Here is a 230,857-nt window from a genome sequence, read left to right as displayed (position 1 = left end):
CCCCCCGTTATAAATTAAAAACGCTTTTTAATATATTTAATACCATTATAAATGCTGGCTGCAAAGCAGGGTTTGGGGTGGAGGCTGACCGCTCGCGACCCCCCATGTAATAACCTTGCGACCCCCTGAGGGGTCCCGACCCCCAGCTTGAGAACCCCTGCTGTATATTCTCATGTAAGATATTTGAAAGAGCAATTATATAGCAGGCATAACAGACATATGAATACATGTGAAGTTCATAGCTTTCAAATATATAACAAATGTACACATTTTTAAATAGTATGTGTACATTCATATAAATGTACACACATTGTATGTACATATGCAGATATACATGCATATGTGTAGTGTGTCTATAAAGAAAAATCTTAAAAGATTTTTTCAACAATCTCATGTTTAAATTTTCAGAGCAGCTAACAGATTTCTTTTGCCTCCTTAAAGGTTAGACCTTTTACCCTTTATATCCTGCACATTCATTCATACTGAAGTCATCATGCAATAAACTATGGTAGATCTTTAAGAAGATCCTCAATTACCAAGACATATGCAATAAGATGTCTTTATAAATATCTCCCCAAAACAAAAATACATTTAAATTCTTTAACACCGAAAATGGTTAAGCAAGACGGCATAAAATTTATTGATATTTTCGTTTACTAAGGCACATGACATAGAAATACTGCGGTACAAAAATGCAAACTTCTGCATATGAGATTTAAAATATAATCTCATTCTGAAAAATAAAAATAAAACTCTTTTGCTCAGAAGATTCAGCTTTTAGCCATTTTCTTCTTTTGTACCAGTTCAACAAGCAACTTGTATCTTGCCACACACTCTTCCTGCAAAAAACAAAAAAGACAGTTTTTATCTTTTTAAAAGCATGAACTATGATTTAATATCTCTATATTACTTCTACTGTACACATTCTCTCTTGTAAAAACAGTTAAGTTGTTTTAAAAGTAGTTTTACTATTTTAAAAAACTGTAGAAGTATATTCACCCATGTATTGAGCTTTCCGAAGGCAAGAGCAATCTACACACAATGAAAAGTGGATTACAAAAAGAATGTTCAGTTTGGGGTTCATTACAGATAACTGATGATGTTAAAGACCAGAGAAAAATAGGAGAAAATGTACCTTATATTGACAGTCTCTTTCTTGAGTGTGTTTAGCAGAATAATTATTAAAATAGGGAAGTGGCACAGTTTCGTAATATTGTCAACAGTGTGTCTGAAAAATGATTTTCTCACTCTTAGGGCTTGTCTACCTTGGAAATTTACCAAAAGAGCTATCCAAGTGTAGACTCTGGGCCAGCTATTTCATAAATTTCCAAGCATAGACAAGCCCTTACCATCAATCTCATAGAGCAAACCCATCCTAGAATGTGAACTCCAGACAATTTTGAGATCTAAAAAGACTGTTTCTGGAACCCCACCCACATTTCCTCCTCCCTAACATTGATCTTTTGGTGCAAGTAAGATGATGATATCCTGCTGTTTCAGGCATCAACACTGGATTGCACTGCAAATTGAACTGTCATGAATACTGGGTTCTTACTGAATCTAACCAGTGACAAAATAGAGGTCACTGATCATGGACACATTGCCTTTGTTAGCTCTGCCCAGGGCTTTTCTTCCACATAATCTAGTAGGTTTATAATTTCAGCTTCTCCATATGCTTTTGCTTCACTGTCTGGAAATTTAAGAACAGATCAAAGCGCAGTATCCTGTCTTCCAACAGTGGCCAATGCCAGGTGCCCCACAGGGAATGAACAGAGCAATCATCAAGCAATCATCAAGCAATCCATTCCCTGTCACCCATTCCCAGAGTCTGGCAAACACAAGCTAGGGACACCATCCCTGCCCATCCTGTCTAATAGCCATTGATGGACCTACTCTCCATGAATTTATCTAGTTCTCTCCTGAATCCTGTTATAGTCTTGGCCTTCACTACATCCTCTGGCAAAGAGTTCCACAGGTTGACTGTGCGTTGTGTGAAGAAATATTTCCATTTGTTTGTTTTCAACCTGCTGCCTATTAATTTCATTTGGTGACCCCAATTCTTGTGTTATGAGGAATAATTAAATAACACTTCCTTATTTACTTTCTCCACACGAGTCATGATTTTATACACCTCTATCATATCCCCCCTTAGTCATCTCTTTTTCAAGCTAAAAAGTCTTATTAATCTCTCCTCATATGGCAGCCATTCCATACCCCTAATCATTTTTGTTGCTCTTTTCTGAACCTTTTCCAATTTCAATATATCTTTTTTGAGATGGGGCGACCACATCTGCACGCAGTATTCAAGATGTAGGCGTACCATGGATTTATACAGAGGCAATATGATATTTTCTGTCTTATTATCTATCCCTTTCTTAATGATTCCCAACATTCTGTTAGCTTTTTTGAGAGCCGCTGCACACTGAGCTGATGTTTTCAGAGAACTATCCACAATGACTCCAAGATCTCTTTCTTGAGTGGTAACAACTAATTTAGACCCCATCATTTTATATGTATAGTTGGGATTATGTTTTCCAATGTGCATTACTTTGCGTTTATCAACATTGAATTTCATCTGCCATTGTGTTGCCCGGTCACCCAGTTTTGTGAGATCCTTTTGTAGCTCTTTGCAGTCTGCCTGGGACTTAACTATCTTGAGTAGTTTTGTATCATTTGCAAATTTTACCACCTCACTGTTAACCCCTTTTTCCAGATCATTTATGAATATGTTGAATAGGACTGAGCCCAGTACAGACCCCTGGGGAACACTATTTACCTCTCTCCATCACTTAAAGAAAAATTATGACCTCTAAAAATATTCTAGTATACTGGAATATTAAATAGTTTACAGAGCATTATGACACATGCATGAGAATTGCTTCTTTTAATGGTTCATTCAGCCAGGGGCGGCTCTAGCAATTTCGCCACCCCAAGCACGGAGGCACGCCGCGGGGGGCGCTCTGCCGGTCGCCGGTCCCGCGGCTCTGGTGGACCTCCCGCAGACGTGCCTGCGGATGCTCCACCGAAGCCGCGGGACCAGCGGACCCTCCGCAGGCACGCCTGCGGGAGGTCCACCGGAGCCGCCTGCCACCCTCCTGGCGACCGGCAGAGCGCCTCCCGCGGCATGCCGCCCCAAGCACGCGCTTGGCGTGCTGGGGCCTGGAGCCGCCCCTGCATTCAGCAAATCTTAACTACAGAAGGTGCTACTGATAACCTGCCCTGCTCACATTTTCAAACATTCTGTCACCAGACGCGACCGTAGAATTGTTGAAAACTACAATCTACATTCCTCCAGCCTTTCAAGTTTTTAATTGTGCGTAAAGACAGGTACTTTAAAAGAAATGGCAGGCAGTTCCACTTTATTTTTCCAACACAAAGCAAAACATTAAATTAAACAAAAAGAAAGTATCAATATATATGGTGACAACAGCCTTTGAGTTGGGCCCTTTGAGTTATCCGATGGTGACAGGCTGGATTAAAGACCTCAGGCTGGTAGCTAATCGGTAGGAAAAGCCCTGCCCAGATGTCATATTGGTTTATTATTAGTCTAATCCCATACAAAACAATGACCCTACCTTACTTTTTCCTGGGACGCATTTTGCTATCTTATCCCAGCGGTCTGATGTTCCCTTTGGATACTGCTGTAAGGCTAGTTCAAGAAGTTTCTGTTGATTTTGAGTCCACAATTCTTCGGAATTGTGGCTTTTCTCTTTTTTTCTGGTCTCATCATCGCTATATTCATCCTGTTCTGTGTAGTCAAAGTCTCTCTGACGCTTTCCCCTGCATTTATCTTCTGCCACCTCTTTCATCGTTGCTAGAGTTATTTCAGATGCTTTGGCTGTTTTTCGCTTGCGGTGTCTGGTTTCGCTTGTCATGGTCTCTCTGTGATCTGCTGGAATAACCATCTGTTCTGGGTCACGATTATAGTTCTCCTCCTCCTCCTCCTCCTTCTCCTCCTCATCTATTTCTCGCTGCGTAATTATATGGTCTGGCAAATCCATGTTGGTTTTGGCATTTCTGGAATTCTGGGCCAAGTTTTTAAGCTCAGAGAGTCTAACAATTCCTGTTGGAAATAGCATTATATGTAAAACCCACTGAAGTCAAATGAAAAGGGAACTGGGTGGTGACAAGTGATCTATAGCTGAGAGAGACAGAGCACAGAGAGCCCTTGTGGTTGAGAAACCGGGTTAAAGAGTCCCACAAAAACTAACAGAACTGCAGAGGGTTGTGGCATAACCCCCTCTCAGTGGGCTGGTAGCCAGTCAAAGTGAGTGTAGGAATAAACAAAATATTACAGGAGTTCTGAGGTTCTCCTCTGCTCGAGCCTTTCAAAATGCGAAGAGCAAAAATTTCCGGATTTCAGAAGATTTTAAAACTTTTTTTTTTAAAAAAGATCATTCTACCTGGAGTAATCTGCCAATGACAAATTCATCACATTCAAACCACAGGGCCCACATATATTTTGGGCTAGATCCACAAAGAGGACTTAGACTCAGTGTTACAATGCCTAATGTTAGGTGTCCTGCCACTCAGTAGAAGCCTCAGCCCCAAATTAGGTGCCCAGGCTTACTATACAATGCATGGGGAAAGTTAGGTGCCTGACTACAGGATTCATAACAGCCAAAGTAGGGAGCCACCTAAGTTAGCCAGCAGGAAATGCTGAGCAGAGGGGTAGGGCCAAAGCCCCATCCCTCAAAGGGAGTCAGGCGCCTAATTCCAGGCCAGTGAGAGGCACCTATCTCCACTTGGGGTTCATGGCTGTGAACGCTCTCCTAGAGTTAGGTAAGCACTTTCTCACCAAAAATGGTGGTGTTGCCACACCCCACCCTTGTACTCTCCAGCCCAGCACTCAGAGCACTCACCCAGGATGTGGAAGTCCAGGTTCAAATACCCCCTGCCTGATTTGGAGCAGTGACTGGAACCCAGGTCTTCCCCCGTGATGAATTCTCTAACCACTGGGCTATAGGTATTCTGCAGTGGGCCTCTCACAATCTCTCCTGTTAAAACTCTTACACACTTTTAATAAAATACTCAAATAGCCATTGGAGCAGGGACTGGAACCTTCGCCTCCAGGGAGTATGTGCTAACCACTAGGCTACAGAGTCATTCTCACTCTCTCCCTGGCCTGGAGTTTAGGCACTGAGTAGCTCAGTGGCAGCAGGACTTAGATGGCTTTGTGTATGCCACTGGAAGAAATGTAGGCACCTTGGAGTTTACTGGGTGAAAATTAGGTGCTCAGGGAATGTAGGAGTGTACAGGGTTAGGTGACAGCTGAAAAAGGGTTTTGAGGATAAAAATTTTGGACTTGTGTGCCTAAAATGGCTATTAAGTCCTTAAATCCCTTTGTGGGTCTAGTCCTTTGTGTTTCCCATCAGATATGCAGCACAGACATTAAGAGATCAAAGATGGTTACCACTTCTGTATATGGTACATGAGGCCCCCATCCAATGGAATATTTTTGTGAATTCTGATACATTTTATCTGCTTTCTCCAGCTATGAACTATATACTTCAGAATGGCCAGTTATACTAATATATTAGATTGAGAAGAAGGGACTGGGCGACTATTTTGACCAAACTTAGAGCTAAGGAATAAATGCACGAGAAATATAATCAAAGAGCACGAACACCTGAAATAAAAAAATCACTAAACTTTGCACGTGTCTTTCCTCTCCCCACCTTCAATTTGCTTATCCCCCTTTTCTCTCCTTCCATATCCAAATCAGTCCATAATAGCTATCTCTTCTCATTTTTCTGTTTTTTCTATTATTTTTTCCTTTATAGTTCATAATCCTCTCTCCTCTCATTCCTTGTCTTTCATATTTACCCCATTCTCTGTTGTCCAACACTCCCACCTAATTTTCTCCTAGTGTAAATGGTCTTGTTTCCCTTGGTTCATTTCTGTTCTTTGTTCATCCTGTATCCACTGGATGCCTCAGCCTTCCCACATCTGTCAGTCTCAATCTACCCTCTTCCTCCTCAAATCTTCTTTGGGAGAGGTAACAAATACACAGGATTGGAGAATTTTAGAAAATTGTAAACTTTAATAATTCCTGGAAAGATTGATCTACTGTAACATTTATTGGCCGATTGCAGTTTGGATCTAGTTGTCTCATTGCAGTCACAAAAGAAACTGAGCATGTATGTTCCATCCTAGCTGCAAAGGGTGCCATCAGATCCTTGTGTGACGAATTTAGTGGCCCTCTCATGGATCTTGTGAGGGGTTTAGGAAACCCTGTCACTCACCCATCCTATTTAAATATGGAAGTTTTGGTAGTATTGGCATGCGAGTGTGGATTAAAATATGCTTTCTGAGAGCATGTATGGGATTAAAACTTGACTGCTTTCCCCCAACATTCAAGCACACACAGAGAAAAGGTGACAAAATAAACAGAGTTCATTTTAAATTTGAGCAAATAATGAAAAGTTTTTCTGGTATTTACTGAGCTCTAGTAGACAGATATTATTTAAATTATGGCAAGACCTGCAAATCCAGAACATTTAAAAATGGATTACTCACTCAAACTATTAAACAATAACCCACAGAAATAAGCAAAGGTTAAAATAAAATAAATTGGAATTTGGCAAGGGTTGAAATAGCTTCCCATCCTCAGAAAAAGAAATAAAAAGCTTAACAATAAATAAAATAGGAACAACTTGACATGGGGTTAAATACATTCTTAAAAGTCCTGTACTGTATTCCCCAAGCCTATATGCCTTTGTCTGTCAGTCATCCTAACTGCAAGCTCTTCAGGGCAGGGATTTATCTGGGTTTTTTTGCATATCTGAATTGACTAGCACACTGTGGACACCATTATAATAAATAAATAGAATAATAATACCCTAGAGAGAGCCTTTACACAGCCACCACTAAAGGGGAGGACTTCCTCAGAATGCCCATCAACCTTGGTGTCTGCTGAGAGCAGGCGCATGGAGCTTCTACAACCAAGGTTATAAACATCACCCCGAAAGCTGCAAAATGGCCTAGACATTGGAAACCCATCATATAAATAATTTGTTTTAACCGCATTGATTAGAACTTAGGGTCACACACCTGGAGTATGTGTAACAGATTCCTTCAGTTGCTTGGTCTTCATGGTAACCTGTTTTTAAAAAAAAAAAATCCAAATTAAAAACTGCACTGTTAACACTAGATTATTCATTCAGGCTTTTAAAGATGTCTTGAACAGCTTACCTCCAAATACTAACATTTTAACATGTACAAAATACTACCATGGTATCACACTAATGCTCTTCTGCGAGGTCTTATTCAGAAGGCCATGCCAGTTTTAAATTGCTAACTGCTAAAAGGCCATGCCAGTTTTAAATTGCTAATAGCTGATTTTTCAGGCTTAGTCTGAAGGGGAAAGGCAAGGAAAAAACCAGGGGTAACGTCATGGCAGGGGCCTATTATAGACTGCCAACTCAGGAAGAGGAGGTAGGTGAGACTTTTCTAGAACAAACAACAAAAATATCCAAAACACAAGAACTGGCAGTAATGGGGGACTTTAACTACCCAGACATCTGCTGGAAAAGTAATATGGCAAAACACAAAATGTTCAGTAAGTTCTTGGAAGGTACTGGGGACACCTTATTGTTCCAAAAGGTGGAGGAAGTACCTAGGGAGCAGCCATTTTAGACTTGATTCTTCCTATTCAATTTATTCATAAATGATCTGGAGAAAGGGGTAAACAGTGATGTGGCAAAGTTTGCAGATGATACTAAACTACTCAAGATAGTTAAGACCAAAGTAGATTGTGAAGAACTTCAAAAAGATCTCACAAAACTAAGTGATTGGGCAACAAAATGGCAAATTACATTTATCCACATTAAATTTCAAGTAATGCACATTTGAAAAAATAACCCCAACTATACATACAATATGATGGGGGCTAATTTAGCTACAACGAGTCAGGAAAAAGATCCTGGAGTCATCGTGGATAGTTCTCTGAAGATGTCCACGCAGTGTGCAGAGGTGGTCAAAAAAGCAAATAGGATGTTAGGAATAATTATAAAGGGGATAGAGAATAAAACTGTGAATATATGATTGCCCTTATATAAATCCATGGTACGCCTACATCTTGAATACTGTGTACAGATGTGGTCTCCTCACCTCAAAAAAGATATTCTAGCACTAGAAAAGGTTCAGAAAAGGGCAACTAAAATGATTAGGGGTTTGGAGAGGGTCCCATATGAGGAAAGATTAAAGAGGCTAGGCCTCTTCAGCTTGGAAAAGAGGAGACTAAGGGGGGATATGATAGAGGTATATAAAATCATGAGTGATGTTGAGAAAGTGGACAAGGAAAAGTTATTTACTTATTCCCATAATACAAGAACTAGGGGTCGCCAAATGAAATTAATAGGCAGCAGGTTTAAAACAAATAAAAGGAAGTTCTTCTTCACGCAGTGCACAGTCAACTTGTGGAACTCCTTACCTGAGGAGGTTGTGAAGGCTAGGACTATAACAGTGCTTAAAAGAGAACTGAATAAATTCATGGTGGTGAAGTCCATAAATGGCTATTAGCCAGGATGGGTAAAGAATGGTGTCCCTAGCCTCTGTTCATCAGAGGATGGAGATGGATGGCAGGAGAGAGATCACTTGATCATTGCCTGTTAGGTCACTCCCTCTGGGGCACCTGGCATTGGCCACTGTCAGTAGACAGATACTGGGCTAGATGGACCTTTGGTCTGACCCGGTACGGCTGTTCTTATGTTCTTATGACTAATGAAGAAATTGGTTGGAAATCTGAAAGTGGAAGGCAAGTAGGGTGAAAGTGATCATGATATGATAGGCTTCATAATTCCACAGAAAGGAAGGAATGAGAGCAACAGAATAAGGACCATGGACTTCAAAAAACACAGACTTTAATGAACTCAGAGAACTGCTGATAAGGTCCCATAGAAAGAAAATCTATGGGATACAGGAGTTCAGAAGAACTGGATGTTTCTCAAAGAGACAATATTTAAGGCAAGAGAGCAACTTATCCGGATGGAAGGAAATATAGGAAAAAATAAGAAGAGGACAATATGACTTCTTCTTAAGCTCTTTAATGACCTGAAAATCAAAAAAGAATCCTACAAAAAACTGGAAACATGGACAAACTGCAATGGACGAATACAAAAAAAAATAGTACAAGCATGTAGGGACAAAATCAGAAAGGCTAAAGCACAAAATTAGTTACATCTTGCAAGGGACAGAAAAGGCAGTAAGAAGGCTCTATAAATACATTCGGAGCAAGAAAATGCTGAAGGAAAATGCATGTCCACTACTTCGTAAGGAAGGAGTCCTAACAACAGATGACATCAAGAAGGCTGAGATGTTTAAATGCCTATTTTGCTTCAGTCTCCACTAAAATGGTTAATTGTGACCAGATGCTTTAACACAATTAACATTAACAAGGGGAAAGGAACTCAAGACAGAACAGGGAACAAACAGATTAAAGAATATTAAGATAAATTAGATGTATTCAAATCAGCAGGGTCTGATAAAGTTCATCTTAGGCCTGGTCTATACTGGGGGGTGTGTGTGTGTGTCGAACTAAGGTATGCAACTTCAGCTACGCGAATAGCGTAGCTGAAGTCGAACTACCTTAGTTCGAATTACTTACCCGTCCTCACGGTGCGGGATCGAAGTCCACGGCTCTCCCGTCGACTCCGCCACCGCCGTTCGTGGTGGAGGAGTTCCGGAGTCGACAGGAGCGCGTTCGGAGTTCGATATATCGCGTCTAGATGAGACGCGATATATCGAACTCCGAGAAGTCGATTGCTACCCACCGACCCGGCGGGTAGTATGGACGTACCCTTAGAGCTCTTAAGGAATTAAATGAAGCAATCTCAGAACCATTAGCAATTATCTTCAAGAACTCATGGAGGATGGGTGAGGTTCTAGAGGACTCAAGAAGAGCCAACATAGTACCCGGCTTTAATTGGGCCCAGTCAGCCTAACTTTGATAGCTGGATACTGGAACAAATTATTAACCATTCAATTTGTGGACAGATTAAAAAATAGGGTTGTTAATAATAGCCAATATGGATTTGTCAAGACCAAATCATGCTGAACCAACCTAGTTTCCTTCTTTGATGGGTTATTGGCCTAGTGGATGGGGGAAGCAGAAGACATTATTTATCTTGATTTTAGTAAAGCTTGTGACATGCTCCCACATGACTTTCTCATAAGCAAACTAGGGAAATATGGTCTAGATGAAATTACCATCAGGTGAGTGTACAATTGGTTGACAAACTGTACTCACACTAGTGATCTATGTTTCACTGTCAGCTAGGGTCTGTCCTTGGTCTGGTATTATTCAAAATTATCATTAAAGGCTTGAATAACAGAGTTGAGAGTATGCTTATAAAATCTGCAGATGACTAGCTGGGAGGGGAACAGGACCTCGATAAATTGGAGAGAGGTTCAAAATCAACAAAATGAAATTCAGTAAAGGCAAGCACCAAAGTGTTACACTTAGGAATCAAATGCACATCTACAAACTGTGAAATAATTGCAGAAAATGATCTGGTGGCTATATTGGATCACAAGTTGAACATGAGTCAACGATTAGATGCAGTTGCAGCAAAAAAAGTCTAATATTCTGGGATGTATCAACAGGAGTGCCATATGAAAGACACTCCTGGTAACTATCTCACTCCAGCTGACACAGGCGATGCCTCAATTGGAGTACTAGGTCTAGTTTTGGGCATCCCATTTCAAGGAAGATGTTGACAAATATTTAAGATTCCAGAGAAGAGAGACAAAAATGATGGAAGGTTCAGAAAAACCTGACCTATGAGGAAAGGTTAACACAACTGGGCATATTTAGTTTTGAGACAAGACAACTGATGGGGGACCTGATAAAAGTCTTCAAATACATTAAGGGTTGTTATAAAGAGGATGGTGATCAATTGTTCTCCATTTCCACTGAAGGCCAGACAAGAAGTAATGGGCTTAATCTTGTGGAGTCGAGAAGCCATGAGCTATATGATCATTCAGGTGCACTTCCCAACCCAGTAGCGAGGCATCTGTAATGAGTTTCTTTGTGGATGGCGGGGAAACAAACATTTGTTTCCCACCAAATGAGGGACCTGCGGACACTCAGAGAAAGTGAAACTCATTTATCCAGGGTGTATCTGCTTGAGCAGAGACCATCCACAACCATGTTTGGAGGCCCTGGAGGTGGAGCATTGCAAAACATGTCAAGTAGGTGTAGGTGGTCATAAGGTGTAGAAGGATGAGGCAGAACAGGACCAGCATCTGCAGGCCGAGACAGAGTTGGACAATGAGGTCGCTCATTGCAAGGAATCTGTTCTCTGGTAAGTAAGCTTTGTCCAGAACTGAGTTCTGATTTGCTCTGATAAACTCTAACTTGTGGGTGGGTGGTTAAACTGGACTTTTCTAGATTTACCTGAAGTCCCAATGAGTGAAAAAAGTCAAGTAATGAGAAGACCACCATCTGTACCTCCTGATCCAATCGTTCTGTGAGCAGTCAACTGTCAAGTTAAGGAAATACCAGGTTGCCTTGACAATGCTGATATGCTGTTATCATGGGGAGCGTCTTCGTAAAAACTCTCAGTGCCTCCAAGAGGCCGAAGGGAGAATTCTGTATTGAAAGTACCCTCAGCCAATCGTAAAGCACAGTAATCACCTGTACTCTGAAGGAATGTCTATATGATAGAAGGCATCCTACAAAATTGAGGGCCACAGACCAGTTGCCTTCATTTAGGGAAAAGATTACTGAGGCCAAGTGGGTCATCCTGAATCTTACATGGTGTATGAAGACTTTCAGCTGTCTGAGATCTAGAATGGGTCTCCAGCCCAACCTTCTTTTTGGAGATGAGGAAATATCTTGAGTAAAAGCTTTGTCCCTGTCTTGAGGAGAGCCAGTCTCTGTCACCCCTAATTGAATTAGAGGAGTCCACCTCCTGTTTGAGAGGCCTCTAGAGAGGGGTCCCTGAAGAGGGATGGGGAGGAGAGTTTTTAAGAGGAAGTAGAAAAAATGGTTACTAAACTTCCATAACTGTTGTTCTTCGAGATGTGTTACTCATGTCCATTCCATGTTATTTAAGTGTGTGTGCTCGCCACATGCACTGGTGCTGGAAGTTTTCCCCTCAGTGGTATCCATAGGGGACTAGCTCTGGCAGCCTCTGGAGTGGTGCACATATACATTGGTATTAGGGGCACCACCAACTCTCCCCTCCCCCAGTTCCTTTGTGCCAGAATTCTGACAGAGGGGAAGGAGGGTGGGTCATGGAATGGACATGAGTAACATCTTGAAGAACAACAGTTATGGAAGGCTAATAACCATTTTTTCTTCTTCGACTTCTTGCTCATGTCCTTTCCATGTTAGATGACTCCCAAGCAGTATCTCCAGAGGCAGGTAGGAGTTCGTGGATATGTTGATTGCAACACAGTTCTGCCAAAGCCAGCGTCATCTCTGGCCTGCTGAGGTTGTGAAGGTGTGCACTGAAAACCATGTTGTGACCCTGCAGATATCCTGGATAGGTACTTGTGCTAGGTAGGCTGCTGACGATGCCTGAGCTCTAGTTGAATGAGCGTACAACCCTCGCCAACTTGTATCAAGTATGGATGCAGGTAGTAAACCAATCCTAAAGCTTTGAGAAGACACCAGGAGGCCTTTCATCCTGTCAGCCACCACAGCTAAGAGTTGAGTCAATCTACGGAAGAGCTTGGTATGCTCTAAGTAGAGCATAAAACACATATTAAGAAAATCAGCACTTTTAAAAATAGGTTTTCTAGTGGCAAACAAACAAACAAACCCAATAAATATACTTTTATTTATGGATCATTCCATGTTTAGATGTTCTTCCTAATAATAAAGTAATGAATTTAGTATAAACCTAGTTTTTATATTTTGAAAAATAAGCAACTCCTTTTACAATAAAGCATATAAGTATTAAATTAGTATGCGCCCAGGAGCTCAGCCCAAATAGCTCAAAGCTCGTTAATTATTTCATCATCTTTTTTTTTTTTTTTTGACATATGGGGAAGCTTACAGAACTGCAGAACTCTTACCTCATACTGTCAGGCAACATGCTAATTAGTAAAGTCTGCTTAAATCTATCCACCTGTCCGTTGTTTTGCTGCCTACCAGGGCCTTTTTCCATGCTGGCAGCAAATCCCCTATCTGTCTGCTATCGCAACCTGAATGCAAGAGATTAGTGACCGCAGAGTCAAGCAAGAATCAGTTTACATCCTCTCAGGCAAGAGAATGATATTACTTCACAAGTATGAAATCTGAGATCTCTTTGCCTTTAATTTAGAAAACCTGCAGTTAATAATCACATTAAAGTGTGTTTTGCATGCCAGACAGTTTTTATTTCCTCTGTTATTTTTACAATTTAAATGCCCTTTGTGGTTACTAAAATAATTTGCTGAAAGGCATAAATTAACATTTAAAACTTTTTATGTGTACCAAGGTAGATCTTGTGTGGCCATGAACTTTATATTTTTATAATGTCATATACCGATACCTTTTCTGTGCCTTTAAATTTAACAATGCTAGTTGTATTATTTGTAATAAATCTTCATTTGGCAAACAATGTTAATTTGATAAGAATATCAGACTTGAAACCTCCTTTCCTAATTTAGGATATATTATTGGTTTTCCACACTGTTTAAACACTTCAAATGTACAATTTTGCCTTTTGTTTAAGGGCAATTGTTTCCTTAAGAACTAAAACACAGAAATGAGACCTAAGCCTGAAGCTACAAATTCAGCAAGGAAAATGGGTCAAAGACCAGATGTGTTGAGGCCGACAGAGCCCTGGCACAGGTAACCAGGTCAGCAGGCAGGAACTGTAATTAGAGTAAACTGAACCCAGTTTCCCTTTCATAATCAAAACACTTGATGAAAACAAATCTAATTAATACCACAAGCCAATTGCAGAGAAAATGATTTTTAAAGTTGTATTATCTTTTCAGTTACAAATATAGTCTTACTTCATTATACTGATCAGTTTGGATGGAATTATGATGATTTACAAGTCCCACACGAAACTACTAGTTACTAGTTTTAGATAATTAGACACATGGATACACTGAGCCTGGCCTTACCTGGTTTGTTTTGGAGTTTTTGATACACTGGTTGATTAAGGAGGATTTTCTTGAGTGATCTTAGAATTACTATAGTAGTAGAAAAACTCCATGTACATCAAAAGACCAAAGTTATAGCAGCAACCAGTAAGGCCATGTAGTTATAGGTCTATTATATCATAAATCTCTATTTGCAAGGAGTTGTGAGTAAATTATAATATTAAGTTAGACCAGATGCCTATCCACATTGGTCATAGATAGGTAATTTTTAATAGTAGGAGAAAAAGCAACTGTGAAGATATTATTGTGTATAGACTTCTTGAATTTACAAACAACCAAACCACTAAGGCTTACAAAATAACTACTAATCATCATCAGTGACTACACAGCTTCTAATTTCACACTTGTATCTGTCAATTCAGGGAGATTCTTTTCAGTTTTTTGCATCAATCTAACAGATTGTTATCTGAATCAAGAAAAGAAATTCAGTACGCTCCCAACAAATAAGGAATTTGTTTCTATATTTGTCAGTATCTATAAACCTTCCTCCATCCATCCCAAGACTTTTTTGGGGGGAAGAGATGAGTTGTCCCCAACCTCTCACTGGCTGCCCCTCCCACATTTGCCCCTCATTGTCCCCTACTCTTTTCTCTCAACTATGCTTCAGTTACTAATGTAGCATTGCAGGGCTTGAAGTGTTTGCCTCTCCCAGAAGGCTCTTTCCCCTTTGTAGCGGGGTAATAGTCTGTAGCAGGATGGTAGAGTCTGCATGGGGACACAGGACTCCTCTGATGAGTCAGATGATGTGTGCTTAAACCATGCATAAAAATGTAAACCCTATTAAGTCATAGTGGCAGCTGCATCTTCACTCTCACCAGGATATGCATCTGAGAGGCAGAAGGAATTAGAGGCCAAAGCAAATGATACCTGGCCAGGAGACCCTAAGAAAAGCAAAGTTTGGTAAGAAAGCTTAGGGTATGTCTCCACTAGAAACGCAATAGCAACACAGCTGCAGTGTAGACATTTACTACAGCAAAGGCAGGAGTTCTTCCGTTTCTGTAGTAAATCCACCTCTCCAAGAACCAGTAGCGAGATCAGTGGAAGAATCCTTCTGTTCACTGAGTGGTATCTACAGCGGGGGTCGGCAACCTTTCAGAAGTGGTGTGCCGAGTCTTCATTTATTCACTCTGATTTAAGGTTCCGCGTGCCGGTAATACATTTTAACATTTTTAGAAGGTCTCTGTCTATAATATATAACTAAACAATTGTTGTATGTAAAGTAAATAAGGTTTTTAAAATGCTTAAGAAGCTTCATTTAAAATTAAATTAAAATGCAGAGCCCCCCGGACCGGTGCCAGGACCTGGGCAGTGTGAGTGCCACTGAAAATCAGCTCGTGTGCCGCCTTCGGCACTCGTGCCATAGGTTGCCTACCCCTGATCTACAGCATTGCTTAGCTCAACTTAATCACATCACACAGGGCACAAAATATTTCACAGCCTTGAGTGATGTAGTTAAGCCAACCTAACTTTGCAACATAGACCAGCACATAGGATATAAAACTCGATCTGTTATTGTTATCTGAGTCATCAGTAAAGACAAACCACAGGAAAGTGTTTAAAGTGTGTGTATATTCTGGTTACAGCAGGATGGAAAACTCACCTGCTTACATTTCCTGTCCCTTAGAGTGCAGGAGGAGAAAGCTCAGGTTTGAAACTAGAGCTGAAGACACCCTCTGTAATAGCAAAACCAACGAGGAATCCTTGTGGCACCTTACAGACTAACAAATTTATTTGGGCATAAGCTTTTGTGCACTAGAACCCACTTCATCAGAGGCATGGAGTGAAAAACACAGGAGCAGGTATAAATACATGAAAGGATGGGAGCTGTCTTACCAAGTGTGAGGTCAGTCTAACAAGACAATTCATTTAACAGCAAGATACCAAGGGAGAAAAAATAACTTTTGAAGTGGTAATGTGAGTGGCCCATTTCAGACAGTTGACAAGAAGGTGAGAGTAACAGTAGGGGGAAAATTAATATTGGGGAAATTAGGTTAGGTTTAGTAATGACCCAACTACTCCCAGTCTTTAGTCAGGCCTAATCTGATGGTGTCCAGTTTGCATATTAATTCCAGTTCTGCAGTTTCACGTTGGAGTCTGTTTTTGAAGTTTTTTTAGTTGAAGAATTGCCACTTTTAGGTCTGTTATTGAGTGACCAGAGAGACTGAAGTGTTCTCCTACCGGTTTTTGAATGTTATGATTCCTGATGTCAGATTTGTGTCCATTTATTCTCTTGGGGTTCTCCTCAATGGCCAGGTCGAAGGCCTGGAATGAGAGAACTTGAATGGAGCAGAGCCTGCTTACAAGTCTTTTCAGAGAGGAAACTATAGAAGGTGTAGCAGCTGTGGCTGTCGGAGCTGGAAAAAAGGCTGTAGAAGTGCCCCATGGAAGAATGAAGAATGGTTGTACCAAACTTTAGGGGAAAGCTTAAAGAAAGTAGGTAACACAAGACATTCCCATAAGACCAAAGGGAAGTCAAGCCTGAGGGAAAGGTTCAGGATGGGAGAGTCTCAGCTAGGACAACTGGAGATATTTTTCTGAGGTTTTGTGGAATCAGACCTCAGCACCAGGAGGGGAGGCGTTGCTGAGACTCAAACAGCTATCCTAAGATGAGAAAACTGAGGTGCAGCACCACTGGCTGCTAGGAAGGAAGTTTATCAACTGTTATTACACCACCTCTTTGACAGCACAGATTTCAAGTGGCTGAACCATTTAGGATTATCCTACCTTGCCCCGATAAGCAGCAAGGTATGAGCTCCCTTCCCCTGAACTCCCTCTAACCACTGCTTGGCCAAGGCACTGAACAGGGATGCCTTCATCTCACTGCAACGTGAGAGCTCACAACACATATCATGTTCACAATGCTCAGGTATCAAAGATGTTGTCTAGCAGAACCAAGGAAGGGTACACTGCATTTCTTATATTTCTAAGCAGGTTTTTTTTTAAATAAAAGGGAACTTTTCAGGCAAAGAAATAAAGGCCAAAAGCCCAATTATTTTTTTAAAAATTAAAATTTGTTTAAGACTGGCCAAAAGCATATTATATTGTGTCAGGATGAGAATTATTAACCCCTTCCCCCATGCACACACAAACAAAAGCCAACATACGAAAACAAACACTTGAAACCACAAAAAGACTAACTTAAAATAACGTTAAGGATCTGACATGTTGACAAAAGCCAGAAACACTCTCCTTAAATCACTTCATTCTGCTTAAGAATTGCAGTGGAAATGAGGATCTCAGAACAGTTTGGTATTGCAAATCTCACCACCACAAAGGAATATAAGCTGACCTACAAAGTGGGAAGAAAAAATTCTGCCAGTGCTCTTTTTTTGCTTCTTTCTTATGAATCATGGTCAGCACTTTTGGGTTTTCTTTTTTAACACTGCAAATACTAAGTTTTTTCTACTGTTTTTGCTAAAGGACCTTTTGTTGACTATATAGAGCCAGTGGGATGATGACATCATAAAACACTGAAACCTGAGCAGTTGAAAAGAGGGAAGATTTCTAGTTGGATTATTTAAAAAAAACAAACTTTATTTTTGTTAATATCTATTTAGCCACGCTCCTGACAAACACCTGAAAGCAATCCTAAAAGAGTCAAATACAGTAGTTTGCAAACCCTACAAAGAATTCTCTGCAAAAGCAGGTAAAACAAGACTCCTGATACTTCTAGGCAAAAAGTAAGCAAGAATTATTGTAAAAATCTCAGGCTTTCTTGATATATTATAAAGAAGAAAAAGCCCACACTATTTAAGTTCCCTCTAAGCTGCGTGGCCAGGGAGAGGCGCCTTTCCCCCGATCCCAGGCCTGGTGCTGCCGTGGCAGAGGAGAGGCACCTTGGCCCCAGCCCTAGTGCTGCTGGGGAGAGGTGCCTCTGTGCCAGCCCTGGGCTGCTGCAGTCAGAGAGGGTGGGGGGAGTCCTCTCTCCCAGCTGCAGCCTGCACCCCAAACCCCTTATCCCTGGCCCCACCCCAGTATCTGCACCCCCTGCATTCCAATCCTCTGCCCCAGCCCTGAGCCGCATCCCACACCCTGAACCCCTCATCCCCACCCCAGAGCCCTCACCCCCCAGCCAGAACCCCCACTCCCCCACAACCCTCTACCCCAGCCCTGAGCCCCCACCCCCTTCCACATTCCGAACCCCTTGCCCCCCCCCGCCATACATTACCTCCATATTGGTGCACATAAAATTAATTCCACACATGGATGTAAACAATTAGGGGGAACACTGTACACTATTGTAAGACCACATGTAAGAGTTGTAGTTCATTCCTTAGATGAGACAAACCCAGTGTCCCTCCGGCCTGGATAATGCTAGACTATGCTGTAAATAAAGACTCCATGTCACTTCTGACAAGAATAAGGAATAACCTGATATCCATGTTTACGGTAGTTCCTAACTCCAGTTTCTAAAACCAAAGCATCAACAGTGGGGGAGCTAATGTACACAGGGCTCCAGGCAATTGCTGTCCTGTTAAGCACCATTTCATTGAAACCTGCTCAGTGCAGGTCTATGCAATACAGTGGTAAATATAACAGTGATTGCTGGTGCCTGGTGTACAAAAGTGGAGCTGCACCAGCATTAGCGGGAAGTGTTCAGATTAAAGCCTAGTATAGCAAGCCTTACATAAGCTACTTTATTGCTGGGGCTTTACAGTGGGGTGACTGTTTACTGACCACTCCCGCCTCCCCAGTTCTGGCCCGGGTCACTTTGCAGGAACCCTGCCCCTTTAGCCTCCACTTGCAGGCCCCTTTAGAACTGCACACAGGCTTTCATGTGCATAACATCTCCTTCTGTCTGGGGCTGGTTTAATAACAAACTCCTCTTAATCTTCACAGTTCCAAAATAAAGTCCATCACCACACAACAGTCCATACTTCGTTCCCGTGTCTTCTCTCTCAGCCAAACTCTTCTGTCCCATTCTGTTTTCACAGCCCATCCAGCTAGGATGAGCTGAGAGGAACTTAGTTTTCTGGCACAGGCCTCTAGGCCCCCAATTTGTAGGCCCAAACTCCATCCGGGTTTTGCAACAGGAGCCTCCTGCTCCCTAAGCTCCGGCTCTGTCACATCTCCCTTGGTCTTGTGGTCTTCCCTGCAGGAGCCCTTCACACACACTACAATTTCCTGCGCTTCCCCCCTTCTCTGCTGCCTCCTGCTGCTCTTTATAGGGCAATCATCCTGATCTCTTCCAGGTGTGATTCATTCTGTAATCAGGGGTGGCTAGCTCCAGCAGGAGCCACCCTGTTACATACAGGCCACAAGAAATCAATGCTATAGCAGGTATATTTCCAGACCCTGACTCCCCTTGTAAAAAATCTCTTATGACTCCTTTTTCCTTGCCAGCTCAGTGCTTATGGGATACATCTTTCTCATCTCTCACCAGATAGCTCAGGGGACAGAGGACCCAGTGGTTCAGTTTCTCTCTCTCTCAGGAGTCTGAACAGCAGTCTTCTCTCTCTCCCCCAATACTGGGCATGTACAGTCAACATTTTGGGATCTCTTGTGTGTGAAAGGCTCTCTATAAAAACATAGTTTTAACATACATACACACACACACACGCACACAGACACACACACTTGACAACAGATGAAGAAGGGTGTAGAATGTAATCTTTTAGGACAGGTTTTTGCATTGTCTAATTTGTTAGAGCCCAGAGATTTTAGTGATGGACCCACTAGATTTTCAAAGACAGATTCTAAACATACTGGTCTTTTTATTCTCTGTCTGTACAGTGCCTACCAGAATGGGGTCCATGACTAGCGCTCCCAGGCACTAAGGTAATATAAATAATAATAATAATTAATAATAATGGTCTGTCTCAGGAATATTTTTGTTAAGTCTGTGTTTAAAGATTTCTTTTTCACATGTAGTACACTGTCAAGCTGCTTACAATAAAATGTGTTACCTACAACTGCTGAGTAAACTAGTGTCTTCTAATCAGGCCCTCCCTGGCCAGTACTGTTAAGTGAGAGACACTCCTATCTCTAAACAGAACGCAACGTATTTCGCTATCTGCAGTATATTGCGTTACAAATCGCTTAGTCACGTGCACATCAAGATCCCTGTAGCTTGCCTGGATATAATATAGGTTTATTTAGTTTCTTAATGATTGGGATAAAAATCACCTTTCTATGTTTGTTTCCAGAGAAAAGGTAAACACACTTTATAAACTGGCTTGCAGATAACTCACTGTAAACTATGACAATTTAAGACTATTTGACTAAATGAAGGTTTGGTGTTCAAAAAAAGTATCTTTGCTAGGTTTTTATTACTAAATACAGAACAAGCAGCTCCAAAATGTGCATCAACAGAATTAAACATTTAAATCTTATTCTCTTTAACCCCTCTTTGGAATAGGATCAACTGAAAAGACTTTTGAATGGTACTCTGCAGACACTGTAGAGCATTTACAAGTGATCTATTGCTGAAAATGAAAAAAATCTTTTTATACTTTTTCAGGATAACACTTTAAATCCTTAAGTACAGTTTTTCAATATATATATGGCACACCACCATAAAAAATGCATTTGAATAAGGATATTAATTATTTTACACAATACCATTGTTAACCATAGTATAGTCTGGAAATAGGAACTGCAATAGTATCAACCTCAGACCAACTGTTTTATCATTTTGTAGAAATATTTCAGTTTAATTAATGGAACCCCTCTGTCTAAATGCTATTAGCTGATTCATACTTTTTTTTTTAAACCTGGCTTAAACAGAACTGTAAGCTTTAGCTAAGTCTCACAAATGTCCATTTGCAGTTAAAAGGGGTTACCACAGACACTAAAACTGGCATTGTTTTTCTATTATCAGGTTACAGTAGCTCAGGTCTCTAAGCACCAGAATCCCCCATACAGCTGATCAGTTACAGCTGTTAATTGTGGAGCAAGGGACTGCTGACATCTGCTTCTTGCTTAGTTAGTTAATGGTTCACTTCCAGGTCCTAAAAGGATTGCAGCCTCTCTCAAAAGACAATGTTGGACCCCATCTATGTCTGCCTTCTACACTGCCTGTCTTGTTCTGGTTTGTCACTCTCCATACAAAGCAAATCTGAATGAACTCACATCTGGCACTGATCGACCCAATTCGTGAGCAATCTTTTCCCATCGACCTGGGGTCCCCCCTGGGAACTTAACCATACTTCTTGTCAGCTGGCTAAGGTCCTCTTCTGTCCATTCAGGTGCCTGCAAAACATTTGTAAAACATGTATTATGCTGAGAAAATGAAAAAAATGTAATTGGATAAAATACTGAACAAAGACATTAAATAAATTAATCAAATAATGGATGTTGTAACAATGTAATTTAATATGGTTCCCAAAGCTTGTTAGTTGAATGCTGTTTCTTCCACTCTGTTACAGAAAACAGTACATAAAAACAGCTGTCAGTGAAGGAACTTGTACATTTTGTATATTAAATATTTTTAATGGTTCATTAGTGCAGTAGACACATGCACTACTATGTCACTATGAAAAAAAGCAAGCAATACAAATCAAAATAAACAATTTTACTACTTCAAGATTAAACCACAGTCTAAGATATCAACATTTTAGATAATATATAAAATCCTCTTACGTATAACTGAATGATATATAAAGGAAGAGAAATCTTTAAAAAGTCCTCAATTGAAAAAATACTGAAAATAATCCTAAAATGTTATTTATAAATCTGCAGCTTAAAACAGCATGCCAATTCAGTCAGTTGTTGAAACCCCCATAATGCATTATATTTTAACATTTTTGGGTGATACAGGAGTGAAATCTGACAATTTTACATTCCACTGAGAATTTTTTTTTTTAAAAAAAGAACCTAAACCCTGTGACTTCTGTGCACTGTACATGAAGAAAACAGAAAGAAACTGGACATTTTCAAAGAGCAACAAGTCCCAATAACCAAAATATAAAAAATGTTCTACTGTAACAGCATGCTTCAAATTGTAAACAATTTCCTCCTTTATGACAACTATATAAAACTGAGTAAAAAACAAGAAAACACTGGTTCCTCAGATATAACTGTCCAATTAACTATTAAATCTTTGTATGTTAAATTGCCTCTCCAGGAACACAAGGCTCTGTACCCAGTCTTCCACACCAGTAAAAGAAGTGACTATTGAACTAAGCATTTGTAAAAAGTAGTTGACCATTTCTATTTTTTAAAAAGAATCCCGTTATGATAAATACCTTTTCTAATCACCATTTCTGATAATGAACAGACATATATCAAGCAGTTTGCATTACAGAGCCATCAGCACAGAACAACAGTCAGAGGTGAGTGACCCCAGGGACCATCTCCACAGCTACAGCAAAGCTTCTCCCTGACACTAATCCTGCCTGTCATTCTCCCACTGTGCTCTAACCACACTGACATCCGCCTGCCGCACTGCAAGCTTAACGGGCCCTTCCTGACTTTTTACTGTCTCCCCCAATCAATGGTTCAAGCGTGCTCTTTTCACCATGTCCAAATGGCAGCTTCACTCATAATCAAAGTGCACTGCCCCTGTTAAAGGGCTTCCCGAAAGGCTCTACCATTTGCATTCATTTGCAAAGCAAACTACTTTTATTCACTTTGTTCTGCTATCAAGAATGTTCCCTGAAGCAGATAAATTGGCATAAATACAACCTGCCACTTAAGAGACAGTAAATAATAGCCAATAGTGGGGAGGATTTTATCAATTGTTCTATTTTGTAGCCCCGTAATTCTTTGTTCATCAAATGCTAAAAGCCTCAAATATTCATATTTATATAGCTTTTAATACAAGCATGAATTCATTATCTATCTTGGTTTAAATGTAACACACACACACACACAGTAGTGAGAGAGAGATATAGCACATACACTACATATATAATAAAGTGGGTATGTATACTAGTGGCTTGTGAAGAACATGCTAAATACAAACCAGGTTTCATCATCACACAGTAACCTCAGATTTTTATTTATTGTACAGAATAAAAGCATACATGTTCTGAATTAAAACTTCTTTATTTACATATTTCCATAACTTTGGGGTTCATAGAAGTGAAGTTATTGGGTACCTATACATATTCTAGTTTTGAAAATATAATTCCAGCACTATTTATTTATTTTTAAAATAAGAGGCTAAGTAGAGAATTTTAATGAATAATTTTTTTTAAGTAGTATAGAACTGCACACATTTGTTTCAGTAACAAATGAAAGTTATGTTTTACATTGATTTCATATGTAAATTCTAGTAGCACAAAAGTAGCTGCACAGATGTATCTTAACACAATATTCAAAGCATGTCCAAACAATTTCACACAAAGATCACAGTCATATTTCTGCACTAATAGAAACATTTTAGAGGTAACAAATTGTCTGATATGTTTTAAATTCTTTAAAACCATTTTTTGTAAGGTTTGATTCGTGGATGTGCTGCGTATTTTAATTTGTGTGCAAATGTTACACAAGTAAACACATCATTTTCCTTAGCTATCATCATCATATAGGAATTCTAATAAAAATCTACTGTCTACTGATCTTTAATAAACAATACTGATCTTTTAAAAACAAACAACAAACCTACTAATTCTATGTGCATCTATGATACCAATACGTTGAATGTACTGAATGAAACAATGATTTCAATAACATGGTAACTTACAATAATACAATTTTAAAAAAATAAGATAAAAATAAGGACAGAAAATTGATAGGTCTGAAATTCTTTAATAGAGCTTTTTAGGAATCCATTATTAACCACAAGTGCTGTAAAGAGCTTTGGTGAATTTGCAATTCCTCAGCAATAGATAATTGTGTCTTTAGACGCAACAGTGCCTACTATGATCCAACTACTACAGGCAGCCATGAGGGTGGCCATAGTGTGAATGTATTCTCCCTGTTCTGATTTGGAGCCAACTGTAACTGTGAGACTCAAACGAATGCATAAGCATACAGCTTTGTCACTTAAAACCATGTGTGTCCAATATTACTGAAACAATGGGCCAAAATTCATCTCTGCAGTTAGGTAATGGAAGATACCACATAGTGAGGGGACAGCTGTTGTGACTACACAAGCATTCAGATTTTGCATCAGAAAAGACCTGCTCTGGGATTAACTCTCCACACTGAATACAAAATGAAAGTAAGCAGAGCCATAGGCCTCAGCTTTTAACTAGTGCTGTTGATTAATCGCAGTTAACGCATGCGATTAACTCAAAAAAATTAATCGCAATTAAAATGTATTGCGATTAATTGCACTGTTAAACACTCAAATACCAATTGAAATGTAGTAAATATTTTTGGATGCTTTTCTACATTTTAAAATATATCGATTCCTATTACAACACAGAATACAAAGTGTACAGTGCTCACTTTATATTATTATTACAAATATTTGCACTGTAAAAATGCTAAATAAAAGAAATAGTACTTTTCAATTCACCTCAAACAAGTACTGTAGTGCAATCTCTTTATCCTGAAAGTGTAACTTACAAATGTAGATTTTTGTTGTTGTTTCCTAACTGCACTCAAAAACAAAACAATGTAAAACTTTAGAGCCCACAAGTCCACTTAGTCCTACTTTTTGTTCAGCCAATCGCTAAGACAAACAAGTTTGTTTACATTTATGGGAGATACTGCTGCCTGCTTCTTATTTACAATATCACCTGAAAGCAAGAACAGGCGTTCACATGGCACTTTTGTAGCTAGCATTGCAAGGTATTTACGTGCCAGATATGCTTAACATTCGTATGCCCCTTCATGCTTCAGCCACCATTCCAAAGGGCATGCTTCCATGCTGATGATGCTTGTTAAAAAAATAATGCATTAATTAGACTGAACTCCTTGGAGGAGAATTGTATGTCTCCTGTTCTGTTTTTCCTGCATTCTGCCATATATTTCATGTTACAGCAGTCTCTGATGATGACCCAACACATGTTCGGTTTAAGAACACAAAGAAGGTACCAATGTGAGATTTCTAAAAATAACTACAGCATTTGACCCAAGGGTTAAGAATCTGAAGTGCCTTCCAATATCTGAGAGGAACAAGGTGTTGAGCATGCTTTCAGAAGTCTTAAAAGAGCAACACTCCGATGCGGAAACTACAGAACCAGAACCACCATAAAAAAAAAATACTAACCTTCTGCTGGTGGCATCTGACTCAGATGATGAAAATGAACATGCGTCGGTCCATACTGCCTTCGATCGTTATCGAACAGAACTCATCATCAGCATGGAGGCAAGTCCTATTGAATGGTGGTTGAAGATGAAGGGACATATGAATCTTTAGCTTATCTGGTACGTAACTATCTTGCGACCCCAGCTACAACAGTGCCATGCGAACGCCTGTTCTCACTTTCAGGTGACATTGCAAACAAGACGTGGGCAGCATTATCTCCTGCAAATTGTAACCAAACTTGTTTGTCTGAGCAATTAGCGGAAGTAGGACTGAGTGGACTTGTAGGCTCTAAAGTTTTACATTGTTTTATTTTTTAATGCAATTTTTTTTGTACATAAATCTACATTTGTAAGTTCAACTTTCATGATAAAGAGATTGCACTATAGTACTTGCATGAGGTGAACTGAAAAATACTATTTCTTGTTTTTTACAGTAAAAATATTTGTAATAAAATATAAAGGGAAGACTGTACACTTTGTATTCTGTGTTGTAATTGAAATCAATATATTTGAAAATGTAGAAAACATCCAAAATATTTAAATAAATGGTATTTATTATTAACAGTACGATTAATCGCGATTAATTTTTTTAATCGCTTGACAGCCCTACTTTTAACATTAATTACATTTACAAATTTAAAAATTCATAGCATTTGTTCAAATTATATTCCTTTAAATAGCTTATTGTACAAGTCTTGTAATACTGAAGAATGAGGTCAGCCAAACTCCTCTGCAATCTTTAAAGAGCAACTAAGAATGTGGTATGTTATTTTGCATCACTATTATGTGTAGCAAAAGCAGTTAAATGCTATGAGGTCTCTTTTTATAAAAACAATTCCTTCTTCAAACAATAGAAACTAAAACTCAAGTTGTTAAGAACACAGAGTAGCATTTGTTTTCAAGAAAAAAGACCATCTTTTTAGTCTCTAATTTAAAATTATTAATATTTTGAAGAATTACACAACTCATAGAATTTTATTGCTAGACTTGAGAAGTATCTACATTTTAGAATTCACATCAAAGTTCCCATGTTTTAAAAAAGGATCTATTCTAATTTGATTATCAAGAAATTCAAAGGCTGAAATTCTGCCCTTGGCCTACCCTATCGTACACATAAGAATATGTCTACATAGCAGGTCAGACACTGCTTCTGACGCGTTTTAGTCCAAACCTCCTCCCCTTCCCCCTCCACACTATCCAACACATAGAGCCCTTGGATATGGCTAAACATCCTAAGAACATACTGTTAGAAAAGTTAGTTTGGCATAGCTGTGTGTCTCAGGGGTGTGAAAAATCCACACCTTGGAGACATAACTAAGCCAACCTAACCTTGAGTCAAGACAATGCATGGTCAATAGAAGAATTCTTCCATTGCCTGAGCCACTGCCTTCCGGGGAGGTGGATTATGTACAGCCATGGGAGACCCCTTCCTGTCGCTGTAATAAATGTCTACACTGAAGTACTTTAGGTATAGACATACACTTAGTCTTGTCAGCTTATCTGAGGGTGTGTCTCTGCCCACCCATTTTGTAGCTAAAGCATGTGTAGCTGACTTTAAATATTTGGATAGTCTGCCAATGCTATTTCACAATTCCCAGGGCCTGTATGTTCCAGCCCTTCTACCTGCTGACTTCCCACTCGCCCTATGCAGAGGAAGCTAACTGCTGGTTTAAATACAGCCATTAGGCATTAACCCTTCATTGCAAGTATATTACGCTACTGTTAACACAACTAAACCCAGCTCAGTCAAACAGAAGAAAGATGCCCACCAACCAGTGATTCTGGCTAACCTATAGTGTGAGGACTGCAAGGTTCATTTATTTATTTTTTTGGCAGAAGTAACAGAAGCATGCATTTATATGATTAAAATCTTGATGAGGGTGGTGGAGGTTGACATTGACCAAACCACACACTATTGCAGGGAGCACATCAAGCACCTCAAGTCCACTTACCTCAAGATGAAGGATAGGAATGAAAAGTCTAGCAACTATGAAAAATATAACCAGGTGTTGCCACCATCTCAAGAGATGATCATACAGGACTATGGGCTCTGGAGTCGAGAAAGTATGATTTTCAGACCAATGGCAGAGTCGACAGGGATGGCACCAGACGAGAGCTGGCTGCCACAAGGGCTGGAGTCACAAGAACAGACCCCAGAACAGAACATAGTGCTGGAACCAGACTACGCACCACAGCCAAATCGACGAGGGGATGTCCTGGGCCCAAATAAGGAAGTTACTCACCTTGTGCAGTAACAATGGTTCTTCGAGATGTGTATCCCGATGGGTGCTCTACTGTAGGTGTGTGCGCACCCCTGCGTCTCTAAGCAGAGATTTTAGGTAGCAGTGTCCATTCAGCCCACACATGCAATTTAGCTCTCTAAGTGGTCTATGCGGGGGAACCCCACTCAATTCCCTCTCTACAGCAGAGCCCCTTATAGAGAACTCCGAAGTAGAGGGGAGAAAGGCAGCTTGTGGAGCACCCATAGGGACACACATCTCGAAGAGCCTTTGTTACTGCACAAAGTGAGTAATTTCCTCCTCTTCTTCAAAGAGTGTCCCTATGGGTAGTCCACTGTAGGTGACTTCACAGCAGTATCCCCCATGTAGGGATGTTGGGGCTTTGGAGTGGAGTCTGTTACTACTGTGGTGCCGAAGATGGCATTGGACGCTGAATTTCCAGTGATCGTGTAATGTTCTGTGAAAGTGTGGCCAGAGGCCCAAGTCACTACTCTGCAGATTTCCAAAATAGGGACATCTTTAATGAATGCGACCGAGGTAGAAATTAACCTCATGGAGTGTGTATGGATTCTAGATGGAGGCAACAGGATGCGTCCTTGATAACAGCGATTAATGCAACCCAAGATCCATTTGGACATCTTTGAGCCGATATCGCGGAGCCTCTGGATCTTTCTGCAAATGAAAGGAAGAATTTAGGGGACTTCCTGAAGTCCTTAGTCCTGTCCAAGTAGAATGCTAATACTTTTCTATCATCTAGCATATGCAAAATTGCCTCCCTGTTGTCATGATGCTGGTGGCAAAACAGGATGAAAAAAAAACAGGAAGATGGATCTGTTGATTCCCATGGAAAGTGGAGGCAACTTTAGGGAGAAACTTGGGATGTGGCCTCAGAGTTGCTTTGTCTTTAAAAAAGACAGTATATGATGGGTGTGCCATTAGGGCTGCTATTTCTCCTATGTGCCTAGCTGAGGTGATGGCAATTAGAAATGCTGTCTTCATAGACAGGTGTAACAGAGAGCAAGTTGCCATGGGTTCAAAAGGAGGTCCAATCAAAGCACTGAGAACTAAGTTAAGATCCCAAGTTGGAGCAGATAGTCTCACATGCAGGAAGAGAGTCCCAATGTCCTTAAAGAATCTACCCGTCAGTGACTGAGCAAACACCGAGTACCCATCTATCTGACAGTGGAAAGCAGTTATGGCAGCAAGATGAACCTTAAGGGAACTGAGTGAGGGTTTTGACCTCTTGAGGATTAAAATGTAATCTAAAATCAGAGGGAGGGAAGACAAAGTTCAGTCTGTGTGCTTAGAATGACATCAAACTTGGAATCATTTCCATTTTTGTAGGCAAGTACATCAAGTGGTCGACTTTCAGCTGTACAGCAACACGTCTTTCACTTTTCAGAGCATTCTAACTCTAAGTCTTGGAACCAAGAAGGAGCCAGGTCTGGAGGTGGAGGACCCGCAGGTTGGGGTGAAGGATCAGCCCTTTGCTTTGAGAGAGCCGGTAGGGAATGAGCCAAAGAGCCAAAACCGTCCTGTCCTGGAGCAGAGGATGGAAGGCTGAAATAGCGGTCAAGTGAAAGAGACAGACCCTGGAGCTTGAGATGCAGAAGGTAGTCCAGGATCAACTGCAGTGAAGCCCGCTCAGGCCAAGTACTTTGTTCTGAGGTCCACCACGTAAACAGCTTCCATTTGGACAGGTAGGTCACCATGGTGGAGGGATTTCTGCTGCCCAAGGGGACTTGTTGGACATGGGCTGAGCATTCCTGTTCCTCCGCATTCAACCAGGCAGCAGCCGAGCCATCAGGTGCAACACTGCCAGGTTCGGGTGCAGAAGACTACCATGGCTCTGGGACAGCAGGTCCGGCTGGAGCGGCAGCTGTAACGGGGCAGCCACTCAGAGGTCCAGCAGCCTGGTGCTCCTTAAAATCACTGTGGGGGGACTATTGGTCTGGAAGGGGCCTGCCACCGCTTTGTCCAGTGAGAAAGACGACAAAGGCATCACAGGGGGAGGAGAGGCTTCCCCTTCCCCTCTCTAGGGGGCTCTGTAGGCATCGGGGCCTGATGTGCTGCACTTGCGTCAGGCTCCGCCCCGTACTCTGAAGCCAGTGCCCGCCATGCCGGGGGCGGTTTGTCCAAGGCAGTCAGGGAGGAGTGGTGGAATGTGGAACTGGCATCATGGGCATGCCCCAAGGGTTCCAACGAGGCCACTGAACAGGCCACTGGTCCTGCTGCCACACTGCTGCCACGGATGTCGTGCCGGTTTCTGGGACTAATGGGGATCCATGCCTTCTTGGCAGGGGGCTGAATTCCAGCTCTGGCTCAGACCATTCCCCTTCTAGCGACCAAGGCAGGGCTATGGAAGCCTGAGTCTGCCAGCTAACCCTTGTCGGAGACCAATGCCTAGAGGGCGGGGATTGGAGTCTGTTGGTCGAGTGGTACCAGTGCCGTGACACTGAATGATCCCACGCTGGTGGGGACTAACACCTGCGAGATTATAAGTGATATCGACCTGCACTGGGGCGATCTCTGGTGAGAGGCTGGCCGGTACTGGGAGTACGGAGACGGGTGCCTCGATTATGGCATTCCATGAATTCTGGCCTCGTGGAGGGACAGCGTGGTGCCAGAGACCTAAATCTTCTGGCTGAAGACCAAGATTGCAGGGCCAGGGTCTTAGGCTGTGGGGACAAGGACATAGACCTATGATCTGGGGACCGATGGTGCTCCACCGCTCTCAGGGGGAGGGGATCCTATGGCTGGCTTGCCCTTGGATTGCAAGGCCTTAGCCATGTCTGGCGCCTGGCAGGGCATCTGTGATACCAGAAGGCCCATGGAGGTCTTTTGACACTTGAAGCTGCCCAGGCGGACAAGGTCCCAGTAGGAGCTGGGGTCCCCTGCCGCTTTCAGGAGTTGGATCCCTACTTGGGCTAGGGGGTCTGACCATAGCAGTACCCCCTTGTAGCTCCAGGGCGGGCGCATGGCCTGAACTAGGTCCTTTGCCCAGAGCCCCCTTCCTCTGCTTAAATGGCGCCAGGGAGCCTCTTTTCTTTTGCTGCTTTTTGGGCACAGGTGATGGGGAATGGTGCCCGGCAGAGCCTGGCGACGGCGGGGCACTCCGCACCGACACTCAGGTGCTAGGAGCAGAGTCTGATTGGGCTCCAATGCCGGACGAAGTGAAGCCTTCATGAGGACGGCCTTCAAGCAGATATCCTGCTCCTTCTGGGTTCTGGGATGAAAGTTCTTTCGCAAATCCTGCACTTGTCCTTTTATATGGGATTCCCCCAAGCACTTCAAACAGCTGCTGTGGGGGTCACTAATAGGCATTGGCCTGTTGCATGATGAACGGGGTTTGAAGTCAGGGGAACGGAGCTAACTAAGTACCTAAGAACTACATACGAAGAACAACAATGGTCTGTTAAGAACTGCTAACATTTTTGCAATGCTAGACGAGGTGCTCCGACCAACTGTCACGGGCAGTAAGAAGGAACTGAAAGGGCGTAGGAGGTTTGGCGGCGCCTAATATACCGATGCATGAGCTCAGCATTCCGGAGGGCACTACTGCTGACCCTGCTGATACCGCTAAGGCCCAAATCTCTGATGACTGTGCACGTGGGCGTGCGCACACCTAGAATGGAAACAACATGAGTAAGCACTTGAAGAACTGCAGCTTATCTGCCACTCTCTTAGTAAGGTCTTGCAAGTTCTTGAAATCTTCAGCTAGTAATGGAGGAGGGCAGCATTACAGCCTCATTTGGCAAAGATGAGAAGCTTGCTGGAGGGGTAGCTTCCCCTTTGGGCCTTTCCTTCTGTTCCTCAAAAGTTTTCTCCTCTGTTCAAGGGCTCTGGACAGTGATGCTATAGGAGACCATCTAGCAGACTCTCTCTGAGAGATACTGGATGCCCGCAAAATATGGGATCTGTACATAGTTCAAGGATCCCAATACAGTCATTTGGGGAGGAAAGCATAGGTGGTGGTGGCTTCCAAGGGGGCCCGTACCACAATTGATGGAATGGAGGAGGATCCTTGTATTGTGACAGTGGGCCACGACAGGCCAGGGAAATGACTTCCTCCTGGTTACTGTTAGACTTGTCACTGGGTAAGAGTGATGCTGACCAGGATATTGGTGGTACACGGCCCGGTCCAGAGGGCGATTCTGGGCGCTGGGAAGTGCTTGGTACTGGCTCTGAATAATGGGGATTGTGGTTCTTCCCCAACCATCAGGTCTCTAGGGTACCAGAACTCTTGCAGTACCGTCAGCTCATTCAGTACTGCAGAGGAGTATCCGTGTATGTTGTCGGTACCAAAGGTTGTGAAGGTGCAGAACGGTTCCCTACACAGGAGCTTTATTACACCCAGTACAGAAGATTTTCTTGGTGCTGCTCCTTTAGAGGTGGTACAGTATTTGTCTTTGTCCTTAGGGGGGCGGTACCACTCCCTCAGAGCCTGAGCCCCTGGCGTCTCTAGGTGATGTAGCAGAGCCCATAGTGGAGGCACCCTGATGCTTCTGGGTACCGTGTTTCAGAGCTGCTGATACCGAGGTGGCCAATCGCACTGGGAAACCCCTCTGGCTAGCCAGTGACTCAGTTTGAGGGGTTGGAGCTTTCACGGGGGAATCTGCTGGTCTTTTCTGTGACACTACTCCATCTGAAGTTAAAGGCTCTGGGGATGATCTGGGGTCAGCACTGGAGTCCCCTGGAAGTTGAAGTGCCTTCTCCTTCAACTTTTAACTTCAGCTCCCGGTTCTTGTGAGACCTCAACTTTAGCTGATGGCTGAGGGAGCACTTCTGAGGGATATGGGACTCTCCCAGGCACTGGACACAGTGAGTGTGTCTGGCTGTTACAGGAATTGACTCCTTGCAGGAATGGGCACCTCTTGAAGCCGGGGAGGTAGGAGGGAGGGGAGCTATTACCCTCTAGCAATGAGGAATGCAGAATAAGAGTTCTTTCCTCTTCTTTTCAACTGAAAGAACTCAAAGTGTCTTCTAAATGCCCTTGCAGTGAGGGAAATCTCCCCAGACTGGGCAGGAAAAATAAACTAAAGTTCTTTTTCTTTTAAATCTCAACGAAGTAAAAAGGAAATACTACCTAGTAAAGAGAACAAAAGAAACAAAAACAACTACTACTAATGCTAATGACACAGACAAGGAAGGGACAACTGCCCGCTCCATTCGAGGACAAAAGTGGGGAGAAGGAACTGAGGGGGATATGCCCATGCAGTGCTAGATAGCCTTGAAGCAGACCATGAGGGAGGGAGAGCGCATGTGCGGGTTGAACTGATACTGCTACCTAAAATCTCAGCGCAGAGGTGCAAATAAACCTACTGTGGAGCACCCATATGGACATTACTCAAAAGAAGAACCCAAAGATCTGTTAGGGATGGATCTGGGAAGGAAGTGGCATTATAACAAGATCTGGAGCTAGAGCCTGGTAAATTCGTCCCTCAGTTTCCCTGGACAAAAAATAATGTAGTCTTTCATTGCTGTAGTAGGCCCGTCCTCTGCTATTTGTTAATGAATTTTGGCTGTACTATAGGCTGGTATGTGAGGCATGGGGAAAAAAGCCATAAAGTTGTATAAAAATATTTTATTAAAGAATCTGAATCAATATAAATCTAAATCCATATAAAAACAGTAGCAAATGAACTGCAATGCCCAAATAAAAGATACACTAAGCAAATAAACTGCAAGGCCTGCAAAAATTCATTAGCATGTGTACTAATGCACCACATAGCATCACATACCCATATCTGCATCATCCTGTGAACCTAGGATGTGGGCATACAAGACATCCCTGGTTTCCCTTGTGCATCTAGCCCCAGCAATGACAGATGCACTTCCTGATTGCCTATACCAGACCTGCAAACCATCAGTGTCTTCGGTCTTCATTTTATGTGAAGTATATGCCTTTCACCTCTTAGACATTGTGCAGGGAGCAGCAGGCCACGATAATAGGGATGGCATTTGCCACACTGGCATCCAAATGGTTTATAGGCAGCACCATCCTGCCTTGAGCATGCCAAATTCACACTCCACCACCATCCTGCAACTGCTAAGCATATAATTAAACTTTCTTTTGCCAGGCCCTTGAAGGTCAGGGTACAGCAGAGGGACAGCGAGGTTCCCTAAAACAACAGTAGGCATGGAGACTCTGTTGATAACCATGTCATTTGAATGGAATAAGGTCTCTGCATGTCAAAAAAGGTAAATGCAAGACAGTGTGATCCCACTAATCTGTCCTTGTGGTCCTGCACCAGAAGCACTGGCCTCCATATAGTGTATCTGCAGTTATGGCAGCAAGCATCAAGTGCCTTAATTGTGCCACGACTGTCCGTACCCCTTCCGAGAACCACTGCTGTTGTCTTCCTAACAACAGAAACTGCTGTTGAAATGTCCCACCACCATCTCACAGACTCCTCTATCTGCATCCTGCAACAACAGTGAGCTGCGAGCAGGAAAAGCTCCATGGCTTGTCTTTGGCTGGAATAGATAAAAGCAGGGAGTTGGCAGATCTGGAAGAACCTCAGCTAGTCCATGCGTTGGCGCACTAAAAGCAGTTTTGTACAGAGGCTTGGGACAGACAGACAAGTTCTCCCACAATACACCACAAACTTAGCCCTAGATGTAGCCAGTGAGGCATTAAGAACCCTGGGATAAACTCCCAGGTATCCTAGTGCCAAACATGTTTCAATGCAGCGCTAGAGGCACTCAGAATGCAGGAGGGGTTTCTGGGCTAGGAAGGGCTCCAGCTGGGGGTGCGGGCACTGGGGTGGGGCTGGGGATGAGGGGTTTGGACTGTAGAAGGGGGCTCCATGCTGGCAGGTGCGGGCCACGAGTTGGTGTGTGGGAGGGGGTTATGGCTCTGGGTTGGGGGTGTGGGCTTTGAGCTGGGGTTGAGGGATTTGGAGTGCAGGAGAAGGCTGCAGCAGGGGTGCAGAAGATGAGGGCTCCTGCTGGGGGTGCAGGCTCTTAGACCCTCAGTACTGCCAACCGGACTTTTAACAGCCCGGTCGGCGGTGCTGACTGGAGCCGCTAGGGTCCCTTTTCTACTGGGCATTCCGGTTGAAAACCAGATGCCTGGCAACCCTAGACAGAGTGGATGTGTCTACATGTATACAGGGTACATGTACGCTGTAATGTGGCTTGGTAAGCATGAGTTTTCAGGTGCAGGAGCCTGGACATGCATACAGCAAGGAAGTAAAGGGAGAAAGCCTGGCCTAATTCAAGTCAATGGCAGTTTGGCCATTTATTTCAATGGGAGCAGGATTTCACTGTAAGAATCACTTTGGTTAGTTTATTGAATTAAATACATTTCTAGGCTCTGATCCTGCAAACACTCATGCATGTGAATAACTAAGCATGCAAGCAGTCTTCATTCTTTATCATGTGCATTAACGTCTGCAGGATCAGGTCCCTAGTCAGAACTCATACAACCAAACCAATTTTGTAATTCAAAGCACATTTTATTTGTACCTATATATCTTCCCATCCAATAGCAATGCTGTATTATGAATAGTACTTAACGTATTACAGAATGTATAGTACCTCTAAATTAATTTCTTGCATGCCTGTAATGGAAAGGTCTGCTGAAATCTGTCTTGCCTTAGCAAGGCTACTAAGCATCTGGCATTGTACTCCAACTGCTTAGTGCAGATTAAAGACATACACAGGTCCCAACAGCTTACATTCAGCTGAATTCACACTCACAACTTTTACATTTTTGGGATATACACTATTATTGCTCAGATATACATTCTTCCTGCGCTTGTGCCCTCAAATTCCTTCTCAAAATTCACTTCTGCTATAGCACCCTACTACTAATCAGCTAATGTTTAACTTGCTAGTCTGAAAGGAAGATGGGGTATGACAATATGTATTTATTGTTGCAGTTACAGAACTTTTTAAAAATAGCAAATGTGTATATAATACAAACTGACTGTCTCCATCATCTTAGAGCATCCTGTAAGCTCTTCAGGACAGGAGCCATATCCACCTCTGTTTCTACAGCACTTAACACAATGCTATCCTGATTCAGATATAAGCCTGGAGCACGGTCTCTGGACACTAGCATAATATATAAAGATATTATGTAGAAGATATTTAAGTCAGTAGGTGACCTTAAAATTGCTTTCATTTTGTTCAAAGCAAAATAAAAGGCTAAGAAGCACTTCTCATGAATAAACTGAGATGTGAATAGTTGATTTTAATTACAATGGGTATTTCAGAGATTTATAGTGGCTGCCATTTTGATAAAATGACATGTTTGACACTGGCTTTTTGGCAGGCGTTGGGTAAAACTGTAAGCCAGCTTTAATACCAGTTTTAACAGTCAGAAGATTGTTTAAATCTTTCAGCGTTTAAATGAAGTGTCTAATTTACAAATATTAACATTCACTTTGATAGTTAAATCAGATTGGAAACTGGCATTCAAACCTTTCTGTGTACTCTGCAAGGTTAGTATCGCAGCTGTTATTTTATTTTTTGAAAAGCAAAGATGTGTACCATCATTAGGTTCAGAAATACCAATGTAATTAAAATATTTATTTTGAAATACATTCTACAATCTATGCATGGCAAGGAGTGATTCTTACTTTAACATTCACACTCCTGGGTTGAGTAACAGGGGTACAACTATCTTGAGAGAGTACAGGGTGAAAACGACCCCCCATTTACTTATTTCAGACAGGAAAATCCTGATCACCAAGAGGAGGTTATTTGTTTCCAGTAGTGCCGTGAGTAACCTTATGTAAGAGAAGCCACAGTCCGAGTCTTTAAGAGCTTAGTTGTCTGTTAGATCATAGCTCAACAAAAAGATGTGAGAAAGGGTAAAAATGTGTAAGTGGTAGAGATTAAAATAGTAAATAGCCACATAAGGCAATAACATTGATGACTTTTTTTTAAATCTCTAGGTACCCACAAACAGTAATGATCAGCCAGTCAGTTGCTTGTGGGTGTCACAGTAACTATAACATAGACAAAGTATTTTTTTGTTAAACGGTTTGAAATCTTGCAGTATTACAGGTACAACCTGTGCCCCAGGGACCACTTGGTACCAACTGACAGAGGACCCATGGGGTGCATATGGCTGTACAGGGATCCCCTAAGTCAGTCAGACATATGCACAGTGAACCAAAGGATGCATGTGAAGTCTCTATAGAGAGCCAGTAGTCCACTGGTTGACATAATCACTGCAAAATGTATGGATAATATTTCAGGAGTTAGATATCTATACTGGAAATTAGGTTCTTAAGGTCTTGGAGATAAGGCAGGTGAACAGGAGCTGATATATGTCAGAAAGGAGTCTGTTACCTCCTGCCTGAAAGGAACCTATCTGTGTATTGTATGCCTCACAATGTATGTCTATTTGCATAATTAGCCAGGGGCTAAGTAAGAGATTACAGAAATCTACAAGGGACGAAATCTACAGAATGTAACAAACAGCAGGGGTACCACTTTTATGAAGACAAAGGACTGTTATGGGATATTTTGGAGTTCAAAGGAACATACTAGATCCTTCACCAAGGAGGCAATCTGAAAGTGTGCTTGTCTTGTGAAGGGAGTCGGGCGAGCACAACCAGCCAGACTGTGAAGAGCAGCAAGGATTTTGGGTGAGCAATGCTCTACAAGATGAGAGTATTTTGTTCATCAAGTCTAGGCTCTAGAATACATGTTATGATTTTATTTTATATGTAACCATTTGTTTCCAATACTTCTATACTTGCTATTATTTGAATCTCTAAGCTTTGTTAAATTTATACTTGATTTCACTATAAACATATCTAAGTGCTGGGTGTTAAATGCAGTGGTGATCTGAGGTAGAGCTGGTAAGCTGGGGTATACTGTTTCTTTGCAAGCAGCAAATCCAGGAATACTGTGAGTGTCCAGTGGACCAGTGGCTGGACATTCCATGGAGAAACTTGGAGGGCTTGAGCATGCTAATTGCTAACCTGTAGAATGACCGCAGGGCCTCTGAGGCCTAGAGGGGAGTGCTTGTGTTGCACATGGCCAGTGTAGCTGAAGAGCTGACCCATGGCAGGCAATAGCAAGGTGCCCCACAATCCCTGGGTATCCCTGGGAAACACAATCCACTGTGGAAATTGAATGCAAATAAAAATAAGGCTATGTAGACTGATTAAACAACTCCTGAAACAACAACACACAGATGTATTGCAAAAAGACTGATACAGTACTCTGTGAGGGTTGGATGATTCACAGAAAGGTAGTGATACATGCAGTCATAGATTTTAAGGAACCATTAAATCATCTAGTCTGACCTCCTGCATAACACAGGGCACAGAATTTCACTCGGTTACCTGAACATTGAGCCCAATACCTTGTTCGACTAAAACATATCCTACAGAAAAACACCCAAGTCTTGATTTGAAAACGTCACAAGACAGAATTAATCACTTCCCTTGGTAGTTTGTTCCAATGGTTAATAAGCCTCACTGTAAAAAAATTGTGCCTCATTTCTAATTTGAATTTGTGTGGTTTTATGTCCAGTCACGGGTTCTTGTTATGCAACTAAATTAAAGAGCCGTTTAGTATCTGGTATTTCCTCCCAATGAAGTTACTAATTTACTGTAATCAAGTCACCTCTTGACCTTCTTTTTGATAAATTAAACAGATTGAGTGCTAAATCTCACTGTAAGGAATTTTCTCCACTCTGAATAATTTTTGTGGCTCTTCCCTGTACCTTCTCCAATTTTTCAATATCCTTTTAAGAATGTGAACACCAGAACTGTACACAATATTCCTGTACTGATTTTACTAATACCATATGCAGAGGTAAAATCATCTCCCTACTACTACTTGCTACTCCCCTGTTTCTACATCCAAGGATCACACAGCTCTGTGATGCTGATAATGCTTTTTTCTAAAGCTGGTTACTCTAGTTAGGCTGTTGAAAAATGTCTGACTTTCAGAAAACAAATGAATTATAATGAAAGATTCTGCAAGATGTTCTAAATCCAGTGTTACTTCAAATAACTTATTTCCATGTGCTGTGGAATTTAAATTAATTTGTTTATATTGGGATTGTTTCTTTTAAAATCTAAATCTTGAGAGTTATTTTGTATTGCTCACGGATGACTCTAGATTGACAATACACACAGTATGGATACGCAGAGTTACAGGCTCCCCCATATTGTCCCATCAGTGTGCCTTAACTCTGTTCTGGAGGGACCATTCCTTAAGGATGAGACGGTAAGTCAGTGCCCAGGCCCATTTACTGCTTTGTCTCTCTACTGATAATGCCAATAAGGATACTAATTGTGGTGGGTTTTGTGACGTAGACTGCTGTTCACTGGGAACTGGCCTAAAACCACTAACTCACTTTTCCTAAACCGATGATAGTCTTCATGGCAGGGGCTTTGGGGGGTTTGTTTTTTATGTTTTTGTACAGGACCTAGCACAACGGGTCCTGATTCTGAATGGTCTCTGGCCCCAGGATGTGAATAGTTGGTGAAATTTTTACTGTGTTCAGCAAAAAATGGTATAACTTCCAACTACAGTGCAGCATTCATCTTTGTGCCTACTTGTCTAGTTATACAGAATATTACTGATATTTTCTTTCCTGGATGGCTAAACTATGAAAGTCAGGCACACATTTTTGAAGTTATCTATGCTTGACTATAATTAATGATTGATAATTCCATAAAGTTTACAAATAATGATTTCAGTTTGTCATTATTTATTTGAAAAACAGGAGATAAAAAGGAGAAATATTTAAATACTCTTAGGGTAATATGCTTGTCATTCCAAAGCAATCCCCTGTACTAAAAATTCTGCACTGCTGTCCTATGTAAAGTTTTTAAATTTTATCAATTAGGCCAAGACATTTGGCTAGTCTAGAAAAGCCAGCCCAGATTGGGGGAGGTGGAAGGATAGGAACTGTACTCTTTGCTGCTTTATATAATAAAAGTCTTTTTTTAGACTGAGAACAAGGTTATGAAGGGTCACAAAATCACCATCATTATGTTAGCGCTCAATGTAAAGGGCATTTTTTGAAAAAAATGAAGAAAACACTGCCAAAGAGGATGCCCAAAGCACAATCAGAAGTTAAGAAATCCTGTTACTCTAAGGCAGGACCTTTTCAACCTCTGGGGGTCCACAAACTATGTCTAAGATTTCCAAAGAGGTCCACACCTCCATTTGAAATATTTTAGGGGTCCACAAATGAAAAAAGAAGGTTGAAACCCACTGCTCTAGGGCATCCTTCACATTGAAAAAATTATGTCCAACAGAGGTATTCATTCTCAGCGCTACTTTCAGATAAAGAAGGGTGGGGGAGAGAAGATAACACTCAAGACATTCTAATCATCATCAGCTGATTGTGGACATACAGCACACTCCTTTCTGACTCTTGAATTAGCACGGAGTGGCAGTTTGAAACCAGAATCTCTTGATTCTGCTACCATAAAGTTGAATCAATCCAGAAAACTGCTCCCGTTTTAAAACAAAAAGAATGCTGGCTAGAATAATGCATGTATAGCTTTGTTAGCTTTCTAAAGAATAATCAGCTTTTGATGATTGCAATGCTTAGAACAAGTATGTAAAAATATGAATCAAACATTGGGTAGTGATGCTCAGTTTAAGAGAAAAACCCTTTCCATGCAAAACAAACAAACAAACAAAAACAACATCTCATTATTTGAGAAATGTTTTACAAAGCATAAACCTATTTTAATTTTAGTCTTTAGTCTGTTGTGTTTAGACTACTTACACAGCATCCTTTGGATGACTTATACAAGAAAAATTTGCATTTTCCAGCACTAGAGCTCCGATACCACAGGGATGGGAACTGTGTAAGAACTGTGCTATACAATAAGCACTCAAGGAAGTATTGAGATGCTACACTTCCTGTACACTGTTGAGGTAGTCTTTGGGTTCCTCAGTCACACTTCCTGCAGGGGCAGAAAGAAAGCAGCACAGGACTGGACAGTGCCAGGCTGCAGATGCACAGAGCAGTAGAAAATGTGTTACCTCATTGCTGTAAATAGTTCCTGTTCATAATAAAATGTTTATCTCGACAATGTTCTGCTCATCAGTAAGATATTACATGGTAATGGACAGGTGGAAGGCACATTGCAATGGCTGGTACAGAGCCTGTGCAACTGCAAGTAACTCCTCCACCGGCCCCGAGAATCATGGGAAAAGCTGAATGTGCCTGGAAATGGTTCAAGGAGCAATTTGAAGCATAGATGAATGATACTGGGGCAAATAAACTGTAGAATGAGCCAAAGATTGTTCTGCTCTTAATAGTAACGGACACAGGATCCCTGAATGTTCACAGTGCATTCCATACAGATGGCGGTAGGGAGAGAGGAAAGCTTTGTAGAAACAACAAAAATGCGTGAGGATCACAGAAAATATGTCCCTAGAAAATATGTTAGTTACAAGGGATTATGGATTAAAAGACTAAATAAAAAGCAGATTGTCCTGGGATGTAACAATAAAAAAGTACATGAACCACTACTAAGGGAGATTCATCTAACGGCAGCAGAACAAGCAGAAACACAAATAAAAAACCTAGAGAAAGGCACAGGGCACATCACTGTGAGTACTATAGCTAAACCAGCAAGGGAGAAGTTCACAGAAATTAAATTGGACAGGGACAAAAAAATGAAAAGCAGGAAACAATGCCAATGATGTGGCAATCAGCAGGAGTATAGAAAATGTCAAGCATTCAGGCAAATACATAGAAACTGTAATAAGCTCTTCCATTATGCTAAAACATGCAGAGAATGCAGGAAAGTGGATGTAATAAATGCAAAAATGGATTCAAGTTTTTCTGTATTGAGGCATTCACACTGTAAAAAACGAAGTGTTCTAAAATATTGTTCTCATTTTGGGTTTTCCAAAGATTTAGCAGGTGCTATGTACTACCTTCGGTAAAACTAAACAGATTGAGACCATTTTGACCCGTACCACATCAACAGTTTGATGTCTAGCTCCACACACACACACGATCAGATGTCCCGATAAAACCAGGACTGTTCCAATATTTAACCCTTGTCCCGCATCCCAATCAACGTACGATCAGGATGCCATTTGTCCCAATATTCAGATAAGGAGGCGAGCGGGAGGGAGGCACTGACCCCATGGGTGCTCCAGCACCCACAGGGAAAAATTGCAGCCAAGCTCCCTCCTTCTTGCCTCCTTCTCCCCCCAGCGTGCCGCATCCCCGCTCCTCCGCCCCTCCAGCGCTGCTTGCTGCATAACAGCTGTTTGGCAGCGCTTAGCGCTTTCCAGGAAGGAGGGGGGAGGAGGCGGAGAAGAGGCAGGGCGAGGGGGGTGCAGGGGCAGGAAGAGGCAGGGGGTGGGCAAGCACCCACTCGGCAGAGGGGAAGTCGGCGCCAAAGGGGCGAGTGGTGGGCAGGGGGGTGGAGAGGCGAGCAGCGGGCGAACGAGTGGGTGGGGAGGCGAGTGGTGGGTGGGTGACTGAGGAGGGATGCAGCAAGCCAGTGGCAGGCCGGGGGATGAGGAAGGGTGCGGGACCCGGGGCAGAGTGGGGGTGGAGCCTGGGAGGAGCAGAGGGTGGACAGGGCTGATGGCACCCCAATGTGTCCCAATATTTTAGTGTGGTAATCTGGTCACCCTAACACACACACACACACACACACACACACCACCAACCCCAAAACCAAACCAAACCAGAAGAGCAAAACACCCACCTAGAAACTTTTTGAAAAATGGCTATTTTTTGGGGAGAAGGGGCTTATATATGACCCCAAATTTAGATAATTAACCTTACCTGAATCCTCCTGAGGCACACACCAGATTTCAAAGGAACCTGACTAAGAGGTTTTAGAGGACTCAGAAAGATCAACGATAGTCGCAGAACTGCACCACTATAATAACTGAAACTGAAAGATGTAGGGAGCACCTAAAAGTGGAAAAGTCAAAAGTCTCTGTGAATGGCTATAATGGAGGAACAATTCCAGTGTTGGGAGAGTGAAAAGTGACACTTAAATACAATACAACAAGAATTTGTGGTGGTACTTAGAAGCAAGCAACCAATCTTCGGCCTACACATGTGAAGTGCTTGGTCTCACTGAGAGAATGTATACCACAGAGACACAGAAAGACAACATAAAACCAGATATGAAAGTATTAATAGCACCATATGAAGATGTATTCACAGGAAATGGGTGTTTCCCAGTAACATACAAGATACAGTTAAAAGACAATGCAGAATCTGAGATACATGCTACATGAAAAGTTCCACAAGGCTTAAGAAAGAGGCTAGAAGAATTGCAGAACATGGAAGTAAATGGTACCATTCGGAAAACAGCAGAACCAGCAGATTGGGTTCACTCCTTATTAATTGTAGGCAAAAAAGGAGGGTGACTCCAGCTTTGTATGGACCCCAGGAGCTGACCGAAACATAAAAAGAGAACACTTCCGTTTGATCACAAGAAGAGAACTGCTATCTGAGATGGCAGGAAACAAATTATTCAGTGAATTAGATGCATGGGCTGGATTTTGGCAGATCCTTTTGGACACAGAGAGCTCCAAGATCTGCACTTTCAACAAACCATTTAACAAATACTGCTTCCTAAGACTGCTTTTTGGAATATGTTTGGCCCCAGAAGTATTTCACCATATAATGAGCTACCTGCTAGAGGGTCTAGCAGGCATGAAAATGTACACTATGACATCATAATTTTGGGCAGCACTGCCATTGAACATCAGGACTGACTGAGGAGATTACTGGAAATTGAGAGCACTAATAACCTTAAACTGAATATGCCAAATGTCAATTTCAAACAATGGAAATAACACACTTGGGAGAGAGACTAACCTCCAAGGGAATCTGGCCCGATGAATCAAAGATTCAAGCAATACTGAACATGCCAAAACCTGAAGATAAAAAGGGAATTCAAAAGCTGCTAGGCAAGTTGAATTATGTCAGCAAATTCACATCTAAGTGTACAGCTCACACAACTCACCTAAGACATCACCTCCACAAGGTCACTAAATGGGCATAGATGCCAGATCATGAAAAAGAGTTCAGTGATTTAAAGCACATTCTGCCGTCAGTCCAGTGCTGGAATTTCTGACCCTGTTATTATTGACCATGAGACTAAACAGTCTGTTACAGATAAGGATTTGCCTAAAGAGAGTCTGCAATACAGCACGTATGAACAGAATACAGCACCCCCGTGCAGAGATTTCATTGATTTTAGTAATCTCGGTAGAGGCTCTTTCTGAAGAGTTTTGGAACTCAATCCTCAGCAGTGTCAAGTTTATGCTCCTTTCCCCTGAACTGACACACAAGGCATATTCTTCTTGTGCTCACAGAGCATGCTCACTTAAATTCTTACACATTCATTAATGATAATTCAATTTTAAAATACTGGACAATTATAAACATTAACAGATGATCAACAAAACACACGGTTAGTTGTATGAGCAGTATATATTGAAACTACCTCCATGAGTTATGGCCATGCCCCTAGTGGCATCATTAAGACCATCCTTAAACTAGAGACTCTCAAGACTTGGGCTCTTAGCCTCCATATGTGCAGCTGGCTGGTGGAAAACACTGCAAATGTAAATGGCACCAATAAGGCACAAATACAAGAGATTCACAAAGAAGAAATCAAGCCAAGGATTGCTTCAAATGCAAGAGACACAGAAGCCATTAGTGAGAAGATAGAGCTGTGTATCAATCCCTCAGACCCCACTAAGCACCCAGAGACAGTAGTAAATATTGTCAGCAATAAAGTGACACCACCAATAAATGTTGATGACACACTTACAGTCTGAATTCGCCAAATGCAAGAATTTGAGTGTATCTGGCCCACAGGGTTCTATGGCACAATACCAACAATAGTGGCGACAATGGCAGTAACAAAAAAGCATGCACGGGTTGGTCCAATAAAGGTAGTTGATACTACCCTTATCTATTCAAGAGCGACAGGCCTGCAAGCACGTTCATGAGAGGCTGACATTAAGAATATTTTGTCACGTGAGCTGGCTCCTGTACACTAGGAAGCCTTCCTGGCTCTTGAAGTGGAGAGAATAGATTTTGGATAATATAAAGGGAGCAAAAAGACATTTGAGTTATCCATCACTTAGGGGACATAGGGTACAGCACCCTCTGAGTCTGTGAAAGTTGGATCACCTAGACAGGAGGGCTAGAGATGCTGGTAACTTCATGTAAGTAAAAAAACCTGCTTAGTAAAATAAAAAAATTTTTTTGCTTAGTATCACTTAAATCTCTGTTTGTTAATAAACTTATTCTTGTTTTATTACAAAACCACCTCACTGCTGTGTATTAAAGTGAAATGAGTCTTCAACTAGCTTAACAGGCTGGTGTGTACAATTTCTTTGGAGGCAACAAAATTTCTGTGACTATACAGTAAGAAGGACTGGACACTGCAGAGATGCATCTCTGGGGGAATTCAGGAACTGAGGTTCACTGTATGTTACCTGCAAAGCCAGGTTTAGACTCAAGGAGTTTGCTTGTAAAGCAGACAGACTTGTGTGGCGGGGAGCTGACACAGTAACTTCCAACAAAGCACTCATCTGCTGAGTCAAAGAGGTAACACAGTATTTTACAGTTCTGGGTGTCCTAAACAGAACATCAATATTTCACAAGAAGTCACCTGCAGAGTCATTGACAGTCAGAGCCGTTCCTTGGGTACGGTGAATTGGGGCGATCACTCCAGGCCCCACGGGCCAGCATGATTGGCCGGCGTGGTCGGTCCCAGAAACGACCGGTTGGTCCTGGAAGTGAGGATTTGTTACTTCTGCCCCAGGCCCCGCACCCCTTTGGGCATGGCCCTGTTGACAGTTCTGCAGTTCATCGGGTACACTGGCCAGCAAGTGGTATAATCAAGGACTGTGTGACCAATTTCAGAGTCTACAGAACACAGGCTAGCAGTTTTGACAAGTACAAAGACTTTGGCACAGAGGGTCACAAGATCCAGCATTTCTACAGAAGCAAACAGAGTGCATCAGATGAGTACAAGTACACAGCTACCTTCACAGAAATAGTAACTAAAAATAAGAAACAGTTGATTAACATAATTTGTACAGAACTCATTCAAGGCGACCAGTTTCATCAACGACATTCAGTAAAGCACAAACTAGTCAGCATAGGCAGAGACAACACCCTAGTGGAAATAAACCATGGAAGTGAGGTGATCAAAAGAAAAGATATGGCCACCTTGCCTGGGGAAGCCGATAACATCCTTTTGCAACAAATGGTAATAGTTGTAAAAGAGAAACCAGTGGAAATATCAGTATTATAAGATAGACATGGTGGATGAAGAAATATCTTTTATTGAACATCTTTCTGTTGGTGAAAGACAAGCTTTGGAGCTTCACCAGCAGAAGTTGGTCCAATAAAAGATATTATCTCACCCACCTTGTCTCTCTAATACCTGGGACCAACATGGCCACAACACTGCAAATAAGTATTATCAGATGACACTGACGTATGTGTCTTACTCTTGCACCATTATACCTTGAACAGGGCCTAACATTTTTAGTGATTATGGAGCCCCCAGTCTAAGAGAGAACTGTAATAGACATCTGTGCTACTGCAGAGCAACACCAAAACACTGTCCCTGGACTGTTAGCTGCCCATTCACTCTCTATTATATGCAACACAATAGCTTCCTTTTTTAGCCTTGGCAAAGGCACTGTGTTGAAAATTCTGTGAACTGGATACTCCCTCTCTCTGCTGGGTGACATCAAGGCAGAAATGTCCATATTTCAAAGCATTCAATGGTGACAGAATGTCATCAGGAAGATTCTTAAAATACAGAATCAGCTAAAAAGCTTTTGCATGGACTATAAAGCAAGGTTGACCAGAGTGCCTGCTGAACTATTAGCTCTTAATTTAGTTTAACTCACTGAGAAGGCAATTCTAGAAATCTTCACTTATAACATAAAATGCAGTCCACCAGGGAAACTTCCTAAAAAGAACAGACAACAGTGAAAGTGACAGCATCCTTGAAACCAAGCCTCCTTAAGGCCTGAGCATTGGGCTAGTTCTGAAACAGGTTCATATTACCATGTGTAGGTCTCCATTAGGGTTAGCAATGCATTGGCAATGTTTCAAAGTCTGGGTTCATTGAAAAAAAAAAAAAACCAAAATACACAATTGTAGAATTATTGTACTTTCTCCCCAGACAAAACACTACATTAAAATAGATAAGTTTGAGAGCAAGTATCAGTAATTCAAGGTAAAAAGTATTACAGGGATGCCGTAATGATCCCAAAATCATGGATTACAAACCTAAGAAATTCACAGTCAAGGTTACACTTAAGAAATCCAAACACGATAAGGTAAGAAATGCAGAGTTATGAACCCAAACAACATTAACTCTGCTCTGTAGTGGCATCATGTAGTGACAGCACTGGACTGGGACTCAGGTGACCTGAGTTCTAATTCCTCACTCTGCCACTGTTTTGCCCATTTATATTTATTAGTATTTTAACCAGGGTGCTACAAGCCAACTGCCTTAAAATATTAGCATATGCTGACATAATTCTGTTTGTGAGAAGTCTTAAACCACAACAATACCTAAACTCCCGGTGTTACAACTCTGTCCAGTACCACACTGTATGGATAGCCATCTGTTGAGAGTGGATCCAACCACAAGCTTCTAAGCCGACTGGGTCTGGGTACAGTCTAGTTACAGTTTCTAGCTCTGGATCTATAGGGCACACTCCCAGGCTCAGACCCCTTCCTTGGGATGTGGGACTCCATAATTCAAGCCATCCCAGACCTTGAACCCAGTCCCTCAGAACTCCTGAGCCCCCATCCTTCAAGCTGCTTACACACATGCCCTCAGAGTTCCACCTAGGCTGTGGACACTCTAAACTTCTAGTTTAATCCCTTCAGGGACTACGTGGCAGGAATGCAAGGAACACAGGCTTAAAGGAATTTCTTAACCACAGTCTTTTTACTTTTTAAAAGCACTAAAGAGTTAAAGATCTTTGGGGAAAAACAGAAGTCCTGAGATACACCCTCTGTATGTCTGATCTCATCCTTTCTGTGAGCCTGAGGTCTGTCACTATTTCAGGCGTGGCAAAATCCCTCCTGCCTTCTCTTTCCACTGCCAGTCCTGCTTATAGGTGGTAATGGTCTGCACTCTCACTCCTACTCAGAGAAGCCCTCTTAAATACAATCTCCTATTGCCAGGTGCCCACAATGAGAAGTTGTAGCTGCACCAGCAGGTCAAAGGCAAAGCTGATGGCTCTAGATTGCTTTGCGATGGCCCCTCAAAAAGGAATCAAGCACCTTTCCTGCGCACGGTGGCTATCTGGAATGCAATTCAATAATCTTTGCTTGGGGAAGGTTAGACATGTGTTCAGCACATAATATGAAATGAAAGTTACAATACAAAAAGAAGTTCAATTTGATACAGACATAGCCCACTCTGTCCCACCAGAATCCCAGAATATAGGATAAACTAGTTAAATGTAAGTTATTCCCATTATTCCTGTTAACATATGGAATTTAAAACCATGAATTACCTAGGAATCGAGTTGAACTGTAATTTGAAAACTCTGATCAAGGACAATTTTGGCTTAGTTATTCAGAATATAAAGGAGAACCTTCAGCATTGTGGTCTACCAAACTTCAGACTGTGTGACTGAATTAGTTTGATTAAAACGATTAGAACTCCAGCATCAACTACCTGTTCCATATGTTGCCCTTAGACATCAAAGTTCTTGTGGAGTAACAGAAGGCCTAGGCTGCAAATATCTTGAAGGATTTTGAAAGCCCAGAAAATGGGTGGTTAAAATGACTATACATAAATCTATACCAGTAATCCATGCATGTAATCTAGTCAGGATTACAGAAATGAACAAAATGGGAAAAGATGGAATAAATAGCAACGAAGCAGGAACATAGGAACATCCATACTGGGTCAGACCAAAGGTACATCTAGCCCAGTTGTGATGGTTGGGTCACAGAGACCCCCTATGGACTGCCACCTGACATACTGAGACTACTTCTGTGCCCATTCTCCCTGCCAGCTTGGGACTTCAGTACCCTGTCTTGGTGAGCCAGACACGCTAGCCTGCTACAAACACAGACCCAGGTCTGAACCACCTCCCCCCAGGGGCGGCTCTAGGAATCCCGCCGCCCCAAGCAGGGCGGCACACCGCGGGCGCGCTCTGGCGGTCGCCGGTCCCACGGGACCTCCTGCAGACGTGCCTGTGGAGGTTCCGCGGCTCCGGTGGAGCATCCGCAGTCATGCCTGCGGGAGGTCCACCCGAGCCGGGGGACCAGCGGACCCTCCGCAGTCATGCCTGCAGCAGGTCCACCTGTCCCGCGGCTCTGGTGGACCTCCCGCAGGCATGACTGTGGAAGGTCCGCCGGAGCCGCCTGTCGCCCTGCCGGCAAAAGGCCGCCCCAAGCGCGCGCTTGGCGCGCTGGGGTCTGGAGCCGGCCCTGCTTCCCCCAAAAGCTGCAGAATTAACTGAAGAAAGCTTAAGAAGTGTTCCTGTCTCTAGCACCCAGACACCCAGTTCCCATAAAGCTTATACAGAGTAAACTCATAAATTGTCTGCCCTCTATAACACTGACAGAGAGATATGTACAGCTGTTTGCTTCCCCAGGAATTACTTACTTACTCTGGGTTAATTAATAAGCAAAACTGATTTTATTAAATATAAAAAGTAGGCTTGAAGTGGTTCCAAGCAATAACAGATAGAACAAAAAGAATGAGTACTTGTGGCACCTTAGAGACTAACAAATTTATCTGGGCATAAGCTTCTGCGGGCTAAAACCCACTTCATCAGATGCATAGAGTGGAAAATACAGTAGGAAGATATATATACACACACACAGAGAACATGAAAAGATGGGAGTCGTCATACCAACTCTAATGAGACAAATCAATTAAGGTGGGCTATTATCAGCAGGAGAAAAAAAACTTTTGTAGTGATAATCAGGATGGCCCATTTCAAACAGTTGACAAGAAGGTGTGAGGAAATACATGGGGAAATAGTTTTTAGTTTGTGTAATAACTCATCCACTCCCAGTCTTTATTCAAGCCTAATTTAATGGTGTCCAGTTTGCAAATTAATTCCAATTCTGCAGTTTATCATTGGAGTCTGTTTTTAAAGGTTTTTTGTTGAAGAATTGCCACTTTTAGGTCTGTAATTGAGTGTCCGGGGAGGTTGAAGTGTTCTCCGACTGGTTTTTGAATGTTATAATTCTTGATGTCTGATGTGTCCATTTATTCTTTTGCGTAGAGACTGTCTGGTGTGGTCAATGTACATGGCAGAGGGGCATTGCTGGCACATGATGTCATATATCACATTGGTAGATGTGCAGGTGAATGAGCCCCTGATGGTGTGGCTGATGTGATTAAGTCGTGTGATGATGTCCCTTGAATAGATATGTGGAGAGAGTTGGCAATGGGCTTTGTTGCAAGGATAGGTTCCTGGATTAGTGTTTTTGTTGTGTGGTGTGGTTGCTGGTGAGTATTTACTTCGGGTTGGTGGGCTGCCTGAAAGCGAGGACTGGCCTGTCTCTCAAGATCTGTGAGAGTGAGGGATCATCCTTCAGGATAGGTTGTAGATCCCTGATGATGCACTGGAGAAGTTTTAGTTGGGGGTTGAAGGTGACGGCTAGTGGCATGCTGTTACTTTCTTTGTTGGGCCTGTCCTGTAGGAGGTGACTTCTGGGTACTCTTCTGGCTCTGTCAATCTGTTTCTTCACTTCAGCAGGTGGGTATTGTAGTTTTAAGAATGCTTGATAGGGATCTTGTAGGTGTTTGTCTCCGTCTAAGGGACTGGAGCAAATGTGGTTGTATCTTAGAGATTGGTTGTAGACAATGGATCATGAGATGTAGTATGGATGAAAGCTGGAGGCATGTAGGTAAGTATAGCAGTCAGTAGGTTTCCGGTATAGGATGGTGTTTATGTGACCATCGCTTATTAGCACTATAGTGTCCAGGAAGTGGATCTCATGTGTGGACTGGTCCAGGCTGAGGTTGATGGTGGGATGGAAATTGTTGAAATCCTGGTGGAATTCCTCAAGGGCTTCTTTTCCATGGGTCCAGATGATGAAGATGTCATCAATGTAACGCAAGTAGAATAGGGGCATTAGGGGACGAGAGTTGAGGAAGAGTCGTTCTAAGTTAATCATAAAAATGTTGGCATACTGTGGCATATTCAGGTACCCATAGCAGTGCCGCTGACTTGAAGGTATACTTTGTCCCCAAATGTGAAATAGTTGTGGGTGAGGACAAAGTCACAAAGTTCAGCTGCCAGGTTTCCCGTGACATTATCGGGGATACTGTTCCTGATGGCTTGTAGTCCATCTTTGTGTGGAATGCTGATGTAGAGAGCTTCTATACTGATAGTTCCCAGAATGGTGTTTTCTGGAAGATTACCAATGGATTGTAGTTTCCTCAGGAAGTCAGTGATGTCATGAAGATAGCTGAGAATGCTGGTAGCATAGGACCTGAGGAGAGAGTCTACATAGCCAGATAATCCTGCTGTCAGGGTGCCAATGCCTGAGATGATGGGGCGTCCACGATTTCCAGGTTTATTGATCTTGGATAGCAGATAGAATACCCTTGGTTGGAGTTCTAGGGGTGTGTCTGTGCAGATTTGTTCCTTTGCTTTTTCAGGGAGTTTCCTGAGCAGATGGTGCAGTTTCTTTTGGCAACCCTCAGTGGGATCAGAGGGTAATGGCCTGTAGAATGTGGTGTTAGAGAGCTGCCCAGCAGCCTCATGAATAGGTTGTAATATGAACGAGAGGTTGCTAGGCAGCTCTCTTTTTGCTGATACAGACTAACACGGCTACCACTCTGAGACAGAACAAAGTCCCGTATATACTTGATCATAAGCCGGTTCGTTTATAAGCCGACCCCTCCAAGATGGATAAGTAAAAATGGAAATTTTTTATATCCTGTTCATAAGCCAACCCTATAACTCAGGGGTCAGCAAACTTTGGCTCCCAGCCATCAGGATAAGCCATTGATGGGCCGAGATGGTTTGTTTACCTTGGGCGTCCACGGGCATGGAGGTAAGCCCAAGTAAACAAAGTGTCCCGGCATGCCAGCTGCTTAACCTGATGGGCCGGGACAGCAACTGGTGGGGAATTTTTTTTTTTTGGTGGGGAGAAGCTAGGACTCAGGGGAGTAAGCCCTGTGACCACCACATGACCCCACCCCTACTCCAGGACCCCTACACTCTCCCGATCCCATCCCTTCCCACCTTATCTGGGGAGGATGTCTCTGGCCTGGCTGGAGCTGCTCCGGCAGGCTGGACAGCACAGCTGCAGCCTGCTCCAGCAGGCCAGACTGGGTGGCGTGGCCGCAACATGTTCCAGTGGGCTGGGCAAGGCGGCATGGCCACAGCGTGCTCCGGTGGACTGGGCAGTGCGGCCAAGCTTGCTCTGGGGGGGCGGGGCCAAGCGGCACGGCTGCAGTCTGCCAGCCCTGGAGCTGCAGCTGCAGCGGAGGCTGGGGGAGAGCAGCGTGGCCAGAAGCAGAGAGTCTCTGGCCCCGCCTCTTACTTTCTGGCTCTGCTGCCTCTCCTTGCTCCCTCTGTTGGGGGGAGGGGCTGTGTCCCACCCATCTCACCCTCAGATGTTCCAATACGTTTCTTTCACAGACTAGACTCCTTTCTAGTCTGGGCACAATCCTTTCTCCTGGTACAGTCCTTGTTCCATCTCAGGTGGCAGCTACGGGATGTCTCATGACTGCCACCCCTTTGTTCTGCATTCTTTACAGATGGGGCAACAAATATGCTCTTTTTATATTAAAATCTAAAGCTTAGAACCCCCCGCCCCTTTTATGTTTTTATAACCCAGGCTGATTTAAGATCAACTATTTTTTGTTCTTATTGTCAGGGACCAACAGAGATGGTTAACTTGAGTTAACTGATTGTAAATTATTATTTGTATTACAATAGCACCCAGGTCCTCTAGTCACATACTGGGACCACATTGCAATAGGCACTGTACAAATACAGTAGAAGAGAACAGAAAAGAGCTTACCATTTAAGTAAGTGTTCCAGGACATTTTAAGTGTGTGGTTGACCCTGGAATATTTTTGCACAAAATGGGGCAATTGCTCTGAAAATGACAAGGCTTGTCTTCAGCCTTATCTTCTTCGCTAAGGTGGACTTCAACCAGCTTAACTGAAGCAGAGGTGTTAACGTGCATTTTACCCTAGGGGAAAGGTGATTGTTAGGTCAGGGTAAGCTAATATGTTGCCTGAGTGGGAAACCACAAATGCTCATGCCTTGGAACAAAGATTTGTGGACTATCAAGACTATTATGTACAAATGTGTTAGTAAGTTGAATTAATTGACAATTAACCCAAGTTAAAAACTAATGTAGACAAATCCTGAGAATTGATGTATTTGCCCTGAAAAGGGCAGCTCATCCAGTACTGTTCCTCAACCTTCTCTTCGTTTTCATAGAAGATGAAAAATATTTTGGGTTCCATTTAGTACTGACTCTGGTTTCAGCGTGAAATTTGCTATGGAGAACAGTAGTTAAGAGGCCAGAATATGTAAAGTGTGTTTCAAATAGCTATTATCACTTGTATTTCACCACTAGGCAACAGACATTTTCCTAACATATACGAAGGTAATTAAGCGGACTACATTTTTCTTGGCTTTTCAACCACAAGTAAGTACAAATTTGAGAAGTTCTGTAGCACATATACAGCCATTTCTTTTGTGCATTTCAGGTTACCACTGTAGCAAGCCAAGAAAATGTAGGTAAGCACTGATTTCTCCTCTTGTTCTGGAACTCATAATTCTTGGTTTCTATTAAGCAAGCTGGAAGAAAAATGTCACAATTAAGTGGGTCATAAATATAACACAAATTATTATTTGTCCATTTAACTGACTCCATTTAATTGAACAGAAATTAAAATATAGTTTTTATTTGAGTATCACAACCCAACTGGTAGCACTTAGCCAAAGTGTTAACTCATTTATTTTTTAACTGTTAGGTGTTTCAAGGCAATTGTTTTAATGCAGAAAAATATGAAAAGCACTTCAGTAAATTTCATCGTTGGACACTAAGGCATGTAGACCAAATAAACTAGGGGTTGAAGAGGTAATTAGGTTTGGCCTGTGATACACACGTTAGCCTGGAGACAATTCCCAAAGAAAGGAATTTTCTCACACTTTTTTTGAATAGTCTAATTGTATCTCAAAATGCTGTATCAGTAAGATCTTTTAAAAAATACAAAATTATAGCTATCAAACAGACACAAAAAGTATTTAGCCAACATATTAAATTGCAAATCTCTTACCACATATATCTTAATTCTTTAGAGAAAAATGATAATAGGGCTTAATTTTCACAAATACACAACTACATAATACACTTTTCAGCAACAGACTGTGGATAGTGGTTTGTGGGTTTTTTTTTTTAAAGGGTTAGAAATATGTATTATTTTTAAATTTTTGTCCAAATTGTTGCTCAGATTTGCAAATAGAGGAGAAGCACAAAGACAGAGATACATTTGTTAAATCATTTCAACGAAGGCACGTTTTTTCCTTGCCAGGCTACTGAATTTGCACCTTGCAAATTAAGTAGCCATTTTCATGCAGCTATAATTTCCCATACTATTATTTTTTTATATTTCATAGTGCCCATAGGTTCACTTCCATTTAATACTGCATGTTACAGGAAATGTTAACATATTATACAGAATAATACTTCATGTGCTAATTTTAACTAATTTCCCCACATTAGAGCTGGCTGATGAAGTTAATTCTATTGCTGTCAGAAAGGTCGCAAAGAAGGTTGACAGTGAACTTAAGAGCAACTCCTTCACCACACTGTCTAAAGGTGTAAGAGCTCTGGATGCAGTGGAATCAGTTCCATTATGTGGAGCAAGATGGTAGAAGTTAGAAATTCTTGTTGGAGGTGCTGGCTCCTATTTGCTATAGAGATCAACTCTGCAACGGTCCCTAGCACACTTCCTCACAGGCAGTTCTGGAGTGGAAGGAGTAAACTGGGATCTGTGACTAAGCAATATTTGACTTCATATCCAGAAATCAATGTATTGCCCATAAAAAAAGTCTAGTGTATTTTTATGTTGATAGTTTTCCATTTTAAGAAGTTTAGAAGATTTGATTAAAGCAAGTTCCACACATTCTGGGCATTCTATAATCTTGTGATCTAAAATTCTTACTGGCATTCAGTATCCTAGACAGATTATCCCAAATTCTATCATGTGTTATGTTTCATGACTAAGAATAAATGGCAATCATGATATCTGTTAACATATCTCGTTATAACACAAAAATGTGATTTTACAGGTTTTCATAAATGCACAAAATATACAAAAACTAATTTTTTGAATAGCCGCTCAGTCGTTCTTTCTCAAGAAAGCAGTGTATCAAATTGATTGCTCCAATGTTTAATGAAAATGGCAATGAGGGCAACAACTTTTAGTATACAAAATATAACAAATATGGTTGACATATCTCAAATATTCCAATACTACCTTTCTGAAAGTCTTTTGCCTACCAAATTAAAACAAAGAAATTAGAAGAAAAAAAAATCTCTTTTTCAGGGGGAAATGTACTTGATGGCATTTTGTGTATAATCATTTTCACTCTGCCCTACACAGTCACTTTCCCATGATTGTGGGAGCCTTCATAGGGAACAGAAAAACTTAAGGCAGGAAAAAACTGTTGTAAAGCACCAAAACTGGCAGGAGATCTCAGGGTCAGGCGTAACAACTGAAACTCCTTCTAAGATATATTTTAAACTATTTAGAATTCAGGTTGATGGTATTGTTTTAATAGATCTGTGACAGTATAGAACTAGTTTCAACAGGCACTATTAACATTGCCTATTTACTCTCAACACTTAAGTGCTACCCTTTTTAAAAGAAAGAAAAAAAAAACCATGGGCCAACTGATGTAGAAAGATTAACTCAACACTTACTCAAGACCAGAGGGAGTCAGTGCTACAGCCAGATTAAGAATGCAAAAAAAGCTAGCTTTCAGGCCTGTGCTCAGACTTTGACTTCGCTGATTTACATAAACTAGAGAGAGCTAGGTCTAGTATTGTATGCTGTATGTTACATTTGTGAAAGCCTAAAAGCTGTAAAAAAGTCAACAGTTCTTCATCAACACACAGGTTACTTTTGAAATGCTTCTGATGTCAGAAGCACAACTCCAGGTAAAGGTGACTCAGTTTGGGTTTTTTTCTAATCTTTATGCATGACCATTGTATGTTTCTTTTTAAAAAACAGTTTATTTTGAAGTGCTGAAATATAACAGTTTTGGGGAAGGGGGACCAAATTCATCATGTCCTTTCACATGCTGTGCCATTATTAGAAGTTTCCTCCTCATTTGTAAGCTTGGACCATGATTATAATTCGCAAGAAATTTTCATATAGGATGGTTTAGGTTAATCACATGGGCCCCAATTCAACAAAGCACTTCAAATGTGCTTAACTTAAGCACAATGAGACTTCAGTGGGACTTTTACGCATTTAAATATGTGCTGAATTAGGGCTTTGATAACTGTGAGATTTTCAAAACTGCTTCCAGAAAGGAGATGAACCCAAAGTTATGGAGACAGATATGAGCCAAGGAAGCCAGCAGAGTATCAGAAACCTGGAAAAAATCTGACTGGATGGGCTCAGGTGTTTGGTCACAAGCTGAGGTGGTTCAAAATTTTTGGATTTTTTTTAAGCAGAATTTTTTTTTATTGTTTCTTTAAACAAACACAGCAAGCAGCAAATATTTGGCCACACACTTCTGAAACCCCAAACCATATTCAGGTTTTGGCAGACTAATTTCAGCTTTTCAATTAAAAAAAAACAACAAATTTTGAAGGAAAGCAGACATTGTCTGATTTTTTTCTGCTTTTTAAAAACCCCTAGTTTTCGATCCAAAAAAAGTTGTCAGAAAATATTTGTCCAACCCCTTTAATGAGCTTTAGTGCCTTTTACCACTAGCTGATGCTGAGAACCAGTGATACCTTGTAAAGGTGACTTGAAAAGAAGTTTTCTCAAAACTGGGTTTGTGCCGAGATGCGGAAGGTTTTTAAATGTTTATTTTTCCCAGGGCTGCCCGGGGAAGGGGGTGGGGAGGGCAAGTGGGGAAATTTGCCTCCGGCCCCACAGGGACCCCCACGAGACTATAGTATTCTATGGTATTGCAACTATTTTTTATGGAAGGGGCCCCTGAAATTGCTTTGCCCCAGGCCCCCTGAATCCTCTGGGCGGCCCTGAAGAAAATTCAGATTTAGAAGTTTAATATTAAAGGATAATATAGGATTACGTAGCTCATCACAACTTGCAGCTGGTGTCCAATGCGGCATAAGGCTAAAAAGTGCAGCTCCCTGAGGCAAATGAGGCCTGGGATTTTTGCTGATGGACCTTGTGCCTGTAAGGGAAGACCTGAAGTCTTGCAGGCTAAGGTCCCCTCTTTTGTAATCCTTGTTCTGCCTCTCTGGGGGTAGGCTCAGGTGTCTATCCTACATTACTGGTTAGATGTCATACCCTGCACTGGACCCTGTTAAGTGCCAGGTATGCAAGATGGGTGGGTGTAAATTGCCCTTACCTAGTGTTAAGAAGTGTTAATAAAATTGCAGCCTGCCACTTAAAATCCATTCCAATGTCTTTCATGTCTGATTTTTTTCTGCTTTTTAAAAACCTCTAGTTTTCGATCCAAAAAAAGTTTTGACGGAAAATATTTGTCCAACTCTTTTAATGAGCTTTAGTGTCTTTTAGCAGTAGCTGATGCTGAGAACCAGTGATACCTTGTAAAGGTGACTTGAAAAGAAGTTTTCTCAAAACTTTCATTCACCTGCATGTCCTGAACAATATGACTTTTGTTATAGACAACTAATTTGAGCTTTTGGGATTTTTACAATTTAAAAAACCACAGACTAAATTAGCCTGAAAAAAAATTCTGAAGACTAAGACTAGTCTTAAATTTTCAGGAGAAATACCAGGTTAAGGCAAACTGCTGTGATAAAGAGATTTTTACTTCTGCTTTCTTTTCAAGACTTTCAATCCTAAACTTTATAATAGGAACAATTTTATTTAATGTTAGTTGGTATTCACAGATAGACTGCCTCAAAACATATATTTGTACTTAGTTGTGCCTTACAGGAAATGTAACACCAGAAAGGGAAACTTCCAAGCTTGCACATCAGTCCTGCACACATCTGTTTGTCATCTTGCTACCTCTGTGACAAGATTCAATTCCGAGGAGAAATACTTGAGAAATGTTAGACTATAATTACAAAGAAAGTCACAATACAAAACCTAAGAAGAGCTCTTGTCTTTTTCACCAATAGAAGTTGGTCCAATAAAAGACAATACCTCATCCATCTTCTCTCTCTAAAATACAAAACCCTTTAACATCTTTAGATCAGAAGGTAGCAAACATTTCATCACCAAAAAGGAGATCTGAACAAGAAGATGGAAAACACAGAGAGTAATGTGGACACTTAGGCTCTGGAGACAAATTAGTGCATTTGCAAAATATCAGCAGTACATAAGAGCCCAATACAAATAATTTGTTGAGAATGAGCAGAAAGTAAAGTTGTCTCAGCTATCAATTTTTCTTCCCTAAGAATGGCATATCTACTGATTCTCTCCTATAGGTGAAGAGAACAGAAGAAGGAACAGCGGGGAAGTGAGGATTAGATGAGATAGTAGTTGGAGAGAAAAAGAGGTTTCTCTACTGAAAATGAAGGCATATTGGAGACATTATAAGGACCTCCTGAACTACCTGCCTCTCTCTTTAGTGGAGGCAAAAACTTCTGGAAAATGTTAGAGGGTAGATGGCTCCAGCTAACTGGTCAGAGAGGACATGACCCATTCACAGAAAATCAACAGGGCTGCCTCTAGAGAACCAAAAATTTGTAAATGAAAATTCAGAACACAATGTGAGAATTCTCAGGATGACAGAAGACAAAGGTGTAACAGATACTGCCACATACGCAGAAAATTTTATAACATCTTTGTTAAATTCTGACAGTAACACAATCTGGTCTCTATATGTAAAGGTACAGGATTCTCCTAAGAGGCAGAGATCAGGCAAGTGGACCAACGTTACATTGATACTTGGGCTAAAGAAGGGATGAAGGCTGCACAGAACCAAAAGTATATATCAAGGATCCAAGTTTATCTATCCCTGGCCCAAGTCCTGCTAGGTCGCTCTGGAAGAAAGTGCACACTAACACAACACACATTTAAGTTTGATGAGAAACTGTATCACAGCACTTGCTCCCTCAACATCAAAGTCAAGTAAAACAATCAATCACATTTTCTGGGATAAGGTGAAATTTGACAACATAGCACATGTATAGTATGCCGTAGAAAATGAATAATAAGACCTGCCACTCTTCCTCACTGTACAAAACAAGAATTGATAAGACTAAATACAATTTCAGAAAAAACACTTTGAAAGAATAATATAGTTTGCAAAGTAAATCACTCAAAAGTTAAGAAATGCCAGAATAAAGTTGCCTGTGCAACCTTGATTAGCCCCCCTTCTGTGTATGCATTATAGATCTTTAATACATAACCAAATACTTTAAAAAAAGTGGTAGTAGACTATTCTCCTCTTTGTGGACAAGCCACTAGAGAAGGGTGAAACACTCACATTGCCTGCCGGTTTCACAGCTCTATGTTAGACAGCTGAGTAGCACTGAGACTTAGGAATCCTAGAGTAAAATATAGGTTCAGGAGGGAAGCATGCACAAGTAGTTATAAACCCTTCTTGTCCTGTCATTGACTCCCAACCCTACTTAGTTTCCTTCCATGCCTACACCTGAGGCTCCTCCCCAATCCCCCATTCCTGGAGGTTTTTTAGTGGCTGGCATCTGCACTTGAGTGTGCTCCACCCAGGGCGCTCTCTGGCCAGCAAAAAACCAAGGGTGCCTAGGGCGCCAAATCTAGGGGCGGCAGGGGCGGTGGGACTGCCCTGCCGCATGCTCGCCCGGAGGTCGGGAGGTCCACGGAGCCGCGAGACCCTGCGCAGGCCGCGAGGGCGAGCGGCGCGGCTCTGCTGCTCGGTCTGACCTCCGCAGACGCATGAGCTCGCGCAGCGCCGAAGCCGCCGACCCGGCCGCGCCGCCCGCGCCAGCGCGCGCCGGGAGGTCCGCTGTTCGCTGCTCCCGGAGCTCGCCTGCGCGCGCGCCGCAGCGCCGCCTCCCGGGCCCGGGGCCCGGGTGGACCTGCCGCGGCAGCTGGGAGGAAGGCGAAGAGGACCGCGACGGAAGGACCGAGGGGAGGGGCGCGCACCCCGGCTGCCTGCGCCTGGGGCAGCCTATGGCTCCACCCCATACAACTCCTACACATCAGCTGGACTGAGCATGCTTGATTCTCAACATACCATGATTATGCACTATATAACAAAAGTTGATCTTTGTTAGACAAGATAAACAGACTAACTTTTCCAATCACTTCAGAAACAGGCCAAGAAAACTGAAACAGAAGAAGACGTGGAAAGGGAAGGATTGGATATGGAATCTTAACTCTTACATGGCAGTTATTAATGTTTATGCAGCGTCTCTTAGTATATTTGACCTGTTTCTTGTCAAACTCCATAATTCTTAGATTAGTGATTAATACTATTAACACAGTTGCTGGTTATGACAAGTGTATTTCCTCTGAATCCATAATTAGGCTTATAATTTTTTCTTAACTCTGTATTAACAAACGCGGTTTATCCTTTGATGTACATCTGTCATAACAATGAAGAAACCTAACTGCAGGTGTAACATTAAAAGAAAATGGAATAGTATTGTTATATAGGCTGCACAATTGTATAAACTTAAAGAGCTGCTCTGTGAATTAACAGTATTGTATGCTTAACATTGTAGAATGGGCTGAAATTAAGTGCTCTGATTTTTTGATATGTACCCACAGCTCCCAAATCATCTGGATTTGTGGGTATAAGCTGTTTTCCCACAAGGAAAACTTGAGAACTGAGAATTAAATTATGCAATCAAACATACCATCTCCTAAGACCAGAGGGAAGCTATCCAAGATTTAATTTTATTTAAGACCTTTACTTAAGTTTTTGCTTAATGCCACACTCTTTAAAGAATATTAGCTCAATCTCAAAAGGGAGAAGTCTAAGAAGAAAACATAATTCTGTTGAATTTAACATCAAATCCAAGAACAACAATTAGTATGCTAAAACATGGTGACTCCATAACTATTTCAACAGCCAGAGAGGAAAACAAGAGATTAGCCAAAAAGCCAAGAAAAAAAATATTCACTTGTAGTTGTTGGTACAATATTTGAAACAATCTTAGATTTTTTCTAGTTTGCTTTGTTCATAAAGTTGCTGAGTCAGATGCTGGGACAAAGGAAGATGAAAGAACAAGAATTCACAATGCACACAAGATTAATGAACGTGTTTTTAGTGTACTTTTATTTTCAGTAAATTAAGTAGTGTTGAATGATGCCAAATTGACATCCATGGAAAGTAAAAACTCTGTTAACTTACCACAGAAGCACAGCACAGGCAACATGTTGCAGAAGAGCAGCTTCCCTATACTGCTCCAAACTATTGCCTAGACCTCGATATTTTGTTAATTTCATCCTGCAGCACAGAGGACATGGAGCTAAGCAGCAAAGGAACTAGGAAGAAGTGCTGACAGGTAATTCTGGCTTGCACCAGTTCACTAACCCCTTGCATGAGCAATCCAGTCTCCTTGGTCAATATGTTTAAGACTCCTGTTATAATAGGTATCAGCTTAGGACAAAACCAACTATTTTATTAAAGTTACATTTTCAAAAGGTGGTAGGTCAGATATTTCTTACTCAAGAAGTCACTTATGCATTGTGAATTATGCAATGATTTTTAAATATTAAGACTTTCTAGGCTTTCTGACTCATCATGCTATGCTGTTATGAAATAGGACAAAAGAGATAGGAAATAGTAAGGAGACTTCTGATGTAATGGGGGCTAATATCATTTTAATGCAGAACACAGTCTTTTTTTTTTTTTAAATATCTTTTCCAGGGGACCAGATTGCTTAGGAGATTGGTAATAGGATACTGAGCTTTTCACCTCTAGGTCACTGGATTCAATACGGCCTAGATCAGTAGTGACTTGAAATCATTACCATTTGATGCGAGTTTGGAGCTTCGGTGCAATGTGTTTGTGGTCATAGACTAGCTCTTAGTGGACCACCCCATAACTGACACTAACGGGTATCTTTCTTGGCAGTCTCAAGAAAGAGGCCTTAGATTGACTGGGCATGTAGACTGAATTACCTTCTCAACCCATGGCAATCCCTTTGAATCAGCATTGAGGCACACTGGCAGTGCAACATGGGGAAGCTTGTACTGCTGTTGCCATGAGGTACCTGTCCCATGAATAAACAGGGCTTCTTTCTAGTGCTGTCAACTCAGCATAACTGGAACATATATAATAAAAAGGGTAGACTTCTTTCAAATACTGTCTTTATTGTGTCTCTACATAGTACATTTTCCTTTAAAAAAGTGTTACAAGGCTAGTTGGCCTAAGGTAGCCTATTAATGCAGAACAAACCAGAAAAAGGCTAATTTATTAAAACATCTGATTTGTACATATCTTAATCCAGCTAAAGTAGAAGTAGCTCATTCAAGGAATTAACATTTTTTTAACAGCCTGGAAACTGTATTCAGATAATCCATAATAAGATGTCTGACTCAAACAAGCAGCATATTATTTGCTACTAAAGAAAAAGCATTCTCAGATTTCAAAGCAGCACAGATGTGGTAAGATTCAAGGCAGAAGAGAGCAGGTGGTGAGGTAACTGACAATTATAAAAAAGTGCAAGATTATAAAAAGACTAAGATTTAATTGTCAGTATCCATTTTTAAACTAAAAATAATAATTTAGTATTTAAACTGTGTTTACATCACCATGTTGTACAAAGAATAACTAATTAAACCTCAACTCTATGAAGGACTACCTACCACATAAATGTTCCACTATGAGCTATCAAATAAAGGCTTCATTACTAAAAATGTTTCTCGGTTATCGATAGCGCATCCATGAAATACAGCACTCTGGTAACCAAGGCTGAGAAAAACCAAACACACCACTTTAATCAAGAAGATGACACTACCCAAATGAAACTACAACCTACAGTCCAATAACTGGAAAAGGTAGCCAGTGTCTTAATCCCTGCATCTAACAGTGAACTCTGCATACACCAAAATATAAACTAAATAAAACCATTTAAAATATTTTTTATGATGTAGGTGGAGTCTGAAGTGAAGTGAGCTAAAGAAAATGCATGTTATATAAGCGCCTCAGAAATGTGGCATAATTTAAATGGTTTTTACTACCCCTGCTTTAGAAAAATTGAGCCAGATGCTCCTACAATTTCAAACATCCAAATGCCTACAACACTGCAGGATAAAATTAAAATAAAAAAATAAGAAACATGACTTTCTGCCCACACACATTTGGTCCAGCTGCAAAAGATCAAGCACCATCTTTCCGCACCTTTATCTCTGCTTTACAGTGCAAGTAAATATCAAAGAACTGCTGATGTCTCAATGTTAAAATGAATAAGATTCAGAGAATTCATTCTTTATAAAGGTGGAACCTGGAATACTATTTTCTGAGGCCAATGGACTTAAAACAATAAATGACATGAAATGAACACCAGATTCTGGTAGGAGAAAGTTTGAGGTTTGGGAGATAATACAAGGGGTGCAAATCCTGGCTCCACTGACGACAACGGCAAATCTCACATTGACTTCTGTGGGGTCAAGACAGGGCCGGCTCCAGACCCCAGCGCGCCAAGCGGGCGCTTGGGGCGGCATTTTGCCGGCAGCGCGGCAGGCGGCTCCGGCGGACCTTTCGCAGTCATGCCTGCGGGAGGTCCGCGGGACCAGCGGACCTCCTGCAGGCATGACTGCGGAGAGTTCGCTGGTCCCGCGGCTCGGGTGGACCTCCCGCAGGCATGACTGCGGAAGGTTCACCGGAGCCGCCTGCCGCCCTCCCAGCGCACCCTCCGCAGGCGCGTCTGCAAGAGGTCCCCCGGAGCCGCGGGACCGGTAGCGCGCCCCCTGCGTGCTTGGGGCCGCCAAATTCCTAGAGCCGCCCCTGGGTCAAGATTTCACCCAAGAAGAACAAACTGTTTACAGATTGTGCCATGCACATTCATGAAGACAGAAAGTACATTATAAACCACTAAAAATGAAATCAGAGCAAAAAAAACACATCAGAAGAGTATTAGGAAACCCCACTGAGAGAGAAGGCACCCACTGAGGATTCATGACTAAAATGATTCCAGCATCTAATCCAGCACAGGAGCCAATCCATACTCAGCAAAAAGAAACCCCAATTCCTACTGAAGCCTCTGGTTAATACTGTAATATAAATTTATAACAATTACTGTTCCCAGATGCCCACCTGGAGAATGCAAACTTTATAGCAGTATCATAATGACAGATATTTCAGAATAAGACAGGCATCTGAAAGCAGGTTAACAGTAGGAATTTACAAAATCCTAATGTAAGATTTACATCTAGTAACCCAAAGCAGAAAAGAGAACTTATGTTAAATGTTAAAATGTCTTAAAAGGGTTTTGAGGCCACTATCCTGTACTCAGCAACAGAGAGATGTATAAGGATAAAATGTTATGTCTGGGATGAGAACTCTGCACCCAAAAGGTTGGACATAGTTAAGTCTGACTCTTGAATGGACAACTCAGACTGAGAAAGAGGAATATTAACCTTAATGACTTTTATGATTGAAATATTCAATTCTAATAAGAGTATTTTTGTCTCTCTGCACAAATTGTCATGCATACCTGTGTATGGCCTACCTAACTTATCTGAAAGACTGTTAGCCCATTTAAATCGTAAGTCATTCAAACAATTATATTTGGTAAAAAGAGTTATTTTATTGATATGCAAACAAGCTTCACCCCGCACAAGTTGATACAAGTGATATACTTCTCAGTAGTTTAATTAAGAAAATTATTTATTGAAGGTTGGGTACCTGACCTGCCTTAATTCTATACATACACACTCATACATACTTACATATATTATATTTTATAAACATAACTGTATCCTGCCTACATTCCCAATCCCCGGGTGCCAAACACACGTTAAGCAGAGGGAAAAAATACAATGGAACCAGATACTTCTATATGCAATTTTTATTTTGGATTTGGACATGCTCTATGGTTGATTTATTTATGTCATGAGAATTATAAAAAATGGAAATTAATGAAAATATTTTTCCTTGGATAGATGAGGACAAAAAACAGTTGAACAATATTTTAAAACATATTTATCATGCAGGAGGTTTGTGCTCATTTAAAAAAACAGAACAAGACAATGCATCTCGGGCTTCAACTCTCACTAACCACTCAAGATACGCTCTCCTCTATTTACCATAGCCTCCGAATCCTTTGAGTGTGTCTTTACAGATATCTCAAGTAAACTGTGCAGTTTTACTTCTATCAACAACTCCCACCATATGTCCAGTTGTAAGATAGTGTTATATACAACCTGCTTATAAAAACTCTCAAGTCTTTTTCCTGAAATATAGCTATATATAAAAAAATACATGCAAGTTTGAGCAATAGAAAACATTCTGTAAAATAATCTGAGTGCTTCGGGAGCATTCTGCCAGTTATATTTTTAATAATTTAAGGCACTATAAATATATAACAAAACCACATTCTAAAAAAGGATCCATCATTTTTATTTATATAAAAGCTAGCAGTTGCTTGTTTTAAATATATAAAAATGAATACCATCAATATGGGGAATAAACAGTTGATTGCTAAGGAACATCTTGAAATAATTAGTTTAGATTTCAGATGTTATCCAAACTAGTTACATTAAAATAGTCAAGGAAAAAAATTAAGCACCTAAATTAGCATGTGAAATAGATCTTTCCTTATTAGACAGTTTAAGAACCATTAGCTAAAAGGTATACCTGCTATGGCCTTGATTTCATGTAATATACAGGATCTGTAATAGATATAAACTGAAATATGAAATAAATGGTTTGTAACATTGTATTTATCACTTTTGGCCTCCTCTTCTGTTTGGAAAGAGGAGGCTACTAACCTGTAACTGGAGGTTCTTCGAGATGTGCGGTTCCTATCTGTATTCCATTGAGGATTATGCGCATGGGCCAGGCACCCAGAGCTTTTCAAAGTAGTAGTGTCTGTCGGTCCATGCATGCGCCCTTGTATCACCTCATGGTTTCACCTGAGGTGATAAATGGTGGAGCAGATCTGCAGCAGAGGGGAAGTATGACAAGATTGGAATACAGATAGGGACCTCCTCCAGTTACAGGTAAGTAATCTCCTCTTCTTCGAGTGATGGTTCCTATTGTATTCCCCTGAGGGTGATTAACAAGCAGTACCTAGATAGGAGGAGGGTGCAAGGAAGATGCTGGAACCATGGAACGGAGGACACCTGCCCCAAATGAGGCATCTGTAGCAGAGTCTTGCACCAGGGCACAAAGGGAAGAAAAGGTGTGTACTGAACTTCACGTAGCCACCTTACATATGTCTGTAAATGGCACATTGTGGAGCACAGCCATAGTTGCTGCTTGCACTCTTGTGGAATAGGCCTGTATCCCACCTGGTGGGGACCGCCTCAACAACTGATAGCAAAGCATAATGCACCCTGAGACCCATTTTGACATTCTCTGGGTGGAGATGGCCTGCCCCTTAACTCTCTCTGCTATGGCAACAAATAGTCTAGGAGACTTCTGAAATGGCCTTGTCCTTTGTAGGTAAAAGGCCAGGGCCCAATGTACATCAAGGGAGTGAAGCCACTATTCCTCCTTTGAGGTGTGCGGTTTTGGAAAGAAGGTGGGCAGGTGTAATGGAAATGGAAACCACTTTCAGTAAAAATCTGGGATGCAAGCACAGTGAGACTTTGTCCTTATGGAATGTGGTAAAGGGGGATTTGCTATCATGGCCCCCAGTTCGTCAACCTTTCTTGCAGAGATAACAATCAGGAATGTGACCTTTATGGAAAGAAGAGAAAGGGAGCAGGAGTCCAGCGTTTCAAAGAGTGAGCTCATCAATGCTGTAAGGGCTAGGCTGATGTCGCACTGAGGAGCAATAGGCTGAACAGGAGGATATTTGCATACAAGACCCTTCCAGAATCGGGCAAAAGGTGAATGAAAACCAAATGCCCCTCCACAGGAGGGTGGAAAGCACAGACAGCCACTATGTGCCCCTTCATGGAGCTGAGAGCGAGCCTTGCGGACTTCCTAGACAGGAAACAGTCTAAGAGCATCAGGATGCCCACTCCCTCAGGGGCAAGACCTTTCTGCTCGGCCCAGGAAATGAAACATGTCCATTTGGATTGGTAGGATCTCTTCATGGAGTCCTTCCTGCTACTCAAGAGGACATCTCACACTGCCGACAAACATTCCCATGCTAATGGAGGTGTTCATCCAAAAACCAAGCTCACCAAGCTCTCGGGTGAAGTGTCCATGGATCTGGGTGCCTGAATCTGTCATGTTTTGTGAGCACTTCTGGGAACATTGGAAGCAGGAGTGGAGGATGCTTCAACATGAAAAGAGGAGGAGGAAACCAGACCTGGAGAGGCCAGAACAGGGCAATCAGGATGGCAATCGCCTTCTCTAGTCAGAGTTTGTGAAGGATCTAGGCAGGCGTGTTAAGGGAGGGAAGGCATAATTGATTCGGTCTGACCAGTCGACAACCAAGGTGTCACCCTATGAATGGGCACAGAGCCCTCCCTGGAACAGTACTGGATGCACTGCGTGTTGGCATGAGAGGCAAAGAGATTCCTGACCGGGTCCCCCAGCGACCAAAAATGTCTGCGATTACTGTGTTGTGCAACTCTATTCATGGGTCAGTCACGAAGTTCCTGCTCAGAGCATCAGCAATTACATTTGGAAGATAGGCTGCTGACAATAGGATTGTAGCAGTTTGGGGCAGGGCCCCCTTGCTCCTGCCTCTGCTCAGTCCACAAAGTTACTCTGAGATCCTGGGATTAGTATCCACTGGTGCAGTTTATTTACAGGCTTGTTCCCACCACTATTTCACCATGTACAGTTGGCCCTTCGCCGTGTACAGGCAGGAGGGAGGGGAGAGCTACCTCCCTGCTTCCATTTCCTGTCTTTTCCCTTTCTTTCTGCTCCTCCCTTTGCTTCCTTCCCCTGAGGCTTTTATTCACCCCCAGGCTAATTAGGCAGCAGCTGTTGCTGCCTCCCCAATTAGGGACAGGTTATTTCCAGCCAGCTCTAATCTATCCAATCTATCCCCTAAATGGGAGCTGGTGTGACAGAAGGCTGAATCAGCAACCCTTTGCCCAGCACCCTGTCACAAGGATACAGAGGGCATTGCACCACTTCCACACACAGCACTTGTGCCTCCTTGCTTGTTTATGTAGTAAACTGTTGTGGTGGTGTTTGACATGATGAGAACTTGACAAGAGTGGATAGATGGTAAAAATAACGTGACATGCCCAGCATACTGCCCAAAGATTCAGGAAGTTGATGTGCATCCTGGCTTCCCAAGCATTCCAAGTTCCTTGCGTCATGTAATCTCCAATGCATCCATTATGATCATCATGCTTGGAGAGGATGGAAGGAAGAGCATTCCGGAGCAAACCTGGTGCGGGTCTGCCCACCATTGAAAAGAATAGATGGACTTCTAGTGGAATGGTGAGAACAGTGTCCACAGGTTGGTGCATAGGGGAGTAGACTTCTTGCAGCCATAGTTGTAGACAGTGGGAGCGCAGGCGAGCGAAGGCCATGGCAAATATGCACGCTGTCACGTGATTGAGGAGAGAAAGAAGTCTTGGCTGAGACCAAGGGGTTTGATATCACTGAAGCAATCAGGTCCAGTTAGGTCTGGAACCTGTTCTTTGATAGATATGCATGAACTCCAGGGACTGTGTTCCACTCCACAGACATTCACATGCACCCCTAGGTAGGAGAGGAGAAGGAGGAGCTGGGATGTCAATTCTTGAGCTTCCCTTCTAGACCACACTGCCAGTCGTCCAGGTAGGGCAAGACAAGGACTCCTTCCCGTTAGAGGTGAGCTGCTTCCACAGGGAAAACCTTTGCAAAGGCTCATGAAGCAGTGGTAAGTTCAAATGGGAGAACCCTGTACTGGAAGTGCTGAGGACCCATCGTGAACCTCAGGAACCATCTGTGGGTCATGTGGATATCAATGTGGAAGTAGATGTCTTGCATATCGAAAGCCATAAACCACATGCCTTTTTCTAGTGAGGGAATGATGGCCACAAGCTTGAACATACGGAACTTTGGCTTGCAAATGGGAAGGCTGAGGCACCAGAGATCCAGGATTGGTCTCCATTCCCCCTTCTTCTTGGGCAACAGGAAATAGTTGGAAGAGAACCCCATGCCCTGAAAGTCTGTGGAGACTGGATCTACTGCTCCTCTCTGCGGTAGGGAGTCCACTTATAGGGTAAGGATACTGTTGTGAGAGTGGCCCCTGAGACAAAACCAGGGTGGGGGATGTGGTGGAGGTAGCATCATAAACTCAATCATATAGCCAAGTCAAATGACATCCATGACCCACTTGTCCATTGTTATTACACTCCATACTAGCAGAAAGAGATTGAGATGGCCCTCTAAAGGGATGGCTGTAAAGAGTGTTGGGGTGCAAACTGGTTGATGGCTCTCTAGAAGCACTCAGAAATATCGCTTATGCGAAGATTGACTATGCTGCGTGGAGGACTGCTCTGGTGTACCAGGCAGACTGGATCTTTCTTCCTTTGGGTGCTTAGGTCGAGGCTCACAAATGGCAGAACAGGGGAGCTCTGTAGCATTGTGTAGGGGGCAGGCAACAAAATTTTCATTTGGGTGCTGGCGTATAAATGCCCAGCAATCACAGGTGACTCTAGAGTTTTTCAGTGCGTGTAAGGAAACATCAGTCTTCTGACTGAAGAGGTGTAATTCATCAAAGGTCCTCAATTGTGCTCTGAACCTCCCTAGGAAAGCTTGAGAAGTGTAACCAGAATTTTGTTTAATGACTATTCCAGTCACCATTGTATGCAAGGACGTGTTTGCGGAATCAACTGCAGTCTCAAATATGATTCTAGTGACCAACTTGCCCTCCTCCAAAATAGCTTGGAAGCGGGCATAATACTGCTGGGGTAAGCTTGTCCACAAAGTCTGCCATCTGGCCATAGCTCAAAAGTCACGGTAGCTCGAAATACAGAGCTGGAGCCTGGCCGAGGAAAAGACCTTCCTACCCTCAAGGACTAACCTCTTCCCCACCTTGTCAGAGGGACGGGAGCGTGGATGCTTCTGTTTGGCCCACCCTGTGAACCACCAAGGAATTAGGCAAAAGGTGGGAGAACAAACTCAGATCTACTGAAGGGGACACAGTATCTCTTTTTTGCCCACTTCATGGTGGGGGCGCACGTGGCCGGGGTATCTCACACCATACACACCAGTTGGTAAATGGCATCATTGATTGGTAGAACCATTCTGGCCGGTACCAATAGATATAAAATATCTAGCAGTTGGTACTGTCTGTCCTGCACCTCTTTCAAAGGGAATCTGAAGAGCATTAGTTATTCTTCTCAGCAGCTCCTGAAATTGATGATAGTCAGAGGAGAGGAAGGCGTCAAGGACACAGCCATGTCCAGGGACAATGAGGGAAGTCTCTTCAGATCCGGCGGTACCGTTGGAACTGGGCTAACTGATGCATCATCCAGCCCCAGTTCTGAATGTCTACTTGATGAAGGGTGGGGCAGTAAAATGGGGATCTCCTCCCGGGCAGATATTGGGCCATGATCTCCAATATAGCCAACCTTGTTGATCCTGATGCTGCTGCGGCAGTGCCCATGGAGCTGGGTACCAGTGGTTCCTAAGCAAAGGCATTAGAAGGTATTGCCACTGCGCCGTCTGAACCTCCAGGCAGGCATATCTTTGGAACAGGAGTGGTGGACCATGCTTATCATCCGAGTCCTTCGACGTGGAGGAACCAGAGTCTGGTACAAATGGAGGTGCCAATGGAGCTGACAAAAAGATGTGTTGTAGGAAAATGACCAGAGTGTGTCAGATCTGATGTAGGAGAAGGGGCCCTTTTAGCAGGAAAGTGGACCAAAGCACATGGAAACCTCATTCCTCCAATGCAAACAATTCATGAGGTCCAGGAGCACATTCCAGTCTCTCCGGAGTCATGGACAGAACTGGAGCTGCTAAGGGAACCTGTCTTGGGACTAACAAGTCACAGGCTGTCGGTAGAACTGATGCAGGAGGAGTACGCTGGGTCTGGTTTGTGTTTAAAAAAAGTCATAAAGATTGCCTAATTCTAAAACTACCTGTGTGCTGAGCACAACTATAAACTACATTTAGACTGGTACACTACAGTACAAATATAAGCAATGGGGAGGGATGGAAGATACAGTCCTTTCCACCTAAATGGGGGTGGAGGGGAAGAGGAGAAAGAGGGAAAAAGGACATTCTGGAGAGAATATCTGCTCACCTTCACTTTTTTCTCATGGGTACAAAAATGTTTCCCATCATTAATGCAAAGTACACATTGGTTTTTATAGCCATATTTTGAAAACGAGGTTTTGGTACTGGCAACCCGCTGCCTGTGAATGCCAGCTGGGCAAGCTGATAAGGAGTCATATCTCAAATCTCAAGTTCCAGGGTAAATCATGCTTCTCTGCTGCCATCTAAATTTTCTGTCATACCTTAAACATGCTACCCCACCATATATAGCATAAGTTCTTGTTATTAAGTCCTCATACTTGAGGAAGGAAATACACCTCTCAGGGCTCCTCACACAATTTATGCTCACATACAGTAAAACCCCAGAAATATGAACACTAGAGTTACAAACTGACTGGTCAACTGCACACCTAATTTGAAACTGGAAGTACACAATCAGGCAGCAGCAGAGATAAAAAAAAAAGCAAGGAAATATTGTATGGCTAAGCACAATAACAAGCAATGGGAAGTGCAAACATGTCACACTTTCAATTGACACAAAACTAGAAATATTAAAAAACCACAACAATGGTATTAGCCTCAACAACATAGCAGTAAAATATGGTATCGGGAAATCAACCGTCACAAATATTCAGAAAAGCCAGGAAAAAAAATAAAGCAACTTGCAAAAGAAGTCAAAGACAGCAGAGCAGTAAAAAGCTGGTGTATTGGATGCAAAGTCGATGCTGCTGATTTTAATAAGGCAATCCTTATTAAAGTGGTTTGCACAAGATCAAAAGGCACTCCTATAAGAAGTATGATGGTTACAGAAAAGGCAAAGTTACTCTACCGAGAAATATATCCAGACAAAGGTGAGGACCATTTTAAAGCAAGCCCAGGGTGGCTCTGTCGGTTCAAAAATCGGCATGGAATACAGCAGTTGGGCATGCAAGGAGAGTCACTGACAGCGGATTCTAATGTCACAGGTTAATTTAAAAACACTTTCAAATTATTTGTTGAACAGCATGAACTTACCTGGGACCAAGAGTTTAACTACAAGATGGGCCTGTACTGGCACCTGCTTCCAAACAAGACACTGGCAGACAGTTCAGAAAAACAGGTGAAGAATTTTAAACCCAGTAAAGATCAGGTCACGCTAATGGCTACTTCTAACACAAGTGGGGATTTCCATCTCCCAGTGCTGTTCATTCACAAAAGTGTGAAACCTCACTGTTCTGCAAACGTCACTATGTCAGCTCTACCTGTCCATTACTACAGCCAGTGCAGTGCTTGTATGGATAAAGGCATTTTCTCCAACTGTTTTTTAAACACTTTGTTCCACTTGAGAAAGATTACTTTATGTCAAAATCATTACCTATCCGAGTGGTGCTACTGATGGATAATGCTCCATCTCACCCTGCCATCGAAAATCTATTGATAAAAAGATGGAAGCATTTGGTATTTGTTTTTGTCACCAAACATTATAAGCCTCATTCAGTCAATGGCAAGGCATTCTGGAAAACATGAATCATTGATACAAGCTACCATGAGATAATTGAATTGGTATAAGGAACAGTGACACTGACAGTGAAAGTGACAAGAAGGAGGGCGAGACCACCAAGAAGATCCCACACATGCAAGCAGAAGAGTGGCTTGAACAACAGCCTGAAGCCACACCGATGAACCAATTGATGGTTCAAGAGCTATGCATGTTGGCAGCAAAAATGCATGTTAGCAACCTCAAGCAGAGTAACATTAAGGATTTTTTCAAGTCTACATAGTTATTCCTGAAGTACTTAAGCAGGAAAGTTAAATTTGGATACTTTTTTTTTTAAATTGTCATAAAGACTAGTGCCAGTATATTTTGCAACAGCATTTCCTGCTCTGATTGAAGGCAGAGCCCCCATGCTGGGATGGATGGGCAGAGGTATCACCCCCACAGTGGGCCCACTCCTCACTGGAGCAGACCTTCTGTCCCTGGGGAAAGCGGCCCCTGGATCCTTACCAGCCTCCCTCTGCATCTGGACGACTCCTGTTGCTGCTGCTGGAAGCAGGTGAGTAACCTTTTCTTTGCTGGAAAGGTGCCAAAAGAGGCTTCACATGTCCCTGCACTGGGCTAAATCCTGGGAGCTGGGGAATGCTGACCAATCAGCACCCCTCTCCCCCGATGGCCAATGGGTGCCAGAGACTCCCAAGAGAGGGCGCTATCTAGTGTCTCCCCCCTTGCTACAGGGACTGTCCCCCTTTTACCACTAGCCCCATCAAGTTCCCCCATCCACTGATGCCGGGGGAGGGATGTGTGTGTGGCATTTCTGCTTTACTGGACAAAGAAAGAAAGATCTCAAGGATCATTTCATTGTACTTATTTATTTTTCAAAATCACTGGATCTCCCACTCTCCTAGTCTCTTCCTCCTTTCTAATACTATGTTCATTCCCAAATATACAAAGCCATGTTGGAGTATCTGGATGTGCGCTTTGGGCATGAATAAAAGTTCCTTTCCTGATATTTGGATAAAAAAAAATTATTTGCATTAATGTTTGCAGAAAAGATAACAAAACAGAACAAAAATCAGATCAAATAATAATTCAGATGTAACAAAACATGTACACTAATAATTTCCCCTTCATTCTCCCAGGTCTAGCTAAAAGTGATCTGAAGACATGTTGGACAGGTAACAGGAAGGTAAAGGATTAAATGGCTACAAAGTAATATGATAGGTGGCTTAATAGTATATACAGAGCAACAAACTGATGTGATGAAGCAGGATACAAACTGTGACATTTGTATCCTTTAAACAGCCTCTAAATCCCAACGAAAGTATATACACAGCACTGTTTATCCATCACCAGAATTCACCTAAAGACTAAAGTAGAAGCTCAATCTAAACAAGGGAAGCTGCTTGTACTTTCCTTCTGATGAGCTAATCCGAAGAAAATCCAGACACTTAATTGTACATCAGAATGAAAACCAAAGAAACAAAATTTTAGAAACAAATGTTTCAGTGCATCACGTTCATTATTTAACAGGTAACTTTTTTACGGAACTTTCAAATTAAGTAATTGCTCTGAATGTCATGTTGCTTGGAAGATAAAGTCAGCATCACAAAAAAGTCCTTTATAATGATGCTCTCCAAAAATTCAGACACTAAGATGCCTAGTTATGTTAATTCAGTGATTTCAGTATTACTTATGCTGTTCCCCCATTTAGGGAACCAGATTTAAAAACAGATGATGACACTGATATTGCATGAATTCCCATTCCAGAGTTAGATAACCAACTACACACAATTTTACCTGGCAATTTTCAGTAATGAAGCAAGCAGAAAATGTGAACACCTACAAAATTAGACAATTCTCAGTTAGGGTTCCAGAAGCCATCACTTTGCTCTCTCATATCCCTATTCTCTGGCTTGAATCAGGATACAGAGCAGCCCATGCTACTGCATGGTTGGGTACGAGTTCCTCCTTCAGACTTCAGTTCATATTGTCCAATGCACAGAATGATAAAGTGCACAAGAGTTATATGGAAATGCAGAATATAATAAAAAGCACATTTATTTTGTATTACCCTGTGTGGAAAGGACAGTGGAGGCTAGTGAGACAGTTGGAAGGGGCATGGGTACCAAAGAATAATTCCTGATCTTCATCATTATCACAAGACAGAAAAATTCATCCATTTGGGTATTTCAGTATAGACTCAAAAGGTGCATCAGGATCCTAGATGGAAGTCAGGAAACTCCTGGACTCCAACTCTAAACCAATACAGTGAAAAAGGCACCCCTCTCCTCAGCTCCCATCTCATCCACCCATTTGTCAGCTTCTCACACGAAAGTCTCCAAGCATGTTTCTGAACTGCTCTTGAAGAACTGAACTCCATCGCAGAACCAGGGCCGCCGGGGGGGGGGGGGGGGGGAAGTGGGGCAATTTACCCCAGGCCCCGGGCCCAGCAGGGGTCCCCACGAGAGTTTTTCGGGGCCCCTGAAGCAGGGTCCTTCACTCGCTCCGGGGGCCCCGGAAAACTCTCGCAGGGCCCAGGCCCCCGGAGCTTCTTCGCTCCCGGTCTTCACTGGTGGGAGGTCCTTCCTCTCCGGGATAGAAGGCCCCCGCCGCCGCCGAATTACAGCCGAAGCGGGACTCCCCGCCGCTGAAGACCCCGGGCCCCCGGAATCCTCTGGGCGGCCCTGCCCAGAACTGATCCATAAGGCAACTGCCTTGTCCTCCTTCAAATCCCTCTTTAATGCTCACCACTGCTACATCAAAAAACAACTAGATAAGTTCATGGATGATAGGTCCATCAATGGCTCTTAGCCAGGGTGGGTAGGGATGGTGTTCCTAGCCTCTGTTTACCAGAAGCTGGGAATGGGTGACAGAGGATGGATCACTTGATGATTACCTGTTCTGTTCATTCCCTCTGGGGCACATGGCATTGGCCACTGTCAGAAGACAGGATAGTGGGCTAGATGGACCTTTGGTCTGACCCAGTATGGCCATGTTCTCTGTTTATGCATCCAAGGATCACATTAGCCCTTTTGGTCACAACGTTGCACTGGTGGGTTATTTTCAGCTGATTATCCACCAAGGCTCTGAAATCTTTTTCAGAGTCATTGTTTCTGAGGATACAATCCCTCACTCTGTAAATGTGGCCTACATTCTTTGTTCGTACACATATACATTTACATTTAACCATATTAAAATGCATATTTGCTTGTCCCCGGTATACCAAGCGATTCAGTTCACTCTGCATCACTGACCTGTCCTCTTCCTTATTTACCATTCCCCCAATTTTGGGGTCATTTGCAAACTCTATCAGTGATGATTTTATGTTTTCTTCCAGGTCATTGGATACAATATTAAATAGCATTAGACCAAGAATTGATCCTAGCTGTACCCCTGACCAAACCCGCTCCATGATGATTCCGTTTACAATTACATTTTGAGACTGATCACATTGTCAGATTTTAATCCATTTCATGTGTGCCATGCTAATTTTATATAGTTCTAGTTTTTTAATCAAAATGATGTGTGGTATCAAGTCAAATGCCTTACAGAAGTCTAAGTATATTACACTAATAATGCCTGTCTTATTAACCAAACTTGTAATCTCATCCAAAAAAATATATCAATTTAGTTTGACAGGAGCTATTTTCCATAAACTCATATTGATTGGCAGTAATTATATTTGTGATCTTGTTGTGCCACTTAATGTGGAGCAGATGATGAAGACAATGAGAATCAAAAAATACTCATCTGGTGTTCTTCTATAGCCTTCCTCGTTGCCCATATTTCACTTAAGTACAACAGAGTTGGTATGACCATGAGTCTATAGATCCTCAACTTTGTAGAAAGTCTGATGTCATGACTCCCCACAGAGGCCGCTGAGGAGCCCCCAAAATGGCTGAAGTTGCTGCTCTATAAATGTCTGCCTGTTTAGCATCTTCCAGAACTCTGATGCTGCTCAGATATTTGACAGTTGCCACATACTTGATGGCCAGTACAGACAGATTTAATACTGAGCTGGTCATAATCTGGACCTGGAGGCTGCTTGATGGCAATGGTCAGGAACTTAGTTTTATCCAGATAAATAACCAGATCAACACACACTGCTTTTAGCCCAACCAGATTGACCAGCAGCTGCAGCAATTCATCAAACTGATCCAACAAGACGTCATTGGCATATTCGAGATCTCAAAACAGAAATGTGTTCAGCCCAGTGCCACCAACAGCTGCTTTGTCAAGCTTATCTGTCAACTAATCAATGCCACTATTGAACGATGATAATAGAGCGCAGCCTTGTTGAACTCCTATGGAACTATGCTGTGTATTTATCATTAACTCTAACAGAGCTTTCTATTCCATTATAGACCTCTTCTATTAATGATACTATCTTCCCAGGGACACCAAGTCACCTCATCAGATCCCACAAACTTACTTGATATACTGATCAAAGGCCTGATGGAAGTCTTTATATAAAAAGTGCCACCCATGGCTTATTAAATTCAGCCATCTTCTTAAAAAGCTGATCAACAATGGAGCCACCAGCTCTAGAGCTGCATTGAGTATTTGGGCCTCTGCCACGAAGTGTATCATTGATTCAAGATGCTAACATGGGAGAAAAGACTTTCCCAGAAGTTAGCAGCAGCATATCATCTCTATAGTTGCTACATTCTGCCTTACCACCCTTTTTGAACGGAGGCAGAACAACACTGTTCTTCCAATCACTGGGGATAACAGTAGTACACCAGATGGTCTGGAAAAGCCTATATAGCTATGATAAAAATACTTGCACCTGTCTTCAGCAATTCAGCAGTGATATTGCAAACCCCAGTTGCTTTCCGACTTCAACTTACGGATTGCAATCTGTGATATCTGTGCTTTAACTGGCCAGGAAGCTGTGAAAAGAAAGTTGAGGACCATATGTTCTGTTCTGAGGCTGCCTCAATGGGTTGCTCCCACATGGGTGGCCACTGTACTTTCACCCAATGCCTAATGGGCATTGCAGGGTTTACAAGAGATTGAGTGACTTATCAGTGTCTGATTACAGGAGCAGAATGCTGGACACTTCATGTTCACATTTGAAGGAAACAGCTCTACCAAGGGAACTCCCCATTTTAGAAATATCTGATCTAATTCTACATCTCAATTTCCACTCATGATTGATGGAGTGCTTTCTGTTTAGGTGACATGATCTTTCTGGGAACCTGGAAGATAAAAGGCTATAAGAAGTTTATCAGAAATAGGATATAAGCATATGGCTTCCCAGTCCAGGACCACTGGGATGGCAGGGGCACAGGCATAGAGACACAGAGGAAGATGCCCTAACACCACTCTGGAAAGGAGGAACTCTACCAGCTAAACTCAAGATCGAGCTGCCACGATGACTCCAGGAAGCAGAGATGGGCAGCTAGGGCACCAGAGACAGAGAGCTGGGAAAAAGGGCATAGGACTTAGGGGAAAACTAGAGTGCTGGGTCCTGCCTTCTCCCTTGCCTGTTTATACAGTTTATACACTGTTGTGTTGGCCATCAGAATTTCAGTAGCAATACCCTGAAGGAGTGGTAGAAAAGCATTGCAGGCTAGATTCTCTGAGCTCTAACATATTTTTATGCAACTCGATCTCTGCTTGGGACATGTCCTGGATCTGGAGAGAGTCCAAAGGTGCATCCAGCCCAACTTGGATGCCTCTGCCATTAGGATGTTTGATGTGGGTAGTTAGCAAAAGGAAATACCTTGGCAGACATTTAGAAAGTCTGTACATCAAGGAAGAAATGAAAGTACCTCCTGAGAAATTTCTACAGGGAAATCCATGCTGTGTTGCTCAATTAGTACACCTCAAAAAACCTTAGCTAAAGTCAGGGAGGTTGAAGGGGGAAACCATTAATAAGTACTAGACACATAAGCAATAGACAATATATAACCCATAAAGCAGAGGCAGATTCACTGGGTGAGACTGAAGAGGAGATAATCTGATTCATTTTGGCAAATCTCTTGAGGAAGATACAACCTTGTTGAACTGGAATCTAAATCACTGTCTAGAAAATGTTCCTTTATGTTCCTTCTCAGAAGAAGAACATTAACCGAGACACCAAAGTGGTGCCTGGAATCCTTCAGTAAGTGCAATTCCCCATCCATTCTGGAGTTTAAAAAAAATGGCCCTCAAAAGGCAAATCTTCAACAGTGCTGTGAACTTCTGTAGGAATTCCTGACAATCACAACAACATTGTTCTTCTCAGCCACTTCATCACAGTGGCCACTGACCAGGCTGCAGTGTCAGAAGCAACCAGAGACACATGCAGAGCTGTCTTTGCCCTAACACTGAAGTCTCTCCAACAACAGTAACACCTGGTCCCATTACATTAAGTTATATTTAATCATTAAAGCATGACATTTGGCTATCTGAAATTGCAAAGAAGCAGATGAATAAACTCCCCCCACCCCCACCAGCAGATCCATCACCTTAGGTTCTTTGTCCCTGAGGGTACACCTAGGCAGGTCAGGTAACCTAGATTATTTGTGAACTGCTGTTATAACCTACAAACCAGATATCAGGTGCATAAAAAAGTTATTAAAATGCCTCAGGTGGTAACTGGTATCTGCAATCTGCCTTCTTGGCTGTGGCCAAGACGGATGCTGGAGCTTGACATAAATTCTTACGGAGTTCAGTAATGCCTTCATTAATCAGCATAGCTAACAGACCCTGGGATATCAGGTATAAAACATCAAAGAATTTATGAGCTCTTTCCTTGACACCTTCCAGGTGGATCTTTAGCCTTTTAGGGCGATCCTGGAAAGGTGCTGGTGTCCACCATCCTTTCAAGGAGGTCCCGGAAAGCTCTGAAGTTGTCTATAGTCAATTTATTTGCTCAATGAGAAATCAATTTAATCAATGATGAACATATGCCTAGAGGGATACACAGGACATCATATTCCTCCTTCGTCTTCTGCTGACTCTGAGGTTCCAGGATCTCAGAAGGTCCTAATGGTAAGGGCTTGTAAGTGCCATAAAGGTGGGAACCAGGGAATATGAGACTTTTTTGAAGCATGAGATCTATGACAAGAAGGATTTCCATTAAGGACACTCTCAGGTCACCTAGTCAAAGGTGAAAACCTCCTAGCAGAATGACTCCAATTACTATGCAAAGATGAGGATGCAAATGAATAAAATTCCTCTAATGGAGAAGATTCTTGAAGAGTAAAACTGGAAGACCTTAGATCTCACATGAAAGATAGCCATCAGTACCAGCAAAGTTGGGCACAGAGATATTTTTATCTTCAGTACCTTAGGTTCTGATGCTGGTAGAGCTCTGCATACTGCAGACAAAGGAGAAACATCCAGCAATGGACGCTGATTCCAAAATAACTGTAAGGTACGTACGAGTTATGAAAATACAGTCTCAGTAGACAAGGGAGGTGGCATCACCAGCAAAGGTACCATGACAACCAGTACCAATGCTAGCGTACCAGAAGTGGTCATGTCTGGATATGGTACTGAGGAAGTGAGGGTCCCCAAAAGTATAGGATGTGGCACTGAGGCTAAGGAACATGAATCCCTAGACTTAGACTCACAGTACTGATGAAGTTTCATAGAAGCCTGGTTATATAAGGCTTATGAAGACTGACTTCTTGGCCAATACTGAGGATGGTGATTGATGCCAGGATGTGCCTGGAGATCTTTGTTCCTTCCTCCCTTGGGTAACAGGAGACACTGACTGACCTGAAGAGGGCTGATGAAACTCAGTGTTTGCTAACAGCATGAGGGCTCTTGGAGCCAGAAGACTTCTTATATCCCAGAGTGGCATCTCTTGTAGCCAGGGACTTGTTGAAACTGTTTTCAAAGCAAGAGACTGCTGCTGAGGGTGTACCCCAGAGTCAGACGCACTCCACATAGATTTTTTCCATCAGGAACAATTTTGAATGAGTATCAGGAGCCCTCTGTGTACACTTAGAAAAAAAAAATTACAGATGGCACAGGGAAAGAGATGTGAACCTCCCCTAAACTAACGCACACTTTGAATTTGCATTGTTAGCAGGCTTAGCAGTTTTGCAGGCAAGGAAGATTTTAAAGTCTGCAGGCTGCTCATCACCATCAGACCTAGTCCTTAGTACTGAGGTATAAACAATAAGAAAATAGTTTTGTTTTTTATATAAACCAATGACCAAATACAACTCATCTAAAGCTAACCTACTAGACTAAATAATGCTAAAAAGCCCGTAACTAACTATACTACAGGAGCAGCAAAGAGTCCTGTGGCACCTTATAGACTAACAGACGTTTTGCAGCATGAGCTTTCGTGGGTGAATACCCACTTCTTCGGATGCCACAGGATTCTTTGCTGCTTCTACAGAACCAGACTAACACGGCCACCCCTCTGATACCTGACACATACTACAGGGTAACCAGGAGGACACTGAGGCTCCAACTTGCTACCGTGGGCAGTGAGAAGAACTGAGTGTCAGTTGGGGGTGCTCTGCCTTTTATACCCTCACTGTGGAGGGTGCAAGGGGATACAGGGTGCATGCATAGCCCCAAAAGACATTGCTGGAAAAAGATTGCATTCTTGGGTACACAAGGCGCACACACTTACAATGGGATCCATGTGGACAAATGCTCAAAGAAGAAAGTGATGTTCATAAAACAGGAGAATAGACTATCCTTGCCACCAACATGTTATTAACTACAATCATTAAGAGAAAGCTACAGCTCCATATAACTGCAATCCACCCTACACTCTGACCTTCTAGCCAAAAGGAGGAGTATTATATTACCAACCACATAGAGTTTGCATATGTTTTTGATTAATCACATACATCTCATTACAACACTTCTAATAACAGTCGTTGAACTTCTGATATAATCAAACTTTGAAGGAGGACATTGCCGTTATGTTCTTTGATTGGGGATTTATAGTTCTCTGGACATTGGTAGCATATGGATATTATCCTGGTATAACCACATGGTATATACCACATTACATGACTGTAACGCGCTCCTCAGGGAACCCAGAACCGTACGTCACTGGGTCACCCGTCTGCCTCAGCAAGTGAGAGCTTTGGTGCTACTAAACTGTATGTCACTCCAGACTGACAGTCTCAAGGAGTTTGCTAGCAAGACATACAGTCAAAACCTTGCCTTGCAGGTAACAACCAGCAAACCCCAGTTACTGAGTTCCCCAGAGACATCTCCCTGCAGTGTCCAGTCCTTCTCACTGGATACCTACAGAGATTAAGTTTGCTGGCTCCAAAGAGACAGAGCATACACCAGCCTGTTAGTTTAGCTGAAGACTCCCACTTTACTTCAATATAACATCGAGAAGGTTTTGTAATAAAACAAGAATAAGTGTAGTAATGAAGAAACAGATTTAAGTGATATCAGGCAAGAATAAAAGAGAGAGAAAATGGGTTACAAACAAAAACAACATGTTTTCTAGTGCCTAAAACTTAATTATAGCAAGCTGTATCTTTCCCTAAAAGAGCAGCTCCTGCCCTACAGGCCAAGAGGATCCACCATTCACAGGCTCAAAAGGTGCTGTTCCCTGTGTCTCTTCAGTGATCGGTAACTCTGGGGTTTCCTCCCTTCTTTTTATAGACCAGTGAACCTTTGAAATATATTTCTTTGATGTGTGTCCCCAGATAAAGTTTTTCTCCCCTGCTGCTTGTGAAGTCACCATGCTGTCTCTCTACTCCTCTGGTCCATTTGCTTCTCCAATTGGTTTAATTACTTTTGGCTTGTCTACATTTACCAGGGGATTGACATGCGGTGATTGATGCATCGGTAGTTGATTTAGCGGGTCTAGCGAAGAGATCACTCTCCCGTCAACTCCTGTACTCCACCGGATTGAGAAGAGTGGGGGAGTCAACAGGAGAATGTTTTCTGTTGACATCGCGTAATGTGGACCCCGCGGTAAGGAGCTCTAAGCTAGTTGATTTGAGTTACGCTATTCACATAACTCAAATTGTGTAGCTTAGAACAAATTTCCCCTGTAGTGTAGACAAGGCCTTTGTTTATCTTACAGGTAAATGTGCTTCCACTGTCTCTTGTCTCCCCTTGCTCAATTTGCATTGGAGAGACTGGAAATGGGTAAAACAACATTCCTTTATCTACGGCAGACTTGTGAGTCTACTAGCTCCAAAACATACTTTACAAACATATTTCTAGCACACATACAAAACTTTTTATGCACAACCTGTACATACACCCATGATGATATTAATGATCAGTGTGACAACAGTTTTATAGGATACCATACAAGAAACTATTTTGCTAGATATTCTGAAAATATCAGGTTGAATGCTCCCTTTGCCAGTTGGCATAAAGGTGTTCTTGGGGTCACCGTGATCGTACCCAGAAAAAAATAAAACTGAAGATAAAATTTTAAATGTAAAGTAAAAAAAAAAAGTTACCATCCTTTCCTACTGATATTCTTTGAGATGTGTTGCACATGTCCAGTCCACTCTTGGTGTGTATGTATCCCATGCACAGTCCCCAGAAATTTTTCCCTCAATGGCACCTTTGGGGTGGCTCAAGTGCCTTTTGTGGCCATGTGCTGCTGGCGTCAGTATAAAGCACCCAGCCAACCTTGAGCCTCCTTAGTTCCTTCTTTCCCGAAACTCTGATGTAGAAGGGCAGGAGGGCCAGTCATGAAATGGACATATGCAACCCATCTCGGAGAACAACCATTACGAAAGGTTAGTAACCATTTTTTCTTCTTCTTCAAGTGATTGCACATGTGCAATCCACTCTTGGTGACTCCTAAGTAGTAATATAAGCAGAGGGATTGGAGTTCACATACACACAGACTGTAGTACTGCTTGACTGAATTTGGCATCATCGCTAGAGTACTGGGTGATGGCGTAATGGGAGGAGAAAATGTGCACCAATAACTAGGTTGCTGCTTAAATGTCCTGGATAGGGATCTGAGCTAGGAATGCCACTGAGGGTGCTTGCAACTTTGTAGAGTGAGCAGTCACCTTGTCTGGTGGTGAAACGCCTACAAGATCATAACAAGCGTGGATACAGTAAGTTATCCAAGATGAAATTCTCTGTAAGGCGATTGGAAGACTTTCTTTTTGTTCGCTTGGCCACATACAGCTGGGTGGATTGATGAACCAGTTTGTTCCTGTCTACATAGAACACCAGTGCTCGTCTAACGTCCAATGTGTGTAGCCATTACTTGTCCCTATTTGCATGTGGTTTGGAGTAAAATACAGGTAAGTAAATTGACTGACATAAAAATTGGAAACTACTTTATAGAGAGTACACAGATGAGGGCATAAGTACGACTTATTTTTAAAGGCAGCTGTGTATGGTGGTTCGGATGAGAAGGCATGCAATTCAGAGACCCGTCTGGCAGCAGTAATGGCAATTAGGAAAACCACCTTCCACAAAAGGTGCAGTAAGGAGCACATTGCTAAAGGCTCAGATGGTGGTCTCATAAGTAGACAAGATCAAGATCAAGTCCCACAGGGAAAATCCTACCTTAATTGAGGGTACAACCTTTCCAGGCCTCTACAGAGTCAGATTGCCTTTTCATTTAAAAAATCAGAACAGTTATCCACACAAGGATGGAAAGCTGATATTGCTGCCAGGTGAACCTAGATAGTTAAGTATGTGTTGGATGGAGACTCTGGTTTGACAAACCCAGACAGAGAACTTTCCATTTTGACAGGTAGGTGGCCCTGGTGGAGTGCTTTCTGCTACTTAATAAGACATGGAAAACTTGCTCTGAGCAAGCCTCCTCTCTGGGATTTAGCCATGGAGCTTCCAGGCTGTTAAATGAAGGAATTGCAGGTTTGGGTGGAGCAGCCAACTGTGCTGTTGGGAGATCAAATTCGGATGCAATTGGAGTCAGATTGGGGTTGCTATTGAGAGATCCAATAGAGTGGAGAACCAGTATTAGTGGGACCACGTTGGAGCTATTAATACAACCTGGGCGTGGTCCTGCTTGATCTTTAAAGTGCAGGAGTAGAACTGGGGGGAAAGCATACCAAAGCTTTTTTATCCAGGGTAGCAGGAAAGTGTCTGTAAGCAGCCTGGACTATAACCCTGCAGGCACCAGAATTGGTGACATTATCTGTTGGACCTGTTTGCAGATAGACCTGTCTGGGGAGTCCCCCACTTCCGAAAATGCAACTAGTGACATCCAGGCGAAGAGACCACCCAAGGTGACTTGAAAATGATCTGCTCAGGGAGTCTGCTAGTTCATTCTGCAGCCCTAACAAATAAGAGGCCTTGAAGTTGACTGAAAGGGATATGCAAAATTCTCAGTGGTGAACTGGTTCCTGACAAAGTTGCCCAGGTCAGGATAGACTTGCACTCCTAGTCTCCTCAGGAAGACTGCTACCATGGCGATATATTTTGTGAACAGATGAGGATCTGCAGACAGGCTGAATGTAAGCACCATGAACTGATAATCTGAGTGCTTCACTATGAATTTGAGGAACTTTCTATGCCCTCAGTAGATCAATACATGAAAGTAGGTGTCTCTTAAATCAAGGGTGGTGTAACAGTCTCCAGGATCCAAAAAGGAAAAAACAGATGTTAGTGTGACCATGTGAAATTTTATCTTTTTGAGATAGTTGTGCAGCTGACACAGGTTTAAGATAGGTCTGAGACTCCCCTTTGCTTTTGGAATTAGGAAATAATGGGAGAAGAAACCCTTCCCTCTTAAATTCTGTGGAACCTCCTCTATGGTTCCCACATGAAGGGAGAGAATGAACCTCCTGGACCAGAAGTTCTTTGTGAGAGGGGTAGAAATAAACTGGCGGGTGTATCCCTCTTCTCAGTACTCAACACCTAACAGTCTGCGGTGATATGGAACCAAGCACTGAGGAAATGGGAAAGGTGTTTGCAAACAAAGAAAAAGCAGAGACTGGCATCCTCCAAACTGGTATGGCACCCTTTGAGCGTCCTTAATAACACTAAATTATTTACAATAAAATACAAGAGAACACAGTCACATAGTACTTGCAAAAGCAAGAGTAGCAGTTCCAGTGACCAACACAGGCAGTAAGAAGGAACCATGGGGACTCGAGGTTGGCTGGGCCCTTTATACTGGTACCAGCGCTGCATGGTAAGAAGAGAGTGTGCTCAAACAGTCCCGCCAGGTACCACTGAGGGGAACATTTCCGCTGACTGCGTGCAGGGTGCATACATACCAAGAGCGAAATGCACATGTGCAATCACTCAAAGAAGAACTTTTAAATGTACTTGACAAATGTAAAGGGAAATTTTAACTTGCCTTTTTTTTGTATGTTCTGTTCTTATTCTCCAGCCAATCATCCATCTGTTCCTCAATCTCTTCAATAGAAGCTCCATGTTCATATGATGGTATATATGCATTGGAGTCTGAAGGAGTATATATAGGGAATTCAGACTTTGGTTTCTTGACTTTAGGTTTCTTCTCCTCTACAAAAATAAAGAGAAATGATCTATTACTAGTGTTGCCCAGAAACATGATTTAGAGGTGTTCCTAGCCACTCCATGGTTAATGTTGAGTTGAGCTTTTCTGTTAAAAAGGGGATTCAATTTTTTTTTTTAATTAGGGAGAAGGAAGACAAATGTTTGTCATAACCAAAACTGCACAGCATAATGTTTTACTTTTCTACAAAGAAACAGGTAAATACACATTGGGCTAGATCCCTGGACTCACTTCGAGCTGCAGCTGGAAAGTTCCCCTAAATGGATAGCAGGAGTTTTCCCCCAGTGGTGTAAAGTCAGCACTACACCATCCAATACCCTTGCCTCATGTAGAGGACATGTCAAGACAGGACCAGATGACCTCAGGAATGGATGAGGCAGAAAGGTAGCTCAAAAAGGTAGCCTTCCTCAAATGCACTGAACAAAGTATATCTTTTTGAGCTGATGTCTAGTTCCCCCCACCCCCTCGATTCTTATTTACAAATATCTTTATTTTAACATTTGGAACTTTAGGCAGATGTAGATCTCAGGCCTGATTTTCAGAGGTGCTGAGCACCTTCAGATTCAGTTGGCCTTCAAATGGGATTATGTGCTCAGCCTCTCTGAAAAACAGACCCACAGAACAACATCTCAAAAGCAGACCCTTACAATTCTGAATTTCAGAAACTCTGTGGTGTAAACTCTCCAAAACAGGAGAGAAACCAACTAGCATATACTGCCAGAGTGTGACTTGGTACTTGCTCAAACTCTTCAAGTAAATTGAGTTCCCAACTAAGAAAACTGACAGCTGGCTAGTCCTGGGAGTTATAAATCACCTCTTTGATATCAGGATTTAGACCAAGGAACTATCTACGGTCACAGGAACATCCCTTACCGGGGATTTATCTACATATATACTATTGGTTCAATGGAAAATCACTTTTAAGTCTACAAATAAAGTTGCACTTTGGAATTGTGTTGTATCTTTCTTCTGGTATCCTTGTAACAAGTTAGATTGCTAGGAAAAGCACATGAATTTAAATGGAGAAACCAGAAAATATTTAAAATATTTACTTATTTATAGCTCTGTAAATAAAAAAACATAGCTACATATAATTACATCAATAACAGAAACAAGCTTTCTTTAAAACATATTTTTACAAACATCTACTTTATGGAGGATTTAATAATTATATTTTACACTTAAACATGAAATGAGGAGAAAAAAGGTTTAGAATATAGTGAGAAGTGCTAACAGGAACCATGCACAGGTGTCAATAGAATAAGCTAAAATTCTGCAGAGAGATTCCCTGGTAGGATAATATTTACTTATCAAGAAATTACCTTTTCACACTTTGTATCTTCTCTAGCAATAACCCATGTTAATAAGACCTCCATGCTGCAGTCTCTCCTATTTGCAAGTTATATGGAATTCCCCCTTGTACTGGTTCTAGTTCAATCCCCCAGAGAATATTACACAATTTCAGCAGTAAAGCAGATAGACATGAGGGTAAATTAGCAATTAGATCATGAAAAACAGGCAGCATAAAACAGCTATTGCTAATCTGCATGAGATGCATTTACTCAATTAGGTAGATGGAAATGTTATTATGAACTCAGTAGTCCACTGATGGTCTTTAAAATTAAGAAGGAAAGGGACAATTGAAATGCACATTTGGGGATTTTCAGCCTTTATATACTAATTCTGAAGTATACAATGAACTTAATAACATTAAAAGATTTTTTGTTTTGCATGTAACCACTGGAGAATTCTTATTACATAAGATATTCTGACTTCAATAACACACTGGATATGTCTATGCTCTGTAATGTTATGTGTCTATACTCCTGAATGTTGTAACCTTTTCAACACATTCATTTATTTTTAAAATATAAGATGAACACCACATGGTTAGCCAGTAACAGCACTGTTCCATATCATTGTGGGGGAGGGATAGTTCAGTGGTTTGAGCATTGGCCTGCTAAACCCAGGATTGTGAGTTCAATCCTTGAGGGGCCCACTTAGGGACCTGGGGCAAAATCAGTACTTGGTCCTGCCAGTGAAGGCAGGGGCTGGACTTGATGACTTTTCGGGGTCCCCTCCAGCTCTATGAGACAGGTGTATCTCCATATATTGGCCCAATTAAGGTTGTGTCAAATTCCACCACAAACTCTACCAATCACAGTTTCATAACTAATACCCTGGCCTCTCCCAGTACTCAGGAGAAAAATGCTGAAAAAGTTTATTCACCATTTTAAAAATAATATAAACGCAGGATCACGAACCACTATAAATTTTAATGTTTTCTTACTTGAATTTGTCCTTCTAGTACCCCAAACCAGTCCTTTTAAACAAAATATTAAAAGTTGTTAATTGATATGCTCTAGGTCATCATTCAAATGAAACAAAATTACAATACAGTCTAATATCATAAAGTTACTGATAAACTCTGATTGCAGTGTTCACATTTCCATACTACAATTTGCTAGATGAAGTATATAGCTAGCACCCTATGTGGCTGGCATCCTATAATTACTGAACAGCAGAATGATCTTTGCACTCCAGGCTTTGGGGAGATGGTACCAAATTATGCTGAGTCATCTCTGCTGATTTTATAGAACTCAGACCATGGGCAAATGGGACTGTACTATACATTCCTATGGGTTTTCCCTATGTGTACTCTATACTCCACAATGGTTACTAGCTTTTAGTACTCATGCCAAAATACAAAAATGTATATAGAAGCATTATACTCAATTCAAACAAACACATTTTAGCTTCTTTTGAAAACAAGTTTTAAAAGTTTGGTTATGATCAAAAAAGGAATTAGAAAAGGGAATATCATCCAATCTCAATATTAAAATATGCATGCTAGTTATTTATTGCTTTCACCTTGTATTTAAAGAGTGGAGAGATCTAGTACCCTAAGGTTCCAATTTCAACAGTGTCACAACTCTGCACCCAAAGTTTGCATCTACGTTTTTATAGGTGCAAGTAAATGTGGGTGCATTTTATAGCACACAGAAATCGACCCCATATGCACATAAGGACTATAAAATATACCTGCAATTATATGCAGACACAATAATACACACAGGCTCACAACCTGAGGTCACTTCTGAAAACAACATACACACAGTCTTTACTTTTGAGTTTCTTTGCCTATACTGTTAAATAACATTTCTTTCAATTTACATTTTATTAGATAAAATCTTTTTAATAAATTTGTAAAAAATTATCAAACTCAGAAGTACTTTTGGTACAAGAGTAAAACTATTTGCCAAATTACTGGAATTCAGCAGTTGTTTGTTTTATCCAGTGTACAAATATTTGATTCTGACTAATCACATAGTTGTTTATACACGGACATATCTGTATCCAATTTAAATGAGAGCAGAGGTTATTAAGTGAAATTCAAAAGTCGTATCACAGAAGTCTCTTTCACTAACAGACAGCAAAAATAACTTGCAAAACAAATTTCAGAACAATGAAAGCATATTTTCCCATTCATCTTCTATAGTAGCTATCTTATAATAAATTACATTGATTGTGTATTAAGACAGTATTAAAAACTCACTCGGAAGTGTTTCAAGTTCAGCTCTAGCCAGGGCATCTTCTCTCGCCTTCATTTTTGTTTCTTTATATTCTACATATAATTGTCTGGCATCCTTTAAGAAAATGTTGCAATGACATTAGCATCCTTTATATAAACAAGTTTGTTACAATGGCACTGTTTTAAATTATTTCACTTTAGATTAATTCTTTACAAAAGCAAATGAAATATATTCACTTATTCCACTTGAGACACAGCAATTTTCAAGTTACAGGAATGACTTGCCTTGAACACAGAAATTCTGTGTTAAGTCCATAATTAATAATGCTGAGGTTAAAGTTTGCTACACACATACAACTTAAAAAGAAACTGAGGGAAAAAACCCACCTTCAGAAGGGTATTTTAATGGTCCTGTACATGAGAAGTCAATGCATCCCTAATTAGCTCTTTAAGAAGCCATATACCCATTTTGCTCACCCCAACAATCTGGAAGTTCAAGTAGCAAGAAGTTCATCACTACACAGATATTTGAAAATAAATGTTTTAATTAAAGCTGCCATTTCTTTTTCTACTGCAGGGACATCTTGCTGTAAAATCATTTATGACATCAGCAAATGTGAGATCCAATACAGAAGACCTTTCCAAAAAAACCCTTCTTAATAATATTTTAAAAATTGTGAAAAAGGCATCAACAGGTAAGCATAAATATCAAACATTAAACATTTTTTATGGTTTTCACTAGCTTTATTGCTAGAAACCAGTTTATCAGATTTACATTAGAAACTCATAGCACTTGTAAGAGTAAGATTTGTGACAAGACGGCTATGGACAGAAATATCCTCAGGAATAATAATCTTCAAATAGATTTAAATTAATTCATGATGAGAAAGGCTGTCTATTTTAGCTTTTAGGATTTCTAGGTTGAGATAAGCAAGGGAGGGTTTTCCTGCAATGATGACCAGTTAATGGAATTAAAGTTGCATTCCTATTTATGCACTAAGTAAATCTGCATTCAACCAGTAACAAGGACTAAAATACAGAAGTGTTGAAATGGAAGTTGTTGCAACTGCATTTATTAACTTTAGACATGCACAACATTCCTTCCATCACATCAAAATTAGTTACATTAAGTAAACTTAATTTTACTTAGGTTATTGCCTAAAATAACAATTATACCTTTATTAACTTATTAATATCAAAATGAACTAATTATTTCTTCCTTTATACATTAGCAATCAGTTTTTCAGTTTCTTTTTGTAAACATTCTCACTATTTGATTTTGGCTATTTCTGTACCAGGAAATAGCCTTAAAATATTTTTTTTAAATTTATTTGCATTGTGGCAGCATAGACTTCATCAGAAAATTGTTTTATTAGCAATAAAACAATTTTAATAAAATAGCTACTAAAAACTGTGTTAAGCAGTCATTTTCTGTTTGCACCCTACATTCCCACTGTTGGCAGATATACAAAAAAAATGTTGTCCACCACACAGATGCTACATGCAATCAATTATTATATGCATTGTGTTAGCACCTAGAGGCCCCAACCCATCAATCAAGCTTACACACACACACAAAATGAAAAGATGGTCCGTGCGGCAAAGAGTTTACAATCTTGGATCATGATAAAAAAAATCCACCCAAAATATTTTTAAAAAAACAAACTCCTTATGCTGGTCTTTTATGCCCTGTGAGGAATCCCCATTATAGGCAATTGGACTACTCAGAGGGCTGGATTCTCATCTGCATTGCAGTTTAGACACTTATGTTTTGGGGCCGTCCAGCCCTGCTACATGTGAGAGCTGCTGCAGAGTGAGGGGGAATCAGGAACGAGATGCCTATGTCACCCCTGACAGTTTTATGCCAGAAGAGAGATCCCTCTGTGCGGCAGATATACTCCCCTGGGTATTTCCATTTTGCATTACTTGGACATAGTATGCCAGAGAATGTGGTCTGAAGTGCACAATTTAAGCACATGCTTCAATCTTCATAGGATAAGGGCCTGTACATGTGTGTATGCATGTGATACAGGATGGCTATCATTTACAGCAGGCATCTTGAACAAGATAGCAACTCCTTTAAAAGAGTAAAGGGATTTCCTATTTTCTACACCAAATCACTGAAAAATTAGGATCTATCCTGGTTTTATCTCTTCAGTTAAAACTGAAATTTGGAATCCTCACTTACACACAAGAAGTTTTCCTTGTATTTATGTGGTTATTTATACCTTTAACCAGAATAATCACCAAAAATAAAACTCTTAATCTTCCTCTGCTATGAATTTTGGAGGAATTCAGATTACATTAAGTACATAGATTTTTGGCTTACAGATATCCCAAGGATGCTTTTGTTTAAAGCTATGATTTTAAAGAGAATACAGTCAATCCTGCATTTCTGATTTAGCACTGAAAACCAATATTTGATGCTAAATTCTGGTGCAAAATCCATTATTGCTTATGGGACCCCCAGACAGCAGGCACTAGAGGGTAACTGTCAATCTCTCTAGTGTGTCAATCATGGAACAATTGGAACAGCGGTTCAGATGAAAATGAGAGACAAGAGCAGAAAAACAAAGAAAACTAGTCAGAAGCAGATAAAGCAACAGCAATACTAAATTTGATGTATCTATATAAAGTGGGTAATCAGTGCAGTTAAAGCATTGCTCAGGTTAAAAGATATCAAACAAGAACTGGACTGTATGTATATTATTTTATTAAATACAATTTATTTTTGTATGATCAGAATATCAGCATAATGTGAAGAAAGAACACTATGGCACCACATCTTGTAAAAAAAAAAAAGAACACGTATAGATCTTTGCAAAAAGACAGAAATCAGAAAAATAACTCCTAAAATATTTATAGGGCTAGTTCTGCCCTCAAATGTGAGCATTTGGCTCTCCAGGTTCAGTAAGAGCTAAAAAGATGACCCTGAGGGCAAAATTTTCTTATGTACGTCTGAATATGTATATCTACATATGACCCAAATAAGTTACAGTGAAATTAAAAATGAAACTGGAAAAAATGTAGACTTACAAAAAGGTTTAGAAATAGGAAGACTCACTAGGAAAAAAAATTAAAAGGGAGAACAAATTTTACCAAATAATTTACTTAACAGCAACTTTTTCTATAACTTTGTAATCATATCAGACACTTATGTTTGAGTATAAGTTCTCTCCCTCACCAACATATTTTTGCTACTGCCCAATCCTGCAGTGAACTTTTTGCCGTATATCTTTAGTTATGGTTGAAATGTAATTTCCATTATAAATCCTCATGTTCCAGCTCTTAGTTTTCCAAGATGTTTGGGGGTTCAATTTTATCATACTACGATCATTTTCAGGCCAAACTGATGGGGATTATTCTACAAAATTTTGAAAATATAAATATAAAAAATACAATTTGCCTACCCCCAATTTGGATAAATCAGACTTCTAAGCACATTTTTGACCAGACACTTTCTTTTGCATTCCAGTAGTTCAAAATATATCTACATCTACATTTCATACCTGTTATGTACTCAGTCCTCTTAAAGAATTAAAGAGCAGCCTAAGCAACAAATTTTGGATCTAGATCAAAGCCCAACTTTCCAAAGAAAAACAAACAGTTTGGAAATGTTCTGCCTAACAGGAACAGTTTGGGTACACTTTAATAGGAACAAGTGTTTTCCTCCTGTTTGAAGGAATTTGCTTGAGAAAGAGAAGCATTTGAAAAGAATACCAAGATAGTAATATATTACACTTTCCTTAATTATGTATCAAAGTCGTGACACGTAGGCTCCCAGCTCTGTGTGTTGTTTCATGTATAAACACATGTACAGTTTTACAGATATATACATAGCAACTTTGATTTGATTGGCTGATCTTTCAAACAAGTATTAAAGAAAAGTTATTAGACCATTAATCTGTCAGTTTTACGTTTTAAAAATCCAAGAAACTTCAAGGCAAAAATAGTTTAATGCAACATAATGGTCCACATTTTATCACACAGAAGCATGGATATATGAAGTTAAGGTTTTCACAGCTCTGCCACACTACATACAGTGTTGCCAGCTATCAGTAAATTTACAGATCAGATGAATGGAATGTCCTTTACAAAATGTGCTCAGTGCTGTGGTGCCAGGTACCACAAAAGTTCTTGATAGAGAAGAGCAACAAAATTAATCCTCACTTAATTTTTTTTTAAATAAAGAAAAACTACCATTTTGTTTATGGTGGAGTTTTGATGATGCTGGGATTGATATACAAAATTGGAGATTTCAATTAGTTACTTTGATCAGTCTTTGCTGTTCTGGTTCTCTTCATCTAGCTCTCATTGATCTCCCCTCAGTTCCCTCACAAGGAGGCCAGACCAGAAAAAACACCACAAGGGCTGGAAAAGGGGAGACTTGCCTCATGGAACCAGGTGTGATCCCAGGCACATTTCATGATAAAATCAGACTCTCCCTTGCTCTGATCCAGACAAGTGGACATAGCCCTTTTTTAAAAAATTTAAGGATGATTGGTCTGAAAATACTGTTGGTCCAGCACTTCACCACTCTCACAGACTAGCAACCCAACTGGACATATGTAACTAAACCATTAAACTGTTTTCTGTATATCAATATTGTTGTTAACCAAATATGAAAATTGTAAAGGAAGTATAATATTTATGTATAGTACCTTAAATGGTCATCTCCACATTTTTGGATGATTAGAGTTGTTTGGTTTTTTAATTGTAATATTCTTATGTAGTTTGTATGAGAGTTATAACAATCCCAGAAACAGTCCTAAGTATACAGTAATCAATTTTCTGTGTGTGAGAATATGAAGAAAGGGTCAAGTTAGAGCTACTTGAAAAAGAAACAACCTTGGATTTGCCCATTTTTGTATAATTAACAACACCAACCATCATGTGGCAAGAACGCTCTTTCATTGCATTAAATAATCCTGACATTGGTGTGTTGTCAAGGTAACAAATGGGATGTCAAAAAATTAGATCTACATGATCAAAAACAAAACCAGCTAACTCAGACCAGGTATAGACTACACACTTACATCAGTATAACTATGTCGCTTGGGGTGTAAAAATTCCACACCCCCGAGCAATATAATTATACTGACCTAACCCCCAGTAGATAGTGCTATATCAACCGGGGGAGGTGCTTCACCCATCAACATTGCTACTGCCTCTCACGGAGGTGGATTAACTATGCTGATGGGAGAAACTCTCCCATTAGTGAAGCAGCATCTTCACTACAGCACTACATCTGTGCCGTTTCAGCACTACGTTTAGACAAGCCTGAAGAGAAAAACCTCTTATGCACCAGTTTGCTTTTAAACAAACATTGCATAAAAATGATAGACATCAAAATGGATGTTTTTAACCTTCAGACTACAGTAAACTGCAGACACGTATCTTTTTTAACGAGTCTCTTCCTTCCTATAACTTTTATTCCACCACCAATTACCTTCTTCTCCCTCCCCAAAGTATAAGCCACTTATTTCCTCTAGTGGATATCACAGGCTATCCACTTAGAACAGGCCAAATGATTCTTGCTCACCTTCCACAGTTCCTGGTTTACCCCCAACCCTCCTTTTGCCTGCCACCTTCTGACCCACTTAATCTCTGCCTTGAACTCCAGCTGCAACCCAACCCTCCACTGCTGGTTCCCCTAAAAGGATAAAATTGGTTCCAGCTGGCCAAAATTCACTACTGTGCACTCAATACACTTTCAGGGGGCCCCCAAAAAACCAAACCAAACCAGGGCAGCACTGAAAACCTGTGCACCAGGTTACACCACCACTCAAATTTGTCCTGAGAGAGGGGCAGCTGAGAATCATAGAATATCAGGGTTGGAAGGGACCTCATCATCTAGTCCAACCCCCTGCTCAAAGCAGGACCAATCCCTGGACAGATTTTTTCCCCAGATCCCTAAATGGCCCCCTCAAGGATTGAACCCACAACCCTGGGATTAGCAGGCCAATGCTCAAACCACTGAGCTATCCCTCCCCCCTACAGCGTGGGGCCATGTAAGTGCATGGCAGGCCCTGGAAGTGAGCAGAGCTGTGGAGCTGGGATTGGGAGGTGCCACGCTACACTAGGAAAAGAGCAGAATGCAGAGTGCAGAGCTGCAGGGCACCAGTAAGTGTCCAGGAAGGTCATGGGGGTGAGGTGCTGGGGCAAGTTGTTGATAGCCTATGTGCTGAATGGGAAGTGTTGAGGAGCTGCAGAGTGAGGGGCTGAGGGGGAGTTGGCAATGTTGGAGGTCAGTGAGCTTGGGAGCTGGGATGTTGGGGACTGCCAGTGGACGTAAATTGTTGGAGGCTGTAGTGAGCAAAATGCATGTAAAGGCTCCTGGGATGGTACGGGGTATATATGGGATAGAAGGGGCATTTGGAAGTCCATATAAGGTGGGTTATTTAATGTGGCAGAGGTCCCGCAATTTCCATAGTGCATAGGGCCCCAAAATTCTTTAGTCTGGGCCTGGTTTTGGGCAGGGTAAATGGGCACCCATTCTGCCACACACCCTGCCCTGCCCTATCCTATCTTGCAGAAGCTAGGAACTCTTCTTCTTACTAAGTGCAGTGCTCCAGTACTGGTCATCCTAAAACCCTGGAAAACTAGGTAGCTCCTGGTTGTCATCCCCCTATGAATTAGTTTTCTATGGGTTAAATCTTGTGCTCCAAAGTTTCCTCTATAAAAGTCCCTCTTTTTATGTATGTTATTAAAATATTACAGATATAATATCAAATATATCACTAAAATATGAAGTAAAATGTAATAAACAAACATATAAGGAAAAGTTTGATTAGAACACAAAACAAAGGAAACATGAAAATGACTTTCCCAAAGATTAAACGCTTTTGGTAGAGGTTTTTGAGATCAATGAGATATTGCCAACCTATTCTGGGAAGAATTGGACCATCTTTAAAAAGCTGTTTAAATGTAAATGCAGTGAAAAATTTCTCCTGGATTTTTCTTTTAATTCAACACTGCACTGCCAAGAAATTAAACATCTCTTGTTCACTACTTTGAATCTAGTCCAGGTTAATAACTAAGTGTAATTAACTATCATACATGATCTACATAAAATAAATTAGTGGCCATTTTTATTCTGTCTACTAGAAAATGGACTAAAGGTTTGTATCCCAAAAGTCACCGTCATAATTGGAAACCTTGTTGACAATCTCAATAGGTTACACTTGGCGCAAATATGAATAGAGACTGAAGGGCTCCTCACTATTGGAGAATCACTAGAAGATTTTCCAACAACCTATTGATGGAAATATGCAGTGAAGCTTGTATCATTATTCTGCAGATAATAGGAGAATTTCATTTTCTTAACAAGAGTCCATTTCTGGAGGAACCAGACAAAAATGCTTCCTGCTTCATTACAGCAAAGCCAGCAGCGACATGACAATTTAACTAACAAAAATGTTTCCTAGGGCTGTGCTGGCATAAACAAAGTTAGTATAAAATGAAGACCAACACACTAATTTTTAAGCTTCCACTACAAGTAATATGGAAGAAGGGCAAAGAATACTTGCTTAAAAAAAACAAACAAAAAAAAACCCCAGCAGCAGCTTAATAGAGAACACTTTTATTTTCAGTTATCTAAAAGCAACAATGAGAATAAAGAGTAGTTAGCGAGGACGTTTAAGAAATAGCAAAACAGTTTCCTTAAGTTGTATGTCTTCATCTACGGACAGAAACCCTCAGTCACCTTTTTGTTAAAAACCAGTCTATTCACAGATAAGTCTGCTTTTGTCCCACACAAAGATCATTCAAATCTGTAATTAACACAAGTTTGTGCTCTGAATTACACCCTTGATTTGGACTGCCGATACTCACACACTATTAAACAGTTTCATTCCTTTGTTACAAGCTTGACTTTTCAATCCCTAGATTGGGTTTGTGCGGGGAGAGGGAGGAAGAAGAGTGGGATAGTTTTGTTTTTATTGATTTTTAAGAGAAAAAAATAAGCCATCTACAGCCTTCCCTCATTCCTCTTCATTCACCTGAAAGAGTAAACAAAAAATGGGCCTAAAAACAACATGTATCCTATTTATGTGTCTCCTACCTAAACCATTTATTGTACTCTCTGCCTACAGTACAAATCATACATTTAATTACAGTACAAATTACACTGAACAATACAAGTTGATGTTTAAGTGTTTCACACTACATTCACAAAAAAGCAACACCCAGATTTGGCCTGGACTATCAACATTGTTACATCACTTCTTTCAACAAGCTCCCTTTCTACAAGAATTTTTTTAATTTACTTTGTTTTCTTCACTTTCTCTGCCCCTAAATTTAACTAACCTCACAGGCACAACTATGAAAATCCATGTTGTTCCTCTTTCTCCTCTTGAATCATGCTCCCAAATAATTAAAAATAAAAGATTCCTTACATAATTCAGTTTTGAAAGTTCTACATTTTTCTCACACATCCCTCTCCTGTTTCTCTTTTAACTCCATGATACAAATAGAGCAAGATAAACGGACATAGGCCATTCCGAGGACATGCAAACAAAGCATTTTTCTCAAGTAAAGGGCCACCTTAATTATTTTAAGTGCCTCCTTCTCTGATTTGATATTTTTGAGGGGGGGAAGGGGAGGAAGACATTCAGTTGGATAAATGAGAATTAGACATGTGTAGCATCTTTGCAATCTGAATCATCTAAGTGGCTAGAACGGTGACAAGTAGGATATTAACATGCCCTATCATCTCATAAGTAAATATTTTTTGAGAGCAAATACTAGATTGAAACTATTTTGCAAGCTTAATTATAATCTTGCTTTCACTTTTTTTTTTTTTAAGCCTCTTTTGGGGATGAAGCTTTCTGGTATCAACCAAAAAGTGATATATTTTTTAAGTTTGAGGAAAATTTGTTCAGCTAGTTGTAATATGTAAGGCTTAAAGGTGAAGATAGTGAGTGGCATGGGCAAACTTTTGCCACTAAGATATTGCTACAGCTTTCTCTCCTACACACACTTCATTCAAATAGAGATGGAGCTTTTAAACTTAGCCTATAAATATAATTAATTATGGAATATCACTGGCCGCGTCTGATAATAAAGTTACATGATTGAAGAAAAGTAACTTGGGTATGCTCAGTAGGCATCTAAAAATTTTTTTAACATAGTCTAATGACACAATACACCATGATTGCTCCTAGAAAAGGGATCGGAGAAATTGTAAATGAAGAAAATAATCAAAATGATAAGATGTGCTACTGTCCTGTTAACCAATACAGGAAATTGTCAACAGATAGCAACAATTTGTGAATCACTCCTCCCCCAACTCATTCACCAAAATGAGGAATTAACTTAAAAGTCCAACTGTGACCGGGAAGTGATCATTATTTTCTTTAAAATAAGAAAATTAACTAAAAATTACTTTAGTACAATATCAAGACTACACCATTTTTTTTTAAAGGTAAGGAAATACAAGCAGTTAAGATGTCTACAACTAACATTCAAGAGAAGTTATCCTTTAAAAAGTCACTAAAAATGGCAATCCTGAGAACCATGTTTATTGTCTCTGTAACTTCCTTAGTAAGTTTATTCTGCTAACAGATAAAACAATTCATTGTTTTGCTTTCTTGCTTGTTTAATATGCCATTCCTGTAAAGTCAACTGCACGGAAGTGAAACCTAGGTTTCATCTGCATGGAAACAGTTCCAGCAGTGGTGCCTTAGTTAATAATTATGTTAGTGATGTGTAAGCCAAAATCTAAATCTGCTTTCTTTCCCTGATTCATAGCAACTCTACAGTATTAATAAGAGAAACAAATAATAAATAAAAATGCAACCATCTTATTTTTTAATCACTAAAGCAGATATGACCAAAAACACAGGGCGTAAAAATCTGTTATGTAAGAAGATATTTTTTCTCCATAGATACTTTCCAGACTATAATGACACTAAGTTGGTGATGTTACATAACCTCTGTATCTTACACTATGCCTTTAACAAATAAATCTATTGTTATACACTTAAAGTAGAATACTATAGTCAGTCAAGCTGAACAAATTTAAGTTCCTATGCTAATGTTAATTTTTGCTTTTCCTGATTTTTCCCCTCCTCCAAAGTACTAACTGTACAACCTTAACCTTCTACTGACATATTTTTGAATATGAATGAATTCTTTAAAAACCTTCTCAGTCATTACAAAAAAATTAGTGGATTAATTTGAGGAAAAGGTGGATATCAGTTGCCAGTGAAAAGGGTAAAATTAAAATTACTCCACGTAAAAAAAAACAAACACCCTCAATTTATTTCACTGTTTCCTATTAAATTTGAACTGGATATTAATATACAATATATTATGCAAATACTGTATATTTTATATACATTTAAGCTATAATTATAATGTTACCATTAACCGTTTATTTCCACACACTGCTGCTTCTCCTAAAATACATATAATTTTCACCCTCCTTTTCTATTTATTCTTGAACAATTCTTAAAGTCTTGCCTGTTTATAAATCAGAGTGCAGATAAATGAGAGAACTACAATTAGAATTGTAGGATATATTAAACAAAATACCCATTTTAAAAATATATATATTCACATTTAGATGAACTTTTAAATTATTATTTTAAGGATATTATTTATCTGTATAAGAAAAATACTTCTGGCGACAGAAAAATCATGTGAACAAGCAACACTGTGTGTGATCACAGCATAATGAAACCAGCAAAATAATCGCATAAAAAAGTGGGGTGCAAATTGTATTTTTACCTGCAACAGCTGAGGTAATGCTTTTACAGTAAGACAGAACCAAATTCCCAGCTTGCACGGAAGCAAATCACGCCACTGTGGTTTTTCCAATGATCTACAGCAAAGTAAAATTATTTTAAATATTAAAAATACATTTTCATTTTCATTACACAATATACCTGTTTACAAAAATCAGCAAACTCTCCTACAGCCTCAAACTAGAAATGTAAAACTCAAAATGCTTATTAAGCCATTTTGAAAGTGCATAAACATTAATATAAAATATACATTGTGAATTCTGAAGCCATTAAAAAGCACGTAACAAACCAAAGAATCAAGACTAGATTTAGACAATGTGCTTCTATTAATTGTTATATTTTTAATCTTCTTTTAACAGGACTTTTCTTCATTTACACAAAAATAAAGTCCTAAGATTTAAGTGATCATTTCAGCTAAAAAAGACTAACCATCACCAAAGTGTTCACAAGCGCTGACAACTAGATATGAAGACGGTAGCATAAATAAACCAATACATAAAAATTAATGTCATTTGCAGTTCACTGAAGCATTACTCACTGATGTCATCAGAATAGAAGACAGGCAGAATAGTCTCTGATCTCCATCCTGCATTGATCCAGTTCATGCCCCTGCTGTGTGAACTATTTAAACCCTTTATTTCTTTCTATAAATCAATAGAAGAAATGGTGGTATCTTTTGGAGTATACTGGATGTCACTTCCCTATGTTGTTTCTTAACTAAACAGCAGTGTCAGAATCCTTTACTAATGCTTTTGTTTCTATGTGAATCAAATAACATTAAAGAATCTCCAAAATTTCAGCATTTACTAGAGATTCAATACATTAAAGACTCAGTAATGGTGAATTTGTTAAGTTTACATTTTTAACCTAATTTAAATCTTCAGTGGAAAAGCTTGTAATAAACTTCTTGCAAAAATTGTTGTATAAACCATAAGCACCCTTCTGCAAATAAACTAGACTTTATACATTCTTTGCTTTACAATTACTTTTGATCTTCCACATAGCCACATTTCATATTACAAACCCACACCAATGCCTCCCTGAATATATATAAACAGCAATCATAGTACACATTGCCAGCCTTGCTACATTCTCATAAATTTAAGAGATTATCTTTCGGTGTGGACACACCACATACAAGCATACATGCTGAGTGTGTAAAATATTTGATCAATTTCTTTAATAGCTGAAGTAGACCTTTGGCAAAATCATTTAAATATAAAAATACACTAGTAACTGTTCCCACCTTTCATTTTTGTCAGCAGCCCCAAGTTTTACTTCATCTGTACTCCTGCCTCCTGTCTTTTTCTTCTTATCTCTCTTTTTTTTGCTAAGCAGTTCATCCTTAATGTAGAAAGAATTACGGTTACAATTATCATTAACATGTACTCTCTGAATGTTACTGGAACTCTTCTGTGAAGGATAAACATTAGAGTAGCATTTATGCAAATATATCTAGGGTCCTACATGATTAAGTAAAATCATCTATCTTTAACAATAACTGTTGCCATGGCATCCAGTCCTTAAACACACATGAAGTCCAGCTCTGTCAGTCATGTGTATCTCCATAGCAATCAAAGTTTTCTAAGAAGAGAAAGCATTCAACTTGGCTCCTTTCTTATTCATCAACTTTAATAATGTAGCTTGGAAAATAAAAAGTAAATAGATGCTAATGTGTGAATACTGTTCAATTTGTGTTTTTTTTTAAAGAGTATAAACAAAAATCGATTGCTTTTTATGTTATGTTCGCTTGTACCATCAACTTAAAGCTTCCAAAGACATATAGGGGTGGGGTGGGGGTGGGGGAGAATAAATACTAAAAAATGCTTTAGCTTTGACTGCTTATCTAATGGACCAGAGAACACTTATCAGGTTTTATTTTGGAAAAAAACCTCCAGTAAGAACAGGAAAAGCCAAAGTGACTACGAGTTCTGACAATCAAGACCAGAGACACCCAACATTTGTGAAAACCAAAAGCATGACCATGGAAGGACATGTTTCTGCTTCAACAGATGGTAGAGAAGGTGTCTGCTGTCTTTCTTTCCTCTGATAACTAGAAAAAAACCCTCTTGTTCACTAATTGTCATCAGCGACTGTATAAGAAATTAAAATTTGACGTTACATTCATATAAAAATTATTTTGACTTTTGAATCTAGAACATATAGAACGTATCAATCATACAACTAAATAATAAAATCTTTGCTACTAATACAACTAACCATTTAAAATACCAGAAAACTAATTTGAATGGAAAAGGACATATAGTAAAAATCCCTATTATTTGGAAACTTTTGCAAGAACTCAGATAAACCAATGATTGTAGTGCATTTGATTTATTACCAATACTTACCAGCTGTTTTTCCAGGTAGATTGACCAAACCACAGCATAATGACCCACTGTGAGAATAATGAACAAGAGTAATGCCAGCTCAGCATTGCTCATTTTTCTCACCCGCCTGTAGTAGAATACAGGCTGTCGCCAATCTGGTAGTCCATTGATCAGAATATCATCATACCTACAGTAGCAAATATAACAGGCTTTCATGGAGAGTTTAAAATGAAATAAACCAACTCACTTCATGTTAAAGACAAATTACCACAACACCACAAAATAAAATAAAATAATAATAATAAAACTTTTTTGAAATACCAGGGGACAGACAGAATTCAGAGCAGTATGATGTGGAAATGTTTTCCATCTCTTGCAAAAAAGGTGGCAAACTCTACTATTCCTACAGCACCCCCATCTGATTCTCTTATGAATCAGGACTTGCTGTCGAATGGGACATATGTTCTGCATGCCTATCAATCAATGGTCAGGTCCCCAGGATGTAAGTGAACAACAAGAGAAATAACTGAAATGTGAGAACGCAAGGAACCAAGTTTCAATTACTTAAGTGTTTCACTAATTGAAAACATGAATAATGAGGTAAAATATCTGGCTCTTGATTTTCTTTATGGTGTTATATCATAAACCTTCTAGCTAGGTGTACCTTCTAATTAAACTCTTGCTTATGATGCTAGAAATCAAGGTTCACAGGATCCAGGCAACTTTGTTTATTTCTAAAGAATGCTATTGAAAAGTTAACCTGCTCACATTAAACTGTTCAATTTATTTTAAGGCTATTCTCTTCTATTAATGTAACTATGTCCTTACAAAAAAGTCATTTGAATAAAAAAAGTCCGTTTATTTTTCCACATTTACTCCTTGAAGTACTTTGACATAAGCAGTCTTTGCTTGTTAATTTATTTAATGTACTTCAAAAATGGTTTACATAACCCTACAAAATTTAAATTTAAGATACCTTACCTAAAACATGAAGAGGAAAAACTTAGAGGAAAAAAGCTATAATATAAAACTTGAAATAGTCACATTCAAATACTGTATGTTCAAGATACACAACCTGTTAATCTTAAACTGAACGCAATTCATTACATATTCTAATCACACCATTTCTAGAATTAAATCTGCACTGAAAGGCCTAATTTGGTGCAACACATTGACCAAAATATTTTAATTAAAAATATTCTGAGTTACTCGCAGGCCTAATTACAGGAATAGAAATAGGGCCTATATTGTCATGCAGGTCAGTAGAACTCAGTAGTAGGTTTTTCTCAAGTAAATTGACCGATCCAGGAATAATAGCGCAGCTGCTAAACTGCCAGTCTTGACATGTAAATCAATTTAAATGCAACAACTGCAGTAGCTACTTTGATAGTTATTAAATTGATACCTTGGAGATGTACTAAGAAATTTTAAAAAACCAAGATTTATTGCTGGCAACTTTTTTTTTTTTTTAGTGGAAAAACACTGGTTTTAAATGCAAAATATATTTAATTCAACAAATCTAGAAAATTTGACTTCTGATAAATGACCATTTATTTGTTCAAGGCAGGAGACATTATTAGTAATTTACCAGGAAAACGATTTAAAGCACAATATTCTGCTGACTTCTATGGTTACATACTAAATAAGATGTATACCATGAAATTGTCTTCATATACATTTTCATAATTTTATAAGATTAATATCAAGAAATGTAAATTCAGATTTTAGGATAACTTTTTCTTCCTTCACAATAAATCAATAAAAGACTTGAGGCAATAACTTACCTGTATAAGAAAAAAAAACCTATTCAGCACTTAGTTTAAGAAATGACATTTTAAACTTAAACTACTAAAGAATAGAAAACTATATATTTCAAGAGCAAACCAAGCAAACACAACCACCTTAACACTTGTTTAATCTAAAAATCATAATGCATTCTAGTCCTACTGAATAGTTTAGAGTTGAAATACAAGAAAAATATTTTGGAAGCAAAAAATGATTATACTCAACTAAGACAGTGGATAATTTGATTTCAGAAAAAAAGGTTGCTAACAAAATGTTAGGTTTGTGTGTGCCATCAATTTAAAGCTCTCAGAGATACCTGGGGGTGAAGGGAAAAGGATAAGTCTTTTTGTACATTACTATTAATTTACTAAATATTTTTCTTTCTGATACACTGGGACAAGTTAAGTACTAAACTTAAGTTATGTACTAGAGGAGAAAAACAAGTAAGTTATGATAAAATAATGCTGCTAAATATTTGTTTTCCAGTATTGTTATGAGTATCAACAATGCAGTCTTATCACAATATATTAATCCTGTTTAACACATAACCAAATTTAAGACAGCAGAATTTCATGCATTAAACACTCTAAACAGTACACAGTATTTACTTGGCTATGTCTAGTGTTCTGAACAACAGTCTCTGAGGATTATGTCTTAGAATCAATGCTCTATTGATTTTACTATCAATGAACATTATGGCTCACACGACTGGCCATTTTAAAGGAAGATAGCTTCTATTATAACCCACTTTTTAGAATATATACTGTTGAAAGATAAATCACTGCTTTCTATAGTAATTAAGCACTGTATTTGAAAAATAAAGCTATTGTGATGATTTTTAGGGTTACAAGTGAACAATGATCCCAGAGTTACTCAAAAGCCTCCCATAATTTTTAATGTTGTTTTCCACATTTAAGACATTGTTTAATTAAAAAGCATACACATTACTCAGTAAAGTACTTATCTGCAAAAAAATAAATAAATTAGCAGCTATGAAAGATAGTCAATCAAAGCATGTGCAGCCAGGAGAATCATATTCAAAATTGAATTACAAAGCATTCTTACTTTATCAACCTATTTTAAATTACTCTTTACCTCTCCTTCCCACAAAATTTCATTTGATCTATCCACACTATTTTTTCCTGTCCTCAGATGTGTGCAAGTACACATAATGCAACTTGTATATGGCATATGAGAGTGCCCAGCAGTTTTGTGTACGTTGAAATAGTCAGCAATTTACAGTGGGAAATAAATAATACCAGGAAGTAACTGAATCACAGCACGAGAAAGTAAACTTCATAATGAAAGTAAAACTTTCATTAAAAATATTAAATTTAAATTTTAGTACCACCATTAAGAAATAATTGTGAAAGTGTGATAATTTCACCTACCTATGATGATTCATGTTGTAGTTTTTAGAACTCTAGAATTTAGTATAGTGCAAGAAAATCAATTAAATTTGGTAGCTAATTTCAACATTACAGCATAATTAATCTATTTTACAATCATATAAAATGTTTACCATTTTTTTAAAGCCCAGGAAACTTCACATTTTACACATTACTTCAGAGATCTGATGTAGCTTACAAAAAGGACAATAAACAAGTCTGAAATAATGAGATCTTATAATTTAAAATATAAATCTTAGGAAAAAGCACCACTGAAGCTTTTTCCCCATAAACTATCAAAGGCAACATGTAATGCAAATATGGTCAAGAACACTTCATATTTTCGATATGCTATGTGTAAAGTCAGTCAATTACACAAAAAAGTACTAAGGTATACTCATCATTTAGTGTTAGAAGGACGCTTATTTTGATTCAGACACTAATGCTTGCTGTAATGAAAATCACAATGTTACAGAAAGTGGGCTGTATAAACCAAAAGCTAGTTAAGAACACTAAGATTTAAATGTATTGTTAAGACATTTGATTAGATGTAGTGAATGGAAAAGTTTGTTCAAAATTACACAAATTCTCTACAAATTAAAACCAAAGTAATGACTATTAGCAAGTTTAGCTTGTAATTTTATCCAATAAAAATCTTACTGGGTGAAATTCACTCCAGTACAGAAAGCCTATGTAAGATCCTATCTAGCACATAACACTTATATGTGGATTAATTTACATCAAGAGCTCTGTGCACTGTACTACTGTGTATACATCACGTACATAAAGTAAATAATATTTTAACGCCTATCACATGCACATTTAAATTATTACTATTAAAATCAAAAAAGGAAAATATGAAGTGTTAATATGCTAAAGTAGTACATTCTACTGGCAAGAGTGAACCTTCCTGGAAAAGACAAACAGGGCTTTTATTTTTTGTTCTCATAAAAAAATTACTACTACTAAACTGTAATACTGGAAGGCATGTTTATGCTCCAAAATGAAAGAGAATAAAAATATAAATCATGCCTAACTCCATGTGTTAAAAGTAAATTTTTTTTTAACCTGCTAAAAGGAGTTACTCCACTGATTTGTTCTGTGAAGTGTAACTATTGTTTCTGTATACACACAATCATTTTCCCAGACATGCAGGAAGAAAGACAAGATGCAAGGGGTGTGGTTTAATTAGGCTACAACTTCATTAACTTAACTCATCTGGGAACTACCTGGCAGTAACTCATACAGTGCAGGTCATCATTTCTTCTTCAATTTTTTCCACCTATTTGAGGGCTGCCATCAGCCCTCACTGATACCTGGTCCTCGCCCATTGCTGAAACCTGACCATCTTCCCCTTCCATGAGGCTTAAAGGGCTGAGGAAAGGGGGTTGGTCTCACTGTACCAGACATTAGAAGCCCCAAACCCATTCCCCAGATACTTTAGGGGATACCATCCCCTAATATGCACTACTGCTTTCAGTTTATCAGTGAACCAGACTTCCTATGGAACAAATACCAGCACCGGACACCTATCACCTGCTAAATTCTGACACCTTGAATTGTACCTCCTGGCCTATCTGACCAGGTCCTGAGCTGCTGTGGGGAAGCAAAAAAATCCACACTACCTGCCAGCCAATCTGATGACATTGAGGGAAAAATTTCTTTCCAGCTCCCCAAAAGGCAACTAGTGTAATGCCCACGGCAGACCAAAAAAAACACCACCTCCTATGCTAATCCTAGGGCTAGGGCGGGGGAGTTGCTAAGAGAGAGGGATCAGCTGGAGTGACAGTACTTATATACTCTCCCCCAGGTACACAAGGGACAACGGCTTACCTGAGCACCACTGGTCAGCCCACCAGCTCATGAAATGCCTCCCTCAAACCATCAAAGGAGTAGGAAGACTCTTAGAGAGGCCACTATCTCTTTTTCCCCACTGCTCCAGACCTTTAAGGTTACAGGGGGAATATGTGTTATCTGGCCTGAGGCATGTCCCTTTAGAGGACTGATTCACAGCATGATTAGTTGAGACTTGCATCAAGGAAAAGTTAGTTACCTATGAGTTGGTTGTACCTTCAGGGGTATGAATAGCACCTCTACTTACGTATGTATCTGTCAGTTCAGTTTTTCAACTCAGTCCCCAATCCAAATGATAAAGGATTCTTGAAGAAGAGAGTGGACAACTAGATCTTACACTATAGATTGCATACTATTTCTAGAAATCTCTTTTCAGGTGAACACCACCCTTTCGCCTATAGAATGGCTACTCATTCATACGCACCCTCGAAGAGACAAAAGTATCAGGAAAGCCCTGTCCATATGAGAAAATTGTTTGTAATGTATCAGCTTAAGCTAACCTGATACAAGGCTTCCTTAAAATGAAATAAAATTTTCACATAAAGAGGCTGCACCAATTTCAATATATCAATTTCTAAAACAGTTTAGATAAATAGGTACAATTTTCTCAGGTAGACGGGCCTAAATACATAATAGTTACAAGCTACTGAATCACAATTACAAGTGAAGGAAGATCATGGGGGGGAAGATGTGGGAAAATTCCTAAGGCACTCCAAAGACAAATCTCATGATAAACTCCCTCAACATTAAACTATGATGAAATAGAAAATACATTTAAATGATGTTCCCCATAAAGCAAGACGACATAAGATTTCAGGCTAATTCATACTTTTGGAAACATTTAAAAATAGATACTGATCCCCTTCCTTCTACCGCACCCATTGTTAAACTTCCTAACTTTCCTTGATCTATGACTCCAAGTTGAAATTCCACAGAGGGAGGCAGAATAGAAAACATACACAATCTAAAAACCTCCCTTAAACACATTTCCATGGCTTGTTCAAAATAGAGGATTACCAGACAGAGGATAATCTCTGCTATGAGACATGGATTCCTGCCAAGATCTCTACAAAGCCAAAAGCCTTCAAGAGAAGGTCCTGAGAATCCCTGTTTAGAGAGTTGTAAACCTTAAGATACTTTACTAGAACTCCTGTGCTGGGAGCATGATTCTTTTTCTTTAGCCAAGTTAACCTGATAATCATTAGTTCAAGTGGCTATCCTAAAACCAGACTGTATGTACAGGCATATTACAGTCCTCTGGAAAGCAGTCCAAACACAAGCTACTGTCCATTATTATCTTTCAGGTACTCTTGGAACACCATTTAAACTTCTGGGGCACTAGTCAAATATTTAAATTATATACTAGGGCAACTATCTACCACTTAAAAAAACCCTTACATTTATCCAGACACTAATATAATTATATGTTTTTAAAAAGAAAAATAACAAAATACATGAAGCTGGAAACATTCAGGAACAGAGTACCTAAGCATCATGTGAAAGTTCTTATGTAGTGAGAAGGAACCAATAGGTGGGCAAAGGGGGTTATAATTCCCAACTCACATGTCTAAAATTGTAACTCACCAAGTTATGGCTCTCTGCCCATGTAGACATGATCCAGAAATACAGAACTACAAATGCTAATCTTTTAGAGATTGTTCTAGCAGAGAAAATTTCACTCCAAATACAAACTGTTTTAAAAAATGTTCAGAATCAAAGGAAGTAAACAGCTTATCTCACTGAAACATGTGCCATATACCTATATACATTCTATTTATTTTAAATAGTAGCTAAATAAAAATTATGCCCCAAAATTGTGCAAAGACTTATATATGTGCTTAACTATATTCCGTGTGAGTCAGTGAAGTCAATAGGATTACTCAGAGTGCATAAAGTTAAGGATGTGCATAAATTCTGTAGGATTAGCACCCATGAGAGGTTTATTTAAAAAATATGCAAAGTGTACTCACCTCTTTCTTCTCTCTTCATCCTTTAAAACCTCATAGATAGCCACCAACTAAAATAAAAGCATTGATTTTATTAAGAAAATGACTATGAAAAGGAAACAGTGAAAACACCATGCACAAAGCAATCAAATCTTAAAAACAGATTTTTTTCTCTAATATTTCAGTCTGAGGTGATATTTGTCTCAAATATAGGTAAAAAATTTCCATCGGGAATGTGATTTTTAAATTAATAGTGTCCCTTCAATAAGTCCAAAGGTTCTCCAATTATAACACCACACAGCAAGTGGCCTTCGTTTTGTGAAGAACATTGAACTGGTAACACTGAACTATGACAGGCATACCCTATTGCTCAGTTAAATGTCAAGATTCAGAAGGGGAAATGATCAAGACTTAAGATAATTATTTTATTGATATCTACATTAAATGACTTATAATGAAGACTGATGAGATCTTTTTCCCAACTTCTATTAAAAGGCAAAGTAGTAAAAGGCTTACAAACAGACTTTCCCTTTTAACAGAAGTTTGTATGTATGCTTTTATACAGAGAGAAAAGAATAAAACATTTGTTTTCGTTAACAGGAATACATCTAAATATTTTAAAATACTTATAAATCAAATGTATTCAAATACTCGAATACTAATCTGAGTTACTGAACTAGCTTCAGAACATTTTGTATGACCTTTGTCCAGCACTAAATCCAACTAATACAGGAATCATTTTGCCGTTTGAAAATTACTAATAATTTCAAAATATTACTTTGTTATCAAAATGTATTTATTCTTGATGTTAATAAGTAAAGTTATGTCATAAAATTTCTGATCTTATCCCCCCCAGAAAAAAAAAAGAGTATAGTATAGCATGTGTCACTTACTTGTCTAAACTGGGTTTCTGCATTTTCATCTTTGTTCTTGTCTGGGTGTAAAGTTAGTGAAAGCTTGCGATATGCTTTCCTAATGTCTGCAGATGAAGCATCCTGCAAAAACACAAAGCAAACTTTGTCAGAAACAAATTCCCAGAACCTTGTTAAGATCTGAGAAGACAGCCAACCAAATGCAGGACCTGAGGCAATGTAATTTGAGCAATCAGTCTAACAACCAAGCTATGCAGCTAGCCTGACCCACATGACTGAACAGTCATTCACTCTAATTCAGCTCTCCTCTTAACTTCTTTCATTACCATACATTCATTACAACAAGTTAGTATTTGACAAAACTTTCAAACACTTGCTTTCTTAAAATTACCCAGTAAAACTTATGCGCTAATTTAGAGATCAAAAAGACAAATAAAAAATTAATACATCTGTTTATCTTCAAGAAAGTCACCATTCAATCACAAGCTAAATTTCTAAATCTCAAGCCTTGACATATGTTGCTCCTTTACTATTATTTACTCTAATTCTCTGTTTATAGGATTTTTATGCAAACTCAATATCAGTATGTCTAAAGAAATGTATTTTCTGAAGTAGGTTCAGCTTGTTTTTAATTTGAAACTATCATGACTATACTGGTATATAGTTGCAAGATAAGATAAGACAAATCTTTGTGCTCTCAATTTGCTTGTTACTTTTCTCACGTTTGTGAATGATGTGCAATTAATCTGATATTTTGTTTTATAGTACATGTACAACCATTTGCTGTGTAACTACTTAAATATAACTAAGTTACTAGAATGATACAGATCACCCAGAGCAGAGGGATTTTATGAGGTTATATCTATTACTTACTAAAAAATCCATATCAAGTTATCATACATGCTATAAACCAGGAATTTGTATTTAATGGGAAACATCTCCATGGCAATATATCAGGATGGAGTATGAACACCCAAATCTAAAGACTACAACCTAAACAGACCAAGACATCTCTATTGTCAACACAAGCTGAGGTAAAATAAAAGTCTCATGAAATTTAAAATTTCTTGTTTTAGGATTTCTTCTCTAAGATATATTTTAAGATGATTATCAACAGGGACTGAGTAAAAAACAAACAGATCCCTATAACCGAACAGCTGTTAGAGGAACAAAACTGAAATAAGACAATTAAAGCAACACTGTAATTAGTCTGTCAAATTTCCATTACAAACCATTATTTTCATTACAAATTTTTCAGGTTTATAGCACCAAGCTATAACTCTGTTTAAAAGTTTTAGCCCAGAAATGAATATTTTTGTAATATATATAGTCTTGTGTGCGTAGGAGGTGAGGGGTTTGATAGGGAGTTTAGTTCTGGAATGGTAATTTTATTTTAAGATACAATTTTGTTATCCTATAACTCAAACACAGATCTCTGCAGGCTATTCTCCTGTACATAGCAATTTTTAGAGTCAGGACCATTTAGAGGAAAATGAAAAGTGTTTTTTGTTTTTCTTTTAAAGAAAACACCTCCTTGTATATGCACATTTTATTTTCAGCTAACACTTTTAACGGTGCACAGCCAAAAGCAGAATTCTGTATGACTACTGATGGTTTGCTTCAACCCCACTGAAGACAGTGGAAGTTTTTACATATAGCCGTGTTGTAAAGTTTTATATTTCTTTTTGGAAGTGAAGAATGGAGGCAGGGCTGGCTCCAGGCACCAGCATCCCAAGCAGGTGCTTGGGGCGGCAATCTGCAAGGGGCGGCAGTCCGTGTGTTTTTGCCCCCAAGCAGCGTGCCAAATTGCCACCGCAGAGGGTGGGGGCAGTCCGTGTGCCGTTAGGGTGGCACACGCGTTTCCGCGGCAGTGGCAATTCAGCGGCAGCTTCTATGTTCATCTGTCCGTGCAGCGCAGCTTCTGTCTTCCAGCTGAAGACAGAAGCTGCTTCCGAATTGCCGCCACGGAAACGCGTGTGCTGCCCTAATGGCACAAAGACTGCCCCCTCCGTCCGCGGCGGCAATTCGGTACGCTGCTTGAGGCGGCAAAAACAGTAGAGCCGTCCCTGAATGGAGGGAAGAGGAACTGTGACTAAATGTTAGCGTTCCAAATACATTACATTGCACACAGAAAAATTAAGTTTTCAAACTGGAAATTTAATAGAGATATACAAGAAACTGGGGAAGAAAATGAGCAACAAAAACATACTTTTAAAAAAATCAGGGACTTGGACAGTAACAAGATCAAAGGAATAGTACCTCCAGATTGTAAGGCCTGCAGTTTACCCTGATCCCCTTTTCCTCCCAGCTTAATTTACTGTTGTACTTCATCTGTATCAAGATTTGCATTTAATTTTATTGGTGACCCTTAACTGGGTGTTGCTTCTTTAAGGGCCTGACAAGAACATTTTAAGGAGTTGTTGGAAGAATACTGTCAGAGTCAACTCCTTCAGATCTAAAAGCAGACTAAAAGGAATTTGTAGCATTTGGGGGGGGAGGGGTTGGAAGGAAAATTTAAAATGAATTACCCTTCTCCCAAAATAAAGCCTCTTTTATTTGTGTATGATTTTAAGTCTAATGGTTGTTCTCAGTCATGTTACAGTAGTATGTTTTGAGAGTTCTATTCCCATAATTTCTGTTTCTTAGAATTAAACAGCACAGGAAGGAAAAAGTGATTTGAAACAGTAAAACAAGTTTATTCTTAAATCTAAGTAAAACTGTGGAGTAATATAAATAAAAAATTAAGTATGAAATGAAAGTTAACTTCTTTACACCCAACACATACTATGGGAGGTACTGGAAGTAATTTACAGACTATTTTATTTACTGCCACCTATTGCTCCAATCAGGGCCGCTGAGAGCGGGTTTGGGCCCCGGTGAAAAAAATTTTCGGGCCTCCCAGCAAGGGCATACTGGCTAAACAGGGCCGACGAAGCCGGGCCCCCTTCCAGACCGCCAGGCCCCGATAATTTGTACCGGCTTTCCTCCCCCCCTCCCCCACCCTCCTCGTCGGCCCTGGCTCAAGTTAGATATCTCATCAACAGACTGGGCTTGTCTTCACTACAAAATGTTACTGTATTTGAATATTGTCGAAGAGAATCGAGTTAGCAGGTACAATGCTGATCATGGCTTTGCACTCAGCAAAACCAGGACAAATTGTGTTCAGCATGTCAGCTAATCATGATTAAACCTTCAAGTTGAGGGGGTGGGGGAAGAGCAGGGGAGAGGAGTAGATCAGGGATAAACCACATTCAACATCATGCCACATTTAGCTGACAAGAATGAAGACAATTTGTCCTAATCTGAAAGTAACCATCAGTACGTCAGCTAACTCAATTTGTACAAACAATGTTTTTAAATACAATGAAATTATGTAGCTCGAGACTTTGTTCACTAAAAAGACAGCCTTTAGGTAATGTTGGGGCACCTTGAGAAAAGTTTCCAGATCTTTTTAGGGTCTGTCTTCAGCAGCCTGAAAAGCGTGAAGAGCAACTATTGCTTACCTATTGCATGAGCCTTTTCTACTATAGAACATGTCAGGTCTTCGTCCTCAGCCTACATGTGTTACACATAATGACTCAACAAACTGTTCTGAAACAATTACAGAGAGCCACCTACCTTGCCACAGTACCCAAAAGTCCTGTTTGGTTTTGGTTAACCATCCCACGTAAATACAATTCTAGGCAATGTACTGAACTGTGGGAGCAGGAGGGAACTATTATACTTCTGTAGTCAGACCCCAGCAGCATCTCTACTGGCTGCTTTAATAACCTTTTATTTAACAGCTCCACTTACTGCTAGCTGCCTCTCAGCCTCATCTCCTGCAGCCTCCTCCAATGAGACTCCAGTGGAAGCTGAGGAATAGTGAGCACTAAGAGTGTGCTCTATGCAGACAAAAGAAATAAGTAGAGGTGGGTCCCAAGACAGCCATTTGACAATAGAAGGAAGCCTGGGCAACCACATTTTCAAGATTTTTTTTATTTTTTTTTATTTTTTTTAAGTGGTGGCTCTGGGGATTTCAAGGAGGGCTTCATTCATATTTTAGTGAAAACTGGATTCTCTCTCTTGCTTTTAAGAAAACAATTGCAATTACCTAAAATGCACATGTCCAATAGCAGAGGGGCCTGTTAGTGCTCCAGACCAGTGGTTCTCAACCAGGGGCACAGAGAGGTCTTCCAGGGGAAACTCAATTCATCTAAATCAGTGTTTCTCAACCTGGGGTTTGTGATCCCCAGGGGGGTCGCAGATGGGTTTATAGGGTTCGCAAGTGCAGAGCCAGCTTTAGGTGTGGCAAGCAGGGCAACTGCCTGGCGCCCCATGCCACAGGGCTCCCTGGGAAGCTAAGTTACATGCTTCAAGTCCAGGCAGTGGGGCTCAGGCTTCAAGCCCTGCCACCTGGGGCTCTGGCTTCAGACAAGACTCAAGTGAAAAACAGCCTCAAGTATTACATTGAAATGTAAGTATGATATTTATATTCTAATAGACTTATTTTATCATTAGATGGTAAAAATGAGAAAGCAAGCACTTTTTCAGTAATAGTGTGGCTGTGACACTTTTGTATTTTTATGTCTGATTTTGGAAGCAAGTAGTTTTAAAGTGAGATGAAACTTGGGGTACGCAAGATAGATCAGACCCCTGAAAGGAGTACAGTAGTCTGGAAAGGTTGAGAACCACTGTCCCAGACAATCAATTTATTAGAGTTGTCCCTGACACAGTTTCATGTTGGCAACTATACTTTGTCACTGACTGAACCAGTGCAGTCTGTCATGTTGTCTTCCTCATGTGAGTATGAAGTCACCAGCATAGCACTACTAATCCTATAATGAAGCACCTCATGCTTCAGAGCAAACACTGTACTAGGATATTTTCGGCATCAGGCATCCCATGGAGCATACATAACTGGTTGCGGCAAGAGGAAGCCTTACTAGTATAAAATTCTCAGTCCTCCTCTCAATTAGCTAAAGCACACACCTCACAGACGTGGATGCTGGCAGTACGACAGCAAAAATCTCATCCAATCCCCTCATATTTTTGCTTAGTCTTTGCATTACTGAAATCCAGCACACTGTGAGCTAGGCTGATATGGTGGGATTCATCAAGTTCTGGGTTGACAAATCAATTCTGGGCTCTGCTATAATCTCGGATACCAATGAAGCATGCTCACACAGGATTTTTCAATCACTTTAAAATTTTCACCATTTGGAACAGAAAGTCACCGAAGTCCTTGAAGAGATTTATGTCCAAGTTTTATATTTGAGTTGTTTCTGCTGTAGTCCTGTCTCAAATAAAATTATATCCTACCACTAGATTATTTAAATTGCTGCAGAAATTTTTCTTACACTTTTTTTAAGTGTTGATTTGGGAAAAGACCAAGCACTGAAAATCTCAGTTCAAAAAATGAACATTTTATAATGTGAAGATGTGAAAATGGCAATGAGAGTGGTTTGTAACAGAAATCTTTTCTTATTGAAGTTCAAGAGTTTTCAGTTTTGTAAAGTGAAAACTAATGTTTCAATTAATTCTACTAATAAGCCAGAAAACAAAGTACCTAATGCTTTAAAATGAACAAATAAAACACCCTTCTTTGCCCATCTCTCTCTCCTCAATTTATGACATATTGACCTGTTCACCTGATGCAAGAGTACCCTGGAACTTTCTAGCAACAGTCACCCTAACTAAAATTTCAAGGGTAACAGACGTATCTATTTGTAAATGTTTCTAATATTTCAGTGTTCCTATCTGCAATAGACTAGAAAACATACGGGAAATTTTTCCTAATTTTGAAAAGGCCTGAGAACTGTAAATGACAAGAATCCTCTGGGGGTTAGAGCTCACCATATAGGTCATAGGGTATGCCTACACCGTAATTAGCCATCCGCAGCTGGCCCGTGCCAGCTGACTCGGGCTCATGGAGCTCCAGCTGTGTGTCTGTTGCAGTGTAGACATTCCAGCTCAGGCTGCCACCTGCAGTGCCGGCTTTAGGCCGATTCCCCCGAATCGGGCCCCGTGCCTAAGAGGGCCCCGCGCCCCCGGCCAGAGCGCAGCAAGCCCACCTCCCTCTTCCCCCAGCTGGAGCGTGGCAAGTTCCGTGCCCCCCCCCTCCCGGCCGGAGCGCGGCAAGCCCCACGCCTCCACCCCCGGCCAGAGCGCGGCAAGCACCACGGCCCCACTACCCCGGCCGGAGCGGCAATCCGAAGTATCACTGAAGACTGGGAGCGCTGCCTGGTGAGTACAAGCCCCACAAATCGGTCCCCGCACTTGCTAAAGCCGGCCCTGGCCACCCGAGCTCTGGGACCCTCCCACCTCACAAGGTCTTAAAGCCTGGGCTCCAACCCAAGCCTGAATGTCTACAACACAGCAATTAATCAGCCTCAGAGCCTGAGCCCCAGGAGCCAGAGTCAGCTGGCATAGGCCAGCTATGGGTTTTTAATTGCAGAATAGACATACCCAAAAGGTCTGCATCCATACTTCGAGATAGGAAAGAAATGTGGGGTACTGGGAGGTTGATTCCATAGCAGGTTTCATACCCCATAATGGATGATTGATCAAGAGTTTAAACAAAAGTAATAAAGAAAACAAGAGAGCCAGAACTGCCTTTAATTTGTTCTATATTTGAAAACCAGCCTCATAAGAAGATTTATTTTCATCCTAAAATTTATGAGATATTTAAGCAAGAGCTGAGCCTTTTCGTATACCTGAAGTAAAAATTGGTATTTCAGCTCTGAATATTATGGACATTGCTATTTATAAAGGTTAACACTATTGTAAGCTAGTAGCAATGCCCACTTACCATACCTATAAATTAACAGGTTCTGATTCACTTAAATTCTAACTAGATTACACTGATATTATGTTTCCTTTTTGTTGTGTTCTTGAATTACACCAAAGATACTTGCCATCTGGCCCTTATAAACCCATGCTCTGGAAAAACTAGCATTCTCTGCCAGTTTATAATTTGGGGGAGCAAAGCATAAAGGAAAAATTCTTATACTAAAAAGTATTACTAAAACAGAAAGTGATCAAAGCTCTAGTTAAAAAAAATTAGCACAATTATCAGCTATATTGCTGGAAAAAGTAGGCAGAAGTTGAGGATAACTAATTGGTTTAAGAACTATTTTATTTTACTTTAGCCTTCAGATAAAACAATCATGGGTCTAAAATTCAAAGGCTTCAACACAGACTCTTATGTGTCTGCAACAATGCACTTGCAAACATTCACTTGGGAACTTTTCAACCATGAACATTTGTACATGTAACTGATGGGGTTTTCAAGTGTATATTACATGACATATGAGTAGGACACTTAAATACCTGTGAGAATCTGGTATCGTGCCACCCAGTGGAATCCACAGACCTGAGTTAGGTGCCTAGGCTCGCTATACAATGATGGGGAGAGGCGCATAAGATCCACAAAAGTCAGCATTCTAAGCAGGGAGCTGCCTAAACTAGCTATTAGGAAATGCTGAGGAGAAGGGTGGGGCTTAGGTGTGAGATAGGCATGTGGGTGCCAAGACTGAGGCAGCTGTACGCATGCTCAGTGGCAGAAAATTAGGGGACTTTAACAGTATAAATGTGGACACCTACAGGGTTAAGTGGAAGCTAAGAAAGGTTTTGAGGATCTCAGTTATACCTAAATGTTGAAATAATGGAGCTTGAAGTGGCATTTAGGCATCTAATTCCTTTAGCAGATCTAGCCTTATCTAATTATTCAACCCCCACACCATTTCTTCAAGTTATATTGCCTTTAGCACACACTTTGGGATCTCATCTTTAGAAATTTTACTCATAAGTTTACTCTAACAAGAATTGCTAAATCTATACTGTACAACATCACCTCATTTCCAGCAAGTCTACTTAACATAGCTATGATTATTAATTAAGATTAAAAAAAAATAAAAAAAATAAATAAAACCACCCTTACTATAGTCCCAAGACAATTCTTGGTGAAAGCAATACAGATCAGATATTACCACAGGCACTCTGATTAGGTCACAAGAAGAAAAAAAATCAATATCTACACACTTTGCAGTTACTAGTATATAAAATTCAAATCCTAAATTGTTCCCTTGACTGTATTGCAGTTACACAATAAGGCTCGGCTGCCTACTACAATTTAGCAATTGCTTCTACAAGACAAAATTGTTCAATTAATCTCAAGTTTTAAATATGACTGCTAAAATCCACAAATAGATGGCATTACAATCATTAGCAACTAGAATGCAGCATAGTCTAGAGAAACAAATGCATTGTTGGATGTCAGAAGGTCTTGAGTTCTAATCAAGGCTGCTTCTGACTTGCTGTTTGTCTGCACTACTTACCACTCTGTAAAAAGGATACAATATTGGCATACCTATTTCACTGCGGTACTAAGAGAATAAACTTGTACTGCTTGTATAGTACTTGCAATAACTAAAAGATTAAACATTATTATTAAGATTAATAGATTTTAAAAAAACTATAATAAACTACCAACTAGTTTTGTACAAATATTGTTAGTAGTTATATTTTATACAACAGAGTATCTGATAATTGCAGGTGGGTTCTGGCCAGAGAGGTTAAAATACTTTGAGAAAGAATCTTTTTGCTACCCTTGCCTTCTCTTGAATTTGTTACAAACAAAGTGATGGTTTGTGCCAAGAAAATGTAAACAATAATAGTGCAATGATCATTAGGAATAATTTAAGAACACCCTTCTAGATGTTCAAAAAAAACACAGTCCAACAATTGAGGAAGAAAGTCATGTTGGTTAAAAAAGCAACCTGGTTTAGAGTAGAAATGAAGGCAGCTATAAACATAAAAAAAATAGTATATAACAAATGGACGAAAGAGGAAGTTGATAGTAATGAATATAAATCAGACGTTATCAGTTTTCTACAGTGCCTAAGGGAAGCAAAGAGACCAGGAGAAATCTATGGCCAGCAGAGTTAAGGACAATAATGTTGAGATGAGTTCCTGTCTGCATCCTGTAGAACTTGCCATACCAGTATTGCCCTGGCCTCTTCGTTTGTCATTCAGTGTTAAACACATTCTAAGACAATATGCATTTCCTCACCTTTGGGGCGGCCAGACTTTAAGGCACCTGCTCCCCTACATGGTGTTAACTTCGCTTGTGCCAATCAGAAACAAACACAAACAGGTTTTGGGCCCCGTCCCCTATGACACTTCTATGATGTCATTGTGGGTACTTTATGGCCTGCCTGCCATGTGCAGGCAGGGAGAGGAGAAAGAAAACGAATCCTGTGTATACCCGTGTATTCTGTGTATACCTGTGTATCCTGTGTATACCCGTGTGTCTTGTGTATACCTGTAACCGAGCCTGATCACCTCGAAGCCTCTCTCTCAGCTCACGTGTTTCAAATAGAGCTTCTACGTTTGCCGGTCGTTATGCGTTGGTTTGTATTTGTAAGTATCAGTTATTACTAAATGCTGCATCTTTGTTTATAAATATTGTTAGTAGATATTTTAGTCATTGTGTGTTTTAAGTTTCATTAACTCTATTAGCTAATCTTACGCTGCTCCCTTACCCCTTGTAATTATCCCCAATAAAACTTTTAAATTGATTAAGTTTAGTGTGTGTGTGTGTGTGTGTCTGCAGTTTGCATCGTGACCCATACTTTCCTTGCATCCCTTACCAATATAGTCTGTTGCCACGTGCAGCCTGGTAAATAACAGGCCTGCATTTTCTTTCGCCCCTGCGAGTCCGTGGCAATCCACATGGCGTCACGAACAGGATGCAAGGGAGTTGGGCCATGCCCGTGGCATGCTGCAGACCGCGCAGATTATGAAACTGAACAGTTCCAATATTTGCAGTTTCACCTTTTTACTAGCCAAAATTCGACTAATCCAAAAATAGAATGGATCTGTTCCCTTGGCTCGGACAAAACTCTAAAAGGCTATACTGTGCCTTTAACCCTGGCAGATACTCTGAGGCTGTTTCCACCGTCCTGTTTAGCATGATATGCAAGGCCCTTGATCTGTGCTCTGTCCTCCACGGGGGCACAATGTTTGCAGCTAAACAGGCAGCCCCAGGCTCTCCTAAAGATGATAATGAGGAGAAGACAGAAAAGGTAGAGCCCATCACTACCCCCCCCAGTCCCTCTCAGAAAATTTTGCCACCCCCATATGAAGCTCCTAAAACTCCTCTGTATCCAGCTCTGCCAACAGCCCCAGAATTTACTGAATCTAAAACTGTAGCAGAAGCTTTGCCTATTGCGATAACTAACCTTGATGGAGTTAATCTTTCTTGGCTCAGGTCTCGCTACCTTCCTAGGTTGCTCTTCACCCCCACCCCTTCCCCTCCTCCACCTCTCCTCACTTCGGCTCTCTTTTTGTTTTAAAAGTTAAAAGTTATAGTTTTTACAGAAACCTCCAAAAAATAAAGCAATTGAAAACGGAACAAAACAAGAAACAAAAAGAAAACAAGGTAAAAACTTTAAATACAGTAAATTAATTATTTTAACCCTTCAGGAATACAACAGCTGGAATTATTCCTAACTTTCTTGAAGATATGGTTGCCAAGCAACAGAAGTGCACTCTTTGCTTCTTATTCTAACCACTAACTAATATTTGTAACATGGGCTTTTCTTATTTCCATATAGCAGAGTTTTAAAATAATGTTAAATATAAAGTAATGCAAAATTCCTTGTTACCGAATTAATAAAGGTGTATTGGTATTTGCCAAGTGTATTGTATCAAATTTATGCTACAAGTTTTAAATAAGGTAATAATTTGTTTACTCAAATATTTAACCCTTTTACTTTTTATTTTTGGTTGTGTTATTTTGTATAAATATGAATAGAATTTTGGCGCCATTTGTTTTTAATTGTAAGTTTGTTCTGTATGTCATGTGTGTGTGTTGTGTCTATGTTGTGTGTGTCACGTGACTATTTTTTTTTCCAAAAAATTATTTTTATTTTGTTGCAACAAAAGTCAATTTTATACCCTTTTAAAAATATATATATAAGATGTGGTACCACACTATTTTAAAATCATGGTTGGGGTGTAATCATAGTATATTAACACCAATTTTTTGTGCAAAGTTCAAAAAGGTTTCAGTTACAAATATATGTACATATATTTCTGCCTCAAGAAATAATGCAATTGCAAACAAAGGAATTCTCTTTTATCAATCACAGTTTTGTTTTTTAAGTTTCTTTTTTTTAAATTTGTTATTAAAAAAATGTGAGGGGAAACCTCAACATTAAGGTAAAGATAATATTAACAAATGTCAATTTCTTGTTTGGGATTTTTATAAACTTGTTTGCACTTTTAATTATAGTTATAAGAATGTCATAACCAAAATGTTTTAAAATAACAACTTATGCATAAAGCTAACCAAACATTTTCAACAGGTTTCCACCTTTGGCTCCCAAACATAACAAAGCATCATAAAAGTATACCCTCAAAGTATTTGCATGTATCTGTATTAAAAATTTATTTTGGTTTAATTTTATAGTTGGTTTGTATTTGTTATACTGCTCTCCCTCACAACATCTTTGCCCACTGCTCTCCCTCACCCCACGGAGCCCTTAGGAGAGGGTGGACTACAAACTTGGTTTGCCACCTACTGGGTGCAGGAGGTCAGCGGAAACCAGTCCCTGTCAGCGCTGAGTCCAGAAGATTGTCTTGTTTGCTCTACTCAGTTCTCACCTAAATATTCATTACCCTTTCAATTTGTACCAATAGTTTATAATTTTTCTTCATTTAATATATCTAGTGTAAATTGTTCTTCCCCCTATGTGCAGTGGGCTGCTTTTAGTGTTTGTAATAATTGTTCTTCACAATTTAATTCTTATGTGTATCCAGTTCTTAATGCTTCAGGTCGAAGTGATCATAGCTTTCCTTTAATTGAGAGTATTAAAGTTCCAGCATCTCATTGTTGGGTTTTTGTTGGTAATAGTCTAACCCCAGCCCCTACTTGGGTTGGTACTTATTCTAATTGTTCTATGTGGAGTTTCTCTTATGCTAATACCTCCCTAACTTAACCCACTCTTTTTGGACTTGTTTGCAAACAGCAGCTTCCTTCCTCGCCTCCTCTATTGTTGTCTTAACCCTGTTGGTTATATGATGTTACATGATCAAGTGCTGTTTCAATCCCTTGCTATTGAAATGCTTGCTAATACTACAGGCAAGGGCCTCTTCTTAATTAATCAGCAGTAAATACATTAATGATTCAATATTTGTTACAATCTTCCTCATTTTGTACTAAATTTGCTGAAGTATATCCCAACTTTGCTGATAAATGCTGCATTTCTTTGCCTTCTATTTCTCCTAATTTGTCCTCAATTGTTAAAGACCTGCAAACGTTGAGCTCTACTGTCAGAGAGTCATGAGAGTCCTTCCAGTTTTGGTCATGGCTCAATTGACTTGGCCTTGCGCCCTACAAATCCTATTTCCAATCCCTGTTTGTGTCCCTTCTGGTTGGGCTTGCTCTTCTCTGTCTCGGATGTGCCTTCATTAAAGCCTGCATTCACAAGTTTGTTGCCTCGGCCTATATCGCTTCCACCCCCGAAGCGCATCCCCTCGTAGGTGGGGATGAGGAGTCGGACTCGGAAGGGAAGCAAAGAGACCAGGAGAAATCTATGGCCAGCAGAGTTAAGGACAATAATAAACAAGTTTTTTTAAATATATCAGGAACAAAATGAATCCTGACAATGGGTATTGATCCACTATAATATGGAAATGGTAGAATTATCATTAATACTGAAGAAAAGTCAGAAGCATTCAAAAGTGTTTCTGTTCTGTATTTGGGGAAAAAGATCATATGGTCTCATCATATGATAATGATAACACTCTTGATTCCAATAGTATCTCTGGAAGATGTTAAACAGAAGCTACTAAAGTCACACATTTTTAAATCAGCAGGTCTAGAGTACTTGTATCCAAGAGTTTTAAAACAGCTGGCTGAAGAGCTTGCTGAATCATTAATATTAATTTTCAATAAGTGTTGGAGCACTGGAGAAGTACCAGAAGACTGGAAGAAGTGTTGTGCCAATTTTTAAAAATGATAAATGGAATGATCTTGGGTAATTTTAGGCCTGTCAGCCTGACCTCAATCCTGGACAAATTAATGGAATGACTGATATGGGACTCAATTAATTATCCTCATTTGATTTTTTAATGTAATTAATGCCAATCAACATGGGCTTATGGAAAATAGATCCTGTCAAACAAACTTTTTTTTTTTTTTAAGATGAGATTATAAGTTTGGTTGATGAAGGCAGTAGAGCTGACATAATATACTTAGATTTCTGTAAGGCGTTTGACTTGGTATTATGTAACCCTTGCCTGCACAACATTAAAAACAATATAAAATTAGATGGCACACGTTAAATAGATTGAAAACTGGCTAACTGATAGGTCTTAAAATGTAACTCTAAATGGGGAATCGTCACCAAGCAGGTGTATTTCCAGTGAGGTCCCAGAGCAATCAGTTCTTAGCCCTATACTATTTAAGATTTTTATCAATGACCTTGAAGAAAACAAAATAATCACGGCTAAAGTTTGTAGATGAAACCAAAAAAAAAAAAAAAAAAAAGAGGGGGTGGGGTAAATAAGGAAAAGGACAGATCACCAATTCAGACCAGTCTGGATCACTTGGTAAAATAAATGCAAGCAGACAGTATGTGTTTTAATATGGCTAAATGTAAATATACACATCTATGACAAAAGAATGGGGGACTCTACCCTGGGAAACAGTGACTCTGAAAAAGATTTGGGGATCATGCTGGTGGATAATCAGCTCAATATGAGCTCCCAATGTGATGTTACTGGCAACAGAGCAAATATGATCCTTGGATGCATAAACAAGGGAATCCCAAGTAAAAGTAGAGAGGTTATTTTAGGTCTGTATTTGGCACTGGTGTGACTGCTGCTGGAATACTGTGTCCCATTCTGGTGCCCACAATTCAAGAAAGATGTTGATAAATTGGAGAGGATTTAAAGAAAAGCCACAAGAATTATAAGGATTAGATAATATGTAGTGATACTCAAAGAAGTCAATCTATTTAGCTTAACAAAGAGAAGGTTAAAGGGTGACTTGATTACAGTCTGTAAGTATCTACATGGGGAACAAATATTTAATAATGGGGTCTTCAATCTAGCAGAGAGAGATATAACACAATCCAATGGCTGGAATTTGAAACTAGACAAATTCAGATTGGAAATAAGGCGTGCATTTTTGACAGTGAAGATAATTAACCACTGGAACAATTTACCACGGGTCATCACTGACGATTTTTAAATCAAGACTGCATTATTTTCTAAAAAGATCTGCTCTAGGAATTATGTTAGGGAAGTTCTATGGTCTGTGTTATACAGAAGTTCACACCTTCTGGCCTTTGAAGCTATGAAACACAATTTCCTCATTGCATATGAGTTTCTTACTGTGAAATGGGTATATGCTATAAAACAATGTATTATCTTCCTGTTAACCAAAACCAGGTATTTAAGTTACATCAGTATGTTCCTAAAAATGTTGTGTCAAAAGTTGTCAATAAATCATGATTGCAGCTCTCCTCCCCAACCCACACAGAGATTTTAATGTTACCTGGGATACATGAGACCATTGAATTTTACAGAACATACTTATGTGTAGATAACCAGACAGACCTCTTAGTGATCTACTAAATTTAATTTTATGCTGTCAATGTTGAAGCCTAAAATTTGACCTTTTTGTGCAAAGGCCTTATTCTTTAATGGTGATATTCATAAGTGTCTCAATAACCAAACAATTTTGGTGACAGGCAGATGTGCTCTGGGTTAGCAGGTTGCAGAGACAAAAATCCATTGCCCTCATCATCCGTGCAGGCTGACAGACTGCAACGTGACCCCTCTTACAGCTACTATTCCAGCCAATAGGCTGAAACGGCAACTGCAGAAATTCTGCAACCCTTTCAACATAGGTCCTGGGCACTGAATCAATGGAATTGTAGAACCCATGTCCCTTTCGGTACTGGCATAATGTGCTTGCATAGAGCCCCTCTCTGCAATACTTGTGTTCAAATCGACTTGCCTTCATTGTTTCTCTGCCCACTTTTTTCCTCTCCCCACAGTCTTGTCATGGGAACCAACTTGAGGGCCTTGCATTGGGTTTCAATGAATTTCACCCCATATTCTCTTCTGTATAAGAAACATTTTTTTTAAATTAAATATCATACCAGCATCCTTGCATTTCAAGATATTTACATTCTGTGCACGCTCACATACATCTGGCATTTTCCCAACTACTCAGCATTTTTGAGTAATTTTTTTGTAGGAAATTCACACCTGTACTGATGTTCTTGCCCACAATAATTGCCCAATGATAGCAGAAGGAAAAGCAGTGGCAGCGTGAAGCAGACATAACCAAGCACTTTCTTAAGAGCAATAACAATGTCCTGAACCAGCAGCACAATGCTGGAAGAGGGAGGAAAAATGGAGATATTGAGATAAATTCAGAAAAGGGAGTGAGAAGATATACACAGAGATGACTGGAAAGAGACAGATAAAATTGTATAGGGTGAGAGGAGAGGAAATAACAGCAATTCAGTGGGAGCATGTACATTTTGACTCTATGTGCCAACAAAAGCTAGGGACACGATGGAGAGAGCACACCAACGCCACCACATTGCTCTCTGCTAACTCCCCAAGGTTGAATGAAGGAGCAGGCTGCATTCAGCTGCCCTCAGGTTCAGTGTCACTAACATGTAGAGTTTATGGAGGAGAGGACCATGATCAATTCCCCAAGAGAGATTCCTAGAAATAATTCCTTCTTACTTGCACAGGGCATATGTACTGTGTACCTGAAAGCAAACGTGATGGAGGAAGAATGCCCACAACCCCCTGCCCATTTAAAATGATGTACATGGAAAGAGGAAATGAAAGTTAACCTCTGCTCCCATAAGCAATCCTTCAAACCAGTACCTACCAGTTTAAAATATTTCCTCATCAGTTTTTCCCCCCAAATTCAACATTTGAAGGGGTAATTGTGAACATGATTAAATATTTTGAAATTATGAACAGCACCTTGGCAAACTTTTACACAAGCATTCTCTGCATCATAGGTCAGATCCTCAGCAGATGTAAATCAACAGCTTCATAGGTTTTACATCAGCTGCAGCTGAGAATCTGGACCCAGAGGTTTATGGCATGAATGGCAGTTATCCATTTCACTTTTACGAATTAGGCTCATTGTTACATATAAGAAAGAAACCACTTCTTAGTGACAAAAAAATGTCTCTGTGGTACATAACCAAATCCAATTGTGTATCTATAACAGTACCATGTGTGGCTGCATACGGATTCCTTATGCAGTTACTTTACCCAAGAGAATAGTCAAGATATTATTTTCCCAAAAGAATAGTTTCCTGTTATACAAATATGTATAACAGGAGATTATTCTCTTGTGAAAAGTAATTTCTCATATCCAATGAACCTCCTCTTGAAATAATAGATAAATACTAAAGGGATTGAAACAATCTCAGCTAAAAAGAGTTTAAGAAACAGATACTATTCTTCATGAGATCAGCCAACAAAATGTAGGTTCACTGTATCACACACACACGAAAGGGAGATTTTTTTGCTTTCTTAAACACGAGGCAGTAGAATCTTCTTTCATTTGGCACACCCCACTGGAAATACACAGGCCAGTTAAGAGATTGTGCCTGTTATCAGATTCTCACAGGAATACCTGGTTTGTATTCATTTCCCTTTTATGAGTTGCTTTAAAACTGGGCAGCACACAAAAGCATTAAAACATTTTAAATTATTTTTAGTTTCTCCAGGTTTCACTGCTGCACCGTTATTCCATTTAAAATCAGTGTAATGTTAGGAGGTGTGTGGAGCATTCCGCTGCACAGCAGACATGTTCTGCTTTCTGGACATACCTGTAATATTCAGCCACAGACAAACAGTGAATTTTACAGCCATACAGGAAAAAATGATGGGTCCTTTAGAACCAAGTGTAATAAAAATAAAACAATAAAAATTAAACAAAGAGCCACACGGTAAAAAAAATTAAGCCAGCGGACATCAGTTGACAGATGTTATCTATAAATGTTCCCAGAAAATGCTTCAGCTGGTGGGTGGACCATTGCTATTGGTTCCTGGAGAGGTACTCTCCGAGAGTGCCAACAGGGACTTCTCAACTGAGGAACCTTGCCCCCAAACCAGCTTTCCCCAGCAGTCTGTCAAACTATAAATTTGGCAAACTCTAGGGCATCATGCAAAGCTTATCTGTTCACCAGGCCTTTAACTAGCATTAGGTTGCAGTGGGTATCTGCAATAAAGGAAACAAAGGAGCAGTATTTTAAATCAAGTCTGATATCGGTGACTTGATTTTTTGTTTGGGGTTTTTTCCCTCATTTATTTATTTACAATGACTGGTCTACAATAACAAAGTCTTGCTCTAACATTCTTCATATTATCAGCACACTTTAATGTTTTACCAATTACTTAAACTATAATTCTTCTTTTCTAATGGGGTATCAATACAAAGTTACAAATTCAGGATGGCCACCTGTTAACCTTTTAAGCAAAATGTTAGGAAGTTGAGGATAAAGGAATGTTTAAATGACTTCAAAGTTTAAATGAAGTCAGTGGGGCTCAGCATAGATGCTGGGGTCCACACTTATGGTGCTCACTACAGGAACAGGGCCTTTATCCCCACCATGTCTCCTACTGTAGTGTCTGATCCTTAACTTCTCCTTCTGCCTTCTCCATGCCTATCCATACCCATTCTGTGCTTTAACATACCTATCTTCTCCCTCCCTCATATAACCCCAGCTCCACTCCCCCTCCAAAAAACACACTTTTAAAATTAAAGTTAAAAAAAGTTTGTACCTTGGTAATTTTAAGACATAAAAACATACCTATCTGCATAACTAGATATTTGTAATAGTAGTGCTTACTTTTCCTTACTTCTCCAGACCACCCTATTTGACGCTCCCATTTTTGTGTTTCCAGTTCTGTAATTAAACTGTAAACTCCTATGGGCACAAAAGGTGTTTTATTTGCTTGTGAGGTGGTAAGCATACTTTTCAGTGTTCACAAATATTAACAGGATACACACATTCTTAGAGAGAGAAGAGTTAACAAGAAGACAATAGATCCCATGATAAATAAAGAATATCCATTCATAAACAGAAAACTTGCAACTTGTTTTTTTTTGTTAAGTCTAGCAGTTACCTTATGTAGCCAGCCAGTATTTACATGGTAGATAATCCAAAGATATTGACCTTTCCAAGGGTAATTTTTGCATAAGAATTAACAATTCATTAATAATTTCTCCAGTGTATTAAAATACCAAGCCTTTCATCAGGCAAACACATTTCATCCCACTTTACTTGTTTTTACCTTAAAGCCAATTAGCATCAAAAACTAGTGAATCACAGTTTCTGATTTCCTTTATCCTTTAAGCATAAGGTTATTAATTCATACACCCTGTTCTTTGCATGGTTGCCTTCCAGTACCCTAGAAGCTTAGCATTTAGGGACTTTTTCCACCAGCCATTGAATGATCCAAACCCCACCTCAGACCAAAGAAAGCGAGACACAACATTAGCTGTTGAAGGCAGCAGCAAAGTTACAGTTTCTGGTAATTCTTATAATTACCCCTTCACGCTATTTCATCACTGCTAGTGCAAAAGAATTTTCTGTTCTGCCACCCCTGCTGTCTGAAACAACATCCCCACCCTCACCCCCACCCCCCCCCCAACAGCTAATTTTCACACTCCAATCTGAATATTTCTTCTCCCTGGCCTATAGAGAATTTGATTTCTCTCAATGCTGTTAATTTCATAATTTGAATACAGACATGGTAGATCTTCCTCTAGATGTTCCTCTTGCATTCTCCCCTCACATTTAACCATGAGAACACTCCAAGGTTTTTTAAGTGGCCATGACGGTCTAATTTCCTGAATTAAGGAGAGGTTGGGCACACTGGGAGACCTGGGCCGGTTAGGACACTTGCACAGAACCAGCCCACATGATTCCATCTCCCCACATTGGGAATTTTCCTGTTTTCCCTTAACCTGTTTCTTTCCAATTCTGACTGACAGGAGAAAGCAGCAGCTCAGAGCAAGCAGCAAGTACTTCCTGGCATGGATCCAAGTGAGTTCAGTGAATCTGCCAAGGCCCAAATGTGGACTGCAACGTGTGAAAGACCAAAAATTAGGAGCACACAAAAATTAATCATAAGGAAACTTAAAATGCTGTGGGATTCATTCATTTAATGAAGTTATCTGTTAAATTCAGTTTTATAACCATTTTCAACAATAAAGGTGAGAGGACACAATTTGTGTGGCATATATGTAATTCTGGGGCTGAAGTAAGTGGCATCTCCCAAAATAAGGTACACTTGAGAAGTGCACCCAGAGTAACGAGTGGGGAGGTTTGGCAAACAGAGAGGCTCACAGTCTGCTGAGTGCTTTTCCTCCTGCAGGTTGTGTGAAAGCAGGGCAAAGAACAAAATGGAAATGGAGAGCTCTTGAGAAAAGGGAAAAGAGATGGAAGATTATTCGTATTCTGCCTATTTTCCTCACCTCAGAATTCTCTGGGTCCATATATTTGCTCTTGGTGTTAAATGATGAAGGAAACAATAGCTTTGCAAAAACATGAAAGCCTTAAAACTTGATTAGAATGAAACAAAGTGTTTCACACACTTCTTGCCAATCGTCCATTTATGGGAGCAGCAGAAGATGGGCAGAAGGAGGGAAAGTTAAACATTTAATTCAAGGAGACTGACCAACTCCTCCCCCCTAAAAAAAGAACCTTTTCATTTCTCCATTTTACAAGAGAAAAAAAATAATGATGTTCTCACCTTTACAAAACTACACTTTGTTCTGTGAATGAACCTGATTTAACGTCTTCAAAAGCTAGATAAATAAGATAACATTTTACTTGGACTGGTGGAATTTTAACACTTAGAACTTAAAACAAGACAGGATAAAATTTCCATACAATGTACCCAAACCACTTGAGCTTTCTTTTTTAAATCATTGTCTACAATCTGTTGACCTATGTTCTTTGTAACACATCAGCATTACTTATTTTATCCCACCAGCAGACACCAAGTTTTCTCCACAAACATCTCAGATGGAACGTATTAAGTTTCCTGTTGGGAGCTTCTAGTATTTGCCAACAGAAGATTTGTTTAGTTGCTGCGTTAACCATCTTTATTTTGGGAATTGGGGGGATGAGGGGGAATCAATGCTGCCTCCATGCTAATTTATAAGGGTTTGCTTTATTACTTTAAAATCCTCTATGCCTATTTTGCATAGCTGTGATTAAAAAAAAATACTTTTCTCTCAACTTTTTTTTATGGCTGTTAGTAAAATAACTGCTGATGATCCTGTAAACTCAAAGATGAAATGAACCCAACTAAGTCTCCTCTAGACCCGTTTCTTTATTCTAATAACTTTTCTCCATGTGGAGTAAGTCATTCCCCTCCCCCAAAATTTTTTTTTTAAATTGTGTATCTTGTAAATTGGGTACAAAAATTCCACATGTAACACGACTATTTGGCTCTTTCCTGGAGAACTCTTCTTTACCGTACTTTGTGCGAATATATTTCTCAAGAAGCTCTGGGTTTTGCTCCAGTATATTAGTATTCACCAAAAACTTGGATTATAACATTATTTGCCAGGGTTAGTATTACAGCCTATTCCTTTTAAAAACAGAAACACATTTCTACAGTCATTGATCCATATCAATCTTCTATTCATTCTTACAGACATGGCTTTACATTTTTTCTTCCAAAGAAATGTATGGAGAATGTGTGTTGTCGTTCACCCCGTTGTAACAAGACTGCTCAACACTATTTCTGAAAACGGGGCTCCTCTCTCCACACGTCTCACACAGTTGCAAGTGAAGTCAGATACCATCTGATTTTCCTGTGCTTGTCAGGAGCAAAGCCCTGCAGCTGCGCCTGCTCAGTACTCCTGACACCTTAACAAGTCATCCAGGCTGCCTGATGGAGGAACCTGCCTGATGCTGGCTGCTCAATGTGCATGCCCATGCACACTCTGCCTCCCTGTACTCGGCTCTGCAAGCCCTGCTTGCTTCTCCAGGCTCCAGCCCAGATCCTACGCTGCACCCAGCCTTGTTCCCGCCCTGTCCTAGGCTTGCTCCTGCCTTCCCTGACTCCTGGTAATCCACTTCTGACCCTCAACTCTGACTTCTGACTCGGATTCTGTCTCAATCCGTGGCTCTGGAATTCAGACTCTGACCGCTAGGCCTGACCGGCTACAACCGAGTCTACTGACCGCTTCAGTATGCTGTAGGTGGAAAGTTACAGGTTTGTTGGTTTTTTTAAAGCTTTTTTTGGGCCAGGATAGGGATATCAAACCCAGCAGGGTATCAGACCAACATAATCTCTCCCAAATCCTGCAGACCTGTAATCAATCAATCTTTACAACATTCACTAATCAGGAAGAGTCACCTGGGTCTGATTTTCCAAGAGTGCTGAGCACCAACAACTCTGGCTGGAATCACTGGGAGTTACAGGTGCTCAGAATTCTGAATAAAAAAACAGGTTATATATGCTCACAGGACAGTGATGATTATCAATATAAAAACAGACATGCAATCATGCCATCTCCCACTAGTTCTTTCTGCCATTTAACTTTTTTAATTTCAAATTTCAAATTATATAACTCTGCAAAGCACGTCATGACAGGTTTTTTATTAAAGATGCTACAAAAATACAGATGGATTATATTTAGCACTGAAGCCTTATATGTATGCTACATTAATATCCAAAGATGGTAGGTGTCCAAATGAAAAAGTTAGGTAAGCCTATCATCTTCCACTCCCATTTTCAGAATGTACAGCACACTCTCAGGGAACGCTCTGTTGAGCATCTAGTGATTATCACATTTGCTTACATAAACAGAACAACAGCCTCAACTGAAATCAATAGATGAGATAATTTCCAGTCACGCTAGAGAGAGCAGATCCTCATTTTGGAACAGAAGGCTTAAACACTGAATTAAAAAAAAAAAAATGAAATACCAGTTGAGGCATCTTTAAAAAAAAAAAGAGCACTGAGATGGACAGACCTGGAAATGATACAAGTGTTTTTGATTTAGCTAATTATGCTCCTCAGATTAGGAACCATTTCTTTGTTATGAATTTGTAACACAGTGGGGTCCTGATCCATGATTTGGAACCTTAAGCACTACTGCAAAAAGAACAGGAGTACTTGTGGCATCTTAGGCCTGGTCTACACTAGGCGTTTAAATCGGTTTTAGGAGCGTAAAACCGATTTAACGCCACAACCGTCCACACTAGGAGGCACCTTATATCGATTTTAATGGCTCTTTAAACCGGTTTCTGTACTCCTCCCTAACGAGAGGAGTAACGCCAGTATCGGTATTAACATATCGGATTAGGGTTAGTGTGGACGCTGATCGACGGTATTGGCCTCCGGGAGCTATCCCACAGTGCACCAGTGACCGCTCTGGACCGCAATCTTAACTCGGATGCAGTGGTCAGGTAAACAGGAAAAGCCCCGCGAACTTTTGAATATTTCCTGTTTGCCCAGCGTGGAGCTCCGATCAGCACGGGTGGCGATGCAGTCCGAAATCAAATTAAAAAAAGAGCGCCCGCATGGACCATGCGGATGTGATCGCTGTAAGGGCAGGCAAATCCGTTCTATCAGCGCTCCGTTACAGAAGATGAAATTCAGAATCCTTTTTTAAAAATCTCCAGACAGACGCCATAGCAGGGACTCAGCGCACTGCAGCGTGACAAGCGTAACGGAAAGCCAAAGAATCAAATGGACGCTCATGGACTGGAGGACTGAAGCTATCCCACAGTTCCTGCAGCCTCCGAAAATTATTTGCATTCTTGGCTGAGCTCCAAATGCTTCTAGGGTCAAACACACTGTCCGCGGGTCAGGGCATAGCTTGGCAATCTACTCACCCACCCCCACCCCAGAAGCGAAAGGTAAAACAATCCTCTGACTCTTTTACATGTCACCCTATCTTTACTGAATGCTGCAGATAGACGCGATAGTGCAGCACTCAACACCAACATCCTTGCTCCCCCCCCCCGCCATGGGCAGCTGATGGTACAATATGATGGAAATCCATCCTCATCATCAGCATCAGCTGATCGTGCAAAAAGCTGGAAATCCATCCTCATGATCAGCTTCAGCTGATGGGACAAAAGGACTGGTACCCGTCCTCGCCATCAGCCTATTGGCCCTAATTTTGTCTGGTGGATGGATGGTGCAATATGGCTCGTAACCATCCTCATCATAGCAACAGGGGGCTGAGCTCCATCAGCCCCCACCCTTCATGTGTAAAGAAAAGATTCAGTTGCCCCTGGACTAGCAGTGGGATGCTGGGCTTCTCTCCTACACACTGCTTAATGTCCTGTCTGGACTATCATAGCAGCTGGAGGCTGCCTTCCACTCATTTCTCACTAACAAGTCACTGTGTCTTATTCCTGCATTCTTTATTAATTCATCACACAAGTGGGGACAATGCTACGGTAGCCAAGAAAGGCTGGGGAAGAACGGAATCAACAGGTGGGGTTGTTACAGGAGCACCCCCTGTGAATAGCATACAGATAATTTCTGCAGGCTCTGACACAGAGCAGCTGTGCTCTCTGGTTCTATGATACGGTGGTTCTCTAGCACACTTGCCTATATTAGGCAGCACTGATTCTATTTTTAGATACCAAAAAGGAGGGATTGACTCAGGGAGTCATTCCCAATTTTTGCTTTTGCGTCCCTGGCTGATCGGCCAGGGGCACTTATGACAGCAGCTAATGGTACAAGACGATGGAAGGTGCAATATGGCTAATAACCAATCTTGGCTTTTGCGCCCCTGGCTGATTGGCCAGGGGCACTAGCAGCAAATGGTACAAAAGGACTGGTAGCCATGATCATCCTCAGTTCCAATTTATGGAAGGGTTTGGATGGTGCAATATGGCTAGTAACCATCTCTGCTGTCATGCAAAAGCAAAAGCATGCTTCTGTGTAGCGCTGCTGAATCGCCTCTGTGAGCGGCATCTAGTACACATACGGTGAGAGTCACAAACGGCAAAACAAGCTCCATGATTGCCATGCTATGGCATCTGCCAGGGCAATCCAGGGGAAAAAGTCGCGAAATGCTTGTCTGCCGTTGCTTTCCCAGACGAAGGAGTGACTGACGACATTTACCCAGAACCACCCGCGACAATGATTTTTGCCCCATCAGGCACTGGGATCTCAACCCGGAAGTTCCAAGGGGCGGGGGAGGCTGCGGGAACTATGGGATAGCTAGGGAATAGCTACCCACAGTGCAACGCTCCAGAAATCGACGCTAGCCACGGACCATGGACGCACACCACCGATTTAATGTGTTTAGTGTGGCCGCGCGCACTCGATTTTATAAAATCTGTTTTACAAAACCGGTTTATGCAAATTCGGAATAGTCCCGTAGTGTAGACGTACTCTCTGAGACTAACAAATTTATTTCAGCATAAGGCTTTCATGGGCTACAGCTCACTTCTTCATTATGCTGAAATAAATTTGTTAGTCTCTAAGGTGCAACAAGTACTTCTGTTCTTTTTGCGGATACAGACTAACACAGTTGCTACTCTGAAACCTGTCATTAAGCACTACTGCAACACAACTAATACTACACACCAACAATGATACAATTACCAGATTATGTGGTGAGAACTATTCTGTAAGCATATTTTCAGAGATATGTCACCCAGACAATGAAAACACCCTCTTCTCTTCATCTGGACCATTCAGATCAGTGTCTTGGATGAACAGGGAAAAGACGGTTACTCACCTTTGTAACTGTTGTTCTTCGAGATGTGTTGCTCATATCCATTCCAATTAGGTGTGCACGCACCGCGTGCACGTTCGTCGGAAGATTTTTACCCTAGCAACACTCGGTGGGTCGGCCGGGTCGCCCCCTGGAGTGGCGCTGTTATGGTGGTGAATATATACCCCTGCTGACCCAACAGCCCTTCAGTTCCTTCTTGCCGGCTACTCCGACAGAGGGGAAGGAGGGCGGGTTTGGAATGGATATGAGTAACACATCTCGAAGAACAACAGTTACAAAGGTGAGTAACCGTCTTTTCTTCGAGTGCTTGCTCATATCGATTCCAATTAGGTGACTCCCAAGCCTTACCTAAGCGGTGGGGTCGGAGTGAGATGTCGCAGAATGTAGAACTACTGAGCCAAATGCCACGTCATCTCTGGACTGTTGTACCAATGTGTAATGTGACGCAAAGGTGTGAACCGAGGACCAGGTAGCTGCACGACATATCTCCTGGATGGGTACATGAGCCCGGAAGGTGGCAGATGAAGCCTGAGCCCTAGTAGAATGGGCAGTGAGGTGGCACATTGGAACGCGAGCCAAGTCATAGCAGGTACGGATGCACGACATCACCCAAGATGAAATCCTCTGGGAGGAGACAGGTAGGCCCTTCATTCGATCTGCCACCGCGACCAAGAGTTGGGGTGTTTTACGAAAGGGCTTTGTTCAATCAATATAAAAGGCGAGAGCCCTACGGACGTCTAGGGAGTGCAGTTGCTGCTCCCGGCGTGATGAGTGTGGCTTCAGGAAGAAGACCGGAAGAAGGATATCTTGATAGATATGAAAGGCCGATACTACTTTAGGGAGGAAAGCCGGATGTGGTCGCAGCTGTACCTTGTCCTTGTGAAACACTGTATATGGGGGGTCCACAGTGAGACCCCGAAGTTCGGAGACTCGTCTTGCCGATGTAATGGCTACGAGGAATGCTGTCTTCCAGGATAGGTACAGCAGCGAGCAGGTTGTTAGCGGCTCGAAGGGAGCAGCCATACGTTTGGCTAGGACTAGATTGAGGTCCCAGGTTGGGGCGGGGCGGCAGACCTGTGGGTATAAATGCTCCAAGCTCTTGAGGAACCTCGAAACCATGGGGTGAGAGAAGACCGAACGGCCGCACTCCCCTGGGTGGAAGGCAGAGATGGCCGCCAAGTGCACCTTTATTGATGAAACCGCTAGGCCGTGTTGTTTTAAGGACCAGAGATAGTCCAAGATGGTAGGAACTGGTACCTCGGTGGGAACAACGTTACGCTAATCGCACCAGCAGGAGAAACGCCTCCACTTGGCCAGATATGTTAACCTAGTGGAGGGTTTCCTACTACCCAGGAGTACTTGCTGTACCGAGGCAGAGCAGCGTAACTCGGACTGGCTTAACCATGCAGCAACCATGCTGTGAGATGAAGAGACTGCAGGTCTGGGTGGTGAAGTCTGCCGTGGTCCTGAGTTATGAGATCCGGCCAAAGAGGTAGGGGGATTGGGTTGGTCACCAACAGGTCGAGTAACATGGTGTACCAGTGTTGCCTCGGCCACGCTGGAGCGATCATGATCAGGTGGGCTCTGTCTCTGCGGAGCTTGAGCAGGACCCTGTGAACCAGCGGGAATGGTGGGAAGGCGTAAAGCAGATGGCTCGTCCACAGTATCAGAAATGCATCTGAGAGGGAGCCCGGGGAGAGACCCTGGAAGGAGCAGAACACCTGGCATTTCCTATTCTCGCAGGAGGCGAAGAGGTCTATGCAGGGAGAACCCCACTTCTGGAAAACAGAATGGATAACATCCGGACGAATCGACCACTCGTGAGACAGGAAGGATCTGCTGAGGTGATCCACCAGAGTGTTCCAAACCCCTGGGAGAAAAGACGCTACCAGGCTATGATTGAGTGGGCTATGCAAAAGTCCCAGAGCTGGATAGCTTCCTGATAAAGGAGGGAGGAACATGCTCCGCCCTGCTTGTTTATGTAAAACATGGCCGTTGTGTTGTCTGTGAACACAGACACAACAGCCTTGTATATGCTCTCGAAATGCCTGGCACGTGAGGCGGACTGCCCTCAGCTCCCGCACACTGACATGCAAGGTTAGTTCTTGAGCTGACCAAAGGCCTTGAGTGCGGAGATCCTCGAGGTGGGCACCCCAACCCAGAGATGACGCGTCCATGGTCAGGGCCATTGAAGGTTGAGGTGGGTGGAATGGCATCCCTGCACAGACCAGAGTGGGCGTCAGCCACCAGCCAGGGAGCCTAGGATGCTCGGGGGGATCATGAGGATCGTGTCTATGCTGTCTCTGCCCAGCTGGTATACCAAGGTGAGCCAAGTTTGAAGGGGACGGAGGTGTAGTCTGGTGTGTTTGGTCACGAACATGCAGGCAGCCATGTGACCTAGGAGGCCGAGACAAGTGTGAGCCGAAGTTGTTGGGAAGTTTTGTAGGCCTTGGATAATTGATACCATCACCTGAAACCGAGGCTGTGGTAAGCAGGCTCTAGCGAGATTGGAGTCCAGGATGGCCCCAATGAAGTCTATTCTCTGTGTGGGAACCAGAGTGGATTTCTCTATATTGATCATCAGGCCTAATCGCCTGAATAGGTCCTTGACGATGCCCACATGACGGGTGACTTGGGTCTCGGAGGTCCCTCGAATGAGCCAATCATCAAGATACGGGAAGATGTGTACCCGACGACGATGGAGGGAGGCAGCGACTACAGCCATGCATTTTGTGAGTACTCGTGGGGCTGTAGAGAAGCCAAACGGAAGGACCGTAAATTGAAAATGTTGATGGTTGACCACAAAACGGAGGTACCGTCTGTGTGGTGGGTAAATAGCGATGTGAAAATACGCGTCCTTCATATCGAGGACGGCATACCAGTCTCCGAGATCCAAGGACGGGATGATGGTCCCCAAGGATACCATGCGGAACTTCAACTTTATCATGAATTTGTTGAGTCCTCGCAGGTCTAGGATAGGTCTCAGACCTCCCTTTGTCTTGGGGATTAGGAAATAGCGAGAATAAAACCCCTTGTCCCTCGAGTCTTTTGGTACCTCCTCTATAGCTCCCATGGTAAGGAGCGTCCGTACCTCTTGCAAGAGGAATTGCTCGTGAGAGGGGTCCCTGAAGAGGGACGAGGAAGGGGGGTGTAAGGGGAGAGGCCGAAATAAACTGGAGGTGGTATCCTAATTCTACCGTGCGTAGGACCTAACGATCCGATGTTAGTTGCGTCCACGCAGGGAGGAAATGGGAGAGGCGGTTGTAAAAAGGTGGAAAAGGATCCTGGGAAACAACTGGTACGCCGTCCTCGGGCGACCCTTCAAAAGTTCGGTTTGGGTCCCGCGGGTGGTTTGGGGGGACCCTGATTTTGACCCCCCCTTGGGGCCCAGACTGCCTTCTGCGATTCCCCCGGCCGTGCCTTCTGCCAAAGTCCTGTCGCAGCCTAGGCGGGGGGGTAAGCGCGGTGAGGCTGAGGACGGAAGGACCTGCGCTGAGTCACCGGGGTGTGCATTCCGAGTGAGCGCATAATCACCCTGTTGTCCTTTAGGCTTTGCAGCCTAGGGTCAGTCTTTTCAGAAAATAGGCCTTGGCCTTCAAAGGGCAAGTCTTGTATAGTCTGCTGTAACTCAGGTGGAAGGCCTGACACCTGAAGCCATGATATTCTCCTCATGGCCACTCCTGAAGCCAGAGTCCTGGCTGCGGAGTTGGCTGCATCCAGTGAGGCTTGGAGAGAGGTTCTCGCCACCTTCTTTCCTTCCTCCAAGAGGGCTGCAAACTCCTGGCGGGAATCTTGGGGAACTAGGTCCGTGCATTTTCCAACCGCCGCTCAGGTGCTGTAGTTGTAATGACTAAGTAGGGCTTGCTGGTTTGCCACCCTGAGCTGAAGGCTTCCAGCAGAGTATTCTTTGCGGCCCTTTAAGTCCATGCGCCTAGCCTCCTTTGACTTTGGAGCAGGAGCTTGCTGGCCATGGTGCTCCCTTTCGTTGACCGATTGCACGACAAGGGAGCAGGGTGCACGTACCAATACTTGTACCCCTTAGAGGGTACCATGTACTTCCACTCAACTCCCCTGCTGTGGGCGGAATAGAGGCTGGGGATTGCCAGATGGTATAGACGTTCGCCTGAATAGTACGAATAAAGGGCAAGGCCACTCTTGTGGGGGTGTCAGCTGATAAAATATCCACTACAGGGTCTTCTATTTCTGGGACCTCCTCCACCTGAAGATTCATGTTCTGAGCCACCCGCCACAGAAGGTCCTGATGGGCCCTCAGGTCAATTGGGGGAGGGCCAGAGGAGGATGTCCCCACCACCGCCTCATCTGGAGAGGAGGAAGAGGAGAGGCCAGGGACAAGAGGGTCCTGTGGGGGCTCTTGTTCTTGGGCAGTGTCAGGTTCAGGTGGGACCTGGGAGTCTGTCGGTGGAACGGAAGCCTCATCTGTACCCGCAGGAGGGGGGCGGCTTACCGTCACCTCTGGCACCCGGTGTTCTGATGGCACGGAGCGTGATGCCTCTGGGAGCGCACCTTGGGCTTGGTGATACGCCCAAGGTGTCCAGAACGACTACTGATGGGGTCCTTGTTCTTGGCCTTGGGTCTCCTGGAAGACTCGGCTGGGCACGTCTGAGTCACGTTCCTGTGCATAGGAAGCACTGCCAGCGTGAGATGACACTGAGGTGTGTCTAGACGGCCACGGAGGAGCTGAGAAACCCTCAGAAGGGGCCACATCTCTAGATGGTCTTTCTTGGGGCGGCACCGGAGAGCAGTACCGGGCGCCATAATGGTACCGGGAACGAAACCGGGACCTGCGACCGTATCGATGCCAGGAGGTCGACCGGGATCTTGAAGCTCGACGCCTGGAACGGCTGCGAGAGGCACGGTGCTGGGAGCTGGATCGCTACCGGGAGTACCGGGCCGGCGAACAGGACGCTGAGCAGTGCCACAAGTGCGACCGCTACCGTGATGGAGAGCGGTGCCGGGACCGCGAGTGGCGTTGGGACCGGGATCGGCGACGGGACCGAGAATGCCCGTGGGACCAAGATCTTGATCGGTGCCTCTCAGCGGTGCCGACGGAGGGTGGCCTCAGCAGGGCAGGCTTCCCAATAGACTGAATGACCCACACCGGCGGTGCCGGGGGTTGAGGCAGTGTGGACTCCGTCAGTGCGATTAAATCCCTCGCCGTGGAAAAGGTCTCCGGCGTGGAGGGGATAGTGAGCTCGACCACAGCGTGCGCCGGGGAGCTTTCAGGCACCGGACTCGACAGCCCTTGCGGGACTGGAATCGACGGTGCCGAAGCTGGCGGTGCCACGGCAGGTGTCAGTGCCGGGCGGTCCGACTTTGGCAGGTGCTCCGACTGTGGTGCAGGCGGCACCGAAGCAGCGGGAGTCTTATGATGCTTCTTGACCCACGGGGAGAGGGAACGGTGCCGAGCAGACATTGGTGCCGGCAACGGTTGGTGCCGAGGGGCCTTAGCGGTACCGGGGCGATCCGGAGCCGAAAGAGCGCTTCTCCCTGATGTAGATTGTTCAGCGCTCGGTGCCGAGGGCGTTGGACTAAGAGCTGCCTCCATCAGGAGCTGTTTGAGATGAAAGTCCCGCTCCTTCTTCGTCCTCGGCTTAAAGGCCTTACAGATCCGGCACTTATCTGAGAGACGGGATTCCCCAAGGAACTTAAGGCAGGAGTCGTGGGGATCTCCCGTTGGCATCGGCTTATGGCAGGCCGAGCATGGTTTGAAGCCCGGTGACCCGGGCATGAGCCCCGGTACCAGGTGCGGTGAAGGGGCTAATCCCCGATCCCCTCACAACTATATACACTAACTATATTATAGAAACGACTAAAACTAACTACAACTATAAAAATTGGAACTATATACACAACTATCAGTAAGGAACTACGAGTAGGCTAGGGAAGTGGAGATCAGCTAAGCCACGCTCCACTGTTCCAACGACCGACACAGGCGGTAAGAAGAAACTGAAGGGCCGTTGGGTTGGCAGGGGTATATATTCACCGCCATAACGGCGCCACTCCAGGGGGCGACCCGGCCGACCCACCAAGTGTTGCTAGGGTAAAAATCTTCCGACGAACGTGCACGTGGCGCGCGCACACCTAATTGGAATCGATATGAGCAAGCACTCGAAGAATGTCAAATGCCAGGTATGAACAGGTAAAGTTTCCCCTTATGTGTAGAATGAGAACGAGAACTATATCTGATGGGGAAAGAAATGTAGGATTTTTGAGAATAGAAGCACAAAAAGGTAGACTGAAGCCACTTCTAAAATGAGTCAAGGCATATTTTCTGTTCTGAATCTGGTTTGTAACAGACAATTATCCTATTCCTGCAAGCTGATCTGTATGTGTGGACAGGCCATTACTTCTGCAGAAAGCCTTAAGTTAATAGTTATGAAAGGATCAGCTTGCAGGAGCAGAGTCATGATCTGAACAAAGATAGAATTTCACCTTGCTTCATGGATATTATAAAACCAGAAGAAAATACAAGCATGATGATCTGATGGAGGTACTGGGACTACGGCTCCTGTATATGCCTGGATATATATTTACTTACTGCAAAATACAAATTATCTGGTATAAAAAAAGTAGAGAAGAAAAAATCTCTTAATTGTATAATTGGCACCCTGCAAACTAACCCACTTTTTAATATAATATTTTGAATGCTTTTGAGGTGGCATTGATCAAGAAGGAAAAAATAGTTCTCCTTAAGTTCAAGAAATAATAAAATGGTAAATTTATAGAATCTGCTGCATTTCGAAGGATCTGTTTACCTCAGCCTTGCACGTTTGGAAAAATACTTCCTGGCTCCAAAAGAACAAACCAACCAGAAAGATTCACTGTGATTCAGCATACATCTGTACTTTTGGTACAAAGATTTTTTCATCCCTCGTAACAGCTGAATGGAGAAAGCAGGTTATTTGGTTTGGATGAATCATTGACAACTTTCTCCAAGGGATCACCCAAGAAAATTAGTACCATTGAAAAGGGCATGAATGATGTCACAATAACTAAGATGTCAAAGGATTTTACAACAAAAAAAATATTTGGCATGAATTAGCTCAAATTAGGGAAGCTTTCTTTTGTTTTTTAAGAAAATGCCAACAACCAGGACCAAAACATTTTAGTTCCAGGATATAGAACATGTGTTGTCAATACTTGTGGAAAAAATATTTTTAATACTAGAGGGTTTTATCCCCCGCCCCCCCCCCTTTTTTTTTTTTAAATGTAGCTTTGATTTCAAGACCACACTGGCCAAAAGTAGCAATATCCTGCATAATCTCAACCAAAGCTATATTACCATAACCCATGATAAAATAACATTGATCAGCTAATGCAGGGTATTTCCCCTTTGGAAAATGGGAAAAAAATCCACAATTTGTTCTAGTATATGCCAAATACATTTATTTGTATTTGGACTTTTGAAACATTATGTTGAAAACAGGCAGCATTAAAAAACACCCCCAGAAACATTTAAAAGATGCATACTCTCTCTTTAGTGAGAGGCTCTCTTAATTTAGAATCTGCTCTCTAGCATATTATTTAGGATTCAGTCCTACTTGTCATGCAAGGAAGAAGCCATAATAGTCCTCTATATCTGTCTGACTCCAGCATTTTAATCAGGTATTACTAACCCAGATATGATATATATATATATATATGGAGATATACCTATCCCATAGAACTGGAAGGGACCCTGAAGGGTCATTGAGTCCAGCCCCCTGCCTTCACTAGCAGGACCAAGTACTGATTTTGCCCCAGATCCCTAAGTGGCCTCCTCAAGGACTGAACTCACAACCCTGGGTTTAAGCAGGCCAATGCTCAAACCACTGAGCTATCCCCCCCACTAAACCAATCCATGACTTCCCTGAAGGGACAAAGGACTGTCCTCCACCCAAGTGGAAGTTGAGATTGTGGAAGACTGGAAGAGCTTCTCAAAGGCAGAGTCTTCCCTCACTCTAAAACGCGCTGCATGCAGAAGGTCCAGCTCAAGTGGTTTTACAGTTATTCCATATTTGGAAGGTTTCTTCCCTGGATAGTGAATTTCTACTGCAGGTCTACAGCCATTTGGACTGTGCACTTGCAGGCTGGTGGTATAAGCTGCTTAATCATTTTCTATAGCACTATTCTGTGCAGAGAGACAATAAGTGGACAGTTTATGCTAAATTTCTCTGTGGATATAAAGAGGAACCTAGGAGGTGAAAAACTCAGACATACCTTTCAAGAGTTGCCAATTTATGAATTTATTTAGTCACTGCATGTTAAGGTTGCCAGGTGTCTGGTTTTTGACTGGAACACCCAGTCAGAAAAGGACCCTGGCGGCTCCAGTCAGCACTGCTGACTGAGCCGTTAAAAGTCTGGTGAGTGGCACAGCGGGGCAGGCAAGTTGCCTGCCCAGCTTCGCCCAGCTCCCAGAAGCAGCTGGCATGTCCAGCTCCGTGTGCTTCCAACCGCCAGCTCAATAGCTCCCATTGGCTGGGAATGCAGCCAATGGGAGCTGCAGGGGCGGTGCCTATGGGCAGGACAGCACGAAAAGCCCCTTGGTCAGGCCTCCACCTAGGAGCTGGACACTTTCGGGAACTGCCTGAGGTAAGCACTGGCTGGCGCCTGCACCCTGAAACTCCTCCCACACCCAAGCTCCCTCCCAGAGCCAGCCCCCTCCCGCATTCCAAACCCCTTGGCCCCAGTCTGGAGCCTCCTCCTGCACCCCAGCCCCACCCCAGGGCCCACACCCCCAGCTGAAGCCCTCACCCCCTTTCACACCCCATCCTCCTGCCCCAGCCCTGAGCTCCCTCCAGCACTCTGAACCCCTCAGACCCAGCCCAGAGCACCCCACCTGCACCCCAAACCACTCATCCCCGGCCCTATCTACGTATGGTACAACACCTAAACAAATACTTTGCTTCAAATTTTCAGCCAAACTCAAAAAGCTTAATGGGGCCAAATCAGGGAGCCTGGATAATCTCCACCCAAGAATATTAAAGGAACTAGACCTGAAATTAGACAAAGGTTTCTAACCATCAGAGGAGTGAAGTTCTGGAGCAGCCTTCCAAGGAGAGCAGTGGGGGCAAAAGACGCATCTGGCTTCAAGACTAAGCTTGATAAGTTTATGGAGAGGATGATATGATGGGATAGCCTAATTTTGGCAATTAATTGGTCTTTGACGATTAGCCGTAAATATGCCCTATGGCCTGTGATGGGATGGGATCTGAGTTACTACAGAGAATTCTTTCCTGGGTGTCTGGCTGGTGAGTCTTGCCCACATGCTCAGGGTTTAGCTGATCACCATATTTGGGGTCAGGAAGGAATTTTCCTCAAGGGCAGATTGGCAGAGGCCCTGGGGGGGTTTCGCCTTCCTCTGCAGCATGGGGCCCGGGTCACTTGCTGGAAGATTCTCTGCATCTTGAAGTCTTTAAACCATGATTTGAGGACTTCAATGGCTCAGACACAGGTTTGATACAAGAGTGGGTGGGTGAGATTCTGTGGCCTGAGTTGTGCAGGAGGTCAGACTAGATGATCATAATGGTCCCTTCTGACCTTAAAGTCTATGATTCTATGAACTTGTGCATGAAATTACAAGCCCAATAGCAAGGACTTAATTAAACCGTAAACTCAGGGGCCGTACTCTATGACTGGAGAATTGTAAATATAATACCTATATTTAAGAAAAGGGAGGAAAAAAGGTGATCTGGGAAACTACAGGACTGCTAGTCCGACCTTAATTGTATGCAAGGTCTTAAAACAAATTTTGAAAGAGAGACTAGTTACAGACAGAGGTAAATGGTAATTGGAATAAAATACAACATGGTTTTATAAAAGGTAGATAGCAAAAATTCTTGTTGTTAGTCTGGTACTATAAACTGGGGACTTATCAGTTACGGTATGTCTACGGGGCTATTCCGATTTTACAGAAACCGGTATTTGGAAACAGATTGTATAAAGTCGAGTGCACGCAGCCATACTAAGCACATTAATTCGATGGTGTGAGTCCATGTACCGAGGCTAGTGTCGATTTCCAGAGCGTTGCACTGTGGGTAGCTATCCCATAGTTCCCGCAGTCTCCCCCGCCCATTGGAATTCTGGGTTGAGATCCCAGTGCCTGATGGGGCAAAAAAAAAACAACATTGTGGTTCTGGGTACAGCCTCACCCCTCCCTCCGTGAAAGCAGCAGCAGACAACCGTTTCGCGCCTTTTTTCCTGGGTGAACTGTGCAGACGCCATACCATGGCAAGCATGGAGCCTGCTCAGCTCAAGACAGCAGTCATGGATGTTGTAAACACCTCACACATTCTCGTGCAGTCTATGCTGAACCAGGACCTGCAAAACCAGGCGAGGTGGCGGCGGCTACGGCAGCGCGGCGATGAGAGTGATGAGGACACGGACACTGAATTCTCTCAAACCGCGGGCCCCTGCGCTTTGGAGATCATGCTGGTAATGGGGCAAGTTCATGCCGTGGAACACTGATTCTGGGCCCGGGAAACAAGCAGAGACTGGTGGGACCGCATAGTGTTGCGGGTCTGGGATGATTCCCAGTGGCTGCGAAACTTTCGCATGCGTAAGGGCACTTTCATGGAACTTTGTGACTTGCTTTCCCCTGCCCTGAAACGCCAGAATACCAAGATGAGAGCAGCCCTCACAGTTGAGAAGCGAGTGGCGATAGCCCTGTGGAAGCGTGCAATGCCAGACAGCTACCGGTCAGTCGGGAATCAATTTGGAGTGGGCAAATCTACTGTGGGCGCTGCTGTGATGCAAGTAGCCAAAGCAATCATTAAGCTGTTGCTACAAAAGATAGTAACTCTGGGAAATGTGCAGGTCATAGTGGATGGCTCTGCTGCAATGGGATTCCCTAACTGGTGGGGCGACAGATGGAACCCATATCCCTATCTTGGCTCCGGAGCACCAGGGCATCCAGTACATAAACCGCAAGGGGTACTTTTCCATGGTGCTGCAAGCACTGGTGGATCACGAGGGACGTTTCACCAACATCAATGTTGGATGGCCGGGAAGGGTTCATGACGCTCGCGTCTTCAGGAACACTACTCTGTTTAAACGGCTACAGCAAGGGAATTACTTCCCAGACCAGAAAATAACAGTTGGGGATGTTGACATGCCTGTAGTTATCCTGGGGGACCCAGCCTACCCCTTGATTCCATGGCTCATGAAGCCGTACATAGCCAGCCTGGACAGTAGTCAGGAGCTGTTCAACTACAGGCTGAGCAAGTGCAGAATGGTGGTAGAATGTGCATTTGGCCATTTAAAGGGACGCTGGCGCACATTACTGACTCGCTCAGACCTCAGCCAAACCAATATCCCCATTGTTATTGCTGCTTGCTGTATGCTCCACAATCTCTGTGAGAGTAAGGGGGAGACCTTTATGGAGGGGTGGGAGGCTGAGGCAAATCACCTGGCCGCTGATTACGTGCAGCCAGACACCAGGGCGATTAGAAGAGCACACCAGGAAGCGGTGCGCTCAGAGAAGCTTTGAAAACCAGTTTCATCACAGGCCAGGGTACGGTGTAACTGCTGTGTTTGTTTCTCCTTGATGAAAACCCGCCCCCTTGATTGACTCATTCCCTGTAAGCAACCCACCCTCCCCCTTCGATTACAGCTTGCTTAAGGAAATAAAGTCACTATCGTTTAAAAATCATGTATTCTTTATTAATTCATTATAAAAAGAGGGAGAGAACTGACAAGGTAGCCCGGGTGGGGTTTGGGAGGAGGATAGGAGGGAAGGAAAATGCCACTAATTTTTTTTCAAAATAATGACAGCCTTTTGGTTGGGCTGTCCACTGGGGTGGAGTGGGCGGGTGCATGGAGCCTCCCCCCACGCATTCTTACACATCTGGGTGAGGAGGCTATGGAACATGGTGAGGGGGGAGGGTGGTTATACAGGGGCTGCAGCAGCACTCTGATCTGCTGCCGCTCCTGAAGCTCCACCAGACGCCGGAGCATGTCAGTTTGATCACGCAGCAGCCCCAGCGTTGTATCCCGCCACCGCTGATCTTCCTGCCTACACCTCTGATCTTCCTGCCGCCACCTCTCATCTCGAGCGTCCCTCCTGTCCTCACGTTCACGGGCATCTTTCCTGTAATTTGATACCACATCCTTCCACTCATTCAGATGAGCTCTTTCATTGCGGGTTACTTCCATGATTTCGGAGAACATTTCGTCTCGCGTCTTTTTTTTTCCGCCGCCTTATCTAAGATAGCCTTCAGGACGGAGTAGAGAGGCTTGAAAAATTTGCAGCTGCAGGAGGGAGGGGAAAAAGGGAGAGAAGTATTTTAAAAGATACATTTTTCAGAACAATGGTTATACTCTTTCACGGTGAACAACACTATTCACATTACATTGCACATGTGATTTCAGTACAAGGTCGCATTTTGCATCTTAATATTGAGTGCCTGCGGCTTTGGTGTTAGAGATCACAGATGCAGGTCCGGGCAACAGAATTCGGCTTGCATGCGGCCATGGTAAACCACTGTCTTTCGGCTTCTGCAGCCTTCATATAACCAGTGCCCTCCTTTCCCAAATACCAAGCAAATGCGTCTTTCCTGTTAACGTGCAGCAGCAGAAACCAACTCCCCCACCCCCAATCCAATTCTCTGGGATGATCGCATTACCACTCCCCCCACTGCGTGGCTGGTATCAGGGAAGATCCCTGCTAGCCAAACGCGAAAAAGCTCAGTGCCAATCGCGCCCCCCCCCCCCACACACACACACACTCCTCCCGCTGCTTGACTAACTGCAGGGAAGGATTTTTTTCAGCCACAGGCAAACAGTCCAGTAGGAAAGGCCACCTCTGTCCCCTTAATTAAATTCCCGTACTTCAACCAGGTTACCATGAACGATATCACTCTCCTGAGGATAACATAGCGAGATAAAGAACGGATGTTGCTTGAATGCCAGCAAACACCGGGACCATACGCTGCCAGGCTTTGTCATGCAATAATATCAGATTACTTGCTCCATGCATGGCGTGGTCAAGTGTCCTACCATGGAGGACGGAGTAAGGCTGCACTGCCCGGAAACCTTCTGCAAAGGCTTTTGGAGTACTTCCAGGAGAGCTTCATGGAGATGTCCCTGGACGGATTTCCACTCCATCCCCAGACACGTTAACAGACTTTTCCAGTAGCTGTACTGGCCGTGAATGCATCCCAAGTCCTCAGGGCAAATTAATCATTAAAAAACGCTTGCTTTTAAACCATGTTTTATATTTACAAAAAAGGTACACTCACCAGAGGTCCCTTCCATGGCTTCATTGTCTGGGATACTGCCTTGGGAAGGCTGGGAGGGTAATTCCGTCAGGCTCAGAAAAAGGTCCTGGCTGTTGGGGAGAACGGAGTGCTGTGTGCTCTCTGCAAGCTCGTCGTCCTCTTTCTCCTCCTCCTCATCTTTCCCGTCCGCAGAATCCTCAGGCATGGCTAAGATTACCCAGCCTCAGAATTCACAGTCAGGAGTGGGGTAGTGATGGTGGACCTCCCTAGAATTGCATGCAGCTCAGTGTAGAAGCGGCATGTCTGCGGCCCTGCTCCGGACCTTCCGTTTGCTTCTTTGGTTTTCTGGTAGGCTTGTCTGAGCTCCTTAACTTTCACACTGCACTGTACTGATTCCCTGGTGTGGCCTCTCTCCATCATGGCCTTGGAGATTTTTTCAAATGTTTTTTCATTTAGTCTTTTGGAACAGAGTTCTGTTAGCACGCAATCATCTCCCCATATAGCAATCAGGTCCAGGACCTCCCATATGGTCCATGCTGGAGCTTTTTTTCGATTCTCAGACTGCATGTTTACCTGCGCTGATGAGCACGGCGTGGTCATCTGTGCTGATCAGCTCTCCACGCTGGGCAAACAGGAAATGAAATTCAAAAGTTCACGGCGCTTTTCCTGTCTACCTGGCTACTGCATCCGAGTTCAGATTGTTGTCCAGAGCAGTCACAATGGTGCACTGTGGGATAGCACCCGGAGGCCAATACTGTCGAATTGTGGCCACACTAACCCTAATCCGACATGGCAATACTGATTTCAGTGCTACTCCCCTTGTCAGGGAGGATTACATATACCGGTATTAAGAGCCCTTTATATCGATATAAAGGGCTTCGTTGTGTGGACGGATGTAGGATTAATTTGGTTTAACGGTGCTAAATTCAGTATAAACGCGTAGTGTAGACCAGGAGAAGAAAGGCCTGAGCATACTGGTCAATCACAGGACAACTATGAGCCACCAATGTGATGCAGCTGTGAAAAAGGCTAAGGCAATCCTAGGATGCATCAGGCAAGGTATTTCCAGTAGAGATAGGGAAATGTTATACCGTTATACAAAGCACTTGTGAGACCGCATCTGGAATACTGTGTGCAATTCTGATCTCCCAATGTTTAAGAAAGATTAATTCAAATTGGAACAGGTGCAGAGAAGGGATACTAAGATAATCAAAGGAATGGAGAACCTACCTTATGAGAGAAGGATTAAGGAGTTTGGCTTGTTTAGCCTAACAAAATGAAGGCTGAAGGGAGATATGATTTCTCTCTATAAAAATATCAGAGGGATAAACAGCAAGAAGGGAGAGGAGTTATTTAAATTAAGGGCCAATGTTGGCACAAGCAAATGGATATAGTTTAGGCTTGAAATTAGACTAAAGTTTCTAACCATCAGAGGACTGAAGTTCTGAAGAAGCCTTCCAAGGGGAGTAGTGGCGGCAAAAAGCTAACTGATTTCAAGACTGAGCTTGATCAGTTTACAGAGTGGATGGTATGATGAAGTTGCCTGTAATGGCACATGGCCCATCTGTGACTGTTAATAGCCAATATGTCCAACAGCCAGAGATGGGACACTAGCTGGGGAGGACTCAATTACCACAGAGAATTATTTCCCAGGTGTCTTGCTGGTGGGCCTCGCTCACATGCTCAGGATCTAACTGATTGTTTTATTTGGGATCTGGAAGGAATTTCCCCCCCAGGTCAGATGGGCATAGACCCTGGGGGGTTTTCACCTTCCGCTACAGCATGGGGCACAGGTAACTTGCTGCTTTGAACTAGAGTAAATGGTGGATTCTCCGTAACTTGCAGTCTTTAAATCAAGATTTGAGGACTTCAGTAACTAAACCAAAGGTTATGGGCTTATTACGAGAATGGGTGGGTGAGGTTTTATGGCCTGCAATGTGCAAGAAGTCAGACTAAATGATCCCTTCTGGCCTTAAAGTCTACGATATTCTTGGCAAGCCTAAAAAAATATAAATAAATATATTATATATATGAGGTCGGGCAAACCCACACTTTCCACATGCTAGGGGAAGCCCAGCTGTGTGTAGAGTGTAAACCTGTTACATTTTGTAACATTTATGCCCCCACATGAGGAAGATATCTTCTTCAATAACTTTTGAATGACTGCAGTGGTCTAGAATTCACAGATAATGGTGGCAGGTGAGTTTAACCGCATGTGTGATAAGACAACAAGTAGTCAAGAAGCTCCATAAAAAAACAAAACATTCAAATACTGGAATTAGCATATATAGAACAGGAAATGGATAGTTGAAGGGTCCTATATCCTAAAGGGATGTACACATATTAGAATAGATTTGATATTGAAATGTCTCCTACATAAAATCCCTAATGTTAGAACTGGAATAATGCATCTGACCATGCTCCTGTCTCCATGAAAACAAAGTCTAATTCAGAAACAAGAGAAGCTGGAGATTTGGTAGTATTGCTAAAAGACAGACTTTGTTCTTAATATAGTTATCAATATATTTTTCCATTCAATTCACAATCTGTTACAGGATACATCACTGAGAACTACAGAGAGGCCTTTAAAGTAGTAATAAAAGGACATCTCATATGATAATTATAAGAAAAAACAGCAAAGAGTCCTGTGGCACCTTATAGACCAACAGACATATTGAAGCATGAGCTTTCGTGGGTGAATACCCACTTCGTAAGAAAAAAAGACACACAACAGCAAATAGACTTAGAGGAAAAAAATTATGGTTTGCAGAAGCAATACAAGACTAATAATGCAGACTCACTCAATATATTAAGAATGTGCAAATAGCGTTAGCAGTAGGGAAGTGATCTTGCCTCTGTACACAGCACTGGTAAGACCACTATTACAATACTGTGTCCAGATCTGGTGTCCACACTTCAAGAAAGATGTGGAAATACTGGAGACAGTTCAAAGGAGGGCCACAGAAATGAAAACAAATCTTACAATGTGAGGCTTAAGGCATTTAACCTATTCAGTTTATCAGAGAAGATTGAGCGGTGACTTGGTCACTGCATATAGATGCTTAACCATGGAAGAGATATGATAGTGGAAGGGGCGGGTGTGCGCGGGTGTGTATGCGCACGAGCTTTTCAATCTTTCTGACAAAGGCACAAGATCTAATGGCTGGAATTTGAAGTTATTTCAAGGTGGAATTTGTCTAAGATATTATTTTCTAGCAGTAAGAGTAATTAAACACTGGAACTGCTTAGCAGAGGAGGTGGTAGTCTCAACATCACTCCAAGTCTCTAAAGCGAGATTACATATCTTTCTAAAAGGTATGCCCTAATCCAGCTTCTGGAAAAAAAGTATGTGATCTATGTGCACTGGGTGGAGGAAAGGCAGGCTGTATAGTCATGCTGCACCCCTCTGGCCTTGGAATCTATGAACGTATGTTTCTCCATCTCTACGTAAAAAAAAAACAAAAAAACATAATATTGCCCCAGATGTCTGTATAAAATGCAAAATAGCCAGGCCTCTTTCATACATGATATAGGAATGATGGATGGCAAAAATATTTTGGAAATTCATCCTGAAAGTAGTAAATTAAAAAAACAGAACTTGAACAGGATTTAAAGACGTGTATTGGGAGTTGGCCTCTTTAAAAGAGCTAAGATGGAAATAAGAAAGCTACTCTAAATCTGTGGACCCAGACAACAGCTCCAACTGTAGTACACTGGAAAAAACTATTAGTATAATATCCAAAAATTGAAGATTTTGTGGAGAACAATGCCAGAGAAACTAAAAAAATGGATGAAATAAAACACCTTGAATAGGAAAATACAACAAAAACTGAAATCATTGAGCTGCTTTGATATGGACATGATAAACTTGTACTTATAGGAACAATAAATAGTCAACAAGGGCATACACAGAGGAGAATCACTGAATTACATCTTCCTCTAACTTTCCATACTTCATATCTTCTGAGACTCTTCCTCCGCCGCACAAAACAGTCAGCTTCCTAATAAAGGCTTTTAAAAAGTGAATATGAGCAATTTAGTAATACACATTTAAATATGTCCATAACTTTCTATAATCTGAAAAAAAGAAAAAGGGGTAATGATAATGTGTGGTCATTATATGCTACACTGTTTAATATTAATTTTTATTATAAAGTATGTACTTGTGCCTCATGACACTAATTAAATGTTTTATTGAAAGTGACCTAAAATATCAGAAAATAAAATAGTTTCCCCAAAACAAACAGATATAAGGAATAGACAGGGGAAAAAAAGGAAGGAGAAATAGCCACCATTTATGGTATGCCAATTCTCTTCCCCAGATCCAAGGTTCCTCTTGTCCTAGCTGGCTGCAGTCTGCCAACGGAGGCTAGCCAGAGTAAACAACACTCCCTGGCTCTTCCCCTCCCTCATCTTGCTGTGCTTCCCCATCCACCCAACGCCCATCTGTGGGTTTCTACCTCCTTTACAGAAACAAGGGAGGAGAACAGAGAATCTGCCCCAAAATACTGATTGTGGTCACCCAACCTTTTTTAAAATAATAGGTTTAGCCCTCAGGATGAAGAGGCTGCATGTCTTTGGTCTATACTTAGGAAAATGGACAGGGAAGAACTTTTGTAGACAGGGGAATGTTCGAAACAGGAGGGAGACTAAAAAATGCAGGAGAAAAAGGAAGGGAGTTCAGGGGAATAGGGAATGGAAGTGTGAGGCATATGATACTTTAAGAGGAAAGGGAGTGATAAAAGGAGAGAGCAAGTGAATGTAAGGGCAAGTGGGGGATAGGAAACTGCAGTGGAGCAGGAGCCTGGGTAGGGAGGGAGATGAAGACAGACAGAATGACAGCTCCCCAAACAGAGTTGATTAGGAAAGGGAAAGTAGAATCCCCCGTCTGAGAAGCAGACCTTTAATATCTATGTATGTTTAAAGGTTGAATGAAGCAGGAATTCTGTGGCTAAAAAATAATATGGATCACATAATTAAAGATCGTAATAAGTATGCACAAGCAGGACAAACTATGATAAAATGGGCAACTTCATTTTTGTTTTTTCCCTAAGTAGAGTGCTCAGCTTTGCAACCCTAACATTTTTAATGCAATTTCTGTAGTGTTTTTGATGGATCTGCAGATTCTAGCACAATGACAAAAAAATAACCTCCAGCAGTGTAAAATCTATAGTCTTGTCTACATGCTAATGGTGGGGGTGCGGGGGGTGCTAGTTTTGGGGGAGGGGGGGAGAGGAGTAAAAATTTGCCATCAGAGTTAGGAATTCTGGAGTTGAATTTGTCCAAAAGTAAATAAATAGTCAAAGTAAACCCAACAACCTTGACCTACAAACCCTGCCAATAAGAGCAAGTGTGAAAAACCTAAACATTCTTTATTTTAAAAAAAAATCATGATTGAGGAAACAATATCGCTAAGCCATCTTTCCTTAAACATAATAGAACATAAGAGCAGCCATACTGGGTCAGACCAAAGGTCCATCTAGCCCAATATCTTGTCCCCTGACAGTGGCCAATGCCAGGTGCCCCAGAGGAATAAACAGAACAGGTAAATCATCAAGTGATCCATCCCCTGTTGCCCATTCCCAGCTTTGGGCAAACAGAGCCTAGGGACACCATCCCTGCCCATCCTGGCTAATAGCCATTGATAGACCTATCCTCCATGAATTTATCTACTTCTTTTTTGAACCCTGTTATAGCTTTGGCCTTCACAACATCCTCTGGCAAGGAGTTCCAAAGGGTGACTGTGTGTTGTGTGAAAAAAATACTTCCTTTTGTTTGTTTTAAACCTGCTGCCCGTTAATTTCATTTGGTGGCCCCTAGTTCGTGTGTTATGAGAAGGAGTAAATAACACTATTTACTTTCCCCATACCAGTCATGATTTTATAGACCTCTATCACATCCCTCCTTAATCATCTCTTTTCCAAGCTGAAAAGTCCCAGTCTTATTAATCTCGCCTCATACGACAGCCATTCCATACCCCTAATCATAGGTTTCATACATTCTAGACTAGAGTTTTCCTGCATTTTCTAACCTGTGAAGAAAGCGACACTAGTAAGTCACAAGAAAAGATACAGTACTGCTGTGAGAATTAGTCAGACAGACAAAGTAATTACAGTCCTAATGTTTTAACATTAAAGTTCTAGTCCTACAAAAACCACAGAGTAAAGCTTACAGAGGTCACCCTAGTATTTCCATGGAAGTCAAATGGGACTAGCTTGCATAAATATTTGAAGAATCCGAGCCCAACACAATCTTATTAGACCACTAATATTTTGTTCTACAAGACAATACTGTTACCAAGATACTAATCTTGTCCAGATTTTTGATTTTTCTATTTTATGTTAATTACATTATACGTATATGATTAGAGATCTTTACAATTAAAGATTATGAAGCTATGCACTGAAAAGATTCTGAAGAGAAATGCATATATGTGTGTTGTGTTTGAGTCACATGACAAAGTAACTTTTGTAAAGCAGTCTGAACATATCAAATGTTTATATAGAGGAGTCAAGTTTCCCAATAAATCATAAACATTCCATGTTCAAATCATTCCATTTTAGAAAGATTTAGCTGAAATGTAAGTTTATACATAATTTAATGTACATATTGCTACATGTCTGAAAGCCTCCAAGTTTCTAACAAAATAAAGAAAAATCTTAGTCTACCACATCACTGGGTAGCTAATAACCTCCTACCACAAAGGAGTGGATTTAGTTTCTTTCACTCATTCATATACAAAAATTGGGGATGTCATTCATCCAGATAATGTATTTAAAACAATTATCAATTTGCACATTTCAATACTAACATCTGAAGCAAACTTAGAGTGGCAAGCAGAGGTATATTGGAATGAGGTAACTAAAAGGGATATTATAAAATATATATCAGTGATTAATGACTATTGTTTTTATTCACACTTTCTTTTTAAGTTTTTAATATAACTGGATACATAAGCTTCAGAATAATACAAATAATCAGAGTTTGGGGAGGAGAAAAGAAATGGAGAGAACTAAGAATAAAGTTTTTTGCTCTTTCATTAGTGAGAAAGCTGCCCCAAAAGGTCAATCATTTGAAAGAAAAATTCCCGTTTCAAATTCCAATTACAAATTAATATTAACATCACAACAAGAAATTATAACAAGAAAAAAATCCTAGCCCACTGAGTTAGCCAAGTGGTCAAAGAACAATGCAATTTAACTTCAAACATGCTAGTTTTATAGGGAAATAAGGGCTAATCCTATGAACTGTTATATTTCCTTTGGGTTATTCATAAAGCCCTCACTAAGCAATTTTTTTTTTAAAGACAAAGTAACTACTACACATTTCTAAATGGTTCACTTGCGAATTTAAGTCAAACATAAAACTAAATTGTTTGGAGGAAGTTATCTAATTTCAGTGAAGTTGGCAACACACAAACTGAATTTTTTCAATTCATGAATAAAATAAAAGTAAAGTGTACTGGTGGTAGTAATGTAAAAAAGGGCCCAACTACACTTATGTTTCCAGTTACGGTACAAGATTTTCTTTTCTTTTCTTTAAGACAGAGCTTAAAATTTTCCAAATTTCCAAAGAAGATATGGAATTAAGACTATGTTTACTGCAAATACTGAATCTAATGATATTTCAGGAACCACAGTTGCTAGTTAGCAATGTTAAATGTGTGAATTCTGAAAACCTTTTGCAACAATTCAGCTAGCTTAACGAATACAAACAGGAACAGTTTGGGATTTACACAGCAGTACAAGATAAGTGTTTTGGCATTATAATCTACAATCCTCTCCTCAACGCCTTTCATCATAAAGTTAATTTTTATACTAAGGACTTTGACTTCAAGTCAAAATCGAAACCAAGTTTTGGTACTGTAAAAATGATAATTAGAACCAAAAAAATCAATAGAAATTGTAGGTGACTTAAAATTTAAATTTTTTACTGATGGAAACTGCTTTTCTAAAAACATTTTCCTTCAGTGTTTAGAACTTCAGCACTGTGGTAACAGAGAAAAGCCTGAAAGTGGAACTGACCATAAACACAAGTGAGGCCAATATATTTTCATTATTAAAGAGAAATGTGAAAAGACCAGCTTAGTGAAAAACTGTTAGTTTAACAATAATGTCCTTTGTAAAATAAAACAAACCATATACTTCTCACAAACACAAGCACAACTTTCATCATCAACCGTTTTTTATGCTTAACAGTTACATCTGTATGCACACATGGACCCAGATTCTCAGAGGATGTTAAATCATAGTTTCATTGAAGTGTATGGCACTATGCTTATTTATACCTGCAGAGAATTTGCCCCATGAAGAAGAGTCATTTATAAGTACAGATAGTAACGTGTGGTCAGTAATGATTTTTGGATACTTGCTTTGCCTTTACACATCTCAGAAGAACATAGCAGAAGTCACTTTAAAATGTGTATTTTATTCACTAAAGACTAACGTTAAAGATGAACTCTAGGAATTTAGAGACATTTCTGAGAGTGTCCTCTGTCTCTTTATCATAGTCTGCACTACTTAATCAGATAAGGAGCAAACAGAACACATGGCTTCTGAGGAACTACTACTAGTGAGCTGATTAACACAAAAACTACGCAGTAAAAACTAATAATCACCCAGGAAGTAAGAGAAAGTGTTACATTCCCTCCATCATCCGTGCACTCCTCCACTCCCCCTGCCCACCACCACCATCATCATCCTTTTTTTAAAGTGTGGATTTACCAAACACAAGATTTATCAAATGTAAATGCCTGATTCATACAGAGGGTCATTTTACACTTCATACTGTGTATGTTTGTTTTTCTATAGTAAACTGCAGAAGCTAGTGTACCATTACATTTATTCAAATATATTACCTGCCAATTACTTTAACTTAGAAAATAGAAATACTAACATTTTGCAAACAATTTTCCATATACCTTAATATTTAGTAATTTTATGATTTGTTTTAGCATGCAGAATAGAGTCATAACACATTTGTGTCCTAAACAAATAAAATTAGTTTCTTTCAGACATAAAACATTCTCTGTACTAAATTTAAAGTAACTTATTTATATAGCAAATATTAGGAAAAGTTGCATTATGCTCTTTTTACAAGGTGTTGCTATACAATCAATTAAAATGATCTGTGAGGCACCAAAATTAATATAGCCAGAACTGTCCAATATGGAGCAAAGTAAAATTTTGATTTTTCTTTCTTTAAATAATCCATGTACATTTCTGGAAATAGCATTGATTTACTCATTTTTAAGAGATGAAAAGAAGAAACTCAAGTCAACTACTTGACACCATCCTAGCCACCATGGATGTAGAGGCTCTCTACACAAACATCCCACACATTGATGGAATACAAGCTGTCAGGAACAGTATCCCTGATGATGCCACAGCACAACTGGTTGCTGAGCTCTGTGCCTTTATCCTCACACACAACTATTTCAAATTTGATGACAACATATCTCCAGATCAGTGGCACCGCTATGGGCACCCGCATGACCCCACAATATGCCAACATTTTTATGGCTGACCTGGAACAACGCTTCCTCAGCTCTCGTCCACTCACGCCCCTTCTCTACCTAGGCTACATCGATGACATCTTCATCATCTGGACCCATGGGAAGGAGACTCTGGAAAAATTCCACCACGATTTCAACAGCTTCCACCCCACCATCAACCTCAGCCTAGACCAATCCACATGGGAGGTCCACTTCCTAGACACCACTGTGCAAATAAGCAATGGTCACAAACACCACCCTATACCGAAAACCTACCGACCACTATGCCTACCTTCATGCCTCCAGCTTCCATCCCGGGCACACCACAAGATCCATTGTCTACAGCCAAGCACTGAGGTACAACCGCATCCGCTCTAACCCCTCAGACAGAGACCAACACCTACAAAATCTCCACCAAGCATTCTCAAAACTACAATACCCGCATGAGGAAATAAGGAAACAGATCAACAGAGCCAGACGTGTATCCAGAAGCCTCCGACTGCAAGACAAACCCAAGAAAGAAACCAACAGGACTCCACTGGCCATCACATACAGTCCCCAGCTAAAACCCCTTCAACGCATCATCAGGGATCTACAACCCATCCTGGACAATGATCCCACACTTCCACAGGCCTTGGGTGGCAGGCCAGGCCTCGCCCACAGACAACCTGCCAACCTGAAGCATATTCTCACCAGTAACTGCACACTGCACCATAGTAACTCTAACTCAGGAACCAATCCATGCAACAAACCTCGATGCCAACTCTGCCCACATATCTACACCAGTGACACCATCACAGGACCTAACCAGATCAGCTACACCATCACCGGTTCATTCACCTGCACGTCCACCAACGTAATATACGCCATCATGTGCCAGCAATGCCCCTCTGCTATGTACATCGGCCAAACTGGACAGTCTCTACGGAAAAGGATAAATGGACACAAATCAGATATTAGGAATGGCAATATACAAAAACCTGTAGGAGAACACTTCAACCTCCCTAGCCACACAATATCAGATCTTAAGGTGGCCATCCTGCAGCAAAAAAACTTCAGGACTAGACTTCAAAGAGAAACTGCTGAGCTTCAGTTCATCTACAAATTTGACACCATCAGCTCAGGATTAAACAAAGACTGTGAATGGCTTGCCAACTACAAAACCAGTTTCTCCTCCCTTAGTTTTCACACCTCAGCTGCTAGAAGAGGGCCTCATCCTCCCTGATTGAACTAACCTCGTTATCTCTAGCCTGCTTCTTGCTTGCATATATATATATATATATATATATATATATATATACACACACACACATACACACACACACATATATACACATATATACACACACACACACCCCTGGAAATTTCCACTACATGCATCCGACGAAGTGGGTATTCACCCACGAAAGCTCATGCTCCAAAACGTCTGTTAGTCTATAAGGTGCCACAGGACTCTTTGCTGCTTTTACAGATCCAGACTAACATGGCTACACCTCTGATACAAGTCAACTACTGAACTTCTCAATTTTATTCAACAGATGAGAAATATACATTCTATGAGCAACCTTAAAAAAAAATCCCTTAGATTTAGATTTTTTTCAACAGTGTAAGGACTCTGAGTTGTCCTTGAATTATACCAAGGTTAAGGAATATCTACATTTCAATAACTTGGTGTCTACATTGCAATTTTTTAAAATATAAGTGAAGTATAAGCCCTATAGTATACTGACACAATAATACCTCAAGTAATTTAGAGTATTTATATCTGGTCTTTTGGTGGGTAATACAAGTTACTATACTTTGCATTTAAAAATATTTTTCCTAAATTTCCTAATGTATACCTATAGGTCTTTATTTGTACATTTAATAAGAATATAACCTATGTAGCATTAAAAAATCCCGCCCCCCCCCCCCCCGCCCTCGTTGAATATAACTTAACTGCTATATTAAACTGGACACTCTAGGCACAATGAAGTGTTATTTGATAACTATGTCTATAGCATTTGCAGTACGTAACTACAGTTAAACACTAACTTCCTCTAAATACATGAGGACAGACACAATGGAACAAGTAACTTGATTATGTGGAAGAAATATAGACATGCACTGTACTAGAACTCACAGATCACCTGAAGGTCAAAGATACTGTATGCTACACAGAATCAAAACATTGACAAATGCTAATGCTGGTCCTGAATTCACAACTGGATGTGTGTGTGCAGACCCTTGTATCTACATAAATCCCCAGTTACTTCAAATGGGGCTCCACCTGCATATGAGGGTCCACTCACAGGGAGCCAATTACAAGATCAGGGCCATTATTGTTCATTTTGCCATAGCACCTTGGCAAGAGGAGTGCAAGGATATGGGAAGTGGCAGAGTCTTCCTAACGGGCCTAAAACAGATTTTTTCCAAGATGGTAAATGGTTTAGAATTCTAACAGCATCTTTCATACTTGCCTTGTACCACCACAGCAATCAAGTGTGAAACTTCAGATTGTTCTTTTTCTTTAACTTGCCTTCAAAATTGATACAAGTTTCTAACAAGTATCCGCTTAACCATTCAAAAGATTTCTAATATTGCTTCCATGACTGTTAAAACTGTTGACATAGCTATACAATTACAGATCTGAATCTAATGTGTTAGAAATGACATGCAGAATGGTGAGATCTTCGAGAGGTATTTATAATACACTATAATCAATACAACTGTAGATTCTGCTTTATAGTAGGTAAAATTCTATTCATAAATACAAGGGTTCTAGTTTCACAGAATTATTAAAAACAAATTAGAAACATTCCATTTCAAAAGGTATAGAACTCTCTCCTCTTTATGAAGTACTGAAGCTCCATCTAGAGGTTTTTCTTTCCCTACTGTCGTTCGTAATATATGTAATATCACCTAGAAATGAGAATATTAAAATGTCAAAGACTTCTATTGTACCTCCCTTTTTGTTATTCTTAATAGGTTCTTGCCCTGAACCTCTCCTGGCAACACTAGCTCCTTCACTGCCATCAAGTGGTAAGAGACCAAAACTGAAGTTTAAATATTTAAAGTGTCCACATAATCAGTGTAAGCATGCATGGGTTTTTCAGAAAATATTTTAAAAACCACAAAATACTATAAATCCTAACTGTTCTTCCCATATTTAAAATCCTAGTGTCAATTTCAAAACACTGATAGTTTACTGCATCTAGGGGTAAAGGTAATGTTTTCTGTACTGGCCTTAGATTCTCACTTTTATTTCAAATTGCAAAATTCCTGAGGACATAAAACTGAATACACTGTCTGCCCAGAAGCCATTGTTCCTCTGAACATAAGATACTGAGATAAAAAGGACCTGTGCTGGCACACATTAGGTTTCTCATATTGATGATGTTAATTCAGTAATATATGGAATAATAATTATCCCACCAAAAACATCTTATTGAACTTGTCTATTGGCAATATCTCAAAGGAAGAGCAAAATAGCACCAAACAACTTAGGCATATTGTCTTACATAGCAAGTATGCAACTGCACCAGTTCTCTACTTGTGTTCTGCAACTGTATTCTGCTGAACAAATTGGTTATGTCAAGAAAAGTTCATTCTCCCCTCCCCCCCATGAAGGCTGTACAATCGAACCTAGGCTGTGGGAGAACAAATGAAGTCCAAACTGAAAAAACATTTGACCCAGACAAGACACACAAGGAACTGAAGAAAGGCTATAGCAGCAACAAAATAGAGCCAGACTGAAAGGTCTTTATTTACTTCCTTTATCCACCCCTTGAGTATCTCAGATATAAACCCCTCTGCATTTAATTTCAGTATTTTAAATAACAGAAGTCCCACTGAATCCATGGAGACTACACAACTAGAAATGCATGTGACTCTAAAAATATACCTCACATTGTATGTCCAACGAAACTGCATTTGCCAACTTTGTACATCCACCACTGAAATGGCCTTACTGGAAATTGAAACATTCCTATTTCATAATTTTTTGCCAGTTCAAATACTTGGATATATTTCATCCTTGCCAATATATGGAGACAGTACAAGGACAGTTTTGGAGATGCCATTCCCTGCATGAGGCTTGCCAGCTCCCAAAACTATGAAACACTGGAACTTAACATAAAAGTCAAGGTGAATAAGGTAATACCTTTAATTGGGCCACCTTCTGTCAGTGAAAGTGACTAGCTTTTGAGCTACACAGAGCTCTTCCAAAAAAGACCTTTTGTGTAGCTTGAAAGCTTGTCTCTTTCACGGACAGAAGCTGGTCCAATAAAAAAATATTACTTCACCCAACCTGTCTCTTTAATATCCTGGGACCAACATGGCTGCAACAACACTGCATAACAAAGTGAAAGTCGAGGAAAGGAACAATAAAAATCATATTGGAAAGAGAACAACCTTCTCCGCTAGTTCAGACACTTAGGACCTGCCAAGCAATAGGAAGGGATTAGTTCATAATAAGGGCCTTCTACCAAATGCCTCATCTGCCAATGCCTTGACATTAATTCTATAACACTCAAGACAGACGTCAGCAAAGCTCAGGTGGCTACAATGCGTATTTCCAATGGAGATGAGTGTGCTTTCTCTGCTCAGTAAAAAGCTACTGATGTAATGAAACAGGCTTCAAAAGAATCCAGTGCTTCCTTGCCATTACTAAAGTAAACTTCTGATTAGGTTTCTCCAAACAGGAAAGATCAACCTAAGAGATGGAAATCATTTTCTGGGGTTGTTTTTTGGTTTGTTTGTTTTTTGGTATATTAGTAAAGAGCCTGCTTGGCATTGAGCAAATCAGAAACCCTGTCCTGAGGAACTTACAGTCTAGAAGATAGCCACAGATAAAAATAAAATATATTGGGAGACTCAGGATAAAGATAAGTTGTTGTTTTGTTTTTTTTTTAATTTCTTCTTTCAGTGGTGTTGGGGTGGAAAAAGGATTTGACTGACATGGGTGTTATAGAAGTCTTCAAGAAGAGATCTGAATAAGGAGAGGGCATGGGCCTGGCAAACTGGGCTTGGGAAGTCATTCCATTCACAAGGGCTCTATGGAAGAGAAGAAAAGAAAGTTGAGGAAGTGGCAGGGATGGCACAGCAAATTGTGGCAGAGGGGGAAAGCATGCAGACTGGAGTTGAACTGTGCAAGGCCTGAAAGCAAGAATGTGGCATTTAAATTTGATAGAGGGCAACAGGGAGTCATGGAGGGATTCAAAGAGCGGGGGAATGATGTGGTCTGATTCACAGGAGAGGAAGATAATTTTAGCAACTGCATTTTGGACACAGTAGAGAAAAGTGATGTGGGAATCAGTGAGACTCAGAGAAGAGGCTGCTCCTTCAGTAATCATGGTGACAGATAACCAGGCTGTGAATGAGTATTCTATCTACTGAGCAAAAAGGAAAGGATTGGATTTTTCATGTGCAGTAAATGAAGCAGCTAGACCAGTGACAGCATGGATGTGAACCAAAAAAAAAAAAGTCAGATGACCACCAAGGGTGAGTCAGTGACTGCTAGTAACAGAAAAGCAGGAAGTAGAGATATGGAGATAGTTTAGGAAGAAGAATAGAGCTCAGTTTTACCCATGTTTAGTTTGAGCCACGTGCAGACCACTCCGGATGAAGTGTCCAATAAACTGATACGCAGAACTGGTGAAAGGCAGACAGGTCAGATGTGGAGAAGTAGCTTTGGGAGTCAGTAGCATACAGATAATTGAATTTGTATGAGTTAATGTCACCCAAGGGTAAGATATAGTTGGAGAAAGCAAAACCAAAAGAACACTACACTATGGGACTTAAAGGGAAGGCACAGTAGGAACTGACAAAATAGACACTGATAGAGCATGCAGAATTATGAGAACAGAAGAACAGTGACACAAAAGCCAAGGGAGGATAGGATGCCAAGGAGAAGGGAGTGATCAATAGCATCAAAGGCTATACAAACTATCCAAGGATCTAAATACAAAAGGTTATATTGAAGTATATTTAGAGCACCCTCCATTGTTCCAACACTGCAATCTAGCTTCTCTACAGTTACTAGGGTTAGGGAAAAAAAGGTTAGTAAAGTTATTCCTTGTTTAAATGAAGGGAGGCAACTTTTGATCAGAAGTGCAGTGCCATCCTTGGAATGACCTCCAGCTAGGTGAAAAAATAAGACATGGGGGTAATAATGTAGGCTACGTCTTTAAGGTAGGCTTATGGCTTTCCAAAACCCTGCTCAAGAACCAAAGGATTCTGAGACTGATAGTCTGGAGGGACAAAGGGAATTTTCTAGGCTGGCCAGCAGTGCAAGATGGGAAAAGGGACAAAAACTCCCTGTCCCCCAATAAGCTACAGGCCTGGGAGGACGACACACCTGTTGTGGGAATCTCTAGACCAGGGGTAGGCAACCTATGGTACACGTGCCAAAGGCGGCACACGAGCTGATTTTCAGTGGCACTCACACTGCTGGAGTCCTGGCCACTGGTCTGGGGGGCTCTGCATTTTAATTTAATTTTAAATGAAGCTTCTTAAACAGTTTAAAAACCTTATTTACTTTACATACAACAATAGTTTAGTTATATATTATAGACTTATAGAAAGAGACCTTCTAAAAACGTTAAAATGTATTACTGGCACGCAAAGCCTTAAATTAGAGTGAATAAATGAAGACTCAGCACACCACTTCTGAAAAGTTGTTTTTCCCTGCTCTAGACAGAGACCTGGAGAAACCAGGTACATACAAGATGATGGGGGCTAATTTAGCTACAACTAATCAGGAAAGATCTTGGAGTCACTGTGTCCACGCAGTGTGCAGCGGCAGTCAAAAAAGCAAACAGGATGTTAGGAATCATTAAAAAAAGGGATAGAGAATAAAATGGAGAATATCTTATTGCCCTTATATAAATCCATGGTACGCCCACATCTCGAATACTGCGTACAGGTGCGGTCTCCATCTCAAAAAAGATATACTGGCATTAAAAAAATTCAGAAAAGGGCAACTAAAATGATTAGGGGATTTGGAATGGGTCCCATATGAAAGACTAAAGAGGCCAGGACTTTTCAGCTTGGAAAAGAGGAGACTAAGGGTGGGATATGATAGAGGTATATAAAATCATGAGTGATGTGGAGAAAGTGGATAAGGAAAAGTTATTTATTTATTCCCATAATACAAGAACTAGGGGTCACCAAATGAAATTAATATTTAAAACAAATAAAAGGATGATGTTCTTCACACAGCGCACAGTCAACCTGTGGAACTCCTTGCCTGAGGAAGTTGTGAAGGCTAAGACTATAACAGGGTTTAAAAAAAGAACTAGATAAATTCATGGAAATTAAGTCCATTAATGGCTATTATCCAGGATGAGTAAGGAATGGTGTCCATAGCCTCTGTTTGTCAGAGGGTGGAGACAGATGACAGGAGAGAGATCACTTGATCATTACCTGTTAGGTTCACTCCCTCTGGGGCACCTGGCATTGGCCCCTGTCGGTAGACAGGATAATGGGCTGGATGGACCTTTGGTCTGGCCAGTATGGCTGTTCTTATGTTCTTATGAAAGACCCTGGAGCTATTACAGATGTCTAGAGAGGGTTCAGAGAGAGACTGAGGAGAAACCCCAGGACAGAGAAGTTTGTCCATTTGGGGGATTTGTTTAGATAGTTTTTCTTCTGGGTGAAGGACGTGACCATGAGCAACTGAAGCAGAGTTCACAGGAAGCCTAGGACAAACATCTGCTTCCTTTTTTAAATCTATGGTCTCGTCAGTCCCTGCCAGTACTGGGTGGGAGGAAGCCCCCCTTTACTCCCCTACACTTGGTGGGGGGGGGGGGCGCGGGAGGAAAAGATTGCTCAGACTCTGGAGAGAGGGCTTTGGCCTAGAAAAGTGAAGAACAGTTTACTGAAGCCATTGTTTAAACTTTGGTTTAACAGAGAAGGGATGAAGTTCTAATTTAGCTAGAGGAAAAATTTTAGGAATACCTTACCAACTAAGAGGGAAATTAGGGAATAGCCAGAAGGGAAAACTGAGGGAATGGCCACATCACAATGAGATGAAGAGATGTGCCAATGACTCTTTTCAGGAGAAGGCCTGGCTCTCTCAAGCTGGATCTACACTAGCAATTTTGGCAAGTTTCCTCACCGGTGCTAATGCTGGCACAGTTCCAGGTCTAAATAGTTTTTAGAACATCACTGGCCTGTCTACACCAGCACTTACATTGTGGCTCCCAACAGTGGAGCCGAACAAGTGTTATTTCACAAGTGAGAATTTTTTGACAAAATCTGTAACACAGAAAAGCTCAAGTCTTCTAGCGAAACCAAAAAATGACCTTAAGTAAAGCTACTCAGACGACCCCTACACTGGCTCCTGCTGGACCATGGATAGGATTTTTGTGCTCTTTTTCTAACGGGGGGGAGGGGGGGAGCAACTCAGCAAATGCCCTTTCATACCTCACCTTGGTGAGGTATCCCATCTTAAACATCATCATCTGAAAGGCTCTCCCATTTCTGAGGCATGTCTTTTCAACAGCCACTTTGCAAGCACTAACCACAACAGATTTTTGCAAAAGATGAACCCCTGATTTAAGGGTATCTGTTTCCAAAAGGTGAATCTGTGTTTCCACCAACATTCAATAGCTCCAAGCCACCTGAGCTCCTTGGTTAGGATAACATTTATTGAGGACTGGATTGTTTTCTGGAACACTATCATGAGCTTTGGTGTTAATCTGTATGCCACAAACACCTTGTTTGTTGATTTAGTTCCCCACGAGCAAAATTCAAGCACTCTAGTGTGGAGTTCCCACATTCCTGAGCATATTTGCTTTCTACTGAACCAATCTGCCAGTTTGTTTAATTCTTTGGATATGTGAATTGCAGATGGTTTCACTCGTGTTTCTCTTCTCATATCATCACTCTTTGACCACTGCCTGCCTTACCGTGTCACCTCAGGTTTATATAGCAGACTGCTTTCACTGTTTAACTGGACATTGATTATTGCTATGTCTGCACTGAATGTGTAGGAAAGCCTATATTTCATGCTGGCTGAAGGACCTTCCCCCACCCCCACACTCAATCATAAAACCATTTGATATAAGCAACCATCTTGATTTTTCAAGCTATGCCACAATGTGCTACGTGTCACCTCTATATGCTCCCCAGTCCTCATGGCTGGAATGAATCCATGGTTAATTTTCTACTGGTGAGTGGCCCACAAGGCATCCCCTTAGATTGTTCCTATATCATCCAAGGGATAGTTTGATAAAGGTAGTAACACTACACATTTGAGAAGTCATCTGAATCTGGTCTTCTTCAGAAGAGCAGAAAGGACTGCAGTGCTCATGTGTAAGCAAGCCCAGTGCATTACTTCCCAGTTTACAGACAGATCCCAGGGCTGCAAGCACTCCTACCCAGACATTAGTTGATGGCACAGCAGGTTCCATATTTGCAGCTGGAGCTGGAAATATTTTGCCCACTTATGCCAAAACTGACAGATATTAATCTCATCCAAAGAATTATTTCCACCTTGATCGGGAGTTCCAGGAATGAGTCTATCCTGGCAATGGTTTCTCTAGTCAATTGTGTCAATCTGACCCTGAGTAACCAGTTGACATGTAGGTAGGGCCCTCCTGTCTCATAATGGCCGAAAGGGCAACTTCACAGTGGCTCATAAATAAATAGTGCGTCAGTAATTATTGTAATGCTGTGGTCAGACAGAAGTGGGACTGAGTGACAGAACTTGGAATCAATAAAGCTGTCCTACTGAAAAAATGTACAAAAAGGGGAGAGAGAATAAGACTGAGAATATATTATTGCCCTTATATAAATCCATGGTACGCCCACATCTCGAATACTGCATACAGATGTGGTCTCCTCATCTCAAAAAAGATATACTGGCACTGGAAAAGGTTCAGAAAAGGGTAACTAAAATGATTAGGGGTTTGGAGAGGGTCCCATATGAGGAAAGATTAAAGAGGCTAGGACTCTTCAGCTTGGAAAAGAGGAGACTAAGTGGGGGATATGATAGAGGTATATAAAATCATGAGTGATGTGGAGAAAGTGGATAAGGACAAGTTATTTACTTATTCCCATAATACAAGAACTAGGGGTCACCAAATGAAATTAATAGGCAGCAGGTTTAAAACAAATAAAAGGAAGTTCTTCTTCACGCAGCGCACAGTCAACTTGTGGAACTCCTTACCTGAGGAGGTTGTGAAGGCTAGGACTATAACAGCGTTTAAAAGAGAACTGGATAAATTCATGGTGGTTAAGTACATAAATGGCTATTAGCCCAGGATGGGTAAGGAATGGTGTCCGTAGCCTCTGTTTGTCAGAGGATGGAAATGGATTGCAGGAGAGAGATCACTTGATCATTGACTGTTAGGTTCACTCCCTCTGGGGCACCTGGCATTGGCCACTGTCAGTAGACAGGATACTGGGCTAGATGGACCTTTGGTCTGACCCGGTACGGCCGTTCTTATGTTCTGTACAAGATGTAGGAATTCACCCTATAGATACAGGGAGCAAAAGAATTCCTGTACATTGATGGCTTGGATGATCAATTCTAAGGACTTAATTCAGAACACCCAAGAATTAAGCTTACGTCAATGCCATTCACAGCACACCTGCTTTCCTGGGTCTGAAATAAAGTAAATAACTTGACCCCACCAGTTCTGCTCTCTGGATATTGGAGTAGTCTCAACTGTCAGATCCGGGTGAGCGTTGTAACTCTTGAACTTTAAGGAAGGCAAAAGAACAACAGTAAATGGCTGGAGCCAAAAATCTGCAAAAATCATGGATTATGTTGTCCAACACTATAGGCTTCATATGTCCACACAAGGAAATAGCATTGGCATTCTCACTTCTATTTCTTGGTCTTTTTCCGACAGGCATCCTTCATGTGGACTCTTTGGAGGTGGAGGAGATCCCCTATTCACCTTGAAAGTCTTAATGTACTCTCCTATTTGTTGTAACAAACATCAGGACTGCATAAAATACCAAAGAGAATTTGGATAGGTTTTTGAATGGAGTCCTTATAGTTGATCACCCAAGCTGTCAGTGTCAAGAAACTCTTGTGCTCCCTGACTCTGCAGGGGAAATAGATGACATGCTGGAAATACAAAGGCATGGTTTTAAACAGGTCACACAACAACATCAGGACTGAACCGTCAATCATTAAGTTTGAAATAATTATGGCTCAATTCTTTTAGTTCTTGAAACTAACAGTAGCTCCCCAAGTCTAGTTTTTGTTCTGAGGGTGTTAGGTTAATATTTGTACGTACTTAGAATTTACACATCTTGCATCATTAAAAATTCTAGAGGGACTGACAGAATTAAATGTTCAATGTTTTATATTACTCTAAGAAGAAAAAAAAGTAACAAGATAGCTGCAATATTAGGAAGTGCTGATTCTGGTCCATTTCACTGTCATCTACTTCTCTCTCTCCTTCCATCTTTATACTATAACTGGAGCACAGGGAAAGAAGGTCCTGAATGCTCTACACTGCAGTTAGTTAGCATGGGACAGCCACGGGTGTCTGACTCAGGCTAAGGGGCTTTGCTAAGACTGTTTAATTGTGGTGTAGATGTTCAAGCTCAAGCTGCAGCCTGAGCTCTGGGACCCTTCCACTTCAGCGTCCCAGAGCTGAAATGTCTATATCACAATTAAATAGCCCCACAGCCCAAGTCAGCTGGCATGGGCCAGACGCAGGTTTTTTAATCAGTGTAGACTTAGCCAAAGAGGAAAATCCTAGGCATAATTCAAATTAGGAAGTACTAAGCACAGAAGACTGCTGTCCAAGGAATGGTCCGACCCTAGGGCCTTCTGAACTCCATCTCAGTCAAAGCTTGTGTGTGACCAGACTGACAGAGCAATGAGTGAAAATTGAGGTTATTTACTTATAACTGAAGTTTCTTCAAGATGTGTGGTCTCTATCTGTATTTCACACATGGTACGCATGCATTCCATACTCCTGAGACCAAAGAATTTGCAAGTAGTGTCCTCTAGTCTGTGCCTGTGCCCTAGCATTCCTTGTGCTCAGTACCTCTCCAGTTCCTTCTCTACTGGAAACCCTGACATGATCCAAAAAAGAGGGGAAGGAGGGCAGATAGCGAAACACAGATAGGGGCCACAAATCTCAAAGAACTTCCATTTACAGGTAACTAACCTCCATTTCTTCTTCAAGCACTGGACCCTATGTGTAGTCCACATGTGCGTGACTGTTAAGCAGTATTCAAACAGGAGGGGGGTGGAAGGATGCAGGCAATCTAGATAGCTGCATCTGCAGAAGAGGCTTGGATGAAAGCATAATGGTTCAAGGTGTGAACTGAACTTCGGGTTGACGCCCTACAAACATCTAATATAGCAAATTCACGAAGGAATTGAGGTTGCCTGCGCTCTAGTGCAGTGGTTTTCAACCTGTGGTCCACAGACCGGTGGGGGTCTGCAGACGATATATAAGATTTCCAAAGGGGTCCACACCTCCATTTGAAATTTTTAGTGGTATGCAAATTTTAAAATGTTGGGAAAAGAAAACACTACTCTAGTGGAATGGCCTGTCACCCCACCTGGGGGTGGGAGATGCACTAATTCATAGTGAAAGGTTACATAGCAAGAAATCCACGTAGAGAACCTTTTAGAAGATAACGATTGTCCCAGTGATTGCTCTGCTACAGCAACAAATAGTCTTGGCATTTTTCTAATTGGCTTCATTCTTTGCAGGTAAAATGCTAGAGCTCATCTGATCTCAAGGAAAAGGAGCATCCTCCCTTTTCCTCACTAGAAGCATGAGGTTTTGGAAAGAATACGGGTAAATGAATCGATAGATTTTTGTGGAAGTTGGATATTACCTTTTGGATGAATTTTGGATGGAGGCAAAGCAAAGTATTTTCCTTATGGAACATAGTGTATATCAGGTCAGCCTTGAGTGCTCCCAGGTCACTTACCCTCCCCACTGATATAACAGCAACAAGGAAAGTGATTTTCATAGACAGGTGGCACATCGAGCATGTAGCCAATGCTTCAAAAGGTGGTCTGTTAAATATCAAGAGTACGAGATTGAGGTTCCATGGTGGCACTGGCTTCATTACTGATGGGAAATCCTAATGAGACTTTTAAGCAGCTGGCTGTGATCGAGTGAGTAAGAACAATACACTCCTCTACTCAAGGGTGGAATACACTGATTGCTTCTAGGTGAACCCAGAGCGATCTAACTAAAATGCCTAACTTCTTGAGAATAGAAGGAATACCTGCTGTCTCTGAAGTTAACTGGTTTTGCTGAGTTCAGGTAGAGAAATGCCTTCATTGCAGCTATGCTGAATTTTCTGGTGGAGTCTTTTCTGCCATGGTTGAGAATAGTTTGAACTGTCTCTGAACATGAACACTCTAGGTCTGATGTCCATCCTTATACCGGGTTGTTCTCCTGAGTTAGCGGATCTGCAAAAGGTCAGATGCTGATGGGAGGACACGCTGACATTCATAGTACATCCAGAAACCAAAACTGTCTAGGCCAGCTGAGTGTAATGAGAATGATTTGCACTTTGTCGTGGTGAATTTTTCCATAGAACCTGGGGTAGCAGTGGAATGGCGTACCTGAAGTCTTGACCTAGTGCTGCTATGGAGCAGTATAGATTGAACAACTTCTTCATCTGGGAGGCAAACAGGTCCCAGGATGGTGTTCCCCACTGTGTGAAGATTTCATTTATATCTGAATTGCAAATCTCCCACTTGTGGTCTGTGGAGAAGTGTCTGCAGAGATTGTCCACCAGAGAGTTTTGAGTCCCTGGGAGGTACATCACTGAAAGTGAGATCTGGTTCCAGATACACGAGATTCATAAGTGCCCTGCAGGGAGGAAGCGATTTTGCTCCTTCTGGTTTGCGTAGAAGAATACAATTCTGTCATGGAAGTCATGGATTTCATGACTTTGGGACTTCTTCTGGGGCAGGGCTGGAACAGCTGTCAGCCCCAGGCCCACTGGAGCAGCAGTCCCAGGGCAGAAGCAGCAGCTAGGATTGGGTCAGCCCCGGGCCCGCTGGACCAACTGGCCAGCCACCCGCCGAACCAGCTAATTGTGACTGGATCAGCACCTTTGGGGCTGGAGCACCATTAGGGCTGGGTCAGAGACAGGTTAGGGGCTTCTGTGAATTTTTATTTATTGTGTCTGACTTACTAAAGATGAACCCCTGCCTTAATTTAACCTTATTTATGTAGAACATGGTCATGAGGTTGTCTGATGTTATCCAGACAGGGCAGGACCATATAAGTGGAGGAATGTATTGCAGGCCTGTCTGATTGCTGTTAGCTCCAGAATATTGGTATGTACCTTGTCCTCCCGTGGTGTCCACATACCTTGTATCATGCAGTCACCTGCCTGGGCTTCCCAACCCCATCAGAGATGTTTCCATGATTATGGTCACATTGGGTGTTGGAAGGAGAAAAGGGACTCTTGCATGCACTTGCTCCAGGTTCATCCACCAGTTAAGGGAAACTGTGACATTGGCAGGAATTGTCACCTTCATATTCATGATGTCTCTGTCTGGGGAATTAACAGACCAAAACCAGGCCTGTAGGTAATGAAGTGAAGCCAAGCCAAGCCAATTATGCAAGTAAAAGAGGACATGTGGCCTAGCCAGGAAAGACAGACTTTGACAGTAGTTCAAGATCTGTGGGTGACTTGTCTTATCAGACTGGTCATAGCCTGGAATCTGTCCACAGCGAGATAGGCCACTGTTGAGGTTGAGTCTAGAGTCACTCCTATAAAGTCTATGGTCTGCATGGACATCAGTATGGATTCCTCCATGTTTACACAGATTCCCAAAGATGACAGAAGGCAGAACAAGAATAAGATTGCCGGCTGAATTTCCCAGCTAGATCTGCCTGGTAGGAGCCAGTATTCTAGGTACAGAAAGACAGTGTAGTCTTTTGTCTTACATGTATCACCTCACTAAGAATACCTTTGTGAAGGCCCTGGATGTGGTTGCCAGCCCAAATAGAAGTACTCTAAACTGATAGTGTTCTTGTCCTACCAGAAATATGAGGAACTGTCTGAGGGACATGCAAATGTTCAGATGAAAGCAAGCATCTTTCATGTTGAGAGCCACAAACTATGTATCCTTTTCCAGAGAGGGAATTATTGATGCTAATGTAGCCTGGCAGAATTTAATGTGCAAATCAAAATATTTAGTTGACTCAAATGGAGAGAATGGGTTTCCATTCTCCCTTTTTCTTGGAAAAGATGAAATATTGGGAATAGAACCCTTCGCCTTGAAGTTAAGATTGCACTCACTCTATAGCCTCTCATTCAAGGAGAGAATCCACTTCTTGTCAGAGGATCTCCTGATAAGAGTGGTCCCTCAAGAGGGGCCAGAAAGGGGGTTTGTGGGGAGGTGGGAAAAGGAAGATGGTGTATCCAAAGTCGATGACATCTAGAACCCATTTGTCCACTGTTCTAGCCCTTCAGTTGTGGGCAACATATGCCAGGTAACCACCAAAGGACTGGGGAGTACTTGGAGTTGGCATCAGTGAATTGGTTCTCAAAAATCCCATCAAAATTAACCTTTGGTTAGTGGATGGGGTTCAGGGTAGATGATGTTGGGTATCTCGAACTCTGCACCTTCTGGAGCCTCTGTGGTGGTTTGCATAAGTGCTAGTGGTAGAAAGATTGAGAGAGGCCTTGGTTTGTATCCCTGTTTAGAATGTTTCCTCTTCAGGGCCAGAGTATAAATGCTCACGGAGTCTTCTAACGATTAAGACTCATCCATCTTCTTATAAAACAGAAGAGCCTGGAAGGGCAGATCCTCTATGTTATTCTGAACTTCCCTGGGGACTCCCAAAGAGTGAAGCCACGATTCACACCACATAACTATGAGTTGCTACAGCTCTCAATGCTTTATTGGCCACATCCACTGAAGCTTGAAGTCTTTGCTTCCAGTTTACCCTCATCGATGAGGGCTTGGAACTGGGCTCTGTCCTTGTGGGAGAGTTTGTCTTTAAACTTCAGGAATTTGGAATAGTTTGTAAAGTTGTACTTTGCTAACAGGGCCTGGTAGTAAAAAGCAATTCTAAAATGGAGGCTGGTAGATGAGAATATCTTCCTCCTTAGAACATCAAGGTTTTTAGTACCTTGTCTTCAAGGGTGGTCTTGGAGTGTTGCTGCCTGTACTACTAGGGAATCGGAGGCATGATGGGTGAACAAAAATTCTGACCCCTTCACAAGTACCAAATATAGTCTCTCAGTTATGTTAGGGATAAGGGTGCAAGGTGCAGGTGCGTGCCATGCCTCACAATGCCCACTTTTACAGGGAGGGCCACACAACCAGGTCCAGTGGGCTGCAGGATGTCCAGGAGCTTATGTTGCCTATCATGACATCCTCAAGTGGGATCTGGAGCTCAGTTGCCACTGTCTGCAAAAGTTCTTAGTATTGACTGTGGTCACCAGGCAGAGATGGTGGAGGTGGGGCAATAGCTTCAACAGGTGAGGAGGATGCTATACCTGCTGGTACCAGTGGATTTGGCTTGATGTCTTCCTCTTCCACGTATTCTGGAAGAGCAGGCTGCTGTTGTCTAGGGGAAAAGGGTCAGTGAGATGGTCACACGGAACCAGGGTGCTGTGTTTAAGGATCCCATGGGCCCCAGCTAGTGTGATGATTCAAAGGCTGGTTGGGAGGGACGGGACCCCAAGGCATTGGATACCAGCAATCCCTCAAATAATTGCATCTCGGCAGAGAACAGGTCCAAGATAGACTAAAGGCTCTGTGTCCAAGGTAACGTCTCTATATGGAAATGGTGGCTTGTCTTGGACGTCAGATTTGGTCAATGAAAAAGTTGGATGTGTCTCCACTGATGGTGATCAGTACCAGTAGATGGAGACTGCAGTTCATGGACAGAGTAGAGAAGCAGCTCCTTCTCCTCAAGATGGGTTCCCCTGCTGATGTCAAAATGTCCCTTAAAACAATTGGGCTCAACAAAGATGAGGCCGAGGGTAAAGCAGAGCAAAGATATCCTCTGTGGAGGTATAAGTGTCAGTCCACCTGGGAGTGTGAGGTGTCCTGGTATTTAGTATGGAGAAATATAGTATGTCCACAGCCTTAGTGGTGAGCAGATCCTTATAGGACCAGGCCAGTACAGTGGAAGAAGATTCTTGCCTGGAACTGCTAGTCGGTGCCAGCAGATGCCACTTTCAGTTTGTTAGCTGGTACCGGATGCTTGCTCCTCTGCACCTTATCCTTGGGGTCGGGAGGCTTAGTCTTTAGGATATGAGTGCAAAGACTCACCCAGTTTGGAATGAGTCAGGGCAGGATCCCTTCATTTGTGAACAGATCTGAAAGGGGATCTGGTCTTGTGTCCATGAAAGTGTCCCTTACTCTTGTGAGAGGCCAGAGACAGTGAGTCCCTGGGCTTAAGAGATCTGGTCTCTGCTCCAGAGCTCATGTTCGGAGGGGTGCTGCTGAGGCTGATGTACCTCATGGCTAGGGGTGCTCCCAGCCTGGATCTGACTGAGATCTCAGACTTTCTCCACAAGATACTTCCTCAGTAGATGCTCCTGTCCCTCTCAGTTCAGGGAGGGAAGCAGCAGCAGATGCTGCACTTGGCAGAGATGTGAACCTCCCCAAAGCAGTAAAGCAGGGGTTCTCAAACTGGGGGGTCAGGACCCCTTAGGGGGTCACGAGGTTATTACATGGGGGGGGTCACGAGCTGTCAACCTCCACCCCAAACCCCACTTTGCCTCCAGCATTTATAATGGTGTTAAATATATAAATTAAAAACACTTTTTTATAAGGGGGGAGGTCACACTCAGAGGCTTGCTATGTGAAAGGGGTCACCAGTAAAAGTTTGAGAATCACTACAGTAAAGGTACTGTTGGTGGTTGTCACTGATTAAAAAGTAGCAGGGGAAGGGGGGACAGTTCTTGATCCCTAGACTCCAGGCATAGTCTCTCTCTTGGGAAAAAAAGGGGGGGGTACACAGGAAGGGTGCGTAAAATACTAAAAGCTATTTATTATGCATTTACAGATACGATGTCAATCAAGCAGCTTTGGACACAGAGGATTCCAACTCAGGCCATGCAGTGGTAAGAACGAACTGGAGAGGTGCCTGGTCCACACCTCCCCTAAACCCTCAGTACTGGGCATAAGGAATGCCAGGGTGTAAGCGCAGATCAGCAGACACTACTTGCAATTCTCCAGTGCCAAGCACATGAAGCGCGATGCATACCGCTTGTACAATACACAGAGGCCAGCATTCAAAGAAGAAATTATTAAAACTTTTTCCCTTTTATTCTAGAAGTGACTCAGACTCACTTCTAGCTATTCCACTGCTCCAGGTTGTAAAGTTTTACTCCCTCATACTACATCACCCTATGCAACTAACAGATAACTAGAGAAAAGTGTGGCATGGAGAGGCAAACTGTATAGAAAGACTGCAATACAGTTAAAGAATTATTGCTAACTGTGGAATTTAAGGTCAGAGGGCCAAATTCTACCCCAACTTACATCTGCTGGGCTTTAGTGGGAGTGCACAGTACGCAAGCCACTGGCAGTACTTGACCCAGGATGTTTAGTTATTGCAGGTGTGAAGCAAAAATAAAGATTATCTGTACTACAGACAACGGTCCAGGGAAGTTGTTACCCTAGAGCTGTACCCTAAACACTTCCTATAGAGCAATTCCATTTAGCAGAGTAGATGTGACCTAATTGTATTTTAAATATTCATGCTAAAACCTTGACATCTGTTTCTACAATAGGGGGTTTTCAACTTAAATATTTTAGAGTTGAAAAAACATTAAAAAGGTCTCACATTTCAAGTAAAGTGCCCTTGCAAAAAGCAAACTCTGCTCCAATTTTCATTTTTCAAAAGTGGCTCTAGCTGGCATGGCAAAACTTTTAACAGCGTTTTTCTCACAGCCAATTTATTCCAATTTTATATTTTTCATAGTTGAATCTTAAAATTCAAATACCAGAGTTTAAAGGGAACCCATAGTTGACTCCTGGAGAGATTAAAAGCTCCACAGTCAGCCCAATGACTGAAAACCAATTCCACTTAAATAGAAAAGAGCACAAATATGGCTGATGAAATGCCAGGTAGAAAAATAGGAGGATTAAAACAGAATTAGATAATAAGATATTAAATAATCTGAAGTTGGAGGCCTGTAAGAGAATCAGTAGGTCCACCAGACTATTAGCACATTCAGAAAGTAATTAATAAAGATAAAGACATTGAAGTAAAGTAAGGATTTGTCTCAGTCTTCACCAGCATTTGAGTTTGGTTTTTTTTTTGAGGGAGGGGAGAAGATATCTAAAACACAAAAACTATTCTTTTCAGATTAATAAAGATGAAGTATTGTCAGTGATTGAGGTGTCAAGGAGAGCTAGAACAGATTGATAAAAAGTAAGTAACCAGAATTGGATAATAATAATTCTTAAATTTGTTCAGAAGTCTTGGATAAAATGCCTGAGCTGCTAGCAAAAATATGCAATCACAGATTAAGATCAGCCACTATACCAATGGACTGGAGAGCAGCAAATATTGTACTAATCTTTTTAAAAGGAGAGATAACTCAATGGTTTGAGCATCGTCCTACTAAACCCAGGGTTTTGAGTTCAATACTTGAGGGGGCCATTTTGGGATATGGGGCAAAAATCAGTCTGGGGATTGGTCCTGCTTTGAGCAGGCAGTTGGACTAGATCTGAGGTCCCTTCCAACCCTGATATTCTATGATTTTAGCAATTTGAGACCTATATCAGTTCCAGAACAACTGACGGAAATGATAGTTAAACAGAATTCTAAGACACCTGCGGACGAGGACAAACCAGCACAGCTTTTGTAAAGGACAATCATGGCTTACCAATATTGTCAAGTCAAGTCCTGCAACACAGACTGGTTGTGGGCAACCTAACGAGCACAGTTGGCCTGTAGTAGGCTGCCTAACTGGCTACAGAGACTGTTCCCAGCCTTGCCCGCACCTTGTTCCAGCCTTAGCCTCAGCCCTACTCCTGTCTTGCCTTGCTTCAGATGTCCTTGGCTCCAATTCCTGACTTCTCCTCTAGCATCTGACTCCATTTTGACTCCTGCTCCAACCACTGGGCATGTCCACTCACATCCACGTCTCTGACAAATATACTAGAATTGTGTGTTATAGGACAGCCAACTGACAATTTATAAGGTCTTTCAAAAGCAGCAAGTCCCTTAAAAAAATTAACAGAACAGTGTGAGAAAGTCATGACTTAGAAATTAGCTACTGTCATGGATTAGAAATTGGGTAAGAGAAAGCACATTAGAAATAAATACATTTATACAATGAATAACCTGTGGAATTTGTTACCACAAGATACCACTGATGCAAAGATCTTACTAGGATTAAAAAATAATTGGGTGCTTACAAAGACAATGAAAACATCAGTAGTTACATTACAACACACAAGTGCCAGAGAAGGATGTAAATCCTCATGATTCAGGTCACGAGCCAGCCACTAACTCATTGGTAGCTTACTTCATAATTGTCCACTCCAGGATTTTTTGCATCGTTATATTGAAGCATCCAGTATTCACTACCACCACCAGAGCCTAAATTGATGGTTGGTATGTTCCAGTATTGCAATTCTTATGTTCTTACTGAAATGAAATAGGAGGAGGAAGGCTCTATAGTAGGAATACTGCAGTAACAAATTGTAAAATATACAGTAGGTTGGGTTTTTAAAAAAAAAAAAAGAAAAAAATCTCATTTATTTGCTCCTATCCTTCCACATCAAATTCTCTCTCTCTCTCTCTCTCTCTCTCTCATCACTGTTCTAATGGGAACAGGCTCCCCGATTACTATCTTCAATTAAGAGGCATGCTACTGGGACAGTATTTTCAGTAGATACGATTCACTGAAGATTTTGTTCGACTGCTGTTGCATTATCTTGTATTGTCAAAAACTGACGTGTCAAAGAGGTACTGGAGTACATGAACAAAGAGATCCAATTAAACTGAAAAATAGGAAATTCAAAAACTCATACGGAAATACTTTTTTCACTCTACACATAATTAGACTGTTGAACTCACAGACATTGCATTGACGCCAAGAATTTAGTAAGATTCAAAGAGGGACTGGACATCTAGTTTTCCAAATAAAATATCCAGAGTTCATACTTAATTCAAAGGAGTTTTGGAAGGAATATAAAACCTCCTGCTTCATGTCTTAAAACAATCTCTATTAGGGATTAGGAAAGGTCTTAATGCATGTGGAGACAGGGGGTAATTAGCCCTCATTTGCCTACTGCAGGATTTCTTGCCCCTTCCTCTAAAGCATCTGGTGCTCACACTGTCAGAAACGGTGTCTGATCATCTTCTAGCCTTAATTCCATCTAAGGCTATGTCTACACTACTGCTTATGTTGGTATAACTTATGTCGCTCAGGGTGTGACTAAGCCACTCCCCGAGCGACATAAATTACATCACGTAAGCACCAGTGTGGACAGTGCTATTTTGGCAAGAGAGATTCTCCCACCAATACAGCTACCACTGCTTGTAGGGGGTGGATTAAGTAAGTCGATGGGAGAACTCTCTTCCGTTGATTTAGAGCGGCTACCCTAAAAAGCTTACAGTGGTACGACTGCGCCACTGTAAGCTCTGGTGTGTAGCCACAGCATAAATGGGGTTAGCTCATGTTCTTGTTCTCCATTCCAGTCTATCTGGAAGCAGTTCCTTGGAAACACCACAGATAATCCTTTTACAGGCCATCCATCCATCTAGTTTTGGGTCTTCCAATCCTTCTCTTAAACTTAGAAGTGGATGGTAACATCTGTTTCCTATATATTCTTTTAATCTTTTCACTTGCCCAAACCATCTAAGTCTGGAGTCCCTCAGTTTTTTTTATAATTGGTACCATGTTCACAATCCCCTTAATTCTTTCATTCCAAACATGGTCCATCTTTGTAACTCTAAATATCCATCTTAACATTTTCATTCCACTGTATTCAAGATCCGTTCGTCTCTTTTTCAGTGCAAGGCATTCACCACCCCACAAAAGTACAGGCCTGATTACTATCTTGTAGATAGGCAAATCCCTATTAAATTGAAAAATACTATCGCAGATCCCTCCACTCACTTCTCTCCATTTAGTCCATGACTTTCCTGTTCAAGTTTGTTGTTGAGTTCACCATTACCCTGTACTATTAACTCTAAGTCCCTGAACTTTTGTGCCCTTAGTAGTGGCTGGCCCCTGCCAAACTTGCAGTTTCACTGTCCTGCAAGGTATAATCAAATCTACAGACCACATACTGTTTTACTTCTGCTGATTTTCATGCCATTTCTGTCAAATATGCATCTCCATCTCTCTAAATCTTATTCCACTTCCTCTTTGCTCTCCCCCACAAACACTACGTCACCTGCAAAAAGCATACACAAAGGTGCCACGCTATAAATATTTTATGAAAGAAGGGGGCTAAGTGTCATGCCCTGATGTACTCCGACTCTTACTAGAAACTATTCAGTTTCTCCCCATGGTCTTCAAACTCTGGTAAAAGCACCCTCATGCATGTCCTGGACAAGTCTGATATAGTTATGTTTCATTCTCATACATAGGGCCCTACCAAATTCACAGTCCATTCTGATCAATTTCACGGCCAGAGGGTTTTTTAATTGGTCAATTTCACAACTTCAGATGCTTACATCTGAAATTTAATGGTGTTCTAACTGTGGGGATCCTGACCCAAAATGGGATCTGGGGGAGAGAGGGGGGTTATAAAGTTGCTGTGGGAAGAGGGTCCAAAAATTGCCACCCTGATTACTGTGCTGCCTTCGGGGCTAGGCTAGAGGAGATTCCCAGAGGTGGATAGCTGCCACGGGTTCCTAGCTGCTAGTCCAGGCCAGTGGCAGATTACGGCAGGGGTGGGCCTCCGAGAAAAATGGGTGCCCCAACCCCGAAAACAGCCCCGGGGCAATGACGTGACTGGGTAGGGGCCGAGTCCCGGCAGGAGCCATGGAGGAAAAAGCCTCGCGCTTCGTGCCTGGAGCCACGCAGGAGTTTGAGGGGGCGGGGGGAGAGAGAGAAGCCCAGACCTTGGGCTGTCCCAGCTGCAGCTGCCGGGAGTAGAAGTCCCCAGCCCCAGCAGAGCCGCCGGGGGAGGAAGCCCCGAGTTTTGCGCCTGAAGCTGCAGCAGGAACCGCGGCCAGCTGGGAAGGGGAAGGAGCAGAAGCTGGGAGCCCAGCATCCAGGCTGCTCCAGCACAGAAGTAAGGGTGTATCACCCTCATTTCTGCACTGCCTCTCGAGGTAGGTCTGACCTTCCCACCAAGAGCAGTCATGCAGGGGGAAGGACAACTCCAATCCTTCCCCAGCCTGGCCAGACTAGCAGCTAGGAGACCCAGGCTCCAGCAGGAGGGGGGGAGGGGAGAGATCGATTTCACAGGGAAGGGCAGATTTCATGGTCCGTGACATGTTTTTCATGGCTGTGAAATTGGTAGGGTCCTAGTCATACACTACCTAATGAGTTCTCTCAAAATGTGGTAGAAGCCATCTCAAGATTGATGGATACTATGGTGCAAGGTTTTCTTCTTTTATCTATACTTTTCCATAAACAATCTTAATGCAAAGATAGCATATCCATTGTTGATTTGCCTGGCACAAATCCAAACTGATCATCACTGACTTTTACATCTCTCTATAAGCTCTGATCAATAATTTTCTCTCAGATCTTAATTACGTGGCTCATGAGTTTAATGTCAAATTAGTTACCACATCATTGTATGCTCTTTTTCTCTTAAACACTGATACTCATACTCTTTCTCCAGGCATCAAGCATCTCCTCGTGATGCAATTAAACAGCTGTATGTATAAATTCATGCCTACTTGTCCCTGACACTTCCATACTTCTGCTGGTGTGCTAAGGGGACCAAGAGCTTTCTTATTTTTCACACTGCTCGATATTTCTGCAACTTCTTCTTCTAAGACTGATGCCTCTAGATCCTGATTTGTTTTTCTCATATGGCATGGTTCTCTTGTATTCTTTGAATTTGAAAGATTTAACAATGAATTTGACCATCATTCTTTAATCTGGTTCGGATTAAAGATGAAAGTGGAAATTCCTTAATTATTTTGATCTCACCAATGTCTTTAGTCCTCTTATCATGGGCCTTTGCCAGTCAATATATTTACCTCTTACCCTCCATTTCAAAACAGGCATATAAATCTTCCATGGCTTTAGTAGCTGCAACTTTTCTCTTCACTGTCGTTCTGGCTTTTGTATACTCCTAAAAATCCTGCTCTTGGAACATCACTTGCCAAAGTTTAAAACAATTTCTTTTCTTGCAATGCCTCTCAAATGTAGAGATCTGGTGATGGAATGAGAAACAGGCTCTTGCCATGGTCTGATCCAGTATACTAATTCCTAGTACTGTACAATAGAAATGAAATTTCATATTTTGAAGAATGCAGTATATGGTCTAAATAATTGTATTTTTTCCAGTGTCCACTATCCAAGATAGGAAGACTCTCTGAAACCCCTCTTAGAAAATGGACACAAATGGCAAAAATAAATAAATAAATAAAATAAACAAATAAAAAGGTAACTATTAACCAACACACAAATGCTCAGTTTGAGACACTGAAATTTAATCAGGTACAGATGGGTCCAGTTCTGATTTTTAGTCTATGGGACATGTCTTCCTGTCCCCTGCCAATAACTGCAACAAAAACTGGGCCCAACTGTCCTATGTCAGCTCAATGGACACAGCTCAAAACTTGGTTTTTCTCATCAGTATTGCCTCAACTGCTTTATTATTTACTTGGAAACAGGGTGCTTCAGAATTGTAAGTTATGTAGGAAAAAAACAGCCTCTGCTGGCTTTCCCCCTTTCTTCACTAGATACTAGTCACCACTCAGTCATAACCTGCCATAAAACCAAAGAGTGCAATCAAGCATCTTATTTTCAATGGATCCTATAGTTCAACAGTGAACCGTTTTCTAAAACCACTGTTCAGAATGAGGAATTTTGGAGTTGTGCAGCTGAATTGAAATGATATTGGAACACTGACAGAATATCCGTCACACATTACTTTGAACACTGCCTGAAATCAAAGTAACTAAAGCTCTGATCCAGTAAAACACTTAAGCACGTGCTTCTTAAGTATTTTGCTGGATCAGGGCCTAATTTTGGATTAGAGCCTAACATCCTGTTACAAACTATTTTCTTGGCAGAAAAAAAAATGCGTAAAGTCATACATTCAAACCATATCCAGTATGTTTATGTAATGCACACCCAGAAACAATAGCTTCTATGGGGGGAGGAAAAGAAAAAGCACTGAATACTTCAGAATTTAAACTATGAACCGAAAGTGCAAGATGTAAAGCCACACAGTGCATTAGAAAAGCACAGACCCTGTTTGGTAGTCAAATATTAATAGAAGCAGTCGCAAACTTAAGGAATAGGCAGTGCTGCCAAGAGAAGAGGAGGAGAAAGTGAACAATCACCAAATTAACAGCAAAATTGGAAGCCTTCAACAGCCACAAAAATTGCTTTGAAGTTCTCCTGGTTCCTTGTGGAACACTGAAGAATATTCAATTTAAAAAAAATTCTATCCTAATTTTCTGCTTGTCTTACCATTTTTAATACCAGACCTATTTTGCAAAATAGAAAAATCTTTGTTGTTTAGAATTGCTTCTACCCTTGTTCCTTATTGGCTCATTTATATAACAGCACAGCAGACTCTCTGTTATTTTCTCAGCAGATCCATTTATACACCAATTCATCTAAGGAATGCTTCTACTCTGGATGTTTTTCCCTTCTTTGACAAAAAGTAATTGACCTTAAAGCTAAAATGAAATCACAAGTACTTCCTAACATCCAAACGCCAAAAAAAAATATAAACAAAATATGGAAACAAACGTAAGTTTTCAAAAAAATTGAATTTACTCAGGTACTAGAATCAGCTTCCTAGATGGTGCCTAAAAGGTTCATCATCCATCAAAAGGGAACAAAGGATGGATCTGAGAATTTTAACCATGGGACAACTGGAACCTATTAGTGATATGGGCATGCTGAGGACTGTCCAGAGGGGCCAAGGGACAGAAGCTCCTCTGGGCATCTATAAAACAGAGGATGCAGGACTGTATTTGAGTTGTTTTAGGTCTGAGTATAGGCATATACATGAAGGTTCCAGTGGTACAGGCAGCAGCATATTAAGGGGGAGTATGGGAGCACAAAATTTAAAAAAAAAAAGGAAGTATTAGCACAATCCAGTAGCATAAATCACCATTCCTCATTTAGAAGCTGTTTTTTCCTGCAACTAATTACAGGGTCAAAGATGACTTCCAAGAGAATAAGAGGTTCAATTGCTCTTGCTGCTTAAGTAATGAAGATCAGGCTTTCATGTAAGTCTCCTTACAAGAAAAATCACCCAGGGGAAAAGGGGGTGGGGTCCTAGCTGAAGTGCTCTAAAACAAAGTATTTCAAAAATGTTCTAGAGGTAGCGTTAAGCTTTTAACTGCTAAGTCTCACTGATAAGAAAAGAAAAAGCCACATATTGTTGAAGAGTAGCACTATGTTATGATTGGACAAAAATAGTTTGTTCTTAAAATTGTGTTTACTTTGTTTATTTAATTGCACTTTGTTAGTTAGTTTCACTGGATTCCTAGGCATAGTCAGTTTCCTGTTTCTGTGGGTCTTTCACACAGCAAGAAGGGAGTGGAAAAACATTTATAAAAATAGGATAATATTATGAACAAGCCAATTGGCATGGAGAATCAGAGGTGCATGTGGAACTTCCAACCTTTTAATTGATTAGATTTCAAATTACTGTTCTTTTAATAATGAAGGTGACAGCAAGCCCTAACATTTGCTAATATGAAAAAAGACATGAGTTTCTTCATTTGAAGAATTTCTTCCAAGCAACAAGTTTTTTTTATACAAAGCCGATTTAATAGGCCTTACAAAATCCACCACTGAAGTCCTAAATGTTTTTGATTTAAAAAATTAGTGTGTTTACATTTGTTAAAGTAGCTGTAAACTATCTATATGGAGCAAAAGCACTGTGAGAATGTTCACTATGTATTCTAGAAGTTCCCCATAATGCATACGCTACTTCTGACATCACAGACATCCAACCTCAAATTTCAACTATTTTTAATACCCTCCCCCTCCCACCCCTTTGAAAGCAGAGGAGCTCTCCCAAACTGAAAATTTAAGATCAGTTCTCCCCACTGATTAACAAGAGTAGCAAGAGACTTGGAGTGGGGAAGAGGAGAGGGTGTGTGTGTAAATGAACTGGACTCCATTCTGGTTCACACAGCAAAGTTGTTAGTTATCAAAGGTTACAAATGTATAATCTACAACTAGTGACTTCACACAACAATGAAGTAATTTAGTTTTCTGATCATAGGTTGAGCTTGCAGAACTGGCAGTTATTTTTACTTTTTCACCATTTCTAGTATATTCAGAAGAGGTTATGTAATCTATGTGAACAGTCTCCCCACACAGTATCCATATTGAACCAGCTACTTGAAAGTGTTCATTGCCAGTTTTGTTTCAATTTGTGGAAAATGTTATTCTCTTTTATTTTTACATTAATGCCAGGAACTGAGGGGTTGTATTATTTACTCCGAGTCATCTGGAATTTTCAATACCCAATATTACATTCAGAACATAAAAAGAGGAGGATGAAATAAGAATAATTCTAATTGTACTGATCTCTGAATACAAAACAGTGAGCTTGGTGCTCAATATCCCATTCCAGTCAGTCATCTGCTTCCATTTTAACCCTTGCACAAATATTGTTTGAACCACATGCTTGTGCAGAGGACCAGGCATAAGGCCTATGAACAGCTCAGGTCCTACTTAAATCTTATTTTGAACAGCACGTAGGGGACTTAGCTTGAACAAAGGTGCTGGAGCACCTTCTGTAATGCTTCATTACTGGTACCATCAACCCTGGTTGCCTGAAGATTGATAGTTGAGGCACTGAACTGTTACTTGACTTCAGACCAATCTCCTCACAAAACTTGACTTTCTATGATCTGGAGCCCATTATCCAATAGATAGGGTGTGCACTGTGACCCTATCTATTGGATATGGACAGACATCTCATGGAGGAGCACCAGCAGACTGAAATTGTAATGATGTAGCTGTTGTGTCAAGAGTCAGTATGGGAGGATTTAGGCTTCTTAAATCCCTCAAAATCGCATCTTCCAACCTCATCTCAGAGCTAAGCCAAAAATGTACAGCCTGAAGCAAGTAGTTTTGATACAGCCACTTCAAAAATGCAGAGCTTTAGTCCCATGTGGTCATGGCACAGTTCCACTACAAGAACAAGGAGTATGAATGTTTGGAAGACTTTGAACCAAGCAGTGTCAATTCTGAATTGTTCCGATGTGTTCTGGCCAAAATCAATGCTCATGGCCTAGGCAATGTCAACTTGTCTTCCCATCGGATGAGGGCAGAAGCATAAATGCATAGAAGTCCTTGAAGTGTGTGTTATTGATCTGGAATCTGCACACTCCAGGGGGCAATGAACTAGTATGTTAGTTTTGATACAAAGACAGAATCATAGAATCGTGGAACTGGAAGGGACCTCGACAGGTCATGTAGTCCAGTCCCTTGCACTCATGGCAGAACTATCATCTAGACCATCACTGTCAGGTGTCTGTCTAACCTGCTCTTAAAAATATCCAATGATGGAGACTTCATAGCCTCCCTAGGCAATTTATTCCAGTGCTTAACTACCTTGACACTTAAGAAGTTTTTCCTAATGTCAAATTTAAACCATCCTTGCTGCAATTTAAGCTTCTTGTTCTATCCTCAGACGGTAATTTTTCTCCCTCCTCCTTGTAAAAAATGGTTACTTACGTTTCGTAACGGTTCTTCAAGATGTGTTGCTTGTGTCCATTCCATGTTAGGTGTGTATGCGCGCCCATGTGAACGGCTGTCAGAGATTTCTCCTTTAGGGCCAGTTCTGGCATCCCCTGGAACCTTGCACTCATGCGCCGAGATATGGGGCACCACTGGCCCTGCACCCTCTCAGTTCCTTCTTGCCATCAACTCCAACAAAGGGGAAGGAGGGCAGGTCATGGAATGGACATGAGCAACACATCCCAAAGAACAGTTACAAAAGTTAAGTAACCATTTTTAATTCTTTGAGTGCTTGCTCATGTCGATTCTACGTTAGGTGATTCACAAGCAGTATCCCTGGAGGTGGGCTTGGAGTTCACAGACATGCTGCTTGCAACACCGCTTTGCTGAAGCAGGTTTTGTCCCAGGCCTGCTCCATGATGGCGTAGTGGGATGTGAAGGTATGAACCGAGGACCAGGCTCTACAGGTGTCCTGGATCGGTACCTGTACAAGGAAAGCCTTGGACAGAATGGGCAGTCACGACATTGGTGACACCCCTGCTTGTTCATAGCAGAATTTGATGCAGACAGTTATCCACGAGGATATTCTCTGAGAGGTCACCGGCAGACCTTTCATCCTGTCCTCCACTGCGATGAAGAGCTGCATCGACTTACAGCCTCTTGATGTAGAAGGTCCTCTTGATGTAGAATGCTAAGGCCCTCCTAACATACAAAGAGTGTAACCGGTGTTCCTTGTTCGTCTAGTGAGGCTTTGGAAAGAAAACCAGTAGGAAAATGTCTTGATTGTGGAACGAACACACAACCTTAGGTCGGAAAGCTGGGTGGAGGTGCAGCTGAACCTTGTCCTTGTAGAACACTGTATAAGCGGGTTCAGATGTCAAAGCCCTAATCTCAGATACCCTGCAGGCTGAAGTGATTGCCACCAGGAAGGAGACCTTCCACAAGAGGAACAGCAGAGAACAAGAAGCCAGTTGCTCAAAGGAGGGGGGGAAGACATGTGAGCCTTGACAGGTTTAGGTCCCAAGAAGGGAAAGGTATAGTCTCTCCAGACCTTTCAGAAACCTGGATCTTCAGGTTGTGAGAGAAGCCTGATCTACCTTGGACCAGAAGGTGGAAGGCCAAAATGGCCAAGTGGACCTTGACTGATGAAAGGGCCAGGCCTTGGTGATTGAGATGAAGCAGGCAGTCTAAGATGGATTACAGTGATGACTGGAAGAGAGGGAGACCCCATCCCGTGGCCCAACAGATGAAGCATTTCCACATAGCTAGCTAAGTCATCCTAGTGAAGGGCTTCCTGCTACCAGGCAGGATGTGTTGGACTTGTGCCAAGCAGGCCCGCTCCTCCACATTTAGCCATGCAGCAGCCGTGCCGTCATATGTAGGGACACTAGGTTCAGATGGATCAAACAGCCCTGGTTCTGCAAGAACAAGTCCAGTTGGAGTGGGAGCTCTAACGGGTTTGCTATTGAGAGGTCCAAGAGCGTACCCTGCAAGTGCGGACGCAGCCACGCTGGAGCTACCAAGATGGTCTTCGCTTTGTCCCTCTTAACCTTCAAGTAGGACTTTGTGAACCAGGGGTATCAATGGGAAGGCATATAATAGTGTTCCCCTCCATGGGAGCAGAAAGACACTGGACAGTGAGCCTTTGGCAATCCTGCAAAACTGCTGACATTTCTTGTTCTGCCTGGTCACAAACAGGTCCACCTGGGGAGTCCCCCACGTCTGGAAGATCATACTGACAACCCCTGCGTGGAGTGACCACTTGTGGCGAGAAGGACCTGCTGAGGAGATCCACCATTGTGTTCCGAGCGCCCGAGAGGGGCAACGCCTCAAGATAAATGGCATGCTGCACACAGCAGTCCCACAGCCAGAGGAACTCTTGACGCAAGGCCGATGAGCAGGCTACACCTTGCTTGTTGATGTAAAACATCATGGGTTCCAATATGGACAATGTACTGGCCATTGTCCTGGGGACCAGACACCTGCTGCGGGGCTCGCACTAAAGACTGGCACATACCACAACTGGTGCTTCGGTGGATGAGTGCCAAACTTCCCTTCCGACTACAAGGAAGACTTCTCCCTTGGGGACCATGGCAGAGCTGTCAGTGCCTCCTCCTGCTAGCTATGATGGCGAGCCAGGGAGCAGTGCTGGGGGGAAGGTGATCAGCGACAGTTCCAGGAACGGATTCTACATAGGTGGGGATGAGTGCTGAGACTGTGGAGTGACCTGGAGTCGGGAATCGAGGTGCTGGAGACCAGTGTTGGGGACACAGTGACTGCTGCCGATTTGTCGGCGACTGGTGCAGAGAGGAGGGCGGTCAGTATCAAAGAGATAGGGACCGACGCTGTGAGGCTGGTGATCGATGACGTGGGGCCAGAGACTGGAAATGAGGAGTTGTAGCCCGGTGCCAGGACACTGGAGAGGCTGCCCGCCCTTTGGAGGGGGGTGCCTTCACTGCAGTTGAAGGAAGGTGCCGCGGTGTGGGCAGCACCAGTAGGACCATCAGGTCTCTGGCCGCCTGAAACACCTCCGGTGTTGAGGGCACCATCAGGCATAGGGGACCCTACCACTCCATGGAGTCAAGAGGTGGTTCCCATAATGGGCTCGAAGTCCCAGGAAGAAAAGTTGCTTTCCTGCAGTCCCAAAAAAGGCAAATGGCCTGACACTGGTCTTTTGCCTGCCACTCCTTTTCCATCCTTCTTCAATGTGGGGGAGCACCCACATTCAGTGTGCTGCTTCCTATGAAGCTTTCTCGGCACCGGCAATGGTGAATGGTGCTGAGGTGAGCCCAACACCAGCGGCGCGCTCCATACCAAGGTTGAAGTGCTCAGCGCCAAATCACCTGGAGGAGGAGTCAGGGAGCAGGGATTGATTGGAAATGCGCTCAGCTGAGCAGGAACAGGTGGGGCCTATATAAGCCAGTAAGCTAGCAACAGAAGGGGGCTGTAGGGGCGTAGTCTGCAGTCACTCCCTGAGAGGAGGGCACTTGGGCTGGCAAACCATGCGGGGGGTAGAGCTACGAAGTAGGAAGAAATCCGGGGGAAGAGCAACATTGTCTGGGAGCAAGTAGGCCACTGTTTCTAGAGATAGGGTCCCTGGACTGGAACCCAGAGTAGAGGGCAGGTCCAGGTTCCCCTACCAGCCTGGAGGAGTGGAATGCTCAAAGCAGTGAAGGGAAGACTGCCATTTTGTATAGTCAGACTTTGATATCCCTAGAATGGGAAACACTGGTTCATAGTAACCTGGCTGGATGGCCTAGTCACGAAGAGGAGGCTGCAGCTCCTGCAGCAAGAGGGGTCTGCAAAACGAGAGGACAATGGGAGAGACCGCCAGAAGAGGGTACAACGTCTGATAAAGCTAATCCCTAATGGTCAGGAGGAGGCACCACCTGCAGTGAGTGAACCCTGTGACACCCCCAAACAGGATCCAGAGAGAGCAACCTGTTCAAACTCACAGAAACTGGCAACAGGGGAGCTGGCTTCTCACTAGGTGCATGGCCCCTGAACCTCAGGGGTGGGATCCTGCACTTGTTTTGTATATCTACCTCAGAATCAGTAGGTTTAGGCCACTGTCTTAATTCTAGATTATGGATTTTCCAACACTTTAATCCACGGTTAACAAATCACTATTGTATACCGTTGTATTGTAGTACAAGACAGCTACCCAAAGGCAGTGTGGTAGCCAAGACTATTTTTTATTAGCCAAAATTCTAAGATTCCCAAGACTCTTTTCACAGCATAAAGTACAGCGGATATTTGTGCAGACTTTTACAAGTTTAAGAAATACTCACAGTGCCTCCTGGACTACTGCTACCAAACAGAAGTATATGAATCAAAGGGAAAATGTGGAAATAGTGAAAGGAACCTGTTGTTGCAAAAAGTGATCCATGGTATTTTTCAGACTTAGAATAACTAATAGTAAGGAAAAAACAGTTTTCTTCTCCACAGAGAAGGAAGGCTGAAATTTCATAAAATGTAAAATCAGCAGGAGATCGAGCAAGTGAAAACGAATTGGTACTTATGTCTACTTTTTTTCTTAAATGTCACTGAGTGTCCTCAAGCACTGGATGACTCCTGCTGGTTTTGAACTCTAGTAAGAGATAAGAAATTAAGATTTCCATATTATGTTTTATATTAACTTGAGCCATTTGAGACAAATCACCATTTTATATGACTTCTAAAAACACTTTAATCTAGATTAAAAATGATACTTTCAGATAAAAATTCAAATTTGAAATGTATATATTTAGTACACAAACTGACTGTCCCTCACCATAGCAGTTTAGTTTGTCAAAGTTGTTAGTGCTCCAAAGAAGCTGTTAAAATGTCAGTTATATATGAAAACTAGAGAAGCAAATAATGAAGGGTTGCTATAACTAGTCAAAATACATTCCAGTCCAGTGTTAGTCATTCAAGTTTTAATAATGGTCTATACATGTGTCCTCTTTAAAATAGGTACTTTTATGTTTCATTATTAGGGCCTTACCAAATTCATGGCCATGAAAAGCGTATCACAGACTGTGAAATCTGGTCTCCCCTCATCTTGTGTGTGCTTTTACCCTATACTATATAGATTTCACAGGGAGCATTTCTCAGATTGGAGGTCCTGACCTAAAAGGGAGTTGCAGAGGGGGTCAAAAGGTTATTTTAGGGAGGTTGCGGTATTGCTACCCTTACTTCCGCGCTGATTTCAGATCTGAGCAGCTGGAGAGTGGCAGCTGTTGGCCAGGTGCCCAGCTTTGAAGGCAGCACCCCACCAGCAGCAGCGCAGAAGTAAGGGTGGCAATACCATACCAGGCCATCCTTACTTCTGCGCTGCTGCTGGAGGTGGCTCTGCCTTAAGAGCTGGGCTCCCATCTGCAGCCACTGCTCTCCAGCTGCTCATCTCTGAAGGCACCACCGCTGCCAGCAGCATTGCAGAAGTATGGGTAACAGTACCACAACTCTCCACCTACAATAACCTTGTGACTCCCTCCCCCACTCCTTTTTAGGTCAGGACCCCTACAATTACAACACCATGAAATTTCAGATTTAAATAGCTGAAACCATGACATTTACAATTTTTAAAATCCTATGACTAAATTTGACCAAAATGGACCATGAATTTCGTAGGCCCTTATTCATTATCCATTAGAACTATGTCACTGGTATATATTATTAGCACTACAAGTCACTTTCTAGCACTACCCCTTATAAAAAAAAAGCCACGTCACAGAATCAGCAAAGAATCCTGTGGCACCTTATAGACTGACAGACGTATTGGAGCATGAGCTTTCGTGGGTGAATACCCAGTTCATCAGATGCATGCATTCACCCACGAAAGCTCACGCTCCAATACATCTGTTAGTCTATAAGGTGCCACAGGATTCTTTGCTGCTTTTACAGATCCAGACTAACACGGCTACCCCTCTGATACTTGACGTCACAGAATGGGGCCTTTTGAAGGAGCATAAAGAAGCTGTGTTGGTCAGAAGAATAAAAACTTCCTTTAGACACCGAATCAGCTTGAATCTCATACTGCCACTGGGTCCCTTATTTCCCAGCCATACCAGTTTTCCTCCCACCTAATGACAAGTTACAGCCTGGCTGGAGGCAGCAAGCAGCCCTCTGACATAAGGGCTAGCGTCAGACACTCTGACAATTTGCCAAACTTAGTCTCTATTTTGACCACCAGTCTCTAGTGCTATCGATCATTTGCCCCAATCCGGAAAATTTTCTTGAGTTATGTTGACCTAACAATACTAAACAAAAAATATAATTAGTAAATAAATAAATGAAATTATGCAGAAACAAGCTCAAGGCACGGGGAGGCTCTGCCCTATCTTCCTTCCATGTGTAATAGTCCAAAAGAGTAAGTGGCATAATCAAGTAGAACTATCTTAGTTTAGCACTACTGTCTTACTATGATCATAGTCTCTCTATCTTGTTTATATGCAAAGGCCAGTTTGTTCAGTACTAACTAAAGAAGTGCAAAATCTGCCTTTCCTGCAGAACTAAAGTGATTTAAAATGTACATGTCCAACAACTGTAGGCCTCTGATTTTATATCTTCAAGAAAATCTGATTAAATTTCCCTAGATTTTTCTAAGTAAACCTCTACCCCAATATAACACGACCCAATACAACACGAATTCGGATATAACGCGTAAAGCAGTGCTTGGGGGGGGGGGGAGAAGGAGAGGGCTGCGCACTCCAGTGGATCAAAGTAAGTTCGATATAACGCAGTTTCATCTATAACGCGGTAAGATTTTTTGGCTCCCGAGGACAGCGTTATATCGGGGTAGAGGTGTATTACAACTATCACATTAGCTGAGCAATAAACCCGAAGTATCATGACAAAGTTTGAAAAGTTTATTAGGCACTAGTCAGACTGATCAATGAGGGGGCAGCAAGCTCCCTTATGAGCCTGGTGCATGGTGAGAACCCCAGCCTCCTGTCACCTCCAGCTACTAAGAACGGAGGCTGCTGGTATTTCTACCAGATTCCTCAGGGCCTTCATCTTATTTATCAGCCTTTGACTAGTTAAGTATCAGACAGGTTTTTTTCAAACTCTATTTTGTAATTTATATTTTTCACTGACTCCTATCTTGTATTAAATTCTGCAAAGCGTTTTAGGAAACAATTTAAAGGAAGGTAAATATAGCATATAATTTAACCCTCATGCATCAAATTTATACTCAAAGATACTTTCATTGAGCTATCATAGGTCTTCAGAGTACCCTTTTATATTACAAGCCCAATATATCCTTTGACTTAAGAGCATCGCTATGTCTAAGAATCAAGGTAAGCATTCAAGACAATTATGAGATTATATACCCTTGTAATAACTGAAAAACTAGGTTACATTTGCTGAATACAATGACATTTAAAACTTACTCTCACAGTAAACCAAGTTACTGTCTGCATTGTAACTTGGCCTATAGCCAACTGCAACTTTATGCCAAGTTACCTATAATAATAGCGATAGATTGTACAAAGTTAGTTAAGGTTTGTTTAACTTAGGGCTTGTCTATACAGTGGGGTAATGTACTCTAAGGGGGTGTGACTTCTAATGAGTACTAACATGTTGCATATGAATTGGCCTATGTGAACCCGGCCGGTCTGCTTTAATTTAGTGCTTTTTGAAACAGTGCTATGCTAATGCACACCAGGAACCCTTGTTGGCGTGCCCTAAGGTCTACATGGACCAATTAATGAGGAACACGTTAGTGTGCTTTTCAAATCACACACCCATAAAGCGTGTTACCCCACTTTGTAGGCATGCCTTTTGAGCAGGGGTAGTCTATTTTCTGTCATGGTCCACATTTCTTGGTCAAGGTATTATCAGGGTCCAGATTCCGGAGAAAATAAAACGATAATCATAGAACTGGAAGGGCCTGCGAGAGGTCATCTAGTCCAGTCCCCTGCACTCAAGGCAGGATTAAGTATTAACCAGCCCATCCCTGACAGGTGTTTGTCCAACCTGCTCCTAAAATTCCCCAATGATGGAGATTCCACAACCTCCCTAGGCAATTTATTCCAGTGCTTAGCCACCCTGACAGTTAGGAAGTTTTTCCTAATGTTCAACCTAAATTACCCTTGCTGCTTCTTGTCCTATCCTCAGAGGTTAAGAACAACAATTTTTCTCCCTCCACCTTGTAACAACCTTTTATGTACTTGAAAACTGTTATGTCCCCTCTCAGTCTTCTCTTCTCCAGACTAAACAAACCCAATTTTTTCAATCTTCCCTCATAGGTCATGTTTTCTACACCTTTAATCATTTTTGTTGCTCTTCTGTGGACTTTTTCCAATTTGTCCACATCTTTCCTGAAATGTGACACCCAGAACAGGACACAATACTCCAGCTGAGGCCTAATCAGTGGGGAGCAGAGCGGAAGAATTACTTCTCCTGTCTTGCTTACAATACTCCTGCTAATACATCCCAGAACGATGTTTGCTTTTTTTGCAACAGTGTTACACTGTTGACTCTCATTTAGCTTGTGATCCACTATGATCCCCAGATCCCATTCTGCAGTACTCCTTCTTAGGCAGTAATTTCCCATTTTGTATGTGTGCAACTGACTATTCCTTCTTAAGTGGAGTACTTCGCATTTGTCCTTATTGAATTTCATCCTATTTACTTCAGACCATTTCTCCAGTTTGTCCAGATCATTTTGAATTTTAATCCTATCCTCCAAAGCACTTGCAATCTCTCTCAGCTTGGTATCGTCCGCAAACTTTATAAGTGTATTTTCTATGCCATTATCAAAATCATTGATGAAGATATTGAAGAGAAATGGACCCAGAACCGATTCCTGCAGGACCCCACTCGTTATGCCAATCCAACATGACTGTGAACCACTGATAACTACTCTCTGGGAATGATTTTTCAACCAGTTATGCATCCACCTTATAGTAGCTCCATGTTGATTGCATTTCCCTAGTTTGTTTATGAGAAGGTCATGCGAGACAGTATCAAAAGCCTTACTAACGTCAAGATAAACCACATCTACCGCTTCCCCCCTATCCACAAGGCATGTTACCCTGTCAAAGAAAGCTATTAGGTTGGTTTGACACGATTTGTTCTTGACAAATACATGCTGTTATTTATCAACTTATTATCTTCTGGGTGTTTGCAAACTGATTGCTTAATTCATAGAATCAGATTACTAGGGTTGGAAGGGACCTCAAGAGGTCATCTAGTCCAATCCCCTGCTCAAAGCAGGACCAATCCCCAACCAAATCCCCAAATGGCCCCTCAAGGATTGAACTCACAACTCTGGGTTTAAGCCGCCAATGCTCAAACTACTGAGCTATCCCTCCCCCCATTATTTGCTGCATTATCTTTTCGACTACAGAAGTTAAGCTGACTAGTCTGAGATTCCCCAGGTTGTCCTTATTTCCCTTTTTATAGATGGGCACTATATTTGCCCTTTTCCAGTCTTCTGGAACGTCTCCCGTCCGCCACAACTTCTCAAAGATAATTGCTAATGGCTTAGATATCTCCTGTCAGCTCCTTGAGTATTCTAGGATGCATTTCATCAGGCCCTGGTGATCTGAAGACATCTAACTTGTCCAAGTAATTTTTGACTTGTTCTTTCCCTATTTTAGACTTTGATCCTACCTCATTTTCACTGGCATTCACTATGTTAGACATCCAATCGCCACCAATCTTCTTGGTGAAAACCGAAACAAAGAAGTCATTAAGCACCTCAGCCATTTCCACATTTTCTGTTATTGTCTTTCCCCCCTCATTGAGTAATGGGCCTACTCTGTCCTTGCTCTTCCTCTTGCTTCTAATATATTTGTAGAATGTATTCTTATTTCCTTTTATGTCCCTAGCTAGTTTGATCTCGTTTTGTGTCTTTTGTATAAACACAAATACTTCGGGATCCATTCAAAAGCATCTCGTGCTCCAGATTTGACTGGTGGTCCACCTATTGACTACCCTGCTTTAGAGGCAAGGTGTGCTCCTAGCAAGAGGAAGTGGTTTAAGGAGCAAACCAATTCAAATATGATGTTTACCTTCCACTTAACAGAATAATATGTCAAGATAGATATCTGCATGTTACAATTTTAACTAAATAATCATTTCACTTAAAGTATTAGCGAAGACATACATGACTATAGTTCTGCTTTGCTGAAGATTTCATAACAGATTTCTGAGTCCTAGGCCTTTCCTTCATAGTGCAAGACTAAGATCTGAGGGAGTTCTATTAATGAATTGTGATGCCTGAGGGCAACAGTAAAGGGGTAGTGCAAGAGGCAGACCCCCCCTCTAACCATTGCATGTCATCCCTTTCTCCCCTCCAAATATCCCAGCCAGTTTTCTCAGTTGCACGTGAGGTAAAGCTTCGTTATTACAGACAATTCAAAATGACTAATAAATGTGCGCCAAAGAAAGATAAACAAGTTGAGAGCACTGACACACCTTAAAAGTTGATCCCTCCTGTTCCAAAGGGAGATGGTAAGAGAATCCTGTCTGAACTATAGATTATATCAACTGCTAAGATTCTCACTGCTAGAGTGCAAGAAGCTCAAAGGATGTCCTCTGAATCAGACAAGGCTGCAACACAGCCAATGCTAACACTGAGAATAAGAAACTACAAAGTGGACTAATATCTGAATATGCTTAAGAGGTATGTTCAAGGTGCCCAGGGTTCTGAATAATTCCCAGTGACTTCATACGACTTACTATGACCATCTGCCTGGGCCAGCACAGGGCTATTAGGATCACTGAACCCATCTGAGTTGTACCGTGACTCCATCAGTCCCTCTGGTAGGGAGAGACATACAAGAGCCATCTTTCTCAGTGGCTAGAAAAGGCACCATTTGCTAATGTGGATGTTTCTGGGTACGGTAAGCAGAAGACTGATAGCTTCTAAATTCAAGTGAGTTGAAGAGTTTCCCTCCCCATGGCACCCAATATAAGAGACTCTAATCTGCCAACTCCCTGATGCAGAGACTTCACGTAAGAATGTATCATGGATAAATACAGGCTGTGCCACATACCTGGATGGGAAGGGGAACACAGCTGCAACTAGGAATGTCTTATGGAGGAGATCCCACTCCTATGGTTGTCAGACTTTCCAAAACATGAAGTGCAACTCAATGCTGCCCTGCTTATTTATGTAAAATGTTAGTCCAATTGTCTATCTGTACTGGAATTAGCATTTGGAATATACCAGGGTCTCTGAAGGTCCTTAGTGCATACAGGATCACCCTTACTTTGGAAACATTTGTACAACCTGTTCCTGGAGTGTCCAAGCTCTCTGGAAAGGACATAATTCTGTATAAGCCTCCCTCCCCAGCTTGAACATTTCTGGATCAATACATTCTTAATTATAATTTTTCCATGTACTGCCATGAAATAAATGAGTCAGAAGGTCATTAGTTACCTGGATGCAATGAACATGCACTGCAGTTATCTCAAGTAGAGATGTGCCAGGGTACTATGACTATAGTTGGGGCCATGGGACTCAACATCCATAGAATAATCAGAACAGTCATTTGCTGGTTCATTCTTATTCTTTCTATCAGATGGGTGATATCTTAGATCATGTCTTAGGAGTAAATTCAAAGACTTCCTGCCCTATGTACCGCAATTGTCTGCAAAGGACAAGCTGGGAATGAATGGTTTATCAAACCCTAGCAGCTCTTAACACCTCAAAGATGAAGTGGATGGATCTTTTGACACCCCTCCAGAATAACATCTTTAATCAGTCAATTGTCCAATAGAGCAACATGCATTTGTGCAGGTGGGCCACAACGACCACTGAGCACTTCTTGAAAACAAGAAGACAGCCCCCAAAACAAGACCCAAAATTGGCAACACTGATCTCCTCTGAGATACTTCTGATGTTTGGAAGGTACCATACGTGCAGAGTACATAATCAGTACCCTCCCTCTAGGAGGATCATGAAGGGTCCCTAGGTGACAGTCTTGACTTTTTGTTCACCAAATATCAATTCTGTTTCCCCAGAGATTCATTACAGTCCAGAGTCACCCTCTGTTTTAAATATCAGGAAATATCGGGGGGAGGGGGGAAGGAACCTCACTCTTTCACCCAGTGACCCAACATCAGGGGGTCTCTTTGCCAAGAGGGACTGGATTTCCTGAAACAGCTTCCAACTTTGAAGAGACTGACAGCATCATCTGGAAGTACTTCAGAAAACACTGATTTTGTAGCCTCGCTAATTACTGCAAAGGACCAATGTGACCATAAGAAAAAGGCCCCAAAGTCTGACTCTAACATGGAGGCCCTACTAGACTACTGGTAATGGTAAACTGGTTAGACACTCGAACCCTTGGGATCCATCATCAGTTTTTGGTATTGTGCAGGCAAACCCCTCATGTGAGGGGTTTGAGCTCCCATTAAGCCAGCAGTCAATATGAATTCTGACTTACAAAAAAAGGAGCCTTCTCCTTCCTTTCCTTGGGAAATCACCATGAGGGGAAAGATATAGGCTGGTTTCCTTCTGACCATGTCCTCCTTCACCTCCGAGCTCTCAAGAAGATATATCCTTCCTTAATGCTTTTTCTTGACTGATTTCAAGACAGACCCCCCTGCACCAGCTGCTCCAAAATCAAGTGAGAGGACGCAGCCCATTTATTAGTTTGGGGAAGGGGGGGTTGAGGTTTCTAGTTCAGGTATCTCAACTATGGCCCTTGTAGATTCCTGAACCAGTTTTAAATCTACAGGAGCTGTCCTAGACAGTTACTGCTAGAATTGAGGAAAGTAACCCTGCTGAGTCATCATCTTGGTACTCCTCTGTAGTGGAGACGTATTTGCCATCATAAGAGTGCTCTTGCGCATCCAAGTTAAAAAACAGCCCTTTTCACTGCGACTTCCACCCCAATCAGCTGCAATTACCCTATATACTCGTTTATAAGCCAAATTTTTTTAGTAAAAAAGGGAAGCACCAGAGAAGGGGGTCAGCTTATGAACAGGTGTAGAGAGGGAGAGGTGAGACACAGCCCCCCCCCCCACAACAGAGGGAGGAAGGAGAGGCAGCACAGCCAGCAGAGACAGAAGGGAAGAGATGGGGGAATATGCTGCAGCCGTGCCGCCCGGTCTGGCCCGCTGGAGCAGGCTGTGGCCACGCTGCTCAGCCTGATGGAGCAGCTCCAGCCAGGCCAGAGACATCCTCCCCTGGCCCTCCCCAGATAAGGTGGGAAGGGATGGGATGGGGAGAGTGTGGGGGTCCCAGGCTAGGGGTGGGGTCATGTGGGGGGTGGTCACAGGGGTTACTCCCATGACTCCCAGCTTCTCCCCCCTTCCCCCCACCCCCAAATGTCCCCACTAGTTGCTGCCCTGGCCTGTCAGGGTAAACAGCTGGCACGCCAGGACACTTTGCTTACTGAGGTTTACCTCTGTGCCTGCAGACCCTCAAGGTAAACAAACCATCTCGGCCCACCAGCGGCTTATCCTGATGCTGACTCCTGAATTATAGGGTCAGCTTATGAATGGGTTATAAAAAATTTCCATTTTTACTTATCCATCTTGGGGCGGTCGGCTTATAATAGAGTATATATGGTATTTAGGTAATGCAGTCACCTGGAGTGTCTGCTTCAGAAAACAGCAACAAAGGTTTTACGCTGAGATCATACAAAAAGAGAGCCTAAAAGCCAATACTGTGGCCCTTTTGACAGTCATGCAGAGGACCAGAAGCGAACCTATGAGGTCACTGAATATCTACTGGTAACTTGAATTACTACTTCCCTCTCCACTTAAAACAGAAAATCCAGAGACTTCAGTGCAGCACTATGAGTCAGAGGCTTTGTTAGGGACACAGCAGGCAAGCTGCTGATACCTTTTGCATCTGTCTCTTCTGTGGAGCTCAGCACTGACTTCAGGTGTGGAACCTCAACTGTAGCAAGGAGCCAATGCCTAGCAAAGCCTTTGGCTTTGAAAGATTATGCTAGAGACTTTGATAGGGAAACTGCTTAGCTGAGCTCAGCAAAAGGGAGAGGGGAAGAGAAGAGATATGGGATCTAAATATACACAGGCAATGCCAGCACACAGTCCCTGCATTCAGTTATCTGCACCAACTCCAGGTCCCAGAGTTCACCCATCAAAGCATTCTGGGTTGCCCTCATGCCGGAAGTCTCCCTGAGCTATGGTGCCTGAAGGTGGTCTTGGAGATGCTCCCCATGATTCTTCAGTGCAGAAGGTGACACATACAGGATAGTTTGGCACCCCCAGTACATTATGGTCAACATACATGGTTGTCTGTCTCACATCTTTCCTCAGTGCTGTGGCCTTGTACAAAATGAAGGGAAAATCACCTCTCAGGATGTATGGGGAAAAAAATTCACCTTTGAATAAAGTGATTGCAGAGCCCTGAGCACCTTGTCCTCATGAAACTCGCAGTACGTCTGCTGCATAGAAAGGACCACCAGCAACAACACTTGCCTGGAGGATACGATGTCTATCAGGAAGCAAGTCTTGATGGACAAATGCTGAGGCTGACATCAATGATTCAAAGAGATGGTTTGTCAGGTCCCATTTGGGAAAGAGGTCTGATTGCTGACTTTGCTAACCAGACTGCCCTAATGAATCTGGCTACCTGGGGGTTCTCTGCCAGCAAACCTGCGGAGCCTGCAAACATCTCGCTATTAAGGGCAGACACCTGACTGGCAATGCTGCTGGATTAGAAACTTTTGTCGAAACCCTTCTTGGAGAAAATCCAAGACAACTGGAATTCCTGGATTTCTAGGATTTAGCACTATCTGCAGAACCTGTCCAGAGAGAGGAGCATGCTTTCAAAGTTGATGCTTTTCTAGAAGAAAGAAGTATCCTGACGACTCTGGAGGAAAGACCCAACGATATTAGCACTTCTTTTTCAATAGCTAGTTTATTAAATGCAACCAGAAAATAGAAAATCCTGCCCCCAGCTTCAGTTCTGGGTGGAGAACTATGCTGTTTTTGTCAAAAAGAGGATTTGGGAATTACAGGATTCCCTCAAGGCATTCCTCCCAAGCACCTGCTGTCTCTTGGTTAGTATTTCTGAGAGGTTTGAAGGCCAGTCTATACTCTCTCAAAAGCATGCTGTGGTGTCAGGAGGGAATGTTTAGATTTTGCGGCATTGTCCATCACTATCTTGGCTAGCTTCTCTCCAAAAAACAGGGTTCTTGTAAATATGGCGGAGCACAGCACCCGCTTCAAGTAGCTATCCACCTTCCAGGCATGGTAGCTGGTGACTGAGCTGGAGACCGTGGCTTTAGCTGAGAATCTTATCACGTTCCTCGAGGCATCAGTTGGAGTCAGTTGCTTTGGGGAGCAGGGGATCCCTCATGCCTGTCTGACTCATGGCCCTGTGACTTAACAAGAGTCAGGTACAGAAGGTTGTGTGCAGGCTGGGTACAACTCACTGTCTGCCAAGTCTGGGAGGATAATCTCACAGATCAAGCACCATTTGGCTTTCATTCAGTGTGTTTTAGGCTGCTCTGCCATACCTGGAAGGTGCAGAGGAACAAGAAGGGAGGCCCTGCAGCAGGGGCTCCAGAGGATTCAAACACCCAGTTGAAAAACTGGCCCAGGAAGCTGAGGGGGAAATCACTGCTCACCACTGCCCCAGATTTTGACCCAAAAAAACCCCCAGGCAGAGGAGGAGGCAGGAGCACTAAAACCACTGTCCACATGCTGACACAGAGGCAGAGAAACTGGCCATGAGCGGGAGTAGAGAGGAAATGGCCACAGCAGCAGCTCTAAACAGTTGATCTGACTCCATGAGCTGCAAAGTGCAAAGAGCAGCCCAGACCTCAAGAACTGAGGGAGTCAGTGGGCTGCAGAAATAGACATCTTGATGTTATTAGCTACAGTAGTTAACAGTGTTTCAGCACCGGCTCCTCAATGTAAGGTTTGCTTGCCCAGTTTTGAGACACACTATTGTCATCTTTACCTGTGGTATCAATTGGCTGAGAAGAATACATTACATGTATGTTTTACTTACGTCTAGATGCCACCAGCCTACACTGCAATATTCAAACTCATGCCTCACATTCTCTAGAGGCAGAAACAAGAGAACTGTCGTACTGAAGCAGTTCAGCAATCCATCTAATTCACATCCTGTAATACTTGAAAGAGTAAAGAGAACTAGTTTAATTTTTACTGGTTAAAGTAAATAAGTTGCATCTCAGTGAACTCCTTGCAGATCTGAGTCTTCAGCTGACAATAAGAATGGGAGGATATTATGCTAAATTGAGAGACTTTAAATGTCTAATTGAAATGAAAAAAAAGTTTCCCAGCCCCATAGGGATCAACTTTAAGCTCTGGCTTAAAATTCATTCCGCGAAGACAGCATCTCCCTCCCTAACAGTGACTGTGAAAATTGAACAGCAGATCTGCTATGTAGTATGGTGTTGAATAATACTTTCATTTCCAGGTACTAGACCCTGGGATTTTGTGTTTAATTAGCCCAGAGAGCGAGACAAAAGGAATGACAGCCTCAGGGTCCAGCAAGCTACCAGTTACAATTGCAGCTGCTACTTTCCCCATACCACCATTACCCCTCCTTCCCAAAGAGCATCTCTACACATGGCATGTAGTTCTTCTCCCCCTCATATAGGCTGCACAGTATTTCACTTGCCTGACCAAAGGTGTCCCAAATGCGCCTTACATTTGAATTATTCTCCCCACATACGTAAGAGAGACACCAGAAGAGCCTGTGTGAAAAAATGATTTACCCAAGATCACATGGCAGATCTCTGGATAGCTAAGCCGGTGCCTTAACCAGAAGACCATTCCTCCTGCTAAGAGCCTGTGTGAAATCACCAGAGAATCTGTACCAGCAGCAGTGACTGGTCACCAAAACCGACAGGTGAAGGAAGGGGAGGTAGGGAACAAAGGACAAGGTGCCCAGTGGGAAGCAGCACGGGGTGACACAGCACAAAACAGATGGAGCTTCTGGATTGGGTAGGGGGAGGGACATGGTCTGAAGCTAGTGGGCAGAAAGTGGCATCGAGGGAGCGAGGGGCATAAAGTTTGGGAACAGGGGAGAAGAGGCAACCTGGACATGGGGGCTGGGGGGGAAAGTGGGCAGGAGAAGACATGAGATTTAAAAGACTTGGCAAATGCCCAGGGATGTAGGTGGTGAGGGAGTGAACTTGAGGTGAAGGTGCTGAGTTGGGGGGAGACCAGGAACTACACCTAGAGTGACTGGGAAGCATGGCATGAAAATGGTTGGGGTAGGAGAGCAAGAGCCATGCCCAAGCTGCAGTGCAATGTTAACATGAAGTGAAGGTGCTGGACAGACATCAGAAACCAAGGCTGGGAGACAGGGATGAAGGAGCTGAGGGGAAGAGACCAGGAACAATACCCAGGGTGCATACAGAGGAGGATGGAGGTGCATGAGATGAAGAGCAAAGGGGTCCAGGAGCCATAGCTGGGAGGAGGTCTAGTATATGATGCAAAAGATCTTCGGGAACAGAAAGACCAGCAGCCCTACCTAGGATGTGGGAGGAGGGGAAGCAAAGGGTGAAGAAGCTGGGTGGCCAGACTTTATTCAAAGATATGCAGGAGTAAACATAGGGTTAAGGGGTTTGCAGGATGTATGGAGAAAAGGGAGGGGGACCAGCAATGACATTCTGGGTGTGCGCATGGGGGGATGGGATGAAGGCGCCTGGAGTGACTAGCAGTGCACGGAGAGGGGATGGAGGAGATGGAGTGAAGGAAACAAGGAGACCAGGAGCATGGCCATGATGTGCAAGAGGGTGGCACAGAATAAAAGTAGGGGAGAGTGGTAGTCATGCCGCCCACAATGTAGAGGTGGGAAGGGTGAAGGAGTCATGCTTTGAATGTACATGGGATGTGGGAGCCAGGAGGGAACCAGGAGAGCCAATGTGGGTGTAGATGAGCTGAAAGAAGAGGGGACCCAGGGCATTTGTGGCAGAAGGCTTAAAGAGCTGGGGGGCTGCAGTCGTGCCCAGTACATGGGAGGCTGGGGCGTGAAGAAGCTGGTCAGTGAGAACCTGAGAGCATGCCCAGGACATACACATGTGTGGGGAGAGAGGTGTGCAGGAGCTGCTTGGGGGGTGAGGATCCATGTCCATGGTTGTGTTTGAGGGAGAGATGGAGTGAAGGGGCTGGGAGACCAGAGTTATGTCCCAGATGTATCCGGGGAAGAGGAGGAAAGAGCCAGTGGCGACAGCAAATATGCTCAAGGTGCGTGAGGAGGACGGGGAGCAAGAGCCATGACTTGGGAGCTACATGTCTGAAGAGGGATTGAAGAAGCTGGGGGTGCAGGAACCAGGCCGGGGGCATGTGTACGGGGAGGAGGTGAAGGAGCTGGGAGGGGCAGTAGCTATGCCCAGAATGTGGAAGGAGGAAATTAAGGTACTGATGGGGGTGGGGGGTTGGTGGCAGGTGCAGTGCCCTGTGTGTGTTGGGAGTTGGGTGGAGAGAGTGAAGGAGCTGGAGGAAGGACAGCCAGGGCCAGGGTGGGGAAGAGAGTGTGAAGGAACTTGTGAGGGAGCATGGCTAGGCTGTGCATGGGGCAGGAAAAGCATAGTGGAGAGAGAGACTGAGGCAAGGACAGCACAGCTAAGGGGAAGGAGGTCAGGCCTGGGGGGCAGGGACAACACAGCTGGGGAGATATGGACCCATGGGGGGGGGGGGCAAGGAAAGCACAACTGGGGGGGTGAGGACGGGCAGGGACAGCACAGCTGGGGGGCAGATCAGGCCCCAGGGGAACAGAGATAGCAGAGCTGGGAGGGGGCAGGGACAACACATCTGGAGGGGGAGAACCCGGGGGCCAGGAACAGCACAGCTGGGAGGCAGATCAGGCCCTAGCAGGAATAGGGATAGCAGAGCTGGGGCGCAGATCAGGCCCGGGGGCAGGGACAGCACAGCTGGGGCGCAGATCAGGCCCGGGGGCAGGAACAGCACAGCAGGGGCGCAGATCAGGCCCGGGGCAGGGACAGCACAGCTGGGGGGCAGATCAGGCCCGGGGCAGGGACAGCACAGCTGGGGCAGATCAGGCCCGGGGGCAGGGACAGCACAGCTGGGGGCAGATCAGGCCCGGGGGCAGGGACAGCACAGCGGGGGCAGATCAGGCCCCGGGGCAGATCAGGCCCGGGGCAGGGACAGCACAGCGGGGCAGATCAGGCCCCGGGGGCAGGGACAGCACAGCGGGGCAGATCAGGCCCCGGGGGCAGGGACAGCACAGCGGGGGCAGATCAGGCCCCGGGGGCAGGGACAGCACAGCGGGGCAGATCAGGCCCCGGGGGCAGGGACAGCACAGCGGGGGCAGATCAGGCCCCGGGGGCAGGGACAGCACAGCGGGGCAGATCAGGCCCCGGGGGCAGGGACAGCACAGCGGGGGGGGCGGCAGATCAGGCCCGGGGCAGGGACAGCACAGCGGGGGCAGATCAGGCCCCGGGGGCAGGGACAGCACAGCGGGGGCAGATCAGGACCCGGGGGCGGGGGCCGGGACAGCACAGCTGGGGTGAGGACCCGGGGCAGGACAGCACAGTTGGGGGTGAGGACCCGGGGGCCAGGACAGCACAGTTGGGGGTGAGGACCCGGGGGCGGGAGGCAGGGACAGCACAGCTGGGGGGCAGATCAGGACCCGGGGGCGGGGGCCGGGACAGCATAGCTGGGGGTGAGGACCCGGGGGGGGGGGCCGGGATAGCACAGCTGGGGGGTGAGGACCCGGGGGGTGCAGCCCCACGGGCGCAGGGGGCAGCCGGCTGCCTGGCCAGTCGCTCACCTGCGGCAGCCCCAGGAAGCCGTAGAAGTTTTGCGGCACCTCCTCCACCAGGTCGAAAAGCTCCAGGTCGCCGCTGTCCCAGGCGCGGGCGAGCGGCAGCAGCAGCGCGAGAAGCAGCAATAGCGCGCGGAGCCGCCGCGCAGGGCACGGGCGGCCCATGGCAGCCGGCGGCAAGACGCGGACGTGGCCCCTTCCCAGGTCACTCACGCTCCAGCGGCGGCTCCGCACTGAGTGAAGGGGGGAGGAGGCAGGCGCCGCTCCTCCCGCTGCGACTCCCACGGGGAAGGGGCGTGGCTTGCAGCCCGGCCAATCAGCGCCGCTGGCCGCCGTGACCTCAGCTCTCCTAGCAACCGCGGGAGGCTGTGTCTGGAAGCCTTGGCGGAATGAGCTTCGAGAGCGGGGAAGGGGCTCGCTCCAGCGTGGCTGCTGCTGCCGCCGCTTCCCCCTCGGGGGGCGGCCGCTGTGCTGCCACCTACGCGGGGCTTGGCTGAGGGGGGATCCCCCAGCAGGGCCCCCGGCCCTCTGAGCTGTCCGGCGCCCTCCTCCCCCCGAGCCCTGCACGACCGCGGCGGTGACGCTGCCTGAGTGGGCGGGAGCCTGACTGACGGCGGCGCATCTCCATCTTCCCCCAGCACAGGCCTTGGTTCAGTTCCTGCCCCAGCGCCCGCACGGGACCCGTGCAGGGTACCCAGGCTTTTGCGTGGGGGCAGCTGTGGGGCCGCAGCACAGAGGCCTTAGATGGAGGGAAGGGGGTTTGCCATCGCCGTAGGTAACCCATCTCCCCACAGAGGGGAGATCGCCGAGGTCTACAGACAGAAGAATTCTTCCAGCTACCTAGACCTAGCCCTGGGTTAGGGCGACTTGACTACAGCCTGCTGTGATTTTCACGACCCTGAGCACATAGCTAGGGCAATCTCATTTTTAAAAGTAAACCAGGCCCAGCTAGACTACCTAGTCATCCCCCTCCTCACAACCAGGGTTGGGCAAACTACGGACTGGGTGCCGCATGCAGCCCTCCAAATGTTTTAATCCGACCCTTGAGTTCCCACCAGGGAGCGGGGTCTGGAGCTTGCCCCACTCTGTGTGGCTCTCAGAAGTAGCAGCATGTTATCCCTCCAGCTCCTATGCATAGGAGCAGCCAGAGGGTTCCACACTGCCCCCGTCCCAAGAGCCACCCCAGCAGCTCCCATTGGCCAGGAACTGCAGCCAATGGGAGCTGCAGGCCGGGTAGCAGCAGAGCTACCTGGCCGTGCCTCTGCTTACAAGCCAGAGGGGGGACATGCTGCTGCTTCTGGGAGCTACTTGAGATAGATGCCGCCTGAGTCTGCACTCCTGACTTCCTCCTGTGCCCCAACCCCCTGCCCTGATCCCCCTTCTGTCCTCTGAACCCCTCGGTCCCAGCCCAAAGTATCCTCCTGCATCCCCAACCCCTCATTATCAGCCCCACCCCAGAGCCCACACCTGAAACCAGAGCCCTCACCACCCCTCCCCCTGCTCTACCCCCTGCCTTAGCCTGGAGACCCCTCTTGCACCCAGAACTCCTCATTTCTGGCCCCATCCCAGAGCCTGCAGCTGGCGCCCTCACCCTCTCCCACAGCCCAATCCCCAATTTCATGAGCATTCATGGCCTGCCATACAATTTCCATACCCAGATATGGCCCTCAGGCCAAAAAATTTGCCCACCCCTGGGTTACACCTACCTCTTCCTTTGCTCCCAGCTTTGAACTGGTCGAGTGCTTTTCCCCATATGGAAATGCACCCAAAGACCCTTAACTCTGCCCTGCTGTGACAGCAGGATAGAGGAGAAAAACGTATTTTAAAAGTGTATTTAAAAAATCAGCTAAATCTAATTTGGGACCACAAATACTAAAATATCAATCATATGACTAGTGCATGGTATCACTACAGGGCAACGTTAAATTTTCTGAGAAACTTATTATGAATAATTACGTGGCAAAATTACCATTAACTTCTGCCTCTTCCCCCGCCCCCTGCAAAAAATTCTTAATGTTGTCTATGCACAAGATTTCAGCAAGTTACAACTAGTGAGCAAAGTTTGTGTGAGTGCAATTATGGAGTATTTTTACCTTTAAATGTTTGAATTTAACTATTAATTCCTTGGGTATATAGTTTTTGTTTTGGTATTACGACATCCTTGTAAAGTATTTTACTTTTCATTACTGATATGTACTCTCAATCTTAACTCCATTTTAACAATTTTTACCTGGGAATTTCTTTGTTTACATTAAATATGTCATACATGAACACTAAACAAGAACCTCAAATAAAATGTTATATGATATTTCTAATTATTTAAAGATATGAAGCAATTAGCTATTTTCTTAATTTTAACTTTTATGGACAGGCTCTTCGGTACATTGTGGGTACTTTAGCTCAGGAATACCACAAAACAATCGGTGTATGCATGCCAGGTAATTGGTTTTTAGAGATGTTTTGTTTTGCCAGAGCAGTTTAAAACAGTTGGAGAATACAACACAGTTTCCTCTTCCTTCCAGTTCTTCAAATCCCTTGCCTCTTGCATCTCCTACATTCCCCCTTCTTCTTGCAACCCCCTACATTCTTAGTTGCCAACTCCTGTGATTTTTATCATGAGCTTGTTGGTGTTTTTTCATAAAGGTCCAGCTACTGGGAGCAAGAGATTTTCATGCCATCTCAGCTTTCATTTTAAAAAACCCAAAACAATAACAAACATTTCTAGCTCTCAGGGTTGTTTACAAAAGCTTGAAAATGTGAAGCAAGTGAATCCTAAAGACTCCAAAATCAGAAGGCAAATAAGAACTCCTACGTTTATTTTTAACCCAATCTCACTTTAGAAGGCTTCTGGTTGGCAATATTTCATTCCTCCACATGAGCATACCTCAAGTTCTCCCTCCCTTCTGCACCCTGCTTCAGTCTTCTGTGTGTATGCACACATGTATACATACACACACACAAGTTTATCCCTCCTAACTAAACAAATAAGCCAGTATGGAAATATTGGAAAGATATTAATGGTCATTTTGTCATGAAGAATTGCTTGCTTTCAAAATTGCTACCATCTCCCACTACTCCTTCTAGGAATGAAGCCACAGCTGCCTTCAGAAAAGAGAGAAGGAGATGAGACACCTAGATCCATTGAAAACAATGAAAGAGATACCTTTCTCAAAATGGCCACCAATGGAAGGCAGCTGTGGCTTCAGTCCTACTGAGAATAATAGGAAATGGTAGCCATTTTGAAAGAGGACAGTTCTTTGTGGAATTCTCTGCAGTAAACCATGGTATCCTTCAGCTGAAGAAAGAATGTTGAGTTATGAAGGATAACAGGAAAAAGTTACCATTAATCCTAAAATCTATATATTCAAAAATAGCCTATGCACCAGATTTCAGTAAGTTTTAACAACATGGAAAATTTGAAGGGTCTGTGTTATTCTGTTACTGAGATTACTTGGGCCAAAAAAGTCCAATACCGGTGGCTAAATTTCTTAAAGACCTATTTTTTATTTCTAAACTAATTAACAGATTTACTTGTAAATTCTCATAAAATTCATTTCGTACTCAGAGTAATTGATGAATTTTGGGAAGGGTAGGCTGTATTTACTATATATATGCAAAGCCTTGGTTTAAATGCAAAATTCAACTCAACCTTAACTGTGGAGTTGCTGTTTGCACATCTATAACAATAACTTATTCTCCCTGCCTCTCTCCTGTCTCAATTTCCTGAATTTTTTCTCCTTGAGACTTTGAGTCCTTTTCCTTCCCGACCCCAAATATGGCGATCAGTTAAACCCTGAGCATGTGGGCAAGACTCACCAGCCAGCACCCAGGAAAGAATTCTCTGTAGTAACTCAGATCCCAACCCATCTAACATCCCATCACAGACCACTGGGCATACTTACCTGCTGATAATCAAAGATCAATTGCCAAATTAATTGCCAAAATTAGGCTATCCCATCATACCATCCCCTCCATAAATTTATCAAGCTTAGTCTTAAAGCCAGATATGTCTTTTGCCCCCACTACTCCCCTTGGAAGGCTGTTCCAGAACTTCACTCCTCTAATGGTTAGAAACCTTCGTCTTGTGTGTGGCATGACTCTGAACAATGATGCTATGAAACCTTCAGAAATGATTCAACACCTTAAAACCAAACATCCAAATTTAAAAGAAAATCCAGTGGAATTCTTCCAACAGAAGCAAAATGAAGTGAAGAGGCAAAAGAAACTACTGCACATTGCCATAACATCAAATGAAGGTATGTTAAAAGTATAATATCTGCTGTCTCTATGCATAGCTGAATGCAAATCACCCTTTACAGTTGGTGAAGAACTAATAATGCCGTCAGTAATAGATGCCTGTCACGAAGTCTTGGGTGAGGCAACTGCCAAAAAAGTGAGTAACATTCCACTGTCAAGTGATACTGTCTCACTGATATTGCAGAAGATATCGACGCTCAGTTGATAGAAAGGGTGAGAACATCAAGCTGGTTTGCAATTCAGTTAAATGAGTCAACGGACATTTCTAATACAGCGGTTCTTATTGTTTATGTGCACTATGCCTACGAAGGCACATTTCATGAAGATCTACTCTGCCAGAAAACGCAACAGGTGCTGGAATCTTCCGGGTCATAAATGAGTATGTGACAAGACATGGACGTCAGTGGGACTGCTGCATTGGAATTTGCACTGATGGAGTAGCCGCAATGACAGGCAGACATTCGGGTGTAGTGGCGAGAGTGATGGAAGTTATACTGACTGCTCTGGCAACACACTGCTTTATTCATCAAGAGGTCTGGGCAGCCAAGAAATTGTCTCCAGAGCTTAATGATGTCCTTATTAAGTTGTTAAAATTGTGAATTTGTGAAAGCAAATGGACTCAATTCTCATATCTTGGCTACAATGTATGAAGAAATGGGGTCCAAACACCATCGCTTATGCTTACACATAGAAGTGTGGTGGTTATCCCATTGCAAAGTATTAAACTGAGTATATGAACTGTGACATGAACCTGAAGCCTTTCTGTCTCAAAAGAAGTCTCTTTTGGCAGCATACTTTCAGGATTTACAATGGCTCACCAAATTTACATATTTGACAGATATATTTGATCACTTCAATCAGCTCAATCTCTCTATGCAGGGATGTACGTCAGGAGTCTTTGTATTGGCTGACAAGATCACAGCCTTTAAAAAAAGCTAAAAATCTAGAAAGAGAGAATCAGGCACAACTGTTAAGACATGTTCCCATTTTTTGCAGTTCTTGTTATTGATGACAGTAAATGGTGATACCAGTCAGCTCTGTGTTTTTGGGGAACCAGGGCACAATATCTGACCTGTCTGACTCATGAGGGACACACACACACACGCCTGCCTGTCTCTGCTTGAACCAAGACTGATCAGAGAAAAGGCTTGCAGAGAGCAGTGAAGGGTGTTGGGAGACACACCTAGACCCCTCCTGACAAGGGTGACAAGATTAAGACATCTCCATTAGCATACAGAATGGAGATCAGAGACAACTCCTCTAGCCTCATCTGAAAGATGGGACAGGGATTAGCATACAGAATAAAGAACAGAGAACCGGACTGTCATAAACAGATAATTAAGGGTTAAGGTCTCTTTTACCTGTAAAGGGTTAACAAGCTCAGTAACCTGATGAACACCTGACCAGAGGACCAATCAAGGGACAAGATAATTTCAAATCTCTGTGGAGGAAAGTCTTTGTGTTCTTTGTTTGGGTCTTGTTCTCTCTTTGGATCTAAGAGGGGCCATGAAAGACCTGTGGGAAGCTCATGGGGTGAATCACTTGGTTGCCACCCCGTACCACCACCAAACCAATGGCCTGGTGGAGAGGTTTAATGGAACTTTGGGGGCCATGATATGTAAATTTGTAAATGAACACTCCAATGATTGGGATCTAGTGTTGCAGCAGTTGCTGTTTGCCTACAGGGCTGTACCACATCCCAGTTTAGGGTTCTCACCATTCGAGCTTGTGTATGGCCATGAGGTTAAGGGGCCATTACAGTTGGTGAAGCAGCAATGGGAGGGGTTTACGCCTTCTCCAGGAACTAACATTCTGGACTTTGTAAGCAGCCTACAAAGCACCCTCCGACATTCTTTAGCCCTGGCTAAAGAAAACCTAAAGGATGCTCAAGCAGAGCAAAAGGCCTGGTATGATAGACATACCAGAGAGCATTCCTTCAAGGTAGGAGACCAGGTTATGGTCTTGAAGGCGCAACAGGCCCATAAGATGGAAGCGTCATGGGAAGGGCCATTCACGGTCCAGGAGCGCCTGGGAGCTGTTAACTACCTCATAGCATTTCTTAATTCTTCCTTAAAGCCTAAGGTGTACCATGTTAACTCTCTAAAGCCCTTTTATTCCAGAGACTTACAGGTTTGTCAGTTTACAGCCCAGGGAGGAGACGATGCTGAGAGGCCTGAAGGTGTCTACTACAAAGGAAAAAGTAATGGTGGTGTGGAAGAGGTGAACCTCTCCACAACCCTGGAACGTCTACAGCGGCAACAGATCAAGGAGCTGTGCACTCGCTTCGGCCCCTTGTTCTCAGCCACCCAGGGCAGACTGAACGAACATACCACACCATTGACACAGGTAATGCTTACCCAATTAGAACCCCACCCTACCGGGTGTCACCTCATGCCCAAGTTGCTATCGAATGGGAGATCCAAAACATGCTAGAGATGGGTATCATCCGTCCCTCTAACAGTGCATGGGCATCTCCAGTGTTTCTAGTTCCCAAACCAGATGGGGAAATACGCTTTTGCGTGGACTACCGTAAGCTAAATGCTGTAACTCGCCCCGACAACTATCCAATGCCACGCACCGATGAGCTATTGGAGAAACTGGGACGTGCCCAGTTCATCTCTACAATAGATTTAACCAAGGGGTACTGGCAAGTACCACTAGATGAACCCGCTAAAGAAAAGTCAGCCTTCATCACCCATACAGGGGTGTATGAATTTAATGTGCTTCCGTTTGGACTGCGAAATGCACCCGCCACCTTCCAAAGGCTGGTAGATGGTCTACTAGCAGGATTGGGAGAATGTGCAGTTGCCTACCTCGATGATGTGGCCATTTTTTCTGATTCCTGGCCCGAACACCTAGAACACCTGGAAATGGTCTTTGAGCGCATCAGGCAGGCAGGACTCACTGTTAAGGCCAAAAAGTATCAAATAGGCCAAAACAAAGTGACTTACCTAGGGCACTAGTTGGGTTGAGGAACCATAAACCCCCTACAGGCCAAGGTGGAGGCTATCCAAAAGTGGCCTGTCCCAAGGTCAAAGAAACAGGTCCAATCCTTCTTAGGCTTGGCCAGATATTACAGGCGATTTGTACCACACTACAGCCAAATCGCTGCCCCACTAACTGATCTAACCTGAAAAACACAGCCAAATGCAGTAAGTGGACTGATGAGTGTCAGAAAGCTTTTACTCAGCTTAAGGCGATGCTCATGTCTGACCCGGTGCTAAGGGCTCCGGACTTTGACAAACCCTTCCTAGTAACCACCGATGCATCTGAGCGTGGTGTAGGAGCAGTTCTAATGCAGTAAGGACTGGATCACAACTTCCATCCTGTCGTGTTTTTCAGCAAGAAACTGTCTGAGAGGGAAAGCCACTGGTCCATCAGTGAAAAAGAATGCTACGCCATTGTGTACGCCCTGGAAAAGCTACGCCCATACGTTTGGAGACATCGGTTCCAACTACAAACTGACCATGCTGCGCTAAAATGGCTTCATACTGCCAAGGGAAACAATAAAAAACTTCTTCAATGGAGTTTAGCTCTCCAAGATTTTGATTTTGAAATTCAACACATTTCAGGAGCTTCCAACAAAGTAGCTGATGCACTCTCTCATGAAAAGAGAACAGGAGTACTTGCTGCAGCTCACGAAAGCTCATGCTAAAATAAATTTGTTAGTCTTTAAGGTGCCACAAGTACTCCTGTTCTTTTTGCAGATACAGACTAACACGGCTGCTACTCTGAAATCTCTCGTGAAAGTTTCCCAGAATCAAATGGTTAAAAAGTGTTCTTGAAATGTCAAAAATCTTGTTGTTTACATACTTAGTAATATATGTAACAGTGCATGTGTTTTATTAATCTGTTTATTTTAAAGTTCTAGGAAGAAATCACCGCCAGTGTGGTTTCCCCACTGTCTGCGATTTGGGGGGCGTGTCATAAACAGATAGTTAAGGGTTAAGGTCTCTTTTACCTGTAAAGGGTTAACAAGCTCAGTAACCTGATGAACACCTGACCAGAGGACCAATCAAGGGACAAGATAATTTCAAATCTCTGTGGAGGGAAGTCTTTGTCTGTGTTCTTTGTTTGGGTTGTTGTTCTCTCTTTGGATCTAAGAGGGGCCAGACATATCTCCAAGTTCTCCAAGGTTTCCTAAAGTATTTCCTACTATTCAGTATAGTGAGTATTAGAAAGGCGGATTAGTCTTATAATTAATTTCTGCATTTGCAATTGTGTGTTTGCTGGAGAAATATCTTTATTTCTGTTTGCTGTTACTTTGATTATTCTGAGAAAGGAGGACGGGGGAAGTCTCTCCAGGTTTATAAGTTAGACCCTGTATATTTTTCCATCCTGGTATTACAGAGATAGTGTACTTTCTTTCTTTTAATAAAATCTTTTCTTTTTAGAACTTTCTTGATTTCTTCCCTTGTTTGGATTTTCAGGGGAAGGGGAGGGGGGAAAAGTGAATCCCTCTTTGTTTTAATTCAAGAAGTTTGAATCAAGGTGCTCTCTCCCAAGGACTAGGGGAGGGGAGAAGAAGGTGAGGGGGATAGATTATTTCCCTTTGTGTTAAGATCCAAGAAAGTTGGGATCTGTGTTCCCCAGGGAAAGTTTGGGGAACAGGGAGTGTGCTAGACACTGGAATTTCTAGCTGGTGGCAGTGTACCAAATCTAAACTAGGATTTAAGTTTAGAGGAGCCCATGCAGGTCCCCATCTTGTGGACGCTAAAGTTCAAAGTGGGGAATAAACCTATGACACGGACTGAACTCTGGGACCTGAAAAGCAGGGAAGCACTGCATCATGGGAATCTCTGCTCCAGATGTTAATGAACCCACGCCTGCACACACCCAGCTCAGCAGTTATCAGACCAATTCTAGTAATGAATCTTTGATTGATATCCAAAATACTGAAGCAGCCTAGTTGCATTGTGAGCTCCCTGGGAAGAAAACAACACCTGTAGCCAAGAGTGATCAGCTCCTATTTTCTAGCCTAAAGAAAACCCTTGAGTCATCAGTTTACCCATAAACAAATCTAGTGTTCTCCCTTGAACCATTGTTGTTTCTCTACAAAAACTCCTACCTATGTTCAAGTAAGTGTTCTGATGCTTAGATCCAAACTATGCATCAGTTCCACTGGGAATCCGTCTTCTCCTGACTGATCATGCTGGGGGCTCTGCCTGTCTCCAGCATTAAGGACCCTGAGCTACCACCACCGACCAGTTCAAGCCTCATGGAGTGGGTGAGATCCCCCTCTTTCTCTCTCTCTGTGTTCCTCTTTACCTTAGATATTAACCTTTAATAATGTATGTTATGCTGGTTTAGCCCTCCTTGTGTAGTTATCACTATTATTCACTAAATAACATGTATGGTTAAGCTGGTTGCGTCTCTCTCTCTTGCTGAACTTTACTCTTTTGTGTTTTTAGCTTCCCCCATTTACTCTACAGCAACGCTTCTTTTACCTAAGCTAAAGATCCCTGCAGCGCCCAAAATACTGTGGAGTTTGCTCATCAAATAGGTTACTACCAGTACAATTGTGATGTGAGAGTGGGGGTAGGGACATCCTGAATCTGGGATGCATAAGGGTGGCAGCTTGAAAGTTCTGTTTGACCCAGTCCATTGAGCCAGGGGCATATAAGGGGGTGCAGCTTGAAAGTGCTGCTTCATCCAGCTCATTGAGTCCAGGGACATATAAGGGGTCAGCTTGAAAGTGCTGAGTGAGTGTGTGTGTGTTCATCCAGTTCTGGGGCTGGAGGAACCCAGCCCTGGGGAACCTAGATCCTGCAGGATAGCTCCATTGGGAGGAGACTTGGAGAAGGGAGAAGTAGAGCTCCATATGAAAACACACATGACACAAGAAGTACATTGATAGAATTACAGAACCCCGCCCCCAGAAGAGTAACCTGAATAAATGAGCATACCCCCAAAGTAACGGTCAAATCTGGTAACAATGGATCTACCTCTCCTAGGTGAAATAATGGCATTCCATCTAAAATCAGCTCTCCAAAAATTCAAGGACAATTTCCCATCAACCTCTGATCCACAGAAAGGAAAGCAATGGGTTCATGATCCATTCTCCTCTCTAGAAACTGAGACCTCTCTGTCACCATCACTGGAGGACAAGTTGCTGGAACTGCCAAATGATGAGAATCTGTAGTTACAGTTTCATGAAGTGACTCTACCTGTTTTCTGGATCAAAGTCAGAAGTGAATACCTATAATTTAGTGAACTAGCTGTCAAAACTTTTCTCCCATTCCATTCCACATACCTCTGCGAAATTGGATTTTCAGCTATGACTACAATGAAAATAAAATACCACAATTGGCTGAGCATTGGAAAGACACTTCTAGTGTCCTTTTCAGACACATATCTCCGGACTGAAAGACTTGTGTCTACAAGACAGGCGCAAACATCTCATTAATAATATACTGAGTGAATCCATTTAACTTTTTAAATTATTTTTTAAAACTAAATTAATTAAATTATCTCTATTGTACAGTATTGAGGTATACAGTTTTAGACAAAATTATTGGTACCCTTCATTTGAAACAATGTTTAAAAATCAGGTCGACATTTTTGTATCACATAACTGGCTAAACTGGACTTTATTTTAACAAATAAACAGAATTGGAGTTGGTAAGCAAGTAAGAAATGCCTCAGATGCAGATAGTACAAAAAAAGAAATGCCTAGCAATATAGAAAAAACAGCAAGAAATACCAGTTGAAAACTTATTTTTTTCCCCTCTGAAGCAGTCCATGACAGTTTAGGAAGGCAGCAAGCCAGTCTCTGGTATCAAAAAGGCTGAGAAATATTGAGTTAGAGTAATGTGACATTTTAAAAATAATTTGTTCTTGACTTCTGAATTAAACTGATTAGCTATTGGCTTGCTGTCTCTGTCAATCCTATTATTTTTGTTCCAAGAATGATATCTTGGTACTTTGCTCACATATGGAAACACTTGGTGCAACTCAAGTTGCTACAATCAAGACAACTTTTAGAAATATCTGTCATTGTTTCAATATTTCTGTTCAGTGATTGGTGCTGGGGTCTTTCTCAATGGGGGCTGCCACTGTCCTGAAGCATTGTTGTTCACTGGAGGAGATAGAATCTAAAGATTCAGCATTCATGAAGATGATTACCTCAGTCCACCACTTAAAAGCACTAGAAATCAGAGACTTTCAATGTTGTTGTAACTTAAAATTTATATTTGAGGTGAACAAAAAATTAAACAAAATAATAATAGAACTTCTTGTGTAACAACTTTGAAAGTCTCAGATTGCTATTGCTTTCAAATGATGAAGTTGTTTTGTTGAGTCATACTCCACATTATCAGATTGTCAAAAAATGGTGGTACCTGTTGGAGTGTTAATTAAAGTATTATTTATGTATTTGACACCTTAAACATTTTAGTGGTTTACTCTTCTTTGTAGTTAGGTGAAGCAATTAGCATGAATTTTAAATTCCAATGGAGATTTCCTTCACATGCTTTATAATATTTTTCAAAAGTATTTTACCACCAGGGGGCAAGGAACCATTTCTGCGTAAAGAAAGGTTGGGTATCTCAGCTTCATAGAAGCATTATCTTAACAAGGTCCTTTTCTGCTTTACAGTACTTGCAGTCAGCATTAAAAGTGTGCAGATCTCCAAAAGCCTCAAAAGAAAAACTTTATTGTAGGTTCTAATCTAAACCACTATAGCTTTAAGACAATGGTTGGAAAGGAGAGGTAGAGGACCATATAGAGGAAGAACAAGATGGCTACTATATGGTAGTAGCCACAATTCCTTTATTGTTTTAGGTTCTGTTATCAGCCTATCACACACACTAAGCAAGGTTAGGGTAGATCAGAACTTGCATGAGAGAGCTCTCAGGAATATCTATGTGCTACAGGAAGTGCCAATGGTGATTCGGTTGGTGGCACACTTCCCTTTGAGTCAATACTTAACCAATACCCTATCACCTACCATATTTCAAGTGTTTTTGCTTTCCAGAACAATTTTTCCCTACGCTTTCTTTCTTTTTTTCTTTCTTTCTTTCTTTCACAGCAGAGAAGCTTTTGCTGGGAATAAGATATAAGAATTAGTGATTACAAATTTAAAAAAGTAACTTACTTTTAATAGCACCATAGAAATTGCTCATTGCTATAAACAGATAAATTCTTGGAGGGCAAAATTCTTTTCTTAGCTACATGTACACAAGACTCCCATTTATTAAACAGGGAGCTGTGGGTATTGGCTGAACCTGCTAAGACTGTCAAAGACTTAAAGAAGATCACTCACAGGGCAGGAAGATATCGGGCAATGCCAACAAATGGCAGAGGGAAGAACAAGAGGAACCAAAACTCATGATGGCAAAAATACATTAACCAATAAAGAGATGTAGCACATGCAACCGTGACCATGCACAGAATTGTTGTCCAGCCAAAAAGGCAACATGCCAAAAATGTAAAGAGAAAGTTTGTTAGACCAAATTAATGCAGAAAATAACATAATTTTTTGGGATACCTGGCTTGTGAAAAGGATTCAGAACCCACTTGAACAGTAAATTCAAAGGTGTGATGAACAAATAAGATTTCCTCATATAAGTCAGTAGAATGTTGTCACATACACAGCTGCAAGCAACTTTTGCTATTTTGAAATTTGCAAGGGGTACTGAAGTGGAAAGGACAGTTTGTTGCAAAATCTGAATTGCAAATCCTATATAGTTTCTACATTTGACGTTTGTATTGACAAGTTTGATAGCCTGCTGGTCTGTAGTGCAACAAAGACAATGGGACTAATCAAAGATGTAAAGCCACACATATGATGTATTTGGACACAATGGTCTTCTTAAGGATGGTCATGTAAAAGCTATTCAAAAAACTCAGTGTGGGGCCCTATCAGTCCTGGGTGAAGAAAAATTAATCCATTGCTGCCAAAAGGAGTTAGAAATGATGAGGAATAATAGTGAGGATTAATGAAACAACTGAGTGCAGCATTCTTTGTTCTTTTCATGTGCTGAACCCAAATCCAATATATTTTCTTTCCAGAAATTCTACACATTTTACAAAAAACTGGTGATAGGGAGCAACAAAGGAGGAGATGACACTTGAGACAACTGAGTGGATCCCTTCCTCACTGTCCATTTTCTAATATTTCATTTAACAAGGTTAAATCTAAACAAGGGTTTGATGTTTTTGTAAAGTGATATTGTTTTCGGGTCTTAGCTGAAACATACTTTAAACTTAACTTTTCCCCAAAAAAGTTATTTGCTTGGAAATTTACCTTCTTTTTTTGGAATGAGCATCAAAAGTTTAAATCAGAGTGGTGCATCAAGTCCTCAAGGGGGGGAGCCCTGCTGTGATAGATCTTATGAGGCATAGCCAAGTTGAATTTCCCTCCTGCAGACTTCATCCTGGTTGGGATACAGGGTAGCAGACAATGAAGGTGATTTATGTCTAGAAAATGTTAATCATCTAAGGAGGTAAATACCCTTTTTTTGGTTTATTATGATGGATGAAGAGAAGCTGGAAGGAGATATAGCAATGGCTCACTCCCTTTCCTGGCCAGCAGATGCACAAGTCCTCCAGGAGTTCACTTTGACTTAGGCTGGCTTCACACTTCCCCCAGTGCAGAAGTGTCCACATAGTATGCCCACAGTTAGGGAACAGCCAAGCCTATAATGGTTCTATCATTTTCTATTCTAGTCCATGTCTGCCTGATTAAGAAACTACTAGGAAGTCCATTCTGGATTGGTTAAGCAAAACAACACACACAGTAGACAAAAATACTTAACTAGAAGCCAGTATGTGGAAATAGGCATGGGTTGTTATTTACCGCTCATATTTTCCAGAAGTACACATTGAAATGCCACCCAGAAATACATATGCAAATACACATCTGCCAAAATAAACTAAGCAGTGTATGGTGTAACTTTTCTTGAATTGATATGATGAAAAGCACAGATATACTTACTTCTTGCAGTTAACTTTAAATTTCAAAGTTCAAAATCAAACCTACTGCAATGTCTTGCTATTAGTGGAGTGTATTTTATTTTTCTTTAAATCATAACACAAAGGATCAAATTCCTGCTCTCAGCTGTGTATCTGTGGCTTCCAGTTTCCTTATGATTTGATACATTTTTATTTACAAATACACAACCATTTTTAAGAGTCTGACAAATATATAGGAACAGATTACTTGTCATATCTTCAGGACAAACTATTGTGTGAAGCAGACTTTCATTTTCAAAAACTGTGGTATAATTTCCTCAGAAACTCCACTTTGCATAGTATAATTTTGCAAAAAGTAAACTTTCAGAGTAACCTTAACAGCCCTATTTCAAGAGCTCTGAATTTTATTCTCTATCTTTTGTTCTTATAAATTTCTGTTATTCAAAACATGTCACAAACTAAAAAGCCAAATGAAGAAATATGAAATGAGATTCTGTTGTGTCTGCTTTCTGGCATGCCATTGAAGACAATGAGTTGCCAAACATGAAGCAGCTGCAGGATGGAGCCAAAAGAAGCAGACCTCTTTTATAACCTTTTGGTGTTTTCCTGAAAGTATATATGTTTCTAGACCAATCAACACATTTATATTGTTATTAAAAGGATAATCACTTCTCACTATTTAAATAATAATTTACGATTTCCAATATTTTACTTTTGAGCTTGAAATCCAAATACCTGTGATTCTATTGCTGTTTGTTTTTCTCAATGCCACTGCAATCAGACTGGGGTGTTTTGTATTCTCTCCCGGCCTTGTAATGGTTCCCCCCACCCTCCTGCCTGCTCTCTTTCCCTGTTATGTATTCTCTTCTCTCTCTCTCTTACTCTTGTATTGTGTTATCACATAAATATTAAATGTGTTCATTTACTTCTTCTCAAGTAGATATTCAGTTCACAGCTATAATTAATACCCTGTTCAGTAAATAAATGTTAGACAAAGAAAGTGTAATATGGAGATGTATTTGTCATATTTATCTTGCCAAGGACTCAAATGAACAAAATATATTTAGTTAAGTCCAAGAAGTAGATGGTACAAATATTGGCACCTCATTAATTTGGCAACTTCAGTAAGAAATCAGCTAGCTCATGGAAAATCTTAATAAATAATCTTTTTCTCACCACTAAACTGTGGAGTCATCTTAAAGGGCACAAGATTAACACTTTTCAAACTGTTATCTGGTTAAAAATGTCTGTTTTACAATGTTTGTGTTTTAATGTCATGCTAGTGAGTCATGTCACAATGCAGCTATCAAGAGGTTATGATGCAAACATCATTATATTGTAACAACATTTCAATTGCATAGGTCAGTACTAACAAAATAAAAAATGTCCCATGAAAACTAGGTTAGATGACAATCATCTACTGGTGATGAGAAACAGCTGAACTGCTGACCCACTACATATAACAAATATGCAAAGAGAAAGCACCAAATAAAATTATAATATTTACATCTCTATGCCAATAAAGGGCTACACTATACCATTTAGGCACAGCCCTGAATAGGTAGTGATGTACTGTTGCACTATCCACAAAGGGATGAATTCTGCCTCCAGTAGCTCTCAGGCACGCACAGGATGCAGGCCCACAACTATAACCCCTCTGTGGGATGCCGTTTATTTGCCAACTGATGACCAGCTTGCAAAGCTTGCCAGCGTGTGAAGGAGGATATGCCCTTCACTCCTCTCCACTCTGATTGGCATACCATGCACCCTGAGGGCATAGGAGGGGCACAGTTCCTGTGCTTCCTAGAGTGCAAGGACTGCAATTCTGCCTGGCCTTTATATGGGCCATGGAAGGTGGTAGAAAGGCTTTGATGGTCTTCTAGATGGCAGCCAGAATAACCAGCTCCCCTCAATGGTCTACTTTAGAACTATACACTCAATATTATTTTAAACATACTTATAGGCTATGAATCTCACCCCCACATTACATCAATAAATAACAATACCAAAAATGTGGACTCATTGTTCCATGACTATATTCCTCCTTAAAGCAAAATGTCTTCTGATCAGCTTTGCCCCTTGCTATTAGGATTGCCACCTTTTTGGGGAGTCAGGAATACTTTCTCATGAAAGTTTGTTGTACAAAGATTTTATTCAAATTATTTAGTGAGCTAAGTTGCATAATCATAAATTGTTTGCTTATAATCATAAACTTCTGTTTTTAAAAACTGGTGTGTGGATTGCATGCTGGTGAAGACGTGGATTTCATGCTGGTGAAGACATGGATTTAATGGGGAGAGGGATAGCTCAGTGGCTTGAGCATTGGCCTGCTAGACCCAGGGTTGTGAGCTCAATCCTTGAGGAGGCCACTTAGAAATCTGGAGCAAAAATCAGTACTTGGTCCTGCTAGTGAAGGCAGGGGGCTAGACTCAATGACCTTTCAAGGTCCCTTCCAGTTCTAGGAGATTGGTATATTTCCTATTATAACAAAGCAGGTGAATGGTATCCTTTTTCTACAAAATACCAAACAGGGCAAGCTTCTCCTCTTGCTGTCTCACCAGCATCCCTCAGCCTGGATCTGGGGTCTTCCCTGAAGGGATATAATGGGTAGATCAGTCTCCATGGCACTTGCCTCTGTGAGTCTGCTAATTAGTGCAAAACATGGTAGTAAGTTTGTGATGTGGGAGCTAGAACTGAGACCCATCAAAATTGAGATCACTTTTCAGTCTCTACTGATGCTGTCTGGATTCAAAGATGTGACCTACACCTGGAACATCTGTAACCCATTAGCAATGCCGTGAAGCATCCAGTCTCCCAGTAAGTGCTGACTTAAGAGAGAGTCCCATATATTGATAAATATATTAATACAAAAATCCTACATTAAAGGAATGTTAAGGTTGCAAAGTCAAGCACTCAAGAGTTAGAGAAATGCCAGAATTAAAATTAAAATGTAAACTCCTTGAACATGTGTATTATGGTACAATTTGTAATTACATGATCACATATGATTTTCACCAATAGAGATCCTCAGGAGGGTTTATATCTAGAGCCTTCAGATCCACAGCATGGCTAGCTGTCACTTGAGCTAAAGGGGTAATAGAGTAGCAGAAATAAGCTGCTATACTCTATGTCAAGCAGCTATTAGCAGTGGTGTGACACAATCTTTGCCAGGGGGCTTATACAGCAGTTTGAAATAGAATTAGGATTGCTGGTTTTGGGCAGTGTGTATAGTCTACTAGTTACTGACAGGCTAGCCAAGCACATAGCTATGGCAGATCCTTTCTGAAAGGCTACATGGCTGACACTTGACTCTGCTGTGTTAAGAGACCTGGGTTTTATTCCCAGCTCTGCCAGAAGTGATCTTGTGTTACTCTCCCCATTTTATAGATAAGACACTTACCTGATAGAAAAAAAAAATTCAACATTTATATTCCAGTATGACCTAGAGGCCAACCAGGTTACAAAGTCTTTCTCCTTGATAAGAGTTATGAAACATATAGAAATTTTAACAGCAACCAGTGGAAGAGGTGAGATTTGAAATCATGGTCTCCTGGATTCCAGCTATGTACACCTTTCCCTAGGAACAGGGCATTTTGTAGGTCTCTGTCTCACTCTTCCTTTTACATGTATCAGTATTTTGACAGAGTAAGAGCTGAGGAAAGTGTGATAGTCTTCTGACATTAGGGGTTGTCCCATAAAATTTAGGACAAGTGGCAAGCCTACTAACTATGGACTGCGCCTTAAAGGAATGATCTAGTCCTAAATGCATAAATCAGACTGGTCAGGTGTAAATTCTCCAGAAGTGTCTAAGTTGCCTTAGCCAGAAGACATTTAATCACCATAAAATGCCATGGGAGGCACATTTTACAATGTTTTATTTGGAGTTATTACAGTTTGTATTTGAATTACTATAAACTAATATTTTCCAAGTAAAAGAACTCTTCACAAACTATTTTCCTACTTCCTGTTTTCATTTTTTCTAACAAGTTGCCAAAATGTTTGTTTAAAGGAAAGCATAAAAATATGTTGGAAAAAGAGGAATTTACAGCTGGAGAATGAGTGAATGGCATCCAGCTGTTTTCTCTTCTGTCTCCATTTTGTTTTTCTTTTATGCAGTAAGTGAAGCAAAATGGTTGAAATCTTAGCTAAGCTGTTTTTAGAAGTAATAGTATTTCAAATTCCACTCCTTCACTGATCAAAATACTGTCCCTGTGCAATATGTACTTCCTTTTGATTCTATCATAGACCTGACAAGTTTCACTCAGTTAAAGGGAATTTGGGAGACTTACTCATTTGGAATTTGAAAACAGTTTTGGGGAGTATCTCCATGGAAGACAGTATTGGGCATACTACTGGAGACAAGAACTCCCAAATTGTATTCCTACATTTGCCAGTGACTTGCTGAATTGGCACCTAAATAACTCATCTAATTTTCACAGCTGTGGAGCACCCATCTGGCTTTGGTGGAGCTTTGAAATTTAAACCAGAGATTTAGATCTAATTGTGGATTCAAATGCCAAATTTTAGACATCCAAGTCTAAATTTGGGCTTAACTTCCTCAGTTGTAAAATGAAGAAAATGTTTAACAACATACCTCAAAGGACTCTTGTGAGAATTAATTAAGATTTCTTTAGAGCTTTGCTACTATAATTTGCCATGTAGATGCTATTTTTATTATTATTAATTATCTCATGATGATGATGATGATGATGATGATGGAATTTGCAATGTGTTTCAACATAGTATTTCATATCGCACTCATCATTTTTGAAATCTCAGATATTCAAATTGCTGCCATTTGATAGACTTGAGCTAATAATACATTTTATAATATATTATATAATATGTCCCATAGTGTTTCATACATATCCTAAAAATTATTTTTTGGGTTTAAATTATAATTCTCCAAAACAAGGGCAGCAGCTGTTAAAATCCTAGCTCCTAAACTGGAAACTACAAACACACACATCTACTCTTGTGAGCTTGTGGAGGCCAGAGATTAATGAGTCCCGCTCTCTAAGCACTCAGAGCAAGATTCCTTTCCATTTCAGTTCCTTACCAATTGAGCTAGCAGGGACAGCAAGGAAATGGTGAGTTTAATGTATATATAAATTGCACAGTACAACAAATAAACTGCAATATATATACGTATTTACACACAAAATTAAATTAAAAGAACATGACTAAGGCTGCAAACACAAGTATGCAAAAGTTAGGAAATGGCAGAATTAAAGTAATCTGTGCAATGTCTTATTAAATAAATCCCTACATATGAATTCAAGCTTTGACATTTTTATAATTTCTATGGGGAAAAAATGGAAGTTTCATCAAGGCTGTTTAAATTTTGTATTATTGTACTTGCTGTAGGGCCTACATTGCTCACCTTATCACTCACATACTTCACCTGTATTTGCCAAATTCTTCAACTGTCGTGAATCACACATTAAACAATACACACATTGAGTCACAGATAACATGAAACATCCATTCTGCTGCCTACATGCAGCTTTTCTTAATTTACTGAATTTTTTTATTTGGATGCTAAAATGAAAAAGGTACCATAGAATTTACGTAATGTAGTTTCCATTAGTGTACAGTAATATTCCAGATTACACTGACAATTTTGGCATTCTAAGTCATTAAAGGAACAACTCTCAGTGCAATATAATATCACAAAATGGCTGTATTGTACTCTAACTGTAAGAGACTGAAAATTATAGTTGGGTTTTTAGCTTGGGTCTTTTTTGTTTGTTTGTTTGTTTGTTTGTTTGAAAAAACAGGCTGTTAATAGACAGATTTTAACCTAAATTCAATAAGCAATGACAATGATGGAATATTTTTTTTTACACTAATAGTTAACTCTCTACACCCTTGACTGATCTTGAACTGAAGAAGGCTCCACTGGAAAGGGAAGTCACAAAAAATAATCAAAACAATTATGGTAAAAATATAGAGAATTATGAACAACCACACAGAAATCTTCACAAATATCAAGAATCATATTTTTCTTTCTAGCGTTGCTTTTCTGACTATCCCCTGCATACAGACAAGTAAATGCCTCTGTGTATGGGCGTCATGCCAGGTCTTGAGGACAAACATTTCTCCCATTCACCAGGTCCCAATTTGGCAGTAGAACCACTGGACTGCACTAGTTCCCATAGCTTCTGTTCCCTCTCTTCTTGCACCGTAAGTGAAATTCACTCCTGTACAGATAACCAGTTCAGAAATCTATAAACTATTTACACCTCCCAATTAAACCTTACTTTGAGGACTGAAATGATTCTTCAATGGCATATGGGCTTTGGCTTTGCCATCTGCTAAGAGTTGAATTTCTCCCACTATGTAGGGCATGAGAGGATTGGGCCAGTAGAGTAAGATAGTCACAGAGAGGCACCAGCCATGTCATGGTCCATTCCCAAACACTCCCATCACATGCTATAGTGCATGAAACGCCTATGCATGGGGTCTGGGGTCCTTGAACAGGCTGCCTGTATCCCAGCTTGGCATCCTCCCAAAGGGACGAGGAAGGAGAAATGGGAAGATAAGGCCTTTTAATCAGAGCTGGTTGGAATTTTTTTGTTGAAATAGAGTTTGGCCAGAAAATGTTTCCACTAAAGATTTTGGGTTCTGCGATTCAACATCTTGCTTCAGTGAACTTTTAGCGAATCAAAAGGCAGGTTTGTAAAGGAAATCTGCCAGCTCATGGGGTTGCTGGGAAGTCTAGCTCTCCAGCATCCAGCCAGCCATGCCAGGGCTTCCAGGCTCCCTGCCATGGAGCTGGGGTCCTGAAAGCCCTTGGCCAGGTTCCCAGGGTCTGTGCCTCCAGGGCAACCCCATCCTCTGGATTGGCCTGGGCCGTGGACTCCATGGCTTCCAGACTTCCAGGCCAACTGGCTCTCAGGGCTGTCAGGACAAGATTGTCAATTTCATTCAGCAACTGTTGGGGTATTGGGGAGCAGATTTCATTTCAGAAACACTATGTATTGGTATTTCTGAAACTTTTTTCAGGATTTCTGGTTCACTGAAATTTCTTGAAATCATTTGGTCTTGTTCTGATTGAGAATGAAACCAAATTTCTAAAAAGCAAAAATTCCTGTGAACTGGAAATCCCACATTTCAGCAGCTCTACTTATAATATAGTTGTAAAAAATCTGATCCAGGATGAAAATTGGAATACAATATGCAAATCTGTATGCTAATTTATTTATTTATTTTTAAATCAGTTGGTCCATATTTGAATTACAGAATGAAAAAAAAAAATAATTTAGGACTATCCCCTTTTTGGCAATCCTGAACTTTACAGGGGCTTTTCTAAAAATGCTATTTTCCATCCCTAAATCTACAGGGCAGACTAACTAAGACATTTAATTTAGAAAAGCAGGTTTTGGGAATGGATGGTAACAACTTTTCATAAGGACTTTTATTATGCAGATTAAATACTCCCTAATTACACATACTGTAATGCCCAGCTTCGGCAGTTGCCACGCACGTCTCTTGCAAGCAAATGATGTTGGTAGTTTGTTGATGAGCAAGAACGCCAAGTAAATCACGCTTGGCAGCTGACAAACCCTCCACGTTGAGTTATAACATGTGTAGAGCTGAACTAATGACATAGAAGTCACCGGGCTGCAGGTTGGAGTTGTTGGTGATGACAGTGCGGGATTCTTTGATTGGGTGCTCATGGAATTCAGCTCGCTGGGTAGATCATTAGCTTCCCTGACTGTTGTCAGGTACTGGCAGGTGGTGTGATGAGGATGCTGATCCATTGCCCCCATTCACTGTAACAGAGCTGGAAAAGACACTGGGTAGCATCAAGTGTGGAACAGCTGTGGGCTATGACAACATATCTCCAGAATTCCTGAAAACCCTTGGCCCCTGGGCTCAGCTTTGGCTTGTGAAATTCTTCACCAGGGTCATCAGTGAAGGTAGGCTACTGAAGATATGGCGCACTGCAAAAGTCATTGGTAGGGTGACTACATGTCCCATTTTCAAAGGGACAGTCCCATTTTTTGGGACTTTTTCTTATATAGGCACCTATTTCCCCCAACCCCTTGTCCCATGTTTTCACAGTTGCTATCTGGTCACTCTAGTCATTGGCCTCCTAAACCCTGGAAAGGACCCAAGTCAAGTATCAAGCTATCATCCCATATCATTATTGTTGGTGTGCTTCAAAGCACTGGAGCGCTTCGTTTTACACCGCATATTACCCAACGGGGAGAGACTTTTGAGTCCTGACCAAGCTGGCCTTCTCTGAGACCTTAGCACATGCGACCAAGTACTCACGCTGACCACATTTGTTGAAAATGGCTTCCAAAGAAACTTGAAAACAAGCGCTATTTTCATCAATCTAACAGTGGTGTACGATACGGTATGGCACACTGGCCTGCTCATGAAGGTATTATGGGTCCTGCTACCTTGGGTTACGGGCATCGTTGAACTGTTCCTCCATGATAGGCAGTTCAGAGTCCATATGGGGGAGAAGACAAGTGCTTGGAGACGACAGAGCAATGGGTTACCCCAGGGATCTGTGCTTTCTCCAACCCTGTTCAACCTTTACATCAATGACCTGCCAACAATGGAGTCATGAAAGTTCATTTATGCAGACAACATCTGTAGAAGTACCCAGGCCCAGATGTTTCACGAGCTTGATGCCACTCTAAAGCGGGACATGATAAAAAGTTAGCTGACTACTCTAAGACTTGGCGCCTCCAGCCAAGCGTTATAAAAACAGTCTCCAGTTTGTTCCATCTTCATCATGCCAGCGTAGCCCGAGAACTGAATGTTTATCTGAATGGTCAGAAGGTGAAGCATGAAGTAGAACCAGTTTATCTAGGTGTGACCTTAGACCACACACTGAGTTACTATGCCCACCTGGAGAAGACAGCAGCTAAAGTTAAGATGCGCAACCATCTTCTTAGCAAACTGGCAGGTTCATCATGGGGTGCTCATGCTCCAACTTTGCGGACGTCAGCTCTTGCTACCTTGTATTCGGTGGCGAAGTACTGTGCACTAGTTTGGAGTCGATCGTCACACACCAACCTGGTGGATAGGCACTTACATGCCGCCATGCGTATCATCTCCGGCACCCTGCATCCGACTCCACTCCCATGGCTTCCAGTTCTGAGAAATATTGCTCCTCCTCATATCAGATGAGAGGTTGCCATTGGCAAGTTACTAGGGAAAATAGGCGCCAACTCAATCCTGCTGCTGCACAATGATCTTTTTAAATCACTAGTTGCATGTTTGCCGTCACATCGCCCATTATGGTCTCATCCACCACGCCAGGATGTTAGGGCAGAAACACTCTGGTGAGAGGAATGGATATCTGTTATAATCCCCAACCAGTCCCTCGTCACCGACCCCACAATTTGCCTGCATGGTTTTGACCTGCCCCGTCACCAATGGTCCCTGTTGAAAAGGCTCCTAACCGGGCAAGGTCTCTGTGCAGCCAACCAGTATCACTGGGACCTTCATGACAGCCTTTTGTGCAGCTGCAGTGCAACACAGACGATGACGCATGTTGTCGAGGAATGCCTGCTGACTAGGTTCAGCAGTGGCCTAGAACAACTGCATCACGCCACTGAGGATGCCATTGCTTGGCTAGACGACTATGCACACGCTAAATAAATAAATATACATGATGCAATACACCATAACAATTACTGTATTATGTAGATAATCCATTATGGTCTGACTGGAAACATGATCAGACTTCTATTGAAAGCATATGAAATCTAATGGGATATTACAATCTTGCTGGAAGAAGCACAATAGCCCTGCTGAAAATAACCCTGTATGATTGCAATGAGATCAATATTAATTAATTAATAAAAGCAGGGGAATTCAAAATTAAGATTCACTCTTGTCCAAATTCATCCTTTGTGTAAGCAGGCACCACTCTACTGATTCAATTGAAATTGGGCCCCACCTTCACCACAGATAAATTTCGACCTGTGTCTCAGAGGGCTTGCCTTTCCTACAAAGTTAACTTGAGCTATAACTCAAGTGTTGTCACTTATCAGAGTCTGATTCACACACAAATACCTTTACATTGAATGTGGTCGTACTTTTCATTTGAGTTGGCTGGTTTGAGACGGGATAAAGATTAAAAATCAACTCAGCAAACTCACCAGTTACTAGCACAACCACTTTGTAGTGTGGATGCAGGCTAGTGGCACTGAAGTGCTGCTAGTCCTCCAGTGCCTTCTCACAGGTCCCCACTGTGTGCTAAGAAAGGACAGACGAGTTCTCTTACAGTTTACTGGGAAAGAATTCATATACAGGCTCAACTTACTGTGACATTAAGAACCAAGGGATATATCCCCAGAAGGCTCATTGCGACACATGAGTAAGCAGAGTGCCAGTGTGGACACAGCAACTTATTTCACACTTATGTGGCCACTGTCACTTGAACTAGGCTAACTTGAGATGAGTAAATCGAGGGTAGATAACTCTGCAGTGAAGACATACCCAATGTTGATATTAGGTACTGAAGAGGTCTCCAAACAGTAAATGATCTTACATAACAAAACAACTAAAATTCATATACATCTTTAACCACTCACCAGTACAGTCCTTACTATTTGGGGGGGTCTATTGTCCCCTTGATTATAGGCAGGACTGATAGGACTGTTTATTAAGGTTGCATGACACCTCTCATTATAAAGATCCTATTTTCAATAGCTTGTACCTTTGCTAAACTTTACTTGTTTGAGCTGAAATTTTCCATTCCATACCAAGTGTGTGCTCAGACTGAATTTTGTTTTTGTTTAATTTCAATCAAACCAGTTTTGCTTTTTCCAAGAACAAAAAGCTAGTGAAAAAATACATTGTTTTGCCCATGTTAAAAAATTCTGGTGACCTTTTCTTTGAACAGCTCTAACCACCCCATGCTTTGGCACAGGGACTTGAAATTGGTGGGTGGTCTTTGTGTCCAGGATATGCTGTTATCTCAAAGGGGAGCCAAGATACCCCCATTATACAGTTAGAGTTAAGTAACAGAATATAAACAAGCCCCTTTTTCTCAGAAG

The 230,857-nt window shown here is 41.9% G+C and overlaps 1 protein-coding gene and 1 long non-coding RNA gene across 5 annotated transcripts; both read right to left on the bottom strand.

Annotated features, from left to right (window-relative positions):
• Window positions 1-612: 612 nt before the first annotated feature.
• DNAJC1 (DnaJ heat shock protein family (Hsp40) member C1) lies at window positions 613-205,901 on the bottom strand. 3 transcript variants are annotated; one of them, XM_039527418.1, is made up of 13 exons: window positions 205,662-205,901; window positions 110,245-110,346; window positions 109,376-109,422; window positions 102,400-102,565; window positions 101,295-101,392; window positions 100,032-100,125; window positions 89,325-89,415; window positions 88,059-88,091; window positions 85,589-85,755; window positions 21,178-21,297; window positions 7,054-7,102; window positions 3,576-4,063; window positions 613-839 (listed from the first exon to the last, which is right to left on the bottom strand). In XM_039527418.1, exons 1-13 carry the CDS (start codon window positions 205,818-205,820, stop codon window positions 771-773), a joined length of 1,683 nt encoding a protein of 560 aa, XP_039383352.1. In that variant the 5' UTR covers window positions 205,821-205,901; the 3' UTR covers window positions 613-770. The 3 variants fall into 3 exon arrangements, with proteins under 3 accessions (XP_039383352.1, XP_039383354.1, XP_039383353.1); XM_039527420.1 differs by lacking the exon at window positions 205,662-205,901 and adding an exon at window positions 178,139-178,206; XM_039527419.1 differs by lacking the exon at window positions 88,059-88,091 and having other exon boundaries at window positions 205,662-205,900.
• An 11,775-nt stretch (window positions 205,902-217,676) lies between these two features.
• LOC120399297 lies at window positions 217,677-221,063 on the bottom strand. Of its 2 annotated transcripts, none has more exons than XR_005595072.1 (3): window positions 221,004-221,063; window positions 219,160-219,289; window positions 217,677-217,955 (listed from the first exon to the last, which is right to left on the bottom strand). It is a non-coding gene; the product is annotated as an uncharacterized LOC120399297 (long non-coding RNA). The 2 variants fall into 2 exon arrangements; XR_005595073.1 differs by lacking the exon at window positions 221,004-221,063 and adding an exon at window positions 220,563-220,714.
• Between the last annotated feature and the right edge of the window lie 9,794 nt (window positions 221,064-230,857).

This window comes from Mauremys reevesii, linkage group 2 (genome assembly GCF_016161935.1).
Source record: "Mauremys reevesii isolate NIE-2019 linkage group 2, ASM1616193v1, whole genome shotgun sequence".
Classification (NCBI taxonomy): domain Eukaryota; kingdom Metazoa; phylum Chordata; order Testudines; family Geoemydidae; genus Mauremys; species Mauremys reevesii.
This window is presented reverse-complemented; position numbering and strand designations above follow the sequence as displayed.

Bases quoted from the DNA above. Each gene is read 5' to 3' on its own strand.
- DNAJC1 (XM_039527418.1), bottom strand. From the start codon at position 205,820: ATGGGCCGCCCGTGCCCTGCGCGGCGGCTCCGCGCGCTATTGCTGCTT. The intron at 110,347-205,661 runs GTGAGCGACTGG...GTGTTTTTGCAG, and splicing joins GCTTCCTGGGGCTGCCGCAG to GATGCTTCATCTGCAGACAT. The intron at 840-3,575 runs GTAGGGTCATTG...TGTTTTTTGCAG, and splicing joins GCGTCCCAGGAAAAAGTAAG to GAAGAGTGTGTGGCAAGATA.